We start from the raw sequence: 255,669 nt of genomic DNA, 5'->3' as shown, positions 1-255,669 counted from the left end.
GTCTCATCACCAGCAATTCACCACCACAACCTTCACCCGGAGGTAAATTTTCACAATACTTCCTACCATCGGCATTAATAATGTTAGTTAATATTTACTGGTTCTTACTAGTTAGTGCCAGACAATCTTTATGTACATATTACATTGAAATCAACCGACAACTCCAGGAAAATGGTCCCCTTGGTATTTCAATTTTGTAGATAATTTAATTGAAGTATAGAGAAGGCCAGCAATATTCTGAAGGACAAAAAGTACCTATTTGCCTAAGCTGGGATTCAAATCATACAGCTTTATTTCAGAGCTCACACTTTTAACAGCTTGCTATTTTATATAACATGGTTATGACCTAAATATTCAAAAAGAAATTAGGAAACAGAAGTTGGTGAAAAAAATATGATTACTGATAATTTAACCAGACTAGGCCTCTAGTATCATTTACTAAAGTGTAGAATTTTTTAGAAACATGTGGATAAATAATAAGTTTATTACATAGATGTTTCATAATATTGAACTTATCATGTTACATGTTCCTAAGAATTAGTATTTCTTTTATTTTCTGTATTAGAAAAAAGGCATAAATAAAGTAAAAGTATATGGATATTGGTCAAGACTGACCTAGCTTGAATTAAGGCATGATGTTGACCATGGAAGATGTGAGGTTTTTGGCTGATAACCACTCAAATTAAGTAGAGGCAGAGGCAGAAAAAGAGATTAAAAATAGTTATCTACTACCCTTTGTGAAATTTATGTCCTGAATTAATGGAATATTACTCAGAATCATATAATGTAATAAAGACTATATTGTGTTTATTAGTGTTAAGTTTTAAGTGATAGATTCTGCATGTTGTGTATATTCTGTCCTGTTGGAAAAAAATCAATACACACTAATGATTTAAACTACCCATACTTTCTTTCTCTTCATTTCTTAATATATGCCAACAGCATGAACTGCCCATGTTAGAAAAGTATAAAACATTTCATTTTTGATTCAAGAAACGTTTTCACATGAAGGCACATGTATTGTCAGCAAACTTTCAGAGTATACCTTCAAATAAAGATGATTTAAATGGCCCAGCTGCATGTGATACTCTTGTATAGATTCCCTTTCCTCAGTATAAATAAAAACAGAAAGTAAGAACAGTAATAATGGTTTCTCTCTGTCTGGACACCAATATTATAATTACTGGGTCTCCCTACAGATACAGGTATTTCTGCTATAAAAAGTTTCTAGCAAGACTCCATGACAAGAACACATGTAAGGAAATTAAACTGGAGCTTTTCTCAAAAGCTGCTCAAGAGTGAAGACTTACACATGCTCTTTGAAACTGTAAAACCCCTGTATTTCCATACAGATACAAGACAAAAGCTCCTTGACACTAGTTGGACAATGATTTCTGTGGGTCTGAAACCAAAATCTCATGCAACAATAAATAATAAAATAAGTAGTAAAACTGTACAGCAGTCAACAAAATGAAAAGGTAGCTTACTAGATGAAAGAAAGTAATTCATATATCTGACAAGTATGTAATACACAAATACCCAAAATATACAAGAAGTCCCTGTATCAAAAGAAACAAGAACCAACAGCCAGATTTCAAAATGTGTAAATGTCCTTAATAGAAATTTCTTCCAGAGAGAGAAATTTCCATCCAGCAGGTAAAAAAGGGGGTATCAATGTCAACACTCATGACAGAAGTGAAAATTAAACCACAATCATTACCACCTCACACTTACTAGGATGACTACTATTTAAAAGACAAGAAAAAAGAGTACTGTTAATGAGGGTGTAAACTTATAAATCCGCTGTGAGGAATAATATTAAAGTTTCTAAAGAAATTACAAATAGTACAATCATAGACCAATAATAGTATTGCACAAAGGAATAAAATCAGTATCTCAAAGAGGCCTCCAAGGGCACCAGGCACACTCATGATACATAGACACAGATACAAGTCAAACACCCAAATATGTAAAAATAATTTTTAAAATTTAAAAACTACAGAGAATGAACCTATATTACATTATAGTAAATGAAATAAATCATACCTAATAAAACAAATATGGAATCATCTGTTACATGCAGAATATTTTAAATTAACTGAAACAGAACAGTATTGGCTATAAGATGGAGATTGACAAACATACATATATTAATTTATTTTTATACTTTGCATATATGTGATATTTATCCATTAAAGAGTTAAAATAGCTTTCAAGACTACAGGGAACTTGCTACCCTGAATATAAGTAATTACTAAGTTTATTACATAGATGAGTGCTGTCAGGAGGTATGGGGGTATGAGCCCCTTGGAAAGCTTCCAGGTTTTTGTACTTGAACTAAAAATTGGAAGGAAGTACACAAATAGTAGTAGTAGTAGTAGTAGAAATAGCAAAAGTTAATCAAAAAATATGTAGTTCCATGGGAGAAAGTCTAATAGTTAAAATGATTCCACTGTAAAAAAGAGTTGGGATTTTTATGGCACATAGAACATTCCCTCTGGGCTTATTTACACTGTGTGCTTTCTTGGGCTCTATCTGCTACAGGGAGTTCTGCATACAATTTATTGCACCATGTTACATGAATATCTCAAGTCTCCAGAGGGGGTATTCACTTTAGTATCACAGTGAGCCCGTGAGTTACCTTCAGACTTAGGAGAGCCTCAATACTGGGACCAAAGCTTCAGCCAGAGCCAGTGGTGCTGGTATCCAGAAGACCCATCTGTTGGTTCCCATGATATGATGAATTAGTTGCACTTGTACAAGCTCTCCTGGCCCTCACTCTCCTGCCCCACAAATATCACTATAGGTTCTGCTACAGAAGTGTGATCTACCCCTCCTCTTTGCTAGTGATACAGCAAGCTTTGAATGAGCTGAAGATGCCATGTTCTGCTTTATCCTTCCTTCACCTTTTAAATCTGATGCATTTGTGAGTGCAGTCTCTTTGTGAGTGCCATTCAATGTCACTACATTTGTGACTATTTGTACCAAGCTATGGCTTATAGAATCCTTCCTCAGAAGATTCAATATCTAGTAAGACCAGTTTTGTTACAACCTGCTGTCTTCAATAACAATCCTACTTTGGTCTCTGATTTCCCTCATTTAACTCTGCTGATTTTAGTCCTTTTCAGGTTGTTTTTGCCATTGTTTATACAGGAAAGTACATGTAGACCCACTCAGAACCATTATGGCATAATGGGTTTGCTTCTTCTCAGAAGATAGTTTAAGTAGAAAAAGCTTTTCAAACATAAAGCTTTTCATCTCAACCTTCCTAGTGCTGCCACCCTTTAAAACATTCAAATTTCCTCATGGTGCGATGACCCCCAACCCAAAAAGTTATTTCCTTGCTACTTCATAACTGTAATTTTGCTACAGTTAAGAATCACAATGTGCCAGGTGTTGGTGGCACACGCCTTTAATCCCAGCACTAGGGAGGCAGGGGCAGGCGGATCTCTGTGAATTCCAGACCAGCCTGGTCTACAGAGCGAGTTCCAGAACAGCCTCCAAAACAACATACAGAAACCCTGTCTCGAAAAACAAACAAACAAACAAAAAAAAAAGAATCACAATGTGAGCAACCCACAGGTTGAAAACCACTGCATTAAGTAAACAATACAAGAAAAATGTTGATTTTCAAATTTAAAAGGATGGAGGAGAGGTATGAGTAAAATAAACACATCTCTAAACTCAGAGAAAATTAGGCATGGTGTGTTCTTGTGCCAAAAAAATGAAAGACCATGGTCTGGGAAAAGGCAGAAGTTATCCAAGATACAATGTTCCAACACAGCCCTCTCATATGTTGATAAAAAAATCATAGCTCTCACCTCAAAATGAATAAGACAGCTTATTTTGGTACCAAATATAATGTTTGGGAACACATATTTAGGTTGCCCAAAATGCAATCTTCCAACATGATAGCAACTTCATGAAGTTTTTCTAGATCAAGACACTTTCAAATACATCAGTTGATTCATAAAGTAGGCAAATTACAAGAGAGCAGGGGAAATGTCTACTGTAGGTCTCAGATGTTATTTGATGACATTCTTAGTCTTTGATTTGATGAAAAATAAAGGCATGTCTGTACACCCAGGATATTTTTAGATGTATTTATTTATAGCGTGGGCTGTATGAGTATGTCAGGACATGCAATGGAGGGCAACACTACAAGATCAGTTCTCTCCTTCTATTACGTGGGTTCTAGGGATCACCGTGATCTAAGTTTATAACTGTCTCGGTGGCGAGTACCTTAACCTGCTGATCCATCTTCCTGATCCTTTCAAATAACACATTCTAGTAGAATTAGAATAATTAAAAATTCTAGACGTACTTGACTAAAAATGCTTTACAAATGTCTTGTTATTTAATGATAACTCTCTGGGTTTCAACATTAGGGTTTTATTTTATTTAATTATTTTTAATTATTATGTTTTTCTCTGCATAAAGTATCACTATTTAGCTCTGGATGCCCTGGAACTTACTATGTAGATCAGGACAACCTCAAATTCATAGAGATCCACTTGCCTGTGTCTCTGCCTCTAGAGTTCTGGGATTAAAGATGTGCACCATCATGTCCCATTCAACTATGTTTTATTCTTGTGTCCTGATTATTATTTAAAACTTTGCAATAAAAATAAGCCTTCAAATAATGTCATTGGTTATTGACTCTGAAATAAGTATTTATGATTTATGAGGAAAAATATTCATATCCATGGGTGGGCTTTTTAATCTAGATCCAAACCATTTCTGCTTCCTAACAGCTATGTGATTTGGAGAAAGTCACCTAACAATGCTTTGGTTTCCATTTCCCTACTGTAGAATTAAGGTAATAATAGTTTCTACCTCCAAAGGTAGCCATGAGTATTCAATACAAGTATGTATGAAGCACTTAGAATAGTTCCTGACATATACTTCTTATTTTGGTACTTGTTAAACAAAGTAGTTACTTACAAGAGTGTAACACATTAAAAGAATGGGTATAATTAGTATTTCACAAAAATCAGAAATCCTCAGAAATTTTACTAGAGAAAAAATTAAGTCTTAGCACTCCTGATTATGAAACAGAGAGAAGAATTTAAAGCAGGTAATATTGTGTTTTTTTTTTCGTAAATGCTTATTGGAAGAAGTATCAGGGAATTTTAGGACTAAATATATTATAAACATATTTATGGAAACACTTTAAGAGGAGAATTAGAATTGGGTAATAATGAAACTTCAGTATATTATATAGTACTTTATAGTAGTATATCAATTTTATGTGTGCTCAGTAATCACATGTATTTTTCCAAATTAAATTTTCAATTATCATTTATATCTTTATTTATCATGAATTGCTAAATAATACAGTTATCAGACATCTAGCTTTCAAGCTTTTAATTCTGAAGATTATAGAATGAGGATATATTTTAAATTTTTATTTTATGAGATTGAAATCCTTAAATGTTTCAACTTGTGTTTATCGGTACAAGAGCAAAATTTAAATTGTACTGTTTTACTAAGCCATACCCCATCTCAATTTCATGTAAGTGAAAGTATCTCACCATAGCATACTTACAAATATGCTTGGAAAGATCAAATATAAGTTTTAGCCAGCCTGTCCTTGTGTCCCATAAGTATGATCTAATATATGGTCAATGGAAGTTCAGCTAATAAAATTATTGAAATAAATATAATTCTGATACTGTCAGTTTAAATTCACACTTTCTTTTTTTTCTTTTGGTTTTTCGAGGCAGATTTTCTCTGTGTAGTTTTGGAGCCTGTCCTGGAACTAGCTCTTTTAGATCAGGCTAGTCTCGAACTCACAGAAATCTGCCTACCTCTGCCTCCCAAGTGCAGGGATTAAAGGAGTGGGCCACCACCACCAGGCCAAATTTACACTTTCTGAATAGTAATTTTAAAAGAGAATGACTAGGGGCAGGAGGGATTGTTGCTCTTCCAGAGGACTGGGCTTATTTCCCAAAAACCACATGACAGCTCACAACCATCTGTAACTCCAGCTCCAGGGGACCAGCGACCTTCTCCTGGTCTCCTTGGGCACCTCTACTCATGTACACACACACACACACACACACACACACACACACACACACACACACACATAAGTGTTTTCTCCAAGAGTTAGTGAACATACCACTTTTGAAAAGTAAATGTCATCATTATGATTATTCTTTATTTCTTATATTAATTTTTCTTGAATCTGATCTACAGAAATATTATGTAAGTTTTCAACCACAATCCCTACAATTTATACTTGACACATCTTACTGAATTAAGAATTATATCAAGGTGTACTTTCAGAAAATGCAACTAAATATGACATTTTAAATGCTGTATATAAATTAAATGTCCTTTTAAAATATGCATTTTTAGGATTTGTTCCATGCCTTCACAGTATTTTTACATAAATATTTACTTACAATGGGACACATTCCTTCTCCACATTTGTCTAATTAAAGATAGTTTTTCTTTTTCTTATTTCATAGTTGTCATAGCACCATTACTTTCATCTGATATTATGTTGCTTCTATGGAAAACTATTTTAACCAAATAGTTTTTCATTTATTCTTCTTTGAAAGGCTTGTCTTCTTCTCCTCTTTCCTTCTCATTAGTAAGGACATGTGAAGAGTCTGGATCCTTTCCTAACCATCACTTTAGAAATGGTTAGATTTAAATTAAAAGAAAAAATAGCCAATTAGGGTCAAGAAGGATGAAAACTATGACCCAGGACCAATTCAATTCTGCAACTAGAGAAGACTGCACATTCCTACAGCTGCTTATGTTTCTGCTGGTTTGATTTCACACTCTTTAAGAGAGTCTCTCTTTTTAGGAAGTTGGCTCCTGTGTCAATGCATGCAAGGCTATTCCCTGATTTCTCTTCTATCAGGTTCAGGGTTCTGGTTTTATATAGAGCTCTTTGATCCACTTGAACTTGAATTTTGGGCAAGGTGATAGATATGCATTTATTTGCGTCTTCTGTTTGCAGACATCAAGATAGACAGCAACATCTGTTCAACATGCTTTCTTTTTCCTATTGTATATTTCTTGCTTCTTCATTAAAAAACAAGTAAGATCTACAATTAATAAGCAGGACCTCATGAAACTGGAAAGCTTCTATAAGGCAAAGGACAGTGTTAATAGGACAAAAAGGCAGCCTACAGAATGGGAAAAGGTATTCACAAACTCCACATCCAATAGAGGGCTAATATTCAAAACACATAAAGAACTCAATAAACTAGACATCAACAAACCAAATAATCCATTTTAAAAACGGGGTACAGATCTAAACATAGAATTCTCCATAGAGAAATCTCAAATGGCTGAGAAATACTTAAAGAAATGTTCAACATCCTTAGTAATTAGGGAAATGCAAATCAAAATGACTTTGAGATTCCATATTACACCTGTCAGAATGACTAAGAGCAAAAACACAAGTGACAGCTTATGCTGGAGAGATTGTGGATCAAGGGGAACACTCACACTCCTCCATTGCTGGTGGGAATGCAAACTTGTATAGCCGCTACGGAAATCAATATGGCAGCTCCTCAGAAAATTTGGAATTGATTTATCTCAAGATCCAGCTATACCATTCTTGGGTCTATACCCAAAAGATCTTCCAACCTACCACAAGGGCACTTGTTCAACTATGTTCACAGCAGCTTTATTCATAATAACCAGGAACTACAAACAACCCAGATGCCCCTCAACTGAAGAATGGACAAAGAAAATGTGGTACATTTACACAATGGAACATTACTCACCCATCAAAGACAATGACATCATGAAATTTACAGGCAAATATATGAAACTAGAAAAAATCATTCTGTGTGAGGCTATCCAGACCCAGAAAGACAAACATGATATGTACTCACTTATAAGTGGATATTAATTGTTAAGTAGAGGATAATCATGCTACAATTCACAAAGCCAGAGAGGTTAGGAAGCAAGGAGACTCTAGGGCAAGTGCATGGATCTTCCTGGGGAGGGGAAATAGAATAACTTTTGTGGATGTCTGTTGGCCGGTGAGAATAGGAACAGGAGGGATCAGATGGTAAAGGGAGAGCATGGGGAGAGACAATTAGAATTGTGGAGTATTTGGGGGAGGGTGTGAAAAGCTAGTGCAGTGGAAACTTCCTAAAATGTAGGAAAGTGACCCTAGCAAGCATCCCTAGTAATGGAGCCTGAACTGACCATCTTCTGTAACCAAATGAGGCCTCCAGTGTTGGGACTGGGACACCAACTCAACCACAAAACCTTTGAATACAAAGCCCATCTTATAAATGAATTCAGGGGTCATGAAGAATTCAACAATAATAAGAGGCTTTTGAGTGCATAACAACCAAAACTGAATTAAAAATCAGTCCTAATTGTAAATTTATTTTTCTCTATAAGTCAAAAGGTTTTATATATACATAATGTTAGTTAATCTGAGGCATTCTTGTAATGGCTTACCATGTTGCATCACATGACTTCACCACAGCCTACTTCTGAACATACAGCATGAACACTTTGTACTCTAGTATGCTATCATTCATGCAACTTCAACAAATGCTGTCTAAGACACCTCAGCTCAGATACCAGGTTAACGTATTCTCTGACTTTAAAATTTGCTGTTTGATTAACTAAAGGCTAAACCACGTGACTCAAAAGGTCATGCTATAGCTTCCAAGAAAAGATTCCTCTCCTTTTTTTTTTTTTTTTTGGTTTTTGGTTTGTCTTTTGAATTTGGTTTTTATTGGGGGGAGGTTTCAAGGACAGAAGGCAGATTGAGGAAATTGGGAGATAAGTGGGATTGGAATGCATGATGTGAAATCCACAAAAAATCAATAAAAGTTAAAAAAAATTCTGTTTGAGTTGCTGACTTAGATTTCACCTTAAGAAATGATTGCATGAATTCTGGCTTAAAATTAAGAAAGGATTTCAGAAATGACATTTTATCTTTAATTATGCATTTATGTGAAGAAGCAGCATTCTCAACATGAACTAAAAAATATCAGTGAACTCTGAAAACTGGAGATGTTCTACATCTTGTACTATCAAATACTGAGCAAAAATAAAATTCTTTATATAAAATGAATAAACACCCTAGTGTTTGTGTGTTTCCTTACCCACCATCTCCTGTATTCTTGTCAAAATTCTGCTGGTTACAGTTTCTTCCACAATAAAGGAAAGAAGACAAGCAGAGAGGAAGAAAGAGAAGGGAGAGAAGGAGACAGAAAGTAGGAACTGAAAGGAAGGGTAGCAATGGGAAAGTGGGGAAGGAAGAAGGAACTAACAGCGTAGCTCAGAGTGTAGCCCTTGCTCACATGTGCAAGACCCTCCCCTGGTCCACTTGACAGCTCTGAAAAATGAACAAACAAAAAGTAGAAAACAAAGGGCAAAACCTACTCCTATATAATGGGGTGTTACCACGAATGCTTGCCCTTTCATTTTGATTTGGTTTGGTTTTACTTTTTACACATCCTAGCTTTACAGTTTCATAGATCCAACCCAGTGATTATCTTGCTATTCTTTTTTTTTAGAACATGGCCTTGATCAGATTAACTGAACTGGCATATTTTGAGTTCTAAAGAAAGATAAACTATTACAATTAGGACTGTCTTCTCACAAAGAACTCATAACAACTATGTACATTTATGGTCACAAATGTTTTATTTATATTCTATGTAAACATGAATTTATGTTCTTCATTAAAATCTCAATGTCTAAGAATTCATAAAGTGATACTTCTTTTATAAACTATTTTGTAAACTATACTATTATTAATATTATTTTATAAGCTACTTATATAGTGCTTGGAAATTTTTCTATTTCTATTACGAGTAATTTGCTATATAATTTACTTGACATATTTGGTAGAATTTGAAATTTCTTCAATTTCTTTTGCTTACTCTTATTTATAGCTGATCCTCCTAGTTGAAAATTCAATAAAATTTTTATATTTATAAATTTATTGATTTGTTAATGTTTACTTGTAACCCAATGACAACATTCATAGTGCTTTAGTAACTACACACAAGGAGTTATGAAAAATGATTCATATACACAGCCACCTGGTACTAACAAATGAGTTCTAACTTTGGTCTCCACTTGCATTCTGTTTACTCATGTTAAATCACAAAGAGGGGAAATGTAACCTGCTTGCCAAAAACAAAGATGTAATAAGATGCATTTGTGTATCTCAATCTGACTGTCAAAGGAAGGAAACAATAGACCCTAAAGAAATGGGAATTTCTCCAGGGATCTCATGCTAAGATAAAAACAGCACCAGCCAGATAGGTAACTTGTCTCCCTGACAGATTTCACACAAGATGAGCCTGAAACTCAGGGTTGATGCTGGTAGAACTATGCCTTGACCAGACAGACTGCTTAGATGTGCAAATCCTTGGCCTCTACTCTTCTCTTGCTTCCGAATGCACTTGTGTGCTTTCCTGAGTCCCTTTGTCACTTTCCCCATGTGGTCATATTGAATAAACCCCCTTTTTCTGATTTCACTATGAAATGGCTCTTTTTATTGGCTTATTGACAGTTGGAGCTGACTTAGGGCACAGGTTACTCCTAAATTCAGTTAACACTTCCATCATCCTCATTGCATGGAAACACACAGAATGACCAAAGAGGCCAGTTTCCTGACATAGTTTCCAAGCTGAAAACAAACAGGGTAAAGGTCAATGTCAGTTTTGTTCTTCAGTTCTCACACATAAGCAGCCCTTTGGTGGTGTGTTTAGTGTCATAGAAAAGATTGACACTTAACACTTTGGGTTGGTGGTTTCTCTATTTGAAATGGTTCAGAAGCATGTTGCTGATATACTTGTTACCCAGTGTGGCCATGTACAAAAGCATTCTGATGCACTTTATGGAGAAAATCGACCCAGGAAAAGGAGAAAATTGTTCATGGGGAGAGAGAGAAAGTGGGGGGAGAGAGAGGGAGAGAGGAAGGAGAAAGAAAAAGGAAAAGGGGAAAAAAGGCCACAGCTCTCACCTTAACAAAAAACGAGTTTATTCCAGAGCCATTTTGAGTGACCATGTCCCAGGAACACGGTTTTAGGTTACCCTAAATTCCAGTTTCCAACAAGTAAGCAATTTCATGAAGTTTTATAGCTTTACAGAATGAAGTAATTCACGACTCCAGGCAAGTTTAAAATGCATCAGTGGTACATCAGAGGTGGCTACAGCAAGATGGAGGAAGCTTTGCTATAGGCCTCTGACAGCATTCTCAATGTTAGTGGAAGCCAAGTTAACATATTCTAAAAGGTATTTATCTGTCTGTCAAATGATGTTAGTTCTGACAGAGACGTGGGTAAGGAATGGCTATCGAGGTTGCAACGTACCAAGATAGGAAATTAGCCTCTTGACTTACAACATTCCAGCCTCTCTGTATCACTGTAGTTTTAATCAGTTAATCAGTCTATGCAAGCACAACTCTTTCCAGGAATTCTCATTCCTAAAACTCAGCAGTCTGCACATGACAGAATGCTCCAGAAAGTGAAAGATTTAGTCTACATGGTGAAACTATGGGAAAGTGGCTAAATTCCTCATTCATTGCGAGATCTGTTTTCTGTTTTGTTGTGTTTTTCTGATTCTTTAATGTAGTGAAGAACATCCACCCTAATTGAAAGCCCAAGAAATTCACAATTGCATAGAAAATGTTATGCTTCCAGGTGAGGTAAATTCTGCCGCGGCAAAAGAATTTTTTAAATGCCTGTTAATTATTGTGCTTGGAAAGCGATATGAGGGAGAGCTGGTTGTAGTTCTGATAAAACCAGCTGCTTCGACAGGGCTTTGACAAGCGGCCTTGGCTCATAGAACCTCACCCTTTGTTTCACTAGGAATCATAGTTGATGTTCACTGGCTCAGTGCTTCCAGAAGTGTATAGAATATAACCATGACAAACATTGAGAGCCAACTGCATGTTTGTACTGCATCTGTGCTTAATAAATGAGAAAGATGAGTTTGATTTTCTAAAGCATATTTCTCACATTAAACAGAAGTTCCTGGATAGGAGCTATGTCTACAAAGCCTGCCTGACTGATTAAAACTGCAGTGATGAAATGCATTGAAAGACCCTCATTATCTTCTCTTGAGCAAGCTTTCGCCCCAAAGCACCCATTCCTTGTCCTTCGTTGTATGTTATCAAAACTAACATCCTGTAACTGATACATAAAACCTTTTGAAGTCTAATAATTAGTGGGCAACTGGTTGCCACTAACCAAAGCTAAGACTGTCATTGGATAGCACCTTAGACCTATTGAAAAGCTTCCCCACCTTGCTGAAACTGCCTCTCTGATGTACTCACCCAATATTTTAAACTTACGTTGATTTATGACTTTCTTCATACTGTAACCACAAGACCCAGCAATTCCACTCTTAGGCATATACCCAAAAGATGCACATTCATACAACAAGGACATCTGTTCCACTATGTTTATAGCAGCATTATTTGTAATAGCCAGAACCTGGAAGCAACCTAGATGCCTCTCAACTGAAGAGTGGATAGAGAAAATGTGGTACATTTACACAATGGAGTACTATTCAGCAGAAAAAAATAATGGAATCCTGAGATTCGCAGGCAAATGGATGACACTAGAAGAAACCATCCTGAGTGAGGTAACCCAGTCACAAAAAGAGAAACATGGTATGTACTCACTCATATATGGATTTTAGACATGAATCAGGGGAGTGCCAGTATACAATCTCACTGCCAGAGAGTCTGGGAAACAGAACCTTCATCCAACAGCTAATGGAAGCAGAGGCAGACAACCACAGCTAAATACTGAACTGAACTCCTAGAATCCAGTGACAGAAAGGGAGAACTGATGAGCAAAGGGGTTAAGAGTGGACTGGTTTAACCCACAGAAACAGCTGACCTGAACAAGGGGGTGCTCTTGGACCCCAGGCTGATGACTGGGTGGACAGCATGGGACTTATCCAGACCCCCTGAAGGTGGGTGTCAGTGAGGATGTCTAGGTAATCTATGGAGTCTTGGGTAGTATTTACCCCTGGCATACAAATGGATTTTGGCTGCCCATCCCACAATGATGGATGCTCTCTCAGCCTGAATTCTTGGGGGAGGGTCTAGGCCCTGCCCTGGATGAAATGACAGACTCTGGAGATCCTCCATGGAGGGCCTCACCCTCCCTGGGGATCAGAGTGGAGATTGGGTGGGACTGGGGCACCTGGTTGGGGAGGGTGAGGGAGGAAGGGAGGGAGAGAGAGAGGGAGCTGGGATTGACATGTGAAGCAAGCTTGTTTCTAACTTAAATTATAAAAAGGAAGAAAGAAAATATATGTATATAAAACTTCACCAAACTGTCTTATTAACAGCAAAAGCTAAAGAGGTCTCTGTAGTAGACAATTCTGTAACTCATCACCAAATAAATGAATAGCACACAGTATAAAAAATAATAAACCAACAAAAATTCACCATATAAACCAAAACAGGTGCCTAGATCCTAATAGTGTCTCTGCTTTGGGTGTGATGGAAGCAGACTAATTGGTGATCTGATAACAGCAAATTGTGATTTACTAAATTCCAATGAAAGTCATACCAATATTCCTATGACAAAATATTATCATCAAGTAACACGCAGAAGGATTCTAAGTGATGTCAATGTGAGGTGATTATATAACACTTAGGGCTACAAATAATCATAGTATATAATTAATTCAGTCACAATAATTATGCAAGTATCTAGTTTTTCTCTAGTATCTAATTTCCCCATCAATTTTGTGTAACAATGACAAGTACAATACATACACAATTATAAAATCAAGGCAATAGTAAAAAAATTTTACTATAATTTCAGCATGGATATTCTAACTAAAACTGATCGATAAACTTGAATCTAGATTCATTTGTATTAGAACAGGCTGCTTGTGACAGTTGAAGTATTAGCTTCATGCCTTGGGTAGGATAGTTTTAAGTTAACATATATTACTCAATCATGTTTCTTTTAAAAAAAATTGTTTGCCTGATGCCCAGGGGAAGCCAGCCCCTTTCTGAGCCAATACAGAGGAGAAGTGAGTCGGGAGGCTACTGGGGGAGGAGGGAGGAGGGAGGGGGGAGTAAGTGGAGAGGAGGGAGTAGATGTGGTCAGGGTGTAAAATAAATAAATAGAAAAAAGAAAAAGAATTGTTTTGAGAAATGTGATCTTCAAACAGCAGATTTTCAATTGGATCAGGGTTTTTAAATTATTTCTGCATTTCCCGTTGCACCTGTCTACTCACAACAGTTTTTAGAAAATGTATTCATTAAACTTAATTGATCAATATTATGAGTCACTTTTAACTTCAAAATTAGAGTTCAAGTGTCCTTCTTCACCTAGGATAAAACACTGTGAGCAACACGCCATCTGCTGAGGCGGTACAGTTACACTTGGCCTTCAGCGTGTGCCTGGCATCTCCTGTTAGCACTCTTTTAGATTACAAACCCACCAAACAAGCTCACCTTGATCTTTCACATTAAGTCCAGACTATCTCGGGGAAAATAAATTTGCCATAAATGTAAACTTGTGACGTTTCTATCTGAAGAAGGCAGAAATAAAACAGCTCTTTTGTGCTCGGTTACAATAAAACATCAGATGTAACCGAGACTCTGGAAGACTGTCATTGTAGAAATATGGCTAACAACACCTCTCTTGAGCAGGACCAAAATGCCTGCTCGGTCGTCAACAACAGCATCCCTTTGATACAGGGCAAGCTCCCCACTCTAACCTTATCTGGAAAGATCCGAGTGACAGTGACTTTCTTCCTTTTTCTCCTCTCGACCGCCTTTAATGCCTCTTTCTTGTCGAAGCTGCAGAAGTGGACTCAGAAGAAGGAGAAAGGGAGGAAGCTCTCAAGAATGAAGGTGCTCTTAAAGCATTTGACCCTAGCCAACCTGCTAGAGACTCTGATTGTCATGCCACTAGATGGCATGTGGAATATTACAGTACAGTGGTACGCTGGGGAGTTCCTCTGCAAAGTTCTCAGCTATCTGAAGCTCTTCTCTATGTATGCCCCAGCCTTCATGATGGTAGTGATTAGCGTGGATCGCTCCCTGGCCATCACTCGACCCCTTGCTGTACAAAGCAATAGCAAACTTGAACAGTCCATGATCGGCCTCGCCTGGATTCTCAGTATTGTCTTTGCAGGACCACAGGTAAACCATTACTCCTGAACTTGGGTGGCTATGGTTATTTTGTATCTAACCTTCAGTCAAGGCAGCACCTACTGTGTGGTCTTTAAGAACTGGGTCTCTGGAAGTCAGAGTAGACTTTAACCCTGACTACTTTGTCTTCTCCAGCAAACTTCTCAAGCTCTCTGAGGTCTGTTTATTTATTCATAAAATGGGATAAATGCCTACTTCACATGCCTTCATGATGGTTAGATGAATGATGTATTAAAGTATGTAGTATGATCTGTACTACATAGTAAATGTCCGCTAAAACCTCCTCTCACAACTGAATATATGCCCAGCCTCTCTTTATTTCCCATTCTTTCTCTTCGTTTGACTTGAAATAGTGTCTTCCTATGTTGCCAAGGCTGTTCTCAAACTGAAATCCTCCTGCCTCAGTCTCCAAAACCCCAGGGATTGCATGTGTTCTCCTTTGTGCTCAGTGTCTTCTTTCTTCCCGTTTGCTCTCTGGTCGAAATGGATTCAGTGGTTAACCAAGACACTGTTTAAACATGAGACTTACATAGGTGGAAAATATTTATAGTACTTAATAGGATACTTAACAGAATACATTTTAAAACTTAGTAATGTGTATAATTTTATGTCATCGATTTAAAAATAATGCTAGGCATGAGGATGCATATTTTTCCACCACACCCTTGGGATACTGGAACAAGGGGATCACAAATTCAAGGCCATCCAAGGTTATATGGAAACTCTAACTCAGAAAAAACTGGGATGTAGCCAGGGGCTTATCCCTTGCCTAAAAGCCTTAAGTCCAGTCTCCAGCACTGATGAAGGTAGTAAAATCAATTTTTAAAGATATAACAATAAAATCTTTGATCTATAAATGAAAGAAGGAAGTATCTTTAATTATATAAGGCCTTAAATCTGTGAGAAAGCCTGATAACATTTATGTGCTCTATATATTGAAAAATGTAGCATTTAAAATTTATTTTAATTGCATAATAATAATTGAGCATGTCCATATGGTATAATGTGATATTATGATACATCATATCTTATAAAAATTAGACAGGGGAAGAGAGTAACTAGAATTTCAACCTGGAGCAGCTTTGTAAAATGAAAATAATTTAACAAAATATATATAAGTTCAAACAGAGTAGGACAAGACAAAAAATATTTTGATTCCCAGACAGGTTCCACAGCTACAGAGAAACCCTCTCTCAAAAACATTTTTTCGAATCATCTAGCAATGACATGATGAATCTGAGGTTAGGACAATATCACAGGAATCAAACACTCTGCTAACGTGCCCTGAAAACTCTTGCATGCTTTATCTTTTGTTTGTTTAACAGAAAGTCTTATGTAGCCCAGGATGACCTCAGATTTGCTATGTGGCAGAAGATGACCTTGAACTTCTGATCCCCTGCCCCTATTTTCTGTGTGTAGGGATTACAAGTCTGTAATACCTCATGTAGTTTGTGTAACGATGGAGCTCAAACTCAGAGCTTTGTACCTGCTAGCCATGCCCTTTCAGCTATGTGACTTTGAGAATGTCACTTAAGTTTAAAAGGATAATTATAAACCTGGTACAGTAGTGTATTCTTTTAATACCAGTACTTAGGAGGTGAGGTGGTAGAATGGAAAATTCAAGGCTACTATAGCCCAAACAAAAGATACATAAATTCATAAGCCATGCTAAGTGTAAGTTGTGTTATATATAAAACTAACTACTACCATTCTTTATTTTTAAAGATTACATTAATTTTCATGCCTGTCTCTCCCTTTTTCTTCTCTTCATAATAAGGTATTTGAAGTCAGCAAGAAAAAAACTGAAATCTTAGAAGGAAAATGTTGTTTTCTTTAAGAAAGAGCTAAAGAAAATAGTTACATAGAGAAGTAATTATTCAAGTTTTTCAAAATTTTAGCTTGCATTCACACTAATCAGTAAACTTTCTTAAGGCACACAAAACTATGCTACTCACTGAAAACTGTTTGTGTCAGAACATGATAACAGAAGTCTTAAAGTTATCATTTCCAAAAGTAACTTTGAAGAGGAACTAAGAAAGAAAAATCTAGGAGGGAGACAGGGACAAAGATATCCCAACAGCCAAGCCTTGGGAGGAGCTCTTATTTATGACCAGACATTTCCTAATTTAGGTGTGGCTGAACATAATTGAAAGTCACATTCCTTACTGAGAGTCATCTAAGACCACAGGAGTGCATAGTTGCAAAGTATTTGCTGGAAGAGTTTATGTTCCTGGTTTACCTTGTTCATGTGGAGTATTACCAAAACAGCTTTTAAATTCTATAGTTAACACAAGCCTGTAGGCAAGAAACATGGGCCACTCCTTAGTTTTTGGAGTAAGGAAGCGTGGTCTGAAGATATGTGGAGACTTGCCTTGACACATGAGCTAATTTATTGAGTAAAATGCACTTCTGAACTTGACAAACAGCTTAAATTCAATAAATCCTTTAACCTCCCATGAGCAATACTCCAGTGTTTAAAGCACAGTAGTAGCATGTTAGACTCAGCAACAGCAATAATAATGAGATGAGATATAATAGTTGAAGACAAAAATATGTGTTAAAATTTGCTAAATGTCTTTGTATGCAATATTTCATGAATGTTCCTTAAAACAATATAAATTATTATATTATTCTTATTTTGTACAGAAAGAAATTAAGCCCATGTATATTATATGAGATGCCCAGGGTATGTCTAATGAGTGGAAATGTCAATAGAATGCAGTTAATTCTATAGGCAAGGTATAAATCACACTACTTCATTTTGTTCATCTATATCTAGGAACCTAATTAATATTAGACAGAGTTATGAAATAAATATAAAAATTATATTAGTTGCATGCGCATAGGGATCTTTGCTCATAGGATTTAGAAATAGATAAAGATATAAATACAACTTTCTTAGTGCATTTAGTATTACATATATATATATATATATATGATTTCAGAGATGAACACTTTCTTGGTACTGGATACCACTTAGAGAGCTAATCCCTTGTAAAAACTAATTCTCCCTCTCACAATTGTTGTTAATTGCCTGTAGTTCTTTGTCTAGGAGTAGGACCTATAAGTTTTCCCTCCTCTGGGTTAGTGTGTCTATTGATGTCAACATTTTTCATGTCTTTTTACGCAGTTCTATTATTGAGGCACTATGGATTCAGTGACCCTATCATTTCTAGGAGACAAACTCTCACAACAGACTTCCTGGCCCTTTGTTTTTTTTTTTTCCAAGAGCACATCAAAACTTTATTGATCTTTAAAACCCAAAATAGGCAGCTAAGCATCAGGATTAAACTAGTCTGGGATGTCTGGTTGAGGTTTAGCACTCAGAACCAGAGTTCTTGGGTGTTAAGTTTGACTGTGAAGACCCTCTGGAGGCCTCAGCACGTGTCCATGGTTCTCTTTGTGAGTAGACAACGCGCATGTTGTCCTGAGCCCTATCCTGTATGCCAGTTTCTCTGCTTACAGAAACCCAAACCTGTACAGGATGCCATACCTATAACCTCAATACTTGGGAGGTGGAGACAAAAGATGACTTGTTGCCCAGGCCTTGGTGGTGCAGGTCTTTATTCCCAGCGCTCAGGAGGCAGAGGTAGGCAGATCTCTTTGAGTTCGAGGACAGCCTGGTCTACAGATTGAGTTCTAGGACAGGCTCCAAAACACTACAGAGAAACCCTGTCTCAGAAAAAAAAAAAAGAAGACATGTTGAAGGTCATCCTTGATAACAGTGTGTATTCTAGGCCAGCTTGGCCTTACAGCCTGTCTAAAACCAACCCAAACACTAGAAACCTGTGGTTCCCTTTGTAGCGCAGGGCTTTGGATTGCTTATTCCCCCATTGACTGTCCAATGCATGGGCAGTAAGCACACACTGAAGACTAACACAGCAGCTGATAGCTTAAGGGTCAGGGATCTGTGAATGGTACCCACAAGCACTCATGGGCCACTTAATGGCCAGAGGTTTTAACTACTACACCTTACCACATCAGGCAATTCTATCCCATAGGAAAGAAAACCTTAAAGTAACAAATGTATATGGGGGGGGACATATAGTGTGTGTTTACAGTTGATGTATGACTAAATATTTATGGATACAAAGAAAAACCATGTGCCTCAAACTTTCATAATAATGACGATTGGGATTTATCCAGTGTTAGCTTTGCAAGCACTAATCCAGGGGCTTTGCACATAGCAACTCAGTTGTCATGGCATCACTGAGAGGAAGATTCTGTTATGATCTCTACTGTAGCTGAAGAAACGGAAGCTAATTACCTTTGGAAACATTTAGTCTTTGCTACAGTTGCCTTGGTAAAGTGCAGGTAGAAGATCATATTCTAAGGATAAGTAAGTACCTTCAATTGCTTCCAAAGAAGGTAAACAGAATGTTCTTGATTATGGCAAAGTGAAATAAACGCTGATAAGAGCAAGAGCCATGGATAAAGGAGGGAAAAAAACAGAAATTGAAGAAAGAATCCAAGGACAAAAGAACCACTGAAAGCAAAGTGGATCCCTATATTAATCCCTCAGAAGAACACACTGCAGAAAACAAAGTAAATTGAACCAATTAATTGCTAAAGCAAATTAATGCATGGGTAATAGTCTGAGTCCTCATGGACTTTCCTGGACTTCTGGTCATGTGTTAAGATTGTAAACTAACTCCACAGTATCTACTTGCTAAATTCCTGGCTGTGGAAAAAGTATAATATTCTAAGAAGGAATAAGTGTCTTCAATTATTTGTAATGAAAAGGGAACAATGTTCTTGATTGTGGTGAAATAAACACGGATAAGAACAAGACAGAATGTACACACACAGACACACACACACATATATATGAACAAGATAGAATATTTGCATATATGTTTACTCTACTTTAAAACTATAGTTTAGATCTAGTGGTAATGGCACACACCTTTAATCCCAGAACTCAGGAGGCAGAGGCAGGCAGATCTCTGTGAGTTCAAGGCCAGCCTGGTCTACAGAGCGAGTCCCACGACATGTTCCAAAGCTACACAGAGAAACCTTGTCTCAAAAAAACAAAAAAAAACCTAAAATTTAAATAAAGTCAAGCTGCAAAGTATGAGACAAGAAAGACTCAGTCTGTAATGTGGGGAAAAGTTGACTTGAATCTTAGAATAAAATTAGCAGACTTGCTTGGATTTCTTAGTTTTGAGACTGATGATACGATCCTTTGCCGCCCTCTAGTGGATTAATTTAAACTTTGTTTTCTATTTTTCTATCTCAAATTGAAAAATAAATAAACTTCAAATATAAGACTCAAGTTTTTTCTCTACTCTACACAGAAAATAATACTTCAGAATCCTAAAATTATGACATTCCACTCCTATCCCATAACCTCCCAAAGTAAGGAAATCCCGTAAAGTGAAGTTTCTCCAGGGCACTCTGGAAATGACAAGATAAGAAATTTGCTTACGAATCAGGAAAAATAGAATGAGTGTCTAGTAGAATTCACTTACTGATTTGTTTTTTCAGGACTTTTATTTGTGTGTGGCATGCTCACAGAGGCCACAAGAGGGCACTAGAACCCTGAAGCTACAGCTGCCTCTCTTAACTTCCAAACAGTTAAACTGTTTCAAATATTATGAACCTATGAGGGGCACTCTCTTTTTTAAAAAATAAATTTTTATTTAAGTTAAAAACAATCTTATTTTACATACCAATCCCAGTTCCTCTCCTTCCCATCCTGCCATACCCCTCACCAACTCCCCCATCCCACCCCCCCATCCATTCCCCAGGGAGGGTGAGGCCTCCCATGAGGGATCATCAAAGTCTATCACATCATTTGGGGTAAGATATAGGCCCTCCCCCATGTATCTAGGCTAAGAGAGTATCCCTCCATAGGGAATGGGCTCCCAAAGCCCATTCATGCATTAGGGATAAATACTGGTTTCACTGCCAGAGGCCCCATAGACTGCTCATGCATCCCAACTGACATCCTTGTTCAGGGGCCCTGGTTCAGTCCTTTGTTGGCTCCCCACCTGTCAGACCTTGGTCCATAAGTTGAGGGACATTCTCATTCAAGCTACCACAGTTGTCTTCACTCTAATGGGTTTTTTGAGTCCTTTAAAATTGGAGATACAGCATTTTTTACCAGTCTTGACTTCACTGGGTGTTTAAAGAGATCTCACACATCCAATAGGAGTTAGCACCAATGGGATGCTATCACTTCATCTAAATGCCCTATTGAACTTTCATTTGTCATCCTAGTTTATTTTCTGCCCTCTAAAAAAAATAAAGTAAAAAAACTTAAGTAATACATATTTTGGTCAAGTTTTCCTCTTCCCCATTTCCTTTCAGATCTCCAATTTCTACTCTTTTTTTTTTTTTTTTTTTAATTATGAAGCTGTTGGCCTTGCTTGTTTCTTACTGGCTAGCTCTGACTTAAGTAACTACCCCATAATTGTTAATCTAAGTATGTCTCTTACTGGAGAACTTTCCGGGCTTCCTACCCCAAGGCATTACATCTTGACTCTCTCAGTTTCTCCTTCCCAGAGTCCTCCTCGACTCCTAGTCCCACCTATCTTAGTTCCCTATTGGCCAAACAGTGCTTTATTGACATAATCACAGGACTTCCCACATCATCTCCTCTTTTCTGTCTAAACAAAAAGAAAGGTCTTAACTTTAACATAGTCAAATTATATATAAAGGAAGAGTTATCAAGTAAGAACATAGTTACAATATTTTGTCTATCAACATTTAGCAAGATTTAAAGAAAGTATCATCTATCCCATTCTTGTGAGTCCAAAGTCCGATATGTAGCTTATCTTTTATCATAACTAAGGAAAACTATAACTATAACTATCTGTCTTCAACTCCATCAAAGACCACAGAAGGATAATATATAAACACTAGGATTGACAGAGACATCTTGCTACCTGGACAGTCACCCAAAGTTCCTCTGTAACGTTGGGGCATCCATCTTCAGCCCATAGGCCACAATGTATCCAGAAGATTTCTCAGCAAAGCAGGAAATTTCAAACTGTCCATCTGCATTGGCAGTCTGTCAGTCATTTTTCTTTGTCCTGCAGAAACTCTTGTAGACTCTTCCATGAAGCAGGAACCCCGTAAGACTGAGTTCAACAGTCACTTTCCTGTGGGTCCTGCATGTAAAGATTATACAACAACAGTCAAGCAGTACAGGCAAGAGCAGTTTCTTGCTCAAATGGCTAATCTTGTCATGTTGAAAGCAAACTCCATAACAAGTTTCTTCGATGCCCATCTTCCTCTCAGACGCAATTGGTGCTGCCAAGAGCAGACATTTCTCATTGTCAAGAAAAACCCTAAACCATTTTAAATGCCATTTTCTGAAGGTCTTTGAGAGGTTTGAAGACTGTTTATCTATCTCAAATATCTTTCTGTATATCTAGAAAACCTAACTTACCTAACTATAAATTCTATTATAAGTAACTATCTATAGTCTGTATTCAATTATGCATTACGATTTTAAAAGATCAGTATAAGCACAATACTTAATCAAGAGGAGAAATATACACATCACAAAATTGACCTTGAATTTGTATCAATAAATGAAAAACAATACCCATACCATAATTCCCCTTTTTACCATTAAAAAAGATTGGCTGTGATCATTAGCCAATTATAAACAACCCCATTTAAATGAAAACAAAGGTTTATAAACAAGATGGGAATTAGGACGTCGCTCATTCCAAACTGCTTCCTGCTGGAAGGGGACGCTGTTCATATCATGGGGATCATGACAAAACTCAGAAACCTGTATAAGTCCTTATTTTCATGGTCTGTAAAGCTGCATCATCTTAGCTGTTTCAGTTGTTGGAACACCTGGTCCACTGCTTCCGGGGGTCTTGGTTCATCAAACCACAAAAGCCTGGAAGGAATCCTCAGCTTTTCATTTTCTGTAGAAACATAAACAAAAAAAACTCCTTTTCAAAGTAACATATCCTTATACTTAAATTTTGAAGTCAAGGCATTTTCAAAAGATATAAGTTGAATTAATTCAGCAGCATTTATAATCAAGTGTACTTTAGCAGTTGTTCCTTCCTTAGCAATGAAAAAACTGAAAAACACAATAGCGTACAGTATCCAGTATCTGTGTATTTTCCATCTTTACGTGGCTTATTTATTTATCTATTTTACTCTATTTCTTTTACTTTTATTTATTTTTCTTTGAGACATGGTTTCTCTTTGGAAATCCGCCTGCCTATGCCTCTGCAGCAAATCCTACCGGCGTGCGCCACCACAGCCGGGCCGTTTCTTTTTCTCTCAATCTTACGTATATTTTTAAACACACTGTAAACCTTTAGAAGTTTTTCTTCATCCAAGTCTGACTTTACTGTAAATCTTTATGTTTTTCTGGCCACGTGTCTTATCTGTTAAAACCGCGGCTGTTTTAAACTGCCGTTTTTTCCAAGATGGCGGGCGTAAGCGTGACTCCAGCTGCCGGCTTGGAGATGTGGTCACTGACACTTCCAGCTATACGTACACACTTTTAATTGTTAGCAGAGTCTCTTAAAAGAACCTTGTTTTTTTTTTTTTCATGCTGAGTCAGGAAGACTCCCTTAAGCCAGCCGCGAGTCTCTGCTTGCCGCTAGCAAAACAGAGCCCACCTGAGAAAATGCTGCTACCAAAAATCTATGCTTCTCTCCGTTCTTCTGTTTCTAAAATTCCTTTAAAGCTTTTGTCATTCTACATGGAAATTCATCATCCCACTCCTGATCACTATTATGTAAAGAGAAGCCTTTTCCTTGAGAGAAGCCTTCCCACCATCCTGGTTCTAGAGCCGCATCAGTCCCAAATAAACATACAGGGGGCTATATTAATTATGAAGCTGTTGGCCTTACTTGTTTCTTACTGGCTAGCTCTGACTTAAGTAATTACCCCATAATTGTTAATCTAAGTATGTCTCTTACCTGAGAAGTTTCCGGGCTTCCTACCCCATGGCGTTACATCTCGACTCTCCCAATTTCTATTCTTTAACAAAAGAAAACCCAAGGTTTTTGTGGTGGTTCTTGTGATGTCACCTAAGTCTTCTTTGCTGGAACCATTCCAGTGTTCCTCCATACTTCATAAAAGTAATATTTCTGAAAAGTATGGGTCATTAGCAAATTGTTCCTCAGCTTAGGTTTATCTTAGGTTTTTTCAGAGCTATATCTTAAGTAAACATACTGAAGATATAACACTGGTTTCATCTCAATGTGTTGTCTAGGGAAACAAATGATGTCAACTGGTTCCATTACTTACCCACAATGTTGATTACATGGATATGGACATTTCTCCATTCATAAAGTTGTCTTACTCTTTAAGATGAGTGTCTACCAGGTAGATACTTTTTTTGGTTTGGTTTTTTTTGGGGACAGGGTTTCTCTGTGTAGCTTTGAAGACTGTCCTGGAACTAGCTCTTGTAGACCAGGTTGGTCTTGAAACTCATATAAATCCACCTGCCTCTGCATCCCAAGTGCTTGGATTAAAGGCATCCACCACCACCTGACTGATATTTTTATATTTTTAATGTCCTATTCTCAAACTTTCACTGATTGTTATTCCAACTATTGCTGATTTTTGCTGAAGTCAGTCAGTATTAGTAGTATAGCGATTAACAAAAAAAAAAGACACCTCCACTTTATTTCCCTTTTTTAGTTAATATTCTATATTAAGGAAAAACTTTCAGTTATACCCATTTTTGTGGTTGTGTAATTTATATCCACATAGATTCATAAATTCTTGCTTTATTATCACTGCTTTTTGTTTGTTGTTTTGTTTGCTTGTTTCTTTAAAGCAGGGTCTTCTTACAAAGCTTTGAATAACCTGGAACTTACAGATGTCTGCCTGCCTCTGGCGCCTGAATGCTAGGATGAAAGGAGTGTGCCACCATACCCTGCTTTTATCACTACTTTTGATTAATTTCCTTCTTGTATTTTGACTGTGGAACTTTCTCAGATTTATCCAACTGATTTTTAGTCTCTCCTTCCTATTCCGTTCTTCTGGCACAGCCAAGGGAAGAACATGCTATACTTTGTCTTCCTCAGGCTTTGGGCTATCTACTCCAATGAGCTCTGGATCCTTTTGGTAAAGAAAGGAATTTAGATCATTTCTAGACTCCCCTCATGGGCAGGGCTGAAAATAAATACAAGTATTCAAATGCACAGACACATACAGGGTGTAGGGTGACAAAGGGACAAAGAGAATGATGGCATAATGAAGGAAGCTGGGGTACTTTAAGGAGGCAGGCACTTCTTTAGTGGACATGTGTGGGAAGCTTCCCAGGAGCCTTGGTTCTTGATATAGTGGGAGGAACCTATCTGCAGCCTAGGAGTGTTTAAACATAAACGGACTTTCTTATCCCAGGAGCTACAACCACTGAGACACAATTTTGGTTTTCTTGCTTTCCTCAGAGCTAACTTCTTTCTGAGATGGCTCAAAGTGACAATGATTATTGAGCTCAAGGCTGTCAGCCAGTCAAAACTTTTTATTTTTAAAATTGGAGCTCTATGCTGAAATGTGGTGGCCACGTTTTATAACTTTTCAGCCTCTGAGACACAGGAATGGGGCTCACTTTCTATCAGCCTCTTTTGCCAGAATCACTGCTCATGCCTATCTTCCTCTCAGAATTATCAGGGAGAAACCTCTAAACCATTTACATGCCTTGACCATTTTTAAAAGTATACTATATTATTAAACCTTTCAACGTCTAAAACAAACTTAATTCGTACGTTTGTGGCACAGTTTTAAATACTGTGGATACAGAATGAACAAAATCACTCTCAACAAGACTGCTCAGGGGGACTGGAAGCGAGAGTGAGGTTTAAGTCTTTAAGTGATCACTGTTCTTCAAGGCAGAAATAATCCCACTAATTACAAAATCCTACAGGTCATCCAAACTAACACGAATGTAGTTAAAGCAAACCTCACTCACAAGTTTCAATATAATTGTCAAAATGTAATGCCTAGGAATTTAGAAATTGCTTTAGTTAGAAGGACTAGTGGCATGAAGGAAGGAAGGCTTTGGGGAAAAGACACATAAACTATTTCTTTTTTTTTCACAGTTATATATCTTCAGGATGATCTACCTCGGAGATGGCTCTGGGCAAGCAGAAGTTTTCTCTCAATGTGTGACACACTGCAGTTTCCCACAATGGTGGCACCAAGCCTTTTACAACTTTTTCACCTTCAGCTGCCTCTTCATTTTCCCTCTTCTCATCATGCTAATCTGCAATGGCAAAATCATCTTCACCCTCACACGGGTCCTCCATCAAAATCCACGCAGTATGTATCCCTTAGATTTGAATAATAATTGCAGAAGGCAATATTTTTAACTTTAATTGATTCTTTGTGAATTTTACATCATGCATTCCTATCCCACTTAGCACCTAGTCTCACTTAGGCAGAGTGGTAGTATATTAGATACTGTGGCAAGCAGTTCACAAATTTTAGGTTATTTGATAATTTGCAATCCCTCCTTGGAATAGTATGTTTACAATATACTTAATTTATAGATGAGATCTATTAATGACATCTCATGTTGTCATTTTCCACCATGGGATAAAACAAGAAAGGATAGAGGGTCGCTCAGAAATCTCCATACCTTCTTGAAGATTGAAGCACAGTTAATAGTTGATCAGGAACAGGAGAGACATTTTCTTCAGGGGGGTAGCCACTTGTTAAGGTGCCATTACTCCTACAAGCAAATTTAATGAAACTCATTAGGTCATTCAAAAAGGAGGAGGCATGAACACAAAATGGGACTGGCTGGGAAGAAGAGACAGGAGTAGGAAGGGTACAAGTGAGCTATGGAGAAAGGGATGAATATGACCCAAATAACATATAGACAGATAGATATAGATAGATGATAGATAGATAGAGTTACATAGATAATGATAGATAGACACATAGATATAGTTATATAGGTACATATATACAAATAAGGATATATGTGAAATTTGGATATAGATATGTATGTGCATATACAGTTATATATCTCATATTAAAGGCACTGTTGTATGTAATTAACATGTACAAATAAAAACATTTTTAAAGGAAGAAAGGCCAATTATTCCATTAAAATCAGGATAAGTATAAAAATATGCTCCTACTGGGCAAATACACCAAATAGCTGATATCTAGGATATAGCAAATAGCCAACTTAATATTTAATTATGTGAATACCTCCATTTTTCAAATCCTACTTGATTTAATCTTAAGAGCGCTCTACTCTTCATTCTTTACTGGAGGAATACTTGCTCTAAAAGCATATTTGTTTCTTTGCTTATACAGTTTCATTACATAGCCCAGGCTGGCCTTCTGCCTTTGCTTCCTTGGTAGTATTGCTAATGAGTACTACTACACATGGATGGGATAGGGTAGGAATCTTCTGAAGTAAATTATCATTATTGGAATTTTTCTTATAAACAGTATGTAGAATTCATGAATCTTTCTTCCATTTTTATCCTCTTTGTTTTGTGAGACAGCTGACTTTAAACACTTACTCTTTTTCTTTATCTACTAGAACTACAGCTGAATCAGTCCAAGAATAATATTCCAAGAGCACGCCTGAGAACTCTAAAGATGACAGTCGCATTTGCCACCTCATTCATTGTCTGCTGGACTCCCTATTATGTCCTAGGAATTTGGTACTGGTTTGATCCTGAAATGTTAAACAGGGTGTCAGAGCCTGTTAATCATTTCTTCTTTCTCTTTGCATTTTTAAACCCATGCTTTGACCCTCTTATATATGGATATTTCTCTTTGTAATTGGGAGACTGCACAAGAACAAATATAGGAAGTAAGATAACTAACTTCTCCAGTTGAGAATAAGCTCAAAGCTTGCAACACACCTGTATACAAACAAGGCAGAATTTAAGCTAAAGCTATCAACCTTGTTCTTGTAGACAGTCTTTTTATTCAGAGTCTCAAATGAAGGAAAAGACCTTCAAAAAGTATTGAACTCTGTCCTTAATCATGAGCTTCTAAACTAACCTCTGCCTTATCTGACATTTTATTGCAGATGGTTTGGGTTTCTTTTCACTTTCTCCTTAAATAATAATTTATAAATACTTAAAATAACCTTGTCCTAAAGCTAAAAGACACCAAAAAGTAATGCTAGGAAACCACAATGTGTTTATAACATCAACATAGTTTGGGGAGCTTTTTTCTCAAAGGGGCTCAGCAATGATAACAGACCAATGCTATCATAGTACCTATGACATGGAGATAGTAGAATTAGGTCCATATGTCAGCGGCAACAATAGACAGATACTATCACAACACCTGGAGCACAGAGACAGCAGAATCACGTCTACAGGTTAGCAGCAACAACAGGCTGATGCTATCACAACCCTTGGAGCACAGAGACAACAGAATCACATCCACAGGTCAATTTTTAACTCCCATTTTCTCTTTGGCTTTAGAAGCATTTTGATTCTTATCCAGAAGCCAATCCCACTACCTAGCAGGATTATTGATATAATACAAACTAATCCCATTACATGTTTCAGATTGGAACACACAACTACACACCACAGCATTTAAAGGGGATAGATTTTTTTCATGGACTATTAGAATACTGCAAAGACTGTATAATATATGGGATTTATGTCAACTGATATCCATGAATACTGATTTAATACAATTAAGACAAAGCATATACTAATTACCTTGTAAGCATAATATACAATTCATTTTAATAATATGCTGGAATTTTTGTCTGTATCCTTATCCTACCAAGTCATTTCCCACCAAAAAAATAAGGGAAGTAGATGAAAAACATTAAGGAAATACACAAACAAAAGAGGAGATTTGACATGTACACAAACAAAAGAGGAGGTTTGACGGACCTCAAGACGAAAAACCATACAATTTCCTCCTACATAGATGAAGGGCAACAGCAGAGAATATTAGAGGGGAAAAATGAAAAATAAAGCCGTAAGTGTGAAACCAACACCTACTGCTGAAACAATTGCAGTTCCCAAAATATGTCCGCACACTGCTACATGCTTCATTCAACTCAAGTCAGGCTCATCTTTTTCATGACAAATAGGAGGAGATGAAAATAAAAGGAGTACAATATTCACTTGGTGGTAAAATATAAGAACTCAAATTCAATAATTATCTAATATTCATGTGAACTGTGCAATGTTGTACAAAACATGAGAGTAATTTGCAAATATGTTAGGCTATGTGTGGTAATGGAAAGCAAACTACTTACCAATGGTAAATCCCTTCTTCCCTTCCCTTTCTTATTTTCTGTTTTGGGTTTTACAGTAGTGTTGGGTATTTTTTTCAGATCCCACCTTATTTTCCAATGTTCACTCTTTTTATCTTCCGTGTTAATCATACTTTCTATTAAAAAAAAAACTGGTAGAAGTCACTGATAGAGTTTTATAGTCAACTGAGTGGGACTCAACGCTTTCCACGTATTGTAATAAGTTCTCCAAGTTTACACGTGTACTCATACCAAAACTATATAGATGACACAGGACATAGCTAAATCATGATAATACCAATTGTACACCAATTATCTTCATAATATACTTACTCCTTAAAATGATAGTAAATCTTACTTCTGGATTTAAAGATATATATATATATATGGTAAACCTAAGGGCTTTATTATATCTCTATTTAAAGTGTACATGCCTCAGCTGGTTTCTTATGTGTTCAAAAAACTGTTCTAGTTAGGTATTTCCTTGGGCATCTTAAAGATAAATTTAACATAGGACTATCTGTATGCAGAGGTCTTTAACTTATGTAGCCCATGAATAGATTTATGTCAATGTATTTTTGTTTTAGCTATGTTTATATTATTTTAGACATTTGCTATTATTATCCAAAGAAAGAATTTGCTAACTAAACCAGACTGCCAAAAAGGTACAAAAAAGGTTAATAGTCCCAGCTTGATTATATGTATGGAAATTACTATAATAAAATATATCTCTTATTTGTGTGTTCATATACATGCATACATGTTAATACTGAAACTGTATCACTTCGGTATATTTAGTTATTTTTTTAATTTCTAAACTTGTTTAAGTTTCAGTAAATTTGGGAAAATTCACAAGAAGTAGTTCTATGTCAATATTGTGGTTCATACATATAGATATGGATTTAAACTAAAGTTCACAATGTCAATTTAAACATGTCCTTTAAATGAAAGTTGTATCACTCAACAGAGTATTTCAAATCTGATATTACATTCATGTATTGTACTATTATATAAGATGAAAATTATTCATAGAAGGGAAATGTTATGCAGAGTAAATCCAATATATCAGATAATTAAGAAACTATCTTGATTCTTATCTTTTATTTAGCCTACTGAATTAGTTTAAAATGCATTTCTCTAAGTAATTCAGTTTCTTGAAGAAGTTAAGCAGACTCAGCAGTAATTGAGCAAATGTTGCATCAATTCATTTTCAGACTGTTAGAGAGAACAATACCTTGCAGGATGGAGTCATAAGAATCCTAAACAGCATGTCCTAAGGAGTATAAATATCGGAAGTGAGTTACAGATTCCCTTCGTGAGTCCATTTAAGAACCTACATGGTTATCACAAAGAAATTACATTTTCGACATATAAGATACTTTTAGAATTTGTACTAAGATGTACTCTGCTGTAAGGAATGGAAATATCAAAGCAGAAGTAAGGGAGGCAGCCCTTGGGAAGCAAATGTAGAGGGACTAGTCACAAGTTAAGACTAGTCTGGGCTACAGTGTGAGATCCTGTGTCAAAAAGAAAAAAAAACATGAAAGTCAGGAAAAAAAGGAAGGAAGCAAGGAGGGAAGGAAAGAGGTCACCAGAGTTTTGCATCAGATTCTTTGTTTACACTGGATATTTTTTAATCCCACCTAGAAGTTATTTGTCACAAATTTCAAGGGTCAAAAGGGAATTTCTCATTGAGAACTCCCTTTCCCAGGACCTCAGCATTTTATCCTGTATCAAAGTGTTACATGACAACCCTTATGCCAAAATCTCTGGGAGCAGGGGGTGGAGAGTATCATTGATTAAGTTTTTAAAACAAATTTAAAACTGTAAGTAGCAGTTTTCAATAGCACAGAATTAAGAATACAGCATAAAGACTAAATGCTGCTCTTGTACATGCTAGTTACATAACACACATAGCTTTATGAAAGGCTGAGAAATGACCCAACAGTAGCGAGTGCTTACTGTTCTTACTCCGTTCCCATCACCAACATCAGGGGCCCAGAACCTCCTGAAACACTATCTCCAGCAGATCTCATGCAATCTTCTGCCATCTAAGGACACTGCATTCACATGCTCATAGCCTCCAAAACACACACACACACACACACACACACACACACACACACACACACACACACTTAATTAAAATTTTAATGAAATCTTCAGCCAGGCTTGGTGGCATAAACCACCTGACATTCAGAAGTCAGAGGCAGGGAGATCTCTGTTAGTTCAAGACCAGTCTGGTCTGCATAGCAAGTTATAAGCTAGCTAGGGCTACATATTAACATAGCAAAGGTGACTAAAATAGCAACGTTTAGCAATATCTCAGCTTCATTGGCTACCCTCCATTTCTCTACTCTCCTGTTGTAGAAAACTTCAAGAGTTGTCTGCACCCGATAATATTCCTTTACACCTCAACACCTAATAACTTAATCCTTACCTTACTAATATTCTTGTTAAGGTCATTAATATTACCCAGCTAGTAAAACTAATAGTTTGACTTGTTGTAATGTTCATTAGTATTCAAATAATGATCATCCATTCTCTCTGAAAAGAACTCAGGTAAAGACGTACTGGGTTGTCTCTTAATGAATGTTCTAGAATTCCAGTAGAACTGAAATTGGCTGGGTGAAAAAGCAAGAGGATCTAACCTGAAAGGGATCACGTGGCAAGTAGGTCAGCAGAAGATCTCAAATCACTGCACAACTACATGAAAGCACAACTGGCTGGGAGGTGGGGGAGAAACTGGGACGAGGGAGGGGAGGGGAAACTTTGGTTGGAATGTAAAACAAAAACATAAATAATGACAAGTACAGCTGGTATCTTGGCAAAGGCTACAGTAACCTTTGGGCATAGACTCCATAGTTTAAACAAAAGGCATTGATTTCTCACAACCTGGAGACAAAGAAATCAGGGTTCCAGCATGGCTGGGTTCTTTTGAAAGCTCTGTTGCTGGTTTTCAGTGGTCATCTGACATCTTAACAAAGCAGAGAGAAACTTTTTTCCTTTCGAGGGCCCAGGAACAATCCCATCATAAGGATCCTTTCAGAACCATGTCTGAGTCTACTTGGTACCAAGCTCCCACCTTATCTCATCCAATCAGGGGCTCTGGGCTAAGAAAGTAAACTAGATGGTGGGATGTGACCTTCCTGAAGATAACTGTATGACTCTCTGCCTATGGCATCAAAATAATGCCTTTCACACATAGGATAGCTACACTGCTATTGGTGATTTTAGTTTATAGATCAGGGCTTCCCTGACTTTAAGGTCACTGTCTTTCATAAGCCTCACTCTGATGTTCTAGACGACGCTATCAACACAAAGAAGGGCAATATTTTGAATTGCAAAATTGTCAAAACAAGAACAACAGCATAGCTCTCCCCTGCCCCAAAGATAATAAGAGATCTGGAACCAAATATGATGATCATGCCCTGACAATATGTATTTAAGTTACCTTTAAAAGCAAGCTCCAATGTGGTAACAGCTTGAGTGAAATTTTTATACTTATATTACAAAATGGTCACAAATGAAAGCATTTAAAAGTATACTGGTGAAAACTGCAAGGAGTTGGGATACAGCAGGGACATCTCTGCTATTAGCCTCAGATGCTATCTGTCTCTTGCCTTTTGTCTTGGTTAAAGCCAGGAGTCCATTAGTGCATTCCAAAATGTTTCATCTGATAGTTATAAGAATAGAAGATAAAACACAGAGGTAAACCACGAACAGCTAGTAAAGCTAGGCCAAGATAAACCTCAACACTCAACTCTCTATGTACTCATGAATTCTAACCAGTTAGTCAGCCTTCTAAAATCTTTAATACAAAATGAGTCTTATTTTCTGGGAACTTTAGTTGACACATATCTAGTAAGAGTATGAAGATATCATAGTAGACTCAACAGTTTGGGGAAAATGATAAATAGATACACAAGCCAGCAAGCAATCAAACTGGGGGGAACAAAAACAGTAGTATTGTTTATTCCCTCCTTTGCCACATCTAGTTTCTAGCTTTCTTCAACTTGAATCACCAGTTAGGTGTTTAGATGCTTTTAAAATTATGGTGTGTGTGTGTGTGTGTGTGTGTGTGTGTGTGTGTGTGTGTGTGTGTGTGTGTGTGTGTGTGTGTGTGTGGTGCAAACCTTTTCTGTGTGGTTTATACCACTCTTGGTCAATACGAATTACTCTCTCCCTAGAACATACAAAACACCCTATGTATTAATGCCCAGTTATAATGTATGGTTTACGTGAATTACAGCAGACGCATTAAATCAGCACAAACAAAAAAAGGGAAGTTTTTGAAAGAAGAAAGTGAAAATTGGAAAGAGGTGCCACTATTCAGGCAAGATTCAAGACATAATTCGGAGTACAAATCCACAGATCAGAGCCAGAAGAACAGAGCTACACACATACATCAGGATAGAGACCAAAGACTGTTAAAAGTCAGCAAAGACAAGAATTCAGTCCTACTTAGACACAAATGATAGACAAACTAGGAAATAGAGGAAGCAGGTTAGACAGCACAAAATGTGGTCCTATCTTACAGCCCCACATATATAACAAGGAAACACTATTAAACATGTAAACTCTTAGCTTCATGCCTAAGAAGAAACACTAATAGGGGTCCATCAAGTGCACTTTAACACGGAAGTAAAGATGGCCTCTGGGCTGAAGGGTTAGGCTTTCAAGCCAAGTAAAAAATAAGCTAAAGATAAGAAAGAAGACCTGCAGATTGTTTCAGGCAAGTGGGGGAAAAGGCATGGGATGAGTCAGCATTGGTGAGAAGAGGAAGTAGAAACTGGTCAGGCTGTTTCAGGACAGGGACCTCAATTCTTATTTTGGGCCAGAAATGTACTTGATTCTCTTCGGGCTGAATCGGTTATTCCTAATCTCATTTCCTATTATCTTTCTTCTCCTTTTATACAATTTAAGTTAGCGCCACTGCATGGAAGAGACTCATGACACATAGCCAAAACTGAGAGGTGCCTGGAAACATCATGGTACTGATTGACTGACTGCCCCTCCTCGTTGCCTCTCCCCAGTTTCTGCTCTAGGTACTATATAAGCCCCGAGCCCAGGAGCTTGAAGGTCCTGTTTTCTGGGACCCAATCCTGAGACACAGGAGCTCTCCTTTTTTCTTTTTCTTGAGGTCCCACCTGTAATTGTATCATCCTTTCTAAACTCACTTTTATGCTGTCTGTAAAATTCACTCTTCTAGTTTGGCGAAACTATGATGGTCATTGATCTTGTTTCTCACCAGCTTAGCTCTGTGAGCTACAATTACCCGTGGCAAGGAAGCCTCCTTTGCTCTCAATGACAACCATATTTTTTGTACAAGCTTAATCTACAATTGAGTCTACTGGTAAATAGTGACTGTGGCTGAAATATGAATCTCTCAAATAGAGCTATGAATGTTGTCTCCTAAGGGCACTCAAATGTCTCCAGTCCCCGATCAGAACAGATGCAGGTGAATACTACATACAAAAGCATGAGAATTTGAAGCCCCACTTAAGAATTTTTAGGTTTTTCATCTTTTTTTTTTGTTCTTATTAGTTAGTAGTTAAATATGGGAGCATAATTGCTACCTTTTTCTCTACAGTCACTGTTGCCTACCCAATTAGGAAATGTCAATGTTCTGGAGGGGCTGGATGGCTCAGTGACTGACAAGCACTTACTACTTTTCCAGAAGACCTGAGTTTAGTTTTCAGCATCCACACAGTGGCTCACAGACATCTATAATTCCAGTTTCAAGGTATTTGATACACCAGAAACACATGTAGTCTACATACAGACAAAATTAAATGAATAAAATAAAAACAAAGTTTTTCAGAATGTCCTTGAAAATTGTATTTCAGTTGCAAGATTATGATGATTTCTCTTCTCTTATTCTATAAACAATATTTTAAAAATATTTTTAGAAGTCTAATCTTTACATTGCCATAGTCTGTATAGGCTGCTACATAAATCACTATGCTCTACTTACAAAGAACCAGAAGTTCATTCTTTACACTTCCCCAAGGCTACAAAGGTCTCACAGATTTGGTATCTAGGGCAAGGTCCTCTGTGGTTCTGAGAAGAATGTCTCTTGCTATGCCCTTATAGGGCCTGAATGATGACAGGAATCTCTAAACTTTCAGCTCTGAAAACTGCCATCTTCAAATTCCATCACTGCGGGGACTCAGTTTCAACATCTGAATCTAGATGTCTGCAGCATGTGTATTCCAACAGCCCACAGCCCATAAATGAATAACTATTAAGATTGTAAAAAAACTTATCCCCTTTACAAAGGAATATCTCCTCTGGGATTTTAAAATAGTTAGCTTCCAACCCATTCAAATTTTAGGACAACTGCCTTGAACAAAGTTCAGGAAGCTAGGTGCTAATTGTGCTGACTTGACCTCAGTAACTAATTTTTAGTTGAAATTTGTGGTCTAGTCTCAAAGATGTGGGTATAATATGCCAAAAGAGCAGCAGACTAGGTCTAGCCCTAGTTGTATGAGTAAAATGATATGAAGTTATTTGTGCCATTTAATTTCTTTGTGTCATCATTTGAAAATCAAAGAATTTGTATATTGAGCATCTTTACTATGCTATTTAATACTGCAGAAGTATGAAATGTGTTCTATAATTACAAAACAATATGAATGCTGTTGGCTATGCATAATTTACAATGTAAACAGTTTTATTTATAGAACTTACATATGCTCGTATGGAAGATACACATCACAATACTCACCTACAAAATTTACTAGGATACTGCAACCTGGTATCCTAGAATGGATTCTGAAAAGGGCAGAGGGAGGAAATCACCAGAACAGACACATTAAAGTATATGGTTTAAGTAGTATTGCATAAATATCAATTTTTAAGCTTTGAAAGATGACAGTCAAATAATACAAAGTGATATCTTTTGTGCAAATTATTTGAAGATTTTAGATAAATTATATTATCTTTGTAAGTTTTCTGTAAATCTGAAATTCTTGAAAAACAAATGTTGGCAAGGAAAACTATTAAGTTGCAACATTAGGGACCAGCCATGCATTCACATATAAATACATGTACACAGACACATAGCACAGAAGAAATGAAGGAAACAGATAGTGCACACCAGGGTTGAGAACAAATGAGTGAGGGACAATACAAGCATTGAACCATATTTTGTAACACTGCACAACAGGAACAGATAGTCTTTTAAGTTAGAAAAGTCTCCCTTAAATCCATGGGAAATAAAGATCACCATGGACTAAGAAAATAAATATCTACTTTCCATAATAGCAGTTACAGATAGAGATAAAGTCTGACATAAAGTTAATAAAAATTATTTTTCTTAAGAACATGCTTGAATGTATCACAGAATCCTCTGTCTTGAGTAACTAGGGACTTCAATTATAGAAAACCCATTTATCTAAAATCATAGATTATCAAACACTTTACTGTTTGAATTTTTCACATTAAGATGAATCTATCATTCATTGTTAGAAGATCCAAATCACTTTGTCAAAGAAAAATAGCTTCTACCTCTAACAAGTTACAAAACCATAATCAAGAAATTTGTGAACTTATTTCACATCTGTATTTCTTAGTTTCCAAGAAAACAATGTAGACCCTTTAACTAGAGCAGGGTTTTCGGGTTTTGTTTCTTTGTTTTTTAGCCTATGAGAATGTTACTTCATGTTAACATCTCCAAAAGTATGCTTCTCCAAAGTCCCATCACAGATCTGTCCTAATCCTTTGTTTGGAAAGGTAATCCATGGTTCCTCTGGGAAGTTCATTCCCTCCCTGAAATGGGCTGCTGGAACTGCCTCTTGCAACTCAGGTCCTCAGAATGAATTTGTACTTACTGAACTCAGGTTCCTACTCTGTCCTAATAGTTCAGCAATAAGAACTTAGCAGACAAGTGAGCAATAGAGTAACAAGTTCAAAAGGAAAAAAGGATGAAGAACATAACATCAACACAGACAATGAAAACATTACTGAAAGAGGTGCTTCAAACTCAGAAATGGCAAGAAAGAACCTGAGAGAATTAATAATAATGAATGAAGTAGGAGGAAGAAAAAAGCTAACACAAACAATGGATTCTGATTTGCTACCCAGAACTTAAGGCCATTCCCAAGTTAAGATTTAGTGACTTAAAGAAAGACATGCCAATGAAGGTACAAGAAGGTTACAGAACACCAAAAAGATTAGACCACAAGAGGAAGTTCCCTGGCCAATTAGTAAAAACCCTGAAAATACAGAATAAAGAAAGAATATTAAGAGCAGCAAAGGAAAAAGGCCAAGTAACATACAAAGGCAAACATATCAGAATCACAACTGACTTCTCCATGGAAACTCTGAAAACCAGAAGGTCCTGGATACATATTATACCAACACTAAGAGACCACAGATTCTAGCCCAGGCTGCTATACCCAGCAAAGCTTTCGATCACTATAGATGGACAAAACAAGATATTCCATTACAAAGCCAGATTTAAACAATATGTATCCCCTAACCCAGTCCTACAGAAAGTTCTGGAAGGAAAATCCCAACTCAAGGTAGTTAACTACAACCAGAAAAACATAGGCAATAGATAATCCCACCTTACCAACAGCCAAAAGAAAACAGGTGGAAATCCACATATAATTCCACCACCATCAACTATTCCAAAACAAAGAAGAATGAGCAATCAAGGGTCATTAATATCCCTCAATATTAACGGTCTTAACTCGCGCATAAAGAGATACAGGCTAACAGAATGGATTCAAAGACAGAACCCATCCTTCGCTGCATACAAGAAACACACCTCAGCCTCAAAGACAGACATTACCTCAGAGTAAAGAGTTGAGAAAAGAGTTTCCAATCAAATGGGCCCAAGAAACAAGCAGGGGTAGCAATTCTAATATCTAATAAATTAGATTTCAAAATAAAATCAATCAAAAGAGATAGGGGAGGGCACTTCATACTCATCACAGGAGAAATCCATCAATATGTAGTTTCAATTTTGAACATCTATGCCCCAATACAAAGGCACCCACGTTCATAAAAGAAACATTGCTAAAACTCAAATCACATATAAAACCCCACACACTTATACTGGGAGACTTAAACACCCCACTTTCACCACTAGACAGGACTACCAGACAGAAACTTCACAAAGAAGCAAAGGAACTAATAGAAGTTATGACCCAATTGGGATTAACAGACATCTATAGAACATTCCACACAAATAAAAAAGAATATATCTCCTTCTCAGCACCACATGGAACCTTCTCAAAAATTGACCACATTCTTGGCAACATATCCAACCTCAGCAGGTACAAAAAAAATTGGAATAACTCCATGCACCTTATCAGACCACCATGTGTTAAAATTAGAATTCAACAACAACACAAATTGCAGAAATCCTACAAACTCATGGAAGTTGAATGATGCACAATTGCACCATTCCTTGGTCAAAGAAGAAATAAAAAAAAAGAAATTAAAGATTTCCTAGAATTCAGCGAGAGTGAGGACACAACATACCCAAACCTATGGCACACTTTGAAAGCAGTGCTACGGGGGAAGTTCATAGCACTAAGTGCCCACATGAAGAAACTGGAGAATAGTTATACTAGAGAATTAACAGCACAGCTGAAAGCTCTAGAACACAAAAAAGCAAATTCACCCAGGAGGAGTAGAAGCCAGGAAATAATCAAATTGAGGGCTGAAATCAATAAAGCAGAAACTAGGAAAACAATACAAAAAAATCAATGTAATGAAGAGTTGGTACTTTGAGAAAATCAATAAGACAGACAAAATTTTATCCAAACGTCAGAGTGTGAACATGCAAATTAACAAAATCAGAAATGAAAACGGGGACATACAGTGAAGAAATCCAAAGAATCATTAGGTCATACTTTGAAAAACATGTACTCCACAAAATGTGAAAATCTAAAGGAAATGGACAATTTTCTGGATAGATATCACTTGCCAAAATTAAATCAAGAACAGATATGCAATTTAAATAGACCTATAACCCCTAAGGAAATAGAAGCAGTCATCAAAAGTCTGCCAACCAAAAAATCCCAGGGCCAGATGGCTTCAAGGCAAAATTCTAACAGAAATTCAAAGAACATCTTATACCAATTCTTCTAAAAGTATTCCACGCAATAGAAGCAGAAGGGTCTTTGCCAAACTCTTTCTATGAGGCTTGAACCTTGATAACCAAGCCACACAAAGACGCAACTAAGAAAGACAACTTCAGACCAATATCCCTCATGAACACTGATGCAAAAATACTCAATAAAATACTGGCAAATCAGATCCAAGAACACATCAAAACAATCATTCACCATGATAAAGTAGGCTTCATCCCATGCATGCAGGGTTGGTTCAACATATGAAAATCCATCAATGTAATCCACCATATAAACAAGCTGAGAAACAAAATTCGCATGATCATCTCACTGAATGCTGAAGACACCTTTGACAAAATACAACACCCCTTCATGATAAAGGTCTTGGAGAGATCTGGGATAACAGGAACTTACCTCAACATAGTAAAAGCTATATACAGCAAACCAACAGCGAACATCAAACTGAATGGACAGAAACTCAACACAATTCCTCTAAGATCAGGAACAAGACAAGGCTGTCCACTCTCTCCATACCTCTTCAATAATGTACTTGAAGTTCTAACTAGAGAAATACGACAACATAAGGAGATCAAGGGGATACGAATTGGAAAGGAAGACGTCAAACATTCACTATTTGCAGATGATATGATAGTTTACATAAGTGACCCAAAGAATTCTACCAGGGAACACCTGCAGCTGATAAATTCTTTCAGCAAAGTGGCAGGATACAAGATCAACTCAAGAAAATCATTTCCACTACTATACACAGACGATAAAAGGCTGATAAAGAAATCAGAAAAACAACGCCATTTACAATAGCCACAAACAACATAAAATACCTTGAGGTAACGCTAACCAAACAAGTGAAATACCTGTATCACAAGAACTTTGAGTCTTTAAAGAAGGAAATTAAAGAAGACACAAGAAGGTGGAAAGATCTCCCATGCTCTTGGATTGGTAGGATCAACATAGTAAAAATGGCAATCTTACTGAAAGCAATATACAGATTTAATGCAATCCCCATTAAAATCCCAGCACAATTCTTCACAGACCTTGAAAGAACAATAATCAACTTTATATGGAAAAACAAAAGGCCCAGGATAGCCAAAATTACCCTGTTCAACAAGGCAACATCTGGAGGCATCATCATCCCTGACTTCAAGCTCTATTACAGAGCTATAGTCCTGAAAACAGCTTAGTACTGGCACAAAAATAGACAGATAGACCAATGGAATCTGATTGAACACCCCAACATTAACCCATACACATATGAACACCTGATCTTTGACAAAGAAGCTAAAATTATACAATGCAAAAAGGAAAGCATCTTCAACAAATGATGGGGGGAAGTCCTGTATATATGTCAATAAAGCACTGTTTGCCAATAGGGAAGCAAGATAGATGGGACTAGCAGTCCAGGAGGATTCTGGGTAGGAGAAACACAGAGAGTCATCATGTAGCCCGCCAGAGAAGTAAGATGTCCATCCGGTAAGAGAAATACTTAGATGGGTTAACTACTTAAGTCAGAGCTAGCCAGTAAGAAACAAGCAAGGCCAACAGCTTCATAATTAATACAGCATCTTGTGTGCTATTTGGGGACTACAATGCGGCAGAGCCCAGGCGACTGGCAGGGGGGGAACCAAAGTGGCTAGCAAGAAAAAGATTCTCTCTACAAACAAATGGTGCTGGCATGTAGAAGAATGCGGATAGATCCATGTCTATCACCATGCCCAAAACTTAAATCCAAATGGATCAAAGACCTCAACATAAATCCAGCCACACTGAACCTCTTAGAAGAGAAAGTGGGAGGCATCCTTGAATGAATTGGTGAAGGAAACATCTTCCTGAACATAATTCCAGTAGCACAGACACTAAGAGAGGCAATTAATAAACAGGACCTCCTGAAACTGAGAAGTTTCTGTAAGGCAAAGGACATAGTCAGCAAGACAAAAAAGCAATCCACAGATTGGGAAAAGATATTCACTAACCCCACATCTGACAGAGGGCTGATCTCCAAAATTTACAAAGATCTCAAGAAGCAAGTCTCCAAAACACAAAAGGATCCAATCAAAAGTGGGGTACAGGACTAAATAGGACTAAATAGAGAATTCTCAGTAGAGGAGTCTAAAATGGCTGGGAGACACTTGAGAAAGTGCTCAACATCCTTAGCCATCAGGGAAACACAAATCAAAACTCTGAGATACCATCTCACTCCTGTCAGAATGGATAAAATAAAAAACTCCAATGACAGTTTATGCTGGAGAGGATATGGAGAAAGGGAGCACTCCTCCACTGCTGGTGGGAGTGCCGACTCATACAGACACTTTGGAAATCAGTATGGAGATTCCTCAGGAAAATGGGAATCAGTCTACCACAAGACCCAGCAACTCCACTCTTAGGCATATACCCAAAAGATGCACATTCATACAACAAGGATATCTGTTCTGCTATGTTAATAGCAGCATTATTTGTAATACCCAGAACCTCGAAGCAACCTAGATGCCCCTCGACTGAAGAGTGGATAGAGAAAATGTGGTACATTTACACAATGGAGTACTATTCAGAGGAAAAAAAATAATGTAATCTTGAAATTTGCAGGCAAATGGATGGCACTAGAAGAAACCATCCTGAGTGAGGTAACCCAGTCACAAAAAGAGAAGCATGGTATGTACTTACTCATTTCTGGATTTTAGACATGAATCAGGGAAGTGCCAGCATACAATCTCACTGCCAGAGAGTCTGGGAAACAGAACCTTCATCCAGCGACTGATGAAAGCAGAGGCATGATGGGAGATGCCATTCTGTAAATCTGTCTCTTATTGGTTGTTAAATAAAGCACTGTTGGCCAATAGGGAAGCAAAATAGGTGGGACTAGGAGTTAAGGAGTATTCTGGGAAGGAGAAACACAGGGAGTCATTATGTAGCTTCCATAAAGGTAAGAAGTCCGGACCCTTTTCTCCGGTAAGAGAAATACTTAGATTAACAGTTATGGAATTAATACTTAAGTCAGAGCTAGCCAGTAAAAAACAAGCAAAGCCAACAGCTTCATAATTAATACAGAGTCTTGTGTGTTATTTGGGGACTACAATGCAGCAGATCCCAGGCAACTGGTGGGGAAAAACCAAAGCGGTTGGCAAGGAAAAGACTTCACTCAACAGAGGCAGATACCCACAAACACTGAACTGAACCCCTGGAATCCAGTGTCAGAGAGAACTGATAGACAAAGGAGTTAAGACTGGGCTTAACCTACAGAAACATTTGACCTGAACAAGGGGGACCTCTTGGATCCCAGATTGATGGCTGTGTAGAAAGCATGGGACTGGCCCAGACCCCCTGAAGGTGAGTGTCAGTGAGGAGGCCTAGATAATCTATGGAGCCTTGGGTAGTATTTATCCCTGGCATACAAATAGACTTTGAGTGCCCATGTCATAGTATGGGATGCTTTCTCAGCCTGGACTCTTGGGGGGAGGGCCTAGGCCCTGCCCTGGGTGAAATGACAGTTACTGGAGATCCACCATGGAGGGCCTCATCCTCCCTGAGGATCTGAGTGGAGATTGGGTGGGGGACTGTGGGACCTGGTGGGGAGGCTGGGAGAGGAAGGGAGGGAGAGAGAGCTGGGATTGACATGTGAAACAAGCTTGTTTCTAACTTAAATAAAAAAATAAAATAAAAGAGAGCCACTTCCTATGGGTCTATGGGGGCCAACCCACAAGCATGAAAGATCACAACCCTGTTAACTTATTCTGCAGGTCAGAATAACAGATTGTGTTTAGAGACTTACAAGACTGAAATCAAGACATTGATTACATTGATTACATTCTGTTCTCCAGTCAGTCCTTTTCAAGCACATGTACGTTGCTGATAAATTTAATTCCTCATATCTGTATGCCAACATGCTCTCAATTCTTTTTTTTTTTTTTTTTTTTTTTTTTTTTGGTTTTTACGAGACAGGGTTTCTCTGTACTGTTTTGGAGGCTGTCGGTGCAGCCCGGCCTCGAACTCACAGAGATCTGCCTGCCTCTGCCTCCTGAGTGCTGGGATTAAAGGCGTGTGCCACCACCACCTGGCTCCATGCTCTAATTCTTATCTGTCATTTGGCAACCTTTCCTCTTCAAAGCAGACAATAAAAAAGTCTCTGTTAGTATTCAGGTATCCTACTGGCCTGTCCTTGGGGTTTTGACAGGATATGCTCTCAGCTGTAGCCACTAAGAGTATCACTTGTGCACATTCACTGTGTTCCCTTTTAAAAGGGCCCTGCTCTCTCTCTCTCTCTCTCTCTCTCTCTCTCTCTCTCTCTCTCTCTCTCTCTCTCTCTCTCTCTCTCTCTCTCTCTCTCCCTCTCTCCCTCTCTCCCCCTCTCTCCCTCTCTCCCTTCCTCCCTCCCTCCCCCTCCTTTCCCCCTCCCCCTCCCTGTCTCCCTCTCTCCCTCCCTCCCCCTTCCCCTCCCTGTCTCCCTGTCTCCCTCTCCTCTTTCCCTCTTAACCCTCTCTCCTGCTGCTCCCATCTATGATTGTGAACCCTGCTGCATGGCGTCTTTCCTGTCATAAGCCACTTTTCTTAAATTACAACAGTCTCCCTTGTGCTGAATGTCCTATAAGTGCTGGTCTTTCCTTTTTTCCCTCTATGAAAAGCCTAATATGTTTTAAAGAAGTGACTAGTATGCAAATACCAGGAGGCAATAATTATTTTCAAAATAAGAAAATTAAAAGATATACTTGTTTTTCCCTTGACAAAAATTTATTTTGCTGATATCTTCACATGGTTCAAGCTACTTGGGTTTGTCATTTTTCTCAAAAGGATAACCCAAGACATCTCTAGTTAAAATTGTCTCACTCTTCTCCCCAAAGTCTCACAATCTCTGTGTCAACATTTACATTCTTCACTTTAAAACTTTCTGAACTTGTTTTTCTAATTAATTTATGTTTTTTGCTTCCCAATTTCTTCATTGCTGTGATGAAATACCATGACTAAAAGCAGCTTGAAGAAGAGGATTCAGTTAGCTTACAACAGCATTTCTCAACCTGAGGGTCTTAACCCTTTAAAGGGTCCAATATCAGATATCCTGCATATCAAGTATTTACAGTTCCTAACAGTAGCAAAATTACAGTTATGACGTAGTGATGAAATAATTTTGTGTTTGGAGTCACCACAACATAAAGAACTATATTAAAGTGTCACAAGGCATTAGGAAGGTTGAGGAACACTGGCTTACAGGCTTTGATCCATTTTCAAGGAAAGCCAATCCAGGAACTTTCAGATAGGAACTAAAGCAGAGGCCACAGAGGGATGCTGCTTACTGGTTTACTTCCTTTGGCTTGCTCAACTTTCTTGTATAGCCCTGGCTCACGTAAGGATGGTTACTGTCTACAGTTGACTGAGCACACCTACATCTTTAACAGTCAAGAAAATGCACCCACAGATATGCTCACAAAGGAGGTTCACTCTTTCCAAGTGACTTTGGTTTGATCCAAGTTGGTCAGCACACCATGAGACTGATTACATCAGGGAATGCTGTCTCTATGGTCTGATCATTGTCTAGCTATTAGACCCTAATGTCTAATGGATATTCAATATTAAAAAAGATGGGCAGGGAACAAAAACTAACAGCATGTATGCACATGTCCAAGTGTTATGCCCAGATCATGGCGTCCCCCGGCAACCAACAAGGAGACCGAATCCCATATGTAAAAGCAAAGAGCCTTTATTCAAGTTCAAACGGACTGTCTGTGTGCCCAACATATTGGCATGATGAGACAACCTGAAGCTCAGTTGTAGTGGTTGCTTTTTTTTTTTTTAATGTAGCAGAGGTTGGGGTGAGGGATTTCTAAGGTTCAGAACCCCTGATTGACTGACATTTGTCTAGGGGTGTCTTGGTGAAAGGGCATGGGTGTATGTGCCGGGCTAAGGGACATCAGGTGATTCTATCTACAAAGGTTGGAATGTTAGGAATTTCCTTTCTCCTTGGATGGTCTGCATAGTGGTGCCTGCATAGCCTCAGTCTGAGGTCTTTTCTGGAACCAGGTATTGCCTTAGGGTAATCTGAAACTCAGGCCTCTATTGAGCTTTTCATGGTTGGGCCCTACACTAACCGCCCCCCCCCCCCCGAAAAAAAACCCAACTCTTTATAATAAAAAAGACACTATATATTTGGTGCTAGAGCAGAACTTTGAAAGAATAAACCACAGCCCAAGTTTATTTAAATGTCAGTGTAAAAACAAGGTCCACAGCTGGATTGAAAAAAAACTGTCCTACAGATAGTGAACTCAGGCTTCCAAGCTTCTTGAGATGTTGAACTTTGGAAACAGCATGAATGGACACAGAATAACATAGGCTTGTAGGACTCTTATTTCAACATATAAGACAATTTTGAGTAAAAATATTGCACTTTACAGAACTATTGTATTATGACTGTACTCAAAGTAAATGCCAAACTTTTCAATTGGGCTGATGTTTCTTCAAATACATAGCTATTGAGATTCTTAACAATACTGTGTCCACACAATTGTTTTCTAAAAATGGTCAAATGAGAGCCAATGAAAAGAGAATTAGATCAGAATCCTTAGACACTAGCACGGTAATCTGGGTTACTGCCTGCGCGTCTCTGACCAAATCCTTAACTGAAGCTCCTTTTTTACTTTTATTTTTTTTCCTCCTATAAAATGAAAGCGGCAAATTTTACAGCTCGGGAAAGTGACTACAGAACTCTGTGTCTCACGTGTACTAGATGTCAAGAGTGTTTAAATGGAGTCTTTACGTGGAATCCCTGCCAGGATGTCTCCGGTTTGGGGAAATGATGTCCTCTGGGCGCTCTTACCACCCCAGGACTTACAAACCCAACCCGCCAGCGGGGCCGCGGCTCTCCAGCCCCTGGCGCGTTCAGCCCCCGCAGCCGGAGGTGACGTGGGATCTCCGCGGTCCGGTTCCGCGTTCGCCCCTCCGCGCTCAGGCCCTTTCCCTTAGCCACGCCCCTCACCTGCACGGAAGCTCTCCGGGCCCGCCCCACCCCAACCGGAAGTCTGGTGTCCCCCGGGCTGACAGGAAACACAGTCCGGGGCGCCGTTCCCAGCTCCGCCTCTGGTGACGTAGCCGCCCGCCCCTTGACCCTCGCGGCCCCGCCCCCTCCCCTGCCTCCCTGGCAGAGTGGCGGAGGGCGATGAAGAGGTCCGAGCCTGTGGCTGCTCATCGGGAAGAGGCGTCCTGCTCGTCCTGGGGAGCGTGCAGGTGAGAGGCCTGGCCCGGGCGGGCTGGGCCGAAAGAGGCGGAGGAACGCGGGCGTGGGCTCTCGTCTAGCGCCCGGGCGCCTCGGAGCGCGCGGAGGCCACGGGGCCGCGGGGAGCCCCAGGGAACGGCGGGCGGGCGGGCGAGCCGGCGGGCGGTGGGTGTGGCGGCGTGGGCGCTGGCCCTCGCGGCTCGCCTTCGCCGGGGAGATTTGCTCTGCCCGAGGCTTCGCGGTTCCGGGTCGCGTCGGGCATCCTCCCCTCGGGTCACCGCTTCTGTCCGGCCTGGTCAAGAGTGGCTTGCGGCCCCCGTTGCTTGGCTCCTCTCAGTCAGAGGCTGCTGCAGCGCCACTGTGCCCCAGCCTGCTGTGCCACCGTACTGCTTGGAAAACTGTTACCTGGGGGAGCAAGTTTGGATGAATCGGGTGCAGTTTAGACACCCCGAGAACCCCATTTGGATACGGGGTTGCCGGGGCACGGGGTGGAGCCCAAGGCTCCTATGATTATTTCCCACTTTAGGGTCTTGTAGTTTTTCTTTACCAGCTCGCAAAATTACGGGGATGGGGTGGGGTACTGGTATGCTCTCACCGGTGTTTGGGCTATTTTTCCTTCAGTCATCTTAGAATGAATAAAGCCCCACTTGTATCCTGCCCCGTATAAGAATACTATGTACTAAATCTAAAAGCTATGAGTTTATTAATTTCAGTTAACATAAAGCCTCGAGCATTACATTGCATCTTGAAAAGGATGCTTCAAGTACTGAACTTAAGTAACTGTGTCGACTGCCCAGGCCAATGCTGCTTAAAATCAACTTGAGAAATATTGCTTAATACAAACAACCACCTCTTAGTCGGGACATTTTTATTGTCTCATCGATGTCATTATTGTTTTATTGTCATCGTAATTATTGTTGTTAATTATTACTGGTTTTGAGGCTGGTTGCAAGCCTTCTAGGTAGCCAAGGATGGCTTAGAACTCCTGATTCTCTTCTCTCCTCCCCTGGAGTTTTGAGATTAGAAGTAATCAAACATGGCTGGTTTTGATCATATTCTTTGTTTTGTTTTTCGAGACAGGGTTTCTCTGTATTGCTTTGGAGCCTGTCCTGGAACTGGCTCTTTAGACCCCGCTGGCCTCAACTCACAGAGATCCATCTTTCTTAGCCTCCTAGAGCTGGAATTAAAGGCATGCGCCACCACCTGGCTGAACATAGTCTTCAAACAGTCAGTGAGACAGAACTTTTTGGAAAGTTCGTGCCAGGCAGAGCAGGTGTTCTCATTTTTACTCAGAAATTTAATCCACCAAATTAATTTTGGCCAAAATAAGACGGCAACTGAAAGTGTAATAGAAACAAGATGATAGGAAACTACAAATGCACGTGCGTGCGTATGTGTGTGTGTGCGCATGTGTGTACACTTTTATTACCAGAATAGTATGTTAGATGAGTATGCTGATTTTTATTAGCTGGATGGTGTTGTAGAGTGCAGTTACTGTCTGGTTGCTCTAAAATCTCAACTATACAACCGTACAGAGCAGCAATTAGTGAAATTAACTTAAACACATTTAAAAACCTGAGGAAGTTGATACCTAATAAAACATACATTTGTATAGTAGGACCTTTATTAACCTGTGAATCTGGTCTCATGCATGGTTGAATTTCACGTTATAGAGTATTAATACTCAAAAGCCATATTTGATCTTTAAAAGTTTTGTTGGGTTTTTTTTTTCCCTCTCCCTAGTGCAAGTAAGAAATTACCTACCATGTCAACAGAATCTGTGGAAATCGATGATGGATTATACAGGTAAGAACATCAGAGAATGAAACCCACCTTTTGTAATCGTTAGTTCAGAATCTTATGGTCTGTTTGAAGACTATACCTCTGCAGAACCTTCTACTAATTTCTGGTCTTCTACTTTAAAATCCTAACTTTCTCTTATTTCATTCAATTTTTACTTAATATTTATTTATGTATGTATTTCCATACATAAATTTTCATGAGTGTAGGCACTTATGGCATATGTGTGGGTCTCAGGGATTGAACTCAGGTCATCAAGCTTGGTGACAGGTGCCTTTACCTGCCGAACCATCCTCTGACCAAACTTTAGCTTCCTAAGCTTACAGCTCTTCAGTTTAGGGAGGCTACCAGATTCCAGTTGCATTTCCCTCTCTCTGCTACAACCTACAAATTCTTAAAGGCTACATTTAAAGTAAAGCTGTGAGTGTGATAGCCCTCTCATTTAATCCCAGTTGCAAGAAGCAGAGGCAGGAGAATCCCTGTGAGTTCAAGGCCGGCCTGGTCTACAAAGCTACCTAGTGAAAGTTACATAGTGAATTACATAGCTCCCATTGTTTTCTATCAGAGATTACTGTCTTAAGTTACTGTTATTAATGCTTGAAATGTTTTGTTTCTATTTTACCAGTTTTCAGTTATTTAAAACAGACTAAATCTGATTCCTGCTAATTTCACATAGACCCAAAGTAGAGTCTCCAAGGCTGACCATAAACTTGGATAACTGAGGATGACCTTGAATTCCTCATCCTCCCAGCCTCTGTCTCCCAGGTGCTGAAATAGGCATGCAACACCTGGCCTGTTTACAGAGTGCTGAGGGTTGAGCCCAGAACACTGCATGTGCTAAGTAGTCATGCTACAGAGTCACATTCCTATGCTTTTCCTATCTTGATGAACCTTTGAACTAATACTAAGTCTTTAGAAGTCAACCTAAATGAACCTCACTTTGAAGCTGCTCCATTCCTAACCTGTAAATGCAAATAACCATCTGTATTGCTGATTCTCATAGCTTCTGGTACTTCTGTGTATTGCCTTATACTGTTATTTGATTACCTCAGTGGCATGTCCTAGACATTTTGCTGAATAGTTTACATGTTTTATTTTTTTACCATGTGACCTTTAATAATACCTTTATGAAGTTCTATTATTTTCTTTGTACAATGAAGCTATCCAATGCCTGAAATATTAATTTGTAAAAGAATTAGATGTTTATGTTTTATGTATGGAGTGTTTTTTACCTACATGTGTATGTGTACCACATGCATGGCTGGAGCAAGCAAGGTCAGAAGAGGTCATCGGATGCCCTGGAATTAGAGTTGCAGATGATTGTGAACCACCACATGGGTTCCCAGAACCAAACCCAGGTCCTCTGTTAGAGTAACAAGTGCTCTTAACTATTGAGGCATTTCTCTATCCTCCTAGAATACCGGTCTTAATAAGCAGTATGGACACAGAGTAAAGATCACTGAAGTGCATCGTGGGGAAATGTTTAGAATATTGAGAGGGGCTGGAAATAAGTTTGTTTTAGGAGTTACAGAATTGGAGATGTTAAGGGAGACGATGCTGAATTGTGAATACAGATATACAGATCTTCAAAGAGGAACTAGATGAGCTCTGTGTGGCTTCAGGGAAGTAAAACTAGGGTCACTGTGCTAAAGAATGAGGACATAGTGTTGTTCTGTTAGTGAAGATAGAAATTTAATAGCTAGGACTTTCTCAAAGTAAACTGCCTTGGTGATTTCTTTTTACTGGTCATATTCACTGCTGTGTGACACACCCATTAATAGTGTCACCAGTATAATATAGATCAGAAAAAAATTACAATCATTGACCGTTTACATTAATCAAGATGACTGAATCTCATAAATGTGGCTACTCAGATGGCTCAGTAGTTAAGAGCACATACTGCTTTTACAGAGAACTGGGGCTCACTTCCCAGCAACTGTATCAGGCAGCTCACAACATCCTGTAACTTCAGTTCCAGGATATCGGATACACACTTCTGGCCCCTGTGGGCATCCTTACACACAGACCCCACACATACATATGAATAAATCATGTTAACTTTGAAGAGGAAAATCTCAAGGGGTCCCAACCCTAGACAAAAAGCAATAAGCAAGTAAGGAATGCCAAGAGTGGGAGAAATTTTACCCAGGAAAGAGTCCCCCAATTGACTAAGTGGTCAGCCCTGAATCTATATACTTATGAGCATCATTATTCAGGCTGAGCAGATTGTGTTCATATACTTAGGAATATATACTCATATGTATATGTGTGTGCATGTGCGTGTGTGTGTGCGCGCGCGCGTATGAGAACAACAATTGAAAAGGTGTCAGAAGTTGCCAGGCGGTGGTGGCGCACGCCTTTAATCCCAGCACTCGGGAGGCAGAGGCAGGCGGATCTCTGTGAGTTCGAGGCCAGGCTGGACCGACAGCCTCCAAAACAATACAGAGAAACCCTGTCTCATAAAACCAAAAAAAAAAAAAAAAAAAAAAGATGCCAGAAGCTATGAATTTGTGAAAGAGCAAAGTATGGGGAGAGACTAAGTTATAAAGAAGAGATTGGAAAGAAAAAAAGATATAATAACATTTTAATTTCAAAAATATTGAAGTGAAAAACCATAATGTCAGAGGAGAATCTCCTCTGTAATCTCATTAGAAAGAAACAAAACAAGACACATACTCAAAATGTTGTCATTTACATAAAGTTGAAAACAGCCAAACACACACTAACAGATATTCAGTAAGGAGTAAATGTATATTTTACTTCTAAAACCAAAGTCATAAGTACTAATTGAAAAGTAAAGTTGTGAGCTTTAGGCCAGGAATACAGCTCAGTTAGTAGATTGCTCACCTTTGAGACCAGTCTCCAGCACTGACATCAACTATGTGCAGAACGTTCTGGTTTTATTCTGTTTTTTTTAGAGAACAATGAAGGAAATGATAAAGATATAATTTTCATCTAATCAGACAACACTTCCAGGCTTTTTAAATATTAAAATATGCAAATTATTTTAATATACACTAAGTATGTGGGTGTTTAATTTCAGAAGTAAATATAACCAAAGGGTTACTAAAACTATTGGTTGCTTACACCAAACTCTTTTATGTCTGTTTCTCATAAGAATTTTTTGAAATTTGTATTATCTACAAGGACTGATATATTACCATTTCATATTAATTCAGATAAAATATTGCTACTGACTTGTCAATATAGCAGACGTTTTTTAAATTTTCAGTATATATATTCTTTTAAACCTTGATCTTGCTTGTTCTTGGAATGCATAGCTTAACAAGATCCTAAGAATCTTTACTAGGTCTTCAATGCAAAATAATATTTAAGAATTGCCTGGCTAGTTCTGTCTCTGTCTGTCTCTCTCTCTCTCACTGACTCTAACATTTTTAAGTTAGTTTTTATTACTGTGAATAAATAGGTTATTATAACCTTAGGAATTTATAAATTTTAATCCTCAAACATTTGCCATCCATCTGTAAGTTTCATCCTCCACAAGCCTTGTATAACGTTAGTCCTGTGAATTTAACCTTTTTTTTTCTTCTTTTAACAAAATTTTTTTCATTAATTTTTTTCTTCATTTATCTTACATAGGGACCAACCACAGTTTTCCCTCCCTCCTCCCCTCCTGTTCCTTCCCCAACCTCCTTTCCACCCCCAACAGTTATCCCCCTTTCCATTCAGAAAGGATAGGCCTCCCAAGGGAGTCAACAAAGCATGGCACATCAAGTTGAAACAGGACCAAGTTCTTAAGAGAACTGAATTTTTCCCTCCAAAATCCTGTGTGTATTCAGTTTTAAAACAAAGATAGCAGGCAGAATCCAGTACCTGTAGAGACCACTGAAATGATTAAATGAGTAGAATAGGAGGGAATGGAAAAATGACAAGTCTAACCTCACATAATTCCATAAAAAGGACAGTTCCTACTCCACTCTGCCTTGTTGGAAAGTGGATTGCAGTGCCAGACTACATTCATGTTTCAAAGTGTCTTATATAGTTAGGAACTTGGTTAGCCTTAAATATTATACAAATCATATAAAACAAGTAGAGAATGAATCAACTGTCATGATTGTTAGTTTGTGAAACTTTAAGGTATATTTTATTTTGAAGAAATAATTATTTTGTTTTTCATTGTGTTTCCCATATAGTCGACAGAGGTATGTTCTTGGTGACACAGCAATGCAGAAGATGGCCAAGTCCCATGTCTTCTTAAGTGGCATTGGTGGTCTTGGAGTAGAAATTGGTAAGCAATATTTTTTCCTATAATTTCTATATTATTTTTGAACTAAAATAAAGAATTTAACTCTTATTTTCTTTAGAAGAAATTAGATTAAAAATGTTGATCTTATTTTTTTGATAAAATATTTTGTAGCACAAATATGGTCTTCCACAGAAAAACAAAAATGCCTCTCATGTGATGATCTTAATAGCTATTAATTAAATGATCATTCATTTTGTTTAGACAGGTTCTCACTATGTAACCCTGGATGTCTGGAACTCACTATGTGGAACACACTGGCCTTTAATTCACAAAGATCTGTCTTTGTCTCCTAGTGATTAAATTAAAGGCATATGCTACCATACTTGGCTAACAATAATGCTTAATTCATTATGGTTGCATAGTGTATTCATAAAAAACTGAGAAATGAATACATATCTCTAAATGATTTGATTATGCAAAATTGTATCAATTTTTCTCCTGGATTTTCTAAATTTCTTAAGGAAAAAAACTTATAGTTAACTCACAAATGTGATGAAGCTCATCATATTTTGTATGTATTTTCTATGAATTTGCAATGCTAAGTAATTCCTTTTCTTTTTCCTTTATAGCAAAGAATCTTGTTCTTGCAGGGATTAAAGTGAGTATATACCCCCAGTACGAAAAGTGTTTCGTTATTAACTGTCTCATTTTTGCTGATTTGTAGTGACAGTGTACTTTGTCATATTGTTTCATTTAATGTAACAGAGTCATTAATATTATGTTCTTTTCTAAATTTCTGGAAAATTAAACATAAAAAGAGTCACTTAACACATTCTTAATTACCTATCACATAACTTTAGTTACCATTGCAATGTACATTTAAGTTTCATATATTTGCTTCCCATTCCCTATTGGCTGCAACTGTTAAATTCTTTAAATAAGAACTTCAGATATTTTATTGTTCTTAAATATTTTAGTATATATCTTTAATATAACCACAGCTTACTAAGATTTTAAGCTTAAAATCTAAGGATTTATTAATATTGTTGTATAAGTTAAGTTTTTTTATTGCTATAAAAATCATTTACTCCAAAATTTAGTAGCATCATTTATTATGTTCAGTTTGCATGGGCAAAGATTTTAGCTTGTTCTTCTGTAAGGATCTCTTACAAGGCTGCAAACAGTGTATAGAGGAGCTAAGTTGGCTTGGGGGTGGTTTGTCAAATAATTTGTTTACAAAGCTCACATTTGGTTGTTGCCAACTTTCTCTATGTAGATTGTAGGACTGCAGGCCTTAGTTCCTTACTGGTTATGGACCAGAGGTTACTCTCTGTTTCCAGCCACATGCCTGTCCTGTCTTCTAAATAAAGATGTAATTGTATACCCTTTTCAGTTCTTACCCCTGCATGCATATTATCTCCAGTACGCTGTAAATAGCCTTAGAGGTAGTGTGCATCCTGGTTCTGTTTGGACTTAATGTGTATTTCCCTCTTTTTTTGAAGGCACTGACAATTCATGATACAAAGAAATGCCAGGCGTGGGATCTAGGAACCAATTTCTTTCTGTGTGAAGATGATGTTGTTAATGAGAGAAACAGGTAAAGATATTTGATATATTGTCATGAGGGTATTTTTTGTTTTTGTTGTTTTATTGTTGTTGTTATTTTGTTTTGGTTTTTGGTTTTCAAGACAGGGTTTCTCTGTATTGCTTTGGAGCCTGTTCTGGAACTCGCTCTGTAGACTAGGCTGGCCTCAAACTCACAGAGATCCTCTTGCCTCTGCCTCCTGAGTACTGGGATTAAAGGCGTGCACCACCAATGCCCGGCTGAGATTTTTTTTTAAGATTTCAAAATGTTTTCTATATCAAGGATGCTAGTTTAGTCATAGTGTTTACTTTGTTGAGTAGACACTGCTTTAGATAAATAAGTACTGGCATATATTTATTTCCTTTGCCAAGGTTTTGAAATGAATTTGACATCATTAAAGGAAGTTTTTTTTTACTTAGCAAAGTAATGGGTCTTATACGTGTCTACCACTATAGTTTGCTTTTATCTCCCGGCCCCACATGCTGACCTTCTCAGCCCTCTTCACCTTCTCTTCTTTTGTTTAGATTGTCCTTCCTCCTGCTTTCATGACATACATACTCCATTCCCTTTTTCTGTTGCCTGCCTTGTCCATGCTATATACTCTTCGATCCCTCTGATAGTGCCTTTCCACTGTCATGTCTGAAGAAGTCTAACGTAGGAGTGCTGTCATTAAGAGACTTAAGCTGGAGATTAGAAGTAAAGGGGCATATATAAAGATTGTTGGGCTTGTTGCAGAGTGTGATTATAGTCTTAAGATTGTGTAGCTGTATGAAAAAAAATGAATCTGTGTTTATCTACGGTTCATTTAGTTTTCCTTAAAATTTCATGTGCTGATCCTCCTCCTGTTATTCGAGTATAATAAATAAGAGATTGGTAAATGTATTTATTTTCTAGGGCTGAAGCTGTACTTCATCATATTGCAGAGCTAAATCCATATGTTCGTGTCTCATCATGCTCTGCCCCCTTTGATGAAACCACAGACCTCTCCTTCTTAGAAAAATACCAGGTTAGTATTTTATGCTAAGTATTATCGATAGATTCCAAGGAAATTATATGATATAGCTAGTATAACCTCATATATTGAGGAGCAGAATGAAAAAAGTCAAGTTAAAATAATACCTATTAAATACTCCTTTTGAGAGAAAAAGCCCTAGTAACACCTGAATGTACACTGAGTATTTGGCAGTAATGTACAGTTGAAATTTAGTGGGTTTTAATAATATGCATTGATTTATTCCTACTCTATCTTTTAAAAAAGTTAAAATATCCTTGATAAACAGTGCTTAATAAACATTGGAGAGCTGAAAAATAAACATGAGTAAATTGCACTATGGAATACAGAAATAAGGAAAGCTTTGAGTAAGAAATTAAAAGAAAATTCAGCTTAGCTGATAGTGGTGACACATACCTCCAGTCCTGTTATTTGAGAGTCAAAGAAAGGAGGATTGCCATTGATTTAAAAAAAAAAATGCTGTGTTAAATAGTGAGTACAAGGCCAGATAGTTCTACACTTCACTTTGTGAGATTAGATTTCTAGAAATAATAAAAGTCAGTGTCAGGCTAGAGAGAGAACTCTGGATAAATTGATAGCTTATACAAGCAAAAGAACTAAGTTCAGATCCCCAAGACTCATTCTGATCCCCATTGCTTGCTGGCCATCCAACCTAGCTAATTGATGAGTTCCAGGTTCAGGGAAAGACTATCTTGGAAAAATATAGTGGAAAGTAATAGAAGAAGATACTAGATGTCACCTCTGACTTATGCAAACACATTTAACAAAGTTTAAGTATGCATACACTACACATAAGAACGAAAATACTAATGCCAAAAAGTTTTGGCTGAGAATTCTCCAGCACCTGATAAACACAAGTTTTCAGATTAAAATGTGCTGTAGCAGGGCGTTGGTGGTGCATGCCTTTAATCCCAGCACTCGGGAGGCAGAGGCCGGCGGATCTCTGTGAGTTTGAGGCCAGCTTGGTCTACAAAGCGAGTTCCAGGGCAGCCTCCAAAACAATACAGAGAAACCCTGTCTCAAAAAAACCAAAAATAAATAAATAATAATAAAATAAAAATGTGCTGGAGTTAATACTAAATTTTATATATAATTTATACCTTAATATTAGTCTGTAATGTTTCATAAATATTGATAGAAAACATTAGGGTATAATCCATAAAAATGACCCATCAGAAACATAAATTTTAACATGCATAGAAACCCAAGAAATAAAATAAAAAGTAATTCAACTAGCTTTACTATTCCTAGGAACCTATCCTACTAAGATGAAAAAGTCATTTCAATATAAAAAAAAAATTGAAGGAATTTATTACTACTGGATCAGGCTTTGAAAAGTGCTCCAGGGAGTCCACATTCAGAAACAAAAGAACCCTAGCTAGCATTATGAATACATATGAAAGTATAAATGTCATTTGTAAAGAGTACACAGAAAAGAATGAAAGGAGCCAAACCATGAAGATGAACAAGTCACATTTAAAGACAGGCTCATTCAACAGCCAGTAAACTCTTCAACAGAATCCTTGCATGACCAAGAGGGAATGGAATGGCGTTTTTTATTCCCACGAAGACAGGCAAAGTAAAATGAGTGCTATTCAAGACAAATAGGAGAAACATAAATCCTTACATTGTATTAATTTTAAGTGTAAGTGGACTATATTCCCCAGTTAGATGACACAGATTGACTGAATCAAAAACAAGATTTGATAGTATACCATCTACTAGAAACTCACTTGAGTAATGAACACACAAAGTGAAAGGGGAAAAAATGGGGAAAAGGTATTCCTGGCCTAGGAAGATAGCATAGAGTGCTTTCTCTGCAAGCATGTGGAACTGAATTCTTTTCCCTAGAACTCAGATCAAAAGCAGAATATGGGTTGTGGTGGGAGTAAGATGAGGATTCCAAGAGCTATTCTAGCTGTCTGAGCCATCTTAGCTGAACCAGTGAGTTCTGGCTCAGTGAAAGACTGTGACTCAAGGCAATACAGCAGTCTTCTTACAATAAAGACACCCCAACATCCTTCTCTGACTTTCAAATGTGAGCACACATACACCCACGTTCATACATGTGCCCGCACGCGCGCGCACACACACATGAGACAATGTAAACCAAAGTGAGCAGTAGATATTCTTACATAGAGTAACTGTGAGACGGAAATAGTCTTTTAATTAAGGGATCAATTCAGTAATATCTAAGAAGTAGGATTCAGTACAATGTTAGAGGGACACTTCCAACACTGCAGTTTCATCAATAAACACATCTTCAGACATAAAATTGGCAAGCAACAAGCTGGTTGTGGTGACATATACCTCTTTTCCTATTTGAGACGCAGAGAGGAGGATTGCCATAGATTAAAGAAATTCTGGGTTAAATAGTAAGTACGAGGCCATCCAGTTCTACATAGTAATGATACCCTTCCTCTGTTTCCTCCACAGAAAAATTCAGTGTTGAAGTAGTATAGATAATGTACTGAGCAGCAGACATTTACAGAACATTTCATCCAAGAGTATAGAATATACTTCCTCAGCACATGAAATAGTTCTTAAAATACATTATGTAACAGGACAAAAAATAATCTTGAGATTCACAAAAATTGCTGTAGTGGAGATTAGGCATGTAGTTTAGTTGCTAGATTGCTTACTAGCATGCACAAAACTCTGAGCTTGATGGTCAGCATCAGATAAAACTACATGTAAGACATGCCTATAGTACTGCCACTGTAAAAATGGAGTCAGGAGAGTCAGAAGTTCAACGTCAGTTTTAGCCACATACACAAATTCCAGGCTACCCTGGACTACATGAGACCTTGTCTCAAAGGAAAAAGAAATACTGTGTGTTCTTTTACCACTGTGTAAAAGAAGAAAAAATAATGAAATAAACTTCAAAAATCTCACACACCCCAATTAGAAAACTAGTATTAAAAAAAAATGGTGACATGCTAGCAAGAATCTACATCATAAAGGAATTCTCATACCAGACTGGCAGAAGTTTAAGTTACACAATTCTTGCAGGATTGGTCCTCAAAATTAATAATATTGGTTGGGAAATTGGCTAAGTGATTAAGAGTACTCTTGTAGAGAACTTGGATAATCAAGTCCCAGTTCACAACCTTCTATAACTCCAACCCAAAGAATCACAGGCCACAGGCCCTCTTCTGCCCTCCACTTCCACCAGGCATGCAAGTGGTGTACAGACATGCATGCCGGAAAAATAACCATATACATAATTTTTCAAGTAAAAAATTAATAATCTGTATAATGTAGTTATTCCACCACTAGGTTTATAATAAACCTAAATGAAATCATCTTACCAAGAACTGCAAGCCCATGCTCATTGTGACCTGTTCATCTTGAATATATGTAATTAAACATAAAGGCCCTTCCTTCAGTGTATATATAGATAATACTTGGTTTGCAAGCATGTGTGTTTGTCAGTCTTCACACACAGACACAGGTAGGTGTGGGGAAAGGTGTAAAAGAGAGCTGGATTTCATCAGTATATACATAGTAGGTGCATGTATTGGACTGTACCACAACCTACTAATATATTGCCATTCCACGCTAATCTACACTAATGTAAAATTTTTAGAGTGTGGGCATTATATTACATTACTTTTTACTACCACCAACGCTCCCCTATTCCTCCCCACCAGTACAATGCAGAGGATTCAGTAGATACCTGCTTGAGTACTGGGGAGTGGGTTTGCTTTAAAGGGCAGTGTGGAGCTAGGGAACCTGCTGTCTTGCAGTAAGTAGTAAGCCTTTTATCCTGCAGTAGATGTTACCCCTTGCCTCAAGTTTTTAAAAAGGAAAATAAAATTCTGAGAAAATAGAGTGGCTCCAAGTGAAAAGTGGCCAGAACCTTACATTCATGTCAGACTTAGTAAGAGTACAAAATGAGAGGCTTTGGAGGAATGTCTCACTATAGGAAGCACACCATATTTTAAACCCACACCTGAAGATATTGTAGGGAACTATTATTCAACTCCTGTGTATAAGCACTGAGGAGAGGATAGACCTGAGAATATTTTTCTGATGTTTTGCGGTCAGTCTGTCTTTTAATGTTTGATAGGCAAATGGCTTTCAAGAAAATATTCCACCTCTTTAAGTATAAAGTAATTATATTAAAATCTTTTGTATCACAGGGTTAATAAAAAATTACACATTGAAAATTATTTGCTATTTTAAATAATATTGTATAACATATATTAAATTGGTAATAGTTAATAATACAGTAGTACTAATATCACTGTAAAGCAAATGTTTATTTTGTGAATATTTCTGTTGAATGCAGAATTAGACGGTTATGACCCATATCTTTTAAAATTGTAATTGTCATTTAGTTGTCTGAAAGTAATGTTTTGGTGGCTATGTTAGTGATTGCAGGACAGTGACAAAAAAATCCCCAACCCTCTTTTGGAACACTACAAACATGATATGTGGTGTTAAAGTTTGCTTCCAATTGTGAGTCATTTATTTAATATGAGCATATGTTCTCTATATATTTTTATTTTGGTTTTTCATTTTGTACTTCTATAATTATTAATCCTAGAATAGAAAACAATATAGGATAGTAACTTTCTTGTGAGGATAACAGTAATTCTTTGACACAATTTGAATTGACATGCTTCTAATTGAAAAGTTTGTATTGTATAAAAGCAATTGTGTACTTCCTGATCTTTATTTTATTCTCAACAGTGCGTAGTATTGACTGAAATGAAACTGACATTACAAAAGAAGATCAATGACTTTTGCCATTCTCGTTGCCCTCCAATAAAGGTAATATAATTGAGTAATGACATGCAGTTAACTAAGGAAGAACATTTTTAATATTAAAGTTTGGAGCGTTTCACTGTTAAAAGCTCTCTGTGTTTACAGTCATAGTAAGATTTTTTTTTTAAATAAACTTTATACTTTTAAAAACTTTTAAGTAGCCAAACATGTTGTTGCTAGCCATTAATCTCAGCATTAAGGAGGCAGAAGCAAGCAAGTAGGTACCTGTGAGTTCTAAGGTGAGTCTGGCTTACATATCAAGATCCAAGCTAGGTAGTAAGACCCTCTCTACAAAAATATAACAAAAAACTTACACATAAGTACACCACGCACACACACACACACACACACACACACACACACACACACACACACATTAACCCCAAAATTAACAAGACCCAGGTATTTAAATCTCAATAAATTCTGCACAAAGTGGCTATTCACAAGCTGGAGAACACCGTATTGGATTTTATATTTTGACTGTGGAATGTGCGATCTACCACCAAGAACAGAATATCCGTGACAGAACTAGAACAGTTAGGTTTATGTTCTCTTTCATAACATTGTCCATTGCCTGTATTCAGTCCTTCCTCATCCTCCAATATTTATACCTTCATGTTCTCTTTTCCACATATTATACTATCCCACTGGCATATTTATTTACATACATGCATATATTATTGGCTAGATTCTGCATATGAGAGAGAATGTGTGGGTTTTTCTTCTGAGTATATGTGACCTTTCTTGATGTTGTTACACATTTTAAGTCCATCCATTGTCACACAGATCTTGTGACTACCTTTTTTTTAGAGCTGAATATATTTGTGACAGCTGTAGAAAGACCTTTTTAAGTACAAAAAAAATTTCTTTGCAGATACTGGGATGGAGACAGTGCTGTTATTAGAAAAATTACTTTTAATAAAGCATCTGTAATTGTGTTAAAGAACCTCATGTACATCTTTCATGGTTTGGTTTGTACTTTGACATCTGTAGCCTTTTTTCTATAGACTATTCCCAGTTAATGCCGTTTTCTCATTTCTGCTAACTAATGCTTTCTGTTTCTGTAAAATAATAAGAACTCATTCCTATACCATTATACCAAGATAGCTGTTTCTTATGTATTGACCTTGAAATTTACAACCAAGCCAGAGTTTTTATTACTGAAATAGCATAAGGTATGCAATGGTGATCCATTGAGGGAACTTCTGATTTTATGTGTCAGGTACACACTCACCAAATAGTGCATTTTCCCAAATAGATATATGGGTGACTCATTCTGTACATGATTTTGTTACATTTCAGAGGATATACTTAATACTAAGTGAAGTTATCATGAAATGACATAAGATAATTGAGGTGGTTTTTTTTCCAATTCACATAAACAAATTTATTTTTATCTTTTCAGTTTATTAGTGCAGATGTACATGGAATTTGGTCCAGGTTGTTTTGTGATTTTGGTGATGAATTTGAAGTTTCAGATACAACAGGAGAAGAACCAAAGGAAATTTTCATTTCAAACATAACGCAAGTATGATTGTAGTAATTTTAATAAAATTGTTAGGATATAGGAATGCTAATTTTTAACATTATAGACTATTATTTAAAAAAAAAAACTTCTGATAAAAATAGAATGTGCAGACTTGGTTTTCAATGGCTCACTCTGATTTTTAGGCTAATCCAGGCATTGTCACTTGTCTTGAAAATCATCCTCACAAACTTGAAACAGGACAATTCCTAACATTTCGAGAAATTAATGGAATGACAGGTTTAAATGGATCAGTACAACAGATAACTGGTAAGTTATATGTGTTATTAATTCCTATTTAGTTGTTCAGCATATTTATAATCATATACTTTATTCAATATTTAGAACACATCATCTCAGACCTGATTCATATCTCTTAGCCTCAAAGCATTGTACAAGTGATAATATCAAAAGGAAGAAAGGAAAGAAATACACTACGAGACAATACAAGTTGAAATTTTAAATATTAACACATTTAAGATGACAGTCATGAAAAACATTAGACGAACAAAGATTTACTTGAGCCATCTACCTAAGTGTATAAAGTCATGTACGTTTGGGAGAATGAGCTGGCAGTCAGGCAGTGCTTGAGTAAAGGGGTTGTAATAGCAGATGAGTTTGGAATCTGTTTTTCCTTTTCTTTTTCCTTTTTGTAGGATAGGACTTAAACAGATTTTTGCTCAAAGGAGAGGGAAGGTGCTAAGAGCAGAGTTTTGAGAGAATGCTCATTTTTAACAGGGAAAGATGGCCAGACATTTTGTTGGGCCCATTTGAGATAATTAATTCATATCAATATTAGTCTGCATAATTTATGTTTTACCTGTTGTTGTGTTTAAGACATAAAGGCAGTGCTTGACAACAGACAACTTTGGGGCGTGTTTATGTATTTGAAGGAAGATGACTCAGTTTTATCTTTAGGACACTTGACAAATATAGTCATGGTTGCAACAATTGACATAATGACCTGCAGGGAGTAAGAGGCCTCTTTCTCATCCTTACCAGCATTTATCATCATTTGTTTTGTTTTTTGGGAGAATATTTTAAGTCATAATTCCCTTATTGCCAATTTTTTATTTTTAGTTTTAGAAAACTGTTCAGAGCCGGGCGTTGGTGGCGCACGCCTTTAATCCCAGCACTCGGAAGGCAGAGGCAGTTGGATCTCTGTGAGTTCGAGGCCAGCCTGGTCTACAGAGCTAGTTCCAGGACAGCCTCCAAAACAATACAGAGAAACCCTGTCTTGAAAAACAAAAAATAAAAACAAAAAGAGAAAGAAAATGTTCAGTTCATTGACCCATTTATTGAGTAGCAGTTTTATAGATTTGTTTTGTCTTGTGTGGTTGAAATTCTTTATTTATTCTCAGTTATTAGACAATTGTGAGATACAGCTGTCAGATTAATTTCTTCTCCTCGATGGGCAGTCTGCTCACCCTGCTGATAGTATATTTTGTAATGAAGCTTACCAATTTGATGTTTGAGTACATCTATGTTGAACACAGGTTCAGAACATAATAAAGAATTTGTATCTCTTGGTAAATTGACTAACTTGATAATTTGGGATTATATTTGTTTATATTGGTGACCAAATAGAGTTAGATTGTGGTGATAAGATCAGATTCTTAGAGCTGCCTATCTAGGAAGAAGTTGCCTGACAACAAAGAATGAAGTTTTATTTATTTATTTTTGATTGTTGGGGTTTTTTGTTTGTTTGTTTGGTTGGTTGGTTGGTTGGTTGGTTGGTTTTGTTTTTTAAGACAGGGTTTCTCTGTAGCCCTGGCTGTCTTGGAGCTCACTCTGTAGACTAGGCTGTCCTCAAACTCACAGAGATCTGCTGGCTTTTGCCTCTGAATGCTGGCATTAAAGACATGCACTACCACCCTACCACCCAGCAGGTTTTTTTATTTCAAAACCCACATTTTTTAACCAAAAATTTACTTTGGGGTGAAAGTTGCTTAAATTGAGATGTTTTAAAAGCTCAATTTTAACGTTTATTACTTGGTGCTTGCTTCCTTAGATAGTTTTGGTCTATGAAAAAAATTGTTAAGTGGTTCAAAGTAAAACATGTTTATTCTAGAACAGTATAATCATACTTCATACAATGTTATATAAATATATGTGTAGATATTTGTACACATGCATTCAAATGGGGTTAGAATTAAGTCCCACTTTAGATTTCCTCCATTCTTCAAAAAAATGCAAATAAGCTTGATGTCTGTTTACTCTTTCTATTTAATGTTATTACTATTAAGCTATTTGCCCATGTATTTATAAGTATTATGAACATATCGTAAGTATAGAGAAGCTTATTATTTAGGTTAATTTTTTTATTATTAAATGGTCCAATAACAAAATGGATCGACAGTGTAAAGGTTTTTGCACATCCTTGGTTTTTCCTCCTGAGTAGTTAGTATCTATCATGGGTTTATTATGTATCAATAGGGGGGTTTCCATACTCTTTTTTACACAGAAAGCACCTATCTTCGTAGCTTTTTGCATTTTCATATTATAAATGAGTTTAAATATCTTGAACTTTGGAGCTGTTTTCCTCTTTAATGTGAACCATATGTGTTTTACTAGTTTCCTGCTGAACTACTGACCATCATCTTCACAGTTCCCAGGACTCTTAAAAAATGTAAACTGCATGAAAACAAAGCAATATAGCAAAGTCAAAAGATAATTGTCAAAGTAGGAGTACTACTTGGAAATGAAGTTTATTTTAATACTGACAATAAAGCATTATTAGTGAGTCTTCACTCTGCCATGTAGCTCTGTTTTCATGCTGTTTGTTTTTCTATCACAAACTTTTCAGGGTTAACACTTTTTGGGTGTTTCAAAAGAGCTTCCTCCTGGTTTTAAAAGTAATTTTTCTCCTGTGCTTTTATGTATTTTTTTAAAGTTGGCATCTTTTAATATTTAAAACTCTTATCCAGATGGGATATTTTCTCAGCAGTTTACTTTCATACAAATTACTAAATAATCTTATTTTTCCCCAATGATTTAAGGTTCTACCTTTATTTGCCATTTTTTTTTTTTGGTCTATGTGTACTTGAATGTATTTCTAAGGTCCTCAATTTATTCCTTTTATATACTCATGTACCAACAAAATTTGTATTAGCATGCTATGAATGTTTTTAATATACTTAATATTTTATAATAAGTACCTCACATTTCTTACTGTCTGGTTTTCCTCAAATATTTTTAAGTACCAAAGCTCATATTGGAAGAAATACTTCGTATAACTCCTAACAGATCCCCAACTCTGTAAAAAAAAGAAGAAAGATCTGTTTTAGAATCTTTTATAAATGAAGAAAAATACCATTCTGATAATCCATCTTAAAATTTAAATACCTGTGTATAATGTTCATTTGTCTTTTTCCTCAGTGGTCTCACCATTTTCCTTCAGCATTGGTGATACTACAGGACTGGATCCATATTTACATGGAGGCATAGCTGTACAAGTTAAGACGCCTAAAACATTTTGCTTTGTAAGTTTTTTTTATCTTAAAAAGTTTTTTTCTATTAAAAAAGAGAATAACCCAAAAGAATAAAATGCTCATTAATTCAAATTAGCTTTAAAATATACTGTTCTTTGTGTTTTTTTCAATTCATAAACAACTTGAAGAAAATTTAATCAGCTTAGAGACAAACTGACAATATAAAAATTACATACAGACATAGGTCTGTAGCTCACAAACTTCCTTAGTCTGTGCAGTCTTCTGTACTGAAAAATTAGGTGAGTACATATAAACTTATATAATTTTATAACTAGAGTAACTTATTTATATGATTGATACATGTGACTATACCTCAAAGCAGTTATACCCTCCTAAATAATGAAAATTTATCATACTTAACTATTTACTGCGTAAGGAAAAAAATAAAATATTTTCAGATTGTTACTCTTTATTACTCAGTTGTTTGTTAATTTATGTTATTACAATTTTAGTCTTTATTATAAATGTATTATGTTTGAAGTGTAGCATAATTCCCATTGACGACTCATAGTGAAAGAAAAACGTTAGCTGCTAACTGGAGTGTAGAGACACTTGTGTCTTAGAACTACAGAGTGCCATGCAAATTCACATGTCTTTAGTTGCTGGGCTTTGTTGATGGTGATGTTAAAGGCTTTAGGGAGACTTTTCATTTTCTCAAGTTTTTATCTTTGGTTTTTTGTTTGTTTTTCTTCAAGACTTTACCCAAATCACAATAGGGGCAGCTAGGCAATCTGCTTTTGAATACTTTCTGTTGCTCTATCCCTAATTTTTTTTATCAAATAATTTCATATGTGGTAAATTTGAGGAATTGTTACTTTTCCAATTTTTCCTTTCTTTGCCTATGTAGTCTTACCTTACACCCATATGGATTTTAACTTGGGATGTCTTAACCAGACATAACTAGTCTCAGTTATTTGATGATATCAGAATACATGGTAGCTTTTACACTACAACACAGTTTGGGATTATAAAGATATTTTCACTGATTCTTTTGAAGTCACTATGTAGAGCAACTGGGTTTGGGTACAGTAATAAGATAGTAGTGAACAGTTCATTTAACAACATATCACTCCTACCTCACTCATTTTCAGCATTGGAGAAAGATCACTTGCTTTAATTGTGCTCATGTGTTTTGTGAAATAATCACTCTATTTGCTGTAAAGTAATACTGTTGGTTTGGGGTTTTTTGTTGTTGTTGTTGTTTCCTATTAGGAAACCCTGGAGAGGCAGATAAAACATCCAAGGTGCCTTATTGCAGATTTTAGCAAACCTGAGGTAAGTATTTACTTTGCAGGTTTAAAAGAGTCAGTAGAGTGGTAGATCAAATTAGGTAAATGATTCAAACCTTTAAAATGGATTAATCATTTCTTATAAAGGTTCTACTCATATATCAATATGTCAAGTTGACATTAAAGGATTTAAAATGTGAATTCCTATCATAAAAAAACATTTGAATAAAATGAAATTATACTTCAGTGATTTGCCAACTTGGATAATTAAAAAGCAATTTTAGTAGTAGGTAGGGCATTAATACAAGATTTTCTGTTTTTTTTTAACGAGACAGGGTTTCTCTGTATTGTTTTGGAGGTTATCAGTCCAGCCCGGCCTCGAACTCACAGAGATCCGCCTGCCTCTGCCTCCCGAGTGCTGGGATTAAAGGCGTGTGCCACCACCGCCCAGCAATACAAGATTTTCTTAACCATGCAGTTTTATTAGACATATATTTATTTTGTGTGTAAGGGAGGTAGGAGTCGCACAGCCAGGGGATGACACAGCATCTGATTAGAGGCTGAGCTCAGGTCATCGGGTTTGATTATAGGCCATTTCATCAACAAGAGTTTTATATAGTCCAAGAAGAAACAACCTTAAGCATATGTTACATTCTACTTCACATCACTAGATCTGATTTTTTTAACAATAAAGACATTATGATAACAAATAGTATCCAAATTTATAGATAGACCTAATTTAAAAAAAGATTAGATGTTCTTATATAAATGCTTTTTTGTGATGGCTTTGGTTTTCACTTTTAGACAGGGTCACTACATAACCATGACTGCCCTGGAACTCACTGTGTGGACCAGGCTAAAGAGACCTTTTTTTTTCTCCCACCTCCTGAGTGCTGGTGTCTTTTACCACACCTGACTGTACAAATGTTTTGCTAATGTTGTTCAACTGATGCTTCATATGAATGACCTAGTAAACACTAGGCATTTGGAAATGTTTTGTTAATGTTGTTCAACTGATGCTTCATATGAATAACCTAGTAAACACTAGGCATTTGGAAATGTTTCTTAAAATACTTTATTGTCTTGAAGTTAAATCATTTAATTTATGGTATTTATCATATTTTTACTAGGATGGTGAAATTAAATAATAGTTGAAAAACATTTAGTCTAGTCCATTGCACTTAACAAATGTTGGTCAATTTTTCATGTTCAAATAGGCACCTCTACAGATTCATGCTGCTATGCTTGCCTTGGACCAGTTTCAGGAAAACTACAACCGTAAGCCAAATATCAGGTAATGCTTTTTGTTTAAAATAACTCTTCTCTTTTTATGGAAATTGTATCTCAGAAATTATAGGCGAAAAAATAAAACTAAGCCTCTTGTAATTTCATTACTAGTAAATATGCCAAACTGCATAGGGGTTTTTCACATATGAAGACTTTAAAATCTATTACTTTTAAAACCTGCTAATTGTTGAACTGTCAATCTGTGATAATATTTTCTAGCCTAAATCAGAAATTATAAAAAGTTTATTGCCTTATATGTTTATTAAATCTAAATCTCATGAACTGCTTTAAATGACTGTGATTTTGAAGTAATATTTTCATAAAGTAGTTACTTTGAAGTTAGCATAAAACACATTTTACTATATATTAACAGATTTTCTCATTCTTATTTATATATATGTATCTTATGATTTAGTTTTAAATATGACCTTGGCAGCCTTTCAAAAAGTTGAAATTGAGGTGTTTGGTTTCAAATTGTAGATGTCAGCAGGATTCAGATGAACTGTTGAAACTAACAATATCTATAAGTGAAACCATGGAAGAGAAGGTAAATACTTAGAAAATTAGGGTTGACTGAGTATTTGTTTATAGCATTAATGTTCTATGTATTAACATTCCCTACATTCAGATCTCCCTGTGCTTACTGATCCTGTGGCATTAACCAAGTTCTTTGCTTTCCTTGCTTTAGTTTGTATATCTATAAAATTAGGTTAACTCACATGTTGTGGACATTAAATAGCTCGGTTTCATAAAGTCCTTAAAATACCATGTGGCATTTAACTGTTGCTGCTTTTGCTTTTATATTCTTATTAGCATTGTTCCATGAGTAAAGCTACAAATACATATAGAGTTTTGTGTGGACAAATATTTTAATTTCTCTTGTGAAGATTCCTAGAAATAGATTGCAAAGTCATATAATAGAAGTAAAGTAAGATGCTTAATTTATAAGGAATTGCCTGTTTTGAGACAGGCTCTCACTATGTAGCCCTCTCTGATCTAAAACTCAATCTGTATGTAGGCCAGCATCAAATTCAGAGATGCACCTGTCCTTACCTCCTAAGCGCTGAGATTAAATGTGTACCTTATGCCTGACCCTGTATGTTTTCAAAACAGCTGGATGATTTTGCTTTCTCATAAACTCGGCATCAGTTTCACTTGTACCAACCTCTTGAGAACTCTGTGTTTCCTCATTTTACACATTACTGTTTGAAAATGTACTGCATAAATTTAATCTGCATTTCACTAAAGTAACAATGATTTGAGCATATTTTTGTGTTACTGTTTGTATACAGTGGCTTTTCAAAGCCTTGCCTTTCATAATTTTATTTTTTAATGTTCAGAAATTCTATAGTTGTTTATTGTTTTATATGAGTCTTTTTCAAACATGTTTTAGAAATATACTTATCTTTTTTCCTCATAGTTTGTGCCCATTTTTTTCTGAAAACTTTAGAATTTTGCAGTGGTGACTTCAATCCTAGGACTTTACTCATCCTAGGCAGGTACCTACCACCAAGATATACGTAACCATGAATGTTTCAGCAAGGTCAAAGAGTTATTCTGTGCTCTTCTAAAAGTTTTATGTTTTGGCAGAGTTATAGTTTTCTTCAAAATATAGTGGGACTTACCAACACAACCAGTCCTGAGCTTGGCTTTGTTGGGACATTCATTACTTCGGCTTCAATCTGCCTTCTCAGTGTAGTGTATATGCACTTAGTTGCTTTTGTGTCCCCTTGGTTCCGTTTTGATAGTTCATAGATATCTAGGAGTATATTTATTTTTATAGATTTCCTAAATTGTCAGTATATGTTTTGTAAGTATTCCCTATTATCCCATATTTCAGTTTTATCTGTATAAACATCCCATTTCATCTCTAGTTTTAGTGATTTGGGTTTCCTCCCACCACCTTCCTTTTGACTATTTTGGCAGTGTGTCAACCTTTTATCCTTTAACAGAATCAACTCTTACTTTCATTATTTTGGTTTCTTACTTTGTTAATTTCCGGCCTGCATTACTAATTTCTGTGTTACAGCTCTGATCTATGCTGCTTCTAGAACCACTTCACTTTCCTTGAGTCAGTTATTGGCTTGTCTAGCTGTTCATTTCCAGTTGTTTTCTTCTGTAACTGGCATTGTCAGACTGTTCTTTCAGCAAAAGCTATCAATTGATAAATTGTAGATATTCATTTTACTCGAAATGGTAGTCTAGACTACAGTCAGAAAAGCAAAGTCAATAGAGACTAGTAAATAAAAAAACTTTCTTAAGGAAGCATGAAAATTGGTAATCTTATCATGAGATTAAGATATATTTATTTAGGAAGGAAATTGAGTAGTTTGGGGTTTTTTGTTTGTTTGAAGTTAAGTTCTAATAATATTGGCAATTAGTCACTGAAGTCACAGGTGTTGTGTGAATACTGTTAGTATCACTGTGGTCTCTGGTTTGTGTTTTAGCCTGAAATGAATCCTGACATTGTGCGCTGGCTCTCATGGACTGCTCAAGGCTGTTTATCCCCACTTGCTGCAGCAGTTGGGGGTGTTGCCAGCCAAGAAGTATTAAAAGCTGTAACAGGGAAGTTTTCTCCATTGTGTCAGTGGGTCAGTTCCTATTCTTTCCTATTTCTTTACATTTTAAGTTGAGTGTTCCATTCATAATATAAATGTGTTGTTAATTATAACATTGTATAAATATATTAGAAAAGGCAAGTGACCTAATTCCATAACTGAAATTCAAAAACTTAATTCTTTAATTGAAACTTAACAGGTGAGTCTATTTTGTCTGTTGGAATATAACCCAGTTGTTCTCTCAAATGTATTTCCTGTCATGTAAAATAAAATTAATGAGTTTCCTATTCTGTAGGTTTTTTGGTTTGTTTTTTTTTTTTTTTCTAGTACCACTCATTTACCATTTTGGGTCTCCCAGGAATTTTGAACTTGTTGTGTAGAAATTTTGCATCGCAGATCTTCAGGTTTTATTCTTGATACTTTTTGAAGATGGGGAATATAGGAGTGGTGTAAGCTTAAGAGTTGTCTGTGTAAGATAAAAACATTACAAGAACTAAAAACACTCCATCTGTTACCAGAAGGAAACTGATTGGCAAAAAGTCTACAGACATTCTTCAGATTCTTTCTGTTTGAATTTATTTTGAATATAATATGGCACCAACACAATACCATTTTTCTGCTAAATTATTTTAAGTAGATAACAGGTTGATTGGTGGGAATCAGCATAGTTACAACCACTAACATCATTTGAAATATAAATTATGTTTTTTTAACATAGTCATTTTACAAAAATAAACATTTGGTTATGTTCAAATTTAAAACAAATTACTTAAATGAAAATATGAGTGAGGCTGGGTTCTTTTAATTGTTTTTTGAAATAAATTCCTTTTTGTACTAAAAATGTTGAAACTGTCTTCCTGGATCTTTTCTTCTATAACTATGTATATATAGTTAAAGATGATATAAAATATATCCAGTGGGAAAGTAAGTACAGAGTAGGTACTTCCTTCTCAAGCTAATTGTACTACTTGTTCAAATGTAACTAAAATTGAATGGGGCTTCCAGAGTTTTTTGGTAGTTAAGAAAAACAGATTTTGAGGTAAAATTCCCTCTGAAAATTAAAAACAAATTATCCTTAAGATGGATAAGTGACATGAATTGGGTTATATACCTTGTAACAGTTCTTCCAGGTTTTACAGATAGATAGATAGATAGATAGATAGATAGATAGATAGATAGATAGATAATTTTTTAATATTTTACATTGAATTGCCATTTTGTTATTTCTTCCCATGATTATTATATAACTATAAGAGAAAAGTGGGATTTTTTTTGTGGTTTAAGTTTTATGTATAGTTACGTTTTTAATCTTCTCTCTAAGTTGTATCTTGAAGCCGCAGATACTGTGGAATCCCTAGGCAGTCCTGGTCCTGAGGAGTTCCTCCCACGGTAATGCTGAAGTCTGTCTCCGTTTTTTCTTAGTATCTCTTTAAGAAGCAGAGATTGAGCAATTTTGTGTAAGCACAAGTCTGTGTTAGGTGTCTCTCCTGACATTTTACTTCTTGGCTTACTTCTTTTCTGTCTAGTGGCTAAATATTGCAATGGTACCATGTCTTATTATCACATCATATGTAGTGATACAGAGTTTTAGATTGTATAAGAATGATTAGCATTCAAATGTCATAATATTAGTGGAAAAGATTACTATATGTGATTTTTATATATATAAATCACTTTCCATTTGAGGCCATTAATCTTTTTCAAACTCTATTAAAGTCTAGAGATTTCATTATCCTAGAAAAATCACATAACCAAGAGCCTTCAATTTAACTGAGCTAATGACTCCAAATACCTCCTATAGATTCTGCTAAGAACTTTTTAAAAATATTATAATTTTAGCAGTTATATCTCTTGAATACAGTAGTCCCTCAGTATCTGCAGTTTAACTTCCTGAGATTTTAGTTATCTTCAAAGTGTTGATGGAGCACGCCTTTAATCCCAGCACTTGGGAGGCAGAGGCAGGCAGATCTCTGAGTTCAAGGCCAGCCTGGTCTACAGAGTCAGTTCCAGGACAGCCTCCAAAGCAATACAGAGAAACCCTGCCTCGGAAAAACAAAACAAAACAAAAAATTAGAAAATGGAAAAGTACAGAAATAACTATTGATAAATTTAAATTACATATAGTTACATATAGAGTGATGATATTACATACTGTCCTTCCTTGGGCATGAATCATCCTTCTGTCTGTCCATTAGTCCTTTAGCAGTTATCTCTGTAGATATCAGAGTTTATGTTCAGAGTAAACTTTGAAGTAAGCAGTGTTCTTCAAATGTGGTAATAGTGATGCTTGTAGTGATAATATACCAAGGAGAAGAAAGTAAGATACAGTCTTTATATGAAAAAGTGAGTGTTTTTAATCTAAGGGGGAAAAAAACAGTTTTATGCTGAGGTTGTAAAAATTTGGTAAACCTAGCCAGGCATGGTGGCCATGCACATAATTAAGTAGGGGTGCAGAAAGGTATTCCTGACAAACCTGGGCATCATAAGCAAGACCCTGTTGCAACACAACAAAAAAACTAAATTAAAACATAAAATTTAGCTTGATGGTGGTGGTGTACACTTTTAATCCCAGCACTTGGGAGGCAGAGGTGTATCTCTGTGAATACAGAACAGCCAGGGCTACAAAGACAAACTCGGTCTCGTAAAACCAAAAATAAATAATTTTTAAAAGAGGAAATAATCCAACCATAGAAGTTGCAAAAAACAAGAAAGAAAATTGTTAATTTTCCTTACCCCCCTGTCTGGTGTCATAAGTATACTATAAAATTTTGTATACTTAGGGATCAATATAATCCAAAGTTTTGGGATCCACTGACAGTCTTATATTGGATGATACCCTGACTATTATAAACTAAAGTCACCTTCACTTAAGTCATTTGAATATTGGTGTAGGGTCTTTTCTCTTTCAAGGAAGGTAGTTCTTCTCATGAATGAAAGAAAACTTATAATTACATCAATTCCCCCTTCCTTGTCCTCTCTCCAAACCTTCCCATACTCCTCACTCCCTCTCAAATTGATGGCCTCTTTTTTGTAATTGTCTTTATTATATGCTTAAATATATAGTCCAGTTAGTGTGGCTTTTATGTATTTGAATTCAGGGCTGTCTGCTTTGTATTAGATAACCAATGAGGGGACTCCTCTCTGGAAGCTGACTCTTCCTCTTAGAAGTCATTAGTGACCTAGTTCTTTGTTTAGGAGTAAGGATGGATGCAGAAAGCTCTTACAGTATATTCTGTTTTAAAGCACAATACTAAATTGCTATTAACAATAATGAAATGTGTTTCTTATATCTTTCTGTTTTCTTGGTAAATGTTTCTTCAGAGGAGATAGATACGATGCCTTACGAGTCTGCATTGGGGATGCATTGTGTCAGAAGCTACACAATCTGAATGTTTTCCTAGTAAGTATGAATACAGATGGGAATAAGTAGTATGCTCAAACTGCTGTTGGCTGTCAAGTTAATTGTTTGAAGTCAACTGAATCTAGGTGAGTGACTGACAACTCGCAACCTCCAGAGCTTGAAATATTTACCGCCTTGTCCTTTACGTAAAAAGTTAGCCAATCATGATCTGAGGAATTTGTGCATTTGAAAATAAAACATGAATATAATAGCTTTCAACATTAAATGATTTTCTAGAAGTACTTTTAAAATGTGGGGTGTTTTTCTCACTAAATTAAGAAATGAGTAAAAGTATTCTCTTTTTTTAAATGTTTTAGTATATTTTGAGAGAAATTTTTCTCAAGAGCATAAAACATTCTTGGCCAGTCTTAAATAATACTTGGTTTTTAATAATCATTTTTGTAAAGTAATATTTTAAAGATTAACAATCGCTACTGAGATTTTGCATATAGATGGAACCTCTTATAATTAAGCTTCAAATATCTGTTTTACTTAAAATTCTTACATACTTACTCTTTCAGATAAGTTGACAAATGTCTAAGAGATTTTTTTTCCTGTTACCTAGTTCTGGGCCTGAGTATTTTGTTTTGTTTTGTTTTTCTGTCATTATTTTCTGTTCCCTATAAAAATGAGCTCTGTGTTCAGCATTTGCTAGGAATCTTTGAATGTTTTCTGTTTAAAGAAGCTATAAGTAGTATATTTTCCTTGTTTTGTGCTTGTTTTTTTTATTAAGACACTTACAAGGTGTTATGAAACCTGTAAAAGTAAAATCTCTCATAAGCGAATCACAAATGATCATTTTTAAAAATAGTATTTACTGTAATAGCATTTAAAAGAAAATTTAATTAAAATTCTTTGTTAAGTAAATATAATTTTATTGTCTGACATTTACTTTATACTCTTATTCTCTTCAATAGGTAGGATGTGGCGCCATAGGCTGTGAAATGTTAAAAAATTTTGCATTACTGGGTGTTGGTACAAGCAGAGAGAAAGGAATGGTAAGATACAAGACTTTTGAGAGTTATACTTTTATATTGCTATTGTTGCCCTGTTTTGAACTGTCTTTGACTTTACCAGCCTGTGTTTCAGGTAGCTCATTAAACTGAGAATTGGAAGACTTTAATTGTTTTCTGGTCGTTTTTTAAGTGCTAGATTCTCTGATCCCCAGTTCTTAACTTTCTGAAATACTTCAAAACTGAAAATGGACTATCTTTCTTTTTGTAGTCACCATCAAGATAAAACTTAAAAGGAACCTTATTGTCAAAGTTTTGCAAACTGAAAACCATGTTGTTATTTTTTATACTATTGTTAACTAAATATTAACATGAGAGATGACATTAGAAAGTTGCAGATTACTAATACAGTTTAAATGGTGAGTTTCAAACAGTGGGGGGATAATACATACTTTGGTATACAGTTAAAATTCTTCAGACAGAGTTCATTGCAAAATAATATCATATTTAAAATACTTTTCATTAGTGGTATTTTACCTTTTAAAATAAAAATTTTCACTAGTGACTTCATATATTTATCTTAGTAACTAAAAAGTATATGGTAATCCATATTTTAGCTTATTCTCCTTTTAAAAGGGACTTATTATTATTACAGTTATAGGTAGGTATATGTTTATATTATCCATGCTTAGCATTTCCTAAACTGTGCTCCATAAACCACAAATCTACTGGCTTAAAAGTTATTTGATTTAAAAAAAACAAATCCCTCTTTACTGTAAACTTGTGGGTCACCTGAGTGTTTTAACTGTATGGATGTTCACCTGAGTGTTTTAACTGTATGGATGGTCACAGTGCTTTTAGTAGGTAAAGTCTGGGCAAGGGCTGTAGTGAACAAACCCATTGGCATCAAATAGCAAAACAAAGCATGTAATGTGGACAGGCTGCTGTCACTCTGAACACAGAGACTTTCTGTAACAAAACTGTAAGTGTTTATAGATATAGTCAAGATGGAAAGAGAAATCTCCAGTTACATAGAGAATCAAGGGAGAAATGAAACATTTTTTTCTCTCTGTCTTTGATGTCTAAAACTTTAATAGACAAGGAAACTTGTCTAAAACTAAATAGAAAAGGAAATCACTCACCAGAAGGTAAGACTCTTAGACCATATTCCATACTCATACATGGATCCAATATTATTTTGAGTAAAATTTCAAGCAGAGATATACAAAGTTCACACTCATTGAAACCTCCAAAGCTCTTTACACAGCTATAAAATTCATTCGTACCTGTCCATATAAATTCATCTCACATAGACTTTGCAGAATAAACATTCTCCATTGATGGTTTGGATTGTAAGAGATGGAACTCTGGCCTAGTGAGATGGCTGATGAAGTAAAGATACTTGCCACCAAGCCTGACAACCTGATTTCATCCCAAGGGATCCACATAGTAAAAGGAGGGAACTGGCTCCCATAAGTTATCCTTTGTCCTCCACATATGCACCCTGGCCTATACATGCCCATACAACATGAGCATACACGTACACACAGACACACTTCACATGTATGCCCTAGTGTGGCTTGTGCATGTGTGCTCACACACTCAAATAAATACGTGCAGTTTAAAGAAAAAATGGCAGTAGAAAAGGAACCACTTCATAGAGGAATCAGCCATCACAGAGGAATGAAGCACCCTGAGACATATAAAAAAGGGAGTACTTCTGGGAATAGAAAAATATACATTTAAAGAAATCTTTAAATTTAAAAACGAAGATACAGAGAAGTAGGAACACGGAATTAAAGAACATTGATGGTTTCCCAAAATATATTCTGTATAGTCAGTAGTCTTTAAAAGCCAGATGTAATGATAGTGAAGGTGACAAGGTACAGGAAGAGGTCATAGAAGAGACATGTGAGTAACAGGCATACGAGACAGTAATGGAAGTTAGCTTTATAATGAAAGGGGAAAAATGACTGTCAGCCTTCATTTCTGTAGTTAATTATTTTTCAAGGAGGGCATAGTAAAATATGTGGCATGTAAATGAAAAATCTTACATGGTGTAGGCATAATGAAGGATAAGCCTTGAAATTTATGAACACACATACATAGATTCAAGTAAGTGAACGATTTATTTTTAAATCTTTTAAAAATTACTGATTAAGAATTGAAAATGATTTTTACAAATCTTACTAAAGTATTTAGTTAGTATATGGAGTGTTTAGATAGCGTAATTAAAACTAATTTTAGAATTGTTTTTCTGCATGGGGAATTGAACCTAGATCATTGCACATGCTATTTGTATCTCCCAAAACTAAGCTGTTCTAACCCCCCCCCCTTTTTTTCTTTACTTTGAGATAGTGTCTTTCTAAGTTGCCTAAACTGGCCTTAAATTTACTTCATAGTTTAGGTAGAGGCCTTGTAGTTAAAATCCTTCTGTCTCAGCCTCCACAGTAGCTGGGATTTCTAGAAGAGAAGCAATGTGTCCCAAAATTTGGAACTACATAAAAATGTTTAACTTACAAACCTAATGTGAAAACTTGTTGAGTCTGTTAGAAGACAAAGTGGAAAGCATAAAAGGCATGATTTCAGGAAACAAAAGGCAAAATATCATTAATCACAATGATATTAATAGGTATTGTGAGCCTTTAAAAGACAGTGTGTGTTTATCTTTGTGTTGGACTTTTATCACTAACAAGCACCTGAGAGAAGCATTCAAATGAGGGAAGATGGGTTTTGGTCATGATTTTAGAAGTTTCGGTCCTCAGTCTCTCGACTATCATTATAGGCTTACAGTGGTGGGAATACTCTAAAGCTTCTCACCTTGTAGAAGTCCAGAATCAAAGACACAGTGAGTCTTTTTGTAGCCACTGTATCCAACCTTATTATTTGTAGTTGTTAAATTGAAAGAGATATCATCTACCAGAAAATTCCACAAAAAATGGGGAAAACTATTAAAAGAAAAATCTTTGTGAACATTAGTCACCATCTGAAGCTGGAACCTATGCTGAGCAGTACTGTACCTAGGCCAGTCTTCTTAAATTTGTTGAGTAGCACATAACATACTCAATACTCTGCGCTCTTTTAGTTTTCTTTCATCTTTTAGGATTAGATCTAAACTTTCTTAAGGGGCTAAATTGCGTATTTTAGGCCTATAGATAAATTACCTGTGACAGCTTGTTGGCTCTGCCCTGGGAACATAATAATAGCCACAGACACAAAAATTATTTTAAAAACTGCTCAACTGCCTTGTAGTTTGTAGATCCTGCCTTAGTTGGACTAAATTGCTCGTTGACTAAACATTAATTGAATTAAATCTGTGATAGCGTATTATTAGCAACCATTCAGAATTTTATTTTTGAAATTCTTTTACTAAGAAAATTAATGTGAGGGTACTGTTTTAGTCATACTGTGAAATGCAGATTTGTTTGTTTTGTTCTTCTCTGATACAAGGTTACAGTTACAGATCCTGACTTGATAGAAAAATCCAACCTAAACAGACAGTTCCTGTTTCGTCCTCATCACATACAGGTGGGTCACTGTTTTCTTCCCATAAATAGATAATGGTTGCAGGGTAACTCTGTCATTTGTTAGACTCTTAAGAGAAAGAACAAAATGTTCTTTGGGAAGAACAAAATGGAGAAGATAAAAAACTACCTTTCATACATAATAAAGTTGGGTTTTGCATTGAATTTTGGATGTTAATATTTGAGTTGCAAAACATGAGAATGCTTTTCATTTTGTAATCACCATAAGCAAGTTCTCTAATTTGAAGTTTTAACAAAGCACAAATTTTTCTTTTTGTTATAAAATAGGTAAGGTTTAGTATTTAAAATTATTGTACTATTTTTATTTAACATCCTCTTTTATTGTAAAAGACTTCTTAGTTTTCTCAGAGATCAAAGCGTGTAAATCAGGAAAAGAAACAGGCAGTGCATGGTAGCTCATTCCTTTAATACCTGTACTCAGGCAGAGGCACACAGAGCTCTTGAGTTCCAAACCAGGCTCATTTCCACAGTGAGTAATAGGCTAGTCAGAGCTACATGGTTAAACCCCATATCAAAACAGTGCAGAAAAGAGTGAAATGTGTTAATCCAAAATGTGTGCTTTAGGTTTAAATTTTTCTCTTGTATTGTCAACTCATTATCAGTCTTAGGAAATGAAGTTTATGAATGTTATGAACAAGAAGTGACTACAGTAGGTTTCATAGTTAACCTGATATCCTCTTATATAAATACAAAGGCCATGGTAATGGAGCCTCTTGTGAATTAAAATGTCCTGTTAAAACAGTTCACTTTGTGTGTTATCTCTAGATGAGCAATGAAGACCTATTTATTAATTTCCTGAGTTTTAAGAATTTCTGACTTTGTTCTTACAGTAAGAGTAAAACATGTTAACCTCAGAGAGACAGAAAGGCCACTAACTCAGATGCACAAATCCAAAGGATGTCTAAAGGAGCCAGTATTCAAAATGGGCCTTCAAAGCACCTGAAATGGCATAATGATTCTGGTGGCTAAACCTTTTATTTTAAATATATATATATATATACTTTTAAGATGTAAATAGTATTTTTTCAATGTTTTAAAAACTCTAAAGCACTTTGCTACACAAGGAAGGTTGTCTAGATTGTTAATATGTAAATTATTTGAGCTAGTTTCATTACCTTGTTACCACCTCATATATAATTCAAATGATTAGTTATGTAAATTCAGTCATAGTTCATCTTTTCTGTTTAACATTTATTCCTTCTGTTTTTATTTGTTACTTGTTTAGAAACCTAAAAGTTATACTGCTGCTGAAGCAACTCTGAAAATAAATCCTCAATTAAAAATAGATGCACACCTGAACAAAGTTTGTCCAGCCACTGAGAGTATATACACTGATGAATTTTATACTAAGCAAGATATCATTATTACAGCACTAGATAATGTGGAAGCCAGGAGATATGTAGACAGGTATGTTCTTGAAATTCAAGTGCATAAAGAACTACTTTCAGTTTTATTTTTGTTTTTCACCCTCACTTTTGAAAAAACTACCAGATTTTCTGATTACTTTTTGTGTCACTAATAGTACTACTCAAATTCAAGCATGCTGGTGATTTCCTATTAGAAAAATTCAATATTGATGAAACATCCTAAATGTTTTTCATGCAATACCTACCACCTGGCCATTGCTCCCACCTTAAATATGCCCAGTCTTCCCTGGCTCTCCTTATTCTAACTATCTATGCCTTCTTTAGGGTCTTCAAAGGCCTTTTTACCTTAGGAACTAAATTGGTTCTTAGCCTCAGGAAATTGTATTTCTCTGCCTCCAAAATTCTTCTCCCCAAATGTACCTGCCTGTTCTTTCCTTTAAGCTGTTCCTTCATCTTTCAGTTTCAGCCTAAGTATCTTCTGCCTTTCTTAACACTGTTTCATGTGGCACTTTTTGTATTTTGATATATGTCTTTACTTAATGTTTGTTTCTTCACTAACTCCTTCATCCAGAGACCATTTATTTCCTCCACTGTATCTTCAGTACCAGTTATCTGATTTCATTCAGTGTGATTTATAAAATCAGTAATTGAATGAATCATTGTATGAATACAGTGTTAGGATACTAGAACATATAACAGAAGGTGTACCAGTTGAGAAATGAGAAAGAAAACAAATCTTGAGCAGAAGAAAGGGAAAATACATTGCATTTATTGGTGGGTATTTATGTGTTAGAGGGGCCGTGTACAAAAAAAAAATAAGAAAAACATGACTAATGAAAGTATTTAGTTAATACTGTTTGGGATAAAGACTAATTGAGAAAATGCAGTGTGAAAGAGCTTAGAGTCTGAAAATAACCAAATAATAAATAGAAAATAAGTGAAGACAGAATAATGCCATAGTCAATAATTAAGGTGGAAAGAAGTTTAAAACCCCCAGAATTTGGAAGTAAGTAGGAAGAAACAGAAATTACTATGTTGAACAACAGATTGTATATATGTGATGGGGCTGGGAAGTAGAACTGTTACGTGGGTCGTGTTCTGGTCCCTACAACTCTGCATTCAGAAATTATCAGCATGTGCAATATCAGATAAACAGCAGTAGCAGTCCTCTGTTTACTTTTATTACTCACTTCTGTGTTTTGCTTTTGTTTTGTTTTATATTTTGTCTCCAAATAGCCGTTGCTTAGCAAATATACGGCCTCTCCTAGATTCTGGAACAATGGGCACAAAGGGACACACTGAAATTATTGTACCTCAATTGACTGAATCTTATAACAGTCACGTAAGTCAGTATACTGAATAAATGTCTTATTGTCATAATATTTGTCTTCATTGAGGAATTGGTGAATTTGCTTTATTAATCTTGGCTTATCTCTGACAGTCAGGTTAACACATATGTGTGCCTGCATTTTTAAATATGTTGAACACAGGTTTCAGTGTGTGTTCAGAGTGTAAGGGGATATACATACCTGTGTGGAGGCCAGAGTTCCATGTCAGGTGCCTTCCTCTATTATACTCATTTTTAAGACAAGGTCTCTCAGATTTGGCCAGGGATCCCCCTCTGCCCCTCACTCCCGCCCCCACCCCTGTGTCTGCCTCTCTCTGCTGGATTACAAGCACATACATACATACCAGTGTTTAGATGGGACCTTTCTGGAATAGTCTTCTTTACTATTTTTCAGAACTTTTAAGTTTTCTAATAACCCTAGGTTTTAAAAAGCTTTTAAGAGTGATTTCATTGTGTAAGATATTAGGTGGCATATAAAGAATGAAGCATACAAGAATAATAGCTGTGTACTAATTTCAGATGTTTATCTCATAAGAGTTTATGGCCCAAGCATGCACATTATTAGAAATATTTGTTAAACCTGGTAAAAATAGAAACCTGGTAATTTATCCAGAATCTACCTGAGAACGTCAGATTCTTCAGTGGTGGAACCAAGCTCTGTGTGTGTGTGTGTATGTGTACACATACATATTAGATAGATCATGAAATGTAGCATTTTTGACTCCTATAAATGATTTTACAATATTGCTAAAGTTGAGACTGTCTAGGAAATAATTGTAGGCTTTATAATTTTAAAATGTGCAATTCAAGTAAAATAATTCAAAGTATATAGTTTTTATAAATATCAGTGACCCTTGATTTAAAGAATATGTTTAAGATAGTAAGTTTTTTTAACTCTTAGAGTTCACTGTTTTCCTCTCTTTCATGAAATACCTTGATACATGTAATGATGATAATATAGTAGATTAAAGTATGTTTAATCAGTGTATTAAACAGAAGGGAAATGATGAGATGCAAAATGCCATGGGAAGATTTTCACAGTAGGGAATTCTCTCATTCTACTACTTCTAAAATTTCTTCTATTTTTTTATTTCAAAATCTTATAAAACAGAATCTAATTTTTTAAATTTTTTTATTTAAATTAGAAGCATGAATGCTTCGCATGTCAATCCCTGCTCCCTCTCCCATCCCTCCTCCCTTGTCCCTCCACTAGCCGTCCCAACCCCCCTCCCAATCCCCACATCATTCCCCAGGGAGGGTGAGGCCCTTCTTGTGGGGATCTCCAAAGTCTGTCATTTCATCCAGGGCAGGACCTAGGCCCTTCCCCATGTGTCCAGGCTGAGAGAGCATCCCTCTATTTGGAATGGGCTCCCAAAGATCATTCAAACACCATGGTAAACACTGATCTACTACCCAAGGCCCCATTGATTTCTGTGGCCTCCCCATTGATACTACATTCATGGATTCTTAATAGTGTCCCTGTTTGAAATATAAAACATTAATGGTAGCTCATAAATTAGCAAATTAAAATAGATTTCTCTAAGTAAAAAGGCATAAATTTTTGACTGAGTAGACCAGTAAGCCTAGGCTGTAAATACAGCCTCTAATAGACAAGATCTTTAGTGGTGCTTCCTCTAGTGAGACAACTTAATTATTCCCCGTTTATTTAGTGCCTGTTTTCTCTAGGAGACTACCAAGAGTCCTATTCTCAAATATTTTTCTTATAGAGACCTGTAGTATGCTGAAAACTTACATATTAAGGATTCTTAGATCGCTTTCCAAACTCAGAAATAATGTTATAGAATTTTACATGTCACCTAAATTTTTGGAGAATTAAAAAAATGAATAATATATGGTGATCTGCCATTAGGACTTTCTGCCATACCACACAAGTACCCAGCGATAAATAATAATGGGATTTTTATTTTTCAATAGAGGGACCCCCCAGAAGAGGAAATACCGTTTTGTACTCTAAAGTCTTTTCCAGCTGCTATCGAACATACTATCCAGTGGGCAAGAGACAAGGTAAAAGGTCTTAGTTTGTCTTCTCTGAATTAGAAAAGGCAGTATTATAAATTAGAACTTATAAATATACTTGCTTTTTTTTTTCCTTTACAGTTTGAAAGTTCCTTTTCCCATAAGCCTTCATTGTTTAACAAATTTTGGCAAGCCTACCCTTCTGCAGAAGATGTTTTACAGGTAAAAGTTAATGCCTTTTACTACGGACCTAATACTTTATGTCATGATAACCTTATTTCTAGTTACTTGAAAATAAAACCTTTCTGCAGAAATGAGAGTGGCCAAAAACTCCTGAAATTAGGTCACTGATAGCCTTTTTTTTCAATTTTTTAATTTATTTATCTAAATTAAATTAGAAGCATGCATGCTTCAAATGTCAATCCCAGCTCCCTCTCCCACCCCTCCTCCCTAGCCCCCCACCCCCAGCCCAGTCCCCACACTGATAACTTTTTTAAGTTTAATTGAACTATACGTCATTGTCACTGTTTGACCTTCAACGTTAGTTTTTGTTATTCAACCCAATGAGGATGTGTTAATAGTGATAAGAGGGCAACAGATAATCAAAGGGTTTGGTAAACTCCTTGAGAAAACTTCAGGTCAGTTCAAGTGAAACTAATCATGACTGGACAGTAATCTCATTGCTCTCATAATAAGGCCAGCTTCAAAGATACTGCCTTGCATTTTATTAGCATATATAAGTAAAAAGGTCAATTTTGTATTAACTATTATTCCTAGGACTCCATATACTAAGGACCACTTTGGTATGTAGTATCTTACACATAGGAAAACGTGAAAGTGTGTCATGAATTAAGGAACTTCAAGTCTGAAATTTCATTTGCTATCCCCAGCTATTCTACTCATAATGAAAAAAATGAAAGAATGAGAGATAAGGACTTGAGGCAAAAAAGAAAAAAATAGAATGAAAAGACTAAGCCCATGAGCCAATCTTTCAGACTCCTCCTTTTGAAATGTATGTATGCTTGTAATTTAAAGTATTTATTCTTTGTTTTCCTCTTATTCTAGAAGATACAAAATGGACAGAGTTTAGATGGCTGTTTTCAAGTTATTAAGCTACTTAGCAGAAGACCTAGAAATTGGTCCCAGTGTGTAGAATTAGCAAGACTAAAGTTTGAGAAATATTTTAACCATAAGGTAGGTATACATTCTGAGACATTAAGCAAAGATCTGTCTTTGGCTTATTTCTTTATTATTAATGGCCCTGACTTAAAGTGTCCGTTGGTTTCTTTCAGCAAGCCTTTCACAAATAAATAGTAAGTTAGCTGAGAGTAAGACTACACATATGATCAGTTTCACTTTGAATGTTACTAATTAAAACATTTGGCTTCTACTTACTGGCTTGATTGTCAGCCATGCACTGAACTGGCCCTAAATACAAAGTTGGGTTTTGGATAACTTTTCTCTCTAGGTAATAGGAATGCATTAATCCCCTAGTCTAAAGTAATTTGTTCAGAATAGAAACAAGAGACTGATAATTCAGATGGAAATTCTGTTTGAATTTTGCCTTTTCCAACCATAGCTCATAAACACATCTTATGTGTTTTCTTTGTCTGAAAATCTAAAATCATTAAGCATACATTGCACAGTAGTGGTAGGCATCAAATAAACTAATACATATAAGGCATTTAAGGTAAGCCAGAACACATATTTAGTAATATTACCTGTTATTCTTGATTGCAGTCACGAAATTAACAGACTATCATGTACTTTTTTAAACTCTCCCTTAAGCTCTTAATTTATTCGTGCATCTTTTAACTACAGAGTCTTGAGTACACTTGTCTTTTCACTGCCTGCACAGTTTGCTTTTTAGAGAAATGTTCTAAGCTCAGGTCTCACCAGGAAATAGGCCTTGTTTCCTTCATATTCTACATCATAATTATCATTGACCTTTTGTTTCTCTTTACTCTTCTTAGTTTATATCTTTTGTGATTTTTGTTTGGCTGGGGTTTTATTTTTATTATTGCATTTTTAGTTGTTTTGTAGAAGGGTGGTGTATGCGCATGCTACAGTACTCATGTGGAGGTTAAAAGGCAAATTACAGGAATCATTTCTATCTACTATGAGGGCCTTAGGGATCAAACTCAGGTTACCATGCTTGACAGTCAGTAGCTGTACCTGCTACTGTTGATTTTTATCGTCATCATTATTGGAAAAAACGCATGGAAATAGTGTAGAGCACTAGCCCTGTTTTAGTTTATTTTTTATTATTATAGAAAAAAAAGAACCATGGAAATAAAAAGAGTATAGTGTTCATAATAATCATTATTTACTTTCACCTAAATTTAAGCCTTATTTACAGGTCTTTATCACATTCACACCCTCTTCCAATCACATATTAAGTATATAATTTTGAAGTGCTGAATGCCATTTTTTTTATATTTATTCAAAGGGTTAGCTCTTAGAAAAAAGCAAAATTATAAATTAAATATGCCATTTGTACGAAAGGAGTGAAGTAATGAGTATTCATTGGCGTTTGCTATAAGAAAGCTATAACGGCCGGTAGGACAGGAGAAAACATAAACTGACTCTTGTATTGCTACGAGACCTCACTGTCTTTTAAAGTTTGTTTTGTTTGATTTATGAAGCCTGAGCAAATATGAACAAAGCATACTTTCTTAATTTCACAGTTTTGTTTTTTTTCACATAGCAACAAATTGCAGGGATTTTTTTTCTCTCCTCTTTTAGGCTCTACAGCTTCTTCACTGTTTTCCTCTTGAAACACGGTTAAAAGATGGCAGTGAGTATAAGTATTGAGAAGAAATTCTAATGTAACATACTGTATATGAACAATATTTATTGAAAACAGTATTTTATCTTTTAACCAGGTTTATTTTGGCAATCACCAAAAAGGCCACCCTCTCCAATAAAATTTGATTTAAATGAAACTTTGTAAGTATATATGTATATTTTCACTGTAAATAGCTTAGCTGTACCATGCAGGGTCTTCAGTGTTAAATGATTAAAACTCTTAACCCCAAAGTTAATGAGTCATTCATTCTAGTCAGCAGAGCCAGCCCCACCCTTCCTACACAAATATGCATCCATTTATTTACATGGTAAAAACTATTGTTTGTTATATCTACTCCATTAAAAAACGAAGTCACCTCTACTTGTACCCATAAGAAAATAAAATGATAACAAACGTTCTTATACTAAATAAAGCTAAGACGCTGTACTTGAGGTGAAAAAGCAGTTAATACTAGCTGCCTAAATTAATATTGGTAACAATTTAGCTTGTTTCTGTGTGGATCCCTGTATGTGTACACTGTTTTGAGATTCGCACTTAATGTGTATGTGTTCTCATCAGACACCTAGCTTACCTTCACTAATCTTTCTTCTACAAATAGCACTCTGCTTAATTTTCCTGGCTATTGCATGCTTCAGAACTCAAGTTACATTCTGATAAATTGCCTTTCCAATACAACATTCCCATTTTTATTTTTAAGTAAATTATTTTGCTTTGTTCAAATCTAATGTATTTTCATTCACCTGATAAATATTTTCTCATGAATTCAAAGGACTTTTCTCCAAGTATTCTAATAGTTCTACTTTTTAACTCAGTTTTTTCTTCACTATATTGCTAGTGACTACTTGAATATTATATTTTTGATAAGCATTTTGTATCAAAAGAAAATTTAGTATTTTCTTCTATGTATTAGTCTAGTCAAGATTTCATTGTCTTAACTTTAAAAAGGGTAAACATTAATTATGAAACAAAAATTCTTCAAATGTAATTCTTAGTGTTAATCCAAAGGTTGTATTTCCTCCTGACTTAAATATCTTCTTTAAAACTGCCATTCAAACTGCTTTTTATTTTCATTTCAAAAGGCATCTCAGTTTTCTTCAGAATGCTGCAAAACTATATGCTATGGTATATTGCATTCCATTTTCAGAAAAGGTAAGATTCTGTCCAGGCCCTAGCAATTGATTCAATACCTGAGTTGAATTGGTTGGTGGCATTGAAGTGTGGTTTTAGCTCTTAAGTTATTCTTTCTTTCGTTTGTTTGTTTGAGATGTGAGCTCACACAGCTGAGGCTTGTCCAGAGTTCACTGTGCAGCTGGAACTCACTGTAAGCTCCACTTCTTCCTGTTTTCACCTCTTAAGCACTCAGATTATGGGCATGCACCTTCATGCCCAGCTAGAATCATTCCTTTGGATTGAAAGGAAAACATTTTATTTTGTTGTGTTATTGTCCATTCTAACTTGCAAAAGCTGTCTACTCACTGCAGTGCTGGTAAATAGATACTACTAATTTTTCTTTCTGAGTTTAAATGTTGAAGTAATGTTTGTGAAAAAGCAGTCATACTTAAGTAATAAATATTTATAGCCTGCTTACCTATTTCTGTTGTCCTAGTTACTCTGAATTAGAAATCGTGAGCCATTTTATACCAATTTAAAAACACTTCACAGAGATAGATTCTTTTTTCCCCAGTTTTCCTCTTGTTAACTTTTGTACATTTTCATTCTTTGGAATCACCCCCATTCTGTTAGACATCCTCCTTTTGACTCACACTCAGCAGGTTCCCTATAGTTTGGAGAAACAGCACATGTGCATAGGTTAGCTTTCTGTTCAAATGCGTGTTAGATTTAAATAAATTCTGCCTTCAAGAAAACTGATTAGAGAAAAAGAAAAGGGTCTTAGTTTTTTGTCACTATCGTTTGAAACAGTATTTTACTAAGTAAATATACAAACTCCAAGACTAATTTCACATTCCTGATTCTTTCACTTCAGCTTTTTAACTGTTGGAATTACAGACATGTGCTACCAAACCTGGATCTGTATTTCACATGGATATGACTATTTTAGATGATTCTGTCTGGAAACTTAAATACCACATAAAGGAATAAATAATAGTGTTCAGTCTTGTGTTACAAGCCTAACCTCAAAAGCAGTGTTTTTCGTAGAAGCTTCCTAATAATAAATGTAGATGCAGGTTCATCCAGTTCAACTTGAACTATTATCATTATTGCCTCTCAGTATACGAATTTGATTAGTTTTTAGAGTATAACATTACTCAGTAAAGGTCACCCTTTGCCACTGAGGATATGGGAATGTGGATCCTTTTTTAAGATATGCAAGAAAACAAAAATTTTAAGTTTGTAAATTAAAGTACATTTTCTCTCCAAGCCTCCTTTTCCCCACTAGTCTTTATGATAATTCTGGCAAAACGAAAGTAAATGTTTGAAATGGATATAAATAGACAAGTGATATGTTGTTTCATTAAGTTGCTAAATAGTTAATGTGATAAAAGGACCTTTTTTATAGTTTAACCTCAGATTCAGAGTTCAAAGATATGTGTTGATAAAATTACCTTTTTTTTTTTTTAATAAAACAGGACTTATCAGTGGATACCCTCATGGATATTCTTTCAGAAGTTAAAATTCAAGAATTCAAACCTTCCAACAAGGTAAGATAGAAGTTCATTCACTTAGCTAGCTAGTGGCTATTAAACTGCTGCTTATAGCAAATCCCATTCTCAACCTGGAGAATCCCGTAATGATCAGCCTATATCCTTAAGGACGTTTTATTCCAAAGGGGAGATGGGCTATAAGCAGAAATGCACCTGGAGCCTGCTCTATCTGACCTGCCTCTTGGACTGGTGCTGAGCAGACAGAAGCAGCTGTCTGCCTTAATCCCTGTCCTTACAGTGAATGGTGGTGACTAAGGCATAGAGGAGAAGCTGTCAGTTATTGCAAGAACACAGGCAACAGATGGCTGGGTTTTAATGAAATGGAAGTAGCTAATAGGACAGATGAGACAGAACTGGATTCTCTGTATACATTGCTGTAGTCCTGACAGAACTTCTTGGGGAAATTGAAGGGAGCTGGGGAAAGATGGCTAGTTTCTTAAGTGGCACATGAAATAACTAGCAGTTAGGGATGAAGCTAGAAAGATGAAGATAGAGTACATAGTAATTGAGAGCAGAGTAGAAAAGTCAGTTAGATGATGTAGACGTGCAAGACAGCACTGAGGAAGCATGTAATGCTAGTGTGATGTGTTCTGTTATAGATTGCCATTACATTCAAATGCATTTAGCTTTGGTCCCATTGTGGCACTTGTTTGTGCTGACAAATAATAGAAGGAAAATTGGTGTGATAATTATGACCAGAAAATATCTTAGAAAGTGTTGGAACATGAGAAGTTGGCAGTAAAATAGGAAAATTTGAAGAAGTAGATATATAAATATTTATATGCATATATAAAGTATTTTTCATAGGCTTACTTTATGCCGTTTTTTTATATACTCTAAAACTTAGCCACAAAGCAACCTTCCTCAAGGATGTGCTGTATACAGCCATCCTCCATTTTTATTTTGTAGAAAGGAATCTTTGTAGCCAGTAGAGTTTTGCATAAATGAATAAGTTTTTCTAAATAAAATATCCATGACATGTAAGCTATAACTAATAATATAGTAGTAAATTAAAGACAAAGCAGTGTCACATTTGTAAGAAAATTTTCCTACCCATATTTCTCATTGGTAAAACTAAACTAAAGTCCAGGATACATGCTTCAGTGTGTTTTCTGGCTTGCATTGCTTCTACCAGTATAACAGCTCAGGGCTAATAGGTTTCCCTGAGTAGTTTAAAGTTTCAATATGAGTTATGGCCTGTTTTATGACTCCTTAAATTATCTCACCCTGAAGCTTTAAGACCAGCATGCCCTCATAGATAAAGATGTGACAACCAGAATATTAATTGGACATGAAGGCAGGCAGAAGTTTCTGTTTTATTGACTCCTTAGTACATCTTAAATGTCTGTGATATTTAATGCCTCAGAACATGATTTAGTGAATTTTTAAAGTAAGTAGTACTTTAATAATTAATGATGGAGATATTCTTTTGGTTTAAAAACATTTCCTGACTATGTGTGCTATCTACTAGGTGATTCCTTAAAGATAAATCAGGCTTTCCTGAAATATAGCCTCTAACAAAACTAGGCTGTCTCAAACCCCTGGCAACAGGATTGTTTACCTTTATACCAAGAAGGATGGGGAAGCACCTAAATCCGAATGTGGTGTGTGCCCAGGCAGACTTCAAGGGGTTCCTGCTGTCAGGCTGAAAGTTCTTATGAGTCTAAGACAAAGAAGCATGTCGGCAGGGCTCACAGTGGCTCCATGTGTGCCAAGTGTGTCCTTGTAAGGATCAGGCAGGCTTTCCTCACCGAGGAACAGAAAACTGTTGTGAAAGTGTTGAAGGCACAAGCACAGAGTCAGAAAGCGAAATAAATATGCAGCTTTTTAAATAAAGGTCAAGGCTTGGTCTGTGAAAAAAAAAGATGAGTCATTTGTGGTTTATGCTGCATTATGCTGTACTTGGTATATGAAGGAAGATGTATTCTTTGTAAATATAAAGAACTACTCAGGAATTGAGTATTTAAAGCCCATATTATATATTTTGCAGATATTTTCATTTTTTCCTACATGAATCAGCTGCTTTGAACTATGCAATTTAAGTCAGTGTAGACTTGTCAAAGTCAAAACTGTTAAGTGTGGAATTTTAAGATATCTATATAATCTGGCCAGTTAAAAAAATATTCCAATAAGAAAAATAAATTGTTTGAGATATACTGGAGGTCTTTCAGTGACCAAGGTGAAGAGCCTGGATATGGCATATACCTGCCATCATATGAGGATAGGTAGTAAACAAAAAAATAATAATATGAGGGAGGAGATAAACCATAATGATTAATGAACAAAAGGCATTGAGGAAATATTTTATGATTTGATTAAACAGATAAATAATAGTCAAACCTGGATGTAAGATGTTATAATAGTAATAAATATATATATATATATATATATATGTTTAAAGGTTGTTCAAACAGATGAAACTGCAAGGAAACCAGACCATGCTCCTGTCTCCAGTGAAGATGAGAGGAATGCTATTTTCCAACTAGAAAAGGCTATTTCATCTAACAGAGCTACCAAAAGTAAGGCGACCCCTTTCAAATACCTTGAACTAGATACTTCCCAAAGAGCCATATTGACAGACTAAGGGGAATAATTCTTTTTTCTTTCTTTTTTTTTTTTTTTTTCTCTTCTCTGTATTGTTTTGAGGCTGTCCTGGAACTTGCTTTGTAGACCAGGCTGGCCTCAAACTCACAGAGATCCTCCTGCCTCTCCCTTGCCTCTGCCTCCCAAGTGCTGGGATTAAAGGCGTGTGCCACCAACGTCCGGCTAAATTAAGGGGATTAATTCTTAGTCATTATAGCTGATTGTATCATCATATAAAAGTTTCTGTCCTTTAACTATGACTAAAGTCATCATTTTTCTCCTCAAGTCCTTGTTTCAAATTTTAAAACCTAATTCTCCAAATTACATAAACGTCTGTATTGTAATTCTTGCTGTTTTTATGATTCAGATGTTGAACAGTTCTAAAAACACAAGCAGGTAGCTTGCTTCTAAGGAGCAGAAGAATCAGATTAGCTGGGCTTACTGGATCAGCAGGATCAGGGCGTCACAGCCATCTTAAGCTACATAGTGAGACCCTATCTCAAAACTTAAAAATCAGCTTTTTAACCTATTTATACTTTTAGACATACCACTTCAGGGAAAAGAATTAGCAGAAGTTTCAGAGAGAGAATGAGTATGTGTATGTGAAAGAGGAAAAGTGTAGGGGGGGAGGAAGAGGGAGGAGGGAGAGAGAGAGGGTATAGATGAACATGTGGGCATGTGCATGCCATGGCACACACATGGAGATCAGAGAATAAACTTGGGTGCTGGTCCTCCCGTTGCTGGTTCTCCTGATGCATGCACCAGGCTAGATAGTCTACAAGCTTCCAGGGCTGCTCCTGTGTCTGCCTCTTCTCTCTGTAGAAGCACTGGGATTACAGATTTTCACGTGTATGTATGTCCAGCATTTGTGTAGATTCTGGAGTCTCAAATTAGGTCCTCATACTGTGTGATGAGCTCTTTACTTACTCTTAGTCTTTGACCAGGAGTAAAATCTGACTTTACAAACAGCTTTAGAAGTAGCTAGTTGTTTATCTGTTTAGGCATGCTTACCATCTTTTGTTAGATAAATCAGTAATTCTCAAAGTTCTGTGATTTCATGTATGCACCAGTAAAATTTCATTAAAAATTATGTAATGTTAATAGTCTCGAAAGTGATATTGGAAATCACTAGTCTGAAATATTCAAAAAGATAATACGCAAATGATTTTGTTAATCATTTTGTTAATCAAAGAGAAAATGTTTCAAACTAATATGTATGGGTTAAATTTTAAGTAATACCAAAAACTTACTTTTATAATCCATATGGAAACAGCTAATGTCACAAATGGCTTTTTTTATTTCACTATTTACTGTTTTTTATATGCTAACTTCTTTAGTTTGGTGGTTAATGCCATTGTTTTCATGTTCTTTTATAACTTCAGTTACTTGCTTCTTTATATATTTTCATTTCATTAATAATGAAAAGTGGTTATGATGAATATCTTTATTAACTGAGCAATGCTTTTAGTGGATCCTTCAGCTTGGTTACTTGTATATTTCTTTATTAGAAATCTGGTTGTTTGAAAATCTTATGCATGTACATTTTTACCTTGTTTTTTATCTCATGAAACCTTTACCACTAACTAGAGCGTACTCTTCTGCTTACTCTGGTCAGGTGACCTTCAGATGGCAGTGCTCTCATTTGAAAAAGATGATGACAATAATGGACACATAGATTTCATCACAGCTGCATCTAACCTTCGAGCCAAAATGTATAGCATTGAACCAGCTGACCGGTTTAAAACTAAGCGCATAGCTGGTAAAATTATCCCTGCTATAGCAACATCTACTGCTGCAGTTTCTGGCTTGGTAAGCTCAGTCTTGTAAAAACTCTTAGATCTTCCCTATATCACACCAACTTTAGCTGGCCACTAAGTATTTAGAGATGAAGAGATTTTAAAAAATGGATCTTATAATTTAAACTTTCAAGATATTGCTGATTTCAAGATATGAGGAATATCTATCTCTAAGTCCTAGGTCCTATGTATAAAAATATTTTAGTGTTAATAAGCTCAAGATAGAGTGTAGATGTCGTCAGTGACTTTTCCTTCCCTCCTGGGTTTGGGGGCAGTGGAAAGAAGGGGCCCAACCCAAGAGCTATCTCACCAGCAAATCCTTGAACCCAGGGGACCCTTCTGGAACCTGAGGAGTACTTACTTGATTGTGAGCACCAGGGAGAGACAGCCAGACAGACTCAGAGGAAAGATATAGTGTCCCATCCTCCCAGAGCACAGGGCCAAGGGTAGCAGACAGGATCACCTGCCCATCCTGTGGCTTTCCCCTTTACCCTCCACAAAAATCATGTCACCCTCCATGTCAAGTAGAAGTACTTGAGAGTCATAATTAAGACCATTTATTATATTGTAGTTTATCGGTATTCTACAAAGTCATAGTTATCTGCTCCTTTATTGGTTAAATTGCTTAGTTTGAATTACAGTGTCTGCTTCAAAAATAGGATGATTAAATAGTGAAATAACTTTGTTCACTATGTATATGGAATACAGTGAATATTAAAAGTAAAATATACTAAAAATGTCAGTTACATAAGGAACGCCTTTTACTGCAAATATATAGCTGTTCTTACTATTTACAGAGACATGCTTGAACCTTTACAAAGAACAAGACTGATTAAAATCCCAAGAAGCTTTAGCTTTGGGTTCTCCAAGTAATCATATCACCTTCTCTTATCTAGGTTGCCTTGGAGATGATCAAAGTAGCCGGTGGCTATCCCTTTGAAGCTTACAAAAACTGTTTCCTTAATTTAGCCATTCCAATAATAGTGTTTACAGAGACATCTGAAGTAAGAAAAACTGAAATCAGGTATGTATAAAAGTTTGTTTTGTTTCTATAATGAAAAAGAAAAAAAAAATTCTACCCTTAGGAGAAGCATACTGGTTCTCATCTCTGTTTCTTGTCGATCCTTTCTATTATTTCAGGACCCAGTCAAACCTCATCTTTATGAATTATTTCCAAGTAGACTAGCCAGAACATTCTCACAATAGTTGTTTTGTCACACCATTTAGTATTATACTTTAGGGTTCCTAACTTGGATAATTTTGAAGGCATTCTTGTCTGACTGTACACTGGGAAGTTTAGAGTCTAATTCTGCACATTTATGACAACAGAAATCAATTCCTGAGTATCTGTTTTTGACATTTCAGGTTGACTACAATCAGAAATGTGAGTAGAAGTATCTTGTCAGGAAGAGCTAATTCTCTTATCATCCTCATACAATACTTATGAAAACATAAAATACAGTAATCCATATAAATGAAATAAGGTGCTGTAGCACACATGCCAAATTACATATATGCCAAGGTGATCATTCTAGCATACTTATGACAGCCAATGATTTGGACACTCCAAATGTTCAGATATTGATAGCCAGAACACCGTCATCATTAAACCCCTACAGCTATTTAAAAATAAAGGGATGCATTCATGTACATACATACACATGCACATACATGAAGAGAGAAAAACCACATAATGTAGCTATATATCTACATAATATGTAAGACATAAAAGTAAAAGAGAGACAGTGAATGGAAGGAGAAGATCAGAAAGGGGACAAAGGAGAGTGATGTAAAGAGCAATGATACACATGCATGAAAATGTCATTAGCGCATTACTTTGTGTGTGAACTAAAGTATTAAAGAGAAAATGAGGAGTACTTTGTAAGGCATATTTGAGACACTGAAAAAATACACAAAACAGATAAAAGTAGTTACCTATACTATTTGTTGGATATTTTATAAATTATATCCCAACCACTACCACTCAATAATTACTAAGCATAGTACAAATAATGAACTGCAGGAAATTTTTATTACTACTAATGGAAAAAGATTTTAATGCTTGTATTCTTAATATTTTTCTGTAACAGAGATGGACTATCATTTACAATTTGGGATAGGTGGACTGTACATGGAAAAGAAGATTTTACCCTCTCAGATTTCATGAATGCTGTTAAAGTAGGATATTTTTATTTCCTCGATTTAATTAGTACCTTAAAATCTACTTTCTGTGCAATGTCATGCCTCCTAATTCGTAGGAATTCCAGTAGGTCCTTGTAATTATAATAGTACTGATTTCTTTCCTTAGTTCATTCCTGTATGTACATACCTATTGTACTTTACAAATAAGACATAAGAGAATAGCAAGAGTATTACATTAGAACCCATACTGTAATGACAGCATTTCTCTCGAGACTGTTTAGCTTATTTTACAATAGATCTTAACCTGAGCCTTTGAGGTTTTTTTTCTTTCCTTATGACATTGAGTGCTCTCTACTTTGAAAGGAGGCACTTTGGGTTTCCCGTTGGTATGTCTGAATTGCCAGCCTCACTATTGTTGCACCTTGTGCCTTCTATTAATCCAGTGGTTCTCCACCTTCTTAATGTGACCTTTTATACAGTTCTTCACGTTGTGGTGGCCGCCAACACTAAAATTATTTTCTTTGCTACTTCATAACTGTAATTTTGCTACTGTTATTAATTAGGCGACCCCCGTGAGAGGGTCATTTGATCCCCAAAACTATCAAAACCCACAGGTTGAGAACTGCAATATTTTGAAACAGTGCTTGCTTGAACAATAGAACCAGATAAGTAAGTCGTTCTAATAACAAAGACAGATACTTAGACAACTAAAAGGTAGACAGTGTGGATGTCCTGAAACCCACAGATGATTCACATTTGGGTAGCTTAAGACCTCACACTGCCTGAAATGCCATATAATGTAAAACTAACACATTTACTTCTAAGTGCTGAGGCTGTGGCTTATGGAAAAGCACTAGGCCGACATGTATCTAGCCCAATCAGTCTCCAGTACTAGGGATGAACACAACTGTGCAGTTCTGAGATTTTCCATTTAATACTTTCAAACTATGGTTAACTGAGAAAAGTGAAAACATAGATAAAAGATCACCACTATAATTTTTAGTCTTTAAATTTATGGGAGGATAAAAATGATATTTTATATGAGTCTGCCTTCCTTTCGGTGAATATAAAATATTTTTACCTGTGTTCTTTGTGTTTGAATGGAGCTTTGATTGTTTCCTTTGGCATCTTTACCTCTAGGAGAAATATGGAATTGAGCCGTCAATGGTGGTACAGGGAGTCAAAATGCTTTATGTTCCTGTAATGCCGGGTCATGCAAAAAGGTTAAAGTTAACGTAAGTATTTAACATTATGTGCAGTAGGGTCACAAAAATCAAAATGTAAGTTAGATACACACTGGAAAGTTAAAGAAATTAATAGAGTCTATATCAAAGGCATTATTACGCTATTAGTAAAGACTGAATCTATTCGGGGACAGCCAGCAGTCCAACTCTCAAATGAGGCTCATAGGATTACACCTTTGTAGATTTATTATAGACAAGTCAAATCTTTTTCAGCTAGTAAGTTTAGAAATTTGATCAGTATACTATTAAGTAAAAGTAATGCATGTCTTACATGTAACCATAGAAAACTGCATTTATGAAATTGTTATTTAAAACAAGAGTGCGTTCAGTGGATTTCTGTTAAAGATGCCTGCTATGTGTCTGACTTTGTTTTAAGCATTGGGGATACAGTTGTGAACAAAAATCCTTTCTACTTGAGGAGTTTGAATAAAAACTACATATGGTCAGGTAGTGGTAGATGCTATAGAGAAAGTAAAGAATGAAAACAGGAAGAAATGTAAGGAGAGGGAAGGTTGAGTTGTTGTATTTAATAATTTAGATTTTTCCCTCGGCATGTTGGATTCTTACACTTGCTTGCAAGGTGCTGGTTGACCTAACTTTTCTGTATCCTCGTATGTCCTTCCCTATTTCCTTCCTTCCCTCTATACTAGTCTGTGTATTTCTGTAATACTACCGTCATTCTCTTGTGATGGCTTTGCTCTATTATTTCCTCTGCTTAAAGATTAGAGAGTGGGTTAATGAATTCTCAGTTTTGGTCTTTGTACTTCCTTAAGAGACTTTTCTTGTAGTAATTTGTTTTGTTTTGTTTTTTATTCTTTGTTCTTTTTCTCTTGGCAGGAGGCGCCACTCAGCTCCCAGTTAAAGACACAGTGGCTTATTCTTTCTTATGAATGCCCAGCCTTAGCTTAGCTTATTTTCAGCCAGCTTTTTGGTTTTTCGACACAGAGTTTCTCTGTATTGTTTTGGAAGCTGTCCTGGAACTCGCTCTGTAGACCAGGCTGGCCTCGAACTCACAGAGATCCGCCTGCCTCTGCCTCTGCCTCCTGAGTTCTGGGTTTAAAGGCGTGTGCCACCAACCCCCAGCCAGCCAGCTTTTCTTAACTTAAATTATCCTGCTTATCTTTTGCCTCTGGGCATTTACCTTTCTCTCTTTCTGTATTTCTTTACTTCTTAGTACATGGCTTGCTGTATAGCTGGGTGGCTGGCTCCCAAAGTACTTTCCTTCTCCTCTTTTTGCTCCTCGATCTTCTCCTCCCAGATTTCTCCTCCTATCTATTTATTCTCTCTGCCTGTTAGCCCCACCTGTCCTTTCTCCTGTCTTGCTATCAGCCATTCATCTCTTTATTAGACCAGTCAGATGTTTCAGTCAGGCAGAGTAACACAGCTTCACAGAGTTAAACAACTTAAAAGAATACAGCACATCTTTCTATCATTAAACAAATATTCCACAACATTAACAAATGTAATACATCTTAAAATAATCTTTTACAACATTTCTGAATTCTATTTAACACTGCAAACTCTCTCCAGCTTTAGCTTGGTGTGCTTGCCCTGTTTTGCTCTTCTTTTTTCTTTCAAAAGTCTGTAATGTATAATATACTTTGATCATATTCCCCTCATTTTCCATTATCCTCTTATCCTCTCCTCCTCCCATTGCACTCATACTTTTCCTAACATTCTCCCCTCCTACTTTGATAACCTTTTCCCCAAAATCCTTCTATTTTTAATTGTGTACACACATTCACACATATGAGCAGCCAAAGCTTGTAGGATGTTTTCTCTTTCCCCCTTTTGACATGGGTTCTGGGAATGACCAGGGTTGCATAGTAAGCTCCTTTAGCCACTAAGCCATCTCACTGCCCCACTCCCTTTTAATTAAAGTTACTTGCATTAGCCTATATGGGGGATTATTTGTTTTGTGCTCGGGAAACTTATCAGTGGCTACCCTACTGAGGAATGTGACTTCTTTTTCTCCAGTAACCATAACTACCATAAGAACCCTTCTTCCTTAACTGTGGAACATTGGTCGGCCGGTTTTGTACAGCCACTGTTGCTGTGAGTTCATGAGTACAACAGCCATGTCCAGAAGATAGCATTACACAGCATTCTTTCCCATCCTCTTGTCTTCTTTCCACCCCTCTTCGGCAGTGTTCCCTGAGCTTGGAAAGACAATTACTGCTGACTACTCAGTCATCACTTAATCCCAACACATGGACTTTCTCCTTTGACTGTTGCACACTGCAGACAGAATCTTCTCTGACCAAAACTGAAACAGATATTTAGGAGGTGGTTTAACACTTTGTCTACTTAGCAAAGCAACAACAGTAGGTCCTGTTTCACATAGAAGTAGATGCATCCAAGGCCTACAACTTCCTTAGCCTTGAACTAAAGTGCAAATTTCTTCCTGTGTAGTGGGGCCTGAAATCAGTAACAATACACTTGGCTATCCCACGAACAGTCATGCCACTGTTGTGCCATTGGGCACTGGGCACATTTTGCCTGGCAGGTTTGCATTATAGCTAGTTTTCTGAGTTTAACCCCAGAAGTCTGCATATCACCTACACATACTGTGCAACCTAGCCAGTTGAGTGGATCCTTCCATCTCAGGTCTAGCTTCATTTCTCTATATCCTTCAGCCAAAGAAGGTAGTGTCTTCAGCAGTAGGATCATAGCTAGCTCACATGAACAACCATGAGAGATGGCATTGTTTTGGAGGCCTGTGGGGCCTCCCTGGGCAACAGTTCATAAGAAAATTTAAACAAATGCTAGTATTTTTGTTTAATACACTGTGACATGGGCTAAGGAGATAGCTCATGGGGTAAAAGAAATTGCCACACAATCCTGGCAACCTGAGTTCAATCCTCAGAGCCCACATAAATGTGGAAGAAGAAACTCCACAGTGATCCTCTGACCTTCACACACATATGCTCTGGAAGAAACTTCTACACGCATGCACACAGCACATGTATACATGGGTATACAAAGTAAGAAATTCTTAAATAACAGCTTCTAGAAACAATATTATCTACTTATATATTTCCCTTTAAACTCTTATTATATGTTTTTAATTAGCTTATAAAATAACATGCTTCATATGGGTATTTCATGTATCCTTAGTTTCAGTTAACCCCATACCCATCCCTTTATAACGTCTCCACTTACAGCTTTACACTCCTAACATTTTCCCCTTTACTTTTCTATCTCGTGTTCTGCCTTTTCTCTCTTAAGGTCTTTCCTTTCCATCCTCCATCTCCTAACCCATTCTTGTTTCGTGGCCTCTACAGGCACCATATGATAAACACAAATCTAAAAATTTGAAGGTAGGATCTGAATATGAAAGAATATCTAAATATCTCTGAATATTTAACATTTGTCTTTCTGGGTCTGGGTTACCTTACTTGGTATATTTTCCAATTCCATCCATTCTTCTATAAATTTCATAACTCCTTTTTTTTCTTTTTTTGACTTTTCAAGACAGGGTTTCACTATATAGCTTTGGAGCCTATCCTGGTACTCACTCTGTAGACCAGGCTGGCCTCGAACTCACAGAGATTCGCCTGCCTCTGCCTCCTGAGTCCTGGAATTAAAGGTGTGCTCCACTAACGCCTTGCTGATAACTCCATTTTTTTTTACAGTGCATATATAAATGGATACACAAACTTGGAATTTTGCAAATAGTATATGGCCTCTGGAAACATTATCCACTTATGTATTTCCCTTTAATCTCTTAACTATATTATGAATGTACATTTTCATAATCCATCAGTTGATGAACATTTAGACTGATTCCATTTTGTAGCTATTGTGAGTAGAGTGAGCATACTGTGTATCTCCTTAGTAAGATGTGAAGTCCTTTGTATACATGCTGTGCAAGTGTCTGTAGTAGGATGTGAAGACCTTTATTTATCTGCTGTGCCATTGTCTATAATAGGATGTGAAGACCTTTGTGTATGTGCTGTGCAAGTGTCTCTGTAGAAGGAGATAAGACCTTTGTGTACATGTTGTGCAAGTATCTCTGTAGAAAGAGATAAGACCCTTGTGTACATGCTGTGCAAGTGTCTCTGTAATAGGATGTGAAGACCTTTGTGTACATGCTGTGCAAGTGTCCTTGTAGAAGGAGATAAGTCCTTTGTGTACATGCTGTGCAATAGTCTATAGTGGAGGTGAAGTTCTTTGTGTACATGCCGTGCAAGAGTATATAGTAGGAAGTGAAGTCTTTTGTGTATGTCCAGGAGCAGTAGAGCTAACCTGTATGGTAGTACTATTTATAGCTTTTTGAGAAACCTCAACACTGATTTCCATAGTGGTACACTGGCTTATACTCCAGCCAACAGTGAGTAAGTGTTCCCATTTCCCTATGATCTCACCAGCATTTGTCATCATTTATATTCTTATTGGTAGCCGTTCTGACAAGGATAATATGGAACCTCAAAATCTTTTTAAATTACAGTTACCTGATGGTTAAGAATATTGAATACTTTTTTTAGCCATTTGTATTTCTCTGGAGACTCTTGTGTTCTGTTCTATAACCCATTTTTTAAAATAGGGTTGTTTGCCTTTGTTTGGTTTTTTAGGTCTTTGTGTATTCCAGATGTTAATCCTTTGTCAGATGCTTAACTGTTGAATATTTTCTTCCTTTCTGTAGGAAGGTTGCCTCTTGAGTGGATTCTGTTGTACAGAAGCTCTTTATTTCCTGAGGTCCCCCTTGTCAATTGATGTTCTTATTTCCTGAGCTAGTGATATCCTATCCATAAAGTCATTCCTGTGCCTCTAATCTAAAGTGCTTTCCCTGCTTTTTCCTCTGGCAGTTTTAAAGTTTCAGTTTTACCCTAAGATCTTTGTTCCAGTTAGAATTGATATCTTTGTGTAAGAAGATAGGATCTAATTCCATTCTTCATCCACTTTCCCCAACACTGTTTGTTGTGAAGATGTTATCTTTTCTCCAGTATGTGTTGTTGGCATCTTTGTTAAAAATCACGTGGCTATATATGTGGCTCCTCTGTTCTACTGATCTATATGTCTGTTTCCATACTGGTTTTACTATAATGGCTCTGTGCTTTAACTTCAAATCAGGTATTATGGTACCTCCACTGTTATGTTTATGTTATTTATGATACCTCTACTGCCCAAGATTACTGTTTCCATATAAATTTTAAGGGTTTTGTTTTATTTGTTTGTTTGTTTTTCTTTTTCTCTGAAGAATGGTCTTGGAATTTTGATAGGGATTGCATTGAACCTGTGGATTATTTTTGGCAGGATGGCCATTTGCTCAGAGTTGATTCTTGAACATGGGAGGCTTTCCATCTTCTGAAAGTATCTTCTTCGATTTCCTTTTTCTGTGTTTTAAAGTTTTCATTATAAAGGTCTTTCACAGCTGTGCATTGGTGGCACACGCGTTTAATCCCAGCGCTCAGGAGGCAGAGGCAGGTGGATCTCTGTGAGTTCAAGGCCAACCTGGTCTACAGAGCAAGTTCCAGGACAAGCTCCAAAATATACAATACAGAGAAATCCTGTCTCAAAAAACCAAAAGAAAAGTAAAATTAATTTTTTTTAAAAAAAGGTCTTTCTCTTCCTTGGTTTTGTTTATTCTAGAGTATTCTGTAGTTTTATGAAGAGTACCCTTTGTTTGCTTCTCAGTATACTTATCATTGAAAGGCTGATGGTTTTTACGTGTTACTGTTTATCTGGCCACTTTGCTGAAAATTTTTATGTGCTCTGTGTGTTTTGTAGTGGAGCATTTAGGGTCTTTTAGGTAAAGAATTATGAATTTGAAAATAAGGATTTTTTTTTTGCCTTTTTGTATTACTTTTGTTTTTTTGTTCCTGTCTTTGCTCTAGTTGAGACTTCATACACTGTATTAAACAGAGATGTCTTGTTCCTGACTTAGTGGGAATGCTTTAAGTTTTTCTCCATTTCCCACTGTAGATTTGTTACAAATAACCTTTATTATGCTGAAATATAGTTTCTCCATTGCTAGTCTCTTCCAAGTTTTTATTATGAAATGATCTTTACTATGTCTATTGAAATATGACCATGTAATTTCTGGTCATGAGTCTATTTATGTAATATATTACATTTATTGATTTGTATATGTTCATCCTTGCATCTTTAGAATGAAGCAAACTTGATCATGACAGATGATCTTTTCGATGTTCTTGAATGCAGTTTGCTAGTACTTAATTGAGAATGTTTTCATCTATGTTCATCAAGAAGACTGATCTGTAATTTTCCTCTGTGTGTGTCTTCATTGAGTTTGGTAACAGGGAAACACTGGCTTTGCAAAGTGACTTTGAAAGCATTTCTTCCTTTTTTCTGTTTCATTGAATAATTTGAGGGTTGAAATTAGTTATTCTTTAAAGCCTGGTAGAGTTCTGCAGTGTACCATTCTGGTTCTGAATTTTTTTAACTACTTTTATCTTGATGTTAATTATAGATCTGCTTAAACTCTTTTATCTCATTTTGGCTTAACTTTGGTAAGTCACATGCATTTAGAAATACATCCATTTCTTTTGGATTTCCCAACATAGTGAAATATAAGTTTCTAAGATATGCCCATATGATTTATGATTTAATTCCTTTCTGTTGTAATGTTTCCCTTTTCATCCCTAATTTATTTATTTTGGGTCTTTTTTCCATTTCTTAGTTTGACTAAGAGTATGCCAACTGTGTTTATCTTTTCTTTTCAGAAAACCATCTTGTTTGATGTGCACGTGCATCTGTATGTGCACATGGAGATGTGTGGTGTGCGTTTTAGTGTGTGTGAAGATCAGAGATTAATGTCAGTGTTGGGGGCTGTGTCTCTCACATAAACTAGATCTTGCTGTCTTGGATAAACTGACTAGTCCCCACTTCCCCAGTGCTAAGACTATAAATGCTGCCACTTGTAGCTTTATTTGGCTTCTAGCTACCATCATGCTTGCACAGCAAACATTATTTTCCTAAGCCTCTCCTGTTTCTCTTTTTCGTAGCATTTACCATTATGCTATAGCTACAGCATATTTGCCTGTATTGTTATGTCTGTCGTTATCCCCACCCTCACACTAGAATGTTAAGTTCCACGGCGCATAAATCTTTATTTGATCTCTTCATTGTTCTGTGTCAAGCAGTTAGACCAATACTTTGCACAAAATAGGCATCAGTAAAAGGTTGTATGGATAAGTGGATCTCGATATATGATGGTTTTCTTTAACATGATTATCAGTTGAAGTTAATCACTTGTGTGTTATAATTCTTATCTTTGCTTTAAAAGTTGTTATATTAGGTAAACATTAATTTTGTCTTGCAGTTGCTTTTTTTTTTTTGGTTTTATGAGACAGGGTTTCTCTGTATTGTTTTGGAGGCTGTCGGTCCAGCCAGGCCTCGAACTCACAGAAATCCGCCTGCCTCTGCTTCCCGAGTGCTGGGATTAAAGGCGTGCGCCACCACCGCCCGGCTGCAGTTGCTTTTATTAAGACCCTTTAGTATTATTTAAAGAACTTGAAAGCTGTATTTGAAGTTCTTTAAATAGGTGTGTGCCTCCTAAATGCTAGTGAAATGTGTGATCATAGATTAATTAGTGTAATTTAAAATTTGCTGCAAAAAAAAATAGTGTGTTTTGAGAGTTGGCTAGTGTGTCATCCCTGTAGCATGAGATGCTTTATGAATTACATTTCTTATGTTCTACATTTTTAATGTAGCAGGTATTTATTTATTACTTAAGTATTGGACACTTTAGATCAGTCAGTAAGAACTTCATAAGAGCATGAGCTTGGCTTTATAAAGACATGTTCACATGCTTCGGTGGTTATTTGCTAACACTTGTTTTATCTCCTTGAGTAAGTTTGAAAAGATTCTCTTCCATGTTTGTTCTCATAGCTACTGAGTGTTCAAGTAATAGTAAACCCTAAAAATATAGTACAGGAGTAGTATTCCATAATTGCTAGCTTTATTACTATCTTGTTGCTATACAAATATCCCTGTTGTAGAATACAGTCTACTCAGAGAAACTGGCACATTGGTTATTAATTAAATGTAACTAAAACCATTATAATGAAGATGTTAGCATTGCACCATGGGCTTTCTTAACTCAAACCTTGATTTGGGGTTAGATTACATTTGAGCATTTGAAGGAGGATTATTAGATGCAAAAGCAAACAGCTTGTACATATACATTTAGCTTAAGAAGTAAAAAGTACACTTGATCTCTCTTTGGAAAGTTAGATGATATGGATATGAGTGGTAGAAAGAATGAGGAATTATGCATGGGACAAAGTATCCTTGTCAAATAGAAAGAGCTATGTGGGGGATAAACTCGTAACATAATCAAGAGCCTGGCATGAAGTAGGTCCTCAACTTACATTTTAGGGGAATTCTGACAGGAGAAAGGATAGATGAGGACAGCTTGCATTTTAAGATTTTAATGAAACTTACTTTTTCTCTTTAAAAGAGGGCTAGAGGTTCCTGATGTTTCTAAACTTGAGATGTAGGAGGAAAGTCAGTTTTTCAGATTCACTGAATACTTCTTGGGATTTTTTTCCTTTCTTTTTTGTCGTTACTAGCAGGGGTCATATTAGGTAAGTGTTTTCAATATGGAACTCGTATTAGGAAAAAATTAATAGAGCATAGGCAGATCATTATAAAGTATATGAACAAGTTCACAGTCTCTGAATAGTACTAGTTAGCAAAGTCTTTTACTGAAATACCACAGTATGTATTCTTGCTTATTTTTCTTAGAATGCACAAACTTGTGAAACCTTCCACTGAGAAGAAGTATGTGGATCTTACTGTGTCGTTTGCCCCAGACACTGATGGAGATGAAGATTTGCCAGGACCTCCAGTAAGATACTACTTCAGTCATGACATTGATGAATAGAAGTTGTCATAGAGTTACTCCAGGACTACTTTATTTTGGAAAGTGTACTTAATTCAGAAGATAAAATTAATCAGTTCATAATACTGTGGATCTCTTTTTGCCTTAATTTAAGGGAAACATCAGTAGGAAACTTAACTACACTGAAGAATTACAAAACATTTTGGAACATAGTACATATCTGTTGCTTCATACCGCTATGATCACAGCAACTTTGAACTGGAATACCATTTTCTAATGATTACAAGTTTGTATATTAAACATTATGTATGGAAAGAAGGAAAAAAGAAAGCATTTATCTATGGCCAGAAGAAATAAAGATGAAGAAATAGAAAACAGTGAATCCCGGCTATTCAAAAAGCTAAATCCTGTTTTAATGTTTTCTTTTTTGTTTGGTATTTGAGACCCATTTTTTCAATATAAACAGTGTGACAGTGTACCTCTGACATAATTAGGCTTTGGAAATTCTTAGCACTGAGAGGAGGAGAGATGTTAGTGATAGATGAAGAGTAGAGATTTATAATTGTGTAGCTACAGTTGGTGTCCTGTTACCTCTGCTAACAGAGTTTGTTATATTACTCCCTGCCCTAAATCAAGAGTTTTGCTGTGTGATCAGTGTTGTAAACCATGAGGTGATGACATGTTAACTTGGACTAAATGTTAACAGTGTTATATGCACTCTGACAACTCTCAGAAAAATCCATAAATGTGAGCAAATCATTTGATTGTTAATATGCCTTTATTTTATTTATCTGGAACTATAAACTCATCATAGTATATGACTGAAAAGTTTTACAAAGGGAATATCCTTAGAAATAGATGAAAATTTAAAATTAATTCTAGTAGAGTTGGCTTTTTTTTTTCCTTCCAGCGATGTAATGGAGAAAAAAAATAGTAGTTTTTTTTAAAGAAAGCATGTCATTTTACTCCTCATTCCCAAAATGGGAATTGACAGAGATAGAAAAATTATATTTTTTTAGGTTTTTCTTCATTGAGAGAAATAACTATTTCCTGATATGAACAATTGCAAATAATGATATAATTGGGTCCATTAAATGATAAAAACAGTACTTGGCTGTGAAAATCAGTGAAAACAAGTGACTATTAAAGGGTTATGCACTCTAAACAGCAAGTGCTTCCAGCCTCCAAAAGTCGCTGCCTGGAGCTCCTACTCTTGTTCAGACCATTAGTAGCTACTTTGATTAATTAAATACATCAGTATTAATTCTAACAGTCTCTCCTTATACTCTGTGCTTACTTTCCATTTACAAATAATTTAAAAATCTGTATGTTAACCAGCTTTTGGTTTCTTCTTCTTATGAAGTATCCAGTTGGGAAATGGGTGAGTTTGTCTAATAAAATATTCCGTTCATTGAGCAATGAAGAAAAGTAGCAGGATCCATTTTAAAGAAATGGCTAAATTCGAAATAAACTATTGTTTTTGTCATATCCTACCTCTTCCATTGTGCATATTTCTAGTATCTTCAAAATTAATGTTACATAAAATTGAATACAGGAACATGAAGGCTCCATGACTTAAAACCTAGTGAGAGTAAGAACAATAAAAGGAGTTTTGTAAAAGAAGCCCCTTTTCCCAATTTTTACTTTGTCTTGTGTTCTTTGGTAGTAGCATATTTTCTAGGTAACCATTCAACAATCCTCAAGCATGAGCCAGTGGCTTGGCTATGTTTACCTAAGTCCACATCTCTTTGGAAGTAAATGAGAACCACGTTTTGTTGAGTGCTTCAGTAAAGAAAATCAACTGGGATTAGGCTTGGTTTGCAATTAAAACTACAACCATTTTGCCATTTGTGTTTTCGTTTTGTTTTCTGTAGGTAATGATTATTCCTATCCTGCTAAATATTACTAAATTGGAAAGCCACAGTGATGTTAATGACAACTTTTTTCATTGTTATATTTTGTACCTTAAGATTATTGCTATAAAATACAGCTATCGAATACTGGGTGTAAAAAAGAAAAAAAAAAACAATTTGGTGTTACTCCATTCAGTGACTAACTATGTATTCTAAAAATAAGTCTAAGAAATTTCAGAATTTTGTCATAAACCATGCTGTGATTCACTGCAGAGAACCTCTTATTCTGTGGTTAATACTGCGTCTGTGTTTCCTCATTACTATGCTTTGCAAGCAAACTAGTTTGGGGCATATAAGTCAGAGGAGCAGAGTGTGCTTAACAAGCTCAGAACCCTAACTTTAATCCCCAGGAGCAAAAATAAATGAGAAAACCAGGCAGATTAGCCACTCCATGAGAAACCTAGTAAGGGGTTTCAAAAGTTGATTCCTTATAGGATTTGAAGCAGTTGTATTATGTGTCTTAAGTTCCTTACACATCGTTCCAAAAGTAGAACTTGATAAAAATGTATCATTATTATAGTCTACCTTTCACAGCATATTGTCGGAACAGTGTCAGAGTACAAAACTACAGCCATAGCTGGGGTTGTATGTAGCTCTACCATAGAGTTCCTGCCTAGCATACACAAGATTGGGTTTGAGTCCCAACTCTAAACCAGAAACCAGAAAGTTTAGGTCTAGGGAGTCAGTGGAAGAATGAGCGGGCAATTTGTGTTTGCTTTTCTCTTGCTGTATCTTGAAAGCTTGTTTGTTTGTGTTGTGGCTATGGATTATGTGTGTCTATGCACTACAGGTGTGCAGTGCTCCTTAAGCCAGGAGAGGGTGTCGGATCCCCTGAGACAGGTTACAGATAGTTGTGACCTGCCAGGTTCTCTGCACAGGCAGCCAGTTATCTTAACCACTGAGCCATCACTCCAGCTCCCAAAGCTTCCTGTCTTGAGAAATGCACACTGAAAGTATATAAAATGTGAATATACAGTTTAAGGAATAATGTTAAAATATTTGCTTATCCAAACAGTATTGAAATTAATAGATCATTGATATCAGAAACCTTCCTTGACCCTCCCCAGTTACTAAATCTTAAACCCCTGGTAATTGCTATGATTTTGGGTTTTTTTTTTTTTTTTTTTTGGTATTAACTGTTAACCTTGTTCTTGTGGTTGTACCCTCCTCTGTGTGTAAATGTAAACAGAACAATTGAGTTCTGCCTGCTTTTGAACTGTATGTAAAGAATCAGTCTACATCCTTTTGTGTCTTTCATTCACTGTGATTCACCAATGTTCGTTGTAGCCATATTTTATTTACCATTGCTGTAATAGTTTACCTTTGCATTAATATTCCAGTTTATGTTGTATTGACTATGAATGATAAAGATGTATTTAGTTTGAGATAATTACAGTTCTATAATAAGTGTATTCTGTTTCTCTTCGATTGCAAATAAGATGTCTAGGATCAAAATTGTTTGATTGTAGATATTCTTTTGTAATGTTTTATTTTTGAAATTAAAATATAATCACATCATTTCCTCCTTCCAACCCTTCCCATATACCATCCTCTTGCTCTAATATTCCTTTTCTCCACATTGAGATCAGTTTGGACAATTTTTGTTTCTGTATTTTGACAGTGTGGTGGATATGCAGTTGTATTTGACTGTTTCCTTTATACTCTTATTCCAGCGGGATGGGGGAGTGGCAGGATAGGCACTTTTTCACATGGCCATTTCCACTTTCGTTTTTGAAGTGTCTTGTCAGATCTGTTACATAGCTTTTCCTCATTTGGTACATGAAAAGTCCTTATAGATCATGTTCTTATTGTCTATATAGTTTTAAATATCTTCTGTAGCTAAAGGTTAGATACCTAGCAGGACCAGTCTTTTGTTTCATACTTACAACCTCATTCCCAGCTTGGGGAATCTTCTAAGATCCCCCTGTTGTCTTCTAAGCACTTTAGTTTTGCCTTTGAGGCTTAAGTTGTAATTCACAAGGAGTTAATTCTAAAGATGATAGCTAGTACCAGTAATACTTCTGTTCTTTTTTTTCCCCTACTTCTACCAAAGTAGCATTAGAAAATGTGTCTGTCTCTTATTGAACCTTCCGTTCCTTTCCTTTTGTGTCCTAATGATAATATATTGCCTTCATCACTGTAGCTGATATTATTTTTATGTTTGAAAAATCAAACTTACTTGATTATTAGCCCTTCTAGTTTCCATTCTCAGATTTCTTTGAAAACTTGCAAATTGATCACTTTGGCAGTTTTCGCTTATCTTAACAAAAATAAATAAATAAATGTTAATCTCTTGTTTATGTGTGTATGTGGTGTGTGTTTCCACATATGTGCACGCCTTCCTGTATTTATCCATATACCATGTATATGCAGGTGCCTGTAATGGTCAGAAGGCATCAGATCCCCTAGATATGGAGTTACAGGCATTTCTGAGTTGCCCAAGAAGGGATGCTGTGAACCAGACCCTGATCCTCTGCAGGACAGCAAATACCGTTAGCCATTGAGCCATGTCTCCAGCCCAAGCAGCATAGTCTTCCTCATTTCAGAATCTAAAGTCTTCTTCTAAGTCTATTATCTGACTTTGGTTTCTTTTGTTCTTTCTCTGTATCCAGTATGTTCTTAATACTTACCAATATTTTACTTGAAATCATGCAGGAATTGTTTATTAGGACAATATTTTCATTCTTCAAAGACTTGGTTTTGCTTCTGCCTGGGGACTAAAATCACTTTGATGGAATTTCAGACACTCAGATTTCCTAGCCCTTCTAATGTGATTCAAGGTAGAACTTCAGACTACTATTCTCTTATTTCTTGTCTGCCATTACCCTGAAAGTTCATCCCTTCAAAGTTCCAAATGTGGTTTGAGGTTACCAGGGTCCCTACATCTTGAATGGCACTAAAAATTAGATCATTTTTTTTCTTAACCAAGATCCTGCTAAACTGAAACTCAAATGTAAAGATTATTACAAAAATCTTATTCTTGGAAAATACTGTTGTTTTTAGGTGAGACTTTGAAAAGGGATTAGGTTAGAGGAGATCATGACACTGGGACACAGCCATAGCACCAGTAGTTTCAAAGGTGGAAGTGATTTGACTTAGGATGATTTTTCTGGCTCACACTGGAGGTCCTGGCCAGGTTGAGACCCTGGAAGAGATCCTACACAATTTTTAGTGCTAGACATTTGGTCTTCCAGTGTCCACACCCGTGAACAAAATAAACTTTCACTCCTTTAACATGAGAAAAATCCTAATGAAAATTTCAAAGATCTTTTTAAATCCTTAAATCCATTTCAGACTCATTTTGTAATTCAGGATATGAAAGCTTTTATGAATTTCAAACTAACATTCTATAGTCATTAGGAGCTGTGTGCTGTACTTACCAGTGACATCAAATCTTTTAATATTAAATTTTCTATATCCTTATGTGTTTTAATAAATTATAATATGAGTTATCCAAAGAGTTATATTAAAAGTCACCTATTTATTTGCTTTTTATTTCCAGAGAGTGCTTCTGTTTTATATGTTGAGGCAACATTAGTAAGTACATGTGTGGTGGTTTGAGTAAGAATGACCCGCATAGGCTCATGTGTTTACTCACCAGGGAGTAGAACTATTAGAAAGGATTAGAAGGACTAGGAGTTATGGTCTTATTGGAGGAAGTGTGGCACTGGGAGTGGGCTTTGAAGTTTCAAAAGCCCATGCCAGGCCCTCTGGGTGTGGCATGGGTATGATGGGTGTGTGTGTGCTCATGCAGCTTCAGATCAGAATGTAACTCTTAACTACTTCTCCAGTGCCGTGCCAGCCCCCATGCTCCCCACCTGATGATAATAATAGACTAAGCTTCTGAAACTGTAAGCAAGCCCCCAATAAAATGCTTCTTTCATAAAAGTTGCTTTGCTCATGATGTCTCTTCACAGCTATAGAACAGTGACTTAAGACTGTAAATTTAGCTTGTTATATTTCCTGCTGAATTATATCTTATCAATGTTAATTATCTCGTTGTGCCTTAGAGTCTTATCTTTAGCCTTCTTGGGGTTTTTGATCAGTGTTCTCATGGAATAATTTTCCCATCCACTTAGTTTGAGCCTTTGCATAGTCTAATTTTTAGATGTTTACCTAGTATATACCACAGTTGCTTGGATTTGGTGGTGATTGTCAGGCTGTAGTTGTTCTCTGCCATCCTGCAGAGCATTTCTCCCAGCCTCTATAATGGTCTAACCCTCCTGTTTGTAGTTGTGTTTTATGTGGACATTTCCATTTCTCCCAAAATATGTTTACCAGTTTTTATGTTAAATTCTCTATTAAAATAAAACATGGTTTCTGTTTTCTTAAAGGATATGCATTATTTTCTCTTGCCTAGTGTTTTTTGCTGTACTAAATTCTGTCTACTTGTATAAAATGAAACTAACCTTAACATTACCTGTTGGAAGACTACATATTCCCCAAATGTAGAAAGTTAGCATTCCCAGGCCTATTTAAGACTACTATGATTGGGTCAAAGAACCCTTACTAGCTTGCTGTCATTCTGTTGCATACCATTTCCCTGGCAAAACTTACTCTTAGAATACAGTTTATGGAGAAAACCATAGTAGCCCACATGAAAAATTGAGGCTGTTAACACCCTCAGGTATCAGACATGTGAGCAAAAAGCTTTTAAAATGAACCTAGGCCTAGACTTCATAGTCATTCCTTCCTGTATTGGCCTGCCAAATCCACGACAGTGGTTAAGTTTTAGAGTTCTTTAATACAGGTATGGACTTTGTTTCTCCAACTTAGCATTGCATCACACATTTCTTTTATATATGTTAGTTCTGTCATTGTATACTACCATCTCTGAATTCTATAGGACAGTAGTCATTGTTTCTATTTTATGTACCCATGTAATTTCTTTAATCTTTTTCATGTCCATTAGCACTTTGAAAGTATTTATTCTGGGCTGGAGAGATGATGTTCAGCAGTTAAGAGCATGGGCTGCTCTTCGAAAGTTCAATTCCCAGCACCCACATGGCAACTCAAAACTGTAATCCAGTTCCAGCAGATCTGGCACCCTCACACAGATACATGTACAGACAAAACACCAATGCACATTGAAATAAATAAAATCTTTAAAAAAAAAAAAAAGACTAGCTCTCTGGGATCTCCTGGCCTGGAGACTTCAGCCAGGAGACTCACCCCCAAGGACCAAGCAACCAGGAGCTTGCTGAGAGGACAGACCTCCCACCAGGAGAGGGAGTACCTCAGACCTGTCTGCACCCACCATAAGACCCGTTAGTGTATTGGACTTGTATCCACCAGGAAAGGAAGAGACCCCCACCTGTACCCACTGAAAGAAGGGATGGGAAGATGACAATATAAGAACAAATTCAATGACAGAAAAAACAATGTGATGCCACCAGAGTCTAGGGATTGAACACCAGCAAGATATGAACATCACAACACAGATGAAGCAGAAGAGAATGACCTTACAAACAACTTCATTAAAAGAAGAAATGAGAAAATCCTTTAAAGAAATGGAAAACAAGACAAACCAAAAATTACAAGAAACAATTCAAACAGTGCAAGGTTTGAAAGCTGAAATAGAGACAATAAAAAACCATAATCTGAAGGAATGATTGAATTAGAAAAGGTAAGTAAACGATCAGGAACTGCAGATGCAAGCATAACCAACAGACGACAGGAGTTAGACGAGAGAATCTCAGGCATTGAAGACTCACTAGGAGAAATAGATTCATTGATCAGAGAAAATCCAACAAATCCCTAACATAAAATATCCAGGAAATATGGAACACTGTGGAAAGGCCAAATCTAAGAATAATAGGGGTAGAAGGTGAAGAAACCCAGTTCAAAGGTGCAGAAAACATATTTAACAAAATCAAAGAAAACTTTCCCAACCTAAAGAAAGACATGCCAATGAAAGTACAAGAATTCAACAGAACACAAAATAGAGTGAACCACAAAGAAAAGTCCCCTCATAAAACTCTGAGATACCATCTTAACTCCTGTCAGAATGGCTAAAATCAAAAACACCGAAGACAATTTATGCTGGAGAGGATGTGGAGAGAGGGGAACACTCCTCCACTGCTGGTGGGAGTGCCGACTCATACAGCCTCTTTGGAAATCAGTATGGAGATTCCTCAGGAAAATGGGAATTAATCTACCACTAGACCCAGCAATTCCACTCTTAGGCATATATCCAAATGAGGCAAATTCATACAACAAGGGCAAATCTGCTCCATTATGTTCACAGCAGCATTATTTGTAATAGCCAGAACCTGGAAGCAACCTAGATGTCCCTCAACTGAAGAGTGGATAGAGAAAATGTGATACATTTACACAATGGAGTACTACTCAGCAGGAAAAAAAAAACAATGGAATCTTGAAATTTGCAGACAAATGGGTGGCACTAGAAGAAACCATCCTGAGTGAGGTAACCCTGTCACAAAAAGTCAAGCATGGTATGTACTCACTCATGTATGGATTTTAGGCAAGAAACAAGGGAGTGCCTGCTTGAAGAATAGAGGAGAGCAGGATGAGAGATACCATAATGGAGTCATTATAGGTTTGAAGAGAGATCTGGCACTAGTGAGATTTCCAGAGACCTACAATGATGACACCAACTGGGAATCTAACCAATAGTGGAGAGACTACCTTAAATGCCCTTCCCTAATAATGTGATTGATGACTACCTTGTATGCCATCCTAGAGCCTTCATCCAGTGGCCGAAGGATGCAGAGGCAGACACTCAAAGCTAAACACTGAACTGAACTCCTGGAAACCAGTTGCAGAGAGGGAGGAGTGATGAGCAAAGGAGTCAAGACTAGGCTGGAGAAACCCACAGAAACAGTTGACCTGAGCAAGGGGGAGCTCATGGACCCCTGACTGATAGCTGAGAGGCCAGCATGGAACTGATCCAGACCCCCTGAAGGTAGGTGTCAATGAGGAGGCATTGGCATTCTTTGGGGCCTCAGGCAATAGATCAGTATTTATCCCTGGCATACAAATGGACTTTGGGAGCCCATTCCATGTGGAGGGATGCTGTCTCAGCCTGGACACATGGGGGGAGGGTCTAGGCCCTGCCCTGGATTATATGACAGACTTTGGAGATCCCCCCATGAAGGGCCTTACCCTCCCTGGAGAGTGGAGTGGGCATTGGGTAGGGGGGCTTAAAGGGACTGAAGGGAGCAGGGGTAGGAGGGGGAAGAGGGGCGGGAGAGGGAACTGGGATTGACATGTGAAACAAGCTTGTTTCTAATTTAAATAAAAAGACAAGCTTTTAGATTTTAAGCACTGTATTTTCTTAGAGGAATGATTGACTTAACAGTTTCAGATGTTAAGTTAAAGTCCATCAGTCTCTTTTTCTTAGCCTTATTTGATGCATGAACTAACACGATGCTATGTGTTCATTATTAAATTCTGTAAATATTACTCACCTTAAGCCCCAGATCTAAGACCTCTCATTAACACTAATTCTCCATTTAAAAGATGGCAGCCTTACTTTATTTTGCATATATTCCTACACAGAAATTTAAGATAATCTCAAATTTTATTTTGTGTAGTAATTACCTGTGGCATATACTAAAAGGGCAAATTTGTGGACCAACCCTCAGAAATTCTAGTTCATCAAGTTGAAGGGAGGTTTGGAAGATAGCTCATTAAATTAGTTTACTAGAGCTCCATAACAAATATATGGCTTAAGACACACACACACCACACACACACACAATATTTTCTCATAGTTTTGAGGCTGGAAGTCTTTAAATGTCTGGTTGATTTGTATTCCTCCATAGGGTCCTTTTTGTGAACAAAAGCGTTTATCTTCTCCCTTAGTCTCATAAAGCCTTTGCTCTGTGTCCTAATTTCTCCTTAGCATCTTTATAACATGTTGGAACTAAGAGAACCATTCTACCCATTTTTGAGTGAGAAAAGCAAGCTAAATATTCAAATAATTTGAACCTTGAGTAGGATATACACCAAATCATTTCATTTTGAATTACATAACTCTTGAATTTTGTCATGATAAAATCTCTGTGAGTTTGAGGCTAACCTTGTCTACAGAGTGAGTTCCAGGACAACCATGGCTACACAGAGAAATGCTGTCCAAAAGCAAAAAACAAACAAATAAACAAGACAAACAAGAAAAAAAAAAAAACACCCACAGCTAAACACTGAACTGAAGTCCTAGAATACAATTGCAGAGATGGAGGAGTGATGAGCAAAGGGATCAAGACCAGGCTAGTGAAACCACAGAAACAGCTGTCCTGAACAAAGGGGAGGTCATGGATCCCAGACTGATAGCTTGGAAACCAGCATAGGACTGATCAAGATCCCCTGAACCTGGGTGTCAGTGACGAGGCCTAGGAAATCTATGGGGCCTCGGGAGATCAGTATGTATCGCTAGCATACAAATGGACTTTAGGAGCCACACAGAGGGATACTCTCTCAGCCTAGACACGCGGGGGAGGATCTAGGCTCTGCTCCAAAGGATATGACAGACTTTGAAGATTACCCCATGGAAAGCCTCACCCTCCCTGGGGAGCAGAAACGGGATGGGATAGGGAGGTGGGGGGGGGGCAGAGGAGAGGCGAGGGAGAGGGAACTGGGATTGACATGTAAAACAATCTTGTTTCTAATTTAAATTTAAAAAATAGAAAAAAAAGCCCAACTTACGAGTTTGTTTTCAAAGAAGAATCATACTTTAACTAAGATTGTATTCAAAAAGATCTAGTGTGGATAGAAGGGTCTGTAGTTTTAAAGAAATGAATCACCATAATGAGCATGTATAGCATGAAATTTGAGACAAGGTGTTTATTTTGTCATCCTTTAATGATACATGGATTAGATTTGAACTAGTAGAAATATAGTGTCAAGGAAGAACATAAAAATGAATTACATTTAGTTCCATAAACGTTAATATGTGGCATATAGCATTTCTACCAGACAGACATTTCCCGATTCATTCCATGTCTGTGACCACCAACTAGATAATAAAAAAAACCTTACACTTAATTAGTTGATCCAATCAGATTTTACCAAAAAAAAAAACCTAGTTACAGTTTAGAAGATAAGTAGAATTTAGGGGACCTAGATAATCTGCTGTGGAAATTGTATATTTGAAATGTATTTAATTGAAGACAAGGAGAAACAAAGATCTGACTTTAGAAAGTAAATTTTTCCACTTAATACAGAGAAATGAATGTATCAAGTTACTCTACAGACCGCTGCTAGTAACTAGCAAATTGGTTTCCTGCTGATAAAACAATGAAATTATGTGCTATCACGTTTTATTCTTGTGCCCAAACAAGTGATTTGGAAACTAGGGACAGGGAAATAGAGGTAATTATCTTTAAAAGTGAAAGCCTTTGGAAGACAATAAATACCAAGATATCTGGAGGCAGTTTTCATGTTATTCCATGCCTAGTGTGGATTTTTCTTAAGCTTCTCACTTCTTTCTTCTGTGTTGGGCTCTTGACCTGGAAATTACAGGTGGGAGGTGTTGATGAGTTAAGGAAGCAATACTATAGGACCAAGTTTTTCTCTACTTGCAGCAGCAGTTGTTTTTCTTGTCTGTTCCCAAAACACTGGTGGTGTGTCAGTAAGTTTTGCACAATTAGGTGCGGAATATCCATATTTCTTTCAATATTTTTGTAGCCTGGACCTAACATGTCATGTATTTTCTTAGGCTTGAGTTTAATGTTCTATATACCTTCTGTGCTATATTTTGAAATGACTTTTAAGCTGGTATTTTCTGACCTTGAGAAAATAAATTGAGAGAATATCTCTTGTCTATTCTCTATTGCTGCTCTTGCCTCTTGGTATCAAAGAGAACATTGGATACTAACACAGGTTACCAAGCAAGGGTCAGAGAAGATTCTGGGTTCTTTTCATTAGAATCCTATGTGTACACATTAACTAGTTCCATATCTCCAGATCCCTGATCCATCAAGTACCCTACAACTCTAATTTCTAACTCAAGGTAAATTAAACTAAGTGCTCTGGCATTCACACTCTGCCCCAATAAGCAAGTCCATGTCCCAGAATCAAGCACCAGGTTCACAAAGTTTTCTTCAAATCTAGCATTTAGCGTTTGGGGTCAAGGCTTTTTTTCAGGAAATACTATTTTCCTTCTCTTTCTGCTTTTGAAAACATAAACATGCTACTCTCCAGAAGCTCTTCTGGTTTGAAAAGGCTCCCTGTCAGTCAATAACCCTGGTAACAAAAGAATCCAATACAAGGGTGTTGAGTAATACTCTTGATCACAAAGCAAACCAACCCAGTTCAGTCACACAGCAATCATAATCTGGTGGTCTGTTTTTAAAACCATTTAATGTTTAAGCCAGCAGTCCATTTTCAGTTATCTTTTTCTGTTGTCTGTTTTCTTTCCTGGTTCTAACACCTCAAAGAAAATCCTTTCTGTCCATATAAACGAAGAAAATTGTGTCAGAGAACTGAGCGTGGGAATTGCTTCTGCATGTTTTCTTCTTTAACTTGTTTGAAGAGGCACAGCCCCTAGCTCTCAGGAAGGACAGCAGGACAGCACTGGCTAAGCTCTCAAGGCTCTTGTTTTACCTAGAAGAAACACTGATCCTTAGTACAGCGAGAGACATCCTAGAGGAAGAACTGGGAAACAGCACCGCCTAGTGTTGTATCAGCTGTGGCACAGATTCTGAGCATACCAAGAAGCTCCTTGTGCACACAGACCCCAGAGACATCTTCTGTTGTTCCAAATGGAAATTTTTATTTGGCACTAAAATTTTATAAATATTCAAGTAATTTTGAAATAAAAATGCAGCTAAATGTAAGTATGAAAGGCTGAAACATACTTCTGAATCTACCTTGTATGAGCTAAAGTAGGGAGGCCAGGTTCTGGATATATTTTACTACATGGGAGAAAGAAATTATTTATATTTTAGTGGTTTTTTTTTAGAAAGATTCTTTCCAACTCTGTGTGCCTCTCCATAATTCATGATTTTTCTTTAATATTGCTACATGTACATCCATATGTATATGTGTGTATGTTTACTGATATATAACTTACTGAGTTCATTTACCTTTGCTAGTATGTACATGTGTTCAGAGCTGGACACTTAAGAATGGACAGTTGGTCATGGGGAAACAGGAAGTTGAGGGAGTGGGGGTAGAATAGGGGGAAGAGGGAATCATAGGATCGAATACAGATCAGACACCAGAGCGACCTCGAGTGATCTAAAGGGATAACACCAATTGGCAAGCTAAGCAATAGTGGAGAGACCACCTCGAATGCCCATTCCTGATAATGAACTTGAAGCCTATAACCATCCGGGAGCCTTCATCCAAGTACTGATAGAAGCAGAGGCAAACTCCCACAGTTAAACACTGAACTGAACCCAAGGAACCCAGTGACAGAGAGAGAGGAGTGATGAGCAAATTGGCAAAGAATGGGCTGGCAAAACCAGCAGAGACAGCTGATCTGAACAGGGGAGAGCTCTTGGACCCCAGACCGACAGTGGGGAGGCCAGCATGGGCCTGATCTGGACCCCCCAAATGTGAGTGTCAGTGAGAAGGCCTGGGCAACCTATGGGGCCCTGAGCTGTGGATCAGTGTTTATCCCTGGCATACAAACAGTTTTCGTGTGCCTATAGCACAAAGAGGGATGCTCTCTCAGCCTGGATTCTTAGGGGAGTGCCTGGACCCTACCCAGAGTAAAATGACAGACTCTAGATATCCCCTATGTGGAAGGATTTGGCAATAGGGTGGGAGGGTGGGGGGGAAGGGGAGTGCGGGAGGAGGGGAGGGAGAGGGAACTGGGATTGACATGTAAAACAAGCTATTTAAAATTAAAATAAAAAATGATATAAAAAAAAGAATGGACAACATGTGTGCAAGCTTCTCCCTGAAGAACACTGGTTCTCCCTCCCTCAGTAGTCATTGGCCACCTGGAGTTCTTCGTTTCAGGCTATACTAATTCATCACAGAGCTGTATTAATAAAAGTATGCTTCAAGAGAACGCCATAACAGAACTTGCCAAGCAAGCTGTGTAATCACATCTTAGAGATACTTCCTCTGCACAGGCAGAGATTGCACTTGATCATTTCTAAAACTCCTGCAGACTCTTGTATTTTTTGTGTTGTTACGTAGCATCCAAAGATAAACAGTGATATTTTAAGAACTTAGACTTAAACCTGCTGTTGTTGTAATTAGTGAAACTTTTCAGATCTGCCCCTGGTGTAGGTAGACCAAGTTGTCTTCCTTTATAACATGTAGGAAAAGAAACTGTCTTTGAAGAATGAAACCCAAGATAGATGGAGACACTTAATCTCTTTTGCTTAGAGCTTGCCCAGTGACCACATGTAGACTGTTAGACAGAACTGGGCAATATGGTTCAGTCTGCCTGCTTCACTCAGTGGAAACTAGAATGCAGATGGAACCAATTTAATGAACGTGTAAACTATACTGTTGACACAGGTTTCATTGCTCAGTTTAATGAACTACTACCTACCACTGTTTTAAAGTTCTTTGTTTATTAAAAAAAAAAGGAGCCCACCAATTTTGAAGCTGACCCCGACTGTAATTTTCGTCAGTAGCTCCTTATCACCTCGTCACTCCTATGACCTTGCCATCTGACTTCCTTACCTTCACAGCAGAATAGCACTATATCAAGGTAATTTGCTACCAAGTGACCAATCCCCACAGCCTTTGCTCACTCTAATGCATTCTCCCAGTTTCAAGCCTCTGACACTGTTGTGGGCTTCATTTCCTATTTGCTTCCCACGAGTCTATACTGTTTTGCTTTTCTGTTGTGCCTGAGCTTGTTTGATGAAATCAAATAGAATGATGGAATGGCGTTAATAATCACAATGCATGCATACACTACCTGGAGGAAGATGCTCTTTCCTCCCAGACTCTGGAAAACATGATTGCCTAATGGAGAGTTTTGATTCTTAAAAATGTAAACCTTGGCATATTCGGGGTTTGATTTTGTTTGATGTAAGAGTAAAATGAAGGACATACCAAGGTTGTCGTCAGTTGAAGGTATAAATGGTCTCAGATTCCCTCGAGTCTCCTTCACAAAATAATCAATGACGCTGAAAAGGTTTGGGAGTGTTACCTGTGTAAAAGAAAATGAGAGATGGCTCAGAGTCTGGCTAAACATAGACAGGAGATGCTCCCCTGCAGTAGAGTGGGGATTGTTGTTTATCTCCTGACCTCCAGTCAGGACATGTAGGCATCATATACTTCAATGACTTGCTGAACACCATGACTTTCTTAGCCATGTCTATCATTTTTCTCCTTTTTAAGGACTATGTGGACATTCTTTGGTGAGGAAATGCTCCCTTAGTATTGTGTACAGTTTGGTGAATGATATTTAGGTACTTTGCCTTCCAGCAAATAAAACAGAAAAATGACTAAATTTAGGCCAATTTCTCTCCTCCTGAAATTGGGCAAATAAGAAAAAGTGACAACTCATAACCAACTGTTTCCTAGTCCCTAAGATTTACTAGCCTTCAAAATGTGTACAATAAGAACCTTCTATGGGCTGATAATATTTTTTCCTAAATTGGGCATAATAGGTTTCCTCTGTTTGAAACCAGAGAATAGAAGCATTTTAATTCTTCATTGTAACAGAGTAATTTAGGGTCTGGGGGTCACTAAAATCTCTCTACCCCATCAATAATTTTATGCAAGTTAAATCTTAGTATACCTGATTATCTCAAATAATCTTGGTGTGAAATAACTCATTAAAATTAAAATTAGGGGGCCGGGCGTTGGTGGTGCACGCCTTTAATCCCAGCACTCGGGAGGCAGAGGCAGTCGGATCTCTGTGAGTTCGAGGCCAGCCTGGTCTACAGAGTGAGTTCCAGGATAGCCTCCAAAACAATACAGAGAAACCCTGTCTCGAAAAAAACAAAAAAAAAAAATTAAAATTAGGGGGGCTGGAGAGATGGCTCAGTGGTTAAGAGCACTGACTGCTCTTCCAGAGGACCCAGGTTCAATTCCCAGCACTCACATGACAGCTCACAACTGTCTGTAACTCCAGTTCCAGTAGATCTGATACCTTCATACCAATGCACATAAAATAAAGTTAAAAAATTATATTTTTAAAAAATTAAAATTATGAAGGACAAGAAAACTGAGGAGTTTGAAAGGTGAAAGGACTACCCAGACTATTCATTCTCTTTCTAATGTGGACTGTGCAGGCTAACCACAAGGAGTACAGGACTCCACTTACAAAGGTGCAGGAGCTAGATTGTTCCTCGCTGGAACCACTTTTGCCACTTAGATTTATGGATGCTCCTTCAGCAATTTAGACCTCTACCTGCTTTGTTAGAACTTAGCTTACCAAACTTAGTTGGAGCCAGGCCTGATTGGTGCACACCTATTGTCCCAGCATTTGGGAGACAGAATCAAGAAGATCTTGAGTTTATAATGGGCTGAGATACATGATTGGGTCCATAGACATGTGAATATGAGACGTTCTGGAGACATTTTTCACTAAAGTGAGCTGTGTGCAGTGTCTCTCTGAGACTTACAGTCAAAACATTATAAATTCTAACTATGCATTGCTATACAATGCACCTGGAGACAAATGGATGGAACTAGAAGAAACCATCCTGAACAAGGTAACCCAGTCACAAAAAGACAAACATGGTATATACTCACTCATATATGGATTTTAGACATAGAGCAAAGGAGTAACAGGCTACAATTCACACCGCCAGAGAAGCTAGGAAACAAGGAGGGCCCTAAGAGAGAGAGACATGTATGGTGCCCCAGTGAAGGGGAAAGAGACAATATCTCCTGAGCTAATTGGGAGCACAGAAGGAGGGAAGAGGGAGCTAGGAGAAAGAGGAAGGGAGAGGAAGAGGGGAAAGGAGGACATGAGGGAGCAGGAAGATCGAGTCAGGGGAAGAATAGAGGAGAGCAAGATAAGAAATATCATACGCCGGGCATTGGTGGCGCACGCCTTTAATCCCAGCACTTGGGAGGCAGAGACAGGCGGATCACTGTGAGTTCGAGACCAGCCTGGTCTACAGAGCGAGTTCCAGGACAGGCTCCAAAACAATGCAGAGAAATCCTGTCTCGAAACCCCCCCAAAAAAAAAGAAATATCATAATAGCTTCACTGCTGGTGCCAGTGCCAACTTGTACAGGCATTTTGGAGATCGGTATGGAGATTCCTCGGTAAAATGGAAATCAAGTCTACCACAAAATCGAGAAATTCCACTCTTAGGCATATATCCAAAAAATGTGCATTCATACAATAAGGATGTCTGTTCCACTATGTTCGTAGCAGCATTATTTGTAACAGCCAGAACCTGGAAGTAACCTAGATGCCCCTCAACTGTAGAGTGGATACAGAAAATGTGGTACATTTACACAATGGAGTATTACTCAGCAGGGAAAAAATGGAATCTTGAAATTTACAGGCAAATGGATGACACTAGAGGAAACTATCCTGAGTGAGGTAACCCAGTCACAAAAAGACAAACATGGTATGTACTCACTCATACATGGATCTTAGACATGGAACAGGGGATTGCCAGCCTACAGTCCTACCACCAGGGAGTCTGAGAAACAGGAAGGACCCTAAGACAGACATGCATGGTAACCCAGAGAAGGGGAATGGGACAGGATCTCCTGAGGGGCTTGGGAGCATTGAGGGAAGGGAGTGAAGAGGGAGATGGGAGAAAGAGAGGGGGAGAAGAGGAGGAGAGAGGAGTACATGGAAGGGAGGTTGAGTCAGGGTAAGAGTAGAGGAAAGCAGGATGAGAGATACCATAATAGAGGGAGCCATTATAGGTTTGAGGAGAGATCTAGCACTAGTTAGATTTTCAGAAATCTACAAGAATGACATCCACTGGCATCGAGGCTACCTTAAATGCCCTCCCCTGATAATGAGATTGATGACTACCTTATATGCCATCCTAGAACCCTCATCCAGTGGCTGATGGAAGCAGGGGAAGACACCCACAACTAAACACTGAACTGAACTCCTGTAACCCAGTTGCAAAGAGGAGTGATGAGCAAAGGAGTCAAGATCTGACTGGTAAAACCCACAGGGGGAGCCATGGACCCCAGACTGATAGCTGGGAAACCAGCATAGGACTGATCCAAACCCCCTGAACCTGGGTGTCAGTGAAGAGACCTAGGCACTCTATGGGGCCTCTGGTAGTAGATCAGTATTTATCCCTAGCATACAAATGAACTTTGGGAGCCCATTCCACATGGAGGGACACTCTCTCAGCCTAGACACATGAGGGAGGGCCTAGGCCCTTCTCCAAAGGATAATACAGACTTTGAAGATCCCCCATGGAAGGCCTCACCCTACCTGGGGAACAGAAAGGGGATGGGATAGGGAGTTAGTGGGGGGCAAGGGAGGAGGAGAGGGAGAGGGAACTGGGATTGACAAGTAAAGTAATCTTGTTTCTATTTTAAATAAAAAATAGGGAAATAAATAAATAAATACAAAAAAATGCACCTGAAGAGGCATAGGAACTAGGAGCTAATTTTAAAGAAACACAGGCCACATCACCACATTTTCAATGGTTGAGACTAGTCTAAATGTCAGCTTACTCCCCTGTATGATAAGCATAACAATATCTACCTCATGGAAATAGGACAGATTAAATTACACATGTAAATTAATCGGCTGTGTGACAGGCTTTGTGTGGAGGATAAGTCTGCCTATCATTGGCTCCATGATATAATAACTAAGCTTGAAGAGGGGTTGAAGACAAAGAAGAAGCAGGGCCTTCTAGTTCACTGCTGTTAAGAGGGCATTGTGATCTTCTTTGGTAGGTATTAGAGGACAAGACACTCAGATTGCTTCCCTTCAGACATAGGCTCATTTGAATATTTGTAAATAGAGGGTAGATATTATACAGACACTGCATAAAAACATTTTGCTTTCTCTGAAACAATTTCCATGAAGAATCGTGCAGAGACAGTAAAGGGAAACTGCTTTTAGAAGCAGACTATTCTCTAGTCCATCTCACCTGCCTGGTCTTGCCAGACTCTCAGCCTTCCCATCTTACCTAGAGGTGCTCATCGCCCTTTTACATCCCTGTGTCTGTTGCTGAGGAAGACTTCTGTTTTCCCACTTTTCCCTGCAGTCTAAAAAGGAAGGTTTGGACGGCAACAAGAGGAAGTGTATTAACGCGAAGTACTGGCTACGTACCGGTTTCTCCAATTCAATGGTGTAGTTCTTTGCAGTGTTCATCACTTTGTAGTGCTTGATTCTTGGCATTCTAAAAGGAAATACATGGTTGACCTCATTTTGATGATACAGTTGACTCAATGACTGCTACCCTTTGGGAGCTTGATGAGACAGTTGACTTAAATTCTGTTTCTGTCATATGTGCTCTCTAAATACCCCCCACCGTGGTGTGTGCGCGCGTGTGTGCGTGCGTGCGTGCGAGAGAGAGAGAGAGAGAGAGAGAGAGAGAGAGAGAGAGAGAGAGAGAGAGAGAGAGAGAGAGAGAGAGCATATGAGTACTTTCACCTACATAATGGAGATGATAAAGCTTTACCTCTGAGGGCTATTGTGGGCTAATACTGGCAACTGGCAAGACCCTTAGTACAGTCCTTTACATAATTAAGCACTCACTAAATTATACTTATTTATCTACATTTAATATACAGATAATATGCCTTGTTTTCTGCCAGTCTAGTTTGTGAAGCATGGACAATACTATTTGTCTCAATTATTCTTTTGTGCCTGTAGGAAATGTCTGTAGCACTCAACACAAGATGCCCAAAGGGTACCGCGATTGTTGGTAATAGCCATCGCATTTTATAATAAACTCATGGGGGCGTGGTGAGATGAAGGCAGACGGAGGTCAGTAGAAGCCCTTGGGACTTTTGAGTAATGGAACTATATTTTGAAGTCAAAGGTAATGCAAACAAACAAACAAACAAACAAACAAACAAAAACAGTGGCCCTGAAGTCTCGTAGGCTTTGTCTTTTTTTAGACTGTACTTTTCTTCCAATTTTTGTATTGTTCTGGTTTGCAAAGAAAAAAACAAAATTGATCAAATTTTCTGTTTAAAGCTTTGTGGTTGTATCAAAAATAGCCAAAGTAAAATGAGATGTGGTGGCACAAACCTGTCATCCCAGCACTTAAGACGCTGAGCCAGGAGAATTACAAGTCAGCCTAAGCTGCGACACAAAAAGAGAAGCTAGTCCTTAGAGATAAAGAAGAGACTGGCTTTAAGTGCAGCGCTAATTATGTTTTCTTAGGTTCTGATCTCAAGTTTTGCAAAAGAATGAATTCAGGGTAAAGATTTTCTACTTCCTTCTTAGGCAATAATGACTTCCATGACTATAATGCTAGCATGGCATCTAGTCAGAACAACTTCAAGGAAAAACAAAACGAAGTGTGAGGTTTTTGTAAAAATAGCTTTGTATCTTATGCTTCACGTGCCACTGGGCTGGTTAAAGATAGATGATGCCCTGCTCTGAGAGGAGTCACCTGATGATGGTGCCTGGTAAACTCTGTTTACTCTTGGGAGCAGCCTTCCTTCCTACCACTCGCTGATCTGTAAACACCTGGGGGAAAATTACTTTCAAGTTCTGCTTTGTAAACCAGTTTGTCCTTCCCGTTTGTGTTTACCAGACTCGCTCATTAACTTGCATGGCTGAGCATCTGTCCTGGGACCTCTCTGAAAGAAAATGAGCTTGTTTGGTGGAAACACAGGTGTTTCTTAATAGTCCAGATTCCTGCCAAAAGCTCTACGTTAAGCTCTACTCTACTAGCAAGACACAATTCTAATCCTCTCTCAGACTGAAGTCTCTAAAGAGCAAGTGACATATGAGGTAGAAAATATTAAATCCCAAGAGCAGGGTTGAATTTTCTGCTTTTCAAGGGTTCAATACTGCCCAAACCAGAGCTGAAAAAGGACATCACTGATGGACGTTCCAAGTGTATGGGGTAGGGGGTGAACCCAGTAAGCCTCAACCACAGAGAGTTATCATCAACTGAGGAAATCTGTGAACAGGAGAAGTGGTCCTCCCCAGGGAAGAGCACATCATTTGCTTGTCCAGTGTCAAATAATCAGCCTTGAAAACATGCATGCAAGTAACATTATACAGATAGGATGGATTACATTTAACAGTATATACATATATGTGCACCCAAGAGCAATTAGGAACATTTATGTTGTGTTTATATGTTATACTTAGGAACACACAGACATATATATATATATGCATGTAATAACAATTGGTGGAAAAGAGGCCTTGAATTTGAAGGAGAATGGAGAACAGTATCTGATTTTAGAAGGATAAAAGGGAAGAGAGAATGTTGTGATTACATTATAATCTCAAGAGAAAAAGAAATAAAGACCTGTGTTGGCAAAAAAAACCAAACAAGCAAACAAACAAAACTATTAGCTGGAAGCTATAACCTGTACTTCTTTTGGACATGTTTTGAGATCTCCTACTAAATTATTAACCAAAATAAATTGTAAATTTAAAATCTATAATATTTTATTATATTCTAATGGATTGAAAATTTGTTGCTAATGATCATCTTGTAAAAGCATATGTCATTATAGCATATGCTATAAGCTAAAAAAATGGTAGCATATAATAAATAGGAAATATAAGGAATCTACAAAAAGATTGACAGATACTAACAGTGGAGAAATACAAAAATACACACAGATACTCACACAGATTTGGGAGCACCAGGATCTAGTTTGTCACCTAACATTCTTGCCACCTATTCTTGGCTACTGTGTGAAGACAAGGATCTATCTATATTAACTGGTAAGCAAATGAAGCCTTGAGGTCCATGGCTCATAATAGTAATTGAGCCATACTACCATGATTTTAATTTTTATTTTTTCTGTAAGATATGTTTACTTTTTACTGTTTATCCACTATTGTCTTCATATTCAATCTATTTAGAATGACAGAGATTTATGAAAAGAGTGGTAGATTTATTGGTAGATGCATTATAGTAAATAAATAGAATGTGATCCTAGCAAAGAATAGTAATTTTTTAAAAAATCAGTGTTCTATTTATGCTTTTTATAAGACATAGTCACTTATCTAATATTTAAATGTAGGCAAAAGCTTCTGAATTTTAAACTATATGGTCAGTTGTGAGTGTTACCTAAACCAGAATGTCTATTAAAATATAGAGAAAGTTAGATTGACCTTAGAAGGTCCAGCAACTCTGATTATGTATAAAATTATTTTGCGTGTATATTTGTGTGTGGCTGCACATGAACATGTGTGCGCTTATTTGTGGATTCCAGAGATTAACCTTGCATATACCCTCAACATTCTTTTTCAGACAAGGTTTCTAACTGGCCTGCAACTTGCCAAGTAGGTTTGGCTGGCTGGCCAGCAAGTCACAAGGATCTGCCTGTCTCCTCCCCTCCTTCCCTCCCTCCCTCCCTTCTCCTCTCTCTCCCTTTCATGTGAGCTCCAGAGATTGAATTCAGGTTCTCACACTGGCATGGTTCCGTCCCTCACTTCCTTTGAATCTCTGCTTAAATGTCAGTTAACTGAGTGCCTTTGTGAACACTGTTTCTTAAAACAATAGCAATCCTAGATCTGTTCTCTTTATTACCACTACGGAGGATTTGCTTATGTCACACTGCTTCTCATGCTTGTGTTTATATTTGCAGCCCTAACAGAATGTGTAACAAGTACTGACTGGAATACTGTGCTCTTCACAGTATGCTAGCCAGATGAATTAAGCATACTCTATCTCCTGCCGGATAGTGATGGAGTAGTTTTTACTGTCACTCCCGGGCCTCAGGATCATATTTCCCCAAGAAGGATTCTTCTCCAGCATTGCAGTTGCTTCTTTCCGGGAAACTGCATAAAAACATCTACAAATGTAAGATGAAAAAAAGTTTGTTTTGTTTTGTTTGTTTGTTTTAAACTGATGAAGATCATTACTTGAAAATAATGCTACCTAAACACCTTGAGATACAGAGTTATCTTTTAAACAAAGAGAACTTGAAAAACAATCTACTAATCCATGTATAATCATGATCACCACAGAAAATCTTTGACAACTAATAACATATCCCCAGTCTCAATTCACAACAGGGTCTTAGATTAATTTGTTGGTGTCTTCCTTTCAGGACTCCAAAATGTCTAGGACTCTCTTTGGGAATCTATTTTGTTGTTAATCTGTTTATTTGTTTTGAGATAGGGTCTCCTTATGTAGCCCTGGATTTCTTGAAACTTACCATATAGACTATTCTAGCCTTAAACTCAGAGATTCCCCCTGCCTCTTTTTCCCCAGTGTTGGGATTAAAGGTGTACACCACCACAGCCTAGTGGGACTCTGTTTTAAACCACTGACATCAAGGCTATGTCTGTTCATGTTCAGATATACCATTTGGTATAATTTGTTGTTTATGGGGTTTTGTTTCTTTGGTATTTTGAAACAGAGTTTCTCCGTATAACCAAATAGCCCCAACTGTCTTGCAACTGGCTCTGTAGACCAGGTTGGCCTTGAACTCGGAGACCCGCCTGTACCTGCCTCTTGAGTGCTGGGATTAAAGGCATGCCCACCACTCTTGGTTTATAATTTGTTAAAATGGCATCATTAGTATTATTAGACACAAAATTAAGAAATTAAGCACTTCCTGTTTTTATAATACATGTTACATTCAGTGAAATATAATAGCTATGTATAAATCTGATGGAGTATACGATATATCTAAAATGTTAGTGACAGACTTCTTCAAGTGTTAGGCCATGAATTAGTTTTATTCTTCTCTTTATTTATCTGTAATAAACACATTACTTCTTGTATTGGGGGGAAAAAAGAAGCAGTCCATGTGATTTTTATTCTGCGAGTTGATCTCTTGTCTAGCTTGAGATAACAGCATTGATTAGCAGGTTCCAGGAGACTGCACATCAGAACCTCATGTCAGAGATGGAGCCAAGACACACTTTAATGACAAGGGCATCATGATCTCCAGGGGAAAAGGCCCATAATATTTTCAGAAATAAAGAAGACATGTGTGGGATGTTTCAGCATCCAGATGCTGTACAATTACTATTTTGAACACTTTACACAAGGCTTTCTTTGGAGGGCAAGTTCAATGCTCACTCATCAATCAACTGAATACAATATTCTAAGACTTTAAAAAGATTTGGTAAATGATGATAAATAATCCAATTATGAGGACACACACACCTTTTCCTTCCTTCTTCATAGCAACTTTAATTTGGGTTTGAGCTCCGGAAAGACATATAAATTTAGTCTAGATGTGTGGGTAGGAGGGGATTTCCTCTGTGGTAAGAGTTAGTTTAAATGTGCACGATGTCAATCTTGTCATAGGAGAGGAAATGTGGCAGGTGCTCAGAGACATACAATTTACCCTCAAGATACTTAGCAACCCTGGTGTAACAAGTCCAATAGGCAATGCTACCTGATAATTAGAAATTAGTCTTAACTGAATGAATAAATGAGTCAATGGTGCACTTACGCTGGCATAGGGTTTGGTATATCCACATCATCTTGTACTGGCTCCTCTTTTTCCACAGGCATAATCGGCAGCTGTTCTGTCTCAAGCCTTCTTTTCTTTTCTTTCTCTAAGACTTCATGTAGTCTAATCACTTGCCCAGGTAGAAGAGACACGTGTTGAGGAACTGACAGCTGAAATCAGTTAGAACAGTAGGTAAACTTAAACCACAGCTAAGTAGCATCCTGGCTTTAGTAAAGATGAGCTTGTTGGCCCTGAAGAGTTTCTTTGTCAGAGATGAATGGATACGATAATAAATGGAAGATTTCAGTCTGACGTGGGCATCCTAGAACTACCCCTCTATTGACTAGAAGCTGCAGGGAATATCAAGCCTTCTAAGAAGTCTTCTGCTTTGTTTCTTGTTTGTGTGTTGTCTGTTGTGGCAGGGTGCCTCTATGTGGACCTGGCTGTCCTAGATCTCACTCTGTACACCAGGTTGTCCTCAGACTTATAGATGTCTAGCAGTCCTGCTTCCCGGGTGTTGGGTTTAAAGGTGTGTGCCACCACCATGACTGGCCTTCTGTTTTGATTTGGTCTCAGGACAAAGTACACATACTTTTTTTACTGTGAGCTAAGTAGCAACCAGTCTCTCATTTCTTATCCTGAATACACCAGCTTAGCGATGCCCAAGAAGCTTAGGAGCTCCAGGCAGACTCCACATTATTATCGAACGTGGGTTTGAGATGGGTATAGGATCAGCAGGTTTACTTTGTTGTCGTTTATAGCATCCATTCATATTTTAGCGTTTTGATACTTCCCTGCATGTTAGTTTTGTTTTTATTTTTCCTAGAAATGTGTTTTGAATTCAGTTATCCGCATATAGTCTTGTGAATTGTAGTCACATCTCAAATGTAGTTGGGAACAACCTATGCCATGTCTGGTTATAATTTGACCACCAGAGGAGCATGAATACTCACCAGGAGATAAACAAGAGAATCCATGAGTGTAGGAAGAAAGCTTTCAATCTCTCTCTCTCTCTCTCTCTCTCTCCATGTTGTATGCATAGCTATGCATGTATGGGGAGTGGGCTTGCTCATAAATGTGTATGAAGAGGCTCCGGGTCAGCATCAGATGCCTTCCTTTATTGTAATTCACATCGTTATTATTAGTATTATTTTTCTAGTTTGACTAGATCAGCTGGTCAGCAAACCCCAGGGATCAACCTATGTTTTCCTACCCGGCACTGGAGTTACAGATGCTGGCTTCTGTATGAGTGCTGGGGATCCCAGCTTAGGTTCTAATGGTAGGACAGCAAGGAGTTAACCCAGTAAAGCTTTGCCCCGGTCTCATGCTTAGTCAATGTTTCATTTTTTCCATATTGTTGTTTGCATTCGTGTGTATCCGAACATGAAATTTAGATAATTTACTGATAGGGGTACACAACCAAAAAATGTTCACATGAATCCCATTATTCTAACAAATAGCCAAAGCAAAATAAAAAGAACAATAAGGAGGAACCAATAAAACAATTACTCCTTATTTTAATATTCCATTTTAGCTAATTCTTATGACTTATCAATTGTATCTCAATTACTACACAAGTGTTATCAAGACATAACAACCCTACAAGGCAGATATTGTTATTTGCACTTTATAATAACAAAAACAGCAACAACAAAACAGAAAATATACTCAAAGGTTAAAGTCCTGAGAACCATTGCTAGTCAGCTGTGAAGTTAAGACTCAAAATCAGGCTATTGTGGTTCAGCGATGAGGTCGCCGCTCTGTCTACTGCAGTCTCTGTGACATGAGCACTTCGACTAAAGATCTAAAAATATTACACATTAGTTGGTTTTGCTATTACTACTTTTTCTAGAAGTGTGTTTTTGATTGAGTCACCCAAATATGTCCTACTGCTTTCATACCCCAGTGTAGTGCCTTGTTATGCTGTCTTGGAGGAATAGTCAATACAGTGGAATGGCTTTAGTAATGATTTATTCACATACAGTGATTTGATATTATGCCTCAAATATTTATAGAGCATAAAATAATAGACAGTGTCTTAACTTGAAAATTCATATGACATATATGTGTTATATGTCAGTGTTTGAATTAAAAATCATTGCTTTTTACCTTTAATATAGGAAAAATATAAATGAAATGGCCAAAACTTCCAATATTATTAGTGTATCAAGAAGAGGTGCCTAAAATGGATGACACTAGAAGAAACCATCCTGAGTGAGGTAATGCAGTCACAAAAAGAGAAACAGGGCATGTACTCTCTCATATATGGATTTTAGACATAGATCTGGGGAGTGCCAGCCTACAATCCCATGGCCAGAGAGTCTGGGAAACAGAATCTTCATTCAGTGGCTGATGGAAGAAAAGGCAGATTCCCATGGCTAAGCACTGAGCTGAACTCAAGAAAGCCAGTAACAGAGAGGGAGGACTGATGACCAAAGGGATTAAGGCTGGGCTGGTTTAACCCCCAGAAACAGCTGACCTGACAAGGGTTAACTCTTGAATCCCAGGCATCAGCCTGGGAATCCAGCATGGGACTGATCAAGACCCCCTGAATAGGTGTGTCAGTGAGGAGGCCTAGGTAATCTATTGAGCCTTGGGCAGTAGATCAGTATCTATCCGGAGTATACACATGAACTTTGGACTCCTATCCAACAATGTGAGATGCACTCTCACCCTGAACTCTTGGGAGAGGGTCTAGGCCCTGCCCTGGATGAAATGACAGACTATGGACACCCCCATGGAGGGCCTCACACTCCCTGGGGAAATGAGGGGATATGGGGGGTTGGGGGAGGGCACGGGAGGAGGGGAGGGAAATGGAGAGGGGCCTGGAACTGATTTGTGAAGCAACCTTGTTTCTAATCTAAATTTAAACTTAAAAATAAATAATAATAAAATAAATAAATAAAGCACTCAAGGAAAATAAAAAAAAAAAAGAAGAGGTGCCTAGATTTTTCCAATGGGTTCAGTGTTTATTCCTAGACGCATACCGTTGGGGTACTTACAGATACCCATGGCAGCCTGCAGGACCTTTCTGTAACAGAGGGAGAAAAGCACAATTCTCCGAGTGGTCTCCTCTCCAACCCCATGAGTATGTCCTTCACGTATTGAAAACCCTGCTTTCAGGCCACACAGGGACACCCTATCTGGCTGTTGAACCTCTACTCATTTTACCTGGAACAGGATGATCTAAAGAACCAATACCCAATGTCTTCACCAAGAGTCCAGCTTATTTTATGACTGCAAAGACTTTGTTCAGAAACTCACTGGGCATTTTCCCCTAACCTGGAAACCTTTCATTTGTTCTATAAGTTTTAAAGAACATGGCACTTTCAGTTAGCATCGTTCTGGTTATCAAAGTATCTTGTGTTTGGAAGACGGTTGCTACTGTGGCTTTATTCAAACTAATGGTACTTTATCTTGTTGTCATAGTTCATGCTAAGCAATGAGCCTTACTAGTTGCCTCTGATAAGATTCTGTCATTGAGCTGATAAGCATCATTCTGTTTTAAGATAGATGTAACGAGTGTTTAAAGGGGATTTTTCATTTTTGATGGTTTCTGTCTTTCATGATGTTTTTTTCATTCACAAAACCAGTGCAGCACAGCATTTTATAAATTTAAAAGAGAAATATTGGAGATTATTTTACAATAAACTACAAATTTCAGCATACACAATGAAAAAGGTAAGGCAGTAGGGCTTAGCCATGAGGCCTAAGGTGTACAGTAAAAAGCAAAATGAAGACAAAAGTGGGTCTCCCTTATTATCCTGGCTCACCAGTGTCACTTCAGAACAGTTATCTCAAGGAGAAATGGGCTTGGGTGTTTACTGAGTGTCTTTAGCCTTCTCAACCCACCTGATGAAAATGTAACTTTCAGAAACAAAAGCGTGGATTTCTATCTGCCTTTTGTTTGTTTGTTTGTTTGTTTGTTTGTGTGTTTTGGTTTTAGGAGACAGGGTTTCTCTGTATTGTTTGTTTTTGAGACAGGGTTTCTCTGTGTAGCTTTGGAGCCTATCCTGGCACTGTTCTGTAGACCAGGGTGGCTTCAAACCTCGTACTCACAGAGATCCACCTGCCTCTTGCGCCCTACCCCGAAGCTGGGATTAAAGGCATGTGACACCAGTGCCCAGCCCTTTTCTCATTTTTGTATCCTCGACCGCTTTAACGTTCATAGTTGTGGTGATGTTAACAAGTATTTAACAAATAAATGAATCTACAGGCTGTGATGCTCTTCTGCTGGAAATGTGACTCATTATGGTAATCTCATCACTTGGGAGGTTGAGACAGGTGGATCTTAAGTTTGAGGCCGCCATGGGCTATTATACGTTGTTCAACAGAAGAAATGAATGGCCTTCTTACCTCTGTTACTGTAAGAATGAAGCCCCTCCATTCTTCCCCACTTTCTGTGTTTTCTGTCTAAAGGTGAAAACAAAGGTAAAGCAGAAAGTGCACAATTACTTAAAGTTGGTAACACAAATTTCACATGATGAATCTGACAAAATAGGTGTACCATCAAAAGCTCACAAAATTGCAGGCTAAGGAGATGGTTCTTTGGGTGAAGCATTTGTCACAGAAGTGTGAATATCAGAGTTTAGATCTCTGGAACCTAAATAAAATGACAAGTGAGCATGGCAGCTTAACTGTAATCCCTGTGTCTAGGAGTGGAGACAGAGGATCTCTAGAGCAAGCTGGCTAGCTTGATTAGCCAAACTGGGAAGCTATGGGTCCTTGTGAGAGGTGTTGCTTCAATGTATAAGATGGAAGTGAATGAGAAAATTCATGCTGTCATCTTCTGACCACCCCATACATGAACACACACATGCACATGCACCCACGTACATATATACCCATGCACATCCAAATAGCCATGCACACATGCACATATACCACACAAATATATATATTCAAAAAAAGAGAAAAAATAGCATGACTGGTAAAAAATACATATTCTCCTGTTTAGGTACTTAGTTAAATAAGATCATTTGAAAAGTTTAAACTATAAAATCAGCTGCAAGGAGAAATAATTCATTTTCCTTTTTGTTTAGAATTATTAACATATATTTATCACAAAATGCTTCACTCCCTTTTTTTATAGGTAAACAGAAATATAAATGATTGGGAGCGGGGAGGTTCAATGAAGTCACATAAAGTCAGGCACGGTGAGATACATAACCGAAGTATACCTATAGACAGGATAAGCTCTAGAAGATCTTTCCAGCTAACCTGGCATTGTCAGCATTGAACAACAAAGTGATCCTGTCACAAATAGGGTGGAGAAGGAGGACCGAAGATTGTTCTTTAACCTCCACACACACTCACTGTGCAACACATGCACTATGGCACACATGTACATGCGTTCACACACAAAACCATATGCACACACACAATTTTTTAAACAAAGCTGCAATGTATACCTCTATTTGCTTACTAAAAAAGCACAATTGTACAAATTTATGCTTTACTGAAAAAAAAAGATGAAAGGTTAATGAATTTGCTTCTACAGTATGCTACTTAATGCCTGCTGTCTCCATTGACTTGCTTGAAATTTGGGAAAATCAATGTAAAAAATCCAATTCTTAGCATCAAAGGCTATTACTTTGCTAATAATGATAATACCAACCAATTTCTTTTGAGTACATATAATTCAGTTACTGTGCTAAGCATTCTACTGGTATTACCTGCTTAATCATGTCAAAGAAATATTATAGGTGGCCATTGTTTCCAGGCTTCTGCATTAAGGTCCTTCATGGTCTGCACTAGAAATAAAAATGGAGCCACCTGTGGTAATGTTCCATATCACTAAAGCAAAACTGAATTGTATCTGGCCTTTTTGAGAAATCAGGAAAGAAACATAACAGCCACATTTCCCATACAGACTGTTTTCAATTTGTTTCCTTGTTTCCAAAAAAAAAAAAAAAAGTAGCCTGAAGTAATCTTAAGGACAATCAATTACTTTTCTACCACTTGTCTTCATATTTCTGCTTTCTGCCTACTGTGGAAATGTTTGAAATGAACTTATTACTGTTTTTAAATTTGTTTTACCTTTTCATGTCTATGAAATCAATTTCTTCTTTTCGACTGACAGGAATATTTTATTCTTTTTTTTTATTTTTTTTATTTAAAATTTTTTTTTCCATTTTAAGTTTAGATAAGAAACAAGGTTGCTTCACAAGTCAGTTCGAGGTCCCTCTCCCTTTCCCTCGGAATATTTTATTCTATAGAATAAAACACCCCTGGTTCTTGAGTAGACTGTAAAACTAATTTAAGATCTCTATATGAAGTGGTGTGCTTGCTTAAATGCAGATTCATTCTAAACACCGCAGCTGTCAAAGTCAACCAGCAATATTCCTCTCCAATATTATCTTGGCCAATTCCAAGTCGTTCTCTGTGATATGACTATAATTGTTGGGTAATTTTTCTTAGCTCACTAGGCTAATCCAGGAACAACCTTGAAAAACACCAGCTGGGATCCCTGACTTTGTCAGAGGATAGAAGTCTAGAAGTCTAAAGTTTCATTGTGCTTATATACTAAACAAGTGAATGTGCTCTGCTAAAATGTAGCTCAGAACAGTGTAGTCCTTGGCAAAGGGCAGGAAATGCTAATGAAGTAAGACTCAGCCCCTCTGATAATTCGCCTTCATTCCAATCACTGGGTGTTAAAGGTAAAGCCTATCTGTGAGCTGCTCATCCTCACTCACCTTCAGGTGCACTTCCTCTTTAGGCAAAACAAGAGTGAACTTTGCACAACTCTTTTCAGTTGAATTTTGGTCAGTAAGGCACACAAGGTCTATTATGTCTAACTTGCCAACATACTGCAAAGACAAAGGGAAACAGTGTTAAATTATTTCCTGGGTAAGATCCATTTCCTAGCATGAAGGAAAATAATAGTTTTAAAACATGTTTGCACTTTGCATGATAACCTGGTCTCCCTGATACCAGAAAGTACGTGAAAATGCATTTTGGGGTGGTGTGCTGGATTTGACCTGTACAAATTTGCAAAGGCCAAATTAAAATTTTCAGAATTTCACAGTTGGTTAACATAGCTATTACTAAAACTTAATTATATTAACATGCCAGTAAATGAAATATTATTTTAAAATAAAATTTATAATATAGTCAAGATTCAAAATTTCACTATTTTCTAATATATTGCAATATTTTACTGTCTATGCCCTCAGCATTATTTACCGCTTTGTTCTGTGTGGCACAAATACTATGCAACAGTGCGTCCATGCATTTCTTCATACTCCAAGCTTAGTACAGTCACACTGACAGGTTGAATCAGTCATGGCAGGAGTGTTCACACTATGGAAATCAGTAAACCACTTAAAAATGAATGTATCTTTTGTTGGTTTGTTGCTTGTCCCAGAGGTAAGCCTTCTAATAATAATTACTCTGGGTCTATATAATTATCCATTTATTTTTCTGTTTTGGCTTTTTCTTTATAGAATTTTGAAAATATAAAAAAAAGATAAAGTGATTTGTACAGGGACTATATAAAATCAAGCTATAAGTCAAATTTGCCTTGAGGTCTAATGACTTTCTGGCCCTTTGACTAAGCTATAGAAAATAATAGAGAAAATCTTAATAATTGAGATGAAATTTCATTAGTTCATTGTATCTAAAGTTGTTTCTTTGTAAATGGGGAAGGGCTGTTGCAAAATACCTTTTCAGAACTCAAAAAATAATCTCTAATTCATCAAAGGAGCCATTTAACAAAAATCAAGGATAGCATTGTACTCATACATATAGAATCAAATTTTACTATACAATGAAGAATTATTATTATAACAAAAAAGTTACAGTAAACAATATTACATATTTTTCCAATTGAGTGCTGTACATCTTTACACAAGTTGTTTGTATTTTACATACATATATTTCTATGTAACCTTAATTTTAGAAAGTCACCCTTCATTACATTCACTAAACATCACTGGTTACAAAGTACCTATTAAGAAATTTCTGTTTTTTAGGTGTAACAAAAGGATTATTTCGAGCAAATGCTCCATATACAACAGATCAACATTGCCCTCCAGCATTAGAAAGACCTAATGTAATAGGGGTTTATGGGTTGTTTGGTAGTTGTTTTTTTGACAGATTAGCTCATTTTTCATCTCTTTTTCTCTCTTTTTAGTTTTTCTTGATTGTGCCTAGTACAATCCACTGTACTATATCTTATATGCCCCATTTAACTTTTCTGGATAATGTAGGGCTTAAAAACAGACAAATAGTTTTCCAGAGCTATTTCTGTATTGATGAGGTTGAGGCTAAGCTTGGTTTGGCATATTTATTTTCAAGGGACAAAGAAAAATTAAAAATGAAAGGATAGGAGCAAGGGAGGTCAAAATCATGAGGAGGAATCTACAGAGACAGCTGAACCAAGCTTGTGGAAACTCATCAACTCTTGATTTACAACTGTGGAGACTCCAGGGAACTGAACTAGGCCCACTGTATGTGGGAGACAGTTGTGAAGCTAATACTAGCTGAGGGGCCTCTGGCAGTAGGACCATGATACAAACCGGGTACATAAGCTAGCTTGTGGGAGCCCATTCTCTATGGTGGGATGCCATGAGAGAGGGGCCTGGCCCTGCTCCAACCTATTGTGCCAGACTGTGTTGACTCCTCATAGGAGCCCTTACCTGTAAGGAGGAGTTGACTGAGAGTGGGCTGGGGGTGGGGAGGTAAAGGGGGAGCAGGAGGAGGTATGGGAGGGAGAACTATGATTGGAATGTGAAATGAAATTAAAGAATTAAAAAGTGGCAAAAAAAAAAAAGTGGAAGGATAAACACAAGGGGACAAAACCAGAACTTAGACATGTCTTTGTATGACGGACTGTCTAGATAAGGCTCAGTGAGTTTTGCTGTAACAGTGCCAACACACCAATTACAGAAAAGGAAGTCATATCTTCTAGCTTTAATTGTAGGTTGTAAAGAGCCTTAAAGGTCGTCTGTGTAAGCCAGCTGTTTGAATCTGCTCTCCGTGTTGAACTCAAGCCCACAGTTGAACATCTGTAAAAATAGTGAACTCACACTGCTGAAACAGCCTTGCTAAGTGTTCCTTGTATTGAACCATATTTTTTTCTAGCTACTCCCCATTCATTGTTCCTGAACTCTTTTCTCCAGCATAACACTTAACACATTCAGTGACCTTTTATGACTTCCTTTTAGCCTTTTAGATATGTAAAGCAGTTTTAAATTGTTTCATGCTGTAGGCCATTAGCATGCTTCAAGTTCTCAGCTTGTATTTCCCAGTGTTTCTACTGAGACTGTCCCCCAGGGTTTTCATCCTTTTTTTAACAACATTGGTAGATGGACCACTCTACTGTCTGTTGTTGTAATCTGAAAAAGACCACCAGCTCATAAGCCACACTTGGACCACACCCTCTTTTACTAGCTATATAATCGTGTACCATTGTGTATGTGTGTGCAATATTTTTTAGGTGAAAATGTGAACTCAGTATTCCACTAACACAAATTACAAAGTCAGTTCCCCACATTTGGCACATTTTGGGGACATTTCAGGGGTTGGCAAATCTCGAATTAAATGGAGAAGGCTTGTCCTTGGAAAATCACCTCCATGATGATGCTATCAACCCTGCCAGGTAAGTATGATTTTGTACAATTGCTTAATCCTTAAATTTGACAGTGTTCATTTATACACAGGGATTAAGTGGTGTCCAACGGTGTACACGCTTGTGATCTCAGCACTCAGGATACTGAGGCAGGAGGATCATGAGTTAAGAGGGCAGCCTACACAGAAGACCTTAATAAAAAAGCAAACATAACCATTTTTTCCCCCATGGAGGAATACTCTCTCAGCCTAGATACATGGGGGATGTGACAGACTTTGATGATCCCCCATGGAAGGCCTCACCCTCTCTGAGTAATGGATGGCGGGTGGGATAGGGGAGTCACTGGGGAGCATGGGAAGATGGGAAGAAGGGGGAACTGGGATTGATATGTAAAATAAGACAGTTTCTAATTTAAATAAAAGTATATATATATATATATATATATCCAAACATAACAATGAAAACCAGAATGCAAATTTATAGAGTTTTTGTAGGAATTAAATAATGTGTGTGTTTGTGTGTGTGTATGTATGTGTAAACAATGTAAGTGCTTACTGTGTAGTCTACTGACTGAAATCCTTTTATGTCCTGTCTCACTTGATTATTTTTATAGCATTATGAGATAGACTATGAATTTTATCTAAATCCAGAGATTTGAGAAACGGGAGTATTGGAAATTTCCTGTGTGTCTCTTTATTATTTGTTCCCGCAGATTCAATTGTATTTTTTGACCTCCCAACACTGCTTCAGGAGGATGTCTATTGTGTCAGAGTTAGCCCCATCCTTTGGCTTTGCGTTCAGTTGAACCATTGGGGACCTACAACAGGAGGCCAGAGTGAGGATGGTGTTTAGCACCCTGAGTAGTTGCTCCCGCCCTCGATCAAGTGTCATACTTCCCTTAAGCATCACAAGATCTCCCACTCCTTCCTCCCACACCTCCTGTGGCAATTCTGCACTATTTTTAGCTTCAGATACCGGACTTCTTTCTATTCTGCCCACTGCTTTGAATACCTATAAGAAGTTTATTAAACATTCTTCAAATTGCCCAATTTGAGATGTCCTCTGTTTTCTACCATGCCCCTTTTTATACACTGAGTCACAGATCGCAGTTAACAACAGTGAGGCCAGCATTAACAAACCAGGCAATTTTTCTGGGCATACCAGGCTCTCGGTCACAAAACTGTACTGCCTCTTGAAGTAATAAGTGAACATGATTTCTGTAAGTCACACAAGGTTTAGGCCAGAGTCTTTGCTTTCCTGATGTCACTGGGAAGTTGCAATATACACTAAAATGCTTAGTCTGCAAAGAATTAATTGAAGAATTACTTCATCATAATTCTCATACTATATAGCTCTTAGGAGTCTGCTGTTAAAGGTTATGTTTTTGTCTAGAAAAATTAAATTAGGACATCGTATGTTATGATGCTATGAAAATCATCTTGTCCCTTTCAGATTATGATTACATTCCAATTCCATAGTGTGCTAAGACTTGCAAAAAACGGAAGCTAGTGTTTTGCATTAAGCAGTTTATACTGGAGTAATAAAATTTCTACTTTTAAGTTTTTATTATCTACATCAGGTAGATAAGAACAAGAAGTTAAAATCATGAGTTACTACCTTTTGAATTGTTCATGGAATTGTTACTCTGATCCCATGATAATTTATGGGGCTCTCAGATTTACATTTTTAACAACTTTATTTTGGGGTGATAGAAGGAAAATGGATAATTGTATGCTCATGGTCCCAAGAGAAGAGGAATGAGGCAAGATCTTCTGAACAGATGGGGAACACGGCAAGGGGTGGGGGGGAGTGGGAGCTGGGAAGAAGAGAGGGGGAGAAAAGGAAGAGAGAGTATGTCATGGGGGAACAGGAAGGTTGAGTGGGGGGTAGAATAGGGGGAAGAGGGAATCAAAGGTTAGAAGACAGATCAGGCACCAGTGTGACCTCTAGTGATCTAAAGGGATGACACCAATTGGCAAGCTAAGCAATAGTGGAGAAACCACCTCGAATGCCCATTCCTGATAATGAACTTGATGTTTATAACCATCCTGGAGCCTTCATCCTGTGACTGATAGAAGCAGAGACAAACACCCACAGTTAAACACTGAACTGAACCCTTGGAACCCAGTGACAGAGAGAGAGGAGCAATGAGCAAATTGGCAAAGAATGGGCTGGCAAAACCAGCAGAGTCAGCTGATCTAAACAGGGGAGAGCTCTTGGACTCCAGACCGACAGCTGGAAGGCCAGCATGGGACTGATCCAGACCCCCTGAGTGTGAGTCAATGAGGAGGCCTGGGCAACCTATGGGGCCATAAGCAGTGGATCAGTGTTTGTCCCTGGCATACAAACAGACTTCGTGTGTCCATAACACAAAGAGGGATGCTCTCTCAGCCTGGACTCTTAGGGGAGTGCCTGGACCCTGCCCTGAGTGAAATGACAGACTCTAGATATCCCCTATGTGGAAGGAAATGACGATAGGGTGGGAGGCTGGGGGGGATGGGGGGTGCTGGAGGAGGGGAGGGAGAGGGAACTGGGATTGACATGTAAAACAAGCTATTTAAAAAATAATAATAAAAAAGAAAAACTGAACCAGGTCAACGTGTCAAACTACTTACTATTGTGCTTTTTTTGTCCGTGTAGAAGAAAAGTGTGGTTCCTCTCAACTCTGTCCAATAGTGTTTGTACTCCTGTGGGAAGAAGGAAATTATAAACAAGGTTTCATAAGCACACATCCAACTTTTTTATTTTCTGTTTTATCTTTTGTAATCATATAATATAAAGTTATTCTTTATCCTTCATAGTTTGGCTAATTTTAAAATTTATTTACTTTAGGTGTGTGTGTGTGTGTGTGTGTGTGTGTGTGTGTGTGTGTGTACTCTTGAGAGCACAACACGGGTGCAGCGGCAAAGTGAAGCCAGAAGAGGGTCTTGCCTGGAAACTAGAGTTACAGGAGTTGTAAACTGCCTGATATGGGTGCTGGGTACTGAACCCAGGTCCTTTGGCAGAGCAAGAAGTGCTCTTAACCACTGAGCCATTTTACAAACACACACACACACACACACACACATCCTTTCTTCCTTTCTTTTCTTTCTTTCTCTTTTTGATAAAAGATCTTACTAAAAAGCTCTGCTGGCCTGCAACTTGCTAACTTGCTATGTATACCATGTTAGTCTTGAACTCACAGAGATTTGCCTGCCTCTGCCCGGCAAGTTCTGAGATTAAAGGTGTATACCATCATACCTGCTATTCACTTAATTTTTTTGCCCATAAAATCTTTTTTTTAAACATTTATTTATTTATTATGTATACAGCATATGTTTGTATGCCCACAGGCCAGAAGAGGGCACCAGATCTCATTACAGATGGTTGAGAGCTACCATGTGGTTGCTGGGAATTGAACTCAGAACCTCTGGAAGAGCAGGTAGTGCTCTTATCCTCTGAGCCATCTCTCCAACCTGTCCATAAATTCTTTTAAATTATAAATACATATTTCATTGTATAGCATTCTTAAAGTTCATCCATATTTTAATGCTTTATTTTGTAGTTGACTGCTTTTTAAAATTAGATATATCTATTTTATATGTATGAGCATTTTCTCACCCACATGTGTTTTTTTTTTGTTTTGTTTTGTTTTTTGGTTTTTTGAGACAGGGTTTCTCTGTATTGTTTTTGGAGACTGTCCTGGAACTAGCTCTGTAGACCAGGCTGGCCTCGAACTCACAGAGATCCGCCTGCCTCTGCCTCCCAAGTGCTGGGATTAAAGGCGTGTGCCACCAACGCCCGGCCCCACATGTGTTTTATTAGCACCGCATGTATGCCTGGCATCCCTGAAGGCCAGAAGAAGGCACTTAACTCCCTGGAATTGGTCTTACAGTTATGAACCATAATATGTGTGCTGGGAATTGAACTAAGTTGTCTGGAAAAGCAACTAGTGTTCTTAACCACTGAGTCATTTCTGCAGCCCTGCAGTTAATTCTGGATTGAAACCTTTTCAAATTTATCTCAATATGGTGTTTGACTTGTGCTTAACTATATGATTTCTGAAATTCTTCTCTGTAGCATGAATAATAAAAACCTAGAGACAGATATTGGGGTTCAAGTTGAAGATCAAAAAAGCAAAGCAGCCAGACAGTAGCTCTTAGCTCTACCAAGGATGAAATGGAGATCCTATGTTCCTTGTGACTGGAAACTGAATCTCACATGAGACCCTATGCTTCTTCCTTATACACCTTTGTATTTCTGGAATTATAGACATGAACTCTGTGATTCTTTTAGACTGATTCACTCTTGTGTAAGCCAGAGTGTCCTTGAACTCACAGAGATCTACATGCCTCCTGACTACACCCTGTCCAAACTTCATTCACATACTTTCATAAGCATTCCCAGAAATGGTCTAGAGACTACAGTAGTTAAGAATGCTTACTAGCTGGGTGGTACATACCTTTAATCCCAGCACTCTGGAGGCAGAGACAGGTAGATCCCTCAGTTTGAGACCAGCCTGGTCTACAAAGCAAGTTCCAGGAAGGCCATGGCTACATGAGAAACCTATCTTGAGAAACCAAAAAAGTAGGATAAGAAGAGGGAAGAATTAGAAGAAGAAAGGAGAAAGGAGAAAGAAGAAGAAGGAGGAGGAGGAGGAGGAGGAGGAGGAGGAGAAGAAGAAGAAGAAGAAGAAGAAGAAGAAGAAGAAGAAGAAGAAGAAGAAGAAGAAGAAGAAGAAGAAGAAGAAGAAGAAGAAGAAGAAATGATTCAGTCACCAGCATCCATGTTGGACATACCCACACATGGACAACACACATGCACATAATTAAAATTAAATCTTAAAAATGAAAGTTAAAGCATTTTCCATAAGAGTGAGTAAAGCCCAATGTGAAAGCATACTTGTTCATTTTTAAACTTCATGCATGCATGTCTGTGTGTGTGTGTGTGTGTGTGTGTGTGTGTGTCTGCGTGTGTGTCCACTATGTGTGTTCAGGAGCCCACAGAGACCAGAAGAGGGTTTGATCTCCTGGATCTGGAGTGAAAGGTGGATGCTAGAAACTCATCCCAGGTCCTCTGCAAGAGTAGTAAATGTTCTTAACCACTGAACCATCTCTCAATCCTCAACAAGCATGCTATTAACATAAATTTCTGCCTTTTTTGTATTTATCTAAGCATGGTCCATGACATGGTCAAAATGCAAAAGGTAGAGAAGTAGATTCACCTTATTTGTGGGGAAAAAGACACAAGTTATACTTCAGTGGTGTGTATACATGGTAAGTTTAAATAAAATGATAGCATTACTGCAGCAATATACCACCAACATAGAGTTGAAACTTGGGTAGAGGTATCCTTGCCCATAGTAGGTGATTTTTCCACTCCAATGAACCCACAATTGAGAGCTGATATAATAGGTCTATGGATGCAACTAAGGTGTCAGCCAAAAGAGCCTTCCTAAAAGGTGATTACAAAACAGAGGGAAGAGGTTCCTAAAGTCTAAATGCCCCATGTGTGCCGTGGTTGATACATCTTAGAGTCCAGTAGATTAGTAAGAAAACAAAGCTTAATTAAGACCCCATCAGAAATGTCTTCCTTCTGTTCATAGAGGACATGAAGTTTCTTGTCACCACAATAGACCTGTTTTTGGACCCTGCTATTTTTATACACTCTCCCATTTAGTCTTCACTAATGAATGCTGCCAGAATGTCTGGTCTCTGATTCGAGTAGGACTGAGTATCAAAAAGGTGAGGTTGGGAGGCAGGATGCTTAGCTTACCCCTTCTGGTCATCTCTCAGCCTTGGCTGGTTGGAGACAATGGGTGTTCTGCTCCATTTCCTATCAGGTAGCAAAGGATCTTTGAGAAGTCTAGGCTGGGGCCTTTCAAGCTGTGTCAGTGACACAACGTGGTTCACTCTAAGATGCAGGGTTAACTGCTTAGGCATACTACTAAACCACACATTGGTCGAGTTTATCAGTAATAAAAGTAGGTAATACCCTTAGTTATATAATTCATGAACCTGTTTGGTTTAAAACTTGTGAGAAGAAAAATCACAATGGAAGGTCACAAACATTTAAAGTTGGGGGAAGAGAGACGGGCAGCTGCTTGTGGAACTTCTTCATATAGTGGTGGTTCGAACCTGCAGAAATAAGGACCCTGGATGGCAAGGTGTCAAGCAGGATGACTGGGCATGAAAATTGGAACAGACAAGAAACAAAGAAGACAAAAGCACTAGTTGTGACCGGGAGGTCTTGTATAAGCTGATGACAGACCATGTGTGTTTATTAAAAAGTACAGTATCAGCTGAGTGGTGGTGGCGCACACCTTTAGTCCCAGCACTCAGCAGGTAAAGACAGGCAGATCTCTGTGAGTTTGAGGCCAGCCCAGTCCACTGATCTAGTTCCAGGACAGCCTCCAAAGTTACAGAGAAACCCTGTCTCGAAAAACAAAACAAAACAAAAATAGTCAGCATCATATATAGTCTTTGTATGGGGAAAATGTCCAAGGTCAGCAGAGAGCTAAGTCAGACAATGTTGGCAAAGAGAACACGGGATGCCTCAGACACAGATGCCTAAAGACTGGTGACCAGAGCCAATGGGGAAGAGTTGTGTCTCCAAAAACACAGCCCTGGACTGGCCTTGCCAAGTCCACTCCTGCACAAGGACATAGAATTTAAGTTCCCTTTTCCCTTTAATCAAGACCTCGAAGAAAGGCTCACACACAGTGATTTGTTTATTTTGGAAATAGCAATAATGACTTACTGGTTTGTGAATTTTGTTTCTCCAGGCAGGGTTTCTCTGTGTAGTCCTAGCTATCCTGGAATTCACTCTGTAGACCAGGCTGGCTTTGAACTCACAGAGTTCTACTTGCCTCTGCCTCCTGAGTGCTGGGATTAAAGGTGTACTCCACCACCACCCAGCAGTTGTGGATATTTTTAAAACCACAATTGTCATTAGGTATGCTGTGTGACAGTTCACTAATAGGAGACAGAGCATAGAAGTAGTTGGTTGTTGTTGCTTCACAGAGTTGTTGAAGATTTGGTGTAATAACAGTGCATCTAAGGACACAGGAGCTGTAACATAGCAAACGTTACTAAGTGTTCACCACTTGAACAACAACAAACCAGCACATTGCTTTGATAGTCATGGTATTGACGGGTGCTTTGCATTTTCCATTACCTGGGTGACACTCTTTACAAATGGTATATATCCTAGGGCCTGTGGTGGTGCATGCCCTTAATTGCAGCACTCTGGAGGCAGAGCAAGTGGATCTCTGAGTGTCAGGTCTACTGAGTAAGTTCCAGAACAAACCAGGGCTACACAGAGTGACTGTCTCAAAAACAATCAAACAAAAAAGCAAGATAAACAGATAGTATATGTATGGGTGTTTTGCCTGCCTGTGTGTCTGTCTGGTGCTTCAATGCCAGAACAGGGCTTCAGATCCCACAGAACTGGAGTTACAGATGGTTATGAGCCACCATGTGGGTGCTGGAAGCTGAATCCGCATCCTTTGGAAAAGCAGCGGGTGGTGCTCCTTACCACTGGGCCATCTCTCCAGCCAGTGATGCTTTTTCAAATGTAGTGATGTGTGTTGTTATCTGAGGGAATGCTGACATGGTTTATCGATGCCTAATAATAGGTACAGTTCAATGAGACTGTGGGAGAGTCTAAGAATAGAGTCTAAAGAATAGAATAATGAAATAAATAGTTATTCCTGCACAAAATCATTCCTAAAGGTTTCCTTTTAATTTTTTAAAAACCAGCCAACCTTTCTTCCTTCCTCCCTGTGTGTGTGTGTGTGTGTGTGTGTGTGTGTGTGTGTGTGTGTATACATGGTACGAACATAAATACCATAGTGCTCATGTTGGGGTCAGAGGACAGTTTGCCGGATGGAAGTCCATTCTCTCCTACCATGTGGGTTTCTGGGCTCAAACTTGGGTAAGCAGTGTTGATGGCAAGTGCTCTTTTCCACTGAGCCAACTCTCAGGTCGTAAGTTATTTTCTTACATCGGGAGATGTTTTTAAACCTTCAGTGACAAATTTCACTTCAGAGGTTGCTAACATGTACTGGCCCCTCCATCAGTTGGGGCTTCTCTAAACTTGATGGTATTGAGTAGTGTTTGGCACTGTTGGAAAAGCCTGAATGATCATGGGTAATAACCAAAGAAATTTCATCTGAGAAGTTGGCGTATTTGATTTACCCTACTTTTGGTGGTAGTTATTGGGCGGGGCACTTTCATCCTCTGCTCTGTCAGTAAGCCTCCATAATGAAATGAGTAGGTCAAAGCTATTCTGTATTTTGGATCTGAGACAGCGAAAATGGAGAGTGCCGTAGAAGCAGCTGAAATATAGGTGCGTTGTTTAGGGATCATAACCATTAGTGACATGCACACACCTAAAATGTACAAGAAGATCCTTTGGGAAACTAGCAGAATACCTACTTATATTGATCTATTTCTTCTTAGTTCCTTTTGTATATGTTCAATAACTTACATAGAATATTAATAAAGGGGTACATATGTTCATATTGTCATAGTTCTCATACTGGATATCTATGTTCCAAATGTTTTCCTGGAATAGGCATGCTATTTTAAAATTTTGGAGTTTTATGGTATAGAGTATTGTGTTTCAGGACACAACTGATGTAATACGAAAAGCTTCATAAATATAAGGGCCATCAGAGAAGTGACACTTGGGTACATTCTGATGATGACATCATCATGTTCAGGCTAAGAGGACATGTTGCATTCTTTAAAGCTGGGTACATCACAGATCAAAAGGACAATGGGCTGCTGTATGAATGTTCATGTATTTAAATTTCTAGGAAAGCTGACTTTTTTTTCCGGTTTACAAAAACTGTGATGCATTTTGTATTTGATTGTGTTTTAATTTTTGAATACGTCTTCTTAGTCAATATAAAATCCTAATGCTGCAGTTCAAGTAAATCTTCCCATATCTTTCCCTTGAAAGATACTTTTCATAGCTTCTTGACCTGAAATTCAGGGTCCTTCTAGAATTGTATTAAAGTTAGCATATATTGGTGCATTTTCTTTTAAAGTGATTCCAACAACTGTGTGCAATCCTTTTTCTTGAACTGGGTTGCCTGGTCCATCCAGCCTTGAAATGATGGTTTATGTCAGGTCTTATTGTGACTTGTTATGCTGTGTTTGTTTGATGTCACTGGGAGGCCTGCTCTTTACTGAGGGGAAACAGAGGGCGTGTTGATCTGGGGAAAGGGGAGATGGAGTGAGGAGGCAAGGGGAGGGGAGGGAGGGGAAACTGTGGTTGGGATATAATGTATGAGAGAAATAAAAATAATAACCCTTGCAATGAGAGTGTCTTGCCCTGTAATTTCTTTACTACACATGTTGTTCTTAAACAATGCTTTCTCCATCTTAATCTTCTGAATTTGTTTTCAGCAGGGACCTCTGCATGGCCTCTCCATGTCATTTGTGCCATGAACTCCACAGCTGACTTGGCAGCAATGTTCTCAGCTCACCTTGCTTCTAAACGCTGCCTGGCATTTAGTTATGGGGAAATCCCACTTTTTTCCTCTAGTGCTTCTCTCATCACTTCTATGTTTATGTCTGTGAGCAACTATGGAGTTCCTTTGAGCAATTTTATTTATAGACCTCAAACTGACTTTAGGATTCTAGCAAGCAAATAAGTAAATCGGAAGAAAACGAATCTAATCTTATGTGGGAAGCTGGTGTTTTATATAGTTATCATTTCCATCTTGGAAACCATCACGTGCCTTGACATTGCTACCATTCTCTAGTTCCTCCCCTGCTTAGTACACAAGAGAAAGGGACTTGGTAATGAACTCAAATGGGTAAATAAATTGGTTTTCTCTTATACACATATCACAATTATTTACATTTCCATGCTCACAGGGTCTGATGCGTCTTAGACAAGTGCTCTACCATTTAGCTAGATTCCCAGCCCTTACGAGAAATGCTAGATTGTAGTTCATTCTGTTTTAAATCATGCTTTCTAAGAAAAACCACAGTAGGAGTTATATAAGAAATTTTAACAGCTACTAAGCTGTACAATAAATGCTGTTTGAAAAATAAATTGATTCAGTATGCACTTTCTTATCCCAGAAATAATAAGGAACACAATACAAATAATAATAATAATTTATTATGCTAGTCAAAGTAGAATCTTTTTTCTCTTTGCAGTGAATAAACTGAGTCCAGGGGAGATGATGGAGTAATTTTCACAAGATCACAAGGTATATGTGGAAAACCATCAAGTAAAGACATGGTGTTATGGCTACTCTAACATTGTGGAATTATGTTTGCTAACCATGCCCACACATGCCTTCTTTGGACACCTGAAGATCTTGGTATCAGGCACAGTTATTAGAGACACTCTGGAAAGACAGTCAGTGAATGATCAAATTTAAATTACCAACTAGTAATTTACTTTCTCTGTTATCCATTGTTGGTGAAGTAAAACCATGTTGCTAAACTGTGAGTGATTAATAACAACAACAATAAAAATTCCAAAACAGCTTGAAAATTTACTAAGAAATGTTTTAACACCTACAACAAGAATTACAACCTGACTTTCGAATGGCAAATGTCTTTAAAATTGTATATATAGAAAATAAGAATATACTGTTAGCCGGGCGTTGGTGGCGCATGCCTTTAATCCCAGCACTCAGGAGGCAGAGACAGGCAGATATCTGTGAGTTCGAGACCAGCCTGGTCTATAAGAGCTAGTTCCAGGACAGCCTCCAAAGCCACAGAGAAACCCTGTCTCGAAAAACCAAAAAAAAAAAAAAAAAAAAAGAATATACTGTTACAGTATTCTCATATTCATAATTTTCCATGAATGTTAATGAATCCTCTAAAACCTTGATTTATCATCACTGAACACTTATTGTTATTTCTGTAAACACTTAAAACTTTGCTGGCTTCAGCCAATGTTAACATTTCATAAAAATTTATTTACACCAATGATTTCTTTACTTTCTTAGTAACATAATTTTGTGTTCGTTTTTCTAATTAATTATTAATTTTATGCTGTCCACAATTACAACTTTAAAAGCAGTACTTTTGATAACTATAATTTGAGATTTTACATTTAAAAATATGTGGAATACTTTGTGAGTTTTCATAGAGCAAAAGTACTTTTTTAAAAACAAAATTAGTATATTCACTATTCACAATAACACCCTAAATGCTCTCTTTTAAAGCCAGCATTGTGAACAGTATTTTCAGAATGCATAATGAAACAATATTAAGTAAATATCAAATTTTCACAATGTTTATTACAGTTTGGTCATTATACACTTCAGTATGAATGAGAGTAGGAGCAGGTTAATTTTATCATAAAATCACTTTCTTTTCATGTACTTCATCACCATTGAAGCATAGTAGTTAATTGTTGAGAAAACATAAAAAAAATTATCTTGCAAGCTAAAATCTTATGTGATGCTTAGAAGAATCTTTTGGAAATTTCACTGAGTTTTTCTATTATGGCTAAATACTAAAGACCTTATTATATATGCTTGTATATGCATATATATTGCCAGCTTATATATATTTAAATATACTATATGTTTAAAGTGTTCATTGTATTTAAGCTATTCAAAATTGGAATCATTCTCTTCACTCAGGGAAGAGGGTATAATCCAGACAGAGACAAGGAGACATTGTCATGAAGCAAATTTTACATTAAGTGAGGACGTTCTGGTTTAAAGTTCTCATCTATTGACTTACCTGGTGATCAGACCGTTTGACTAACAAAAACCCTTCAAAGTACAGAGGCAGAGCAGTGATCCTCAGCCTCTCCTGGAAGATCCTGCGGGGCGCTGGTTTCGGGGGCTTCTTAGCCATCATGCCCGTGGCCTTGGCAAAGTTCAGTTCACTTTCAGTTGTATCCACCCTCAGACAAGATGAAATCTCCGTTGTGTGAGAGGAGAGGCAACTGTTCAAAGAGGAAGTCCCAACTAGCTTTTTAACCACCAACAGGACACACACACACACACACACACACACACACACACACACACACACACACACGCACACGCACGTCGTGTCCCGTCCACCCCCCCGTAAGAAAGATCAGGCACAGACCAATTTAAAAGACAACCTCGTTACAGGCTTCATGTGCGTAGTTTCATGGTAGCAAAATAAACAGCAGATTATCATCTAAGGATGAAAGGAACAGGTGCAGGCACCGTGGGCTAGGGGACAGACACCAGAGGCATGTTTGGCTTTTCCAGATTCTATTACTGTTTACTGCTCTCTGTCTTTATTTCTAAAAGACATGACTAAAATAAACTATATTTATTGAATATTATTGTATTGATTCTATTGGATAGAATATCCACTAGAATTAATATATATACATATGCATATGCATATATATATATATATATATACTATAGAGAGTTTTTATTTTTTGTTTTAAAACAAGGTATCATTTTGTAGCCATGACTGGTCTGAAATTCTACTCTTGGAGACCAGGCTGGTCTCAAATTCAGAGATCCACTGACTTCTGCCTCCAAAGTGCTGGGTTTGTGACACCAGGCCTAGTTGTGGCCATAGAGTTTCATAGGAAAGAGAAAGATGGCCTCCAAGAAAACTACAGAAAGGAATTTTTTGACATTTATTTAGTGTGCATGCACGTGTGTGAGTTCACACTCAGCTTATGTGTGCACATGCCACAGTGCTTGTGTGGAGGGCAGAGGTCAATTTCTGGCAATTGGTTCTCTCCTTTTACAATGTGGGGCTCGAGTATTGAATGAATGCAAGTTCTTTTTTTTTTTTTTTAACGAGACAGGGTTTCTCTGTATTGTTTTGGAGGTTGTCGGTCCAGCCTGGCCTCGAACTCACAGAGATCTGCCTGCCTCTGCCTCCCGAGTGCTGGGATTAAAGGCGTGCGCCACCACCGCCCGGTGAACAGAAGCTCTTATGCTTGGCAGCATGACCCTTAACCTCCTGAGTCATCTCAGCAGTCATCTCAGCAGGCCCAGACAGGGACCTGCTGAGTTCCCTGTTAAGTAAACATCTACTTACCTAGGTCTTTTTTCTCCTTTTAAAACAGAAAAAAAAAACCAAACCTAGTTCATCAAACAAGGAGGTTCTTTTGGTCTGTGGATTTGTAAGTAAAATTAATCCTTAATATACCAATGATGTCTTCTTTAACCATCTCCCCCAACTATTTCAAAACTCCAAAGTTAAACATTATCTTAATAGTTAATCTGTCTCAAGCATTATCAGCCAGTTAGACCTGTCCATATTCCCAACATCACTGTACCTTGGCACTTCAGCAGTAGAAATCCTATTACAGATAGATCAAATGTACTGAATAGTCCCCTTTATTTTTCTTTACTCACTCAAGTGAAATGCAAACTAATGAACACACTTCCATAGTGTCTAGTAGGTCCTCACTTCTTTTGAGATTTCTTCTTTCAACTTTTATTGAACCCTAAATATTTGTGGCACTAGCAACATATCCAATCAAAGTCTTTTATAATAAAGTACCTGCTGCTATAGTCATTACTCTTGCTCCTAGATGGCTCAAAGTCCTTTGGTCTTTCTGCTCATAGCTCCCTGTACTGTGTGCTCGCATGCCCTTCTCTCTGTTATCTATTTGGTAATGTCTTACTCATTTTCAAGAGCCTGGTGAAATCTTTCTGTTACTGGGAATGATACTATCTGCTTATTAGCATTGCTCAAGCTAGCAAGCCTCAATAGAAATGTCCAGTCCTCATCCAGTGTTTCTTAGTTTCTGAACTATTTATTGATTTATTATCACATGCATCGTGATTCATTGCGATAGATTTAAAAGATATTGGCATTGAATATAATTGTGTTGTCGGGCGTGGTGACACATGCCTTTAATCCCAACACTCAGGAGACAGAGGCAGGAGAATTGCTTAGTTTAGACCACTTTGGTAGGCAAATGAATTCCAGGACAGCCAGTGTTACACAGAAAAAGCTTGTCTTCAAACACACACACACACACACACACACACACACACACACACACACACACACACACACACACGCTGTTTATAACAAGTAACTGGAAAAAACAGCTTTAATTTTAACAAGGTGGAATACATGAATGAGTTATTAGTTACATAGTCTTTTTTAATTTAAATTAGAAACAAGTTTGCTTCACATGTTAATCCCAGCCCTCTCTCCCTCCCCTTCTTCCCTGCTCTCCCAGGTCCCCAACCCCCCACCCAATCCCCACTCTGTTTCCCAGGGAGGATGAGGCCCTCTATAGAGAGTCTCCAAAGTCTGTCATATCATCCAGGGCAGGGACTAGACCCTCCCCAGTGTGTTCAGGCTGAGAGAACATCCCTCCATGTGGAATGGGCTTCCAAAATTCATTTGTATGCCAGGGATAAATACTGATCTGCTACCAGAGGCCCCATAGATTGCCAAGGCCTCCTCACTGATACCCAAATTTAGAAGATCTGGATCAGTCCCATGCTGGCCTCTCAACCATCAGTCTGGGGTCCATGAGCTCCCCCTTGTTCAGATCAGCTGTTTCTGTGGGTTTCACCAGTCAGGTTTTGACCGCTTTGCTCATCACTTCTCCCTCTCTGCAACTGGATTCCAGGAGTTCAGTCCAGTGTTTAGCTGTGGGTGTCTGCCCCTGTTTCCATCAGCCACTGGATGAAGGCTCTAGGATGGCATACAAGGTAGTTGTCAATCTCATTATCGGGAAAGGGCATTAAGGTAGCCTAGTCATGTAGTCTCATTTCCAGTCTGTTTTTATTGATACTACTAGTATAGGGTCTCATTATGTAGCTTGTTTGATCTGGAACTCACAGCGATCTGTCTGCCTCTGCAGGGACCAGAGGTGTACACCACCACACTCAGTTGAGGTTGTGAATCTTTATTGACAAGTGATTGTGGAGCACATAAATTACCAAAGGACAATTCTGGATGTGTCTATGAGAAAATTTACAGAACACATTAGCTAAGGGGAAAAGATTCCCTCTGAAAGTAGGTGGTACCATCCCACACACGGGGTACCCATATAGAACAAGAGGGGGGAAAGGGAGGGCTATGAGCTAGGCATGCTTTCTCTCCTCTCTGGTGTCTCTGGTATGTGTGTTCTGCTGCGCCATATCCCCTCCCCTGTGTCATAATGAAGTGAGACTTCTGAAACCATGAGCAAAATTAAGTGGTGTTCTCAGGTGTCTTGCCACACTGGCGAAAAGTCTAACAGAGGTCAATGTATATATCACCAGTTCCCAAAAGAAGTCAATCACAAGCGACTGCTAGCTCCAACAGAAACTAGGGATTGAGAACTATAGATACTTCAAGGCTAGAGTAATAATAATATTGTTAGATACTTCAAGGCTAGAGTAATAATATTGTTAGTCAAATTGGTTTAAGATCCATTCTATGGTTACAAACTCAATACATACAAAATTCAAGCCTGTGCTTTTCTTTTAAGATCATTTAGTTGGTGTTGCCAGTGAAAGCAAAGTAGACTGATGTCCCACATCCATCCCTACCCTTCCTAGTGTGCCATTCTTTACTGTAGAAGCTGTAAAGTAAAAACAAACAGACAAACAAACAAACAAACCGCCTCTGTATTTTCCAGAAAATTTTCCAAGTAGGATTGGGAGAATCAATGTGATTGGCAAGGCAAAAGAGAAACTGCCTTTGAATTTTCTCACCAAAGAAAAGGCAGGAATGGTTCATAAGCATCTGACGTTTCCATGGGGACGTGATGGGATGGTACAGTGTGTGATTGCTAGCTTCGTGGATGTTGACAACCTCGCCGGGGGACATCAGTTGTGCTGGTGTGTATCAGCTGTGCTGTGGCATGAACTCAGATGCTATGAGCAGTCTTGATGTTCACTGGTGTGTTATTTGGGGAGGCTTCCGTGAGGTGGCAGTTTTGTAATTGTGGTGACTTCCTGATTGTGTTGCCTAAATGTTCTTAGAGACTGACATTATTACCAGGTTCCTAATTTTTCAATTTGCTTCATGATTGTAGAAATAGTGGCCTGATTCTACACATACTTTGAGCATGGTTCTCCAATCTCCCTCCCCGCAATACACATTTCTGTCATTCCTCCTATGTTCTGTAAGCTGTTAAATGCCTGCTGGAGGGTGAGTTGTAATCTGAACTAGCGATTACACATACTTATTCTTTATAACAAAGCCTAGATTAATAGAATTCCTCATTGGCCATAGAATTAGTGAAATTATATTCTAACCTCGGATGTGTTCCGTAATCAGATTTCATTTTGCTAACGTTAACATATTTTTCTATATAAGAGTTTTCCCTATTTCATTTCTGAAACATACTTCCTCTTTTACACAATCTCATTGTGGATGGTATCACGGCTGAGAGAATTAAAAGCACTGTATTAGTGATGTTCTCTTTGTCTTTAGCAGCCGGGAGACAGAAAGATTCACTGTCAATTTTGTTTATTCTCCTGGAGTTCAGAGGTTGCTTATGCTTGTTGGTTCCCAAGGTTTCAAAGCAAAAACCCATTTTTATGCTGAACATTTTATCTGACTTTCTAGAGTAGATTCACTCTCAAATGCTTCTCCAGCAAATTGTGTCTGTCTGCATGTTGACAATTCAACATCGTATATTTCCATTTGGTCACAGGTCTTTCTTGTTGAAAATAACCACGAAGTGCAGTGTTGCGTTTGAGGACAACAGTCCCCAAATTGTTTCCAGTATAGGAGAAAGACACTATTTCAGCTGCCAGGATCAGCTGACTTCTCTTTGAGGTTTATGTAGTCGTTGTGTTGTACAAGGTACAAATTGGATCCAGCAGCTTTCCATTAGAGAATAGGATTTGTAAATACAGCTCAGACCGGTTGGGTTTGCAGCACCTGTGCTGCCCTCTGGCGGATCTGGACGGCAAGCCCGGTAGATGCAGGCGCATCCACCAGCAGAGAACACCATCATCCTAAAATAATCTCCAATTAAAAAAAATTATTTGCTTTATAGGTATGGGAATTTTGTTTGCATGTATACAAGTGCATCACGTGCATGCTTGGTGCCAGCTAAGGTCGGAAGAGGGCGTCGGATTCCTCGGAACTGGAGCTACAGTTGGTTGAGAGCTGCTCTTTGGGTGCGGGGAACTGAACTTTGCTCCTCTGAAACTGCAGCAAGAGCTTTTGAACATCGGTTTATTTTGTTTTCCAATCTGGGCCATTACTTTACCTTTACATAAGACTGAAGCAACCATTTTCCCTTAATAAGTCGCTCTACTAATACATACATACATACATATGCATATATGCAGATTATTTTGTCTTCCTTAATAATAATTTCTACATACTTGAAGAAAGGTAGAAGACATTTGAATCATAATTTTCAGAGATAATGTATAGATGAGTTGGCCTGACTGCAGCTGACGAATCTGTGTATGTAATCTGTTCAAAGCGTTTGCGATTTTTTTTTTTTTTCCGAGACAGGGTTGTAACCCTGGCTGTCCTGAAACTCGTTCTGTAGACCAGGCTGGCCTCGAACTCAGAGACTAGCCAGACTCTGCCTCCCTAGTGCTGGGATTAAAGGCGAGTGCCAGCACAGTCCGGCTCTCTAATCCTTCTTACTATTGCCAATTAATAAGTAATAGAACTGCTGGGATGCATTATACATGTATCTCAAGGAGCACACGTGCTCGATCCACTTGTCAAATAAAAGCAGACAAGCACAGAGCAAACTGTGGTTGAAGAAAACACAAGCCTGGAGCAGGAGCACAACCCTAGGGGAGGGAGGGGCGTCGGGCGAGAGGCGGGGCACCGGGCGAGGCGGGGCGCCGGGCGAGAGGCGGGGCGCGGCGGGGCGCGGCGGGGCGCCGGGCGAGAGGCGGGGCGAGGCGGGGTCCCGGGGAAACCAGAGGGAGGGAGAGACGACCGGCCGGAGGGCGGGGCGACCTGAGAAAGGAGGGTTGATAGGAGGAGTGACGGACCAGGGGGGCGGGACTCTAGGCAACGCAAATAACGGCCGGAGTTCTATTGGTTGCGCGGTGCGTTTTGCGCATGCGCAGCTCTTTTGAATCTTCCTTCGCGCTGGTCTCTGGTGTTTATTTAGGGCGGAAGTCTCAAGCGGGGACCCGGAGGCGCCCGGGCCGCCCCCCTCCGCGATCTCACTCCAGGCGGACCGGACGACTTTTTCTCTTGATCCTCCTGGAGCCTTGGCCTCTGGGGTTTCCCTCTCAGACCTGCGTCGGGCCTCGTGGGCCGCAAACATGGCCTCCTCCTTCCATCTGGTAAGTGCTGGCCCGGGCCCGGGCTGCGAGCTGAAGCGGGCGGTCCTGGGGCGAGCGGTCAGGACGCGAGGCAGGTGCTGTGTCAGGAGTGGGCCGGGGCGGGTGCTGTGAGTGGCTTGTTAGTGTGTCAGGTAGGGTCTGTGTGCGCCTTGTCCGCGGTGGGTCGGGGTGGGTGCTGTGGACCTGTGGTGGGTGTGTCGGGGTGGGTGCTGTGGACCTGTCGTGGGTGACTCGGGGTGGGTGCTGTGGTCGGGGTGGCTGCTGTGGACCTGTCGTGGGTGTGTCAGGGGTGGCTGCTGTAGACCTGTCAGGGGTGGGTGCTTTGTGCAGCTGGTCAGGAGTGGGTTGAAAGCAACACAGGTCACAAGCCAGATGTGATTGTGTACCAGCAGCAGGAGTAACTCATCATAGTCTCATCTATGCCTGCTCTTTTCTCTGAAGAAACTGTTCCCGTTTCTACGTTTTAGCCCCTATTTCCTAGTCTTCCAAATACTCCTGACTGTTGTACATTTCAGTCTTGACGGTCTGAAAGAGCTTGAGTACTAATTTCTCTCTAAAACAAACAAACAAAAACCACCCGAAGAAATACTGTATTGTCTGAAGTTTCTAATATTAATGGGACACCTGTTATTGCCAAAGCATTTATTAAAGACAACTATTTTTTTAAAGGTGCCCACTTTGAATGTCTGATGTGTACCAGAACTTGACACTTTGTTTTTATGTTTCTTGATTCATTAGTCTTTCAAATTTCGTGTGATTACTATGCCCTAGCCTAGCCGTTCTGTTCATCTTTTTAAGAAAAGCTTCATTGATGATCTCCTATTATGTTGTTGTATATGTATGCTTGTCCATGTATGAAAAGACAATATAGTGTATATTCTGAAAAATCATATATAACTTTTATTGCATGTGGTCAAATGAAAAAATCATTAAAGCTACAAAGAACAAAACTTAACAAATGCTTGCTGTACATTGTCAAATACATGTTATTACCCTGTAATTGATTTGAGCTTAATAGTTCTGACATCTATGTATTGTCTATTTAGAAGATAAGGACAGAGAAGAGTTGAAGATTATTCTCAGGTATTATATCCAAAAGTGTTTTCAATGTAATTTCCTACCTTGGCTATAACCAAGTTTAGTTATAACCAAAGAAACTTTAGTTTTTCCAAAGGTAGCTTTGGATTTGGGATGGGGAGGATGAGGGAGTGCTACCCACCTAGTGGGTAGAGGCCAAGGATTCTCCTAAGCATCCTACAACAAAAAGTCATTCACTCCAAATAGAGGTTGGCAATTTCTACTGTTGTACATTTTTTTTTTTTTGAGAACTATAGTCTAGGTGGAAGAAACTCAAGTTGAGATAAACCGGAGGATAAATTGAAGTTGGTAGGTTGTACTTTCAAATAAATATTTTCTAGATTTTAACTCAGAATTGAGGAACCTTATTTGTCTTGGTTATTACCTGCTTCTGAATGGTCTAAAACTCGCGGACACTATAGTAGGTGCTCTGTATTCATGAGCAGGTGACCTATCCTATCCTAGAAATATTCCTACTTAGCAAAGGAAGAGGTAGTATTGTACCGGTGTTTATGTTTTAAAAAAAGTTTCAGTGTGCAGATTTGTGATGCTTCAATTTACTGAAATGAAAAGAAATTTCATAAACTAGGGATCGGAAGCTTGTGTAATGTAACATTCTCAGGATTGGCTTTTATTTCAGTGCCTCAGTGCTGAATACTAAAGAGTCCTATGTGTTTGCTTTAAACGTTTCCATCAAATGAATAATAGTGGGTTTGAGGTTGTAAATTAGTGGTTTAGAGTGTTTTTCCTACATTGATGGGTCTTGGGTTTAATCTTGACACCAAAAGAAAATTCGTAATAAAACTAAATGCTGCACACAAAATGTAGGCATTTCGGGTGGATCAGGTGGGACAGGTATTCTGGCACTCAGGAGTCACAGAATACTGAGTGTTACACAGCTCAGATGGAAAGCTCTGCTCCAGCAGGAGAGGGTCTTCCCGCTGGGGATGTTTGCAGTTTTGCTCTGGCAGGTGGTTTCCCGTCGCTACAGTTCAACTGTGCTCCGGGGAGTGGAGAGCAGAGTGTAACAACTCCGCTCTGCCAGGAGAAGGTTTCCCTGGCAAAAGTGTTACAGCCCTGCTTGCTCTGCTCTGCCTAGGGTTGTCTCTGCTCCACCACAAAAGTCTTCACCCAAAGCTCATCGAAGGGGTTTATTGGGAGGCAAGAATCCAGGAGAGTGGCTGTCCTCTGCTAGAGTAGCACGAACAGCCACAAGCTGGACACGCGGTTTATAGGGCTTCCAGGGTGGGGATTAGTCTGATTTTGATACTGAGCTCAGATTGGCTAGAGCTCCTGTTCGCGGACTGGTTAGTTTTCTGCACAGGGTTACGGTCAGATTTCGCTCTGGCTTTAGGGCCAAAGTGTGTTTCTTTCTCTGGTCCTCTTTAGTCTTTTGGCTCCAATTTTAGGGTTAGGGTGTATTTCTTCCACTGACTCTGATTCCAGGGACAAAGTATGTTTCTTTGGCACTGGTTTCAGGGTCAGGGTACATTTCTTTGGTTTTGGTTGCAGGGCCAAAGTATGTTTCTTTGAATCTGCTCAGGGTGTGTTTCATTGGCTGGACCTTTTTCTCCACACAAAATAGACTTCCATCTTTTACTTTTTAAGTACTTCATGAATTTTATGGGTTCTCACCTTTCTTTAAATATTTTTATTTACTTTTTTGTTCTTATTTGGCATATCTTTTATGTTGTTGGGTATTGGGATAGTGTCTCATGTAACCAAGGATGACCTTGAACAAGAACTCACTATGTAGGCAAGGATGACTTTGGAGTCTTGCATCCATCTCCCAAATAATTGGGATTATAGATCTGCAGCACCACTATGCCCAAGGTTTTTTGGCTTTTTGAGACAGGGTCTCATGCTTCACAGGGTGGTTTCAAACTCTCCTGTCTACTCTTCATAAGTGCTGGGCTTACAGTTTTATCACCTCTTCATGTTTATGAGTTCTGGGGATTTGATCCAGAGATTCCCTAATGCTAGGAAAGAATTCTCCCAACTGAACTCCATCCCCGGAACAGCTGCTTTTTATGTTAATATAGCATATAGTTTAATAGAAAAGCTCTGGAAGGATGATAAATAATCTCAAGACAAAAATCTTCGCTCCACATTTGTTTTATGAAAAAGTTTTATTTTGTGTGGGAGAGAGTGGGGGTGTGGATGTGTTTGTTGGTTAGAAGGTTCTCCACCTTTTCATGGATCTGGAAATCCAACTGAGGTTGATAGGCCTCACAGCAGTATTTTCATTCATTGGGCCATCTCCATGGCCCTTCCAGGTTTCTTAACATCTATTTCGTTTTTTGCCTTTTCTTGCTTTCCTAAGCAACTCAGTATGAATAATTAGGTGGAACCAAACAATCTGGGTGTTTGGTGAATGGGATACTGTAGTGATTCAAGACCTGGTGTGTAGGAGCAAGCATGAATCAGGTTGGCAGAATAGCCCAGCTTACAATTCGAGGGCTTAGATGTTGAGAAGGTAGTATCCATGTGCTAGGGGACACCTGTGCGTTCAAGTTTGGAAAGAGAAGTGGTACACATAGGAGGATTTTTGGTGAGGGATGAATCTCAGCTAGGGAGCAGTGAGTGTTTCAGTGAGAAGCAATCTGGTGTGGTATGAGGAGGGCATCCGTGCTGGACTGTTGGCACAGTGAGTTGGAATCTTGGTGGTGTCATGGGGTATCTTCATAGGACAGTGGCTTGGAACTAGGTGAGAGAGCATGAGCAATTGTAGGGAGAGAACATGGGAAAGGTGTGGCTGAGACCCATATGGGAGAGCTTCCTTAGCAGATAGGAGTCTGGGAAGTTCGGCCAACCAGAGTGAGGTCAGTGTCGGGATTAACACAACTAGACCCTCTGAATGTGGGTGACAGCTCTGTGATTTGATCTGTTGGGTGGGGAGTGGGAAGCCTGCAGTGGGTCCAGGACCTAACCTAGGTGCATGATCTGGTCTTTTTGGAGCCCATTTCCTATGGTAGGATATTTTGTTCAGCCTTGACACAGTGGGAGGGGCTTCATTCTGTCTCACTTGGTCTGCCAGACTTTGTGGATTCCCCAAGGAAGGCCTTACCCCCTCTAAGGAGTGGGAAGGGAGGGAGAGGGGACTGGAGTTGGTATACAAAATGAAAAATATTAAATAAAAAATAATAAAAATAAAAAAAGACAAACCTTGTTAATCATACTTTGGAGAAGAAAGAATAACATAGAACGGTGTTGTTGGTTATTTTCTCTCTTTTGTGTCTTTGGGAGGCTTGCCACCTAGCTCCCTAACAAATCATATAGAGGTTTATTCTTTTTTATAAATGCTCGGCCTTAGCTTGGCTTATTTCTAGCTAGCTTTCCTTAACTGAAGTAAATTATCTCATCTATCTTTACCTTGTGGTCTTTTACCTTTCTCTATTTCTGTATATCTTCTTTTCTTCTTATTCTGTGGATGGCTGGGTGGCTAGCCCCTTCTTTTCTTGATCCTCAATTCACCCTTCCCTGATTTCTTTTCCTATTTGTTCTTTCTGCCTACCAGCCCCTCCCATCATTTCTCCTGCCTTGCTGATGACTGTTCAGTTCTTTAGTAGACCAATAAGGTGTTTTACACAGGTAAAGTAACACAGATTCACAGAGTTAAACAAATGCAACATAAAAGAATACATCTTTGCATCATTAAACAAATGTTCCATAGCATAAACAACTGTAACACATCTTTAATATTCTACAACACAGTGGATCATGTGAGTTTAGATTGTAATTGTAAGGATCTGAACTCAGATACAGAGAAATAGAGGTGCATACATATATTATCTCTCTTGTCTTACAGGCTGGAGAACAGACAGCAGCTTCCCCAAAACAAGGACTACATGTGGCATTCAATTCATTCCTGCTTTCTAAACTAAATAACTCTTCAAAAATTATGGCTTTCACAGCTGGTGCAGCCAACATACAAATTAGCCTAGAACAAGTAGAATGTTTTGCTATTATTTATATACCATTGGGTTGAATGAAAGTGGGCTCGGTGAACAACTGGTGTTGATAGTGTTTTCAGTTTTAAGAGTGTACTAGTCACCATCTTACAGAATCCAACAAAAGGTTTTCCTTTATAGTTCTAGTATGATTCGAAGGGCATATCACCATTTTACCCTACTTTGTTTTTCTTTTATTCTCAATTCCTGCCATTTTGTTGGGGGTATACTTAGTTTCATTTTCAAAATTCTCTTAGTTTTAGGTAATTCTGCTTTTCACTATTAAGAATTCTTGCTGTCTACTTATTGTTGGTAATATATAATCTTAGATTTTTATTTTTATTATTTAAGAGAGAGGGTTTTGCTATGTGGCCCAGGCCACCTCAAACTTACTTGCACAGGCTACCATAGCAAGCTCCACTTTAGTTTTAAGGGTTCTGCATTGAAAGTATTAATTTTCTTATTTTTAGATTTTCTTCATTTTTGTGTTTGCCATTAATTTTCTCTTGGGACATTTTACATTTTAAAAATTAATATCTTGATTTTCCGTTTCTGCTTTAGAGACTTAAATGTCCAGTAGTCTACAGATGTTGGTCATATTTGAGACTTAGACAGCATAATACTTTTTGTGAGATGCAGCTGTAAGGTTATCTGTCCTGTAAGTGTGCTCCTCATTCCTCAGACTCCAAAAAGCAGTTCACATTTTCAGGAGTATAGGAGAATTTCTGGCCATTAGATAAAAGCCAGCATTCCTCAGGATCTTGTGAAAGTGGTTCCTGTTGGGGAAGTCTTATGCTAATAAAGCACTGTCTGGCCAATAGGAATCTAGATAGGTGGGGCTAGGAATCCAGGAGGATTCTGGGTAGGAGAAACACAGGAGAGTCAACATGTAACGCCATTGGGGGTAGGAAGCCTGGAACTATTCTCCGGTAAGAGACTTACTTAGATTAACAATTATGGGGTAATTACTTAAGGCAGAGCTAGCCAGTAAGAAACAAGCAAGGCCAACAGCTTCATAATTAATATAGCCTCCTGTGTGTTTATTTGGGACTCATGCGGATCTAGAACCAGGCTGGCGCGGCAGAGCCCAGGCGACTGGCGGGGGATAAACCAAAGTGGCTAGCAAAGAAAAAGCTTCTCTTAACAGGTTCCTCTCTACCAAATGAGTCATTTCCTTTATGGTAAGGGATATATAGCTACCTGTGGTACCTGTCAGCATATCAAAGCTCATTCTGGCCTCCAGTCTCCCTCAGGATAACAAGCATCTATTATACATTTCAAAGTTCATTCTAGTATCCCAGGCCTTCTTACCTCCTTTTCTATCCTAAACTCTATGCATCTCATAAGCTTCCCTCCCCACAGATACTCATTCTCCATAACCCTGCCATCTTCAATGTTTTTGTCTCTATCTGTGCTCTGCTCCTGCATCTCTCATTATGCTGTCTCTGTTATCTGTCTCTTGCTGTTCTCACTCTCTTTTATAGGTCCAGTCTGCTGACCATATGTAGTTTACTGCTTTCTTTTTATGTTCTGGGCTCTTCCAGAGACTTCTGGCTGTTCTAACTCATATCTAAAATAAAAACCTCCCTCTTAACCATATCATGACAGTTTATACTGTGTTTTCCTTTAATCTCTCCTGCCCACATTTATTAAGACAGAGTCTTACTATTTAGCACAACCCAGATTGATGTCAAAGTTGAAATCCTCCAGTTTTAGCCTCATCAAATTTCTGGGATTGCTCTATTACTGTTTGCTTGTCTTATTCCTTCTGTTTTATCTGAAGTTCCTTGTCTTCATTTCTATGGCCTTCTCTTAAGCAGATTAGTCTCTTTCATTGAGGATATCCTCAATAAATGATATTAATATATATTATAATTATCTAGCCAATGAAGGATATTACATATAATAAGGATATAATATATATCCAGTGAAGGATATTAATATATACTATCTGATCTTTAGGTTGCTACTGGTTTTGTTATATTTCATTATTTATAATGTCTTATCGATTTTCCATCTTTCAGAAAATTGTTGGTCTTTTTTGCACGTGGCTTTCTATTTCATTTCATTGTTGTTTTATGTCTTGTTATTTCATATAGTGTGTGTGTGTGTGTGTGTGTGTGTGTGTGTGTGTGTGTGTGTACTTATGTGACATGTGGATATCAGGGACAACTTCTTGGAGCCAGTTATTTTTTTTCTAACTTAACTTGGGTTCAAGGGATCAAACTCATGCCATCAAACTTGTTTTGTGGGTGGCAAGCTCCTAGTTAGCCATTTTGCCTAGAATTCTTTATAGTATTATATTGAACAATTAACAGATACTTGTTAAATGAGTAAATGGAAAATATGGTCTCTTGTTAACCCTGTATTGAATTGGAATTATATTGAGGATGAGTTGTATTCGGTTATAGTTAAAAAAAAATTGATAGTTAACTTTTCTTTCAGGATCATTTAAAAAATTACCACAGAAGATTTTGCCGGCCTTCCAGGTAACATGTTTATACTTGAACTTTTAAGATGATTTATTTTCATCTTTAGAAACTGGGTTTTTTATCTTTGAAGATAGAAAAATCTGTTATCTTTTGCAGATTGATTTCTGTGCATACTGATTGTTTAGTCTTTTAATTATTTTATATAAGAGAGAAATATTAACACAAGTCATGTAATGACTTAGTGGAAGTAAGAAAAAATACATAGAATGGCGGACAAGAAGAATTGAACACTGAATTATTAGCACCGAATGGTTATAGTAGTTAAATATACTTATTTCTATAAGTAGTGAAGTATACATATTTCATTAAGTTTTTGGATCATAAAGACCTTGCATTTTGTTTGAAAGATTTTTTTTTTACCCTTTGCTTTCCAAAGGTTTGTTTGTGCTTTAAATTACTGAGTTTAAGCAGAGTAAAAGATAAAAACAAAAACAAGCTTGGCTTTCTTGACCCCCTCCTCCCTATGTGAGCGCGCGCACGTGCGTGAGTGCGTGCGAGCGTGCGTGCGTGAGTGCGTGTGTGTGTGTGTGTGTGTGTGTGTGTGTGTGAGTGTGTGTGTTGCATGCCTGCATGTGCATGTGTTTTCTCCCAAGATTCCCCTGGCATTGCAAACTGTAAGCTTCCAGAACCAAAGTGAAAGACCAAACACTTGACCTGTTCTGAGGCTCATTCAGCTGAGCCTCCTTTTGGTTTGTTTGAAAGATTTTTTCCGTACTACTAGTAAAATTACTTAACGAACAGAAATATTAATTGTAAGATAATAAAGTAACAGTTTATATCATTAAAGGTTTATATATAATTTAGTTATTAATCTGAAGTCCAGCCAACCATGTAAGAAGTTATATAGAATTTGTGTGTTTTTGATATTTATGAAACATTAAAAGTTTAGTATAATTTTAAGCAAAAGTTTATTAACCCTTTGTAGAGCTGCATAACAGCAAAGTGCTCTTGAAAAGTCGCAGAGAAGACAGTGTTAGTTGGAGATGTTGAGACTGGTGTCTATAAAATTTTCATTGTGTTTAGTGCCTGTAATATATTTCAGTGGTAGTAATGCTGGCCTGTAATGCTAGAAGTCCTGGGTTTAGTTCCCAAAACAAAAGCAAAACATTTCAGGACTAATTGAGTTTCTTCAAAAACCAGAATTGCTGTTCAAGTATAGTAGTTGTCTGGACCAATTTTAGATACAGATATTAAACTTTGAGTAGACATATGTAGATAATAAAGTAACTTCTCTCAGTATTACATTCAAATGGAATGTTTGATGGACTAAATAGTAGTGTTTAAATAGTAGAGATATTTTTTCCTATTTAAAGTTAACATTTTGTGTGTGAGTTTCAAATGGACAATAATATAAGTAATAAATGTCTTACAGAAATTATATATTTACTTTTTGTTTTTACTAGAGCCCCCAACATTAATACAAGACAAGGCCAGAATGTACTGGAAATCTTACAAGACTGTTTTGAAGAACAAAGTAAGGCTTCATTTTTAGATGAACTTTCAGAGTTGGTATATGAAAATAGAAATCTATTACAAATGTCCAATGTAGCAGATATGTTCTAGCATTTAAATATATAGAGCAGTTTCTTCATAACTTTTTTGAGTATACATAACCAATCCGTCTTGTACCTTTTGATATATTGAAGAGAATGTGGAATATTATTGATACAGCCACAGTAATGTGCCATCTTTAATTCACACTGAATTCCTATAATCTGGAACTCTATAGATCAATACTTTGCACAAAAGAAGGTATTTCCTTAATTTGAAAATCTAAAATCATAAATATTTGGAAATCTAGCAGTTTGGATTATGAGTATCATGCCACAAATGGAAAGTTCTATGGAACTTTATTTTATGCACAGAATTACCTTCAGTCTTTGTGTATAAAGTCCATGTGAAATGTAAGTAAATTTTATGTTTAGAGAAAAATCTTGAAATGCATATGTAAATATTCTGAAATTTCCCTAAAACATGAAATTAGATCCAAGCATTTCTATAAGGGAAAAAGTACAAGGGATCATTTGCATTTGAAATAATTTTGGTAATTTACATTTTTTATTATAAAGTGATGAATTAGGGCAAAAAACATTCTGAGGCTGAGCATGAGTAGACAGTAGAGAGATGGTAGATGCTTTTGTCTAATGTCATCTCCCAAAATGTGGACTGGAACATTAATTTCCAATGCTGTAAAAGTGTTCAGAGATGAGACTTTTGAGGTGTGGTTAGGTCATAAAGTTTCTGTCCTTATGAATGAATTTAATCCAGCCATATAAAAGACCTTGGGAGCTTTGTCAGGTCTGTGTCTTAATTTGCTTGGAATAAATAAAGACATAATCTCTGAAATCTCTGTGCTTTTTAAATAACTCAGTTTCCTGTGTTTATTTTGCAGATTTGGGTATGAAGCTCAGGGTATTGTAGTTGTTTTTTTTTTTTTTAAGATTTATTTATTTATTACATATACAGTGTTCTGCCTACATGCCAGAAGAGGACATCAGATTGAATTGCAGATGGTTGTGAGCCACCATGTGGTTGCTGGGAATTGAACTCAGGACCCCTGGAAGAGCAGTCAGTGCTCTTAACCTCTGAGCCATCTCTCCAGCCCGGTATTGTAGTTGTTAGGCAAGCACTCTATCACCGTGCTACATCCCTAATTCAGTCTCAGGTATTCTGTTAGCATGAAAAGTAAGATAGCGGAAAAAGTATCTGTATTACAGACTGAAAGAACTGAAATTTTTTCCTCCCCTTAGGAATTTTGTTTGCTTTTCTATTTCTGGTGTTTGTAGGAACATTTGAATATTACATTGATACAGATATCTCTATTTTATTTAGGCTAACTGTATTTTGAAGAGTCAGCTGACAGTTCTTCATAGGTCAGGTAGAGCGGTGGTTCTCAATCTTCTAAGGCTGTGACCCTTTAATACGGTTCCTCAGGTTGTGGTGACCTCCTACCATAAAATTATTTTGTTGCTATTTCATAACTGTAATTATGAACCACATTGTAAATAACTGTGTTTTCTAATGGTCTTAGGTGACCCCTATGAAAGGGTTATTTGACCCCCAAGGAGTTGCAACCCACAGGTTGAGAGCCACTGATAGAGCCATTCAGTTAGAATATTTCTTCCCAGATAGTCTCAGTGTGTTGATCAGGCTAACCTTGAATTCATAGAGATCTGCCTGCCTCTTCTACCTGAGTGCTGAAATTTTAAAAGTTATATTCTACTTTACCCAGTTGTTTTTTTTAGTACATTTAATACATTTCAAGTCTTGTCAATGGTTTTTATTACAGATTCTACAGAGTCATTGCTTTGTACCACACCTAAAGCGAAAGATAATTGTACTCAGTCAGCAGGCAAAGAGGTAAGTCTATTAGGAGAACTGATGGAGGTTTGGTACTTTAATGAATGATGCTTAAGTAATGTTCCTATGCACATTTTATTTAGTTGTCTTATTCTTTAAAAAGAATCCTATGCTTCTCTTGACTTTCATAAATTTGGAGGTATTATAAAATTTTGGTTTGATATTTCTAGTATTTGACATTGGGAAAAATACAAAATTATAGCAATCCTTTTTGTTTCTTCTAAACTGATACTTAAGAGTTTCAGGGAAATGGGTAGCTTAAAGTTCCTGATTAGACTGACAAATGTGGTTGTTTTCAGAAGACTGACGGCGCTGGTTGCTGTTCACAAAAACTACTTTTGGTTGACTATGTGATTTGAAGGGTAGGTTGGTTTGTTATTCAAAAGTAGAACAGTTTTAGTTTTTCTTTTCAAGTACTATATTTGAACCCAGGGCCTTGCACATGCCAAACACAGGACTGAATCACTGAACCACACTCCTAGTGGTAACTTTTTGAAGTCAGTGGCCCAAGGAAGCATAGTAGTAATTAGAAAGCTCATAGAAGTAAAGTTCATTAAAAACCGATAAACTGTCCTACTACAAGCTGACCTGGAACTTAGCTGTACTGCCTAGGCTGGCCTTGAATTCACAAACCTGATTGCTGTATTTGTATAGATTGCCTTTGGTCTAAGGAATGTAGACAACCATATCTTTCAGAATTTGAGAGACCTTTCATAATACGAGAAATTACATTGATCTTTGAAAGTTAAAATCAACCTTAAAATTTCCTGGGAACTTGACTTGATCATTAAATTCTTAAGAAATAAGTTTATATATATATATAGTAAATCTTGATCTAGATCATGATTATAAAAATTCACCAAAATTTGCATTTAAATCAGACAAGCTAGTGTACAACTACAAACACAATACTTAGGAGAGAGAGAAGGATCAGGAGTTCAAGGGCATCCTTGGATACACAGCAAATTCAAGGACAGCCCTTGTCTCAGAAGTTTTTTAAAGTCAGGCACAATGGTACACATCTGTGATCCCAGCACTCAGGAAACTGGGGCAAGAGACTCCTATTCAAGTGAGACAGGGTCTCAAATTAGTTAATAATTACACACACACACACACACACACACACACACACACACACACACACACACACACAGACATACCAAGGCCAGAAAAAGCCATCTGAGATTGGAGAAAAATACTCCTCTCAGCCAAACAGAAGATAGATTGATACCTGTACCACCTACCAGCTAGAGAGGAAAACCTCTCTGAGTCAGCAGACATATAAGAACCTTGTTCTCCCTCAGAAGTAAAGAAGATTAGCTACAGATTATATATTGCTAAGCCTATCTTCATTAACTCCCAAAGCTCTAATTTGTTTACACTTTATGCTTAACTAGCTGTCACAGTAGTGTTGCTGGACTGCTGTAACATACTTCATTCTACCTAGAAAAGGAACCTCAAAAGTTAAGACCTATAAAAACATTTTAAGGGGGGAAGAGGGGAGAACAATATTTGTGAATATGGATGCAAGTATCTCAAATATTAAATTTAAGCAAAAAAGTCAATTCATTATATATATGTAAGAAAGAAGAGTTACAGGTGTTTGTGAGTCACGTGATATAGATGGACTTGGGTCCTTTGGAAAACACTGTGCTCTTAACGGCTGAGCCATCTCTTCAGCTCAATAAAACAAACCCTAAAAATATACTAGAAATAAAATTAGGACAGGTAGTCAGCTTCATAAGGGTAGAGGAATCAAGTCTAAATATCCATGTACAGGCTCCTGTATTATCCAAGGAACCATGAATGTCAGATCTGAAGAGTAATATGAATATACACCCAGATTCCCATTACTTAGTGTACCATCAGTAAAATACAATCATGCATATGTTATTTCTCTCTGGAAAGCCTTTTGAAACTAAATCCATTTTTGTTGGATTCTGGTTCCATGGGCATTCCCTGTCTATCAAACATTATAATCCCAGGAGGAAACAAAACAAGTGTTCACCATAATCATATCTTGTAAAATAGTTAGGGCAGGTTGTCACAACAAGTTCAAGCTTACCACTTGTTAAAGGAGCAGCATTATACAACTCAATCTGTAGATTCCTGGCAATGACTAGGCCTTTGAATTAGGTATGCTGTGTTAACCCTTTATTACAAAGAGTGAATCCGAAATATTGTATTGTTTTATACTTCCTTTTATATTTTTGAACTTTACCTTAATGGCTTCACTATGTATTTCCATTAACTTTCTTTTTTTTGTTAATATAATTATTTGGGGTTTGTATTTCCATGAACTTGCTTTTTTTTTTTTTTGTTAATATCATTTGTGGTTTGTGTTAACTCTGGTGTTTTAACTTTTAGAGATATTATATGACACTCCATAGTTTTATTCCCTCTCTGTTCAGTACTTCTTTACTATACACTACCAGCTTTGCTGTTTAAAACTTTCCTCCAATTTTAAAAGGGTGCATCTAATCACAATTAACAATATAATAAAGTAGATCACATGTATTTCTTTTGTGCTCAGTGCCAGGCATCACATTCAAAATCAGTACGGGTTTCTTCAAGGAGGAAAGACGCTTCTCTGAAGGTTGCTGCAGAACCAAGTGAAGTTGCCTGTGGATCAGGTTGGTAGCACATTTATGGCAGTTTAAAAGCTGAAATGACATAGGTGGTGCACATGATGTGCAAGGTAACAAGATCAGGCTCAGACTAGGTACAGTTCATTAATTATTCTATGCTCTTCTGAATGTCTTACTTTTTGTATTGAATCTCAATTTTTTTAATATTTTATTTTTAAGTTTAAATTTAAATTTAAATTAGAAACAAGGTTGCTTCACATGTCAATTCCAGGTCCCTCTCCTTTTCCCTCCCCTCCTCCTGCGCCCTCCCACCAATCCCTCCAGTATCCCCTCATTTCCCTAGAATTTTATTTAATACACTTTTGAACTTTGACCTCATTTGGTTTTTGCTATGTCACTATAGTGTTACATTCTAGACTTAGAGTAGGTATGATTCAAAGCCAAGTGTTCTCATTTATTTGCCTACCATTCACAAAATTTTTCTCTGAACTTTTAGTTTTATTCAGTTAAAATTCTAAATAGAATAGGCTTTGTGAGGTACATTTTTTGGGGGGGTTGTTTTTTGTTTTTTGCTTTTTGTTTTTTCAGGACAGGGTTTCTCTGTGTAGCTTTGGAGCCTGTCCTGGAACTTGCTGTGTATATATCAGGCTGTCCTTGAATTCACAGAAATCTGCCTACCTCTGCCTCCTGAGTGCTGTGATTTTTTGATAATCATTTTTATTTTTCTCTTCCTCCCCAGCATATATATGCCTTTCAAAAATGCTAAAGTTTGAAGGGCACTATAAAATGTGTGAGAGGATGACTAAGGTATATTAGAAAATGTGTGCATGCCAATTATCGATAAGGACTTTTCTTTCATAATACCCTTGTCCCATTGTACAAACCTAGCACTTTGCTACTTTGCCACTGTAGGCAGAACAGAGCCCCCACGGCCCATGTTCTAGAGCAAGAATTGGAGTTTCCCTGTAGTCAGTGTTCTGCTACAATTTTGAGAGAATGTGGGTTCTTTCCTTTCCTTTTGCATAGTGTTGTTTCTGGGTTGCAGACATGTCAGGCACCTAGTCCAAGGACAAATGGGAAGTGAACAGGAAACCCAGGAGACCATATTGCGAATTGTTCCTTAAGTCTTCAGTTTTCCGGGTAGATACCCTAGTTTCTCTTAGATTTCAGAGCCCTATTATTGTTGGTTGATGGTTGAGTTTTAAGGAATTTAGTTGCATTAAGAGGGAGAAGCATAGAAATGACATCTTACCACTGAACTAAAAGCTCTTTTTTGTTGTACTTAATTTTTAAAATCTTTGTATTTAAGAGCAATAAGTTAGTATGAACATTCTTTAAACATTTTCTTTGACATTTGAAGACTGAAGGTGATTTTATATAAGTATGTATGTATATTCTCTCTGTATATATATATATAGATACTTGTATGCACATGTTATGTGTATGCATGTTGTATATGTGTGTATGTTCATCTAGCTACGTTAGCTTACACTCTTAGTCAGTCCATAGCAGAATCTCATGATTTCCGTATTCTTCATATTTTAGCTGTGTACAAGCTTTACATCTCAAGACTTTGGGCATAAATTTTGAAGTTTCTGTGTTTGAGGATTTCTGTAGTTCCATAACACAGATAGTATGGACCAAGTCATGTTCAGTTCACTAATTTGGTAAATCAGAACTCTTAAAGTACTTAGGTATATTAAATATAGGCCTTTGATTCTAACCATAATGAACTATGTGTTTTCTGAAAGCTTCTAATTCTAATTATGGTTGATTTTTTAAAAGTACATTTGATTTAAATACTATTTAACTGCTGAGAACTGTTATCATATAATTATCTTTTAGCTCAGGCTAATGAAGGTCATCAGAAAATTCTGGCTACTGATACTGTTTCTAAAAGTACCATGGACTCAAACAGCATGTCAAGTGAAAAAACAAATGCTCACCACAGGGCCACCAATGATAACTTTTACTTATCCGGTGGCTCCCCTGTGGTTCTTTTGGATGCAAGAACGACTGAATTGCAGAATGGTACTTCATCTCTTGGCCAAAGAAGAGTGTCTTCCAATGTAAGAAATTCAGTAGATACGAAATCTTCAAATACAGACATTTCTCTTAAAACCAGGAAAAGGTAAATTTTGTTTGAGTAATAATGATTCATTGCAAATGGTAATTTAGCCTTTTATATAGATTTGAAGAAACGGGTTAAGGGGTAGCATGAGAAAAAATGCTTTTTGCTTAACTTTAGTTTTTAATTACTTGCAAAGAAGGCATTAAAGTCTACTTCGAGATATTTGGAGGTTAACTTTTCTGTAGTCTGTAGAAAAATGTTTTCTTTGTGGGGCTGGTGAGATGGCTCAGCAAATTAAGGCACCTGGTGTGCAAGTCTGGTAACTAGAGTTCCATCTCTGGAAACCAAATAAAGACGGAAAGACTCCGCAAGCTGTCCTCCAACACCCATGTGCATTCTGTGGCATGTGCATCCTTAGACATCATGTATGCACATACAAAATAAGACCAAGTTTTCTTTGTGACAGTAAGTTTTCTGTAATGTCTTTTGTTTACTTAAGATTTTATAGTTATCTTTTTTTTGGTTTTTATGAGACAGGGTTTCTCTGTATTGTTTTGGAGGCTATCGGTCCAGCCCGGCCTCGAACTCACAGAGATCTGCCTGCCTCTGCCTCCCGAGTGCTGGGATTAAAGGCGTGTGCCACCACCGCCCGGCAAGATTTTTTAGTTATCTTACAAAACAATAATTTTCATTGCCATCTTTATATATCATTGTACATTGCTTACATTCTCTCCACCCCATTATCTTTAACTTCTTGAAAGAAACAATTTATGTTTCTTTGCATATTATTTGTGATTAGGTCCCTTCTAGGACACAAAAAATAGGTTATTTAAGATACTTTTTTTGTTATGTGTTTAGTTTTTATTTGCAACTTTTTTAGCAGTGATGATTAATTAGTTGTTTTTAGAAAAGTAGAGTTTTTACATATTTAGGAGAAAAATTACAGTATTGGACTTTTCAGTCTTCAGTAAGGTGAATTAAAAATTACAAACATTTTAAAACATGTTTTCCTCTTTCAGATCATTGTTTCAAGGAGATGCTACTAGGATTTGTTGTTCTTTCCTTCAAATAAAATTAAACACGATACTTTGTTATTTTGAGGCCTGTGTAATAAGTGAAATTTACCTTATGGAGAACTTGGCTTACCTTTTTAACCTTCCAGGTTAAACTTTGAAGATAAAAGTATTTTGAACCAAGCAGAAATAGTGAACAATGCATTAGATGTAGAGGATAACATATTAGAAGGACAAGAAAGGACAACATCAGAAACATCTCAGAAAAGAGGACAAGATCTGAGCTATGAAATTCAACGACGATCTAAAAAGAGTTTTTCAACATTGTATTTAGAAGCTGTCAAGAGGAAAAGTGAAAGGTAAAGTTATTACAAAACTATCCTTTTGGACATGCTTTTTAATTCATTCTGTGAACCATATCTGGATGTTCTATGTTATTTAATATAGAAATTTTCTTATTTCCTTTTTTATTGAATTATAAATTTTTTTATTTGAAAAAATAAGTCTACTTTAATCCTATGGCTCTATTTTTTATTATTAATTATTAAAAAAATTTAAATTAGAAACAAGCTTGCTTCACATGTCAATCCCAACTCCCTCTCCCTCCCCTCCTCCTCCACCAACCCCCACCAGCCCCTCTTTCCCCACCCCTTCTCCCCTCTGTTCTCCAAGGAGGGTGAGGCCTTGTCATGTCATCCCAGGAAGGGCCTAGGCTCTCCCCCACTGATCCAGGCTGAGAGATCATCCCACCATGTGGAATGGGCTCCCAAAGTCCATTCCTATGCCAGAGATAAATACTGATCTATTATCCCAGGCCCATGTTCGGGGTGGGGGGTGTGTGTGGAAGGGGTGGAGTGGGAGGTGAGGGGGAGGGGGTCTAGCTCAGACCCATGCTGGCCTCTCAGTCACCAGTCTGGGGTCCATGAGCTCTCTCTTGTTCAGGTCAGCTGCCTCTGTGGGTTTCACCAGCTGGGTCTTGACTCCTTTGCTCATCACTCCTCCCTCTCTGTAGCTGGGTTCCAGGAGTTCAGTTCAGTGTTTAGCTGTGGCTGTCTGCCTCTGCTTCTATCAGTACTGGATAAAGGCTCTAGGATGGCATATAAGGTAGTCATCAATCTCATTATTGGGGAGGACATTTAAGGTAGCCTCGTAGCCAGTTGGTGTCATCCTTGTAGATCTCTAAAATCTCACTAGTGCCAGATCTCTCTTCAATCCTATAATGGCTCCCTCTAGTAATGGTATCTCTCATCCTGATCTCCTATATTCTTCCCCTGGCTCAGCCTTCCTGCGACTCCATGTCCTTCTCTCCCCTTCTCTTTTCCCCCCCTCTTTCTCCCTGTTCCCTCCCCACCCCTTCCTCCCATGCTCCCAATCCTCTCAGGATATCCCATCCTATTCCCCTTCTCTAGGAAGCATGCATATCTCTCTGGGTGTTTCCCAGATTCTCTAGCGAGAGATTGTAGGATGGCACTCCCCTGTTCCATGTCTAAAATCCATATATGAGTGAGTACATACCATGCTTGTCTTTATGTGACTGGGTTACCTCACTCAGGATGGTTTCTTCTAGTGCCATCCATTTGCCTGCAAATTTCAAGATTCCATTGCTTTTTTTTCCACTGAGTAGTACTCCATTGTGTAAATGTACCACATTTTCTCTATCCACTCTTCAGTTGAGGGGCATCTAGGTTGCTTCCAGGTTCTGGCTATTACAAATAATGCTGCTATGAACATAGTGGAACAGATGTCCTTGTTGTATGAGTATGCATCTTTGGGGTATATGCTTAAGAGTGGAATTGCTGGATTTTGTGGTGGACTGAATCCCATTTTCCTGAGGAATCTCCATATTGATCTCCAAAGTGACCATATGAGTTGGCACTCCCACCAACAGTGGAGGAGTGTTCCCCTTTCTCCACATACTCTTCAGCATTAGTGTTTTTGATTTTAGCCATTCTGATGGGAGTGAGATGGTATCTAGAGTTGTTTTGATTTGCATTTCCCTGATGGCTAAGGATGTTGAGCACTTTCTCAAGTGCCTCTCAGCCATTTTAGACTCCTCTATTGAGAATTCTCTATTTAGTTCTGTAGCCCACTTATTAATTGGATCCTTTGGTGTTTTGGAGACTTGCTTCTTGAGTTCTTTGTAAATTTTGGAGAACAGCCCTCTGTCAGAGGTGGGGTTAGTGAATATCTTTTCCCAATTCTGTGGGCTGCTTTTTTGTCTTGCTGACTATGTGCTTTGCCTTACAGAAGCTTCTCAGTTTCGGGAGGTCCCATTTGTTAATTGTTGATCTCAGTATCTGTGCTATTGGTGTTATGGTCAGGAAATGGTCTCCTGTACCAATTCGTTCAAGGGCATTTCCCACTTTCTTTTCTAAGAGGTTCTACTAGATGGATGTTGAGGTCTTTGATCCATTTGGACTTAAGTTTTGTGCATAGTGATAGACCTGGATATGTCTGCAGTCTTCTACATGCCAGCATCCAGTTATGCTAGCACCATTTGTTGAAGATGCTTTCTTTTTTCCATTGTATAGTTTTAGCTTCTTTGTCAAAGATCAGGTATTCATAGGTGTGTGGGTTAATATCAGGGTCTTCAATTCAGTTTCATTGGTCTACCTGTCTATTTTTGTGCCAATTCCAAGCTGTTTTCATTACTGTAGCTCTATAGTAGAGCTTGAAGTCAGAAATGGTGATGCCTCCTGAAGTTTCTTTATTGTACAGGGTTGTTTTGGCTATCCTGGGTCTTTTGTTTTTCCATATAAAGTTGAGAATTGTCCTTTCAAGGTCTGTGAAGAATTGTGCTGGTATTTTGATAGCGATTGCATTGAATCTGTAGATTGTTTTTGGTAAGATTACCATTTTTACTATGTTGATCCTATGTATCCAAGAGCATGGGAGATTTTTCCATTTTCTGGTATCTTTAATTTCTTTCTTTAACAACTTAAAGTTATTGTCATACAGGTCTGTCACCTGTTTGGTTATTGTTACCCCAAGATATTTTATGTTGTTTGTGGCTATTGTAAAGGGTGATGTCTATACATAGTAGAGCTACTGATTTTTTAAAATTAATCTTGTATCCTGCCACTTTGCTTTAGGAGTTCCCTGGTAGAATTCTTCAGATCGCTTACATAGACTATCATATTATTTGCAAATAGTGCTAGTTTGACTGCTTCCTTTCCAATTTGTATCCCCTTGATCTACTTTTGTTGTCTTATTGCTCTAGCAAGAACTTCAAGTACAATATTGAAGAGATAGGGAAAGAGTGGACAACCTTGTCTTGTTCCTGATTTTAGAGGAATCGCCTTTAGTTTCTCTCCATTTTGTTTGATGTTGGCTGTCAGTTTGCTGTATATTGCCTTTATTATTATGTATGCTCCTGTTATCCCTGATCTCTCCATGACCTTTATTATGAAGGGGTGTTGGATTTTGTCAAAGGCTTTTTCAGCATATCTTGAGGTGGTCATGTGGTTTTTCTTTTTCAGATTGTTTATATGGTGGATTACATTGATAGATTTCTGTATTTTGAACCATCCCTGCATTCCTGGGATGAAGCATACTTGATCATGGTGTATGATTTTTCTGATGTGTTCTTGGATTTGATTTGCCAGTATTTTATTGAGTATTTTTGCATCAATGTTCATGAGGGAGATTGGTCTGTAGTCCTCTTTCTTAGTTGTGTCTTTTGGGTACTAAGGTAATTGTAGCCTTGTGAAAAGAGTTTGGCAGTAATCCTGCTTCTGTTGTGTGAAACAATTTGAAGAGTATTGGCATTAGCTCTTCTTTGAATTTCTGGTAGAATTCTGCACTGAAACCATCTGGCCTGGACTTTTTTTGGTTGGAAGACTTTTGATGGCTGCTTCTATTTCTTTAGGGGTTATAGGTCTATTTATATTGTTTATCTGTTCTTGATTTAATTTTGGTAAGTATTATCTATCTAGAAAATTGTCCATTTCTTTTAAATTTTCCAATTTTGTGGAGTACAGGTTTTCAGAGTATGGCCTGATGATTCTCTGGATTTCCCCAGTGTCTGTTGTTTGTCCCCCTTTTCATTTCTGATTTTGTTAATTTGCATGTTCTCTCTCTCTCTCTGCCTTTTGTTAGTTTGGATAGAGGTTTCTCTATCTTACTGATTTTCTCAAAGGACCAATTCTTTGTTTCATTGATTCTTTGTATTTTTTCGTTGTTTCTACTTTATTGATTTCAGCTCTCAATTTGATTATTTCCTGGCATCTACTCCTCCTAGGTGAGTTTGCTTCTTTTTCTTCTAAAGCTTTCAGGTGTTCTGTTAGTTCTCTAGTGTGGCTTTTCTCCAGTTTCTTTATGTGAGCACTTAGTGCTATGAAGTTTCCTCTTAGAACTGCTTTTACAGTGTGCCATAGGTTTGGGTATGTTGTGCCTTCATTTTTATTGAATTCTAGGAAGCCTTTAATTTCTTTTTTATTTCTTCCTTTACCCAGGAGTGATGCAATTGAGCATTGTTCAATTTCCATGAGTTTCTGGGGTTTCTGCAATTTGTGTTGTTGTTGAATTCTAATTTTAAGCCATGGTGGTCTGATTAGATACAGGGGGTCATTCCAATTTTTTTTTTGTGTGTGTGTGTGTGTCTGTTGAGGTTTGCTTTATTGCCAAGTATGTGGCCATTTTAGAGAAGGTTCCATGTGGTGCTGAGGAGAAGATACATTCTTTTGTGTTTGGATGGAATGGTCTATAGATGTCTGTTAAACCCAGTTGTGACTTCTGTTAGTTCCTTTGTTTCTTGGTTAAGTTTCTGTCTGGTGGATCTGTCCAGTGGTGAGAGTGGGGTGTTGAAGTCTCCCACTATAAGCGTGTGGGGTTTAATGTGTGATGTGAGTTTTAGTAATGTTTCTTTTATGAATGTTGGAGCCTTTGTATTTGGGGCATAGATGTTCAGAATTGAGACTTTATCCTGATATATTCTTCCTGTGATGAATATGAAATGCCCTTCTTCATCTCTGTTGATTAATTTTAGTTTGAAGTCTAATTTGTTAGATATTAGCATAATGACACCCACTTGCTTCTTAGGTCCATTTGATTGGAAAATGTTTTCCCTACCCTTAACTCTGAGGTAACATCTGCCTTTGAAGTTGAGGTGTATTTTTTGTATGCAGCAGAAGGATGGATTCTGTCTTTGTATCTATTCTGTTAGTCTGTGTCTTTTTATGGGTGAGTTAAGACCGTTGATATTCAGGGATATTAATGAGCATTGATTGTTGATTCTTGTTTGTTTGGGTACATTTTTTGTAGTGGTATTATGTGTGTTTTTCCCATATTTCTGACTTTTGGTAAAGTGAGATTATCTGTTGCGTGTGTTATTGTGAGTGTAGTTAACTTCCTTGGATAGGAGTTTTCCTTCCAGAACTTTCTGTAGGGCTGGAGTTGTGAATATGTGTTATGTAAATCTGGTTTTGACATGGAATATATTGTTTTCTCCATCTATAGTGAGTGATTGAGAATTTTGCTGGGTATAGAAGTCTGGGCTGGAATCTGTGGTCTCTTAGTGTTAGTAGGACATCTATACAGGACCTTCTGGCTTTCAGAGTTTCCATGGAGAAATCAGGTATAATTCTGATAGGTCTGCCTTTATATGATACTTGACCTTTTTTCTTAGCTGCTCTTAATATTCTTTCTTTATTCTGTATGTTTGGGGTCTTGATTATTATGTGGTGAGGGAACCCTTTTTTTGTGGTCCACTCTATTTGGTGTTCTGTAAGCTTCTTGTACCTTCATTGGCTTCTCTTTCTTTAGGGTGGGAAAGTTTTCTATGATTTTGTTGAATATGTTTTCTGTCCCTTTGAGATGGTTTTCTTCATCTTCTTCTATACCTATTATTCTTAGGTTTGGCCTTTTCATGGTGTACCATATTTCCTGGATATTTTGTGCTAGAGATTTGTTGGATTTAAGACTTTCTTTGGTTGATGAATGTATTTCCTCTAGTTTATCTTCAGCGCCTGAGATTCTCTCTTCCATCTCTTGCATCCTGTTTGTTATGCTTGCATCTGTAGTTCCTGATCATTTACTCAGCTTTTGTATTTCTAGTATTCCCTCAGTTTGTGTTTTCTTTATTGTCTCTATTTCAGTTTTCAGGTCTTGAACTGTTTGAATTGTTTCCTTAATCTGTTTGATTGTTTTTTTTTTTTTCTTGGCTTTCCTTGCTTTCTTTAAGAGATTTGTTGATTTCTTACAGTTTTTGGTTTGTTTATTCTTCCATTTCTTTAAGGGATTTTCCTATATCCTCTTTGAGGGCTTCTATCATTTTCATGAAGCTGCTTTTAGAGGTCATTCTCTTCTGTTTCATCTAAGTTGGGATGGTTAGGTCTTGCTGGTGTTGAGTCTGGAGACACTGGTGGTGTCATATAAGGCTTTCTGTTGTTGGATGTGTTCTTATACTGTCTTCTTCCCATTTCCAGTGGGTATGGGGGGAGTCTCTCCCTCTCCTGGTGGGTATGGGTTCAAGGCTGTATCCCCCCACCTCCCACAGGAGGGTCGAGGGGGTGAGACCAGAATGGTGGCTGATGCTGCTGGCTGCTTTCTTCTGCCACCAGGTCTCACTCCAATTATAAAATTTTTATTAACATTTGTACAATGTGTTTTGATCATTTATACTCATCCCCATTTATACTCTTCCCCAAACTCTTCCCAGATCCATGCCTTTTCTAGCCATGTAGCTTTGTATCTTCTTATTTTCTTTTTTTAACACAGGTTAAGTCCATCTTGTGCTGTGCATATATTTTTGGATGTGTGGCCTTTCCACAGGAGCATGGTTTACTTACTAGGGTTACATTCTTAAAGAAAACCAAATATCTCTCTGCCAGCAGCTATCAGTTGCCAGTATCTCCTTGGTTAGGAGTGGGACTTTGGGCCCACCTTGGCTGGCATGAGTTTGCACAGGTCTTATGCATATTGTCACAATCATTGTGAGTTCATATGTACAGCTGCCCTGTTATGTCTGGAAGATAATGTTTCTTTGTAGACTTCTGCTGCCTTTGGTTCTTATATTCTTTTCAGTTCTATCCAACAGATCGTCTCATGATCATTTGATTCCTTGAGAGAAGGGGGTGTGATATAGACATCTCATTTAGGACAATCCATGTTATTTTATTCTCTGTATTTGGACCACTTTATAGGTTTCTCTCTCTTTTTTTTCCTGCTACAAATAGTAGCTTCTCTGATGAGGGTTGAGAGATGCATTAATGTATGGGTATAACAAAAAAGCCTATAGGACTTAGCTTAATACTCTGTCCATTTAGAGAATAATAGTAGCAGGTTGGCCCTTAGGGCTTATGACCCCAATAGTGCTGCCTGGTGTGGGTTTCGTCTTATGTAATCAGAGATAAATCCAATCAAAAAGTGGTTGTTACTTCCAGTATTCATGCCATGATGTATCAGTGAGCCTCTTCTGAGGCCAGTCCGTTATTGTAACTCAGGATTCACAGCTGGTAAGACTGGCCATGGAGGAGTGCTGCTTACTAGCTTGCTCAGCAATGGCTTGCTCAGCCTGCTTCTTAGACTATCCAGAACTACCTGCCTAGGAGTGGTTACTGCTCACAAGGGACTGGGCCCTCATCAAGCACTTATTAAGGAAATGCTTAATAAATGGAGACATTTTTTTTTGTTTTTCAATTGTGTTTTCCTATTAGGTAACAGTAGCTCATGCTAAGTTGACAAAAACAAAACAACAATAAAACCCGTAAAACAAACAGAAAGCACAGGGAAATCACTAAATGTGTGAATTGCCTAAGATGTACAAATGCGTTCTTTTATGAATATTTTAGCGAATTTATAATTCTTTTATAACTGAGTAAATGCAAGTATGATAATGCTTTCTTAGTAAAATAAAATAAATTTAGGGTTAGCTGTGTGGGGAAAGAGGGCTGTAGCAGGATAACGTTATTTGACCTCCTGACAACAGATTGTGTGGCATTGACTACTTTGTAATAAGAATCATCTTTCCCTGTTTTTATAGCACTGGATTTCTTGTATCTGTGGTATCCTAAGTCAACTTAATTCTGAGCCATTATTATAATCCTGAAATATGTATGAAAATAAGCATGAGATGTTGGAACTTATGAAGTTTTATATATCATAGTTCATTTATATGAATAACTATTACATTCATTCACTTAACATCTTTGTATTTGGTGCTATTATAAATGGATTTATGTCAGATATAAAAAGGGTAAGAAGCCATTTAAAATTAGTTATTATTTATTATTGTTAATATTTTTTATATGAAGAATCTATACAAATGCAGATATCTGTGCAAATAGTTTAATCAAATATATATAGATATGGCATGAACTTTCTATTGTAAGTAAATATGTTTGGCTTATAATTATACAGTTATGAATTTCAAGGTTTTAGCATGTGTGTTGATTGAGGGACATCAAAGTAAATGACCAGCTTTAAATTTCTGTGATCTTAGTATTATAAAACGGAGGGAAAGATTAAGTGAAAACTGAGGAGACGTGACTTTATTTCCTGTATAGAATGTTTTATTCACTAAACAAAGGTGAAATAGTAGTTACTTTAACTATTAAAATAACATTTTGTTTTAGTTCCATTGTTAGGCATACAGCAGCAGTTCCACCTCTCTCATCTCCTCCAAATGACATGAAATTATTAGAAGATGAATTTGTTATTGATGAGTCAGATAGAAGTTTTGCCAGTCAACCTTGGGTGACAATACCAAGAAAAGGCAGACATCTGAGACACCATGTGCCATCCCCTGAAAACACTGTAACTCCTGAAGATAAGAAGTCAAGAGAAAAACCTCATAGTGTGTCACCTACGACCTCAATAAGTGATTCACAGCCTCAGAAATCTCCCCCAATAGGGAAATCTCAGCCCCCTGTTGAAAACATCCTTGGGACTAGTTGTACAGATGAATTAGAAAATGACTGTAGATCTACAGAAAATAAAATGCATTCTGAGAATGCCAAAAAAACATCTGGACGCAAAAGGACTGTAAGACAGAAGCAAAGAAGAGTATCAAAACCTAACGTAGTTGAAGAGCAGCTTAATATGGGACAGGGTAAAAAGGGAAAGAGGAATATGTCAAATATTGGCCAAGACAAGTTACAAGTAAATTCAAAAAGAATTAAGAAAGACTGTGAAGATTCGAGAAAAGAGCCTACTCCCAAGAAACAGATGCCCCCTATTGGTAAGTGTTTATATTAATTCAGAGTATGAGTATTCTTGAATTATTTATAGTTGTTATATTCTTCCTTAGCTTTGGGAAATAGGCAAAGTAAAGCTGCCTGCAAAGTTTCACAAGACTTTTTGGGGTTCTTTTTGAGACTCTCTCTAGGTTTAGTTCAGTGCAGAGTCACTTTTTAAAATATTTAAATAGATCCTAAGGCAAAAACACACATGGAAAAGTGAAAGATTATAAACAAGTTAATGAAAATGTTTCCCATGCTAACATTATACTTTGGGAGGGGTATATAAATTGACAGATACATATGTATTTATAGGATGAAAGTAGAAGAACAGAAAATAAATCTCTACCCAACATTGCCATAGATTTTTTTTTTTTCCGAGACAGGGTTTCTCTGTGGCTTTGGAGGCTGTCCTGGAACACACTTGGTAGTCCAGGCTGGTCTGGAACTCACAGAGATCCGCCTGCCTCTGCCTCCCGAGTGCTGGGGTTAAAGGCGTGCGCCACCAACGCTGCCAGAGATTTTATAGCTATAAATATTTTTGAGTAAAGACTGGTTAATAAATATAATGGTTTGATATGTTGCTATACTGATTGTGAATTTCCATTTTTTGTTATAAATTACCATGCATTTAGTAGCTTAAGCAACACACTTAGCATTTTTTTCTAACATATAATTTTTAGGTCAGAAGTTTCACAGTATGGAAACAAAGATCTTTGTTTAGCTCTATTTCTGGTGTGTCTGTAAGAGGTCTGCTTCTTATTTTTTCTATCCTTTTGCACTATGTATATAATCCTAGACTGATGATCTTTCTCTGTCACCAAAGGTAACAATGCTTTGTTTCCTCTGTCACTGATTTCTCACTTCTCCTACTATCATCCAAGTTCTGTTTGATCCCAAATTTTAAGGATACTTGTTTGAGCCAGTAGGGTTAACTGAAAGTAACCTCATTTCAAGGTTTATAGTTTAGTCATACTAATTTCTTCTTCCAAAATTAGATTTCAAGACAATTAAAAGGGAAGGCAGTAATTACCTGTTTTATTTTTGTTTAATGGTAAGTACAAAGAAACAATCTTCTGTCTTTCAAAAGATACTCCGACTAGGGAGATAGCTCAGTGCTTGTCTTTCAAGCAGGATGACCTGATTTTGATTCCCCAAACCCAAGTTAGAAAAATATAGCTGTTGTGGATTCACATCTTTGTAATACCAGTACAGGGGAGACAAAGATAGGCAGATCCTTGGGGCTTGGTGGCCAGTCAGCATAGCCTAACTGGTGAGTTCTAGGTGTAGCTTTCTCAATAAAATGAAACAAAATAAAAATAAATAAATAAATAAGAAAGATAGGACTTAAGGTTGTCCTCTTTTTTCCATACATGTGTATCTGTATGATGTGCCTGAATGCGCGTACACACATATTTCTCTTTTAGTTTATGACAAGCAGTGTGAAGTATTTGCATATAATTGACAGAAAATCAGAGAGCTGATTGAAAACACATGGCTTTTTAAAGAAATAGATGTGAAAGTAGCCCATGGGATAAACTTAAGATGTTTTTGTAATTGAGTTTTATTTATTTAAAATCGGTTGTGAACTTTAGAAAACTGATATTTTGAATGGATTTTATGGGTTTTCTTTACATTAGAAAACAAGAAAAACCAGCATAACATCCCCCAAAATAAGGAAAAATCTGGAAAGAAATATTTTTCTGGTAGATCCAGGAACAAATTTGTGCCTGAAGAAGTGTCTGTGAGTGTCAAGAGACGTAGAGTTTCTCAGCCTCCATCTGAGTGGTGGCTGGTAAAACCAGAGAAAGGTAAGTGTTTTTATTTAAATCATCTTCATTGAAAGGTCCCTACAATCACTCTCTATGGGGTTATTTGTGACTTATTCCCATTATATAGAAAAAATTTATAAAGACAAAGTTAAATAGGTTCACCAACAGAAATATTGCCAGAAATACAAAGTTATACAGTGTTCTTTGTGGAGGCATGTGCTATGGACAAACATAGCCAAAGTCATAAGTTCTTTTAGTTAAGAAGGTTTACATTCTATGAGGGAAGACAGCATAGATAAAATAGTTCATGTAATGATAGATAGAATTGAGTACTATTTTAGTATAAGATGCAATAGTGCCACCCACATGGGTGTAGGTGAGTCTTCTCACCTTAGTTACCATAAGCCACATAGCCTTTTTGTAGGCATACCCTGAGGCCCATCTCCTAGGAGATTTAGATTCTGTTAAGTTGACAGCCCTTACTATTACAGATGGTCAGGCGAGTAATGAACAGAGTCCGAGAAAAGACTGTTAAGGAAGTTTGTGATGAATTTAAAAAGTCTAGTACATGTCCTGTAAATACACTTGAAGAAATATAAGAATTTTTATGTGGAAACAGAATTAGCTTATGAAATTGGTATGTATATTTATATGTAAATATAATGACATTGGTATTTCAATGAGTCAGATCATTTGAATAGGCTAATTTTAAATTGTCATTGAATCTTTTCAGGTTCTGTTGATAGAAGTTCTTCAAGAGAAAATGAATCATCAGTGGTGTATCACAATAGAAAAAAACAGACTAAGAAAAATCAGTTATCTAAGAATGCTGGGAAAAAGCCTCTTCCATCAAAAAGACAGAAGACAGAGAGCAGCTCAAGAGTACAGAAGTCTTTAAATGTTAAGGGTTCTAGAGAAAGTGTTAGTAGTCATGATGAAATTTCTGGTACCCAGAGTAAGCCATTGGAAAACAACAAGGCAGATAAAACTCCGAAGAAAAGTCTTGATATTTCTGGGTAATTTCTGTTGTATATATAATATAGCTGTTTTTCTTTTCCCATTGAGAATTCAGTAGTTTGTCTGTGTTATTCAGTATTCAGAGTGAGAATAAGCCTGAAGGACTTGGTCAAAATTGATATTAAATCTGGACTTTCTGCCTTAACTAGATGACATCTAGGTATACAGAACCACTCTGAATTTGTTACCTCATTGTAAAATGGGGAATGTTGAGTATTTAGTTGCCTAGTATATGTCATGGACTGTTAGAGTTACTGTCACTCAGCATCTCTTTTCTATTATTTTCAGGCCAGGTTTGTACTGTTTATTTTTTTTTAAAATTGGAGTCTTCGTAGACTTAAGATACCTCTGTGAACCTAGTTGTAAATATTAAGGTCTGAACATGATGAACTGATACTTGTTATCTATCACTAATTTTATATCTGTATCTTGTTTCTAGAAGAACTTTTGAAAGATAATTTTAACTTTTTTTTTTTTAGACCTACAGGAGGCTCTAAGCATCATGGCAGTATTAGGACTTCACAGAATGTTCATTTAAAGTCTCATACTGGGAAATATACAAATAAGAGATCAATGGAGTCTAATTCAGGTTCAGGAGAGCATAAAAATTCAATTTGGGAAGAAAGGTGTGTATATAGTGTAGTGAGACTAGAAGTCACTCACTATACTAGTATTCCTTTCTCTGTTACTCCCAAACAGAATTTATTTTTGCTATTGGCTTACAGATGTGTATTACATTATACTTTCTGGGGGTAAGGCTTAGCTGATTGTTTTGGGTTGGGAGGCATCTTTCTCTTTTGTATCTCTTTGATGACTTGAATACAATAGAAGATCCATTTATGTTTCATGTGACTCTTGGTTTAAGGTTGCAATTCTTTGCTGTCTTTTGGTGGTCAACCTTCATTTTCTGTCATGTGGCAGCTTGCTTCCTACAAAGCAAATGATTTGAGAGAAAAAAGTGATCATAAGGGAAATCAAATGCCTTTTAATAACTTAACCTCTGGAGTTCTCCATTCACTTTCATGGTTTTCTGTTCATCAGAAACAAGTCATCACAAGTCCAGACTACACTTAGGAAAAAGGAAATGAGACTTTATCTTTTGAAAAGATTGTCACAGATTTTGTGGATGTATTGTTAAAACATCCACTAACATTGAACAAGTAAGATTAATCTGATTGTATTAGTTATGAACTGTTAAAACCTGTAAAAATGCAAGACTACTAAATTAGAGTAAACCTTGGCCTTTGAAGGGAGGTCTGTGGGTTCTTTACTGTTTGAGGGATTGTAATTAGGACTTGGAGGAGGAAAGAAACCTGGGACTAATGTAGTTTAAGTCAGCTATGATGATTTTTGGACTACATGTTCAATTTCATTTTTTTGTAGGTGGTTTCTTTTAAAATTAGGATATGCTTGCTGGTTTCTGTTATTTGCGTGAAAGAATGTTGCTATTGGACTTGACTAAATTCATAACTGATCCATGAATTAATTTAAAGCGTTCTTGCTGAGCTTGGTAGTGCACTCAAGAGATTAAGGCAGGTGGATTGCAAATTCTAGACCAGTTTAGGCTACAATAAGGAGGTCCAGGGCCTGAGCTACCTACTAATCATCTCTCTTTCTCGCTCATATATATATATATATTTGTATTTATCAGATTTGACTTAATTATGGGATCAAATTGATCAAATCATAGTACTTGCTTTCTGCTGCATGGAAATACATTCTTTTTTTTTTTTTTTTTTTTTTTTTTTTTTGGTTTTTCGAGACAGGGTTTCTCTGTATTGTTTTGGAGGCTATCAGTCCAGCCCGGCCTCGAACTCACAGAGATCTGCCTGCCTCTGCCTCCCGAGTGCTGGGATTAAAGGCGTGCGCCACCACCGCCTGGCTGGAAATACATTCTTGGTGTTCTATTGCATCATGTTTAGTTGCATAAGAAAGAAACTGATGGCAGTTTTAAGACATGATCATGAAATTTAGATACATAGGAATTTATATTATAAAAGCACAAATTTTATGTTTTGTTTTGTTCTTAAGTGGACCTTCTAGGCTCAAGGATTATGTATTATCTGGAAGCAATAATTTTGACGTGAATGATGAAAAAGAACAGGAGAATTTGGGTAAGTTACTATTTTCTGCTATCTTGTTTTCTGTGGGCAAGTCCACAGAGCATTTTCTTGATTAATATGGGAGGACCTCTGCATCAGCTCCTGCCTCTACATTTCTGTTCTATTTGAGTTCCTGTCCTAACTTCCCTCTGAGATAAACTATGATGTGGAACTATAAGCTGAAATATACTTTTTCCTCCCCAAGTTGATGTTGGTCAGGGTGTTTTATCACAACAGCAAAAACCTAACATAGATGACAACTGCTATATACACTCAGTCTCAGAGTCTCAGTCACTCTCCCTCCCTACCACTGTGTGTGTGTGTTTTATTCTATCCCATTCAGAAAAATCCTAGACTCAAAAGCATATCTTTAATAAGAACACTTGTCTTGAACTCTGTAAAGGGAAGCTTTTTCCTTGAGAGAAGCCTTCCCGCCAGCCTGGTTCTAGAGCTGCATCAGTCCCAAATAAACACACAGGAGGCTATATTAATTATGAAGCTGTTGGCCTTGCTTGTTTCTTACTGGCTAGCTCTGACTTAAGTAATTACCCCATAATTGTTAATCTAAGTATGTCTCTTACCGGAGAAGTTTCCGGGCTTCCTACCCCATGGCGTTACATCTTGACTCTCTGTGTTTCTTCTTCCCAGAGTACTCCTGGACTCCTAGTCCCACCTATCTAGATTCCTATTGGCCAGCAGTGCTTTGTTGACATATACACAGGACTTCCCCAACAGAATTCTAAATGGCATGGGCCACAAAAATGAATCAGATGTTTTCAGAAAAATAATTGATTCTAGAATTAAAAGCACATCTGTGGAACAGCTTATGTCTCCTAATTCCCCAAAACATAGTATTCCAAAAATGACAGATTCATGACAAAAGAAGGGACCAGCTAAAAAACAGTAAAATGATGAACTCTATCACTATGTGAATATTAGAATAAATGATAGTTAAATGTTATAACACCACAGAGTAAAAACTAAATATTTTTCAAGGATGATGTATTAAGTTTGAAAAGTAACAATTCAGTTTGCTGTTTGTAAGATATTTCCACTTCTCTAACAAAGTTTAAGTAAGGGTCTGGGAAGATGACCCTGTAGATAAAGTATCAGCTAAATAAGCATAAGGACATGAGTTTGGATTCTCATCACCCACCTGAAAGTTATTTGCTGGTCAAAGGCATTGGGGGAGGGCACATGTATATCCCCAGATTTGCTGGACAACGAGTCTAGCCAAAAGCTTCCAATTAATTAAAAAAAAAAAAGAGCCTGTCTCAAAAACAGGTAGAGAGAAATAGAGGAAGCATCAACCTGATCTGCACATATGCATCCACAGCTGCATAGAGCGCACATACAGAAGTGCACACACAAGATCTATGCACAATTCCAGAGTAGTATAGACTATCTTTTCTATTTGTATAAACTCTTACTTAAATAGTAAGAAACCTCAGTGCATTCAATTATCTATCTACCAGATGCCTTCAAGGCTAACTGTATGGGAAATTTTTCAGCAAAGATTAAGGCATCTACTTACATGTAGATTACATGGGAAATTGGATTGGAGTGACAGTGATAACAGCTTAATTTTTAAAGTTGAACTTCACATGTCATAATTAACTTATAAGTTAATGGTATGAAGTCATCATTGCCGGCAGTTTTAGAATATTTTATCACTGTCTCTGGCTTTGCCCCAGTGCCATATCCTTAACCAGCCACCTTCTGTTCTTTTCCTCTTGGGTCTGGGCAAGTACTCATCTGCTTTTGATCGCCACAGACTTATTTAGTATAGGTCAGTTCAGTTTTATAGACACTAAAGTTCCTTCCAGATTAAAAATTCTACATTTGATTTAGTAGTTTTAAACAATATTTTGTTTTCTGGAAGTTTAGACCAACTTTTCAGGAAAATGTATATATTACAGTTAACATAAGTAGCTCATGAAGATGAAGTATTCCAACCATTTATTGCTTCATTGCTACCTCAAAACTCAGTAGGTTAATACAGCTATTGATTTATTTCACATATTTCTGGTAATAGACTTGATTTGTCTAGGCATTTCTTGGGAGGACACGTTTATGATTCCATAGTTAGATATGCAATTTCTGTAAGTTTTAATTGAACTAGATACTGTGTTTGGCACCCATCTTGGATAGACAGAACACTAAGCTGTCTCAGAATCTTTCCCTGTATGGCCTTTTCATGTGACTGCCTTCGGTTTCCTCAAAGCATGGCAATCTTGGGTAGTTGATACTGTTATTATCTTCCCTCAAAGTTTGATCCCCTAATAAAATTTACATATCTTGTTAGGATTTTGGATTAGTACATAAAGTAATTTTTGTGTATTCAATTAGTATACCAAGTCACTCTGGCCAGCAGAAATTCAAGAAGAAATGAAACTGTTGCTAAGGCTTTTTTATTCTTTTTTGCCATTTAAAAAGTTGAGATATAATTCCATAATTCCCTGCCCCTTGTAATTTGGATAAATCTAGAAGTTTGTCCATTTATTTTAGATTTTCCAACTTTTTTATCATTTTTTTATTTTAATTTTAAATAGCTTGTTTTACATGTCAATCCCAGTTCCCTCTCCCTCCGCTCCTCCCTCACTCCCCTTCCCCCCCCAACCCTCTCACCCTATTGCCAAATCCTTCCACATAGGGGATATCTAGAGTCTGTCATTTTACTCTGGGTAGGGTCCAGGCACTCCCCTAAGAGTCCAGGCTGAGAGAGCATCCCTCTTTGTGCTATAGGCACAAGAAGACTGTTTGTATACCAGGGATAGACACTGATCCACAGCTCAGGGCCCCATAGGTTGCCCAGGCCTTCTCGCTGACACTCACATTTTGGGGGTCCAGATCAGTCCCATGCTGGCCTCCCCACTGTCGGTCTGGGGCCCAAGAGCTCTCCCCTGTTCAGATCAGCTGTCTCTGCTGGTTTTGCCAGCCCATTCTTTGCCAATTTGCTCATCACTCCTCTCTGTCACTGGGTTCCTTGGGTTCAGTTCAGTGATTAATTGTGTGTTTGCCTCTGCTTCCATCAGTCACAGGATGAAGGCTCCCGGATGGTTATAGACATCAAGTTCATTATCAGGAATGGGCATTCGAGGTTGTTTCTCCACTATTGCTTAGCTTGCCAATTGGTGTTATCCCTTTAGATCACTTGAGGTCACTCTGGTGCCTGATCTATGTGGTCAATTTTAGAGAAGGTTCCATGTGGTGCCGAGAAGAAGGTATATCCCTTTGTATTTGGGTGGAATGTTCTATAGATGTCTGTTAAACCCAGTTGGGTCATAACTTCTATTAGTTCTTTTGTTTCTTTGTTAAGTTTCTGTCTGGAGGTCCTGTCTAGCGGTGAGAGCGGAGTGTTGAAGTCTCCTACTATTTATGTGTGAGATTTTATGTGCATTTTGAGCTTTAGTAATGTTTCTTTCACGAATGTAGGTGCCTTTGTATTTGGGGCGTAGATGTTTAAAATTGAGACTTCGTCTTGATGTATTTTTCCTTTGATGAATATGAAGTGTCCTTCTTCATCTCTTTTGATTGATTTTAATTTGAAGTCTAATTTGTTAGATATTAGGATTGCTACACCTGCTTGTTTCTTGGGACCGTTTGATTGGAAGATCTTTTCCCAACCCTTTACTCTGAGATAACATCTGTCTTTGATGTTGAGATGTGTTTCTTGTATGCAGCAGAAGGAAGGGTTCTGTCTTGTATCCATTCTGCTAGTCTGTGTCTTTTTATAGGCAAGTTGAGGCCGTTGACATTGAGGGATATTAATGACCATTGATTGGTGATCCTTGTTTGTGCTTGATTTATTGTTAGTGAAGTTATTTTGTGTAGTTTCTCCTCCCTTTTTCTTTTGGTGTTTTGTAAAGTGTGATTATATATTGCCTGTGTCTTTGTGAATGTAGTTATCTTCCTTGGCTCTAGGTTTTCCTTCTAGCATTTTCTGTAGAGCTGGATTCATGGATACATATTGTTTAAATCTGGCTTTGTCATGGAATATTTTGTTTTCTCCATCTATGGTAATTGAGAGCTTTGCTGGATATAGTAGTCTGGGCTGGCATCCTTGTTCCCTTAGCATTTGTAGGACATCTGTCCAGGATCTTCTGGCTTTCATCGTTTCCATTGAGAAGTCAGGTGTAATTCGGATAGGTCTGCCTTTGTATGTTACTTGGCCTTTTTCTTTAGCTGCTGTTAATATTTTCTCTTTACTCTGTAGGTTTGATGTTTTGATTATTATATGGCGAGGTGACTTCTTTTTCTGGTCGAGCCTATTTGGTGTTCTGTAAGATTCTTGTACTTTCATAGGCATATCTTTCTTTAGGTTAGGGAAGTTTTCTTCTATGATTTTGTTGAATATGTTTTCTGTACCTTTAAGTTGAATTTCTTCACCTTCTTCTATACCTATTATTCTCAGGTTTGGCTTCTTCACGGTGTCCCATATTTCTTGGATATTTTGTGTTAAGGATTTGTTGGTTTTGAGATTTTCTTTGGTTGACGACTCTATATCCTCTAATGAGTCTTCAACACCTGAGATTCTCTCTTCTATCTCTTGTATTCTATTGGTGATACTTGCATCTGTAGTTCCTGATCGTTTACCCAGCTTTTCTATTTCCAGCATCCCTTCATTCTGTGTTTTCTTTATCGTTTCTATTTCAGCTTTCAATCCTTCAACTGTTTGAGTTGTTTCCTTAATTTTTTTGGTTGTTTTTTCTTGGTGCTCTTTAGATTCTTTGAGAGATTTGTTTATTTCTTGAATTTTTCCCCCATTTCATGGATTTTTTTGTTTGTTTTTTCTTCTATTTCTTTAAGGGATTTCCTCGTTTCTTCTTTGAGGGTCTCCATCATCTTCATGAAATAATTTTTAAGGTCTGTCTCCTCTTCTTCGTCTATGTAGTGCTTTTCGGGTCTTGCTGGTGTTGGATCCCTGGATTCTGGTGGGGTCATGTTGGTGTTTCTATTGCTGAGTGATCTCTTATTCTGTCTTCTTCCCATCTCTTCTTCCAGTGGGTGCTGGTGGGGTCTTTCCATCTCCACTGGTCTGCTTCCTTCCTGCAGCTGAAGCTGGGGATGCTGACACGGAGTTTGGGTCCTGGTAGGGCGGATGTCTTTCCTGAAGCTGGACTCGCTGGGGTTGGGGTCTTGGAATTGTTGACGTCTTTGCTGTATGGGCAGGTCTCCTGAAGCTGTACTCACTGGGGTTGGGATCTTGGGAGGGCTGATGTCTTTCCTGAAGCTGGACTCGCTGGGGTTGGGGTCTTGGAGGGGCTGATGTCTTTCCTGTGTGGGCGGGTCTTCTTGATGCCAGGAGCAGCCCGGAAGATCAAGGGGATGGGTGATGGGCGGGCGGTCCCTGCCGGAGACCCAATCTCACCTGAAGCTGGACTCGATGGGGTTGGGGTCTTGGAAGGGCTGATGTCTTTCCTGTGTGGGCGGGTCTTCTGGATGCCAGGAGCGGCCGGAAGATCAAGGGGGATGGGTGATGGTCGGGCGGTCCCCGCTGGAGACCCAATCTCACCTGAAGCTGGACTCGCTCTAGATTTTCCAACTTAATGGAGCATTTTCTTAAGTATTCACTTATAATATTCTTAATTTCTTGGGTGTCTGTTTTTTCTGATTCTGTTAATTTGGGTCCTCTCTTTCTTTTGGCTAGTTGGGTTCAGAGTCTGCCAATCATTTTTCTTCAGTGTTCCAGCTCATATATTTGTTAATTCTTTGTTGTTTTCTTTGCTTCTACTTCATTAACTTCTGCTGTGATTATATTGTTTCTTGCCATAGACTTGATTTATTCTGGTTTATCTTTTTGAGTTGCATCATTAAGCTATTTGTGCTCTTTTTGATTTCAAAATGTAAGCACTTACAAATTTCCCTCGTAGGACTGCTTTCAATGTGTCCCAGGGGTTTGTTGTGTTATGGTTTCATTTTCATTTAGTTCCAGGAAGATGTTTTCCCCCTTCTTTCTTGATTTCTTCTTAGACCCATTAATCATTCAGTTATGAATTCTTTATTGTCACGAGTTTGCATACTTATTGGAGATGTGTTTGATGTTGTTTTTAGGTTTTATTGTTTCATCATGGTCAGATAGGTCATACAGAAATATTTATTTCTAAATTGGTCAAGAATTTTTCACTGTCCCAGGATATCTCTTTTTGAGAAACTTCAATGTGCTGCTGAGTAGAATGTATATTTGATTCTTGGATAGAATAATCTGTACATATCTGTTAAGCCCAGTGGTCAATTAATTCTGATATTTCTCTGTTTACTTTTGTTCAGATGACCTGTCCATTTTATAAAGTAGGATATTGAAATCACATACTATTATTAATGGGTTGTGTAAATTTGTTATTTGCATTTAAGTAGTTCACTTTTTACAAAATTGGGTACACCAGAGTTTGGTGCATATATGTTTAGAATAGAGATGTCTTCTTGATTAATTCTTCACTTGATTAGAATGAAGTGCTCTTTTTTTGTGATTAGTTTTAACTTGAAGCCTATTTAATCAAACATTAGGTTAGCAACACTTTCTTACTTCCTGGTTTCATTTGATTGGAATACATTTTTCCATCTATTCACTTTCAGGAGTGCCTATCTTTAAAGATAGCTGAATTTCATGTAGGAAGCGGAAAGATGGAGTTTGTTTTATAGTCTAGTCAGCCTGTGTTTTGATTGTGGAGTTGAGACCATAAACACTTAAAGTTGTTATTGAAATGTTTGTCGTGATTGCAGTCGTTCTTTTTTCTTTTCTGTTGCTGTTGCTAGTTGTACTTTGTATTTCAGTAATTATAGTTCTATTTGTTTTGTTTTTTTCTACAATCTCTTAATTATGCATATTTCTCTGTTTAGAAATAGAAGTGCTGCTTCCAGTATTTTCTTTAGAGCTGATTTGATGGTCATGGATTCTTTTAGCCTTTTTATGTTATGGAACATAATCTAAATCTTGGACTATGGCTGATAGTTTTGTTGGGTACTATAGTCTAGGTTGTCACTCATGATCTCTTAGAACTTCTAGTGCATTGCTCTAGGTTCTTCTGCTGTTCAGTTTCCATTGAGAAGTCAGTAACCACTCTGATGTGTTTTCTTTATGTGTGTTTTTTTATTTAAGTGTATTTATTCTCATGGAGCTTTAAATATTCTTTGTTTTGCATACTTAGTGTTTTAACTGTGTATCTGTATGGGTATATTTTTCCTTAGTTTGGGGACAGTTTGTTTTATTATCTTGTTAAAGATCTGGTCTATTCCATTGGCTTGGGATTCTTTTTCCTCATGTATGCATATCACTTGTCTTATAGTGTCCTACAGTTTCTGCATGTTCCTTTCCTGTTGGTTTTTTAAATTATTTTTTTCATAGTATTTGCTTGTGTGGTCTAATTCTACTTTATCTTTGAGTTCTGATAGTCTATCTTCTGTTTGATTCATTCTGCTTGTAAAGATTTATCCTAAGTTTTCTTGTTGGGTTATTAAGTTTTTTTTTAAAAATTCATCTTCATTTCATCTTGAGTTCTCTTCAATATACATCTCCTTATTGAATTTAGTGTTTGAATCCTGGAATGTTTTCATCATTTCCATGAGCTTCATGTTTTTGTTTTCTTGGGCATCACTTAGATGTTTATTCTTTAGCTGTTTCTTCTTTAAACTCCTTGAATTCTTTGAAGTTTATGTAGTTCTTATGAACTAGGTGTCCTGGAGTTCATCTAAATAATTTTCTTTTGAGATCTCTTCTGTAGGGCGTGTGGTTTGAGCAGTAACATACTGTTTTGGTTTTTCATATTTGTATTTTGTGGGCATGTGAACTTCTTTCATTGGTCTGTGTCTGATGTGGGCATAGGAGTCTGGGGCACAGCATAGCATATGGAAGTTGGATATGTTGTGGGTGGGTTGAAAAGTATTAGGGACATGGATGATGCTGGGGTGCATCCTAACCCTATCCAAAGAGCATGGGGCTGGGGGCGACAGCTCAGCAGATTAGGCCTAGGTACTGGATGTAGGATTGTGGCTGGATCTGGCGATTGGGAGTGTAGGTGCAGGGTATAATTTCTTTTTTTTTTTTTTTAATTTAAATTAGAAACAAACTTGGTTCACATGTCAATCCCAGCCCCCTCTCCCTCTGCTCCTCCCCTGCCCGTCATCAAACCTCCCACCCCCCACCCAATCTCCACTCCACTCTCCAGGGAGGGTGAGGCCCTTCATGGGGGATCTCCAAAGTCTGTCATATCATCTGGGGCAGGGCCTAGGTCCTCCCCCATGTGTCCAGGCTGAGACAGCATCTCTCCACAAGGAATGGGCTCCCAAAGTCCATCTGAATGACAGGGATAAATGGTGATCTATTGCCCAAGATCCCAAAGGATGCTGAGGCCTCCTCACTGACACCCACATTCAGGGGTCTGGAGCAGTTCCATGTTGGCCTCTCAGCTATCAGTCAGGGGTCCATGAGCTCCCCCTTGTTCAGCTCAGCTGTTTCTGTGGGTGTCACCCGCCCAGTCTTGATTCCTTTGCTCATCACTCCTCCTGGTTTCCAGGAGTGGAGTTCAGTGTTTCGCTGTGGGTGACTGCCTCTGCTTCCTTCTGCCACTGGATGAAGACTCTAGATGGCATACAAGGTACTCGTCAATCACATTATTAGGGAAGGGCATTTAAGGTAGCTTCTCCACTATTGCTTAGATTCCCAGTTGGTGTCATCATTGTAGGTCTCTGGACATCTCACTAGTGCCTGATTTTTAATGGCTCCTTCTATTATGGTATCTCTCATCCTTTTCTCCTCTATTCTTTCCCCCAACTCAACCTTCCTGCTCCCCCATATCCTCCTCTCCTCTACTTCTTCACTCCCGCTCTTTCCACCAGCCCCCCACCCCCACCTCGTGTTCCCAATCCCCTGTCCCATTCCCCTTCTCTGGGGTACCATGCATATCTCTCTTAGGTTCATCCCTGTTTCCCAGACTCACTGGCTATGGGATTGTAGGGTGTCACTTCCCCTTTCATGCCTAAAATCCATATATGAGTGAGTACATACCATGCTTGTCTTTATGTGACTGGGTTACCTCACTCAGATGGTTTCTTCTAGTGCCATCCATTTTCCTGCAAATTTCAAGAGTCCAGTGTTTTTACCGCTGAGTAGTACTCGATTGTGTAAATGTACCACATTTTCTCTATCCATTCTTCAGTTGAGGGGCATCTAAGTTGCTTCCAGGTTCTGGCTATTACAAATAATGCTGCTATTAACATAGTGGAACAGACATCCTTCTTGTATGAATGTGCATCTTTTGGGTATATGCCTAAGAGTGGAATTGCTGGATCTTGTGGTAGACTGATTCCCATTTTCCTAAGGAATCTCCATACTGATTTCTAAAGTGACTGTATGAGTCAGCATTCCCACCAGCAGTGGAGGAGTGTTCCCCTCTCTCCACATCCTCTCCAGCATAAATTGTCATTGGTGTTTTTGATTTTAGCCATTCAGACAGGAAGGAGTAAGATGGTATCTCAGAGTTGATTTGATTTGCATTTTCCTGATGGCTAAGGATGTTGAGCACTTTCTCAAGTGTCTCTCAGCCATTAGACTCCTCTATATAGAATTCTCCATTTAGTTCTGTACCCCACTTTTTAATTGGAACATTTGGTGTTTTGGAGACTTGCTTCTGAGTTTTTTGTAAATTTTGGATATCAGCCCTCTGTCAGATGTGTGGTTAGTGAATATCTTTTCCCAATTCTGTGGGCTGCTTTTTTGTCTTGTTGACTATGTGCTTTGCCTTACAGAAGCTTCTCAGTTTCAGGAGGTCCCATTTGTTAATTGTTGATCTCAGTGCTACTGGTGTTATGTTCAGGAAGTGGTCTCCTGTACCAATTCGTTCAAGGATACCTCCCACTTTCTCTTCTAAGAGGTTCAGTGTGACTGGATTTATGTTGAGGTTTTTGATCCATTTGGACTTAAGTTTTGTACATTGAGAAAGACATGGATCTATCTGCACTCTTCTACATGCCCATATGCCGTTATGCCAGCAACATTTGTTGAAGATGTTTTCTTTTTTCCATTGGAGATTCCACATGGAGGGCCTCATCCTCCCTGGGGAACGGAGTGGGGATTGGGTTGGGGGCTGGGGGCCTGGCGGGCGGGGCAGGGGAGGAGGGGAGTAAGTGGGAGCTGGAATTGACATGTGTAGCAAGCTTGTTTCTAATTTAAATAAAAAAACCAAACCAAACTAAACAAAACAAAAATGGGGCAAAAAAAAAAAAAAAAAAGGAAGAACCATCACTAAAACTCAAATCACACATAAAACCTCATACAATTATAGTAGGAGATTTCAACACCCTGCTAGACAGGACCATCAGACAGAAATTTTACAGAGAAACAAAGGAGCTAACAGAAGTTATGATCCTATTGGGTTTAACAGACGTCTATAGAACATTTAATCCAAACACAAAAGAATATACCTTCTTCTCAGCACCACATGGAGCCTTCTCTAAAATCGACAACAAACTTTGCAACATAGCAAACCTCAACAGGTACAAAAAAATTGGAATAACCCCCTGTATCTTATCAGACCACCATGCTTTAAAATTAGAACTCAAAACAACACATATTGCAGAAACCCCACAAACTCATGGAAATTGAACAACGTGCTATTGCACCATTCCTGGGTCAAGGAAAAAATAAAGAAATGGAAGACTTCCTAGAACTCAATGAAATTGAAGACACAACATACCCAAACTTATGGGACACTTTGATATCAGTACTAAGAGGAAAGTTCATACCACTAAGTGCTCATATGAATAAACTGGAGAATAATCACACTAGAGAATTAACAGCACAACTGAAAGCTCGAGAACAAAAAGTAGCAAACTTACCCAGGAGGAGTAGACTCCATGAAATAATCAAATTGGGGGCTGAAACTAATAAGGTCAAAAGAAAGAAAACAACAGAATCAATGTAACAAAGAGTTGGTTCTTCGAGAAAATCAACAAGATAGACAAACCTCTATCCAAAAGCAAAAGGCAGAGTGAGAACATGCAGTTTAACAAAATCAGAAATGAAAAGGGGGATATAACAACAGACACTGGGGACTCTATTTCTTAATAAAGATCACTTGTATATATGACAGAAAAAATTGATAACAAAGAAATCTTTTGGTGTTTTAGTATATTGCTATATTGAGAAACCTGGGAGTGAGTTTACTATTAGAACTTTAAGAAGAAATTTTTGGGTAGAGTGCAAGTAACATTACATATTATTTACTCACCATTATGCCATGCATTTTTATTTGCTAAGTGGCTTATTTACCACTAATGAATGATAGAGAATGTTTGTTTTTTATTAATTTTAATGCTTGTGCTCTTTAAATATGTTTATTGTATCAAAGTATAAAGAGATGTTATACAGGTTTTTCCTTTGTTTGTATTATTTTGCAATGAAAAATGAAAGTATGTATTGTATTTTCAGGTTTTAATTTTATTTGTAATACTTAGTGAAAGTTGATCAGATAATACTTTAAGTGAATATAGAATTAGCAGGCATTGTTGCGTTGTTGATAATACTATCTTTTGTGTTTTACAGATTTAAGAATAAGTGCTTATAATGTGCTACCAGATAGAAATATACATCACAAATTAGGTAAAATATTTTATTCTTACAATATTTTCATTGAATAAAATGTTATTATTGAATCTCTCTAAATATAACTTAATTTTTTTAGTGGGGAAATCCATTCAGATTAGTATTACATATTTAGTTTTCAGCATTTCATAGTATATTATAAAATCTCAAAGTAATTTTAATTTATATTTCCTTGATTGTTAAGGATTTTGCCCTTTTAAAAGTAATTTCTCACTTTGTGTGTCCATAATACAAAGAGGGATGCTCTCTCAGCCTGGACTCTTAGAGGAGTGCCTGGACCCTGCCCTGAGTGGAAGGAAGTGGGGATAGGGTGGGAATCTGGAGAGGGTGGTGGGGGGTACGGGAGGAGGGGAGGGAGAGGGAACTGGGATTGACATGTGAAGCAAGCTATTTAAAATTAAAGTTAAAAAAAGATAATTTCTCAGCTCTTTGTGTTTCATCTTTTGAATTTTGTGCAGGATGAGAGAGAAAATCTATTTTCATTCTAAACATAGCTACCCAGTTTGACCAACTCCATTTGCTAAAGATGCTATCTTTTCATAATTGTGTGTTTTTGGCTTGTCAAAATCAGGTGTCCATAAGTGAGTGGACTTTTGACTGGGTCTTCAGTTTGATTCCATTGATTGATGTGTCTGTTTTTATTGCCAATACCATGATGTGTTTATTAATGTAATACAACTTGAAGTCTGGGATTGTGATAACTCCAGAACTTTTATTATTATTTAGGATTCTTTTAGCTATCCTGGGTTTTTGTTTGTTTGTTTTGGTGAGTGTGTTAGAATTTTGAGAGAGAATGCATTGAAAGTGTAGATTGGTTTTGGTAGGATGGCCCCTTTCACATTAATTATACAGACTCATCAGCTTGGGAGATCTTTCCATCTTCTGGTGTCTTGTTTCTTTCTTCAGTGTCTTAAAACTTGTATTATCTTTGACTTGTCTTGTTAGTTATCACCAATTTTCTTTTCTTCTTCTTCCTCTTCCTCTTCCTTCTCCTGTTCTTCTAGAGGATAATGTGGAAAACACTCTTGATTCCTTTCTTAGTCCTTCTTTCATTTGTATATAAAAAAGTTACTGATTTTTGTATGTTACTTTTATATCCTGCAACTTTGCTGAAGATTGTTTATCAACTGTAGGAATTTACTGGTGGAATCTTTAGGGTCACTTGTGTATTCTGTCTTAGCATCTACAAATAAAGATGCTTTGACTTCTTCCGTCCTATTTGTATCCCCTTTATCTTCTTCAGTGATGTGATTAATTTTTCTAAGATTTCGAGTTCTATATTAAGTAGGTATGCGGAGAGTGGACATCCTTGTCTTGTTCCTGATTTTAGTGGAGATGCTTTGGGCTCCTCTCCATTTGGTTGGTTTTTGCTGTGGGCCTGCTTTTAATTGACTTTATTATGTTGAGGTATGTCCCTTGTATTGTTAGTTTCTCCTTAATTTTTGTCATGTTAGATGTTTGTCAAAGGTCTTTTCCTGTAATGAGATGATCTTGTGATTTTTGTCTTCCAGTCTGTTTGTATGATAGACTGCATTTATTGATTTACATATGTTGAACCTCCTAGCATCTCTGGGATGCATAATACTGGGTTATGGTGGATATTCTTTTTCATGTGTTCTTGAATTTGGTTTGGAAGTATTTTGTTGAGAAGTTTTGCAACTATATTCATAAAGGGGATTGGTTTTTACTTTTCTTTGTTGGGTCTTTGTATAATTTGGTATCAGAGTTATATTGACTTTGAAGGATGTATTAGGAACTATTCCTTCAGTTTCTATTTTGTGGAATACCTTAAGGATTATTGGTGTTCATTCTTTCAATTTGTGGTAGAATTCTGTATCCATTTCTCTGTGGCTTTTTTTGTTGTTGTTATTTGGATGTGAAGCTTCTATTTTACTTGGTGTTATATAGTTGTTTAAATTGTTTCATTTCAGTTTTACTTTGGTAGGTTGTATATATATCAAGAACTTTTCTTTTAGGTTTTCTGGTTTGAATTTCTTTTCTGGTCCCACATTTTTGGTGTTCTATATGCTTCTTGTACCTTGATAGGCATTTCTCTTTAGATTGGGGAATTTTTTTTCTATCATTTCATTAAAAATCTTTTCTATGCCTTTGACGTGGGTTTCATCTTGTTCCTTTGTATGTGTGGTCTTTTTGTAGTGTCCCATGTTTCCTGAATATTTTGTGCCTTGGTACTTTAGATTTAACATTTCCTTTGGTTGAGCTACTTCTTCTGTGTTTTCTGTATCACCTGAGACTCTCTTCCGTGTTATTGATGAGGCTTACTTCTGAGGATTTTGTTTGGTATCCTAAGCTTTTTAGTTAGTTTTATTTTTGTTTCGGTTTGCTTTAGTGGTTCTTCTTTGTCAGATTCTACCTTCATGTCTTGAATTGTTTTCATTATTTCATTCAACTGTTTATGCTTTCATTGTCTTTATTTGTATCCTCTTTAATGTTTTTGTTTGTTGCCAGTTTGAAGTCCTTTTCCTGTGCTTCAGCTAAAATGCTTTCCCTTGGGCTTCTGAAAGAGGCATATGTTGTCTTGGGTATTCATTTTTGTTTGTTTGTTTGTTTGTCCTGGGATCTAGATTTCTGAAGTTAATGACTTTTGAAGTGATTCTTGACATAGATACCTCTTTTTTCTTTGTTCTGTGGTGGATCTTCTGTCTTGGTTGCTATTGGCCATAATGGTTCCTAGCCAAGCATAGTTTATTTAGAGTCCCTGATTCCCAGCTAAGTGTGGTGACTGTGGGGTCCATAGTAGTTCTGTGGGTCAGTGAGAGGAAATGCTGAGAGGTGTGGTGAGGAAGAACTCTGCACCAAGAGTCCTCCCAAGGACTTGGAAATGGGCTGAGAGGCATTACTCCAGTGGGCAGGCTCCAACAGGCCTAAATATTGGTCTAGAGAGACTGGAATGGAGAGCAAGGAAGGAAGATAAAGTTCTTCCATGTTGACCTAGCCAGGTATTGTGACTTGGGCTCCCTGATAGAAGTGGTTCTGTAGGTTAGTAGGAGTCATAAACTAATAGAATCTCAAAATTTAATAACAAATTCTGTTTAGTAATGAAATGTAGCATTGTTCAGTTAAGATAATACCATTAATATTCTCACATGTGGGTATTATGAAACGTTTATTTCTTGGCCAATCTAGATGTTTCATTTTCCATGGACTTTTATTTATTTGCACAAACATCTAAAAATTTGAGGATCTTGTCTCATCATTAAAACATTATGTTCTAAGAGTTGCTATGTATCTATTTTTCTATTTTTTATTTAATTTAGAAACAAGATTGTTTTGCATGTCAATCCCAGTTCCTTCTCCCTCCCCTCCGCCTCTGCCCCTTACTAACTCCCTATTCCATCCCCTTTCTGCTCCTTAGGGAGGGTGAGACCTTCCATGGGGGATCTTCAAAGTCTGTCATATCCTTTGGAGCAGGGCCTAGGCCCTCCCCTGTGTATCTAGGCTGAGAGAGTATCCTTCCATGTGGAATGGGCTCCTAAAGTCCATTCATGTACTAGGGATAAATACTGATCTACTACCAGAGGCCTCATAGATTGCCTAGGCCTCCTCACTGACATCCACATTCAGAGGGTCTGGATCAGTCCCATGTTGGTTTCCCAGCTGTCAGTCTGAGGTCCATGAGCTCCCCTTTGTTCAGGTCAGCTATTTCAGTGGTTTTCATCAGCCTGGTCTTGACCCCTTTGCTCATCACTCTTCCATCTCGGGAACTGGATTCCAGGAGTTTAGCTCAGTGTTTAGTTGTGGGTGTCTGCCTCTGCTTCCATCAGCTACTGGATGAAGGTTCTAGGATGGCATATAAGGTATTCATCAATCTCATTATTAGGGAAGGCCATTTAAGGTAGCCTCTCCACTAATGCTTAGATTGTTAGTTGGGGGCCATCCTTGTAGATCTCTGGACATTTCCCTGGTGCCAGATTTCTCTTTACACCTATAATGGCTCCCTCTATTATGGTATCTCTTATCTTGCTCTCCTCTGTTCTTCCCTGACTCAACCTTCCTGCTCCCTCCTTTTCTCCCCTTCTCTTTCTCCTAACTCATTCTCCCCTCCCCGCATGCTCCCAATTAGCTCAGGAGATCGTGTTCCTTTCCCCTTATTGGGGGTGGGGACCATGTATGTTTCTCTTAGGGTGCTCCTTGTTTTCCTGACTTCTCTGGCAGTGTGCATTGTAGGCTGGTAATCCTTTGCTCTCTGTCTAAAAGCCATATATGAGTGAGAACATACCGTGTTTGTCTTTTTGCGACTGGGTTACCTCATTCAGGATGGTTTCTTCTAGTTCTTCCATCTTTTTTTCTGCTGAGTAGTACTCCATTGTGTAAATGTACCACATTTTCTCTATCCACTCTTCAGTTGAGGGGCATCTAGGTTGCTTTCAGGTTCTGGCTATTACAAATAATGCTGCTATGAATATAGTTGAACAGATGTCCTTATTGTATGAATGTGCATTTTTTTTGGGTATATGCCTAGCAGTGGAAATGCTGGATCTTGTGCTAGACTGATTCCCATTTTCCTGAGAAACTGCCATACTGGTCTCCAAAGTGGCTGTACAAATTTGCAATCCCACCAACAATGGAGGAGTGTTCCCTTTCTCCACATCCTCTCCGGCATAAACTGTCATTGGTGTTTTTGATTTTATCCATTCTGACAGGAGTAAGATGATCTTAGAGTTGTTTTGATTTCCATTTCCCTGATGGCTAAGGATATTGAGTACTTTCTCAAGTGTCTATCAGCCATTTTAGTCTCCTCTATTGAGAATTCTCTATTTAGTTCTATACCCCACTTTTTAATTGGATTATTTGGTGTTTTGGGGACTTGCTTCTTGAGTTCTTTGTAAATTTTGGAGATCAGCGCTGTGTTAGATGTGGGCTTGGTGAATATCTTTTCCCATTTTATGGGCTGCTGTTTTGTCCTGTTGACTGTGTCCTTTGCGTTACATAAGCTTCTCATTTTCAGGAGGTCCCATTTATTAATTGTTGATCTTAGTGTCTGTGCTACTGGTGTTATGTTCAGGAAGTGGTCTGCTGTATCAATTTGATCATGGGTACCACCTACCTTCTCTTCTAAGTGGTTCAGTGTGGCTGGATTTAAGTTGAGGTCTCTGATCCATTTGGATGTAAGTTTTGTGCATGGAGATAGACATGGATTTATCTGCAGTCTTCTGCTTGACAGCATCCAGTTATGCCAGCACCATTTGTTGAAGATGCTTTCTTTTTTCCATTGTATAATTTTAGCTTCTTTGTCCAAAATCAGGTGTTCCTAGGTGTGTGGGTTAATATCAGGGTTTTCAATTTGATTCCATTGGTCCACTTGTCTATTTTTGTGCCAGTAAAGCTGTTTTCAGGACTATAGCTCTGTAATAGAGCTCAAAGTCAGGGATGGTGATGCCTCCAGACGTTCCTTTATTGTACATGGTTGTTTTGGTTATCTACCCTAGGTCTTTTGTTTTTCCATATAAAGTTGAGAATTTTTCTTTCAAGGTCTGTGAAGAAGTGTGCTGGGATTCTGATGGGGATTGTGCTGAATCTGTAGATTGTTTTTGGCAAGATTGCCATTTTTACTATGTTGATACCACATATGCAAGCCCATGGGAGATCTTTCCATTTTCTGGTATCTTCTTTAATATCTTTCTTTAAAGACTCAAAGTTCTTGCGATACAGGTCTTTCACTTCTTTGGTTATCGTTACCCCAAGATATTTTATGTTGTTTTTGGCTATTGTAAAGGGTGATGTTTCTGTGATTTCTTTCTCAGCCCATTTATCATCTGTATATAGTAGGGCTACTGATTTTTTTTTTAGTTAATCTTTTATCCTGCCACTTTGCTGAAGGTGTTTATCAGCTGTAGGATTTCCTGTGTTGAGTTCTTCGGGTCTCTTATGTAAACTATCATATCATCTGCAAATCGTAGAAGTTTGACTTCTTCCATTCCAGTTTGTATCCCCTTGATCTCCTTTTGTTGTTTTATTGCTCTAGCTAGAACTTCAAGTATAATATCGAAGAGGTATGGGGAGAGTGGACAGCCTTACCTTGTTCCTGATTTTAGAGGAATAGTGTAGAGTTTCTCTCCTTTTAGTTTAATGTTGGCTGCTGGCTGTTGGTTTGCTGTATTTTGCTTTTATTATGTTCAGGTATGTTCTTGTTATCCCTGATCTCTCCATGACCTTCATCATGAAGGGGTGCTAGATTTTGTCAAAGGCTTTTCCGGCATCTAGTGAGATTATCATGTGGTTTTTCTTTTGTAGTCTCTTTATATTGTGAGTCACATTTATAGATTTTCTTTTGTTGCACCTGGGATGAAGCCTACTTGATCATGATGGATGATTTTTCTGATGTGTTCTTGGATTCGATTTGCCAGTATTTTGTTGAGTATTTTTCCATCAAGATTCATGAGGGATATTGGTCTGAAGTTCTTTTTCTTAGTTGTGTCTTTGTGTGGCTTGGGTACCAAGGTAATTGTAGTTCGTAAAAGAGTTTGGCAATGAACCTTCGGCTTCTATTGTGTGGGACAATTTCAGGAATGTTGGTATTAGTTCCTCTTTGAATTTCTGGTAGAATTCTGCACTGAAGCCATCTGGCCCTGGGCTTTTTTTGCTTGGGAGACTTTTGGTGACTGCTTCTATTTCATTAGGTGTTATAGGTCTTTTAAAATTGCTTATCTGTTCTTGATTTGATTTTGGCAAGTGATATCTATCCAGAAAATTGTCCATTTAAATTTTCAAATTTTGTGGAGTGTAGGTTTTCAAAGTATGACCTGAAGATTCTCTGGATTTCCTTAATATCTGTTGTTTTGTTCCCCTTTTTGTTTCTGATGTTGTTAATTTGCATGCTCTGTCTCTGCCTTTTGGTTGATTTGGATAAGGGCTTGTCTATCTTGTTGATTTTCTCGAAGAACCAACTCTTCATTTCAATGGTTCTTTGTATTGCTTTCTTTGTTTTGACTTTATTGATTTCAGCCCCCAATTTTGGTTATTTCCTGGTGTCTACTCCTCCTGGGTGAGTTTGCTTCTTTTTGTTCTCAAGCTTTCAGTTGTGCTGTTAATTCTCTAGTGTGACTATTCTCTAGTTTCTTCATGTGATAACTTAGTGTCATGGGTATGTTGTGTCTTCATTCTCTTTCAATTCTAGGAAGTCTTTTATTTCTTTCCTTATTTCTTCCTTGACCCAGGAATGGTGCAATTGCATGTTGTTCAATTTCCATGAGTTTGTAGAGTTTCTGCAATTTGTGTTGTTTTTGAGATCTAACTTTAAAGCATGGTGGTCTGATAAGGTACAGGGAGTTATTGCAAATTTTTTTGTACCTGTTGAAGTTTGTATGTTGCCCTTTGTGTGGTCAACTTTAGAGAAGGTCCTATGTGGCACTGGGAAGAAGGTATATTCTTTTTTGTTTGAATGGAATGTTCTATAGTTGTCTTTTAAACCCATTTGGGTCATAACTTCTGTTAGTTCCTTTGTTTCTTTGTTGAGTTTCTGTCTGGTGGTCCTGTCTTGTGGTGAGACTGGGACATTGAAGTCTCCCTCTGTAACTCTGTGAGGTCTTATGTGTGATTTGAGTTTTAGTAATGTTTCTTTTACGAACTTAGGTGCCTTTGTATTTGGGGCATAGATATTCAGAATTGAGTCTTCTTCCTGATGGATTTTTCCTGTGATGAATATGAAATGTCCTTCTTCATCTCTTTGATTGATTTTAGTTTGGAGTCTAATTAATTTGATACTAGGATAGCTACACCAGCTTGTTTCTTGGGTCCATTTGATTGCAAAATCTTATGCCAATTCTTTACTCTGAGGTAATATCTGTCTTTAAAGTTGAGGTGTATTTCTTGTATGCAGCAGAAGGATGGATTCTCTCTTCATATCCATTCTGTTAGCTTGTGTGTTTTTTATAGGCAAGTTAAAACTATTAATATTGAAGGATATTAAGGACCATTGAGTGCTAATTCTTATTTGTTTTTGATTTGTTGATGTTGGTGGTATTGTGTGTTGATTTATCCGACTTTTCTTTTGGCTTTTCATAAAATGGGGTTATCTATTGCTTGCGTTTTTGTGAGTGTAGTTAACTTCCTTAGGTTGGAGTTTTCCTTCCAGTACTTTATGTAGGGCTGGATTAGTAGATATGTATTGTTTGAATTTGGGTTTGTCATGGAATACCTTGTTTTCTCAATCTGTAGTGATTGAAAGCTTTGCTGGGTATAGTAGTCTAGGCTGGCATCTGTCATCTCTTAGTGTTTGTGGGATATCTATCCAGGACCTTCTGACTTTTAGAGTTTCCATGGGAAAGTCAGGTATAATTCTGATAGGTTTGCCTTTATATGTTACTTCTCCTTTTTCCTTTGCTGCTCTTAATATTCTTTTTTAATTCTGTATGTTTGGTGTTTTCATTATTATGTGGTGAGGGGACTTTTCTTTGTGGTTCACTCTATTTCGTGTTCTGTAGGCTTCTTGTACTTTCATTGGCATGTCTTTCTTTAGGTTGGAAAAGTTGTCTTCTATGATTTTTTGAATATTTTTTTGCCCCTTTGAGGTGGGTTTCTCCTCTTCTATAACTCTTATTCTTAGGTTTGGCCTTTTCACATTGTCCCATATTTTCTGGATATTTTGTGTTATGGATTTGTTGGACTTGAGATTTTCTTTGGTTGATGAATCTGTTTTTCCTAGTGTATCTTCAACGCCTGGGATTTTCTCTTCCATCTCTTGTATTCTGTTGGTTATGCTTGCATCTGTGGTTTACTCATGTTTTCTCATTCTAGCATTCCCTCAGACTTTTTTTTTTCTCTATTTCAACTTTCAACCCTTGCACTGTTTGAATTGTTTCTTGCTATTTTTTGTTTTTCTTTTCTTAACATTTCTTTGAAGGATTTTTTCAGTTCCTCTTTTAGGGTCTCTATCATCTTCCTGAAGTTGTTTTTAAGGTTGTTCTCTTCTGATTCATCTGTGTTGGGATGTTCAGGTCTTGCTGGCGTAGAGTCCCTAGGCTCTGGTGGCATCATATTGGTTTTTTCCTTTGTTGATTGAATGTGTTCTCATATTTTTGTCTTCTCATCCCTTCTTCCAGTGGGTACAGGTGGGGTCTCTTCCTCTTATGGTGGGTGTGGGTCCAAGGTTCTCTTCAGGTGGGTGCTAGCAGGTCCAATACTCTGATGGGCCTCACAGTGGGTGCAGGCAGGTCTGAGACACTCCCTCTCCTGGTGTGTGTGGGTTGACTAGCACAGTGCTGTCAGTAGACTTTAGGCTGCTTTGTCCTCTGCGGGTTGACCTGCCTGCAGTCCTCAGGCCAGGAGATCCCAGAGTGGGCAAGCAGAAGCTGGGCCCAAGGCAGGGGCCCAAGCTCACCTCTGTTGTGAGTGGGGGTGGTAATAGTCCAGTGATCTCAGAAGACTGGTGTTTGCTTGATCTGCTGGGAGCGAGTTGGCCTGCCTGCAGTCCCCTGGTATGTTTCTTTACTATGTTTACACACCTTTGAATTTTTGTTTAACTTTTTGACAGTATTGCCGTCCAGTTCACCAAATGTTCGTAGAACGAAGAGAATACGTTTGAAACCTCTGGAATATTGGCGAGGGGAAAGGATAGATTATCAAGAAAGGCCATCAGGTAAGACTTCATTAGATGATACTGCCTTATAAATGAAGGAATTATTGCCCTAATTAATTTGATCATGTAACAGGCCCCATCCTACCCATTTGTATATTTATATACATTACCTCATTTAATCATTACCTCTCACATACAAACATCTAAAATAGTGTTTTAATTTAGATTTCTCTCATTATTTTAGAGATGCTGATTTTTTTCTGCTTTTTTGTAACTAGCTATTTGACTGTGTACTTTGTAGATACTGTCACTTAACTATCTGAGGTTTCTGACTATGTAAAGCAAATCATTTTTAACTTTTATTTTAATTATATGTATGTGGGTCGCTGTGAGGATATGCACAAAGGCAAAGAATCATTGTATCCCCCTGTAAATGGAGTGACCAGATGGTTGTGAGTCACACATCATGTGTGCTGGGAATTGAATTCTGGCCCTTTATAAGAGCAGTACAAACTGGTGAACTGTCCTTTCACCCTAAAATATGATAAAATTAATATCAGATAAAGATGATGACTTTCTCATTCTTAGCATCTGTTCTCTTTATAGAGAGTTAACAAGGAACTAAGTGTTAAAAGTTATTTCCCTATTTAAGTGGATGTGGCTATTTTAAAGGACACTTAAATGTGACTTATTGCTTGCAGTTCATTCCTAGTTTCTATAGCATTCTTTTTTGTTTTTAACCCTTTATTGACAACTGCTGATGTCAAGTGAATAACAGGTTAGTGAGTCTTGTTCAGTGTTTGTAGATTTAGAGTGTTAGAGATACAATGGAAATTGGTTAGTATTTGTGTCACTTTAACAGCTGTAGCATGTAGTAACAGCATTTCCCTGGTACTTTGAAAAGTAATATATATTTAATGTTGTGTTTTTAATTTTTGGAGTTCCCAGGATTGTTATTTTTACCTTTTTGTTCAATTTTAGGAAGAATTGTGATTGGTATAGTATCCCCAGCTGTAGTATCACCCAAAAAAAAGGCTAAAGGAAACCTGGGCAAAGTCACCAAAAAACCTGACAAGAAATGGATCTGTCCTGACAACCATGAAAGTATGACCCTGTTCTAATGTAACTTAGATTTCATTTCTCTTTTAAAACTTCATACATAGTATTCTCATCAGTAAAAATCACTTTATAATGTTGTTCTCCAATTTAGAATATAAAACAAGTTTGTCATAAAAACAACTGTATAGTGTGGTATAAAATATTTCCTTATGAATACATTCCCTAGTGATATGACCTTCCCTTTTCCATGCTCAAAATATGATTACAGTAGGCATTTAATGAGCTTTTTCAGAACTGTGTCATGATTGCAGCTCTGAGGGAATATGCAAATCATCACTTAGTCTTTTGTTGAAATGAAAAGTTTATATGCTCACAGAGGCATTGGCTTTACATTAAATCATAAGTCTTAGAATTTGAAATTTTATTAGCAGGCTAACATATCAGAAAGAAATTGCTAAATCTTTGTCAGTTTTCTTTGCAACTTGTATTCAATTATATTTTGAGCTGGGTTTTTTTTAATAATGGAGACAAATTAATTAAATAATTTTGTTTCAATGGTATTTGTTTTACAGAGGATAGGTTAGTGGTGAATCTGGATATACCCCTAGGAGATCCCTTTCAGGCAACATTAGCAATGGACCCAGAAACAAGAGAGATTGTCCCTATGGGTAAGCTTGGGAATGATACTGAAAATAATTTAACAGTAACTATTGAATGATTATGTATATGTGCTCTCTCTTTCTCCTCCCTTCCTTTTCTTCCTTTCTCCCTTTACCTCTTCCCTCCTTCTTTCCCCTCCTCGTCTCTCAGCACTAAAATCTATTCCAGTAAACAGCCTCTGTGATAATAATTATGGATGAACATTTATTTCAAATACAGTATCATGTGTTTGTGTTCTGAATTCTGGAGTTTAAGTGGTACTATTACCTACCATGTATGTTATCTCCTCCAGCAGGCCTAGGCTTGGAAGATATGCAAGGAACTTTCTTTGGGAAATTATGGAAAGTTAACTGACATGCCCCAGAATATACTCCATTTGGGCAAGGACACACTATCTTTTGAATCTTTGGACACTAGAGTGGTATCTGGGACATGAAACCTTTGTGAAGATGACTGTTAATAGCATCAGTCAGCCATATAAATATCAGCTTCAATGTTAGGAGCCTAGAAGCCTCATGCTATATGACATAGACATTAAACATATAGTTCCTGGGAGCAATACAAAATTCTAGGGAATAAACTCTAGTGGTATGGGCTCTAGGGAATACTTGGGTGGTTACCAACTGTGTTAGGGTTTCTGTTGCTATGAAGCGATACCATGTCCATGGCAACTATTATAAAGGAAAACATTTAATTGAAGTGGTGTCTTAGTTTCAGAGGTTTAGTCAATCATCATCATGATGGGGAGCATGACAGTGTGCAGGCAGACATGGTACTAGAGAAGGAGCTGCTACATGTTGATATGCAGACAACAGGAAGTAGACTGTCTCACTGGGCATGGTTTGAGCAAATATGAGACTGTAAAGCCTCAGTAACACACTTCTTTCAACAAGACCACACCTACTCCAACAAGACTACACCTCCTAATAGTGCCACTCTCTTTGGGGGGTCATGTTCTTTCAAACCACCACACCAACCAAGCAGTATTTATATGTAGGAAGTATTTAAATATCTTAGTAACTGTTAGGACTTCGTCTTAGTCACTGTCTTATTACTATGAAGAGAAATCATAACTGGGGCAACTCTAATAAAAGAAAGCACTTAGCTGGGGGATTGCTCACAGTACTTTATCATTATGGCAGGAAGCATGGCAGCAAGCATTGCAGGCATGATGCTAGAGCTAGTTGAGCTACGTCCTAATCTGCAGGCAGAGAGACTCTGGGCTTGGCATTAGCTTTTGAAACCTCAAAGTTCATCCCTAGTGACATATTTCCTCCAACAAAATCATACCTCTTCATCTTTTCAAATAGTGCCATTCTCTGGTGACTAAACATTCCAATATATGAGCTTATGGGGGGCATTCTTATTCAAACTATCACAGAATATCAGAAATAACAACTATTGCTCAAAGTCAAACAGATTGGTCAAACCAGAAGCCACTAATGGTATTCCCACTTAATTTTGTCTGTGAACTAGTTTACATTTACCATCTTTAGATAAACTCTTAACAGAGTCATTCTGTATTGACATGCTTATAAAGCAGTAGAGGTTAAAGCACAGAAGGTATTGTTTAGGGTAAAAACATAACTTGGGCCCTTCCAGGCTAGAAAAATTATGTTTTCAACTTTTATGTTTCAGTAATCTATGCATTTTATTTATTGTACTGTATATGCGACTGTTAACATTCTCAAATACTTAGTGATATAGACCCAGAAGCTATGATTAATGAATACATTAAGAGGTTTGGAAAGGTTTATTGATGTAAAGGAAACCTGAAATGAGAAAGTGATTATTAAACTATAGCTTATATTCTGCTTCTTGTAGTCTTTACTTAATTTAATAAAAGATTTTGTTTAAACATCATCAAATGAACAGAAAACAATTTATTGTCATTGTGATGACACATTTTTATTTTGGACCATGTTACGCTCTGTAAAGACATGGAACCCTTTTTTGTGCCTCGCCTAATATTATTTTCCATTTTCTCTTCCATAGAAGCAAAAACCATTCCATTATTGTTAGGCTTAGATAAATAACATAATACTTAGCTTGAGCCAGTTATTCCCTCCCTTTTTTTTTTTACTTTTTGATTTCCTTTTATATTCTAACCACAGTTCTCCCTCCCACCCTTCCTACCCCCTTCAACTTCTCCCATCTCCCCTCATTTCCCCCCAGACCACCCCAGTCATCATCTCCTCATGGGTAAAGGCTTCTATGGGGAATCAACATAGTCTGGCACAATAAGTTAGGTTAAGGCCAGGCCCGTCTCCCATGCATTAAGACTGAGCATGGCATCCCACCATAGGGAGTGGGATCCAATAAGCTAGCTCATGTACTGGGATTATATCATGGCATTCCACCCTAAGGAATAGACTCCAATAAGTTAGTTCATGTACTAGGTTTGTATTGTGGTCCTGCTGCCAAGGGTCCCTCAACTAGTCTAAGCTTAACACCTGTCTCCCACATTTGGAGGGTCTAGTTCAGTCTCGTGGAGTCTCCACAGTTGTAGGTCTAGAGTTCATGAGTTTCCATGAGCTTTGTACAGCTGTCTCTGTAGATTTATATTAACTCTTTGATGGTCACAGAAACTGTTTGAACATAGGCGTTGGCTCATTTTTACAGAAAGGAAATTGAAGCTTAAGAGAGAGCTTAAGTAGTCCAAAGCCAGGTAGTTTATGAGCCAGGCAGAATGGAACTTTTGCTATTCCAGCTCTAGAGTCTTAGTCATGTCTAATAATACTGTGTAATAATACTTCCTGTGTGTATGCATGCTCTAAATGGCTCTTAGAAAAATGCTTATATCACTGAACACTACTATTGCAGTAGGGTTTCCCATCTGTAGCCCAGCTGTCTCAGTTTGTGACCCTCCTTAGTTCCCTAAGTGCTGAGATGACTGGCACAGGCTGGGGAACATGTTTAACTTGTGATTGCCTTATATTTGTATTATTGTTTTCCCCCTAGATCTTATAAGACCACGAGACACATACCAGTTTTTTGTGGAGCAACATGGTTTGAAAGTTTTTAAAACATTGGATACAGCAGTTTTTTCTACTGGAAAATTGATTTTAGGACCCCATGAAGAAAAAGGAAAGCAGCATGTTGGCCAAGATGTATTGGTGAGTATATTTCTCCCTCTATTTCTGTTTTTCTAGAAGTACAACTGATTCTTTTTCTCTGATGATACATTTGAATTCTATTTACTTGGTAGTGACATCTTATTGCTATACTACATAAAGAAATATTTTCCTTTATTAAATCTGTTGTGGGTGACCAGTCAGTAATTATTTAAAAATACCTGTGCTGTGCATAGCACAACCTTGAGGTTCAGTGGTTTATGGTGTGACTGTTTCTTAAGAGAATCTTAGAATACAGATTTGCAAATAAAATAGAATTTTAGAGCTGGAGGTGATTATAGAGATTACATCATATGAACTTCTGTAATCATGTGGTTGAGGATCAGAAGAATTTAATGACAACTAGTTAAGAGTGCCTTGCAGACAAAGGGCTAGCTGCTTCAATCAGGCTATTGTACTTAACAGGGTTAGAAGTTACAATGAGATTTATGATGAGTTAGTTTGTCTCTTTTTCTTCCTCTCTCTCCCGTCTTCCCTCTCTCCTTCTTTCTTCTCCATTTGTCTCAGTATCTGCTGTATACATATGTCTGCTGTGCATGTTCATGAGTGGTGATAACTCTTATCTCTGGTTCATCATTCCTGTTGACAAGTGTGTTATCCAGAAAACATGTAACCTTTGAAGAAGCATGTACAACATTTTTCTTATTTTTAGTAAAGTTTACTGGTAAGGTGGTACTTAATTTTCATGATATTGAATGAACAAAATTAGAACAAAAATGAATTCATATTAGTTTTCTATTATTGGCCTAACAAAGTACCACATACTAGTGGCTTAAAGCAGTGACCTTCAGTTATCTTACTTTGCCTAGTTATACATCTGTGTAGTTTTGTTCAGAGTATCACAGGTCTGTAATTAAGATGTTGACAGGTTTGCTTCCTTTCCTAAGGATGAATCTGTCTATTTCCTCTCAGTTTTATTGATATTGTTGGGAGAATTCAGTTCCCATTTGGCTATAGAACTGACATTCTCATTTTTCTCAGGAGGTTGGCAGCTTTTACAAATAGTCTGTTCCTTGTCTTGTGGCTCCTTCTTACCACCAGCAAGAGGACAAAAATCTTATGCTTAAAATTACTTTTCTGCTTCATTTTTCTACTACCCTACCCCACCTTGCTCTGTGTGTGTGTGTGTGGGGGGTATATTTGTGTGGGGATTGGTGGCTGGTACGGGGGAGTTATCTTTATATGTGTTTAGATGGAATTCAGTTGAAATTAAGGATTACTTCCCTTCCCAAGGTTCTTTTGCCACATAGGATGTATTTATAGGTTCTGCAGATTAGGATACAGACATCCATGAGGAGTCATTATTTTGCCTGTTGCATTTCATTTAAGAATTTCTGTAGTATATTTGTTGTGTTCAATTTAAAATGAGATTTTTATTTTTAATTTCACAGGTTTTTTATGTTAACTTTGGTGAGCTTTTATGTACCTTACATGAAACGCCATATATGATAACTACTGGTGATTCATTCTATGTTCCTTCAGGTAAGAACAAATAAAGCAATTTGATTCATATTGTTGCAATGTCTGTATAGTTGATAATGAATGTGGGAGCTACAGTGGTCAAAATGAACTACCATGTTATTGATGCCTAAACAGCTTGGTACATATTTTTCTTTCATTTTATCATTAATAAGTATATATTAGTGTTTTGATGTATGAAATTCAAACAGATGTTTTTTGCTAAATAATAAAAACATTAAGTAAAAGTTAATGTTAAAGTAAAAGTAAAACTTCCCAGCTATAAGGGAAGTTATTTCCTATGGCATTATATGGCCCTTTTTAGTTGATTGATTTAACTATACAGACTAGTGTACTATTGAAAGATTACAAGTCATCTGTAGTAGGTATTTTAGTTTATTTGCTTGCTTATTCCTTCATTCAGTAAATATGAGTAGCAGTGTACTGTAGTGCCAAGTATTGCTCTTTAAGTTTGGGATAAAGAAATGGAAATGAGAGAAAATTCTTAGGTTTACAAAACTCACATTGTGGTGAAGGCAACAGCAGCTATATTTATATACATTTGTCTTACGGTGCTGGACTTGAACTGAGGTCCTTTTCTTATTATTAGGCAAGTACTCGGTGAGTGTATCCCCATCCCTAGCTCTGTAGTTACTTTGCGCTAACACTGCTGTGGAAATGCTTTTAATTCTGTTAGATATTATGAATACCAGTTTCTAATATAAAGTCACAGTAATAATATTTAATGCACATAAACCTGGCATATGTGACACTATCCATCTGACACTCTGTTAGATTACTTAATAGATTAAAAGCAGCATTTGCCTTTAAAAATTATTTTATATAACATTGCACCTTTTATTCTATGTATGTATGCATGTATGTATGTATGTATGTATGTATGTATGCATGCATGCATGCATGCATGCATGCGTCTAGTTTATAGGGACCTACAGTGTTTCTAAAGATCATTTATAGATTGGTTTCAGAATGGTTTTCTCTTCTTGCACATTTCTAATTAGCCTTTATTAGAGCATGATGGGAAATTTGTGTTCTTTCAGATCTTCTGAATGAGTAGGTGGTGATTAACTTTTGTGTCTTTGATTCATGCAATTAAAATTAAATAAGTTACTTTAAGTTATACAAATTGTTTCTGTTTTATATTATATGCTGTATGTGGCAAATGGTGAAGAAATATACAAAAAGAAATTATTCTTGTGGAAACAAATATATCTTTCTGTTACATGAAATAATTATATTTTCTTGTTACTTTACTTTTAGGTAATCATTACAACATTAAAAACCTCTTGAATGTGGAAAGTTGTCTTCTTTTTACTCAAATAAAGAGATGAAATAAGTGTATCTGTATAAAATAAGTTGTTTATTGTAAATATTTGTAACTATGATTATTTTAAAATAAAACTTATTTAGTTTTGAGTAAACTTGAATTAGATAATCATTTCACACTCTTGGTTAAACATTTCATAATCTTGCATGAATTCATGTACTACCTTTAGAATTGTTGGTTTTTTTTTAATAATGAAGAAAACAAATCACTGTTCCACAATATAAAACACATCTGCTATAAAAGAGCTGATTAATATGTCTACTCATATTAATATGTCTATAATAGTTGGTTCCAAATATAAAATTTAAATCACTGGTCATTAAATAATCTAGTAGAAATCTGTGGTAAATGTGCTGAATTAATTTATATGGGCTACTGTAACAAAGTGATTTAAAACAATGAAAATTGGTGTTATGTATTTTTTTCCTCAGTTATTTATTTGAAGCTTGAAGTGTGAAGTCAAAGTGTCATCAGGGTGATGCTTACTTCTGTAGAAGGGAGTCATTTCTTTCTACTATCTAATTTGGTTCCTATCTTTGGCTTTCTTTGTCTTGTACCTTAAACACTTCAGTCTTTACCTCTTATGAAATGTCTTAGTTACTATTCTATTGCTGTAATAAGACACAATGACCAATGCAATTTATATAAAAAGGTGTTTATTTGGGGCTTATAGTTTCATAGGGTTAGAGTCCATGACTATCTTACAGGGCAAGTTTATATCTAGATCCATAAGCATAAGGCAGAGAGAGCTAACTGAGAATGCCATATGCTTTTGAAACCCCCAAGCCAGCTTCTAGTAACACACCTCTTCCAACAAGTCCACACCTTATCTTCCCCAAACAGTTCCACCTGCCAGTAATCATGCAGATTATGTCTACATTTTGCCTGTGGTTCAGTAAATACTGATTGATTGCATGAGGCAGTTGGTAATAGCCCAGTATCCCTTCATGGTGATAAACACATACCTCATCAGCATGAGGTTAGGAATTGTCTAGGTCTAGATTGTTCCTTTAATGGTTATTTGCTTATAAGTTTGGTTTTTTTCTTTTGCAATCCTGAAATAGCATTTGCTTATGTATCCATCATGTGGAAGTAGAAGATGAGAAGTGGAAGTCTGAGGAATAAGTGCATTGAAAGTAAGAACCTATTGCTTAAGACTTTCCACATTTCAGATACAAGACTTGGAGGAATCAAGCTGAAACTGATGTAGAAGCCTTGCCTGAAGACTAGCTCTCATAGTACCAAGAGGAGCCATGCAAGTTGCCAAGGGAGAAATGTAGTCAATAGTCCTATCTAGCTGTAAAACCACAACTAGCATGGCATGGTACTTCAGTAGTGGCACTTGTATTCTGAGGATTCCCAACACCTAGTTAATTGGACTTAAGGACTGCTCAGTAGGAGAAATTCATGAATGAAACAGACGTAGCCCATTGTCAAGGACCCGAGAGGGGAAACTACTACTGCCACTTTTCCTAGTTCAGAATACTTTCTGTGCTCTAAATACTTACTCACAGATTAATGTAGTCTTCATCCTTCATCAAAGAAATTTCTTTTTGTAGCAAGTGAAGGCTATTATGGAAATCCACTATTGGAATGCAGAAAACTACTGACTGTGTAATGCTTGACCCAAATTAATAGGTATGTAATACAATCCGTACATCATGGTACATTAAGGGAGAGAGAGAAAATACTGTAGTAGCCTGTTGCTTGAATTTTCCTGTCCAATCTGCCTGTAACCACTTCCCAAATAATTGACTCAGAGAATTAATATAAATTATAAATGCTAGGCCACTGGCTCAGTCTTATTACTAACTAGCTCTTACATTTTAACTTAACCCATATTCCTTATTTACGCTCTACCATGTGGTGGAACCTTTATTAGCATGGCACATTCATCTCCTGCTCCCTCTGCATCTGGCTGTGAACTCCTCTAACTCCGCCCTTCCTCATCCCATCATTCTCATTTTGGCTTTCCTGCCTAATTGTATTCTGTTCAGCTATTGGCCAGTGAGCTTGTTTATTAAACCAACCACAGCAACATACATTCATATAGAACAAAGGAATATTACACAGCAGAAGCCAGTGGCTCATGATAGATGCTTGCTTTGAGATAGTGCCTTCCATATATAGAAGCTTCCATGTGTAGGGAAGCTGCATCCATGAAATTTTGACATTATGGTTGCTTCTATAGGCATGTCCCACCATACCTGCTTTTATGTAGTGCTAGGGAAATGTTCTGCATAAAATCATCTGAGAGGAGGTGTGGTTTGTAAAAGGTATGGCCCCATAGGCACATGTGTTTGAATGCTTGGGCCATAGGGAGTAGCATTATTAGGTGTGGTCTTTTTGGAGTGGATGTGACCTTGTTGAAGGATGTATGTCACTTGTGGTGGTGGGCTTGGAGGTCTCCTGTTCAAGCCATGTCCCTGTTCTCAGACCACTTGCCTTTGGGTCAGGATGTAAGAACTCTTCGACTCCTTCTCCACCACTATGCCTGCATGCATGCTGCCTTGCTTTCTGCCATGACAACCATGGACTAAACCTCTGGACTGTAAGCCAGACACCCCAATTAGATATTTTCCATTGTAAGAGTTTTCTCAGTCATGGTGTCTTTTCATAGCAATAGAAACCTTAACTAAGACAGGAAGGAACCTCAATTAAGAAAATGCCTTCATAAGATGGGGCTGTAGGTGAACCTGTAGAACATTTTCTTAATCAGTGATTGATGGGGGAGGGAACACAGTCCATTGTAGGTGGTGGTATCCCTGGGCTTGTGGTCCTAGGTTCTATAAGAGTGGAACAAGCCAGTAAATATCCATGGCTTCTGTATCAGCTCCTGCCTCCAGGTTCTTGCCTTCACTGCTTTTGATGACGAAGTGTTATGTGGAACTGTGAGCAAAATAAAACCTCTCCTGCCCATGCTACTTTTGGTCATGGTGTTTCATCACAGCAATAGAAGCCCTAATTAGACAAGTTGGTACCAGCATAGTGGGGTATTGCTTGACCATGTGTTTGGAAGGATTGTGGAAAGACTTTGGAACTTTGCACAGTGGTCTGGAGCCACCTGGATCCTAGAAGACAAGCTGTGTGTGCTGCAGAGGGCAGAGCTGGAGAACTGGCCCAAGCTGCTTGGAGAAGCCCAGAAGATTGTTAGTGAATACCAGATAATTGGACATTGATTTATTCGTACGATTGGAGTTTGGTCTTGCTTGGTTAAGATTGTGACTGTGCCCTGTTATCCTTGTGAAGAAAGTATTTAACTTATTTTTTTATTTAAATGAAGATTTAATTTTTGAACTTTTAAGAGAGATTTTGGGATTTTTGAAGAGATTGGGTATTCTAAAGAGACTAAATTTTTAATGTTTGAATTTGTATTGACTAAAATTTTATAAGTTATTTATATATTTAATGTGAGTTCTTGAGAATGAATGAGAAAGGGAAAGTGATGTGTTTGTGTGTCAAATTGGCAAATGCTGGCTAGTTTTATGTCAACTTGACATAAGCAAAAATTACCTGAGATGAGGAAACCTCAATGAAGAATATTGAGCCTATCCATCATTTACTTAATTGTGATTAATGGAGGGTGGGGTGGGGGCACCACCCACTGTGAGTGGGGTCACCCCGAGGGTTCTATAAGAAAGCAGGTTGAGCAAGCCAGTGGGCAGCACTCCTTCATGACCTCTACACCAGCTCCTTCCTCCAGCTTACTGCCCCACATATGATTCTGCTCTCACTGCTTTTGATGATGAACTGTTACATGAAACTATGAGCAAATTAAACCCTTTCCTCCCCAGGTTGCTTTTGACCATGATATTTCATCCCAGCAATAGCCACCCTAACTAAGACAGGACTGAAGCCGGTTTCATGCTTACTAGTTAAGCTCTGTACTAATTGAGCCACATCCCAGCCGTCTTTTGTTTAAAGAGAAGTCTTATTTTCCAGTTTTTTAAAGTCATTCTTAGTGGTTTGTAATAACACTTTACTGTATATACAATAATCAATAAGACTAGTGGAAATACTAGAGTGTAATAATGAAGCACTAGTTGTTAGTAGAGGCTAATGAGGGTAATGTTTTACAGAAGATTTAAAGCATATTTTTTTTCTTTTTAAGGAGATGACAGCTGATGCCTTAGGATTAGCTATCATGTGTGAAGTACACACAAGCTATCTGCTTCATGACTATTGAACTTAATTGGACCGTGTAAATGATAGGAAAATTGAAAATAGGACCTCATGAAGAAGTGTTTCAATGAAATGTTTTGAAGTTTGTCTTCTGTAAGCTTTCTGTTTAGACCTGCTTAGAAAACATCGGTCCATCTAGTTTGTCACTATAGAAGAATAACTCAAATAGCTTGTCGTGTTTGGAAGAATCACTAATTTCTCTGAGAGGCAGCACAGGTTATGCCAGTTGAGATTATCTATATCCCCTGTCCCCACTTAATTTAAGAAAGAAAAGAGATGAAAACGTTACACCAACTGAAACTAGGAATTTTAGAGGAAGATCACATACTTGGGGATATACGTATGTGAAGATTTATATCTTCAAATATTTTTCTGGGCCTTGGAGAACTAGTGTATGAATTTGGAGGACAACTTAGATAAAGAGAAAAAATATTTCCCATGAGTCTTAGGATTTCTATTGCTGTGAAGAGATCATGACCACAGCAACTCTTATAAAGCAAAGCATTTAATGGTCACTTGCTGGCAGACATGGTGCTGGAGCTGAGAGTCCTGCATCTTGATTGGCAGGCAACAGAAAGACTGAGGTACTGGGCATGGCTTGAACATATATGAGACTTGAAAGCCTGCCTCCACAGTGACACACTTCCTCCAATAAGGCCATACCTACTCCAACAAAGCCATACCTCCTAACACTTATCACGCTCTCTGAGCTTCTGGGGCCCAATCACATTCAGACTATCACACTATGTAATGAGCACACACATACATATAGTCACACACCAGTTATTTTGAGATAGTGTCTTCCTATATAACCAAGTCTGGTCTTCCTTCTTCAACTTCTTGAGGCATTTTAGGCACATGCCACCATATATAGCACAAGAACATCTTAGGTGTTTTTAAAAATACAAGGTCCCCCACATGTAAATAAATATATGTTTCCTGTGCAAGAAATGAAAAAATATATATAAAGAGAGTGTATATATGTGTATATAATATATACATATGTATACATACACAGAATATGTATGTGATACCTGTCACTGGTACATAGAATTATACATAAGATTTTGCTATTGTTGTGGCTATTAAAAAGAAATTGTTATAATTAGAAGGGAAATAGTGAAGAAATCGTGTTTAGACAGAGCTGGTGAACTATGCTCAGGAAAGGCTAGGATGTGCTTGTGGGATAGCTAGCCTAGCCAGGAAAATGTCCCTAGTTTAATCCTTAGCACCACATAAAACCAAACATGGTGGCACACATTTGTAATGGAATTGCTGGAGCACTGCAGTGGTGGAGGCAGGAGAATTAGAAGTTTAAGGTCATTCTTGGTACATAGCGAGTTCTAGGGCACACCTACCTTCTGTGATGCCCTGGAAAAAAAGTTTCAAACCCTTAATGGGACATTCCATATGCCCTAAAATCACACCACTTGTTTCTGCCTCTGCTTACTCCTTTTAAGCCACACTGGCTTATTGTTGGGGAATATTATTTTAAGGCGTGTGACTTTTGTTTGTGCTGCATTTGTTTAACTCTGTGAAGCTGTGTTACTATGCCTGTCTAAAACACCTGACGTCTAAGAAAGCTGAACAACCGGTAGTGAGGCAGGAACACGGATAGGTAGGACTGGCATGCAGACAGTATAAATAGGAGAAACAGAGAAGAAGGAGCAGCAAGAGAACAAATAGAGGAGGTCCTCAGAGGCCAGCCACCTAGACAACCACGGAGCAAGGAAGATACAAAAGTAAGAAAAGGTGAAAGCCCAGAGGCAAAAGATAGTTGGGTTAAGTTAAGAAAGCTGGTTAGCAACAGGTCAAGCTAAGGCCGGGCATTCATATTTAAGAGTAAGCCTCCGTGTGTGATTTATTGGGGTGGTGGGCCCCTCACAAAGCCAAAAGAGTAAAAACCATTTCTAACAGCTTGTTTTCATGTCCAAAACTCTGAGGCGTACTGCTCAGCTTCCAGCATCTTCTCAGTAGTCACCCATGTAATGTCTTCACTCTAAGAAGGCAAGTTAGCTTGAATGAACCTGGTTCTCCACCCTCCTTCTTATCGTCAGGCATACTGAAGTCTGCCAGGAATTCTGGGTCTTAGGTTAACTATTTGGAGGAACTGAGGCTGTTCACGTTCTTCCTAGAACAAGATATTCTGTAATACTTGAGTTCCACCATCCAAAAGATTGCCAGGGCTTAAAATTCAGAGCCAAGCACGTTCAAGGTCCTCCAGCTGCAGTGCGCTGTCACTGTGAAGCCTGCTGTGGGCATGTTAGCCTCAAGGGGCTGGCTGTTCGCACTGCCTGTCTGCCTGGCTTTTGTTCTTGTCTGACTGTTTCACCAAACTCATGCTAGAAATGAGCCTGTGGCCGGGCGGTGGTGGCGCACGCCTTTAATCCCAGCACTCGGGAGGCAGAGGCAGGCGGATCTCTGTGAGTTCGAGGCTGGGCTGGACCGATAGCCTCCAAAACAATACAGAGAAACCCTGTCTCGAAAAACCAAAAAAAAAAAAAAAAAAAAAAAAAAAAGAGCCTGTGCATCCACCCTCCTTCGAGTCTTTGCTTAGTGCCACTTTTTACACGAGAGCTTCCGTGACTCATCTTTGAAACTGACGGATTTCCTCACCACATTCAAGAACACTTTTCCTGCTTTATTCCCACAACACTAAGCAGTTTCTAATTTCTGCTTCATTCATGTTGTTTGTGGTTGTATTTTCTCGCTCGAAAGTGCTTCATGAATACAAAGATTTTTACACTTCTCTTTCACTGTCTTCTTAGGATTTATTTCTATTCTGTGATACAATGCCACAAACAAACAACATGAGGAAAAAAGGGGTATTTTACCTTACACTTCCAGGGAACAGTCTATCACCAAGGGAAGTGAAAGCAGAAACTCAAGCAAGGCAAGGACCTCGTGAGACAAGAACTGAAGCAGGAGCCATTGAGGAGTGTGGCTTACCAGATTGTCACCTCCTGGGTTGTCCCCACACTTTTCTTTCATCTTCTCTTTCCTTTTCTTTTTCTTTTTTCTTTCCTTTCCTTTTCCCTCCCTGCCTCCTTCCTTCCCGTCCCTCTCTCCCCTCCCACCCCTTCCTTCCTTCCTTCCTTCCTTCCTTCCTTCCTTCCTTCCTTCCTTCCTTCCTTCCTTCCTTTTAAATTGAAATTAGAAATAAACTTGTTTTACATGTCAATCCAGTTCCCTCTGCCTCTCATCGTCCCCTGCCCCCACGGATGCCCCCTCCCATCCCCTTTCTGCTCCCCAGGGAGGGTGAGGCCTTCCATGGGGGATCTTCAAAGTCTGTCATATCCTTTGGAGCAGGGCCTAGGCCCTCCCCCATGTGTCTAGGCTGAGAGAGTATCCCTCCATGTGGAATGGGCTCCCAAAGTCCATTAGTATACGAAGGATAAATACTGATCCACTGCCAGAGGCCCCATAGATTGCCCAGAGCTTTTAACTGACACTCACATCAGGGGTCTGGGACAGTCCTATGTTGGTTTCCCAGCTATCAGTCTGAGGTCCATGAACTCCCTCTTGTTTAGGTCAGCTGTTTCAGTGGTTTTCTCCAGCCTGGTCTTGACCCCTTTGCTCATCACTCCTCCCTCTCTGCAACTGAATTCAGCTCAGTGTTTAGCTGTGAGTGTCTGCTGCTTCCATCAGATACTGGATGACTCAATTTTCCTGCTCCCTCATGTCTTCCTCTCCCCCCTCTTCTCCCCTTCTCTTTCTCATAACTCCCTCTCTCCTCCCCCCATGCTCCCAATTAGCTCAGGAGATCTTGTTCCTTTTCTCTTCTCCAGAGGACCATGTATGTCTCTTTTAGGGTCCTCCTGTTTCCTAGCTTCTCTGGAGGTGTGGATTGTAAGTAGGTAATCCATTGCTTTATGTATAATATCCATATATGAGTGAGTACATACCATGTTTGTCTTTTTGTGAGTGGGTTACTTCACTCAGGATGGTTCCTCTAGTGCCATCCATTTGCCTGCAAATTTCATGAGTCCATTGTGTTTTTCTGCTGAGTAGTACTCCATTGTGTAAATGTACCACATTTTCTCTATCCACTCTTCAGTTGAGGGGCATCTAGGTTGCTTCCAGGTTCTGGATATTACAACTAATGCTGCTATAAATATAGTTGAACAGATATCCTTGTTGTATGAATGCACGATTTTTGGGTATATGCCTAAAGGTGTAATTGGTAGATCTTGTGGTAGACTGATTCCCATTTTTCTGAGGAATCTCCATACTGATTTCCAGAGTGACTGTATGAGTTGGCACTCCCACCAGCAGTGGAGGAGTGTTCCCTTTTCTCCACATCCTCTCCAGCATAAACTGCCATTGGTGTTTTTGATTTTAGCTGTTCCAACAGGAGCAAAATGGTATCTCAGAGTTGTTTTGATTTGCATTTCCCTGATGGTTAAGGATGTTGAGCACTTTCTCAAATGTCTTTCAGCCACTTTAGATTCCTCTATTGAGAATTCTCTATTTAGTTCTATACCCCACTTTTGAATTCGATTATTTGGTGTTTTGGAGACTTGCTTCTTGAGTTCTTTGTAAATGTTGGAGATCAGCCCTCTGTCAGATGTGGGGTTAGTGAATATCTTTTCCCATTCTGTGGGCTGCTGTTTTGTTTTGTTGACTGTGTCCTTTACCTCACAGAAGCATCTCAGTTTCAGGAGGTCCCATTTATTAATTGTCGATCTCAGTGTCTGTGCTACTGGTGTTATGTTCAGGAAACAGTCTCTTGTACCACTTTGTTCAAGGGTACCACCCACTTTCTTTTCTAAGAGGTTCAGTGTGACTGAATGGATTGATATTGAGGTCTTTGATCCATTTGGACTTAAGTTTTGTGCATGGAGATAGATATGGATCTATCTGCAGTCTTCTACATGCCAGCATCCAGGTTTGCCAGCACCATTTGTTGAAGATGCTTTCTTTTTTTCCATTGTATAATTTTAGTTTCTTTGTAAAACAAAATCAAGTGTTTGTAGGTGTGTGGGTTAATATAAGGGTTTTCAATGTGATTCTATTGGTCTACCTGTCTACTTTTGCACTAAAACCCAGCTGTTCTCAGTACTATAGCTCTATAATAGAGCTTGAAGTCAGGCATGGTGATGCCTCTAGATGTTTCTTTATTGTATACACTTGTTTTGGCTATCCTGGGTCTTTTGTTTTTCCATATAACATAGAGTATTGTTCTTTCAAGGTCTGTGAAGAATTATGCTGAGATTTTGATGGGATTGCATTGAATCTGTAGATTGCTTTTGGCAAGATTGCCATTTTTACTATGTTGATCCTACCAATCCAAGACCATGGGAGATCTTTCCATTTTCTGGTATCTTCTTTAATTTCTTTCTTTAAAGACTCAAAGCTCTTTTTAAACAGCTGTTTCCCTTGTGTGGCTAGTGTTACCCCAAGATACTTTATGTTGTTTGTGGCTGTTGTAAAGGGTGATATTTCTCTGATTTCCTTCTCAACCCATTTATCGTCTGTATGTACTAGGGCTATTTTTTTTTTGCATTAAATCTTGTATCCTGCCACTTTGCTGAAGGTGTTTATCAGCTGTAGGAGTTCCCTGGTAGAGTTTTAGAGTCACTTAAGTAAAATGTCATATTATCTGTACATAGTGAAAGTTTGACTTCTTCTTTTTCAATTTGTATCCCATTGATCTCCTTTTGTTTGTCTTATTGATCTAGCTAGAACTTCAAGTACAATATTGAAGAGATATAGAGTGAACAGCCTTGTGTTATTCCTGATTTTAGAGGAGTCGCGTTGAGTTTCTCTCCATTTAGTTTGATGTTAGCTGTTGGTTTGCTGTATATTGCTTTTTCTATGTTTAGGTATGTTCCTGTTATCCCTGATCTCTTCAAGACCTTTATCATGAAGGAGTATTCAATTTTGTCAAAGGTTTTTTCAGCATCTAGTGAGATGAACACGATTTTTCCTTTCTGTTTGTTTATAGAGTGGATTATATTAATAGATTTTCATGTGTTGAACCATCCCTGCATCCCTGGGACCAAGCCTACTTGATCATGGTGTATGATTTTTTTGATGTGTTCTTGGATTCGATTTGCCAAGTATTTTATTGAGTATTTTTGCATCAATGTTCATGAGTGATATTGGTTCTCTTTCTTACTTGTGTCTTTATTTAACTTGGGTACTAAACAAAGAAACAAAGGAACTAACAGAAGTTATTACCCAATTGGTTTTAACAGACATCTATAGAACATTCCATCCAAACACAAAAGAATACACCTTTTCAGTGCCACATGGAACCTTCTCTGAAATTGACCACATACTCAGCAACATAGCAAACTTTAACTAGGTAAAAAAATTGGAATAACCCCCTGTATCTTATCAGACCACCATACTTTAAAGTTAGAATTCAACAACACAATTTGCAGAAACCTTACAAACTCATGGAAATTGAGCAATGCACAATTGTACCATTCCTGGGTCAAGGAAGAAATATAAAAAGAAATTAAAGACTTCCTTGTATTTAATGAGAATGAAGACATAACCTACCCAAACTTACGGGACACTTTGAAAGCAGTGCTAAGAGGAAAGTTCATAGCACTAGGTGTCCACATGAAGAAACTGTAAAACAGACACACTATAGAATTAGTGGCACCACTGAAAGCTCTAGATCAAAAAGAAGCAAACTCACCCCAGAGGAGTAGATGCCAGGAAATAATCATATTGGGGGCTGAAATCAATAAAGTCCAAACAAAGAAAACAATACAATTAATAAATGCAACAAAGAGTTGGTTCTTTGAGAAAATCATGAAGGTTGATTTTTCTCTACCATCCAACCTAACCAAAAGGCAGAAAGAGAACATGCAAATTAACAGAATCAGCAATGAAAAGGGGGATATAACAAAGGACACTGAGGAAAGCCCTAGAATCATCAGGTCATGCTTTGAAAACCTGTACTCCACAAAATTTGAAAATTTAAAGGAAATGGACAATTTTCTTGATAGATATCACTTACCAAAATTAAGTCAAGAGCAGATAAGCAATTTACATAGACCTACATCCCCTAATGAAATAGAAGCAATCATCAAAAGACTCCCAACCAAACCAAACCAAACCAAACCAACCAAACAAACAAAAAACAGGGCCAGATGAGTTCAATGTAAAATTGTACCAGAAATTCAAAGAGCAGCTAATAGCAATACCCCCCAAATTGTCCCACACAACAGAAGTAGTAGCTTCATTGCCAAACTCTTTTTATGAGGCTACAATTACCTTTCTTTTTCCTTTCTTTTCTTCCTTCCTTCCTCCTTTCTTCCTTCCTTTGTTTCTTCTTCTTTTTCTTTTTCTTTTTTTTTTTTTGATACAGGGTTTCTCTCTGTAACCCTGACTGTCCTGAAACTCTCTGTGTAGACCAGGGTGTCTTTGAACTCACAGAGATCCACCTTCCTCTGCATACTGAGTGCTGGGATTAAAGGTGTGTGCCAAGCTCAGCCCATTTTCTTTTAATTTAATTAACACTTTTTAAATTTATTTTACATACTGGCGATGGTTTCCCGTCCCTCCTGTCCTGTTCCCCCCTGACTCCCATCTCATCCATTCCTCCCCTGTCTCCATTCAGAAAGGTCAGCCATCTTCTTATGGCTCCCAGAAGTCCTGGCCTATGGGTAGCACCACCCAAAGTAAGCTGGTCTTTTCCCATATCAATCAGTTATTAAAATATGCTACAGTTTTGCCTACAAGCCAATCTTATACATACATTTTATCAATTGAGAGTCCTTCTCAAATGATCATAGCTTGTGTCAAGTTGGCATAAAACTAGGCAGCACGACTACAGAGACAATAGTCAGCATAAATATGATTTTAATGTACATTTGTTGAATGTATTGAGTTGAACTGAGTACTGGTTCTCCTTGCTATGGTTTGAGTTCACCTATCTATCCTAAAGTTTGTGTTAGAAGCTTAATCCCCAGCCATGAGAGGTGAATCCTAATGGCCTAATAGCCAGTATTTAGGTCAGGAGGGCTTCCCCTCAGAGGTGAATGAATGCTGCTGTAAAAGAGTTTGTGGTGAGTATACCCCTTTGCTTTCACACCTGTGTGGATCCCGCCATCCTGTGATATAACAAATAGACATTCACCATATGTCGACCCCTGATTTGGGATCTTCTAGCCTCCAGATTTTGTGTTCCCTCTGGATTACTCAACCTGCCATATTCTATGCTGAGACAGAAAAAACCACTAAGACACTCTGGTAATTTGTTTCCTGAATTTCTTCCTTTTTTGGCCTGTCCTTCCACACTGCTCCCCTGGGCTCTTTTCCATCCTGCAGTTGTGAACTTAGACTTTCACACCCTGTCTAGTCACAGATTCCCGAGTACTGCAGTTTTAAAGCTGTCTGCCTTCTTCAGGACACTCACTTTTGGGTCATCAACCTTTATTCTGTCCTGTCTCTGTCATTCCTTCTGTCCCGAGTCTTATATCCAGGCCACTCTTGGCAGCGTTGTCTTGCTGCATCTGTCATGTAATCTGTCTGTTAAGCAAGTTGTCACTCAAAACAAATGTTAGCATATTGAATGATCCTATTTACATTGCAAATATTCCAACTGGATTAAGGCCATTCAGCATATGTATTTTTGGAAAGTTTCCCTTTTTTCTTCTCCAAGAAGAGTGTGAGGCAAAGATAGTGGGAGGATAAATGAACATTTGTCATAGTAATTATATGGTAAACCCAGGGAACTCCACACTCACCATGTTTCTGTTTTTAAAGAGCTGACAGGAATTCCTTTTAGATTACTTAGCCCATTGCTTTAATTTATGGAGACGAGCAAATAAATGCTGTGCTACAAATAGCTAGTTCTAGGTCACAGTCCATCATGCAGCTGATAGAATGCAAGAGAAGTGACAGCATGCCAAATTTGAGCGGAGGCATCAAGTCCTTGAATACTTTTCAGGCTAATTCCAAGTGAAAGCCTTGTCTTAGTTAGGGTTTCTGTTGCTGTGAAAAGACATCCTGACCGCAGCAACTTTTATGAAAGAAAACATTTAGTTGAGGCAGTTTACAGTTCAGAGGTTTAGCCCATTATCATCATGGCTGGAAACATACTGGATTCAGGCAGTCATGGTGCTGGAGAAAGGGCTGAGAGTCCTACAGCTTGATCTGCAGGCAACAGGGAGTAAACTGTCTACTGAGTGTAGCTTGAGCAAAGGAGACCTCAAAGTGAACCTCCACAGTGACACATATTAAGGTTTGTGACACTCTCTTTGGGGGCCATTTTCATTCAAACCACCACAAACCTTAATATGGAAACTTGCATGAGAAAAAGTCCAGCTAATCCACTGAATGAGAAAGCACACAGAGCACAGCAAAACTGTCTCAGCAGAGGCCAGGCTAGCCCAGCTAACTTCAAACCTAACAAACAGCCACTGGTTGTATATTATGTGAATCCACTGAACACCAGAAGAGTCACCTGCCTAAGGCCACCTCAAGGTAATGGCCTGTAGAATTATTATTTGAGTCAGTTTTGAAATTGGTTCTTATACATCTGACATACAACTAACCACTTATTAATACAGCAATTAACTCAGGCTGAATAGGAAGTCTTTAGAGTGAACTCATTTATTCTGCCATGTCTGAGCACAGCTGGGCATTGTTTAAGGATGGCTGTTTTTGTAGTCCATTGTTTACTCTCTTAGGTTTCATAAAAAATGATAGACTTGCTTTAACTGTGAGTTCCATTTTTTTGTTTTTAAAATGGTAGTCCTTTTTGGAACTGTACAAAAACATAGGAGCATTTGTTTTAAATGCCCTATGCAAATAAGGTTATAATTTAAGGCTGTGATGGAAATTAAAATTCATGAAGAATTAAAGAATTGCATTTTTCTTGATCTAAGCACTAATACTCCTAACCAATGCATAGGACTGCCAATGGGCTTTCTTTCAGGCTTCTTGTTTGAAGTGAGGGAAATAAAGCAAATGGCCAATTGGGCAAATACAAGACAGGTTAATCAAAGAACAATGTTAAGAACAGAACCACAATGTGTTGTCTTCAAGTTAAATGACCTAAAATTGTGCTGATTGAATTCTTTAAGGGTGTCACTGTTTGTATAAAAACGGAACAGTACACTGGCTTAAAAATAGAATTCCAAAGAATTCTGCAGCTTTCAGTCTTTGTAAACTCAGCTGTTTCACACAACATCCTCACATGTAAACAAATGTATTGGAAACAGTCTCTTGTTTTAGAAGGTTGTGGAAACTCAACATTTGGGTATCTGGCATTAAAAACAAAATGCAGTCAACTATTTTTTTGTTTTAATTTAAATTAGAAACAGCTTGCTTCACATGTCAATCCCAGCTTTCTCTCCCTCCCCTCCTACTTCAACCCCAACCAACCCTCAACTCCCACTCAACGCCCACTCCGCTCCCCAGGGAGGATGAGGCCCTCCAAGGTGGATCTCCAAAGTCTGTCATATCATCAGGGCAGGGCCTAGTCCCTCCCCCATGAATCCAGGCTGAGAGAGCATCCCTTCATGTGAAATGGCCTCCCAAAGTCCAATCCTATGCCAGGTATAAATACTGATCTACTATTCGAGGCCCCATAGATTGGTGAGGCCTCCTTACTGACACTCAGATTTAGAGGGTCTGGATCAATCCCATGCTGGCCTCTCAGCCATCAGTTTGAGGTCCATGAGCTCCCCCTTGTTCAGGTCAGCTGTTTCTTTGGAATTCACCAGCCTGCTTGACCCCTTTGCTCATCACTCCTTCCTCTCTGCAACTGAGTTCCAGGAGTTCAGCTCATTGTTTAGCTGTGGGTGTCAGCTTCTGCTTCCATCAGCCACTGGATGGAGACTCTAGCATGACATATAAGGTGGTTGTCAATCTCATTTTCCCATTCTGTGGGCTGCCTTCTTGCCTTGTTGACTGTGTCCTTTGCCTTACAGAAGCTTCTCAGTTTCAGGAGGTCCCATGTATTAATTGTTAACCTCACTTTCTGTGCTAATGGTGTACAGCAAGTGGTCTCCTGTACCAATTTAGTCAAAGGAACGTCCCACTTTTTCTTCTAAGAGGTTCAGTGTGACTGGATTGATGTTGAGGTCTTTGATCCATTGGAACTTAACTTTTGTGCATAGCGATAGACATGGAACTATCTGCAGTCTTCTACATGCCAGGCCAGAGGATCCCAGAGTGGTCAAGCAGAAGTGGGGCTTGAGACAGGGGCTGCGGCTCACCTCTGCGCTGAGTTGGGGCGAGAGTAGACCAGCAATCCCAGAAGGCATGCTGTTGCTTGGTCCACAGGGGTGAGTTGACCTGCCTCCATCTATTATTTGTAAGTATTAGTTTTACAAAGACATGCAAATATTGCAAATTGATATCTCACATATATTCTAGCATTTATAGAGAAGAGCTGTGTAACACATTGCAGTGTGGGAATTAAACCACAAGGTGGCAGAAGAGTATATTTAATCTCAAAGCTTTTGTTTGCTTGGTTGCTTTTCTTTCTTTTGCCTAAACTAGAAGAGCTAATTAACCCTGTGATTCATTTATTGCAAGGGTTAATTAGTGAGACATAAAATATAATTTCCAAACTATTTTAGCTGTTTAACAATTTATATTTTGTTTGTGTCCAAAGAAGAGTCAGGATTGAGAATTTAGTTTGTCAATAATAAATTTGCACTTACTTTTGGTGTAATGACTAGAATTTAACACTTATTGTCTGTTGCAGAGGTCAGCTATACTAAGATGACTGGAAATCAAAGGAAGATATGTGTCTTACATTTTTGGTACTAAAGTTAAATAGGATGAATGGATTTGGAGAAATGAAGCCTCTTTTGCTGAGTGAGATTGGAAGATGTTTGATTCAGGGGCAATTTTAGGGTAATTACCCACTTCAAACTATGAGTGGGGCTGGTCAGGTTAATGCATGTAGGAGGACAGGAAGAGGAGAGAGATGACAGGAGGTTGAGCTAATTGCATATAAAACGGAAACTTGCTGATGCCTTCCATACATCATACATCATCTCCTAATTCCTCTCTGATTTGGGGGTAGAACTATTGTTACCAGCTCTGTGTTCTTGAAAAAGAACTCAAACCTCAAAATAGTAGCGAAAATCATGCCAGTGAGGATAGTCAAATCCCAAATCCTTATAACCCCTGAGCATATGCTAAAAAGCAGCAGAGCTTTAGTCCAGATATGCATGCACACACTTGTAATTCTGGAGATGGAGGCAGGAGAATCCTTGGTAGCTTAGTGACTTTGAGGTCAGCCTGGGATACACAGGACCTTGTCTTAAACAAATTAAATAAAAAACTAGCAACAGAACTTTAATTTTACTTTATCAGAAAACATTCTATATACTGTAATATAATATGATGCAGTATAACATATAATACATAATAATGTGCTAACATAAAATGTACTATGCATATTTAAGAGAGGAAAAATATCTTTTCAACCTACCTAAAACAATCAAGAGAAAAACACCATTTAACCCAAGGTTTAAGTACTACAATCTTCAGAAGGAAGTAAGACTCCCAAGACATGATATAATTAACTGAGTAATGTTATACTAGTTTTGATACAGAGCAGAACATCATGGGAAATATGATAAGACAAAAAGAGTATGGACTAAGAGCAGCGCACTAGGAAAACTGCAGTCACTGTGGGGCTAGCCTGCTTGCTAGAGGGATGCTCCTTCCTTCTCGGTTGAGGAGACCTTTTCCTGGGAGAGTCTTAGGACCAGCTTCTAGAGAAGGTCTGCTCTTCCTGTACTTGCTGGTTCTCAGCAGGAATTACAGAATGAGATGCTCTGCTTTGGGATAGCATGCTCTTGAATATGAAATAGCACTGATGACAGTATAACTAAAATATATATTTCATGTAGGTGCATTCTTTTTGCAAGGCAGATAAGGCTGAATTAAAGTCAGGAAAAAAACACTTATTACTCTTGTGAAGACCTGAACTCAATTCCCAGCATCCACACGGCAGCTCACAACTGTCTGTATATTCATTCATTCCTAGGGAATCTGACACCTCCTCTTGAGCTTCCTGGCCTCCACACATGTTGCACATAAAAATGCCAGGAAATCTAAACTATTACTTTAGTAATAAACAAAATCCTCCCAGGAGTTTGGCTGTATTTTTCGAAACTGAAAATATATAACATATTAACAGTGGCCAGCTATGTCGCGTACCTCCAGGAATGAACCTGAAAGCTTTCCAAGTTCAAGGCTTTCGAATTACTGTCTGCATGTGTATTTGTAAATAGAGGTATCTCCTGGTAGAATTTATGCTTAGAAGTTTAGGGCTGAAAACTACACAATTGGAATGACATAATGAATATGAGAGACAGAGTGGGCATTGGTACACATACCCTTGATTGCAAGAGATCCATCTATTTTGTTACTGGTGCTATCTTCCTATACCGTACTGTAAGTCCCATTGCTTCCTCACCAGGCCAACATTACCTGATACAGCTGATAAGAAATAAATCTTGACCAGGCCTGGTTGGAGGGATCACAGCAAGACTGAAGCTGTGACAAGTTCATTGCAAGCAATTAGAATTTTTATTCCCTTGTCAGAAACAGAATACAATGGAGGTTTCCAGAATCAATACAATGGTAGTTTCCAGGATACAATGACATTTGAAAGGTATACATGGTACACAAGATGAATGTCTAAGACTAACTGTTGTGTCATGCTTCTATATGCTTCACTGACTTCTAAGGAATGCAGAGAAACACTGGTGGCCTGAATGCTTCATTGATCGAAGGAGGGCCTTGGTTTCTCAGGAACTGAAAGGCACACATGCCCCAGGAGCAATTGACTCTGAAAAACTTATGACTCATGCCTCTTATGGCAGGTAGACCAGGCCAACTCCATGATTCCCTGTGCTGTACTCTGTTTTTCTTGTCATTTTCTTCTCTTTAGTCTTCATTATATATGTATAATTTTTTGCCTGCATGTGTGTCTTCACTGTGTGTGTGCCCATGCCTGTGTCTGTGGAGGCCAGAACCGGACATTGTTTTATGGAACTGGAGTTCTAGATGGTTGTGAGTCACCATGTGGGTATTGGGTACTGAACCCAGGTCCTCTGGAAGAGCAGCTAGTATTATTGGCTACTGAGCCATTTCTCTAGTCTTCTTGTTATTTTTCTTATGGATGAAGCTCTGTTAGTTGTTACAGTTTTGATTCCTGTAGATTATCTTTGTTCCTTAGTTATGTTGACTCTTCAATTTCACTGGGTAATTCTTCCAGTACTCTGCCCCTGTTGTCACCTCTGTGCACACTCCTGCACTGTTGTCTTTTGAGATGCTCTAGTGTGGGTCTTGGAACCATTGCCTAGTATCTCGTGGGAGCACTTATTTCCTCAAGGTATCTAGAGTCTGCCTTCTCCCCTCTGCTCTTCCCATGTCTGTTTTTCTCTTTCTCTTGCCAGGCTATATTTCTTGCACAACATTTTTTTATTCTCTTGTTTGTACTCTGTTCACTTATTTTTCTAACAAATTTCAGAAGTCACCCTACTTTACTTGGGTCAATATAAGGAAACTCCTCACTCTGCATTTACTGCTTGCCTCTTGGAAGGGAGAAGGATTTTTACTTATCACAAGTTTCATGGCTGCTGCTGCTAAGACAGATCAACACTTTCAAGCACACAATCTTACACTCTTTTAAATATAAGTTTGATGAGACAGGACTTCTTCAGAAATGAAGACTGAAAGAAATAAGGCAAACTACTTTCTGTGGGATAACAGACTGTGGCCTCAGGGTGATGAACCAGAAGGTGCTCAGCAGGAGTGATTTCTTCAGTTTTCTGGGTTTCATTCCTTTCGTCTGAGAACAGAGCAATATGGAGATCTTATGAATTACTTTGTAGGAAAGACAAGCCTTTTAATGGCCTGTTCCAGGGATGAGAGGTGATTGGAAGATGGGGATGAATTTCCTGTTTCTTCTACTTCCTGCAATGCAAGGCTTTGGGGGAGTGGGGTTTCTTAGAAGGTCCCGAATTGAATCAACTCCTAGGGTTTTTTTTTTACATCCTTCTTCAGATGAAAATTGGCGTCTTGATTTACCAAGAATAGTTCTGTTTGTAACAGAAAAGTTATACATTGGGAGTTTGAGGCCTGATGTTAAGAATGCGATTATGGTTCCACAACTAGAAGATGACAGAAAAGTCAAACCCACTCTTGTCCCCCACTCTCCCTGTCTCCCACCTGTGTGTGTGTGTGTGTGTGTGTTGGGGATCCAACCCAGGACTTCATGCGCATGCTGCAAAGCAAGGGATCTTCAAGCCATGTTTCCTAATACCAAGATATATATATATATATAAGAATTATAATTATTTATACATATTAATGGTACAAATTAATCTTTCATTGTGACATCTCCATGCATGCATGCATATTTCTTGATCGCTTTTGAATGGTCTCAGAAAAGGAATGAATGAATTTTGGATGTATGTTCATCATTTTTCTTAAAAAGTAAGTTTTTTTCTGTTGTCATTTTGATTTTTGGTGCTAGAAACCAATTTTGGAGTATCGGCTGTTATCAAGGAGGCTCCAGTAGCTTACTCATTAGGCCAGTAGGTGGCACTCCAATCTTGTCTATTAAATGGTTCAACAATGGGGATGTTGGGAGGATATACATCACATCTACTTTATTGGATCTCTGGCAATTATGCCTCAGTTATCCTAAGAAGCCTAGTGAAAATGGATAAAAATAACTTAAGTATGAGTGCTAAAGTGTTGGAGGGAAGCTTTGGGCATTTGTTTTTTTCTTGGGAGTACTTTGAATATATAAGCTCTTTACAAACTACCAAATTATTTAGTGCAGAGAATTTCAGTCCTTCATTTTATGCTCATAGTGAGGTTCCCAATTATTTCAAAGCATCACAACAATCCTTTGAATCTATTTAATTTTAAACAGAAATATAGATTTCAATGATTTTAGGAAAGAGAAGAGACTCCTTATTAATTTTTGAAGAACTGAGTCAGGTGTAATGTCTCATGCTTGTAACTCTAGCACTCAAGGGTCAAGGCAGGATAATCAAGAATTCAAGGCCTGGGCTATGTGCAACCTCTGTCTTAAAAGGGAAAAAGGGGAGGGGGAGGAAGACAGCAGTAGCAACCGAGAGAACCATTCTTTTCCCATCTAAAATATCTCCCTGACCTGGACATCACACATGTGTTGCACAATATAGGCAGCAGTGGACACCTACCACTCTACGTGACACAGCAGCATCCACAGACAGTGTCTCCTATCCCTAACCTCCTTTTTTTTTTTTTTTTTTTTTTTTACAAACAACCCAGCAGACAGAAGAGAGGGCGGAGGAATCAAATTGTAGACAAGGAAAAAAAATAGCGAGTCCCTTTCATGTTTATACTCAATTAAGAACAAACATGTATGAAAACAAATAAAAGCGGTTTTTCATCTTTATGAATGCATGACCAGAAAAGCTGTTGAAATGCAGCAGAAACCTGTGGGCTTTCTGTGCTCTTGGTGAGCCACCCAATTAAGGTGGGATAGAAAGGAAGGGGGGGGGGAGAAAGGAAGGTGGAAGAAAGCCATCATTCATGGGGGGTGGGTGGAGGCAAGATACAGTAGTTACTTTTCTTGTTGCTGTGTCAAAATTCCTGCTTGACAAGGACTGTGAGCTTTCTAAAATCCAAACTTATTAATGACGTTAGTGAAGTGAAAGTCGAGGAGGGGTGATCTTTTCCTTCTACTAGCTGTCATCCTCCAAAAGAAGACAGATAAAAGCATGTAAACCTGCTTGGTGTAAATTTTGTTTGACATAGGAGTCTTCAGAAGGAAAAGACCACCAAGAGAATGTCTAGACACAAATCTGTTTCTAGCATGTTTGGCGAAGTGAGGAAAGTCTTGGGCAGATGTGGCAAGGCCAGGAGTGAGCAAAGCCTGTCTTATCATGGTCCTCTCTGGGCCCCTTTATAATTGGAAGTAAGAATGCTTCTTCACTGTGGGTGTGTCAAGATCTCCTCTTAAAGGACAAATTTATGTCCCGCTTCAAGGGAAGGTCAGAAGTTCCCTCCTCCACACACAGTTTCTCAGATTGCTTTATTAGAATAGCCACTATGGCACGTATCTTGGGATACCGTGTTCAGAGCTCTGTTGGGGACATTATTTGCATCATAAAATAGCATGCTAAAGGAATTGCATGAAATAAAAACTTCATAAAATTTGTCAGAAATTGGATCTTGCAAACATTTATTTATAAAAACATGTTTGCTTTTATTAGAAGCAAGCATATATGTGTATCTATATACGTGTATATATACATGCTAGAGTCATTCACAAGCAAAGATAATCTGTGATGACACTGAAATGTTTCACACAACAAGGACTTGCTTGCCATATAGCAGAATGCCAGAACAGATCATGAGCACACTTATATGCATCCAAATAGTTAACAGCAATGATAGTGTAGCAGAGAAGGAAAGCCCAGAACTACAACCTAAGCAGTGCCCTTTTTCTTTTAGGGACCTCCACTCAGGGAAAGCCAAACCCTTGACTATATCACAGAAAAGAATTACAGGATGAGCCAGTACAAAGCAAAGTTGGAGTTTATTGAAAATAGGAAGGTACACATGAGTATGTGGGTGTGGGCTTCTCAAGGGAAAATTACAGCTAAGTGTCTTAGCCATAGCCATATGCCATTTTGGTGCCTCTACAGTTTAATCTCAAATGGTTTGCTAAGACTTTTTTTCTTGTATCCCAACTTTCAACAAATGATATTGTAGGGTAGCTCTGGAGTTGCCTTGGATGACATTAAAATCTCAAAAAATAAAACCAGGAACCACTAAGGTTTTAAAAGGAGGTTATGAAATATGGTTTACTCTCTGGGGGGTTTCTGGTGACATTACTAGAAAAATGCAGGTTTACAGCTGGGAAAGGAGGAAGGCCATGCACCTCACAATAACCCTTACTAAATTCCTGACCTCAGTGAGTTTTCAACATGGAACACATACCTGAAGATTCAAAGCTAACATCCACAAATTTGAGAAAATGTGACAATTGTCCTTCTCTGCCTGACTCGCATCACCCCAGATGATTGCTTCCAGCTCCATTTATTTAACTGTGGATTTCATTATTTCATTTTTCCTCACAACTAAATATTTTGTTGTGTGATTGTGCCTCATCTTCATATCCACTTCATCAGTTGATGGGTGTCTCGGGTGTTTCCATTTCCTGTCTAATGTGGGCAGAGTAGTAATAAACATGGAAGAGCAAGTGTCTTTGTAGTAAAGATGTCCAAGAGTTGGATGGTTGGATCATCTATTTTGAGATTTTAAAGGAACCTCTACTCTATCTCCACAGCGGTTGTACCAGACTGTGCTCCTACCAGATGTGTTCTTTTCCTACATCTTTGCCAGCCTTTGCTATCCTTTTATTCTTCTAGGCCATCCTGGCTAGAGTAAGAAGAAATATCAATGTAGTTATAGTTTGCATTTCCGTGAAGCCAAATATGTTCAAAAATAAAAAAAATGTTATTCAGTCACTTGTGTTTGAGAACTCTCTGCTTAGATTCATACCCTGTTATTTACTTTATTTTTTAATGAAAATATAAGATGCAATGTATTTATTTTTTCTTAATCTACTTAGCTTTTACAGTGAGAAGAATGAGTGATTCAGTCTAAAATTTATAATGAAAGATAAAGTTCTGAAATGAAAAATTCCAACAGGAAGCAGATATTGTTGGAGATGAGAAAAAATTGACCTAAAATCTATGATAATTGAAATGCTACAGAAAAAAATTCACAGGGAAAGAAAGAAAGTTAAACGAAATTCAGATATAAAATGAACAGAATTTAAGGGATCCCATGCTGTCCTCCTCTCCTTGTTTTTTGTTTTTGTTTGGGGGGGGAATATTTTCTCAGATTCATCTGGCAAGATTTCAATTTTACTACCAGCTACAGACACAGAAAGCTTGTGTGAGTTTAGTTGGCCACTTGGTAGACTTCATTCTGGAATGAGTTAACTAATATTTGGGAATTTCAAATGATTTTAACATTTTTTGTTAGATATGAGAAATAATTCTTCACCATGGAGATAGAATTCTTCCTATGTGTAATTTGAAAGATGACCTCAAGTATCTAAGCAATGACTAGAGCCTCTTTTAGTTCCTGTGAGGTGACGAGCACAGGAGAATCTCCCTCCATCTTTTCTTTTTTCCCTCCATCTTTGTGCTCATGCCATGCCCCATTTTTAAACTGGGTTATGTGTTTTCTTGATCATTAGCTTTTTGGGTTCTTTGTATGTTCTAGATAATAAAACCTCCTGTCAGATGCATAAATGGAAAAGACTCTCCCCTATTCTGTAGGTTGCTTCTTCTCTTGGATGATGGTGTCTTGCTATACAGAAGGTATGCGGGTAGAACTGGGCATGAAATCCTATCTCGAGCTTAAAGCTATGGGCATATGATAGCTGCTGGGAGAGTGAGAGTCAGTATTCTTTGATGATATGATCCTGTGTAGGTTGACCACACTCCAGTGCAGGCCCCACTGCCAGGAGTAGTTGGGCAGCACAAACTGGACCTGACGAAAGGAAGAGAGAAAACTCAATGTGGGTACAGAGGGGACGGTATAGAGAGTGGACTTGGGAGGAGTTGGAGAAGGGAGGTAAATATGGTAAAAATGCATTGTATAAAATTCTTAATAAAATATCTAGAAAGGGAAATATGTATCAACAGCATTCACTGCAAACGTGAATTGTGTTGCAATCCTTGACTCTCAGTTCCAAGAGTCTTCAGCCAGCCTCAGAGATGGTTCCTTTCCTCTCCCATGTCCTCTTCATTTTCTCTCATTCTCTCCTGCCTCAGCACAGATGTTAACTTATGATCTTTCAAGATTACTTGTCCTCCATAGTTCGTGAATTAGTAATTAATACTGATATCTGCCTGCCTGTCACATAGTTTCTTAGATTTGTAGCACTTCTGTCATTTCAAATATGAATAATTTCAGTGAGAGTTTGTGAGCCTTTTTATACAGAGGAGAGGGAACGATAGTGCTTGAGGCCTTGGTGAGCTGGAAAACTCTGTGACAGGCATTCTACTCTCCAGAGGCAGGACAGCTCTTCTCCATTATCATGCCCATCAGCTTGTCCTTTGTGACTTTGGGAGTTGAAAGCTACAACGTAACCATGTAAATCTATGATCATAGCACACTCTCCATCTGCTCCAGCATTGTTGCTGGTTCAAAAGAGAGAATGTATGCTGCAGAAGTGCTCTGCAAAGTGTGAAGTGCCGGTTAAATGTGGGAACTATTATTCTACTCAGGAAGAACACTTAGCTCATTGCTTAGTAATGGCGAGGCAAACAGTGTCACTAAATAAGACAATATAATGGTCTTAAGAGGCTCTAATTCAGTTTCTCTTTTTATTCAAGCACACAATTGCATTCTAACACTTCACAGACAGCCTGAAATGGGTCCTGTGGAGGCTGATAAGGAAAATTAGAACAAGGAGCTATTTGAGCCCTCATTTTAATAACCAAGTCAAGGAGCAGACACTTTAATACTGGAAAGAAGGAACACTTTCTCTTAGTCCTCAGCAGGATAATGACTCCATCACTAAATGTTCCTTCCATAATAAAGGATGCAGTTTAGGAAGGAGAAAGATGCCAGCCCCATCATGGCTAAAAGCAGATAGTTAGTAGGGATGGATAATGGTCATTTTCACAGACTTAAAAAATAGGAATCTCTGGCTATAAATGGGCCTCAGTTTCACAAATACCTGCTGAATATCTATGCCTTTTGATTGAATTTGCCTTTGTTTGAGTGGATACTTACTGAGTTTCTTCATTGTGTGTGTGTGTGTGTGTGTGTGTGTGTGTGTGTGCATGCATGTGTAACTGTGATTGGATTTTAGTATAGGAGACTTTTTGTGCCTTCTGTAGGGAACACGAGAGAAGCCCAAGATCTGGGTTTTTGCAGGAGTTTGCATGTGCATGGAGGCAGGGACATTTTTCTTTCTGTTAATACTGAATCTCAGTGAGCAATGGTCTGAAAAACTTGAAATAAAAAAATTAAGTGCTTCTAAATGGACTGTTGAGAGCACCATTAATACCTACCACCCAGTGCCTGGAAGAGAACAGACATTCAGAATATTTATGACAAAGTGAACAAATACATGAGTGACAGCTTCATCCTACAGTGAGTGACAAGGAGCAAAGAGTGCTGTAATGCTTGCCTCCCCAGGTCACAGTGTACTACTTCTACAAGTTTTGCGCAAGAAGAGTATTCTGTTCGTATGCTCAGTGTTCTTCCTAATGACAATTCCTTATACCCATTTAGTTTCAAATCTGTAAGCTAACAGAGGTCTCAAGCTAGTGAGTCAGTAACAGAAAATGCTTGGGTACGAACCATGGAACATCCTGCATGGTGATGTTCTCTTCACCATGATCTCAATGTGTCCTTCATAAAGAAAGGTCATGCTGTGAAACCTAATCACTTAGGTGGAGGTATTTGGAGATAGGGTCTTTGTGGGGAGAGGAAGTCACTATAGCAGAACCCTTATCAATGACATTGGTGTACTAACAAAAGAGGACAAAGTGCTGCCTTGTCTCCTTCATGTGAGAAAATAGTGAGATGTCATCTAGGTGCCCACAAATGTACCTGTGGGTTTGGCCCTCACAGCTCCAGAACTGGGAAATGTAAGTTTCTATTCTACCTCATCTATAGCATTTTGTTGAAGCGCTCCACCACTGAAACACTTTCCTTATGTGTAGTATGTGTATACAGGTGCTTCTGAGGTAATACAGTTAATAGCTGGCACCTGGATATACAAGCAGGCTTTTGTTTGGCTTTTGGTTAGATCCTAACCCTGCTGTTTCATTGGAGCAATTTTTTTTAACTTTTGTGGGCCACCTTGTAAAATTTGGCTAAGAGTAGTGCTTTCTTGATAAGATTGTTGTGCTTTCTTGATAAGATTGTTGTGAAAACTTTGAGTAGATGTATATACAGAACTTCTATTTTTTTTACTTAATACTAAGTAGTTTCCCAAGGCGAAGTTAACATGTAACTAACTTGTAGCCGCTTATGTGACACAGAATGACTTCTGTAAAGATCTGTTATTCCCTGACTTTCCCCTCAGAGTCTAGAACAGTGACCTTTACTGACAAGAATAGACTTGACTTAAAGAGGCAAGCTGAATAATAGTAGGCAGCCCAGCTTTTAAACCTCACATCTAGAAATGACCTAATTGATACTCTTCTGTAAATAGAGTATTTTAGACATAAAATGTTTTTCCTGGAGCATATCAAAGATTCTAATTTATATCAGTAAACTTATCAGACTTTTAAACTTCTTTCATTGCATATTTAAAAATACTTTTCATTTTTACAAAGATTTACTCTAGGTATCTCTTGAAGTAGACATGAAAAAGGAAAAAATTTAAACAGACTGGTACTTTCCCAACTCAGAAACACCGAAAGCGTATTTCCCATCATGCTGTTTGGATCTGCATATGTAGATGAGATATAACGAAAGTAGACATATTGTTTGTGACACTTTCATTAAACACATGATTATAAACGCCATGGTTAGACCTCTCCAGGCCATGTAAATGACAGCATCTTATTTGTTCAATTTAATCCTTATGGTGTGTTTACTCGCATCCTCCTCAGTGTACAGCTCCAGTAGGTGTGATTGCAGCCCCTTTAGAGATGAAAATGTAAGGCACAGAAGGACTGAACTACTTGATGTAGTTCTGTCTTTTTGTAGGGACAGAGCCAGGGTTTGAATATACTGTGTCCTTACTAAGTTTTCTTCCCTTCTTCTTCTTCCAAATGATTGCATGCTTTATTGTTTCTGTGCATGTCTCATAGGCTCTGTCTATTCCCAGTGTTTTCCCGAATACTTGGTAACAGGCTTTCTCGCCTTGCACTCTGCCTGAAAGTGCCTTCTAGCATGCCACCATTTTTGTCACGAAGTGTTCTGGGACATTTGTGCTTCTGCTATCTCTCTCAGCTTGGGCTGCTAAGAGGTTACCATTACTCTTTGCTTTATTTCTCTTTCTCAGACCTTTCTCTTAAACTCTCACAGTGTAAACCAGGTTCCTCTTGGGGAGAAATTTATTGACTTCAGAAGCTAATACAAGGAAAGCCAACACAGGGTCTCACTTAAAATTGGTTCCATCCAGGCTGGTGTTCAAGCAGGTCCCCTTGGCCAATCCTCATGCTTTGTAGGAAGTTTCCTCCTAGCTGAAGTTATGGCTTGTCTCCTTTGAACAGGTGTCTGTTCGCAGTTCATCATGCCTCTGAGTTCACACATTTATCTCTATGTTTGTCTTAAGTGGCCTTTTTCACGGCCTGACTGAAGAAACAGCAGCTCCTTCATGGAGGAGATACTCTACTCCCAACCAGAGCATTGGGAAGTTTACATAGGAAAGTCACAAGATCAGAAAGTACAGCCTAATGTCTCTTATTAACATAGATATGATAGTTCTCAACAAAAAGTTTAAATCCCTAAATATAAGCATAGATACATCATGATCATCTAAGTTTATCCTAAGAATGCTGAATTTGCTTACCATTGTGGACTAAATCCATTAGCAAACACATACAGTACTTTCTAAGCTGGAATTCACAAAGATGAGCCTTTGTGCAGCTGAGTGCCAAGATTGAGAAACCCAATGGCAAGAAGCTGGAGCAGTTGAGTCTAGTGTCTCTTGGATACTGTTGGAGCTAGAGATGAACTCAGACCTCAAGGCACAGCTATGGGAGCTCAATGCCACAATGACAGAGGAAACTGAAGTTGGTGGTGATTGGGCAGCTTTCACAATTTTTGTACCAGTTCCTCGGCTGGAATCCTTATAGAAAATCCAACTCTGGCTAACAGGTGAATTGGAGAAAAAGTTGAGTGGGAATCCCACAGTGTCTTTGCTTGGAGGAGGATTTTTTGCCTAAGACAACTCAAAAAAGTCACCCAAAAACTAAGCAAAAACTCCCCAAAAGTCACACTGTGACGCACAGTGCCACCCTTGAGGACTTGATCTTCCCAAGAGAAATGGGTGAGAGGATCAGAGAGTAACTGGACAGCTGCTGGCACATCCTTTGGTTATACAGAGTGCATTCAAACAATAGGGAGAGCAAGGCCCAATTGTTTCTGTATACTAGCAACTTACCAGCAAGAGTGTTAATGTTGAGTTCCCAGAGTTTAAATTAGAAACAGAAATGACTAAATAAAATGTCACCTGAAGGAGTGGGAGAAAGGGGGAGGGGAAGAAGGAAGGAAGGAAGAGAAACCCGAAACACCAACAGTATGATCACCTCAATAGACACATAGAAATGTGGGGAAAAAAAATCTAACATTTGGGGCTGGAAAGATGGCTTAGTGGTTGAGTTCTCTTGCTGGTCTTTTAGAGAACCCAAGTTCTATTTACAGAATATTAATGCCAAAGATGGGAGGAGAAAGACCACTGACCCAAATCATCATGTCCAAATTAATTAAAGCAAGCCTTTTTATTTGTGTATATGGGCTGCCTCCCCCTAAGGTGGGGTTCAAGAGGTCAGCATTTCTTGTATCCTTAACTCTAAAGCCAGAACCATGTGGTCAAAGCTGCCAAGTTCTGCTGTTTATGGTGGCTGGAACATGGCCCCTTTGTTTTTATATTTTCACCAGCTTTCTGTTTTCCTTTACTGCCTAAGCTTGGCTGTCCTTGAACTTGATCTTTAGACCAAGCTGGCCTCAAATTCAGAGACCTGCCATCCTTTGCCTTCCCAGTGCTGGAATTAAAGGCATGCACCACCACACCCAGTTTTAAACTCGTCTTTAATTTCCACAGTTGGAAATGTAGCTGGATGAATTTTGCCTTGAGGTCACCACTCCCTTTATTCCATTTCTAAATTTGTTTATTTCCCTGAACAAAGAATTTAGCTCCATTCTGGTGTTCCTTTTCTCCTCAAAACATACTTTTTGTAATTTATCATTCTCAGCTTGCTCCTTTTCATCATTTTCTATTCATTATTATTTCCTATTCATTATTATTGTTTTCATTAGAGTTACCGCTAATATCCACACAATAGAGTCTATCTCAGGCTGTTTTGAGATTCCTGCTGCCATTGAAATTAATCCAAAACTCTTCACTTCAGCCTCAGGCCGACTTCGGACAAGGGCAAAAGGCAGCCATTTTCTTCACCAAATTATCACAAGAGCAATCTCTAGGCAACAGACTAAAATTCTTCTCTTAGCACCTCTGTCTTCTACGCTCCCAATAATATGGCTCATTAAGCCGTGCTTAAAGCACTCCACTGTTTTCATAACCCAACATACCAAAGTCCAAATTCCTCCAAACAAACACACGGTCAGGCCTATGACAACAATACCCCCAGTCCCTGTTACCGACTTCTGTCTTAGGGTTTACTCTTGCTATGAAGAGATACCATGAACACAGCAACTCTTTTTTTTTTTTTTTTTAATGACACAGGGTTTCTCTGTATTGTTTTGGAGGCTGTCGGACCAGCCCGGCCTCGAACTCACAGAGATCAGCCTGCCTCTGCCTCTGCCTCTGCCTCCCAAGTGCTGGGATTAAAGGCGTGCTCCACCACCGCCCAGTTTACGGTAACTTTTTTTTTTTACTTTCTTTTTTATTATTATTTTAATTTTAAATAGCTTGTTTTACATGTCAATCCCAGTTCCCTCTCCCTCCCCTCCTCTCGCACTCCCCCACCATCCCCCCCCCCAGCCTCCCACTCTATTGCTACGGCAATTCTCAAAAAGAAAACATCTATTTGAGGGTTGCTCTCTTACAGTTTCAGAGGTTCAGTCCATTATGATCATGAAGGGGAGGGAGCTGGCAGCATGCACACAGACATGGTGCTGGAACTGACAGGAAGTCAACTGTCACACTGAGGGAAGATTGAGGAAAAGAGGCCCCATAGCCCACTCGCACAGTGACACACTTCCTCCAACGAGGCCACGCCTCCTAGTAGTGCCACTTCCTTTGGAGGCCATTTTCTTTGAAACCACCACAAGTGGCTCCTGTAGCTACAATAGAATGCTCTCTGTTGGCTTCTGCCTGCAACCTCACACTTGTGGTATACACTCACACACACACACACCCTCACACTTGTGGTATACACACACACACACACACACACACTCACACACACACTCACACTTGTGGTATACACTCACACACACACACTCACACTTGTGGTATACACTCACACACACATAAAACTTAAAAAAAAACAGTATTTTCCTAGTAAAATACATAGTGAACTTGCACTAAATGGGGTTTTCTCCTAAAGTGTGATTACAAAAACTGTATGCCTAACATCAAGTATAATAGTGAATGCTTTCCCTACAAGACCAGAGACAAGATTTTTCCCTCTCGCCACTTCTTTTCAACACAGTAGGTTTCTAGCCAAGGCAATAAAGTGGGGGTGGTAAGAGTAAAAAACATCATAAATGGCAAAGAAAAAACTATCTTGAGATCCAGTTCAAAAGATAAAAAGAAATCCAGCAATAATTAAATTTACCAAAGATGAAAGATAAAATTATATGACCGTATACTAGCAATGAATAATTGGAAACTGAAATAAGAAATATTGCTCATAATGATATCAGAAATATAAGAAACTTATGAACAAATATATTAAAAGGTGTATAATATATGTATATCAAAGCATACAAATTAAAGAAAACCCCCATAAATGAAATAAGCAATTTTCATGGGTTGGACTACAATATTAAAATATAAATTTGGCTGAAATGGAATTACTTAATGAAATACCAACAAACATCAGCAAATTTTAATAAATTTCTAATTTAATTAGATAATCCACATAGAAATGCAAAATGTTAGCCTAATTTTAGAGAGAGCAACAAAATTGAAAGACTAATATCATCCCATTTTCTATCTTTTTATGCAGCTACAGTGCATAAATTACAGCGTGAGAACAGAAATTACAGTGTGAGAACAGAGACTAAGTGGCGGGACAATGAGAAACTCAGAAAAAAAAACTGATTGCATATAGCACAGTGTGATTGGACATTGGGAACTGATTTTGATACATGCATTGAGAAAACACACAGTACAGAGGATGCAGACTTTTCACATAGATGTTCCTGGGACAACTGAATACACATATGCAGTAAAATTGAGCTTCAAACCTGACTTTATGAAATATACAAAAATGCACTTAACAGAGGTCATAAAACTAAATTTAAGACATATTTCTAGAAAACTTCTAGGAAAAACTTGAAGAATATAATTTTCATGATCTGGGTTAGAAAAATAAATCTTAGGCATGATACAAAAGCCTAGATTAGCTATGTTGGCCTTCATGAATTTAAGAACCTCTTTTGATAGGTACTGTTAACAAAATGAAAAAAAACACAAAGTGGAATAAATGTTTGCAAATAATAATACATATGATATTTATATTTATAAAATGTGTAATAAAAATTTCATCAGGAATATGTAAGATGTACTGTTGGGACAGCTAGTCTACACAGGTGCGTGCTTTGATTCCCAGGACTCATGTGATGGAAGGAAATGGCCAGTTCTGAAAGAATGTCCTCTGATCTCCACTTTCGCACAGGGGCACATGCACACACCCTCTCCCAGTAAGTAAATACAGTAAAAAGATGAAGAAAAGTGTGTATGACAAGAGGGTGGGTTTGTTGGTGTGCTTCCAGAGTCTTAGAATCAGGAGGACTAAGACTGGCATGGAGGACAAATTAATGAAAAAGAATATATAATATATAATAAACTAAGCAAAAAGAAATTAAAAATCTCAGTTAGAAAATAGAGAATAATCTGACCTCAGTCAGGAAAGGCAGCAGGGGTGCACACCTTCAATCTCAGCATTCTCGGGAGGCAGAGGCAGGTGGATATCTGAGTTCAAGGCTAGCCTAGTTTACAGAGCAGGTTCTGGGAGAGCCAGGGCGATACAGAGGAATACAAACAAAACCAAACAAATACAATAAAACATACTCCAACTGAACCTTTAAAATGCCTACAATTGTTGGTTTTTATCCAGGAAGTAAGAAAACCATTTAGGAATTCAATAATTGGATTTCTATAGCTTTGGAAGCAGCAGGTTTAATCATCAAATACCTTTCTTGTTCTGGTTCCATCACTATTTGTCTATGTTTTTGGGTTTCAATGGGTGCTCTGATAAACTTAAAATAATAATAAAAAATAAACGTTGAGAAGGTGGCTCAGTGGTTGAGAGCACTTGTTGCTTTTTCAGAGGACCCAGGTTTGTCTTACGACTGTCTATAACTTCAGTTAAAGGGAATCTAATGCGCTGTTGTGTCCTCTGTGTACACCAGGTATGCATTCAGGGAAACACTCATACACATAGAAATAAAATCTTATATTGTTTTTAAAAGCCCACTTACAATATCCCTGGGAACCCAAAAAGTCACATCAAATTAATATCTTCCAGGAGACTGCAATCAATGTAGAGCCCCAAAATATAAACATATACATTATAAGGATAATTAAAGACACTGGATACACATTGGGAGACCCCCAATTATTTGAAAAACTTTGGAGAATATAACAGATGTGAACCTCGGAATTGATGTTAATGAATACTTTCCTTGAGACAGAGCCTAACACATAGTCTCAGACTTAGAATTTGGAGCAAGAGCATGTAATAGATTTGGCTTTTGCTCAAGGTCTGCCACAAAGAACCTAAAAAGCACAGGTATTTTTAGCAAGTATATCATCAAGCATAAATGGTATCAAATAAGCACATGGATACATTTGTCATTAATCATTATTGTCAAAATTAAGTAAACCACAGATTGTTTGGGATGGTTAAAATTAAGAATAGCATTAACAAGTGTGAGTGAATACGGGAAGTGAGCCAGTATTGCTGAGTTGAGCCTGAAACAGGCATTGCTGGTGAGAATAAGAAAATGGTACAACCAGTTTCTTAGAAGCTTAAACACATATGTGTAATTCAGTTATTTTACTACTAGGTATTTAACCAAGAGGCAGGGAAAATACGGGGTTGGAGAGATCGCTTGGGAGCACAAGTGCTTGCTGCTCTTGCAGAAGACCCAAGTTGTACACATGCACACGTATAAACACTCATATAATTAAAAAATCAACAAAAACCTTTAAAAAGCAATAAGGAAAATATGTCTATAAAAAGACTTTTGCATGAATGCTTATATCTGATTTATTTGTAATGGCCTTAACATAAACATAAATAGTCATAGGTGTATGGATAGATAAACTGGTGCATCCATATATGTAATCCATGCTCAGGGGGATGAATGACTGAACAGATGCCACAACATGAATAGTTCTCAAGCATAATATGTAATCTAATTTAAAGAAATTACTGAAAAATAAAGCTATAACAACAGCAGATCCAAGTTTACCTACGGATGTGTGGCAGGAGGGATAGGAATGAAGAATCACAAAGGCACACAGTAGAACATAGGGGACGTGATGACAAATTCATGATTTTGAATGTGGTAATGGCTTCACAGGCATACACACACACACACACACACACACACACACACACACACACACACACACCCTAAAACCTACTTTGTATACTTAGGATGTACTATTTTGCTTATTCATTGTGAATCAAAACATGTTAAAGAAAATTCATTTTCTCCCCTCAGAAAGGTCTTACATACCAGTGTCTATTATTCTTTTTTATTATTTTTTTATTTAGGTTAGAAACAATCTTGTTTCACATGTCAATCACAGCTCCCTCTCCGTTCCCTCCTTCCCCACCAGGTCCCCCAGTCCCCCAACCAATCTCCACTCCAATCTCCAAGGAGGGTGAGACACTCTATGGTGGATCTCCAGTAACTGTCATTTCATCCAGGGCATGGCCTAGGCATTCCCCCAAGAGTCCCGGCTGAGAGAGCATCCCATATTGTGGCATGGGCAATCAAAGTCTATTTGTACGCCGGGGACACATACAACCCAAGGGCCCATAGATTACCTAGGCCTCCTTGCTGACACCCACATTCAGGGGCTCTGGGTCAGTCACATGCTTTCCACACAGCGGTCCAGGAGCTACCCCTTGTTCAGGTCAACTGTTTCTGTGGGTTGAAACAGCCCACTCTTAACTCCTTTGCCCATCAGTTCTCTCTTTCTGACACTGGATGCCAGGAGTTCAGTGTTTGTCTTTGGGTATCTGCCTCTGCTTTCATCAGTCACTGGATGAAGGTTCTGTTTCCTAGACTGTGGAAGTGGGATTGTATGCTGGTACTCTCCTGATTCATGTCTAAAATTCATAAATGAGTGAGTACATACCATGTTTCTCTTTTTGTGACTGGGTTACCTCACTCAGGATGGTTTCTTCTAGTGCCATCCATTTGCCTGCAAATTTCAATATTCCATTGCTTTTTTCCACTGAATAGTACTTCACTGTGTAAATGCACCACATTTTCTCTATCCACTCTTCAGTTGATGGGCATCTAGGTTGCTTCCAAGTTCTGGCTATTACAAATAATGCTGCGATGAACATAGTGGAACAGACATCTTTGTTGTATGAATGTGCATCTTTTGGGTATATGCCTAAGAGTGGAATTGCTGGGTCTTGTGGTAGACTGATTCCCATTTTCCTGAGGAATTTCCATACTGATTTCCAAAGTGGCTGTACAAGTTGGCACTCCCACCAGCAGTGTAGGAGTGTTCTCCTTTCTCCCAATCCTCTCCATCATAAAATGTCGGAGTTTTTTATTTTAGCCATTTGACAGGAGTGAGATGGTATCTCAGAGTTGTTTTGATTTGCATTTCTTGGATGGCTAGGGATGTTGAGCACTTTCTCAAGTGTCTCTCATCCATTTTAGTCTACTCTATTGAGAATTCTCTATTTAGTTCTGTACCCCAATTTTTTATTGGACCCTTTGGTGTTTTGGAGACTTGCTTCTTGAGTTCTTTGTAAATTTTGGAGATTAGCCCTCTGTCAGATGTGGGGTTAGTGAATATCTTTTCCCAATTTGTGGGGTGCCTTTTTGTCTTGCTGACTGTGTACTTTGCCTTCCAGAAGCTTCTCAGTTTCAGAGGTCCCATTTATTAATTGTTGATTTTAGTGTCTGTGCTACTGGAGTTATGTTCAGGAAGTGGTCTTCTGTACCAATGCATTCAAGGGTGCCTCCCACTTTCTCTTCCAGCAGGTTCAGTGTGGCTGGATTTATGTTGAGGTCTTTGATCCATTTGGACTTAAGTTTTGTGCATGACAATAGACATGGATCTATCTGCATTCTTCTACATGCCAGTATCTAGTTGTGCCAGCACCATTTGTTGAAGATGCTTTCTTTTTTCCATTGTATATTTTTAGTTTCTTTGTCGAAAATCAGATGTTCATACATGTATGGATTAATATCGATTGCACTGGTCTATCTGTCTATTTTTGTGCCAATACCAAGCTGTTTTCAGCACTACAGCTCTATAATAGACCTTGATGTCAGGGATGGTGATGCCTCCAGATGTTGCTCTGTTGAATAAGGTTGTTTTGGCTATCCTGGGTCTTTTGTTTTTCCATGCAAAGTTGATTATTGTTCTTTCATGGTCTGTGAAGTATTTTGCTGGGAATTTAATGGGAATTGCATTAAATCTGTATATTGCTTTTGATAAGATTGCCATTTTTTTCTATGTTGATCCTACCTATCCAAGAGCATGGGTGATCTTTCCAACTTCTGGTGTCTTCTTTAATTTCTTTCTTTAAAGACTCAAAGTTCTTGTGATACAGGTCTTTCACTTGTTTAGTTAGCATTACCCCCAAGGTATTTTATGTTGTTTGTGGCTATTGTAAAGGGCGATGTTTCTCTGATTTCTTTCTCAGCCCTTTTATCATCTGTATATAATAGGGCTACTGATTTTCTTGAGTTGATCTTGTAGCCTGCCACTTTGCTGAAAGTATTTATCAGCTGCAGGAATTACCTGGTGGAGTTTTTTGGGTCACTTATGCAAACTATCATATCATCCGCAAATAGTGAACGTTTGACCTCTTCCTTTCCAATTTGTATTCCCTTAATCTCCTTTTGTTGTCATATTGCTCTAGCTAGAACTTCAAGTACAATATTGAAGAGGTATGGACAGAATGGACAGCCTTATCTTGTTCCTGATCTTAGAGGAATTGTGTTGAGTTTCCGTCTATTTAGTTTGATGTTCGCTGTTGGTTTGCTGTATATAGCTTTTATTATGTTGAGGTAAGTTCCTGTTATCCCAGATCTCTCCAAGACCTTTATCATGAAGGGGTGTTGGATTTTGTCAAAGGCATTTTCAGCATCCAGTGAGATGATCATGTGATTTTTGTTTCTCAGCTTGTTTATATGGTGGATTATGTTGATGGATTTTTGTATGTTGAACCAACCCTGCATGCCTGGGATGAAGCCTACTTGATCATGGTGGATGAGTTTTATGATGTGTTCTTGGATTCGATTTGCCAGTATTTTATTGAGTATTTTTGCATCAATGTTCATGAGGGATATTGGTCTGAAGTTCTCTTTTATAGTTGTGTCATTGTGTGGCTTGGGAATCAAGGTATCAAGGTTATTGAAGCCTCGTAGAAAGAGTTTGGCAAAGACCCTTCTGCTTCTATTGCATGGAATACTTTGAGAAGAACCGGTATAAGCTGTTCTTTGAATTTCTGGTAGAATTCTGCACTGAGGCCATCTGGCCTTGGGCTTTTTTTAGTTGGGAGACTTTTGATGACTGCTTCTATTTCCTTAGGTGTTATAGGTCTATTTAAATTGCTTATCTGTTCTTGATTTAATTTTGGCAAGTGATATCTATCCAGAAAGTTGCCCATTTCCTTTAGAGAGGATGTGGTAAAAGGGGGAACACTCCTCCATTGCTGGTGGGAGTGCCAACTGGCTCAGCCACTTTGGAAATCAGTATGGAGATTCCTCAGAAAAATGGGAATAAACCTACCACAAGACCCAGCAATTCCACTCTTAAGCATATATCCAAAAGATGCCCATTCATACAACAAGGATGTCTGTTCCACTATGTTCATAGCAGTATTATTTGTAATAGCCAGAACTTGGAAGTAACCTAAATGCCCCTCAATCGAAGAGTGGATAGAGAAAATGTGGTACGTTTACACAATGGAGTATTATTCAACAGAAAAAAAACAGTGGAATCCTGAGATTTGCAGGCAAATGGATGGCACTAGAATAAACCATCCTGAGCGAGATAACACAGTCACAAAAAGAGAAACATGGCATGTACTCTCTCATATATGGATTTTAGACATAGATTTGGGGAGTGCCAGCCTACAATCCCATGGCCAGAGAGTCTGGGAAACAGAAACTTCATTCAGTGGCTGATGGAAGAAGAGGCAGACTCCCATGGCAAAGCACTGAGCTGAACTCAAGAAATCCAGTGACAGAGAGGGAGGACTGATGACCAAAGGGATTAAGACTGGGCTGGTTTAACCCCCAGAAACAGCTGACCTGACAAGGGTTAACTCTTGAATCCCAGACATCAGCCTGGGAATCCAGCATGGGACTGATCAAGACCCCCCCTGAAAGTGGGTGGCAGTGAGGAGGCCTAGGTAATCTATTGAGCCTTGGGCAGTAGATCAGTATTCATCCCAAATATACACATAAACTTTGGACTCCCATCCAACAATGGGAGATGCATTCTCACCCTGAACTCTTAGGGGAGGTTCTAGGCCCTGCCCTGGATGAAATGACAGACTATGGACACCCCCATGGAGGGCCCCACCCTCCCTGGGGAAATGAGGGGGTGTTGGGGGGGAGGGCATGGGAGGAGGTGAGGGAAAGGGAGAGGGACCTGGAACTGACTTGTGAAGCAACCTTGTTTCTAATCTAAATTTAAACTTAAAAATAAAAAATAAAAAAATAAATAAAAAATAGATTTTCAAAATTTGTGGAGTACAGGTTTTCAAAGTATGACTTGATAATTCTCTCTATTTCCTCAGAGTCCGTTTTTATGTCCCCCTTTTTGTTTCTGATTTTGTTAATTTGCATGTTCACACTCTGTCATTTGGTAAGTTTGGATAAAAATTTGTCTATCTTGTTGATTTTCTCAAAGAACCAATTCTTTGTTACATTGATTCTTTGTATTGTTTTCCTAGTCTCTGCTTTATTGATTTCAGCCCTCAATTTGATTATTTCCTGGCGTCTTCTTCTTCTGGGTGTATTTGTTTCTTTGTGTTCTAGAGCTTTCAGCTGTGCTGTTAATTCTCTAGTGTAACTATCCTCCAGTTTCTTCATGTGCGCACTTATTGCTATGAACTTTCCTCGTACACTGATTTCAAAGTTTCCCATAAGTTTGGGTATGGTGTGTCATCATTCTCATTGAATTCTAGGATTTGGTAGGGTTTCTGCAATTTGTGTTGTTGAATTCTAATTTTAACACATTGTGGTCTGATAAGGTGCATGGAGTTATTCCAATTTTTTTTGTACCTGTTGAGATTTGATATTTTGCCAATATGTGGTCGATTTTTGAGAAGGTTCCATGTGGCACTGAGAAGGAGGTATATTCTTTTGTGTTTGGATGGAATGTTGTATAGATGTCTGTTAATCTCAATTGGGTCATAACTTCTATTAGTTCCTTTGCTTCTTTGTGAAGTTTCTGTCTGGTAGTCCTGTCTAGAGGTGAGAGTGGGGTGTTGAAGTCTCCCAGTATAAGTGTGTGGGGTTTTATATGTGATTTGAGTTTTAGTAATGTTTCTTTTATGCACATGGGTGCCTTTGTATTTGCAGCATAGATGTAAAAAATTGAAACTTCATCTTGGTGGATTTCTCCTGTGATGAATATGAAGTGCCCTCCTTTATCTCTTTTGATTGATTTTATTTTGAAATCTAATTTGTTAGATAGGATTGCTACCCCTGCTTGTTTCTTGGGTCCATTCGATTGAAAAATCTTTTCCCAACCCGTAACTCTGAGGTAATGTCTGTCTTTGAGGCTGAGGTGTGCTTCTTGTATACAGCAGAAGGATGGGTTCGGTCTTCAAATCAATTCTGTTAGTCTGTGTCTCATTATGGTAGAGTTAAGACCATTAATATTTAAGGATATTAATGACCATTGATTGATCATTCTTGTTTGTTTTGAATAGTTGATGGTGGTGGAATTATATGTGGAGTTCTACCTTTTTTCTTTTGGCTGTTGGTAAGGTGGGATAATCTATTGCCTATGTTTTTCTGGTTGTAGTTAACTTCCTTGGGTTGGAGTTTTCCTTCCAGTACTTTCTGTAGGACTGGGTTAATGGATAAGTATGTTTTAAATCTGTTTTTTTCATGGAATATCTTGTTTTTTCCATCTATAGTAATTGAAAGCTTTGC

At 37.8% G+C, this 255,669-nt stretch overlaps 4 protein-coding genes and 1 non-coding gene across 7 annotated transcripts; 3 read left to right on the top strand and 2 right to left on the bottom strand.

The window, feature by feature from the left end:
* The first annotated feature begins 14,608 nt into the window (after positions 1-14,608).
* Positions 14,609-27,880, top strand: Gnrhr (gonadotropin releasing hormone receptor). 2 transcript variants are annotated; one of them, XM_040746585.1, is made up of 3 exons: positions 14,609-15,130; positions 26,176-26,395; positions 27,636-27,880. In XM_040746585.1, exons 1-3 carry the CDS (start codon positions 14,609-14,611, stop codon positions 27,878-27,880), a joined length of 987 nt encoding a protein of 328 aa, XP_040602519.1. The 2 variants fall into 2 exon arrangements, with proteins under 2 accessions (XP_040602519.1, XP_040602520.1); XM_040746586.1 differs by having other exon boundaries at positions 26,304-26,395; positions 27,636-27,663.
* Positions 27,881-46,496: 18,616 nt separating this feature from the next.
* On the top strand, positions 46,497-106,354 carry Uba6 (ubiquitin like modifier activating enzyme 6). The gene is made up of 33 exons (XM_040747285.1): positions 46,497-46,639; positions 48,372-48,434; positions 52,583-52,677; positions 53,265-53,293; positions 54,138-54,232; positions 55,115-55,226; positions 59,931-60,011; positions 61,411-61,533; positions 61,677-61,800; positions 64,909-65,012; positions 66,234-66,296; positions 67,468-67,544; positions 68,018-68,084; positions 69,985-70,128; positions 71,417-71,484; positions 73,417-73,495; positions 74,413-74,493; positions 77,899-77,976; positions 79,219-79,400; positions 80,597-80,702; positions 82,644-82,733; positions 82,827-82,907; positions 83,751-83,879; positions 85,431-85,482; positions 85,571-85,634; positions 86,574-86,643; positions 88,083-88,154; positions 90,559-90,676; positions 92,356-92,549; positions 93,433-93,560; positions 94,627-94,714; positions 95,819-95,913; positions 104,635-106,354. Exons 1-33 carry the CDS (start codon positions 46,572-46,574, stop codon positions 104,771-104,773), a joined length of 3,159 nt encoding a protein of 1,052 aa, XP_040603219.1. The 5' UTR covers positions 46,497-46,571; the 3' UTR covers positions 104,774-106,354.
* Positions 106,355-115,424: 9,070 nt separating this feature from the next.
* On the bottom strand, positions 115,425-150,560 carry Stap1 (signal transducing adaptor family member 1). Its single transcript, XM_040747288.1, has 9 exons — positions 150,360-150,560; positions 141,270-141,341; positions 135,779-135,892; positions 133,440-133,496; positions 129,084-129,253; positions 127,338-127,466; positions 123,799-123,868; positions 119,632-119,728; positions 115,425-116,114 (listed from the first exon to the last, which is right to left on the bottom strand). Exons 1-9 carry the CDS (start codon positions 150,477-150,479, stop codon positions 116,059-116,061), a joined length of 885 nt encoding a protein of 294 aa, XP_040603222.1. The 5' UTR covers positions 150,480-150,560; the 3' UTR covers positions 115,425-116,058.
* LOC121141049 lies at positions 138,522-138,692 on the bottom strand. Its single transcript, XR_005877993.1, has one exon. It is a non-coding gene; the product is annotated as a U1 spliceosomal RNA (small nuclear RNA).
* Positions 150,561-156,606: 6,046 nt separating the features above from the next.
* Positions 156,607-216,672, top strand: Cenpc (centromere protein C). Of its 2 annotated transcripts, XM_040747286.1 has the most exons (19): positions 156,608-156,853; positions 164,326-164,369; positions 165,776-165,846; positions 167,662-167,732; positions 170,266-170,365; positions 172,166-172,451; positions 173,554-173,763; positions 181,978-182,582; positions 184,221-184,391; positions 185,086-185,368; positions 185,849-185,995; positions 187,401-187,483; positions 199,011-199,067; positions 208,564-208,668; positions 209,590-209,712; positions 210,240-210,335; positions 213,289-213,443; positions 214,853-214,943; positions 216,201-216,672. In XM_040747286.1, exons 1-19 carry the CDS (start codon positions 156,833-156,835, stop codon positions 216,269-216,271), a joined length of 2,790 nt encoding a protein of 929 aa, XP_040603220.1. In that variant the 5' UTR covers positions 156,608-156,832; the 3' UTR covers positions 216,272-216,672. The 2 variants fall into 2 exon arrangements, with proteins under 2 accessions (XP_040603221.1, XP_040603220.1); XM_040747287.1 differs by lacking the exon at positions 185,849-185,995 and having other exon boundaries at positions 156,607-156,853.
* The last annotated feature ends 38,997 nt before the right edge of the window (positions 216,673-255,669 follow it).

This window comes from Mesocricetus auratus, unplaced genomic scaffold (assembly GCF_017639785.1).
Source record: "Mesocricetus auratus isolate SY011 unplaced genomic scaffold, BCM_Maur_2.0 Super-Scaffold_100006, whole genome shotgun sequence".
Lineage (NCBI taxonomy): Eukaryota > Metazoa > Chordata > Mammalia > Rodentia > Cricetidae > Mesocricetus > Mesocricetus auratus.
Note: the sequence above shows the minus strand (reverse complement) of the source record. Positions and strands in the feature narration are given on the sequence as shown.

Excerpts from the sequence above, each read along its gene's own strand:
- Gnrhr (XM_040746585.1), top strand. The coding sequence starts at position 14,609 with ATGGCTAACAACACCTCTCTTGAGCAGGACCAAAATGCCTGCTCGGTC. Across the intron at positions 15,131-26,175 it reads TTGTCTTTGCAGGACCACAG|TTATATATCTTCAGGATGAT; the intron begins GTAAACCATTAC and ends TTTTTTTCACAG. Across the intron at positions 26,396-27,635 it reads CCTCCATCAAAATCCACGCA|AACTACAGCTGAATCAGTCC; the intron begins GTATGTATCCCT and ends TTTATCTACTAG.
- Uba6 (XM_040747285.1), top strand. The coding sequence starts at position 46,572 with ATGAAGAGGTCCGAGCCTGTGGCTGCTCATCGGGAAGAGGCGTCCTGC. Across the intron at positions 54,233-55,114 it reads GTTGTTAATGAGAGAAACAG|GGCTGAAGCTGTACTTCATC; the intron begins GTAAAGATATTT and ends TTTATTTTCTAG. Across the intron at positions 95,914-104,634 it reads GCAAAAAGGTTAAAGTTAAC|AATGCACAAACTTGTGAAAC; the intron begins GTAAGTATTTAA and ends TATTTTTCTTAG.
- Stap1 (XM_040747288.1), bottom strand. The coding sequence starts at position 150,479 with ATGATGGCTAAGAAGCCCCCGAAACCAGCGCCCCGCAGGATCTTCCAG. Across the intron at positions 129,254-133,439 it reads TCATTCTTACAGTAACAGAG|CTGTCAGTTCCTCAACACGT; the intron begins GTAAGAAGGCCA and ends AACTGATTTCAG. Across the intron at positions 127,467-129,083 it reads ATACCAAACCCTATGCCAGC|ATGTTTTTATGCAGTTTCCC; the intron begins GTAAGTGCACCA and ends TTACATTTGTAG.
- Cenpc (XM_040747286.1), top strand. The coding sequence starts at position 156,833 with ATGGCCTCCTCCTTCCATCTG. Across the intron at positions 170,366-172,165 it reads TGAAGTTGCCTGTGGATCAG|CTCAGGCTAATGAAGGTCAT; the intron begins GTTGGTAGCACA and ends ATTATCTTTTAG. Across the intron at positions 173,764-181,977 it reads GTCAAGAGGAAAAGTGAAAG|TTCCATTGTTAGGCATACAG; the intron begins GTAAAGTTATTA and ends ATTTTGTTTTAG.